This window comes from Siphateles boraxobius, unplaced genomic scaffold (genome assembly GCF_051911475.1).
Source record: "Siphateles boraxobius isolate OS27281-9 unplaced genomic scaffold, OSU_SipBor_1 12, whole genome shotgun sequence".
Classification (NCBI taxonomy): Eukaryota; Metazoa; Chordata; class Actinopteri; order Cypriniformes; family Leuciscidae; genus Siphateles; species Siphateles boraxobius.
In genome coordinates this window covers 3,267,976-3,530,296 of record NW_027508722.1, presented here as the reverse complement: position 1 = coordinate 3,530,296, position 262,321 = coordinate 3,267,976, and the positions used below count along the sequence as shown (strand labels likewise).

At 40.0% G+C, this 262,321-nt stretch overlaps 6 protein-coding genes, 1 long non-coding RNA gene, 1 other non-coding gene and 1 pseudogene across 15 annotated transcripts; 4 read left to right on the top strand and 5 right to left on the bottom strand.

The window, feature by feature from the left end:
- Nucleotides 1-43,829: 43,829 nt before the first annotated feature.
- On the bottom strand, nt 43,830-44,933 carry LOC143714900 (uncharacterized). Its single transcript, XR_013195640.1, has 3 exons — nt 44,788-44,933; nt 44,622-44,714; nt 43,830-44,543 (listed from the first exon to the last, which is right to left on the bottom strand). It is a non-coding gene; the product is annotated as an uncharacterized LOC143714900 (long non-coding RNA).
- A 17,068-nt stretch (nt 44,934-62,001) lies between these two features.
- On the bottom strand, nt 62,002-91,868 carry ube3d (ubiquitin protein ligase E3D). 4 transcript variants are annotated; one of them, XM_077206311.1, is made up of 10 exons: nt 91,689-91,868; nt 89,924-90,126; nt 85,657-85,747; nt 85,309-85,522; nt 81,794-81,887; nt 80,179-80,281; nt 79,997-80,105; nt 79,597-79,751; nt 69,993-70,131; nt 62,002-62,131 (listed from the first exon to the last, which is right to left on the bottom strand). In XM_077206311.1, exons 1-10 carry the CDS (start codon nt 91,763-91,765, stop codon nt 62,111-62,113), a joined length of 1,206 nt encoding a protein of 401 aa, XP_077062426.1. In that variant the 5' UTR covers nt 91,766-91,868; the 3' UTR covers nt 62,002-62,110. The 4 variants fall into 4 exon arrangements, with proteins under 4 accessions (XP_077062426.1, XP_077062437.1, XP_077062448.1 ...); XM_077206322.1 differs by having other exon boundaries at nt 81,794-81,869; XM_077206333.1 differs by having other exon boundaries at nt 81,794-81,866.
- A 385-nt stretch (nt 91,869-92,253) lies between these two features.
- Nucleotides 92,254-116,275, top strand: rpa2 (replication protein A2). 2 transcript variants are annotated; one of them, XM_077206357.1, is made up of 9 exons: nt 92,254-92,394; nt 92,621-92,712; nt 93,427-93,528; nt 100,636-100,749; nt 101,735-101,809; nt 101,933-102,049; nt 106,636-106,758; nt 107,032-107,126; nt 115,949-116,275. In XM_077206357.1, exons 1-9 carry the CDS (start codon nt 92,382-92,384, stop codon nt 116,034-116,036), a joined length of 819 nt encoding a protein of 272 aa, XP_077062472.1. In that variant the 5' UTR covers nt 92,254-92,381; the 3' UTR covers nt 116,037-116,275. The 2 variants fall into 2 exon arrangements, with proteins under 2 accessions (XP_077062472.1, XP_077062461.1); XM_077206346.1 differs by lacking the exon at nt 92,254-92,394 and having other exon boundaries at nt 92,605-92,712.
- themis2 (thymocyte selection associated family member 2) lies at nt 116,132-127,503 on the bottom strand. The gene is made up of 6 exons (XM_077206290.1): nt 127,358-127,503; nt 125,835-125,975; nt 123,491-123,916; nt 118,179-119,350; nt 116,658-116,766; nt 116,132-116,530 (listed from the first exon to the last, which is right to left on the bottom strand). Exons 1-6 carry the CDS (start codon nt 127,452-127,454, stop codon nt 116,448-116,450), a joined length of 2,028 nt encoding a protein of 675 aa, XP_077062405.1. The 5' UTR covers nt 127,455-127,503; the 3' UTR covers nt 116,132-116,447.
- A 1,007-nt stretch (nt 127,504-128,510) lies between these two features.
- On the top strand, nt 128,511-138,843 carry ppp1r8b (protein phosphatase 1, regulatory subunit 8b). Its single transcript, XM_077206279.1, has 7 exons — nt 128,511-128,657; nt 128,970-129,030; nt 132,087-132,240; nt 132,414-132,631; nt 134,404-134,548; nt 137,365-137,429; nt 137,517-138,843. Exons 1-7 carry the CDS (start codon nt 128,608-128,610, stop codon nt 137,868-137,870), a joined length of 1,047 nt encoding a protein of 348 aa, XP_077062394.1. The 5' UTR covers nt 128,511-128,607; the 3' UTR covers nt 137,871-138,843.
- LOC143728737 (small Cajal body-specific RNA 1) lies at nt 130,835-131,014 on the top strand. Its single transcript, XR_013199884.1, has one exon.
- A 450-nt stretch (nt 138,844-139,293) lies between the features above and the next one.
- LOC143714505 (serine/threonine-protein kinase pim-3-like) lies at nt 139,294-144,022 on the top strand (annotated as a pseudogene).
- An 11,422-nt stretch (nt 144,023-155,444) lies between these two features.
- On the bottom strand, nt 155,445-175,241 carry cyp4t8 (cytochrome P450, family 4, subfamily T, polypeptide 8). Its single transcript, XM_077206211.1, has 12 exons — nt 175,008-175,241; nt 173,454-173,598; nt 173,310-173,354; nt 171,955-172,082; nt 169,124-169,248; nt 168,891-169,045; nt 166,540-166,646; nt 166,207-166,397; nt 164,425-164,558; nt 163,261-163,325; nt 161,887-161,969; nt 155,445-156,031 (listed from the first exon to the last, which is right to left on the bottom strand). Exons 1-12 carry the CDS (start codon nt 175,191-175,193, stop codon nt 155,854-155,856), a joined length of 1,542 nt encoding a protein of 513 aa, XP_077062326.1. The 5' UTR covers nt 175,194-175,241; the 3' UTR covers nt 155,445-155,853.
- A 1,952-nt stretch (nt 175,242-177,193) lies between these two features.
- On the bottom strand, nt 177,194-185,631 carry ttc29 (tetratricopeptide repeat domain 29). 4 transcript variants are annotated; one of them, XM_077204836.1, is made up of 11 exons: nt 185,570-185,631; nt 185,342-185,441; nt 185,171-185,254; nt 183,214-183,389; nt 182,416-182,601; nt 181,696-181,908; nt 181,364-181,449; nt 181,189-181,280; nt 178,010-178,133; nt 177,572-177,800; nt 177,194-177,457 (listed from the first exon to the last, which is right to left on the bottom strand). In XM_077204836.1, coding segments are annotated over exons 2-11 (1,281 nt in total). In that variant the 5' UTR covers nt 185,431-185,441; nt 185,570-185,631; the 3' UTR covers nt 177,194-177,455. The 4 variants fall into 4 exon arrangements, 3 of the variants coding, with proteins under 3 accessions (XP_077060951.1, XP_077060952.1, XP_077060953.1); XM_077204837.1 differs by having other exon boundaries at nt 177,324-177,457; nt 183,214-183,383; XM_077204838.1 differs by having other exon boundaries at nt 177,324-177,457; nt 185,171-185,259; nt 185,570-185,597.
- Between the last annotated feature and the right edge of the window lie 76,690 nt (nt 185,632-262,321).

Sequence of the window (262,321 nt, the reverse complement as noted above, 5' to 3'; positions counted from 1 at the left end):
TGTTATCAGAGCACATTAATCTATCTGATAGCCGCCGATAGAAAGGACTTCTTGCTGCGCTCAGATTTGCACATTGGTGCGATCAGTGTGTGACTGAAGGTGCTGTTGGTAATCACCCCGAGGGCCTGGAGTGGATGTGAGGAATCGTTCATTATTGATCTCCGCTTAGAGAGTATTCTTCGCTCTTCCACCTGCTGGACCGTGTATTCAGTCTCTACAACAGAGACAGCCTTCTTAATCAGTTTGTTGATTCTGTTTCTTTCTCCCGTACGGGCATCCTCTCCACAGCACTGGCCACCACTGTCTGGTAGACATTAGAGATGGGGTTTTTTTTTGTCAATTTCTCATTTCGATCATTGATAGGTCTCAAAAAACCGAGTACTGGGGGGGGGGGGGGGGGGTGGGGGGATGGGCGTTGGCGTGTCCATCATGAAAATATTATAAGACTGTTACGAAAACTCATGTTGACGAATAAAAATATGACCTGAAAACATGAACGTGTGACTAGAAAATATAACACTGCTAGATTATGAATTATGATGAAATCAATGTTATCGAAAAAAGAAACATCTAAAAGAATTAGCTGCTTGAGGTAAAGCTGAAGAGAAGAGTAAATGATCTCCAGTAAACTGAAGCCTGTTCTATGACACATACTGTGAGATTAATAATCAGATACCCTAGATACTTAACATAAACGTAACTTTACAACTTGCATCTGTAAAAAAGGGTGCGAATGCGCATGTGAACTTGAGCATGCTAGTTTTTTACAATCAATGGTTTGAAAGGGAAACTGGATGTGCTCTTGCCTAACAGCGCTGATACACGGGCAACTAAAGCAGAGAGAATTTACAACATTCTATTACAAACACGACACCAATCGGCACTGATCCTCAACAAACTCGTCTCCGTACGCGCGTCATGACTCCGATCTTCAACTAGAGGAACTGCATAATATAATGTTCCGATCCAATCTGACCTCTGACCTGTAATACTGTCTGAATCATAATCATACACTGTTCGTTCGTTGGCCAGAGGAGAACTGACACCCCCCCCCCTTTCGAAATACGAAAAGGTTCCACTGTCACCTTTTCGTATTTCTTCGCCTCTGTCACCATTGGTTTTTGGCTTGCTTAGTTGTGGACATTTAATTTTATATTTAACAATATTATTACAAAAATATTTTCCTGTTATCTCTGTGAAGCTGCTTTGAAACAATCTGTATTGTAAAAAGCACTATATAAATAAAGGTGACTTGTCTTGACTTGGCTTGACAATCGTGTTCTCATAATAACGCTATGCATATGATAGATTAGCGCTGTACATCTTGGACTAAACTGCAATTCATGATCAAAGTGATTCCAGGCATCACTGCAGTCAGTGTGCGCTTTCAAATCCAGTTTCACTTTATTTTGCGGGTCTGGAAAGCGTGCCGTCTAACACTAACCAATCAGACCTCAGGAACCGCTCCAAATGCTGCAATAAAATCAGAAAAAAAGAGAAATATATTTTTTAAACTCGGGGTGATCATCGTTTTCATGATCGATCATCGCTGTCACGAACGAGTACTCGAGTACTCTTGCCCGTCCCTAGTAGACATTGCACAGTAGGTGGACGACAGATGTTGAATGACCTCAGCCTCCTAAAGATATAAAGTCAGCTATGACCCTTCTTTTACCTCCTAAAATCCACAACCATCTCCAACCGTTTTTGAGATGTTAAGGTGGAGATGGTTGGGTGGTAGCTCCAGACCGCAAACTCCTTAATTGTTCTCCTGTACTCCTCCTCCTCACCTCCCTTAATTAATGATGATAAATGGAATGAATACATTATAAAATACTACTTAGAAAGCACTTAGTAAGTCTAGCTTCTATCACTCCATAATCTGGCTTATTACCGTTGCAAAACCTTGGTGGATCTTCTCTGAAATAACCTGTCTAGAAATGTTTGTTACCCACTCTCACAGTTTATAGTGTAGACTAACAACCATTATATATTTCATAATATCACTCAGGTTCTAGCCTTTACTGATCACTGCCTGCGTCTTTAACTTTAAAGACGTTAAATGAATCATTATCTTTACAATTTAAGCATTGTCATCATATAGCCATCTTTGTTTTGAGGGATTTTGATCTTTTCCCCACAGTTGCATTTGCTTTTCTTGAGGTAGTAGTTGACATGTAGTTTAAAAGTTATAATTATTTTACTACTTATGATTACTACTCAGTTTGTATAATTATTAGAATGTATAAAATGGACTATCGAAATAAAGTGTAATCAGGGATTATTCTTTAAGATGCAGTGAAAATATATTGTGAAAAGCTTTAAAAAATGTAATTGATTTGTCTCAAATGCATATAGTGTCATATATATATACTGAATTATTAATAGAGCATCCCTAACCCTAATTCTAGATCCCATGTCTCTAATTATGACATTAAGGGAAAAGCTCCTCCTGCTTGATATAGAGTTATGATGCATTTAACAGTGTCAGTTCATCCCTCCCTGCTGAGTTTAATTAAATGACCATTACAATAAATGAAGAAAAATATGAGTCGACAGCCATGTCATTCTTTTGAGGCAAGATTCCTGGGCTCCACAGGGATAACAGGAGAACAAAATGAGACATGTGCCTGCAGAAAGGAAAGAATAGCCTTCATTTATTCTGGTAAAACACTGTTCTCAACCCTTAAAATAATATCTTGAAGTTTCCAAGGAAAGGTCAGCCATTACTGTGAACAGAGGAGAACTGAAATTCCAATTTGAATGGGTTTGGGTCATAATTGGAAGGCATACTTACTTTTTCAGTCAAAGTGAGTTGTGTGTCTTTACCATTTCCACTTTCTAGCCTTTTATACCTGCAGAAAATAAATTCTGAGGACCTATTACCACTTAAAGGTACTGTATGTTTTTAAAAAAAAATTTTTTTTTTACTATACTAAAGCATAAAAATACCATATGTTTGCAGATATTTAGGAAACATGCTATTTCGGGGTCAGGTGTAGGTTATTCGTACAAATTCATATGAATTGAGCAACTTGTAAAATATGTAAGATTTAGCAAAAATGTATGAATTTGTGCCAATTTACCCACTAGTATTTCGACACCCCGGGATGCCAGTTGGCGAAAAACACAGCATCAAACTGGGTCAGAGATCACAGATTCTACCTGACCTTTTTTAAAAAGCCTCTGCGTCCATCTAAAAATCTCTAGGAACAGGAGGATACTAATAACACAGCTAAATCAACTTACAGTATGTAAGTCTTCGTGTCTTCCTTTGTCAATTGTGGGGACGGTGGAAACAACCCTCCAATATTTTTGAATTTGGACTGCAGTACCCATTTCAAACGATAGCTGTCAATATTACATAATGCACCTTTAAAGATGTGTTTGGCTGCAAGTCAAAAATATAGAGATATGGAGAGAAAACGTTGAAATTAAGTGTTGCTCTAGATGTTGAAATGAGGTGTTATTTTATGGGGTTTTTTTTAGTAAGTGTTTAGTGTTTATGTGTTTGTGTTTGTGGTTACCATTGTGCTGAAGAATGATCTTGTGGTTAATTTGTGGGTGGTTGTGAGTGCTAAGTGCATACAAGTTAGTGTTAACCTATAAGCAGAGCTGAACTGTTGGCACTAACCCAGCCCAGCCCATCGCACAAGAGCCCTCAACCCACTTTCAAGTACTGTACTGATAGCAACACGCTGCAGCCACACTTCTGGGGGACGTCATGTTATGGTATTAAAGATTTCTATTTTTAATTGAACTCGATTACAAGATGCCTACACGTTAACCTTTAAAGTGTAGTTGTGCAATGCATAAAGTTTCAGGGGAGAAACAGTTTCTTTTGGAGGTGCATTCATACACAATCACTGCGGGACATCTTTAAAGGGGTGGTAAAACACGATTTCACTTTTCCAACTTTAGCTAGTGTGAAATGTTGCGCACAAAAAGTATTCTCGTCGCTTGATAAACTTAAGATTGAGCCACTGTAGTCACTTGGACTATTTTAACGATGTCTTTAATAACTTTTCGGGGCTGACAAGTGTCAATCCCTTAGAAGCCTATGGAGGAGTGATCCAGCTCTCAGATTTAATCAAAAATATCGTAATTTGTGTTCTAAAGATGAACGAAGGTCTTACGGGGTTGGAACAACATGAGGGAGAGTAAATACTGACAGAATTTTAATTTTTGGGTGAACTATCCCTTTAAATGCACATTGGCCCCTCGTTAACGCAAAACATTTATCAATATGGATGTAAGGTCAGGTTTCAGCTCATGTTCGCAAGTTTTTAAGTTAGCGTGGTTGCGTGCAGCATAGTAAATCTGGATAGTTGTAATATGTTAATTTAGATTGTTTTCCTGACCGGCAACTAACGCCTTTTAACCGATCATTATCCGTTAAACAACAAGATTAGAATGTCAAATTAAAATTAAATTAAAATAGAATAGAGGTGTCTGTGACCCGATAAAAATACTCCCCAAAAACTGTTATAAACAACACGCTCCACAAACAAGTTCACAGAAACTGAGAAGGCAGAAAGTGCATTGCATTTGTTTTCTTGATTTCTTTATTTTGTTAAATCCATCTGATCACGCGAGCGCCTCACGCGTGCGCACACAACATATCAGTTCTACCGTTGCTAACTTGACCTTTCAGCGAGTTTATCATCAAACCAAAATGCAGTTAACTAAACATAAAAGTTAGACTGCTCAAATTAAAAGGTAATTGTACAGCGTGCCCAATATTTTGGATGAATTACAAATTTTCAAGGATGATGTTTTATGTGGATATTGGTTAGGACATGACTAAACCATGTGTATGATTGTCAAAGCTACACCCATCACACAAGAAGTCTATATTTGGGGAAAATGTTGCTAATTTTGATTTTGTCCAGTGTAGGCGGTAGAATACTTTAAATTGAATAATTGTATATCGTAAACAGATTGAGGTGGAATGAATCTTATTTGTAATATCTTGCCATGCTTCTTCTGAAAATTGCAAATCAAGTTCACTTTCCCATTGTGGCCATTATATTACATTTTTTAACAGCCCAATCATACATACTATAGAATGGTGCGTAAACAAATTTATAAGGAAAAAACTGTAAATAATAAATCAGCTCATATTGGATTCCAGTGATCAAGGGATTAGTGCGTTTAATTTAAACACATTGCAAGGGTTCTGCCAGTAGTGGGCGCTCGAGCAACGTAAGCAATGATGTACATCCAAGTGAACGAGACATGGGGAAGGTAGCGAGGGAAGGGCATTAAAAATTGGACGTGAATTTTTAGGGCATGATATTAAAAAAATAATATCTTGTTCTTAATGAACCTATGTGTAACTTTTTTTAATTGAAGCACAAGGCACTATGGACAAAAATGTCCATGTCCAAAAACGGTTATAAAAATAACATAGATTTATATTTTTTTCCACTTTCACTGACATGATTCTTTTAACCAGCATCAGCTCCAATCATAATGACATTCATAATGAATTAACATTCATTAATTTTCAGAATTGTAACCCTTTAAATGCTGGTTTGTTTACATAATGCCACTGTTGTTTTTTTATGAAAAAAAGAAAAATAGTAATTATTTTCAATTTAATAAATGCTAAGCAGATTTTTTTTTTCTTTGATTATTACAGCCTTGGATATAACAATGATTCACAAAAACATTCATTTTGATGCATTCATATTTTTTATGCAGTATCAGATTTAAAAAAAAACTAAAAAAACTACCACTCAGGTCCATAAAGGACATAAATGTCCATGTCAAAAAAGTGTCATAAAAATATTATAGAATAATATTTTTTTTTTGAAATTTCACTGACTTAGATTTTTAACCAGCATCAGTTCTAATCATAATTACCAAACATTCATTTATTTTCAGAATTGTAACACTTTAAATGCCAGTTTCTTTACATAATGCCACTCTTGTTTTTTTATAAAAATTATAATAATAATAATAATAATAATTTTCTATATACTAAATTCTAAGTAGAATTTTTTCTTTCTTTAATGCCCCGTTTACATGAAGGGAAGACGCAGATATTTCCCTGCGGTTTGGTTTCTCATTTACACGAAAATATCACAGAAAACAATTATTTTCTAAAAACTCCGGCCAAAGTGGAGATTCGTGATAACGCCGGTTATGTGTTGCCGTGTCAACCGGGAGAAACGGGCTTTTAGGTTCTCAAATGAACAGGAAGTCGCTCGTGTTATTAGTTGTTGTCGATTCTGATTGGCTTGCATTGCTTTATCCTTCTCCCTACACTGCCGCCCAGGTTTGGCATAGTTATGATGGCGCTCAGCGGCGTATTTACGCAGGTTGATGTAAATGACAACTTTTTTGAAAACGATGTTGTGTACACGATGTTATTATTGAAAACAGAGGGAGGGGAATATTAATTTCTCTAAATCCCCGGCTGTGTGTAAATGTGGCCTAAATACTACAGCCTTGGATTTTCTCTTGGTGAAAACAAAACCAAGGTGTTGAGGGGCTTCTGAACTTCTACATCAAAAAAATCAAGCTCACCTTTTACATTTGTACAAAAACAACAACGAATGAAAACGTGCAAACAAGTAATAAGAAATGTGTTCGAATGAAAAAAATCTTCAAAGCTCAGTAACTTTTTGACCTTATTCAGTTTCCACATGGTCACCACTGTGACTCTGCCAAGGGTATGACTCATTTACATGGGGTGGGATTTATGATTTCCAGTACAATATAATTTCTTTCTTTCAAACTGTTCACACACACACGCGCACACACACACACATACAATTTTCAGTACACACATACAAACCACACTCTGACATCCATACCAACACACCCACACAATTATAGCTTCATAATGTATCTAACTGGCTCTATAATATGCATAAGCCGAAAACAGCAGAAAACAACAATATCACCCCTATCTTTTTGAGCAAACTGAGTGTATTTGTGCGGAAGCTTCATTATCTCTGTCTGTCCTACTTAAAAAAAAAAACAGACTAATGTGATTTCAGATAAGCTGTGAACATTTTAGTCTAGCATGGCACTCGGAAGACTGGTAGAAATATAGTGCATGAGTCATATGGACTAATTAAAGTAAATATGGTCTCTTTGGAGTTTGACAGTAAATTAGCATACACTGTCTTTCTATGAAAAAGAGCAGCTTGCGCATTCTGCCTTGAAAAGAACATAATTTGCTATTGGAACAACATGAGGCAGAGTAAATATTAGTTTTGGGGAAACTGTCCTTTTAATTAGTAAATGGGAAGTGAATACACAGCATATCTTTACAGCCAGGGAGTGTCTTTTTTAAGTTTGACATGGATCAGATAGTGTGACTAAGCACGGGTTTGTTATCTGCTATATACAGCCCTATTTGGACAGGACTAGTTTTCCATAAGGAGGTAAATCGCCTACTGTTTTATTGAATTTTTGAATATATTTTTTTCACTTACTCTGAGAAATCTTATCCTCTCCAGATAAGTGTCACGTATGCTCTCCGTCTGCCCATCTTTAATAGTCCAGTCATCTCATAAGAAAATACATTTCCCAGCATCCTTCCGTTCCCTCACTGTTACCCTGGTAAAAAGGAAAGAGACACTGTTATCCTATATTCATCTGCTCATCATTACTCTGACTGCTCCATTACTTAACTGTTTAACCCTTTAGAACCTAAAGCAAACAGAAGATGTTTGCAAAAATGTTCTTTTGCAAGTTCAATGAGTCATTTTTTCTCAAAACAAAACAAATGACGTTCAATAAATTAGTTATTGACAATTACTGTGTGTGGTGAGTTTGTATATAGAATTTAAATAGGCAACATTTTAAAAAACGGGAATCATTTTTCAAATTTTTAATAAAAAAAAAATCAGAAAAATCATGAATGAAAGAATCTAACACTTTAAACTTGGAAAATGTGAATATAATACATGTATACAAGTGTTTTTTTCCATAAACACACACACACACACATAAATTGGCCCCCTTAAATTTGGAATTATATCGTTCCAAACTATTTTCTGAAACTGGGTGTAATGTGCAGTTTTTCCTGTGTTGGTAGTGATGAAAAGAGTAATTTATTGTGCTATAGCCTTTTAAACTCAGCGAAGAGGAATTACTCTGACCAGTGAAGAGAAGCAAAACCACATAAAGAGGCTGCGACATGGGCATAGTAGTGATGGCCGTTCATGAATGATTCGTCACCCTGTCTGCGTTTCGCTCAAGAGTTTTAAAAAGCTGAATATTAAGCATGCACTTGATTATAGCCTACATAAATCAGCTCTCTTAGACAAGTTGTGTTGTGTGTAACTTTACTTCAGCAGTGACAGATCAGATAATTTTACTGACTTGATTTGATGACTGAATTTCCTTTAGCGAAACGAAATGGCTAATCTTTAAGTCATTTCGTTCGTTTGAGCAGAGTTAAAATGCAATTTTTCAATAGCTAATTTCTCGAAACACGTCCTCATACGCAATCTTTGATCATGTTACGAATTATGAAGTCATTTTAATTCAGCCAAAGATAAACTATGACTAACTGTTCATAACCCACCAATATCTTCAGCTACCCGAGAAAATATACAGGTAAAATAAAATATTTAGTCATGTTCACGTGTTGTGAGAAATAATATGAATCTATCCAATTGTACTTATACAGCATTATATGTCTTTTTTTAAACAACACAAAAAACAATTTGCAAACTTTGCGAAAAGGCCGCTATCAGAGAACAGATGTAGGCTACAAAATAACCTAAAATAATGGTTTACTTTTGCTTTTATAAATTGAGCATGCACAAATTGATTTGTGTTAGGCCCATTTGTAAGACGATGCAGCAGATTATTTAGTTTGTTATCAATTTGTTTTGTGTTATATAGTATGTGTCAAGTTTACAGATGCAGAAAAGTACCTATATATTATGAGTGTTTTATGTCATCACTGTTCATTATCACCCTACACCACAAGATTACTTGTCAAATAAATAAATGAACTTGAAATCATTTTAATTCACGTTTATAGTTTGTAGAGTGATACATTACCCCCCAAAATCAGGATTGAGAAAATCCTGAAATAGTTTAAAGGGATAGTTTACCCAACTCCTCATCCTCAAGTTGTTCCAAACCTGTATTAGTTTCTTCTGTTGGCATAAGAAGATATTTTGAAGAATGTTGGTAACCTAACAGTTTTGGTGCCCATTGACGTCAATTGTATGACTGAAAAAACAAAATAAAACAAAACATAAAACAAGCCATATCTCAAAATATCTTCAAGTCATAAAGTCATATTTGGAATGACATGAGGGTGAGTAAATTATGACATTATACATTTTTTTAGGTGAACTATACCTTCAACTAAAAAGGCATGCAGTTTCAAATTATATAAAACTAGTATGTTTGCATAGCGTCCTTCTTAAAATCTTTACACATTTTGACCTATGTGATGTCTGATTTTGTTTATATTTGTCAACACAGTTTTTCACATATTTTGTTTTTCCTCATTTCTATATACAATATGGTACACTTTAATGATCAGTAATGAGTAGTGAAGTTTTGGTAATAAAATAAAACAGCCATCAGTGTGTCTATGGACCCCCCTTTTGTACTTCATGTACCCTTACCGTAAAGTGTTACCAACCGACTGCAGCTTTGATACCTGAATAAAAGTGGAGCATTTTGAGTCATGTGCAGACCACAAGACTGACAGGTGGAAGACAAGAACTGGATCTAAATCATTTAGGCTCTGTTTACACCTGGTACTAAGATGTCTTTTGGTCGAATGACCAAATCAGAATCAGAATCATTTATTGTAAAACAATGTCACAATGAAATTCAAAGTGCTACTCTTGGTGCATAGAAGAATACATTCATACACTCACAAAAATCACAGTACTGGAAAAAGCAAATGCAGTGCAATACAGGCAAGATAATCCTTCATCATGATAAGGTCCTATTTCTGTAAGTGAGTGTTTAGAGATGTGATGGCTGTGGGGAAAAAAGCTGTCCTTGAATCAGGATGTGCGGGTTCTGAGAGACCTGTAACGCCTTCCTGAGGGGAGTAACTGAAAGTGTTTGTGGCCTGGGTGAGAGGAGTCCTTGATTATGTTTTTTTTTCTCTGCTGAGGTAACGGGATGAGGCAATGCTGTCAAGTAAAGCAGTGAGCAGCCAATTATTTTTTCTGCAGAGTGGATGACCCTCTGCAGGGATTTTTTCTGTGCAATAGTGCAGCTTGCATACCACACTGTGATGCAGAACGTCAGTATGCTCTCTATGGCAGAGCAATGAAAGGCCACCAGCAGCGCCTCCCTTAGGTTGTTTCTCTTTAGCAGTCTCAGGAAGTAGAGACGCTGCTGTCCCCTTTTGATGATGGTGGTGGTGTTAACAGTCCATGACAGGTCATTTGTTATATGTGGGTCCATCTGCCGCTTCCTCCTAAAGTCCAGGATCAGCTCTTTGGTCTTCGATGTGTTGAGCTTGAGGTTGTTGTTATGGCACCATGCTGTCAGCCTCTCGATCTCAGCCCTATAGTGTGTCTCTTCACCCTCTACTCTTATAGTGTGTCTCTTCACCCTCTAGATTTTATGTACCTTAGTACCAGTTTCTCCAGGCATTTCATGACAACTGGTCTGTAGCTGTTAAGGTCCTCTGGAACTGTTTTGTTTTTTTTGGCACGGGGATGATGGTGGCTGATTTCAGACAAGATGGAACGGGGCCTGTGACAGGGAGCTGTTGAAGATTCTGGTCAAGACTCCTGCTAGCTGGTCAGCACAGGATTTAAGAACTCTGCCCGGCACTCCGTCAGGTCCAGTTGCCTTTCGTGGGTTGATGGTCTTTATGGTTTGATGGCTGGTGGAGACAGCAGATCTGTTTCAGATCAGTCAGCCTCAAACCTGGCAAAGAAGTTGTTCAGCTCCTCAGCCAGCACGGCGTCAGTGTTAGTGGTACTGGTGACAGTGCTGCCTTTGTAGTTGGTTAATTGTTGATTCCCCTGCCACACTCTGCGCGTATCATTGTCTGCTGTGTGGTCCTCCACCCTCCTCTTATACGCCTCCTTCACCACCTTGATACCCTTCTTCAGGTCAGCTCTAGCAGAGCTATACTGTTGTTTATCCCCTGATCTGAAGGCGATGTTACGTTTTCTCAAGAGTCCCGTGACTTCTCTCATCATCCAGGCTTTCTGATAGGGATATGTCCTGATGCGACGTTCGACCGTGACATAGTCCATACAGAATGTGATGTAATCCAGTACAGGCTCTGTGTCACCATCTAAGTCGCTTTGGAAGAACAGCTCCCATTCAGTGTGTTGGAAACTGTCCTGGAGCTGGGATGGGGCAGTGTCAGGCCAGGTTTTGATAGTCCTTCTACTTGGCTTTATAGCCCTCCTGACAGGGTTGTATGCTGGGACGGACCAGGAGTAGTTGGATGTGATCTGACTGGCCCAGGTGAGGGAGAGGAGCAGTTATGTATGCTTTCTTGATGTAAGAGTATACATGGTCTAATGTGTTTTTCCCTCTAGTAGCACAATCGACATGCTGGAAAAAGCTGGGGAGTACAGTCTTCAAGGACGCCTTTTTAATGTCCCCTGCTCTAAAATGTATTCCCTCTGGGTGAGTTTTAATATGTATTCCCTCTGGGCGTATAAGAAAATGATGCATGTGATTTGTAATTCACATGAAATTAATAACATTTTACAACCTGTTTAGGACAATTACAAAGTGTTCAGATTACTGTATTTACTGTTTTGAGAACAGTGTCCTGAGTTTGGAGAAATGAGTGAAATCGGAAAAACAGTAAATTTATAATTACAGTGTATCAAAGACACCCTAAAATAACCCTAATGAAAGTGTAACCTCAATGCTTGATTATATACAATATAATGTGCTGTGATGCATATGCATCTATGACCTTCCATAACCCTTCATCCAGACAGTAGATTCTACCATTTACAGAGATCCTAATCCCGTCCCAAAGCACTATGGAATAAGGAAATAACTGTACAGCTCAAATGTTGAGTTGTGCTACGACAGCTGTGTTTTGCACAACCTGTCTTACTCCAACACAAGAGTAAGACAGCTATGCTGTTAAATTTGACAATCTGTAGTGACTATGAGCTTGTGGAAAGAGAACATTGTCATCAATCTGTCCACTTACTGCTTGTAAAGGAAGCATCTGAGATAGAAAGCAGATTCAGTAGGAGTATTGGAGGATAGAGTATGTTTTCATTCTAAGGCTCTGATGATTCAAAATCACTCTTAAGGGGCGTCACATACACTTTTCGTTCTATTGACTTTCATTCATACGCATTCATACGAATGCTGGATACCGGAAATGCAGAAGTTTTGCATTTCAGTGCATTCTAAAGTTCAAGTTTGGTGATTCAAGAAATTTCGCCTCCTTAAAGTCTAGTGTGGCTCTGCATTAGATGATAAGGTTCTACATAGAACCTTAAAGGATTCTGTCAGGCGCTTCATGTATGTAGAACCTTTTAGGGGTTTTCCATCATGGGATCATTTTATGGGTTTACTTTGAATTCATATCTTATTTTAATTACATTTTAGGAATTACATGTTTGCTCATAAACCTATTTTATCACTAGAAGAAAAAAAACCTGTTGAACATAAGTATTATGCAGACATTTCTCCTCTTATAGAACCTTTTTTTGTCATAAAGCGTTCTTTAATATTTAGTCAGGAACCCTAGGGGTTCTGTATTGAACCTTTGCCGTCACTTTCTAAGGCCTCATCCTAAATGAAATGAAATTTTGAACACTGCAGTGGCGTCATGCTAAAAGCACTCCTCATGTGAAGTGTACTCGACTCAATTAATTTCAAGAGCATGTTGCTAAGCTAATGATGCAGGACTCTAAGAAGCATAATAATACACAAATATTATGAAAACATGCTGTTTTAATTAGTTACATTCTGGTATCGCCTTTTCTTTGTTTTCTTTGTTTTTGTTTGTTTTTTTTCAAGCTGCTATTCCTTTGGGAACATGTTGGCAGGGGACAGGTCAAGGGAAGAAGAAAGTCTATTTCATGCCTCATTATGCTAACGGCTGATAAACACTGAATATTGCTTTTACCATAAAAGTGGAAATAATCGTACTGAGGAACAACTCTGTGTGAGAGTCCTAAGCCCACATTCACCACCAACCAACTCAAAACACAAAACACAACCCTCACAGAAAACTTTCTGCATTTGTAGATAAAAAAACAAAACATAATTCTGTATAATTTATAAGCTGTTTTCCTCGTGGGGACAACATGAGGAAACTCAAAAAATGTCCCCACAAGAACAAGGGTTTTAGACATTGTCATCTTTGTGGGGACCTTTTCCCCCCCATAACGTAGAGTATACCTGAGCCAGATTGTTGGCAATATAGAAATATATTGTAGCCATGACAAAGTAATGTTAATGGCATTTGCCTCCCTCAGAAGGTTGGCATCTTTGCTCATGGGCATGGCATTAAGTAAATGCCATGCAGTCGCTTTGGATCCACAGCTAAATGACGTCCTGATATGCTAACATAGATTGTCTACATAAGAATGATCCTGCTTAGTAGTGTTTTCCCCTTAGGTCCAGGTTCATTATGTAGCTTTCTATGACCATATTCCACCCTTTCTTTGAATTAAAGTCGGCATGAAATCAAAAATGACCCTGTTTATTTTCCTAATGCATGTTAGTACTACCAGTTAAATAAATGTAGCCATGTTTAGAATGAGTCTTAAAAACTAGTTTGACCAGCTAGTAGTTAATCACATCCTACTTTTCGGATTCATATTATACCAAACTAGTTTTTTTTGTAACCAACTTTTAAAAACTAGAACCAGACTTAAAGAAAAAAACAACAACACATGACTAACTTTTAAGACTAGTCTGTTTATGCAACCGACCCCTGCCGATGGTCTTATAAATCAATAATCTATGCTTTTATATAATTTGTTTTGTTTTTCTTTGAAATCTTGAAATGAATTAAATGAATCAAGTCTTGTCCTGTTTGTATCTTTTTCATTAGCTGTTTTACTGAGAAATCCATCACGATATAGTAGTAAAGTCCATTTCAAGCCGACATTTTGCATTTTTGCATTTAACAGACGCCTTGACGGGTTTTGCCTTTTTGACAAATGTAACCGATCCATCATCAAGTATGTAAGAGAGCACCAATGACCAGCAGCCAATCAGCGCAAGAGGAAAGGGTTTGGGAAGTGGGAACAACAACAACAAAAAGGAAACATCTAACTTCATCTCCCCAAGCAAATTTTTCACCTCTTTTTTTCTAATGGTTTCCTATTCTGTGCAAAAAAACATCCGCAAACCTTTCTTTCCTGTTGTCTGTTGGCATGTTGTCAACTCTCACACTGCTGTTTGTGTGAGAATGTATTCGGAAACAGTCAGGGAGAGGAATGATAATAATTGACTATAATTGAATGCACCAAGTCTGGGATTATTTGTGTAGTGTCTGCACCAAAATGACAGATAACAAGAGATTGTGAGTGTATTTATGTGTGCATTGTTATGGAAGTAAAATAATGGCAAATGTTTTTGAAACAAAAAGCATGTTGAATTGTACTACTTGAAAAAAAATCTGCATTGCATTAACCCTGCTGGTATTTTAATGCATTGTATTTTTAGGGCTTGCATTTTTATGGGCTGAAATCAGAGGTGGGTAATCCAGGGGTCAAAGAGTAAAAGTCCTGCCATAAGTTTATTCCACCCATGAACTCAGTCAGCTGATTTCACTTATTAGTTTTATCTCCTGTCTGAATTAGCAAATCCAGGTGATTGGAACAAAATACTGAGGAGGACTTTTACTTTCTGAACCTGGACTTTACACCTCTGGCTGAAATTTAGCATGGCTGAATATTTAAGCTGTGAATATTTAAATTCAAAACATTTCAAACACATTTTCATTAGTAAAATGTCAATACTCCATATTCACCTTTCATATTTCACTTACAAAATATTCAAACTGATTAAAAATACAACCTATAATGTTCAACAGGCGGTTTTCGGTCCATTTTATTTCGCTTTGCAAATTCACTTCCACAAATTCAGTGGTTCAAATTCCACAGTAAATTCAACGTTGACATCCAGGAAAAGCAGTAGATTACTGAGCATAATCTCCATCTCCTGTTAGTCTACCTCACCGAAAACCGCCTGTCGAATATTATAGGTTGTATTTTTAATCAGTTTGAATATTTTGGAAGTGAAATATGAAAGGTGAATATGGATTATTGAAATTTTACTAATGAAAATGTGTTTGAAATGTTTTGAATTTAAATATTCACAGCTTAAATATTCAACCATGCTAAATTTCAGCCCATAAAAATGCAAGCCCTAAAAATACAATGCATTAAAATACAAGCAGGGTTAATGGGTAGTACAATTCTGCATGATTTTTGTTTCAAAAATATTTGGCCTTTATTTTACTTCCATACATAGTCACGGTTCAGGGTGTATCAGCGGCTTCCACTGTTGTCTGTCTGTCGTGTCATGTTCTGCAGCGCGTGGCCTGGGAAATCAACGTTGCCTTAAGCTTCTCTAATGCCTGCTATAGATTGTGCAATTTCAGCAATCCTATAAAATCATTACAGATCACACTGTACGACATGGATCTAATAAACTTGGGTACGTCATGTATGTAGACTGTACGATGATGAGACCTATTGAATCGTAGGATACAACGCAAGTTAGTATAGAAGACTAAAACGTCATCAGGATGCGCTATTGGTGAACAAATAGAGCAAGATGAAACGCACTTTGGCAATTGTGTTTATGTGCGCTGAAAAAAAAAGAGGAGAATATGGACGCAGTCATGGTTAGGGAAAAGAGGCCAACTTGGCATGACAATCTTGCAAATGGAGGCTGAGGTAAGACGTTTTAAGTTTTAGCGCAATGTCGTGTTAATCAGAGACTAGTCAGTAGAAGTAGTTCGTAGCAGCAAACACACTGTGAGATGATCATGCTAAAGATCTGACACTGTCAGAAAATGATCGCAGGCTATCTTTGGGCCGTCTTTGAATCTCTCTCACTGTACGATGTAGGACCACTGTTTATGAGCCACGACCACAGAAATCAACATGATTGGTCATCATATGGGACAGCCGGTTGGGAAAGTGGGGAAACAGCTTCTGGCCAAAGTGTCTAATCTGGAAGAAACGAAACAAATGACTATTGGGCAGATTGTACTTAGCGGACAAAGACAGACCATCAAAACATACAAATCATTCAGCTCGACAAGTCCGTTAACTGACCAGATTCGAAAACCAGGATCAGAGCAAGATGGGGAGAAAAGATGATTATTTAAGATAGGTGTGTGAATAGAAGTTCTGTGTAAACCAAAATGTTTCCTAAACTGGACCCAAATTTTGATAGTGTTAGTGACAATTGGATTAGTTGATATTTTACTGATAGCTAAGGGAAGTTGAAAACAAATAACAGAATACAAAGTGCCTCTCGTTGAGGCAATCTCTGAATGGACCCAAGGGGGGCATTTATCATTGTGGACAGAAATGTTCCAATAAAGAATCTTATTAATGTTACAAGCCCAGTAATATTGTTGAAAGTTGGGAAGTGCAAGTCCTCCTTTAGACTTGGGGAGCTGAAGAACTGATTTCTTGAGTTGCGCCGGTTTGTGTCCCCAGATAAATGAACGCAAAATACCATCAAATTTTGTATAAAAAGACTTGTTAATACAAATTGGAATATGTTGAAAAAGATAAAGGAATTTGGGTAAAATAACCATTTTAACTAGATTAATGCGACCCACAATTAATGCGACATGTCTAACTTGGTTTTATCGACCAGCGGTTGAACATTCTTCTCAAATAGATTGGGTGGCAGTTGTGGCGCAGTGGATTAGACATAGATAAGACACATGCCTTTGGTGTGAGAGACCCGGGTTGTGAGACACCAATGTGTCCCTGAGCAAGACACTTAACCCCTAATCGCTCCAGAGGCGTGCAACCTCTAAAATATGGCAATTGTAAGTCGCTTTGGATAAAAGCGTCAGCTAAATGAATAAATCTAGATGCTTAAACGAATTTTTGAAAGAAACCCCTAAGTATTTAAATCTTCCTGAAGCTATCTTAAAGGGAAAAAGAGAGTATGAGAGCTTACTGGCCTCCGGGTTGACAAAAAATAGTTCACTTTTTTGCAAATTTATCTTGTAACCAGAGACACTGCTGAAATTGTCTAGAATGTCTAAAATTACTGGCAAGGAGGAGACAGGGTTAGAGATATACAGTAAAAGGTCATCAGCATAGAGAGAAAGTTTATGAACTAAGCCATAACGCGATATTCCCTCAAAACCATTGTGGCTACGAAGCCAAATAGCTAGAGGCTCTATAGCGAGGTTAAAAAGTAAAGGGGAGAGGGGGCAGCCCTGACGAGTCCCACGCTGTAGAGAAAAAAGGGGTGAATGCAAGCCATTAGTGTGTACAGAAGCAACAGGTACTTTTTTTTATTAAAAAATAAATAAACCCATTCAACTCTGTCGAATGCCTTCTCGGCATCTAAAGACAGAATTATTTCCGGTGACTCAGATGTGGTAGAACAGAGAATATTAAGAAGCCTCCTATTGAAGAACGAATGTCTCCCTGGTGTAAAACCTGTCTGATCTAGGCAAATTAAAGATGGTAGTACCAATTGAAGACGAGAGGATAAGACTTTAGCTAAAATTTTCAAATCAACATTAAGGAGTGATACTGGTCTATAACTGCCACATGCGGTGGGGTCCTTATCTATCTTAAGAAGCAGGGAAATGGAAGCCTCACATAAGGTTGGAGGGAGGCGGCCTTTCTTAAAAGAATCATTGTATAGCCTTGCTAAGGTAGGAGTTAGTGAGTAGAGAAAAGATGAAGTGAAGCCAGCTGGGCCAGGGGACTTTCCAGATTGCATAGATTTAATCGCCTCTTGTATCTCCAACTCAGTGATTGGACCACCTAAATTGTTGGCATGGTCTTCATCAATTTTCGGAAAAGTTAGTGAACTGAGAAAATCAAAGCTTGCTGAAGAATTTGAGGAGCTCTCAGACATATACAATGTGGCATAGTAGTCTAAAAATATAGAATTAATCCCCTTTTGATCTGATATCAGTTCACCTGTTGTTGATTTGACTTTCGAAATCCACCTAGATTCACTAGTCGTGACAGCTTGGTGAGCCAAAAGCTTCCCCGCTTTGTCACTGTGTTCAAAAAAACGTTGCCTACATTGTCTAAGGTGCCTTGCTGTTATAATTGTCATTAGAAGATCATATTCTGCATGCAGCTGTACCCGTTCAGAGTAAAGGGGAGGGGAGGGGAGGGGGAGGAGGCATAAAGTGCATCTAACTTGTAAAGATCTGCAATAGTAGACAGTCTAGATGTTTCAGTCTTTCTTAAATGCGAAACATAAGAGATTATCTGCCCACGAATAAAAGCCTTGAAAGCTCCCCAAAGAGTGAGACTATTGATATCTGGAGTCTGATTAAGTTCAAAATATAAATTAATCTGAGAAACAACAAAATCTTTACATTTATTGTCTGATAATCTAGAAGAGTAAAATCTCCAAGTAGGAGGTGTGAGTCTACATTTATATTTATTCATTTTTAGCTGACGCTTTTATCCAAAGCGACTTACAATTGCTAGATATGTCAGAGGTCGCACGCCTCTGGAGCAACTAGGAGTTAAGTGTCTTGCTCAGGGACACATTGGTGTCTCACAGTGGATTCGAACACAGGTCTCTCACACCAAAGGCATGTGTCTTATCCATTGCGCCATCACCACCCCTGGTCTACCAGGGGAAATGACTACTGTGTGATATGTACATGTGGTAACAGAGTTTAACAATTTGTTATCCAGGAGAAAGAAATCAATCCTCGAGAATGTGTGATGAACGTGTGAAAAGTTCAAAAAAACTGAGGATGTTTAAGTCTCCAGGGGTCAGAGAGTCCCAACTGAGAGATAAGGTCCATTCTGAAGGAAATGAGGATAAAGAGAATGCAAAAAGAGAGAGCTACGAGAGAGAGAGAAAAAAAGAAAAGAAAAAACCCCAATAAAGAACTTTACTGAGCACTCAGGCTCGACATCTTATACACACTCCTATCTCACTAGGTCATTCTCCCCCGCGTTACCAAAAAATGTGTATAATATAAGTCCAATATAGTATTTATATACATGCAGTAAATGGCCATTGGCCAACTAAAAATGAATAAGTACCAATGCATTAGTTAAAAAAAAAAGAAAAAAATGAGAAAGAAAGAAACAGCCAGCAAAACTGCAAATATCTACGTATGAAACACACATTTAACTTGATATGAAACATGAAATTCAAAGTTATTATGGCCACATATCCAGTGGCCTAGACCAGATCAAGCATTTGGTCCAACATAATATTAGTATACATGCAGTGAATGGCCCACTTTCAAACTAAGTCAGTAAGTCCAAATGTTCTCGTGAAATTGACAAACAAAGCAAACAAGCACAAAAATAAACCATATGAATATAACATATGTGCACCCATATACATACAAGCCAGAACACAATCTATGCAGCCCATGTGTTTGAAATGTGCAACTGACAGTCAGAGGTTAAAGTGAAAAGGAAAAGGATATATGGGACGAATCGCATCACGAAGGAGAGTCAGCTCAGGCAGAAGCCACGTACTCCTCAGCCTCAGTCACCGACGAGAACGACCTCTTACTCCCATCTATGGTCCTGATGGACAGCCTCGCAGGGAAAAGTAGAGTTGGTCTAAACCCCAGGTTATACAGATCCGTCATCACCTGCTGATATTTAGACCGTTGTGCCATCACTTCGGGCGCATAATCCTCATATATAGCAATGGGGTTACCTTGGAACATAAACTTGCCTCTTTTAACTCGAGCTTCGCGAATAATACACTCTTTTTGCTGATAGCGGTGAATCTGATGATGACAGCGCGCGGCTTTTCTCCGGCCTCGGGTTTGTTGACGGGAGCCGTATGGGCCCGATCCATCTCTGGTGGAGAAGGCAAAACATCCTCTCCCATGACGTCAAACAAGAGCTGAGAAAAGTAGGCAGAAGGACGGGGTCCCTCAATCGATTCCGGTTGACCAACTATGCGAATGTTATTACGGCGGCTGCGAGATTCAAGATCCGAAACTTTAGCTAGCAGCTTAGCGTTGCTGCCCGACAGTGCGGTACAAGTCGCTTCCAGAGCGAGCACCCGTTCAACAAGAGCATTAGCACTGGACTCAAGAGAAGCAATCTTGTTGGAATGGTCAGATACCGCTGATTGAACGCAGTCTATCCTGGCCTCGAGTGAGGATATGGACGACTTAAATTCGGACAAGAGGGCCTGGCGATGTTCATCCAACAGCTTAGCAATCCCCGTCATATTTATCTCGCCGGAATCGCCATCAGCGAGGTCCGTTTTGGGTTTCTTTTCTGCTTTGCTTACTCGTTTTGGAGGTCATGTTAACGAAGGCGTATAAATTTCATCCGTGTGAACCATTTAAAACTGAAATAAACGTATAGATTGGCTCAAACGAAACAGTAAAAGCGGGAGGAACATGCAAACACGTCTACTCCATCTGCCTTCCGGAAGTCCTCCCCAATTTTTTTTTTTGTTATTTAAAGAGCGCATTAGTAATGATAGCCTATATGCGGGTCCAGATCGTGCGTACAGTTTGTCCTGTAGATGGTCTGCTTACGCTTTAACCTCAATCACGAGCAGATCTGTTTCCTGATCCGAAGTGTGTAGTCTTTCCGCTTGCCAACTTCGTTATGTAATAGGGTCAACCTTTTTAGACAATGCGCCGGGCGCACCAACCATTTTTCCTGTCGTTAAAATAGCAAAAGTGGATTCGGACACGCTCTCAGTGCACTTGTGCCCTGCGCTTTAGACCATGTGCTTGGATCGTTAAAATAAGGCCCTCTGTGTTTTTGGGCTGATTTGTGTCTTACCTTTTGTTTGCTGATGTGCCCAGAACACTTAGACGAGGAGTTTCTCAGCAGGTCGTTCACTCGCTGCACTCGGTCTTGTCTTTTTCCCCGTCCCGTTGGGCACTGCATCTTGGATGGTCTCAACAAACTGTGTGTCTGCTGGTTGTTGTACAGATAGCACTGGAGCTCCCATACTATCTTTTATATTCTCCATGAGTGTCTGTATAAGTGGGACTACTGTTGTCAACTAATGTTAACAAATGAAACCTTATTGTAAAGTATCATGCTAAAAATACTCTTTTGAACTGTGAAATATATTTCTGAAATTTGTTGTTTTAAGGTAAATTTGATTCCTCGTGATATGAGCCCTTAAAACAAGCCATTTATTATAATGCAAGAAATGTTACTGACCCAGTCGTTTACTGTATTTCCTAGGCAAGTGTTAATTTTGGCCCTGCTTATAATCAGTAACTACTGAGTGTAAAGAACGAATGTTCCGCAATTGAGAAATGAGTGGTGGTTCAATTCATAAAGAAAGGAGGGCTCTGGAGCGTCACGGCACACATTATTAAGCTTCTGCTAATGAGATATGCATCAGTGGTGCATGCGAGACTGAATAATGATTGCAGGCGGCCCCATACAGAGACACACACTGTTATATTACCACTTATATTTCAAGATATGTATTTTCTTCTTATTAAAATACTCAGTGGAGCTTAAAGTGGCAGCGTGACTGAGCTTCCCCAAGATGTGAACAGTGTGTCCTGGTCTCTGTCGTCTCCTCCTGCCCCAGACACACACACACACACACACACACACACACACACACACACACACACACACACACACACACACACACACACACACACACACACACACACACACACACACACACACACACACACACACACACACACACACAGGTTTACACACCCTGACCCTGTCGACAGGGAGATAAAGCAGTGATCTTTGTGATGCACAATATGTGGGAGATACTTAACAAACCGCTTTGAATTACTTAAATGTAACGCTTGCGGTCTTTCCTCAGGAGAAATGAACAAACGAGTTCTGCTGTGACTCTTTAAAGAGAAGCTTGTACGCACATGTATACATGTTTATACTATAGTGAAAGAATACAATGAAATGAACTGATCAGGGGTGTGTTTCCCAAAAGCATTGTTAGCCAACTGCGTACGCCAAATACTGCAACATACTGTTAACATGATTAAAACATGAACAACTTTCTGTAGTTTTTGTAAATTAAATTTTTTAATGTTAAATACTTAATTATTATTTTAAATTACATTAATTATTACTCCATCACCTGCATGTTGTCACATGTGTGATCTGTTTTGTTTTGCTTCCGTTTTCCTGTTTTCCTTAGTTCCTTGTTAATCTCCTTGGTTCTTAATTAGTTAACACCTGTTCTGTTTCAGGTAATTATCTTTATCCTCCTTATCCTCTGTATTTAAGCCCTCAGTTCCCTGTGTTTCATTGTCTGGTATTGTCTAGTGTCTTTTTATTAAATGTGGCTGAATGTAATTCTCCTCCTTCTGAGTTTTAGTTTGTCAAAGTTAAAGACAAAAGCTGTGTACCAATTCAGAGACTTGCATTCTTTGAAAGAATCGGACTTGAGGCTGTATTTTTCAGTGGCCGAGAAGGTTAAATTTTGAGCTTTGTTAAATGGGGAGGTTCTTGTACAGAGGATGGTTGTTGCCTAGCAACTGTGACAGCTGCTGTTGAGGAGTGACAGTAACGTTTGTTCTGGACTTTTTTGAAAGTTATATTAAACTGTCTAAAAACAAAACAGGGTTCACAAACTGTATAAATATGTTCACCATGGTCCATTTCTGTATAATAGAGAGCATAAACTATATAATCGCATCTTAGTAAGATATGTCAACATTTGAACGGCTTAACGTTTTAACTCGGTTTTATACAACATTTAACTGATTCAAAAAGTCAAAAAAGTAGGGTCCCACTTTATATTAGGTGTCTTTAACTACTATGTACTAACATTTATATTAATCCTTTGATACAATGAACTCATTGTGTACATACATGTTTTTACATTTTAATTTAAAAATATAAAAATACCTGCATGTAATTACAGCTGTAATTAATTTCTGTAAATACATGTATAATTACACTGTTGACCTTCCCTTACCTTTTAACCCACCCTTAAACCTACCCAGAATCCCAGACCAATAAACGATTCCCTAACCTTACCCGTATCTTACCTTGTCACGGTAGACACATTCACTGTCCCTTCTAGTCTCGTGTTTATGTTGTTGTATGAGTGCACGTGTGTAGTGGGCGTGAATGTATGTCATTACCTAATCCGCTCCAGCTGATCATCATCACATCACCAGCTGCAGACTATCTCACCACTCTTTATATGCTCACCGCTGTTTTCTCATCCTTGTCAGATCGTTGTTTGATGTTGTCGGTGTTGGTGATCCAGTCTTCGTGTTCCTGCCTCGTGTTCCTGCCTCGTGTTCCTGTTGCCCGTTGTTCTGTGGATTACTCATCGTCTTGTGGATTATTGTCGTCTCACTGTCTTCTCATCTCTGCACTTCTTCACGGACCTGACCATTGAAGTCCCTGCGTCACCCACCACCATCGGCTTGTACTGTTTCCACCATTTGTCCCGTTACTGTGCACTTATTATTAAGAATAAAAGTTGTTACTCGCATTTGCTTCCTGTTCTCTATTTGGGTATCCATGACAGAACGATCTGACCGTGGAATGGAAGCAGCGAGCGCGTCTTCATCGACCCTGGAGGAGTTCATTCACCACAGCATTCGGAGAATGGACTCACAAGAAAGAGAGATCGGCGACACGGGTCGCGCAGTACAAGCCCTGGTGACGCAGGTGTCCGAGCTCACCCAGCAGATCCAACGCCTACGTGGTCCCGCTGCGCCACCCACACCAGCCGTTCCCCCCACACCACCAGAGAACCCCTCCCAGTCAGAACCTCGCCTACCCATCCCAGAAGCCTACTCTGGGGAGCCGGCTCACTGCAGAGCGTTTTTGGCCCGCTGCGACATGCACTTCGCACTGCAACCGCGCACGTTCAACACTGAACCAGCCAAGGTAGCCTTCGTGTTGACTTTGCTGACTGGGAAGGCGGCACTATGGGGAACGGCGGTGTGGGAGAGCCAGCACGCGTGCTGTAACTCGTTCCGGACACTCTCCGCCGAGATGAAACAGGTCTTCGACCGGGCCGTATCAGGACGAGAAGCTGCCAGGGCGTTGGCGGAGTTACGCCAAGGTGAGAAATCCGTTTCCGATTTCTCAATTGAGTTCCGGACCCTGGCGGCGGAGTGTGGATGGAACGAGGAGGCTCAGTGGGACATGTTCCTGCATGGGTTGGCTGACCGCGTCCAAAAGGAGATCTACGCCCTGGATCTTCCCACCACACTGAATGGACTTATCGATCTCGCGCTGCGGGTAGACGCTCGGTTGTCAAGGATCGAGCGTCGAGCTCCGTCCACCCGCACGCTCACAGGATTCAACGATCCACGATCCAGCGGCAGGGACGTGGTCAGCCCAGTTTTCGATCATGAACCCATGCAGGTTGGTCGAGCTCGGCTTTCCCGGGAGGAGAGGGAGAGGCGGAGATCCCAGGGCCTTTGCCTGTACTGCGGAGGAGCTGGACACTATGCATATAACTGCCCAGTAAAAGGCCAAGCCCGATAGTAAATCTGAGGCTACTATCGGGTGGGATCTCCGCCAGGAAGCCCTCACCTACGTCTACATCTACCTCCACCCTCCTTCCGGTAAGACTAAGATGGTCAGTCCACCAGCACGACTGTCAAGCACTTCTGGACTCGGGGGCGGAAGGTAATTTTATGGACCATTCGTTTGCACAGAAATTCATGATTCCCCTCAAACCTCTCACACACAGAATCGCTGTTCACGCACTAAATGGCCAAGAACTCCCCACCATTTCCTTTTCCACTGAAGATATCACCCTCATCACATCCGGCAACCACTCAGAAACTATTTCATTCTATATACTGGACTCACCCCTGGCACCCGTCGTCCTTGGTCACCCTTGGCTCATCCAACACAACCCCCGAGTGGACTGGCATCATAGAGCTGTGCTGGAGTGGAGCAAGGAATGTCATAAGTCTTGTCTTGTTTCTGCTTGTTCGTCCGTGCCTGTTTCTGTGTTTCAGGAGGAGACGGGGGATTTGTCTAACGTGCCTGCGGAGTATCTGGACCTGAAGGAGGTGTTCAGTAAGTCTCGGGCTGCTTCTCTCCCTCCGCATCGTCCCTATGACTGTGCGATAGATTTATTGCCAGGTAAGTCTCCGCCGAAAGGCAAGTTATATTCACTCTCTATTCCTGAGAGGGAGGCTATGGAGAAATATATTTCTGATTCTCTAGCAACCAAGTTCATTCGCCCTTCCTCTTCTCCGGCGGGGGCGGGGTTCTTTTTTGTGGGGAAGAAGGATGGTTCTCTGCGACCTTGCATTGATTACCGAGGGCTGAATAACATCACGGTAAAGAATACTTATCCTTTGCCATTGATGTCTTCAGCTTTCGAGAGGTTACAGGGAGCATCCATCTTCACAAAACTGGATTTGCGTAATGCTTATCATTTGGTCCGCATCAGGGAGGGGGATGAGTGGAGAACTGCGTTTAACACCCCTAGGGGGCACTTTGAATACTTGGTCATGCCGTTTGGGCTGTCCAACTCCCCAGCAGTTTTCCAGGCACTGGTCAATGACGTGTTGCGAGATATGATCGATCAGTTCATATATGTCTACCTGGATGACATATTGATTTTTTCCTCTTCTCTCCAGGAACATGTGCAACACGTCCGACGAGTGCTTCAGAGGTTGCTAGAGAATGGGCTTTTTGTCAAGGCGGAGAAATGCGATTTTCATGCACAGTCTGTTCCTTTCCTAGGGTACATCGTCTCGTCTGAGGGAATGCGGATGGATCCTGAGAAGATTAAGGCTGTGGTGGATTGGCCAAGCCCAGACTCCCGCAAGGCCCTGCAGAGGTTTCTGGGGTTCGCCAATTTCTACCGGCGTTTTATTCGCAACTTCAGCCAACTAGTCGCACCTCTGACTGCCTTGACCTCCCCCAGAACTACGTTCAGGTGGTCAGACACAGCCGAGGCTGTGTTTGCCAAACTTAAAGGCCGCTTCGTTTCGGCCCCCATCCTTGTCGCCCCTGACTCTTCACGTCAGTTCGTGGTGGAGGTCGATGCGTCAGAGGTGGGAGTAGGTGCAGTGTTATCCCAACGCTCTTCCACAGACGACAAGATGCATCCCTGCGCGTTTTTGTCCCATCGTCTATCCCCAGCTGAACGTAATTACGACATTGGTAACAGGGAGTTGTTGGCAGTCAAGTTAGCGTTGGAGGAATGGCGCCACTGGTTAGAAGGGTCGGGGGTACCTTTTATCGTCTGGACCGATCACAAGAACCTAGAATACATTAGGACCGCCAAAAGATTGAACTCCAGGCAGGCTCGGTGGGCACTTTTTTTCGGTCGTTTTGATTTTTCCCTCTCATACCGTCCGGGTTCCAAGAACATCAAGCCCGACGCTTTATCTCGTATATTTGATTTTTCCGAACGCCCGTCCACTCCCGAGTGCATTTTACCCGAAACCCTATTTGTTTCCACACTCACATGGGAGGTCGAATCGAGAGTCGAGAAGGCCTTAGAAGGGGTAACGCCTCCGCCCGGTTGCCCACCGAATCGTTTATTTGTGCCGGAGGGATTACGGTCGGACGTCATCCAGTGGGGTCATAGCTCCAACGTGGCTTGCCATCCAGGAGTCAATCGCACTAGCTTTTTAGTCAAGCAACGGTTCTGGTGGCCACTTATGGCTCGCGACATTCACGATTTAGTTTTGGCTTGTTCGGTCTGTGCCACTGGTAAGACTTCCAATCGACCTCCAGACGGGTTACTTCAGCCGCTGCCGGTTCCTTCGAGACCCTGGTCCCATATCGCCTTTAGATTTTATCACCGCCCTCCCACCCTCCCAGGGTAACACAGTAGTTTTGACTGTGGTGGACCGATTCTCGAAGGCGGCCCATTTTATTCCCTTGCCCAAATTACCCTCAGCCAAGGAGACAGCGGTGACGATCGTAGACCACGTCTTTCGGTTACATGGCCTCCCTAGAGACGTGGTCTCCGACAGGGGACCCCAGTTTGTGTCCAAATTTTGGCGAGAGTTTTGTAGGTTACTGGGGGCGACGGTTAGTCTGTCCTCAGGGTTCCATCCCCAGAGCAATGGCCAGACCGAAAGAGCCAACCAAGATTTGGAGAGGATGTTACGATGTTTGGTCTCCAAGAACCCTTCCTCTTGGAGCCAACAACTGTCTATGGTGGAGTACGCACACAACACGTTACCGGTGTCGGCCATGGGCCTATCCCCGTTTGAATGTAGTGTAGGTTACCAGCCACCTATTTTTCCCAGTCTGGAATCCGAGGTTGCGGTCCCCTCCGCTCACGCCTTCGTCCAGAGGTGTCACCGCACTTGGACTAGAGCCCGTGAGACTCTACTCCAGGTGGGGGCGCGCACCAAGGCCAAGACCGATCGCCACAGGTCAAGGCCTCCCGTATACGTCGTTGGTCAAAAAGTGTGGCTTTCAACCAGGAACATTCCTCTTCGCACTGTCTCTAATAAACTTGCACCCAAATTTATCGGCCCATTTCCTGTCACCAAGATCATTAGTCCGGTGGCAGTCCGCCTCAAGTTACCCCCTGCGTACAGGAGGGTCCATTCCGTTTTTCATGTTTCAAAGATCAAACCCGTGTTTCATTCTCACATTAATCCGCCTACCCCGGTTCCTCCCCCGCCGCGACTCGTAGATGGGGAGACCACATATTCGGTTAACCGCATTCTGGACTCTAGACGGAGGGGACGCGGATTTCAGTACTTGGTGGACTGGGAAGGTTACGGTCCGGAGGAGAGAAGTTGGGTGCCTGCCAGAGACATCCTGGATCACTCCCTTATCGATGATTACAATCGACAGGTAGGGGAGCCTGGGAACGCCAGGAGGCGTTCTTAGGAGGAGGGGTACTGTCACGGTAGACACATTCACTGTCCCTTCTAGTCTCGTGTTTATGTTGTTGTATGAGTGCACGTGTGTAGTGGGCGTGAATGTATGTCATTACCTAATCCGCTCCAGCTGATCATCATCACATCACCAGCTGCAGACTATCTCACCACTCTTTATATGCTCACCGCTGTTTTCTCATCCTTGTCAGATCGTTGTTTGATGTTGTCGGTGTTGGTGATCCAGTCTTCGTGTTCCTGCCTCGTGTTCCTGCCTCGTGTTCCTGTTGCCCGTTGTTCTGTGGATTACTCATCGTCTTGTGGATTATTGTCGTCTCACTGTCTTCTCATCTCTGCACTTCTTCACGGACCTGACCATTGAAGTCCCTGCGTCACCCACCACCATCGGCTTGTACTGTTTCCACCATTTGTCCCGTTACTGTGCACTTATTATTAAGAATAAAAGTTGTTACTCGCATTTGCTTCCTGTTCTCTATTTGGGTATCCATGACATACCTAGGTAGCAGCACAAGTGTTTTGCAATGCAAATATGAACACAATAAGTAAATTTTACTTTTTTATGTAAGTACATAGTAGTTAAAGACACCTAACATAAAGTGTGGCCAAAGGTAGTCCATACTTTTATGTTGTTTTATATTTATTTATTTAATTACTTTTATTCGGTTTTTTGTAGGCTGAAAAGAGATGTTTAATGCATCTTTTTTTTTTTTTAAATCTAAATTTGAGTTTTAGCAGAGCAAGTCCTTTAAAATGATTTCCCAGTAAATTCCCATGTCACACTGATCTAAGAGCCGATTAAAACAATGGGTTCCAAAATGGTTTGCAATATAATCTTGTTAGAATGCTTTTAAGCAGGACCCATGCTGACACTGAAGCATGGTACTGTACGCCTTAGCTGTGGCATTACGACTAATGACTTCTCTCAGAATAAATCATGAGCTGGACTCATTCATTACTTTGCACTTGTTCAAGATTACTGTACTGAGAAAATGGATTTCACTCTCTCAAATCATTGGATCTCATTCACTAACAAGTGTAAGCACGCGTTTGTGTGTGATGTTTGCGTAAGAATGTTTTCACAATCTTCAATAACTTCAATAGAAATTGGTGTAGGATTTACTTCAAAACAATTTTAACTCCAAAATGGTTAGTAAATTTCACATACTGCAAGTAACACAATGAATTAAAAGTGAATTTTCTAGTCGAAAGACTGAAATTGTATTTTCTTCTGGAACTTTCCTAATCTAAAGTTTGAATTTTTTTTTTTTACAGTGTACAATTTATGAAAAATGCACACATAAAAATCACATACTCTTGGTGATAAAACCATAAACTTTAAGATAAACATATTTTACATATGTATTTAATCTAAATCTTTATTAATCTTAAATAGATTACAAGTGGTGGCTCATTTATAATACTCAAATTTCATTAAGGGTACAACAAGGTTAAGAACAAATTCTTAAAAAAATTGTGATGAAAATAATTCAATGAACAAATAGAGTACAATATTGTTATCTTAACCAGTGTTATTTTATTTTTAATTTTTATTAATATTTTTAATTATATTTATATTCATATTTATTTTTTATAATTTTAGTTTTCACGTTAATTTTTAGTAGTTTAATTTTATTCGTTTTTTGTTTTTATTAAATATTGCTATTTAGATTTAATTGACTTTTATTTCAGTTTCAGTTTAGTTTTAGTGTTATTTATTTCCAATTAATACTTTTATTGATTCAATTTCAGTTTTTTGCCACGACAAAATTTCTGATTTTAGTTTAGTTTAAGTTTTTCAACTAATGTTTATATTGTATTCTATTTCAGCTTTATTCAAATTAACTTAAATATTTTATGTTTTTTATCTTTAGTTAACGATAATAACCCGGTTAAAAACAACTAGCATCTTTTGAAATAAATGAGTCTCCATTGTAAATCAGTCATTGGATGTTGTCTGTTTAGACAGCTAGGCGGCTCACTATAGGTTTGAAAAACAGCTCCTGTCTTTTAAAAATAAAAACCTTGACATAACATCTATTCAGACGATAAAACCCTGTCTGTAGTTCCCCGTCCTGTTTGCACTGCTTGACGGGTTGCTCTGTCTTTTGTTCTGGGCCTGTAAGTCTCACAAACGTTTGACATGCATGGGTGAGCAGGTGAGCCACGCCAGACTACTGCTCCATGCAATTTGAGCATGTTTTGATATATTATCAGCCATCATCTGGTTACAATCACACTACCCTGCTGTAAAGTGGCGAGTGCTTCTCTTCAACAAGTGTCTTATAATTTACCTCTGTCTGTGTGGCACAAAACTTAAAATCAGAACTCAAAACTTCCTCGTAAGTACAAAGACAGCCTTTACTGATATGGCTCACTCTGTACTTCTGCACGTTTCCAGTGTTAGAAAACCAAATTCATTGACATACAGTATGATTATTCAATTGTTGTCAACAATCAATTCTCTGAAATTTGGCCCAACCATGGTGAGAAGGAGGATATTAAAAGAGGAATTCACTGCTAGCAAGATGAGCTTTTAATAAAACTTCTATGCAGTAGAAACAATATTGGTGCTACATGACTAGTGTCTAGTCATGAAAAAGAAAAATGGCTGTGTTCTCTTTTGCCAAAAACCTCAACACACATAATTTTGCCGCTGCCACTCTGTTGATCTAAATGTGTGGAAATACAAAAATGTTGATCTGTAAAAGCCCTGGAGCTGTCAAAGGTCTACTGGATGACGCAAAATAACACACTTTTGCTGACAAATACATGGGGATATCTGGGTGCAAGTAGCATGGAGAAAGAGTACACATTGTTTATTTACATATAATTTACATAGCTTTCCTGTAGCTCAAACAGTAGAGTGTTAGTTTGATTCCAAGGGAAAGCAAGAACTGATAAGAATGTAAAATGTGTACCTTGAAATGCAAGTCGCTTTGGATAAAAGCGTCTGCCAAATTTGTTAATGCAAATATACTACCGACTTTTAACTATTAACCCATTTAATACTGCTATCCATTTGATTTGAAAACAAGCTCAGGTGGAAATCCACAATATGAGGACGCATTACAGCTCACAAAGATGGCAGCATCCAGAGACATTAGTTGTGTCCCAAACGACGCACCATACTCTGTGCACTTAAACTATGTAGTATGTACTCTACCTTTGTAACGGAGCTGACATGGGGCAAACGAAGATGATGGTGAAGAGAACAAGTGCAGTTAATTTACTACAACCAGAATCCAAAACAAACTCAATCCTGACATGAAACAAAACATAAACTATGACCTTGACAATAAGCAATGGCCTGGAACATGGAAACAGCATAATGTTATTCAATACATGACAAAGTTACATGGCAAACATAAGGGCTTAAATACAAGCCTATGGGGATCACATGATAAAAACAACCGATGAACAGACAGTACTAATGAAACAAAGGAAGCAATGAAAACAAGACACATACAAAGTTAGAACATCACACATGAAACAAGGAACCATGTGACAATATCACACGAGGGGAACAGGGAATTACATGACATGATAATTCAACAGGAAACATTACTATGACTAAATTTCTAAATAAAAAACATGAATCAAAACCAAACACAGACGTGACCATATACCCCCCTCAAAGGGTGGCCCCAGATGCCCTAACAGAACCCAAAACTTCCAGTCTAGGGGGCATGATGGAGGGCCAGGCAGCATAAAGGGAAACTCGACCTGGATCATAACATGGTGGAGGAAATGGGTCATGAGGCAGAGACAAACCAAGAGACCAAGGCAGATCCGGCAGTTTAGAGAGCCAAGGCTGAGCCGGCAAGGCTTGGCCTAGCAGAGATCCATGGAGGAGTTGGCACTAGGGATGCTAACCGATGACCGTTTGACCGATGGTTGACCGTCTCAACGTTAACCGATCAAAGTTGTCGGTAGTCGGTAAAAAAAAAAAAAGTGATCTCTAAATTAGGCTATTATAGACAGTGGACTAAACGCTACTACAGTTAGCCATCTTATTCGAAGATATTTTTGTGTGAAGTGAACAAATCCCTCACACTCAATTTTTCATAACTCGCCTGTTTGTACTTAATAAACCAATAAAAACATTTGGCGCGAGGTCACAGCGTTTGGGTTCGCGCGCTCACAAGGTTTGCGAAAAGTAAAGGCTACAGGCTAAAACACTGGAGGTTAGAGCAAGGGCAGACGACAGGATGAAGCGTGCAAAGAAACGTAAGGTTAGTGTGTGGGACCATTTCACCAAAAAGAATGATACAGTGGCTGCGTTTACACTTGGCATTAACATGCGACCTGTATCCGGATGTTGTCCACATACACATTGAAAAGACAAGTGTAAACGCACTTCTGATCGGAATGTTATCCGATCAGCGTGTCCAGGTTCGGAGGTAGTCGAGGACGGATTGTGATCTCAGTGTAATGTAAACGCAATCCAGCCATCGTGTCTGCATTCACAGGTGGACGTAATTTAAATCCCGCCCAGTCTCCCCGCGTGGCTGTCAGAAAATAATGGCAAGACGCAGTTTAGACAAGAAATGAAACTTATTTGAACCTTACAATAAACGTCAATCTTTAAAACAGTTTATTTAGACTTACATGATACTATGTGTGTCATTTTTCATTTTAATTTTGCAACATTATCTGAACGAGGCAATCGCCTGTATACAGTCAGTCATGATCTTAATGAAGAGCTGCACGCTGCTTTGCCAGAGGAATATTTTTTTTATGTTTAAATGTTGAATGTGTTTATTGTTTCAGCCTGTTTATCAATCTCCCATTTCTGTCAATATAGTCATTGCACGCTATAAGCTTAAAACCAGATGATCGATGTGACTTTAACATGATCAACCCAGTTATTTTTGTATGATCAACTCTGGAAGTATTCCTTCGTTCAAAAAAATTAATTTGATCTAATTACTGGAGATTGAAAGTAAAGTGAGTGAGTGAAAGCAATTGGGACATTGTTTAATTTGTAGCATCTTTACTCTTAATCTGGTGTCGTGCCACAGACCTAATTTATGCAGGAAACAGGAATCTGATCGGTTATCCAGATACAGAGGCTACTTAATGTGAACAAATATAAACGCACAATGTCCTGATTGTCTAATGATCCGATCTGCTTGATCGGATCACGGTGATCGCATGTTAATGCCAAGTGTTAACGCAGCCAGTAAGTTGCAACTTGTGTGATACAGTGCTTAAATACAGTAGTAATACTGTAGAAATACATTACATCTACATTTCAGTGGTAACAGATAAGGTGATGATGATCATCATTTTTCTTTATTATTGTTAGCACTAACGTTACCTCAAACTAAGCGGAGTCTCTTCGAAGCTGTCATTTTCTTAAATGAGACGCTGCAATGTTTAAAATGAGCTTCTAACGCTAGACCGACGCCTTTATTTTCAACGCGATCACCTTGTACCCAAACCATTTCGAAACTAAGGAGCCATTTGTCCTCCGATTACATACAAGCTCCTCGGCCCCGCGTTTGCGGGACTCATGTTTCGCGCTGTAGGGGATTTTAAAAAAGTGAGGTGAGTGGAAGCGCGGCGCCGGGGCAGTGTGTGTGTGTGTGTGTGTGTGTGTGTGTGTGTGTGTGTGTGTGTGTGTGTGTGTGTGTGTGTGTGTGTGTGAGAGCGGGAGGCAGAGAGAGATGCGACAGAGTTGCGAAATTGCAGGCGCGGCTCGAAATGGCTGTTATTTCAAATAGCGTGGCATATTTTTTAAACTAATCGGTTAACCGGTTTCAACCGGCTAATGAGGCTCGGTGGTCGGTCAAGAAAATTTTTAGTTTTCGCCATCCCTAGTTGGCACAGCAGGTGGCCAGGGCGGAACTGACAGAGCAGGTGGCCACTACGTCGTAGCAGGCAAAGCTGGAAACCACTATAGCTAAGCAGGCAGAGCAGAAGACCACCATGTCTGATCAGGAGACCACCACAACTGAGCAGGCAGAGCTGGAACAGAGAGCATAAAGAGTTATTGAGGCTTGATGGCCTTAATGGCTGCGATAGGGAGCTTAAAGAGTCCAAAACTGGCCTCCATGGGCATAACAGGGAGCACAGAATCTTCACAGGCAGTCTCCGTAGTCGAGACATGGAGCACAGAGTGTTCCAAAAGGGCAGAAACGGCCTCCTTGGCTGGGTTAGGGCAGGCAAAGAGTTCCTAGATAACCTACTTAGCTGGGATAGAGCAGGCAAGGAGTTCCTAGACGACCTCCTTGGCTGTGATAGAGCAGGCAAAGAGTTCCTAGATGACCTACTTGTCTGAGTTAGGGCAGGCAGAGAGTTCCTAGGTGGCCTCCTTGGCTGGGTTAGGGCAGGCAGAAAGTTCCTAGGTGGCCTCCTTGGCTGGGTTAGGGCAGGCAGAGAGTTCCTAGGTGGCCTCCTTGGCTGGGATAGGGCAGGCAAAGAGTTTCTAGATGACCTACTTGGCTGGGTTAGGGCAGGCAAAGAGTTCCTAGATTACCTACTTGGCTGGGTTAGGGCAGGCAAAGAGTTCCTAGATGACCTACTTGGCTGGGTTGGGGCAGGCAAAGAGTTCCTAGATGACCTACTTGGCTGGGATAGGGCAGGCAAAGAGTTCCTAGATGGCCTCCTTGGCTGGGTTAGGGCAGGCAGAGAGTTCCTAGGTGGCCTCCTTGGCTGGGATAGGGCAGGCAGAGAGTTCAGGAAGGGGTGCCGCCATCTCAGGAGGAGCTGTAGCGTGTAGGCCCCAAACACAGAATAGCAGTGGCCAGAGAGATGATCTCTGGGACCAACAGACTTGGACATGCTTAAACCACCAGACTTTGAAGCGCTGAGACCATCGGATTTGAGACCACCAGACGTGACCTGCTCGCTGTTCGCACCAACTTCAGTGGTGGATTCATCACAATAGAGATCTGTCCCAAGTCTGATCTCATAACCAAGGAGATCTGTGGTCCGCATCCGCCAGAACTTGGGATGTATAAAAAAATGTTCAGGGGATTGTTGAGCTGCCGTGACAAGGCTCTAATGACATAACAGAACTAATGAAACATTAAACAAAGGAACCAATGAAAACAAGACACATATACAAAAGAACTACATGACAAGATCTCATGAGGGGAACAGGGAATCACAGAACATGAAAAATTACTATGACTAAATTTCAAAATAAGAAACATGAAAACATGAATGTGAACCAAAAAACACAACCAACCTCTGTATAAATGTTATTTTGTCCACATTTGAGTCTGATAGCTCCTCCCTTTTGGCTACATAAGGAAAGCAGCACAATTGACCTTTTAACAACACTTTGTATTATATGGGGAAAAAAACAAGCTCAACTAAATTAACTATCATTATTTATAACAACACTTCACTTAAGCTTTGTAGCGTTTATACACCCGTATAAATATAACTAATTATTATTCATAACGGATTATCATCAATAACTAATAGTTTAATTATTTTCAGAATTTACTGTAGAAGAATCAATAGTATGATCATTTTATCAGTTCATCCAATGAACGGAAAGCATAAACAATTATTAATTCTAGGAAATTTAATATCTTCCTGGCCAAGAAAGACTAATTCCCAGCTAACAGTTAAATAAGAAATAATTCAAGGGTAAAAGCATAGATAGCTTAGATCGCTGTTCAAGACAATAAATTCGTAAGCACATAACACAAGTAATGCTTCTCTTTTCAAATACAAACAATAGTTTAATGATTATAAGACTAACACATAAAACTAATATCTAACACACACACACACACACACACACATACACACACACATTCATACGAGTTGCAGAAAGAAAGAGAGTGAGGAAGAATGAGTTTTATGAGTCAGATGGTGAGATCCCAAGTTTCTATATGCACTTAAAAGACATGACCTGAACGCACCATCAATCATCGATTTGACCCTTCTATCGTTTCTTAGGCAGGTTATTCAATTTTATATTAAGCACCAGTTCAGTTAAGAGTCTGAAGGCTACTTGCTTGTCTTCGGTTTGCTTTGGGGATTCCCTTTGTCGGTGTAAAGGGGTTTCCCGGGTCCGTTGCTTGGCTGGCGGTCTCCTCGTGCCTGCTAGATCTTGGGCAGCCAATCACGTGGTGTGTTGGCGGATGGATGAAAGTCTTTGAAGTTGGAAGCCCGTTGCAGTCGAAACGTTTAAACGAAACTTTGCAGCAAAACTTAACTTAGAACCGAGACTTTTAATGGAAAAGAAAAAAAAAGGAAAATAAAGGAAAGTGAGACGAGTTAGATGGCTTGGATGAAGCTGTTTTAAACCCTGATCTTGATTTGGGTCATTTGTCTCTATGCGTCTACATGGTTGCTATAACCATCGTCTGCTCCACCCGACTTGTTCTGCCGAGACTTTTTCCGAGAGAGAGCACGAGAGAAGAGAGCAGAGCAGCAGGAGAAGAGAGCGCTTTTTTTTTTTTTTTCGGGTCTAAGATTTTAAACTCAAAGGTTGTCCAACCTCCCGGATGAGTTCTGGCCAATTAGACACTGGCTTAATTTAGGAGGTGGCTCTATTTCCTTCTTATCGTAAATCATGCGTTACCTGTGATCTTGCTCTCCAGCACTAGCAGAGAGAACAAGAGGCCACAGTTTAGCCATTATTACTATTATAAGAATGCAAAACATTTTACCCAGATTTCAATCAAGCCAAGAAGAACATACGATCCTGCCGACAGGAAGCACGACACACTTTCATTCACATACCTAATATTTATAACAGTTATGAATTGTATGGCATCTAAGCATATTAGACAAACACATATATTGTAGAAACAACATAGAATTATGTAGTTGCATGATGTTTGATTATAAGTCCATCGAGAATTGTTCTGGGATGAGTTTTATGGATTTTGATATGTAAAGTGTGTTAGTGTGTAAAGTTTATGGGGTTTAAGCCATTCCAGTCTGGGGTCAGGGATAGTTCCTGCTGAAGTCTGTTTTTTGTTCGTCTCTCATGGGACCTTGGTCCTTAAGAAAGACGTAGTCTGTTAGTCGCAGGGGTCAGGTGACCTCTTGTTAGGGCCTCTTGTTTCACCATTTCTGAACAGATCTGTCTTGCCAAATTATAAAACGTTGACAACGTTCTTCCTTTAGTTAAACAATAAAAATTCTTTTTGGTTACAGACTCTCTGGAGCCTAGGGGTGATTTATGGCTCTGGGTTTGGTGTTTTGAATCTGGAATGTGAAGCCTCTTTTGTGTGATTATGTATGAACAATCTCCTAAAAGCTTCAATTGTGTTTGGTTCATTCTCGTAGTCGCTACAGCTTCCTTACTGCAAAATCTTCTAACCCAATTTCATACTTTTGTTTTATGACCCGAAGTGAAAACATTAATTATTGATGCCTTTACTACCACCATTCATGAATATTAAGAATATTACTGCATCAATTCAGTCTTTCATGTATTCTGTAGCAGATTAATTTGAACCATCAGTATTGGACGCCACAAAGATAAACTGCATCTCATCTCTGTGTTTGTTAGAAGCACATTTTGTGAATAAGAGGCTGTTTTCTGTAGTCTTTAACACACTAGGCTGATATTTAAATGGTTATATAATACATATCTCATTAAAATGTTACTCTTTGGGTCTGTTGACAAATGAATATTTTGTCAAATGGCTGATTGACTGATTCCCCCAACCACCCGCAAACAAAAACATCTTGGTTCTGCAAGCTAAATGACACATTTTGGCTTAAAATGGCAAAATTCACCAAAAAGCGATAACTTTTGGGCACTGTTAATGTTTTACCTACAATAATGGTGAAACTTAACTCAAATATAGAAATATTTATTTTTTTGTGTTTTAAAAATTGCATTTAAAATCTATTTGACTCAAAAATCTGATGGGACATGTACGGGTTTGAATGGGCATATGACGCCTCTGCATGGCAGGGTGTAGGCTACATTAAAGGGGTCCTATTATGCCCTTTTATGGGGTGTACTAGAATATCCTTTTAACGCTTGATTGTTCGTGAACAAACTCCATCGCACACCTGCAGTTGATAGGTGCGTAGGATAATAGGACCAAACAAGTTAGTCGTTTTAGCAGATAAGGAACTCCCGCACACTATCGTAACTTGCCATTCAAAATGAATGTTTATTAACACACAACGTTTCGGTCACACGACCTTCATCAGGAGTATACAAATGTTCAAAATCATCTCTTTTCGGATAAAAAACATGACCAATTACCAGAACTCCATCTGTAAACAATTAAGCTCATTGGAAGTACATAATTAGCACCACATCACAAACAATTACAAATTGTAATAGTTACAACAATCAATAAAGATCACCCTGTAGGTTAACAAGATCATCCAAAACACATAATCAACACGTCATCATCAAACAGCATCAAATTGTAATTCTAAACAGTTGCAACAGTCAGGCTCCTTAGCCACTCAAACTCATTGTAAATACCTAGTAGAAACAACATGTCATTCAAAACAATACAAAATCACTATAACATTACATGAAATAATGCTTCGTCGTTCATACCCCTAGGTGATAAAATTTGAAGAGTGTAAATCCAAAACAATTCACATCTCTGTAAGAGTAATTCAATGTCGCCACCTCTAGGTGGCAAAGTCACTACTATTGGCTACGTGGGAAAAAACGTCACGTCAATTAAAACAAAGAATTAGTGAGCATAAGAGTTCGATCAGAAGAAAAGATATGAATTATCCAGTTGCGGCACATTTTGTAACTTTGAATCACGATGTTACCTCTTTACGGTTTTGTGGGATTGAGAAAGTGACTTTGTCACCTAGAGGTGGCGACATTGAATTACTCCTACAGAGACGTGAATTGTTTTGGATTTACAGATAGTCGTTTTTTGTCGTACAAGTCTTGAACTTTTACGCTACACGCTACCCCGGCTTGGCTACTCTAGTGGGCCATTTTCAATTATGACAGGCACAAAAACTTTAGGAGGGGGGGGGGGGGGGGGGATAAGAGAAATACAGACTTCTATGACTATGAATATTAAAGTTTATACACTGCCAATGTAATTTGTGATAACAGAGACAGGCCCATCCTAAGCTTGCTAATTAAACAGTAGGCTACATGCTGGCATGTAACATGGAAGTGCAATATTGCTAAAGTGCCGTGAAACCTGAGTGGGCAGTATAGATAGCAGATGTGTGGCGCTCAACTGTAACACTTACCTTCATCACGCCGCTGATAGAGCCAATTACGTGTTCTCTGGTTACGCTGACTTTCTGAGTGGGGAGCAATTCTGATAAGAGCTTATTGATGTGTTTACTTATAGTGAGTGATCAGACTCAAATTCAAATACATGAGCCCAATAAAAGCATAAAAGCAGTCGAATCTTGCAGCATTTCCAAATCTACTGAAGTCCTGAGTGAAAAACAGACCCAAATTTAAGTCATTATTCACTGATAGTCTTCCCTTCTTTCAAAGGTCTCAGATATAGCAATGAAAAATGCTAAATTGTGTGACATAATTTTTGGACATAAATTATGAACAGATGCATAAACAATGGAATATTAAATAACTCATCATGTTGTAGTCCTTTTTTTCTTGAGCTTTTTTTTTTTTTTGCATATAAAATAAAACCTCTAGGTAAATTTGTCAGATTTTAACCAAGTTTTGTTCTTCCCTTATTTTTAAAATATTAAAAAATATGTAAAACATTCTCCTCATACTTTGATGGTTTAATCGAATTTTTATGGCTATTAAAAACAAATACACACCTCACTTTTAATGATCACTTTTTCACTCATGACCACTACTTTATGCCACCTCTAAATAGACTGAAAATTCTGTTTGTGTAAACTGTCCTTTTTCAAGAAATATTAAAAATTATTTTTGAAATTATGCATAATTTAGCGATGAAAATACATTTATTTTTATTTCTTTATTTTTCTTCAAATATGGATTTCTTAAAAGCACTAAATGAATCATGGAACCGTAAAAGAACCAGGATCATTACAATTCAAATATCTTTATGTGAAGGAAAAAAAAAACTTTGTTGTGTTTCCCAAAAGTTTTGTGAACCCAAGTTGATCTTGAAGACTATTGCCACCAATGTTCTCTATGATCAACTTAGCTCACAGTGCTTTTGAGAAACACAGCCGTGATTGTTTTAAATGTGGCCTGTCATCCCTGTTCATTGCTCTCACTACTCTCCATTGTGTGGGTTTGCTCTATACCTACAGCAGTTCACTGTGTTAAATGGATACGGACCATTTTACACAAAGACGAGAGAAACAAAACCTTCCGTTGGCAAATGTGGCAGGTGAATGGTCTAATTAGGGAATGCGGCAGAAAGGAAGAGGGGGGAAAGTGAGAGTTACAGAAGCAGCCATAAATTACAGAAGAATGGAGAGTGAGAAAAGCCATATCTGGTGTGTTAAGTGAGATTACATGTTAATTGAACAACATTCAACAACTGAATGCACTCCTGACAATTTCAGGTTGCGACCAGTGTTATTATAGTTAACTAAAACTAAAAACATTAAAAAATGTATTATTCGAAATAAAATAAACATGAACTGAAATAAAATTATTATTTAAATATTTTATTTTATTTCAATAAACATTTTTTATTTTCATTTATTTTAACTGATTGATGTAATAAAATAACTAGAACTAAAAGAAAACTTGACAAATAGAAATGACAAAAACACAACAAAATTGCTAAAACTTTAACTAAAATTAAAATTAAAACCAAAAATTTAAAATATTATTAAACACTATAATAGTAGCCTATCTCAATAATACTAAAATAACACTGGTTGTGGCAACCGCATTGACATTAAATCTGTTATTAATGCAGTGATGTAGTAAGTGTATATGTAAAACTAATGATTATAAACAACTAATTTATTAAAAGGTATGAAACGGAGGTTGCAATAGTGTTTTCTTCTCTATCGTGCTGTTATCCAAGTAAAACAGCTTCTGGAATGAGAAAAAATGTAGAGCGGGACTAGATTTTGTCCTCGGGATTTGATTGGATTGTAGGAAGTTGGGCGTGGCTAACTAAATAAAGGCAGATTTGAATGCCAGTTTGCAGTGAGTTGTGGAGGATGTTTAGTCCCACTCTCCGACACACACACACACACACACACGTCATGAAGAGAACATATGTTGTTTGAGGGGAGGATAACGTGTTTGATTAAAAATTACCAGTGCATATGAATTAGCCTATGAAAAATAATGATGCTCTGATAAATCATTTATAATAAATTAAGAATTATAAAGAATTGTCGATTTTGATTTCATGGTGACTTTAAGAAACATTTCAGGTGTTTCTTCATTTTTTTCTTTCTCTGATAAAAGTAAAAGTTCAACATTTGAAAATACACAGTCTGAGAAAAGCAGAATCTCTCAGTAAAGGCTCGGACTGTGAGTGACCATATAGTGAAGCAGAAGAGAAGCAAAGACAACACTTTCCGTGTTCATTCATTCATGACTTTAAATTTGTTGACCACAGAGCCCACGTACTGGCACAAATGCATAAACATTGGCAGAATTCGACCCCACGGCCACATCCGCTCGATCTTATTTGATTTCATGCGGAGCTCTCATGAAATAATCAAATGCGTGAGATATTGCTGCTGTGTCCTCGGGCTCTGTGCTCTACACACAACACAACACTCATTTATTTCTATAAGAGAAAGAGGAGGGACAATAGAGACAATAATTCAGTGGTGAACTATGAGGACAAACTCATTTTTCTGAAGATATTAAAATCACACACAGCCGCTCACAGAAAGCATTCATGCCCTTAATCATTTCTCTCATTTACTGAATTACAGATCTGCAAGTGAAACGCCGTTCTCTGTGATGTCTGTGGTTCGAAGCAATAAAAAAAGCTCAAAAATTATTTATATCTTTTATTTTCTGCTAGAGAAAAAATTTAATAACCTCAAACAACTGAAAGCCATTGTTGTCATGATGAGTGCCATTCATTCATCCATTCATCAAGCATCAGAAACATCGGAAATTAAAATGTCTGCATTTGCTGGCTTTGCAAGCTGTTCAAGTGTGATTTTGCTCAAGACTGTTTGAATGGACATTGAGATATAATGTGTTTAAGAGTCTTAAGAGATGGTGTTTGATTGTGGTATTACTCTGATTTTCTTGTCTGTGGTGATCTTGGAATGGGCAGAAAGCCATGAGGCAGGACTACTTGACTGCTTTAAATTGGGCTATTTATCTTGTCCGCGTGGTGGCAAACGGATTGGATCCTACCTTACCGCCTTGGAGTAAGTGGACTTCCCTCGGTGGAGGTCAAAACTGCAATTCTGTTGACACCTTGAGTTTTGAAGAGAGCAGGATATTTTTGGAAATTAAGATGCACTATTGCATATCCTACAGGCTTCCTGTCTTATGGAAAATATTACATTAATACAGAGTACATTTCAATAGAGTTATTTACTAGGGATGTCAATTAAACACATTAAAGTGGTCACGGCATGTGTGTGTGTGTGTGTGTGTGTGTGTGTGTGTGTGTGTGTGTGTGTGTGTGTGTGTGTGTGTGTGAAAAATATTTTCAACCCTCATTCTGAGCCTCTGTCTGAAATGATCAGTTTTTTAAGGTGCGGCTTCTTTAAGGCTTGTCAGTAAACGGCCACTGTTATGATTGGCTTATGCCATTGCATAATAAACAGTCTCATCGCTATTGCATGCGAGGAAGTGTTTTGAAAACATTATCCATATAAAACCATAATTTACAAACAAAGCATTATGAAATAATTTACTTGTGATGCAGCTGCTGTCAGATTCAATACAGTTGCTGCTTCATCTTTCAACCAAATTTTGTTGTTTACACTGTGGATCATTTACGAGACAATCTGCAGTCAAATGCTCCGCACAAACATTTAATCCTCTGAAGTTATCCAGGACGCCCTTAAAAACAAAATCATCCACTTCTTCCTGACACTGGGCTTCTTCTGAAATCTGGAGATGAGCTGTTAAACGAACCGTTTAAACAGGATGTCAAGGAAAACGCTCCTTTACGCTCCTATTTACTCTTCCATTCGTCCTCTTGCTGGCAGACTCAAGCGTGTGGAGTAAAATAAACAGACATGTGTATACTGTATCCAGTGTAGACAGCATCAGTGATTATAATGGCTTGTGTTTGCTTTTGACATACGACGCAACGCTCGTATCCGCTGTAGGCAAATGTCAGCAGTTAATCGACTGAATGCCAGTGAGGATGTATAACAGTATATTGTAAAATGTAATTTATTTTTGTGAGCAAAGCTGAATTTTCAGCATCAGTGTTCAGTGTCACATGATCCTTCAGAAATCATTCTAATATGATGATTTGATGCTCAAGAAACATTTCTTATTATTATAAATTTAAAAACAGTTGTGCTGCTTCATTTTTGTGGAAACTGAGATACATTTTTTTTTCAGGTTTCTTTGATGAATAGAAAGTTCAAAAGAGCATAATTTATTTGAAATTTTAATATTTTGCAACATTATAAATGTCTTTACTGTCACTTTTGAATTAGTACCTGTTGAATAAATGTATCCATTCTTTCTTTTTTTTATCTTACTGACCCCAAATCTTTGAATGGCAGTGAATATTGAAAAGGGACAGAAATTGATTTTGAGTCAGTAAAGCCATTAATCGCTTAGCGCTTCACCCTGACTCTCTGAATCTCCAAATTTAAATGTTCATTGCAGAATTCATCAAATGTTAACGATCCTGGAAATTACCTATAAATGAACTATAGACCTGTGACTGTTTTCAGTAAACATTAAGACTGTACATAAGACTGATGGACTTTTAAATGCAATGGATATATGTAATAGAGAGACCATCCAAAGTCTATAATTTAGACTATTTATTAAAGGGGGGCGTAAACCCGCTCAAGTTGTTCAACTAAATGAAAGTATAGGTTCCGGTGAGGTACACGGTTTCTTTATTTCTTTAGAACAAACAACAACATATATAAACATTAATTCAACAAATACCAAACAACATAAACATACACAAAATAAAGGGGCCGCAATAGGAGCCAGATTGATTTACTTAGACAAAGTCTTGGACTGGAAGTAACAGTCTCTGCTAATTTAGTGCAACCCAGGAAAATTGTAACACATGCCAAATGTAATACACAATCCTCAAATCAAGAGATACCACTATCACTGCCTCACACCATCTCCTAATAAGGGAATTATAGTTACATCCAGTAAAGAAAAACCCCTCGCTGGCCAAACAAAATAAAGAAAAAAATAAGGAAAGAAAATTACACTATACAATGGACGAAAATCAACTAAAGAAAAAGAAAACAAATAAACAATACCATATTCACATGAAATTGATGAAACCAACCAGAAACAAATCCAAACAGACACAGTTATAAATAAACCATATACTGGGAAAAACAGTGGTGTAGTGCACCATCAGCTGCCAGATGAATCTGCCAAAACATAATACACATCTGCATTTGTACACTATTAAAATATACAATTAGCATTTGGACCATACATTTCATTACATCTTTCTATAAAATATAAAACAACATAAATCATTTCATTACCTCCACAGTGTGTCCTATCTTATACTGAACACGTATTATGACAAGTCACGAACGCGATGGCAAGCTTGTTAGGTTACTACAACACATACAAAATATACATGCTCAAGAACAACAATAGTTCGCTTTTTGCACATAATAAAATCAAACGACCTACCCGGGAATTGTCCGCAACATGAACAGGGGAAACTGAACGATATGATACGTACAGATCCAAGTGAATGACCGCGTCACAATGCCAGGTTTGTTACTAAAACACATCCAAAACACATACTCAATAACAAACAATACTCTGCTTTTTACACCTAAATCAAACGACCTACCCAAGGATTATTGGCAACATAAACCGGTAAGCGGTACCCCCAGCGTGCAGCAGCTCTTCTCACTCACAGCAAGTCCACGCCAAACAAACATGTGCGTGTCTCCCACACCATTGTGCCACACCCCCCTTTAACTTGCTTAGGCGGAAATGACGCTGGACGCATTCTGCCGAACATTCTGGTCCCCAGGGTCCCTAACACAATCTACCTGACCTCCAGTACAAGGATAGGGATGCGACTGTATTCCTGGTTCAATTGGCCCCTTACTAATTCGACCTAAAGCACTTGGGTGGGAAACCGTGACTTCCACCACCAATCCATCACCTTCCTCAAATTCAATCTCTTCCTCCACTCCTTCACTACTCTGTACTCCTCCCTCCGCCACCGGGGCCATGCTGATATGTGAGGTAGGGACCGGCATTAACTCAGATCTATGAAGGCACTTAGAAGGACCTGTGCCATCTCGACGTCGCACTTCATAAACATTTCCAAGGTCATCCTTGCATTCTACCACTTCAAACAAGTTAGGAGACCATGCATCTTGGATTTTATTGCGCCCCAAAGGGTGACTCCTACAATAAACCAACCTGCCTGGAGCAATTATAAGGGCACCATTTGGTGGCACTATTCCCTGGTACGGGGCCTTCTCCTCCAGACATCTCCGTGCACTATCATAAACTAAAGACAAATGTTCTTTATGTTGGAGAATCCAGTCACTCACACAACCTCCTACCAACTCTTCTTCTGCTACACCCAAGAGGAAATCAATCGGTAACTGAGGCTTCTGGCCAAACATGAGTTCGTAAGGGGAGTGCTGGGTGGACTGATGAATAGTGGTGTTATACGCAAACAACAGTTGAAGAAGGAAGTGTGGCCACTTCCCTTTCTTATCTGGAGGCAAAGTCCTCAACAAATCGTGCAACTTTCGATTAAAACGTTCGCACTGCCCGTTCCCCTGAGGGTGATATGGGGTAGTACGACTCTTCTGGATCCCATAAATGTCATAGAGATGTTTAAACAACTCGCTCTCAAAGCTACGGCCTTGATCAGAATGTATACGCATAGGTACGCCATACACACAAAACCACTTGTCCACCAGTATTTTAGCCACGGTTCTTGCACTCTGATCTGAGATAGCAAAGTCTTGCGTAAACTTGGAGAACACGTCGGTCACCACCGGAACATTCTCTTGGCCGTTGCTAGCTCGTTCCATGAGAGTGAAATCAATTGCGAGAATTTCTAAAGGTCGGGATGCAGTCAGACTTTCCATAAAGGTGCGGAATTTAGGCTGTGTGGCCTTAGCTAGTACACACCGCTCGCAGGCACTACACCACTGTATAACATCCTTCCACATTCCCGGCCAATAGCATCTTTCCCTTAGCAGAGTCATGGTTCGCTCGACACCATGATGGCCATGGTTGTTGTGTACATTGTTAAGAACCTCAGTCCGTAAAGTAATAGGGAGCAATAACTGCAAGACAGTCTTTTCTGCTGGTGGAAGCTGTACTTGTCGATATAAGACTCCTTGATCCTCCCTAATCCGAGGCCACTGCCTAACCAACTCTCTAAGACCTACATGGCTCTGAACTACTTCTCCCTTTGAGGGCGGTGTTCCCCTCCTCCAGTGTCTCAAGAAAGTTCCAATCACCGGATCGGAGGACTGCAGTGCAAATAGATCACATTTCTCTCGCACCGGTAGAGCATTTATAGCTGAGGCTCTAGCATCATAGGGGTTTAACTGGAACTACGGTCCCTGCATTGCTCATCATCTGACTACTCATAGTGGTGGAGGGAAGACGTGACAAGGCGTCTGCATTACGATTAGCCGCCCCAGGTCGATACTGAAGTTCAAAATCAAAAACAGCCAGTTGAGAAGCCCAACGCTGTTCTACGGCTGCCAATTTTGCAGTTTGCAAATAACTCAAAGGGTTATTATCGGTCTAGACAATGAACTTGTTGGCCATCAGGTATTCCCTGAACTTCTCCGTTATTGACCATTTTAAAGCCAAAAGCTCCAATTTCATCAAGCTATAGTTTGACATATTTGTTTCAGGGGGCCGCAAAACCTAGTCTGTCCCCCTTGGTCTTGAGACAAAACTGCTCCGAGACCACGGTTACTCGCGTCAATTTCCAAAATAAAAGGTTTAGAAAAATTGGCATACCCCAACACCGGAGTATGCACCAACTTCTCTTTAAGGGCCACAAAAGCTCTCTCACAATTATCAGTCCAATGTTTTTCAAAGCAGCCTGTAGTTCTACGAGCCGCCCTCTTACCGCCTTGCAGTACTCCCACCAGCTTATGCAAGGGTGCAGCAACTGAAGCAAACCCTTCAAAAAATCGGCAATAATATGAAGCAAAGCCCAAAAAGGAACGCAAATCTGTCACACTACTAGGCCTTCGCCACTGGGCAACAACACTAACCTTTTCAGGGTCAGTAGCCACTCCCTCTGCCTAAATAATGTGCCCCAAATATTTCACCTCAGTCTGGAACAGATGGCATTTTTGTAGCTACAATTTCAAGTGATATTGCTGGAGACGTCCCAGCACCATTTCTTACCTCTCTAAATGCTGCTGGAAAGAAGTTGAAAAGACCACTATATAGTCAAGATATAAAAGCAAAGCATGAAATCGTTGGTCACCATATATCCTTTACGTGAGGCGCTGGAAGGTACTAGGTGCATTGCACAACCCAAAGGGCATCCTAGTAAACTCAAAGAGCCCAAAGGGAGTGCAAAACACAGTCTTCTCTTGATCTTGACTGGCTACGGGAACCTGGTTATATCTGCTCGCTAGATCTAAGGTACTAAACAACCTAGCCCCAGCCAAAGCGTCCAAGTACTCCTCAATCCGTGGGAGAGGGAAGGCGTCCTTACGAGTTCTTGAATTTAGTTGTCTATAGTCTACACACAGCCTAATTGAACCATCCTTCTTTTGTACAACAACAATTGGACATGCATATGGACTGCAACTTTGTTTTACTACCCCTTGATCTACCAGCTCTTGAATATGCCTCTTTACCTGATCTTTACCTGATCGTATTGCGAAGGAGGTAACCTATGATAACGCTGTCGCACTGAAGTCTTGTCCATCAAAGGTATTGTATGCTCAACCAAGGTAGCACAGCCCAAATCACCCTCCCCACGACTAAAGATGTCACTACACCTCTCCAGTAGAGTGCGGGCCTCCAATACTTCCTGAGAAGACAAATTAGGGCAAACTAACTATGAAAAATCCATGGGAAGGAGTTCTTCAACTGCCACAGCTTGAACTACAGCTATCTGTTCTCCAGTGGATCTCTGTGAATTTAGCTCTACTTGTGTTTTTGAATGCATTGAAACTAGATGAAAGTCTCCAAGGACTACCTTAGGCCGAATCCATCTGTCCTGAGTCCCTACATTTACGACCGGAACCTCCAGCCTCCCTTGAGTTACTGGCAGAAGATATTATCAAATCACAGGGTAAGTGACAATTCTCCAAAGGCAAAGGCTCCAGCAAACCTGAATAAAATGTGGATCCGTGTGACAGTGTGACAAATATCAGGAACAAACTTTAAAGTACCAGCTGGAACCAGAACAGCAGGTCCAGGATGAACCCGAACGCGGCCAACCAACCCAGTCTCCAGGGCCCGGTCAAGCTGTCTGCATTCCGCCATTGCCTTCTTCCATTCTTTTCCTGAAGCTTGTACCCCTAGATGTTGAAACAAAGAATCTCCATGCTGTATAAATAACTCTTGATAACACTGATTGATCAGGTTCATTCCTAACAAGCCGGCAATCTGGCCATGCTGCCCCTGACCCGCGCTCCTTCTGGGTTCTTCACTACTAGAATTCCCATACCAGGAAGTAATCTGGCCAATACTTGGACATCCACCTACACGTAGCCCAAATATGGGATGGCGAGACCATTAGCGGCCTTTAACTTTAGCCAGTTGCAAGACTGCAACTCTGTTCCCAAAGCCGGGTGAAGATGTTAAAAAAAAAACTGTTCGATAATCGTGGTCACCATAGAACCGGTGTCTAGCAAGCAAGTTAAAGATAACCCCCCAATCATCATTTCTACTGTAGGACAGTCTCCTATAAGCTTAGTACCATCATGTCCTTTAAAGCCCGAAAACTCCCCTTCCGTTGCCTGGGCAACAGCACCGGAGGGTTCTAGTTTTCCGAATGATCAAGAGTGGCTCTAGATGTAACATTGGACTGACTTGAACTTCGTGGGCCATCCCCTCCAGCAACATTCTGAGATGACTTCAGATCTACTTTGCAAAACCTAGCAATGTGACCTGCTTTATTGCAACGAATACATATAGGTTTACCATCTGGCTGGTAGGGAAAATTATTACCACGTGGTAATTATTATTACTGGTTATTATTACCAGTCCACATCATACCTCTTAGGAAACACTGGTGGTTCAAGGTGTCTCGTGATAGAGTCTAAATGTGCTTGTTGCTTACGCAAGTCAGTTAAATCAGTCAACTCATCTACTGACTGTACTGCAGCTACATTTGTTTGAATCTCCCCTGCCCTGTCCTGAGCACTATAGGAGTAAGCACGGGGCCTTTGACTAGCCAAGCGTTCTCCTTCCTCTACACACTGGATAGCTTCGGTACGAATATCCAAGAAGGAGGCAGAAGGATCCATACGCACCCTTTGCTTTAACTCTCGTCGCAACATGCTATCCTTAACATGCTCAAGAAACTGGTCCCTAAGAACAAAATCAGGATTGGCAAAACATTGTGGATCTCTTCGCTTAACTGCCTCAATAAGGGACATAAGGGCATGAGAATATTCCCTCAGCGATTCTCCCTCCATCTGTTTTCGTTGAAAGAACTGAGTCTGCAGCCCTATGTAAGATTTAGAACAACCATAGGTATCCCGAAGAATGGAAAAAATATTTTCTTGAGTATTTCTTTGTGAAGGGGTCCTAAACTTCATCTCAGCCTTTGCCTCGCCTTCCAGTAAATTAAACACAAAAAAAACTTGTTCATTGTCTGACATATGACGTAAAGTCAAAGAGCTGAGCACCTCCTCTATCCAGTCCTCAACTCCCAACAAATCCTGGGAAGCCTTTCCTGAGAATCGAGGACACTTTCTTTCCCTTGGGACATAAACATATCGGTCGGTTACCACTGGAAGAGATGGTATAGACACAGGAGTTGGTAGAAAATTAGTCAACGGGATAGGCACGGAAGAAGGGCCCTCCAACACATCATTAGCAGGGGCAGCTACTACTCTCTGAGTGGTTTCTTCTCTAAGCCTGGCATTTTCTGACTGCAATTGTTGTACCAATTCAGTTAATGCCTGCACTTGCGCTGCCATTTCCTCTGCCATATTATAATAAAGAAAAAAAAAAGAGAAAAAAATAATAATAATAATACTTTGCATGCGTGTACCACTCAAGAGATGGACAATCTGATGTTCCCAGCCGATGCTCAGAGCCCTTTGACGATTATCCAAATCTTCAACCACTGCTTTTCCCAGTACACAACACCATACAACAAACAGAATAGAAAGGAAAGAAAAACCGTGCACCATAGACCCGCAGCCTCAGTACTAGAACCCTGCCCGACTACGCCAAACAAACATGTGTGTGTCTCCCACACCATTGTGCCAAACCCCCCTTTAACTCGCTTAGGCGGAAATGACGCTGGCCGCATTCTGCCGTGACGTCAGTCACAATAGTAAAAATTATAAACACTGACAACCCACTACATATATATGTAACCCAGTTAGATGTTGTGGGAAGAAAGAGGCGGGAACCGACGAACATTCAAAGACTTTAATGGTGTAAAATAAATCAACAACAAAATGAAAGTAAAGACAGCACCCCCTCACAGATGACTGCTGTCACATATAACAAAACAAAACATCAAATAAAATAGTCCAGGCCTGGTCCTCTCTCTCTCTTCACTGTCGTCGCTCCTCCGTGAGAGATACGAGACCGGTGTGTCGCTTATCAGTAATCACTCTCACGGCCCTTGGCCTCGTCCTGCTCGCCACAATGTATATTCGATGCATGAAATTATTTGTCTTCAGTCTCTATCTACAACTATATGCTTTTTTAGAATGAATGTGATTAATTCAACACAATCATTTTAATGAATTAATCTGAATATTACGTAATTAATTTTCAACTAATCATTTTAATCCTGAGTTATGTCCTCAGGAATTATAAAAGCTTAGCTAACTCTTTAAGATCATATAGGATTTTAAAGCTCTCTCTTGCTCTCATATTCTTTTTAATCAAGTTTATTTGTTTTTTGTAATAAAATTCACACAGAGACTGTGAGTCTGCAGGTGGAAATACATTTGAATTAAGGACACTATTGGACAGGAATGTTTTATTTGCAGTAATGTGCTGCTCACTGCTCTGTTCTTCAGAGGTAGGTTGTAAACATGATCACTTTCAAATGGAGTTTGCCTTCAGTTTGAAGGACTCTTATAATATAACCCGTAATGTAATAATCACTCTTTCTGCAGGACTCTTTTTACACTACTTCAGGGCTAAACTTTTGATGTTTCTTCTTTGACTGCTCTTTTCTTTTCTTTGTTAGCTGTTTTCTCTGGCTGCATCGCAGACACCCGAAAGGCCTTTTAGAGACAGTTCATGAAAAATATATGAAGCACCTGAGCCAAAAAGTTCTGCAAAGCTGATTCGTATTTATTTGCAGAAGTAAAAAAGTGTAAAGTTCTCACTATGTGCTTCTGTGACTCCCCCGATGGCGACACACTGCTTGCACTGCAGGTTTGTTTCATTATGACATCTGTTAAAGAAAAAAAGTTCCTCAAACCGCTCCATAACAAGGTTGCATTGGCCGGCAGACTTTGCCCGCAGGCTTGGCCTTTCTGTAGGTTCAGCGCTGGCAGTCCTAATGAGACACCAGGGACTCGACGCTTAGAACCAGAAACTTCTCCATCGTGAGAGAGAAGGGCTGGAGACTTTCGTACAGGATCTGATTGATGAACAGGACAAGATGGCAATGCAGCTGGAAAGTGCAATGTAAGAAGTCTAAATCTGAGCTATCGTCACCGGAGAACATTCCCGACTCCAGAAGCACTAATCAGGAACACATAAGCTCTACTCCGAAACCTAGTGAGCTGCCTTCCTAGACAGCATATTAAAGCATCACAGACAGACCAAACAAAGCTTGTTGTTCACACTTGTAGTTCGGTTTGCTTGGTTCGCTTGGTCTGGATAAAAAAAAATAAAAAAACATATAGTCCTGGTCCGCTTAATGGTCATTTAAACATATCAAACCTAAAGACATAGGGATACATACACAACCTGATTGGTCGGCTTTTATTACGTATGTTTCACAACGGAACTTACCGAACATCCAAAACAATACTGTGTACTGAGATAAATGTGCTCACTGTATGTGCATGGCTACATTTGATGGTATTCTCTGACCAGCTGAGAACTCGTGAAGGGCTTATTAAATGTGTAAAGGAGTCAAAACAGCGGCAGGAATCCCTCCGTCACACAAACCAAGATCTGCTGTGAGGAGACGCGGTTCTTACGCCTGTACCGAACTGTGATGGGCAACATCGAGACTACGACGAGATGTTGACCCGTTTTTGATTCGATTACATTTCTTTGGTCCGTGTTGTGTTCATATTTCAGTCGAACCGCACCAGAGTTCGTTAGGACTGAGATCCATCTTTTCAGCGTCTTGGTCCGCTTGTTTGGTGGCTCTAAAGTTTAGATGGCAGCGTTCACACTTATTCACATTAACTGCACTAACAGAGCAATCGCACCAGAGTTTGTTTTAATCGAACCAAACATGCCAAGTGTGAACACACTCTAAAAGTTAGATAGAAACCCAGGGACATTCAAAATGTTTACCAATCCAATAGTTTACACTTTATTTCAATGGTCCACTTTAGATGTTCTACTAACTATAAGTAACTTTGCAACTGAATGTCAAGTTAATGTAGTTGCAAAGTTACTTATAGTCAGTAGAATATTTTTTGGGGAGAATCAAAACAAAGTGTTAGCAGATATTAAACAGACAGTCTACTAATACTCTAATGAGAGTTAGTTTACATGTAGTTGCAAAGTTACTTAAAGATTGTATAATGTCTATAGTGGACCATCAAAATAAGTGTAACCCTCACAAAATAACATTCAGAAGTTTTGGGTCGGTAAGATTGTTTAATGTTTTTCAAAGAAGTCACTGATGCTCCCCAATTCTGAAATTATTTGATCAAAAAATTCAAATTCATTTTTTTTTTTTGGCAGGATTCTTTGATGAATAGAAAGCATTTCTTTGTTATAGAAATCTTCGATGACAGTATAAATGTCTTTGCTGAATAAAAGTATTAATTGTTTCATTTATGCTCTTAAAAGTGCAGTAAGTGATTTTTGAGAAAATTATATTTGAAATCACCAACACAAACACGCCCCTACCCAACAGGATTACACCCCTGTCTTGATAGCTCCGCCCCCAAATTCAAGAACACACAATACAACACAGGCATCTTCCGCCACATGAGTGGACATTCCCCTCACCGCTCGGTCCGGTCACATATTGTAACAGTGCTACAACAGTTTTTGCTCCCCACTGAGCTCATTGGATGTTTGCATGATTTTCACATCCCCCCAAAAAAACTTAATTTGAAGAGGCAAATTAATAATCACAACAGGCACATTTTTTTTAATGATCAAACAAGAACAGCAATCTAATCACAACAAAAGTGAAGCAAGACAAGGAAAATCTTACCAGCAAAAAATCTTCCTCTAATATCTTTGAAGGAATGTGAACTAGACGATTCAAATTTTCCACGCAGAGAGCTGATGTAAATGTGAGCAAGCTGGAGGGGAATATTCAGTGTTACTGTACTCCAATTAGTATAAAAATAGTCATAACACACAAACATTCGATACAATTGTCATATTTTTCATTACATGAAACATTTAAATTTCAACTTTTCAGTATTAAGTGAATTATAGGGTATTCACTCATTGCTGGAAAGTATTGATTAAAATATATCAGTGGCAGTAAGCAGTGTGTTAATGTATTGTCACATACATTTCTCCCTTATTTAACTCATTACTAAACTAAATAAGTCAACACAATCACTTACAATCAGATCACCATCAATATCAAAATCAACCCTATAAAGCCCAATGTATCATATTTGATACACTCATTTCTAAAGCCTCTAAATGATCAACATGATCAAAACTTTGCTGAAAAACATCTTGCACACAATCTACTATATGCTTTCTGTCGTCTGATTGATAGCTTAAACTTTTTTTAGGAAGTAAAAGGCCTTTTAGAATCATTGTAAAAACGTCCACCTTCAGCGAGTGTCTTTTTTATGTGAAATATTTACTGATTTTTATCAAGTAAATGGAAGAATAACTGCTATATTGGTAGTATTTCAGTAGTAGTAATCCCAGAGATTTCTGATTCTCTCTGTGAAGATTTTGCAACATACTTCAATGAGCAGATCTCAACGATCAGATCTCAAATGTCGCTGTCTATTTATATGCCACTTGAAATGTTCTTCAACATGGTCTGTCTTTGAACCTGTTTCCCTTGACTCTTTGATTGAGATTTTCAACTTTAAAAACTACTAGCTGTTTTCAAGATGTGATTCCTACTAAGTTTTTTAAGCAGGTTCTATGTGCTATCGGTTCGGATTTGTTGTCATTTATCAACAAATGTCTCTGTACTGGGGTTGTTCCAAACAGCCTGAAACACGCTTCGGTCTTGCCGAAACATAAAAGACCTAGTTTGGATCCATAGATTTTAAGCAACTATCACCCAATTTCAAATTTACACTTTATTTCAAAAAATGTTCAAGTCTTTTTTAACTGATAGTCAGATTTACGAGAAATTTCACTCTGGTTTTAAACTACGTCATAGTACAGAATCTGCACTTCTACGAGTCATGAATGACATTTTGCTCGGTACTGATACAGGGCAATCTGTGGCTCTGGTCCTGTTGGACCTCAGCTCTGCTTTTGACCTGGTCGACCATGATATTTTAATCTCTCGCCTTGAAGCTTATACAGGTTTTAGGGGCATGGCGTTGGAATGGTTCCGCTCATATTTGTTTAACAGAAGCTATTCTGTTCGAATCGGGAAACAGTGCTCATCCAAAATGAAACTTGGGTCCGGCGTTCAGCAGGGCTCTATCCTTGGGCCAGAACTATTTAATCTGTATATGTTACCTCTGGGTTCTATTTTAACTAAACATGGGGTTTCTTTTCACCTGTATGCCGATGATACCCAAATTTACTTGCCACTAAAACGTGATGACAAGTCTGCCTTAAAGCCACTACTGGACTGTATAGATGAACTGAAACTGTGGCTTTATGATAACTTTTTGAGTCTGAATGAAAGCAAGACGGAAATTATCATGTTTGGCCCCAGTGATCGTAGTACACATGCTTGTGACCTTCAAACGTTGTCACCTTACAGTACCACCTGTATTCGGAGTCTGGGGGTCTGGATTGATAACAACATTAACCTTGAAACACAGATAAGTGCTGTGGTAAAATCCTGCTTCTTTCATCTTCGTCTCTCAGCTAAGGTTAAGCCATTTTTGTCTAGTAAACACTTTGAGATAGCTATGCATGCATTTGTAACATCCAAATTGGACTATTGCAATTCTTTATATATTGGAGTCCCCCAGAAACATATCACACGTCTACAATTAGTCCAAAATGCAGCTCCACGCCTCCTCAAAGGAAATCGTACATTTGAACATATTACTCCGGTTCTGATCTCGCTTCACTGGCTACCGATTAAATTTCGAATAGATTTTAAAGTCTTGCTTTTTGTTTTTAAATCTTTACAGAATTTAGCTCCCCAGTACCTATCTGAACTGCTTCACCCAGAATTTAAGTCAAGATCACTAAGATCGGGGGATTCAAACTTACTTTCTGGATTAAAAAATTAGGGGTGATCGTGCTTTCGCAGTTAATGGACCCAAGCTATGGAATAGCCTACCCTCAATATCCATCTGCCCAAACTCTGACAATTTTTAAAACTTCTCTGAAAACGCACCTTTTTTCATTACCTTTCAATGTACCTTGATGTGTCCGTCTTTTCTCTGACGTGTAATTGTTGGTTTCGTGCATGTATTGTCTACCCTTTTTATTGCTTTGTTAAGCACTTTGGTTAACGTCAGTTGTTTTTAAATGTGCTATACAAATACAATTGTATTGTATTGTATTTCAAGATGAAAACTTACTGGACTGAAGCAACCTAGGTTTACGCCTAAGAAAAATCATGACAAAATGTATTGTTCTGGATTTTTAAAAATTACTCATAACTAACATTTATTTTTCTTGCAGGATTCATTTTAATATGCTTTTGAAAACGTAATGTCCCCAACACTGACCAAAGTCAACGTGTGTCTGAATCATGTTCGAATATAACAAAAGGGGAAATTAAACTAGATGGATGTCTAAATATATATAAATTCATGACTTTGAGTAACAAAGTAAAGCTACCTATAGTAACAGAAAGGTGTGCTGGATTATACATATGAAGAACCGATCATATTGTAGAAAAGTGATGTAATCTATGCTCCTATTCTATAAAAACTGTTTTATTCTTTTTGCTGGTGGGATTCTCTCTGAAACTGATCCTCCGGCTGGGATTAAAGTATATTCGAAGGCATTGTCAGGAGTCTGTCTAGTTATTGCTGTGCAGCGGGTTAGAAGAAAACTAGACCTTATTCCCAAGTGAGAGTGTTCAAAAAGGAACAAGACGTTGTTTGACTGAGAGTGAGACTCTTAGGTGGGGTTAGATACGGTCAGGTAACTATAATTATTTCACTTTATGCGGGCAGAGTAGCTACACTTAGGCGTCATCGAACGCGGTCAGAGGAGAAGTCACCTGAGTATAATACTACAGGTAAACTTCAGTCAGGTGTGTAGGGGAAAATCTTCCACGGTATCAAATATGATCATCAGGCTTTTGAGGAAAGTTTATTTGTTCATCTCTCAATCATCATTTTATTGCATTGCATTATATCTTTGAAACTACAGAGCTTTGATGATAAAACTATTAAATATCATCTTACTAAGACATATTATTGGGAGATTTAGAGTGACAGCTAATATTTATATGATTTTATGTAAAGATCTCATCTTACTTTTTGTATATATATATCTGTATGTACACCAAAATTCAGATTTTCACTCAGTTTGAGCCTCAGAATAAAAGCTAATATGTTTTTCCTCTTCTAGCTCCATATTCTCACTATATCAGATTATATGAGCCATAAAAGCCTGATGTATCAAATATGATACTCAATATGCAAACTTTTTTTTTTTTATCTAAAGGTTAAATAAACTGTTAAATTTCAAAAAATGTGTTTTCTTGTCTCACTAATATACCATAATTCAGGCTTTCCAGGGTTAATGCAGGAGATAAAGGTTTTACACTTCTACATCCAGCCTCTTAGAGAGAGAAAAAGAAAAGATGCACTGTGACTTCTGAGATCATGTGTGCTGTGTTCACACTGGCTGTCGGATTTTCCTCGAAAAAATGGTTTTACACATTAAAAAGACACACTTTGTCAGAAGTGTAACACATGTGGTGGATGCATGAGAAAACTGGTGGAAACGTGTTTCAGGAGCAAACAAACCTCCTGTAGATGCAGTATTTCTATTTATATTCAGGAATTTGTGGATTATAGCAACATATACATTTACAAAAGAATCTCATGAAGCTGCTTGATGAGTGATGATGGATTCTAGACCGAGAAGAAATATTTCATATATTTGGTCACCACATAATCTCCATACCTCAGACATTTAGAACATATTCACACCAAATGATGGCTATTTAGATATGAAGACAATATTCATACTAAATAACCAGTAGGTGTGTCCAAAGTTTTTTTCTGGTAGTGTAAAAAAAACAACAGTATATATAAAATAACACATATTGCAAACTAGTTCCCAAAGCATTTTGCAGGCGTCTGTTGGAAGCTCTATCTTTGTCTCTGGGCTGTTATTTGTCAGAAACACAAGTGCTGTCAGAGAAACAATGCAGTGAGTTTGCTGCCCTAACTCTATTCCTCAGTGGAACTGAACACCCCTGTGACTGATGGAGTTCTTGATGGAGTTCAGCCTGCTGGCAAATTCTGTTTTTCTCTAAATTAGGCTCTGAGTGAAGCGGGTGCAGGACATTATAACAGCGCAGGGAAAAGGCAGAGGTGGCAGTGGTCAACCAAAAATAATGCAAACAGGACTATAAATAAGTTTGAGCATCTTTGTGCCATTCTTCAATTTAAACGAAACCTTCATACTGTACAGTAGAGTGGAAGTCCTTTGGACATGTTTGAACGATGTACAACACCTGGAATATAGGGCACAGTTTTTCTGCTGATTTTGTTATTTTTGGAGCCTGATGTAAATATATGCATCTGTAGTCATTAGATGGAAAAAAAGAGAAGCAGTTCAGACATTCTGGAAAAAGATACGTCATCGTGTTCCAGAAACAGTCTCACAGGTTCTGGAAGGGTAGAAAACAAACCCGTGAAATTTAGAAAAACATGGCAGCAACGTTTTAAGTTTTATGGATTGAACTTAAAAGTACAAAACTGCATATTTTATTACCTGATGGAAAATTAACATTTTATCTAAAGTAATAACTTCTGTTTTGTACATGTGTAATATCTTGATAACCACTATAATAATACATAAGCTAAAGTTAACACTAATATGTACTGAACAAAATTATAAACGCAACACTTTTGTTTTTGCCCCCATTTTTCATGAGCTGAACTCAAAGATCTAAGATCTAAACTTTTTCTATGTATACAAAAGGCCTATTTCTCTCAAATATTATTCACAAATCTTTCTAAATCTGTGTTAGTGAGCACTTCTCCTTTGCTGAGATAATCCATCCACCTCACAGGTGTGGCATATCAAGATGCTGATTAGACAGCATGATTGTTGCACAGGTGTGCCTTAGGCTGGCCACAATAAAAGGCCTCTCTAAAATGTGCAGTTTTATCACACAGCACAATGCCACAGATGTCGTGAGTTTTGAGGGAGCGTGCAATTGGCATGCTGACTGCAGGAATGTCCACCAGAGCTGTTGCTCTTGAATTAAATGTTAATTTCTTTACCATAAGCCATCTCCAAAGGTGTTTCTGAGAATTTGGCACTTCATCCAACCGGCCTCACAACCGCAGACCATGTGTAACCACACCAGCCCAGGACCTCCACATCCAGCACCTTCACCTCCAAGATCGTCTGAGACCAACAGTCGGTTTGCATAACCAAAGAATTTCTGCACAAACTGTCAGAAACCGTCTCAGGGAAGCTCGTCTGCATGCTCGTCGTCCTCATTGGGGTCTAGACCTGACTGCAGTACGTCGTCGTAACCGACTTGAGTGGGCAAAGGCTCACATTCGATGGTGTCTGGCACTTTGGAGAGGTGTTCTCTTCATGAATCTCGGTTTCACTGTACAGGGCAGATGGCAGACAGTGTGTATGGCGTCGTGTGGGTGAGCGGTTTGCTAATGTCAACGTTGTGGATCGAGTGGCCCGTGGTGGGGGTGGGGTTATGGTTTGGGCAGGCATATGTTATGGACCACGAACACAGGTGCATTTTATTGATGGCATTTTGAATGCACAGAGATACCGTGATGAGATCCTGAGGCCCATTGTTGTGCCATTCATCCACGACCATAACCTCATGTTGCAGCATGATAACGCACGACCCCATGTTGCAAAGATATGTACACAATTTCTGGAAGCTAAAAAACATCCCAGTTCTTGCATGGCCAGCATATTCGACATGTCACCCATTAGGCATGTTTGGGATGCTCTTGATCGGCGTATACAACAGCGTGTTCCAGGTCCTGCCAATATCCAGCAACTTCGCACAGCCATTGAAGAAGAGTTGACCAACAATCCACAGGCCACAATCAACAACCTAACCAACTCGCGACTATGCGAAGGAGATGTGAGGCGATGCGATGCAAATCCAGATACCAGATACCGACTGGTTTTTGGACCTAACCCTAACCCCCCAACCCCCCGATGCAGTAAAACTGCACATTTTAGAGTGGCCTTATATTGTGGCCAGCCTAAGGCACACCTGTGCAATAATCATGCTGTCTAATCAGCATCTTGATATGCCACACCTGTGAGGTGGATGGATTATCTTGGCAAAGGAGAAGTGCTCACTAACACAGATTTAGACAGATTTTTTACCATTAATTTTTTTTTTAAATGACAATTTTCATTTAAACCCTCTATCTATCAATCTATCTATCTATCTATCTATCTAGGATGTTAACTTTTTTCCACAGTTTATAGTATGCTAGCGGTACTAATAAAATGTCAAAGATCAGATTGTCATTTTTTCTACAATTAGTGAAGTATTGGTATTCCTAGGTTTGAGAAGGGCCCTGTGACGCTCACTAGGACGTGTGCTTAATTATCTTATTCACCCCTTCAGTGCCCACACCAGCTCTATGCAAAATATCACTTTCACTATTACAGTACTAGCCTCACACAGCACGATTTACCAGAGCAGGACACATTCCTGCATCGTCTTTTATTGGTCCTGGAACAACATTCCCATGAAACACAACAACCTGCACCTCCTCTTATATTGAGATGATAGTGCTCAGATAATCAGAGGGAAATTATGGTCTATAAATCTTCAATCAGCAAAAAATGCTGTTTTTAACCTTATTTTGCAATGCAGAAGAAAGCTATTTTCTATGTACTGTATGTGTATGAACTGTAAAAAATGCTTTTCTTAATTAGTATTTTTTGTCTTGTTTCCAAGAGAAAAAAAAATACTTTCCAAATATCTAAACATTCTTAAATCAAGATGTATATACTTGACAAGTAAAAATACATACGATATTGTTCTTGTTTTTAACAAAACCTCAATTTGGATTTTTTTTTTCATTTTACTTAAATGCATCTTGATTAAATAATTTGTATATATTTGGTATTCGATTTTTTTCAGCATCATTACTCCAGTCTTCAGTGTCACATAATCCTTCAGAAATCATTCTAATATGCTGATTTGATGCTCAAGAATACTTTATCATTATTAATGTTGAAAACATTTGTACTGCTTCATATTTTTGTGGATACATTGATGAATTCTTTCATGATTTTTTGATGAATAGAAAGCTGAAAAGAACCACATTTGAAACAGAAATATTATGTAAAAATTAAAACTTTTTACTGTCACCTTTAATCAATTTAATGTGTCCTTACTAAATAAGTAGTATTAATTACAAAATAATAGCATTAAGCGTATGCCAAACTCATCGCGGTTCTCATGTAGTGTACTTTACTCTTCAAAGTGACCTTCAAACTATTGAAAACTTGGCTTTTTCATGCCAACAGTCAAAGTTTATCCTGTTCAAGTTCCTTAGATCAAATTACACAATTTGCATTATCCTCAAATTTATGTGCAAATGCTTTTATACAGAAATATTATGGTCAGATTAACCCTGTCTGCATGTATCATGGTTGTTTTTATGGCCTGTGGCAAAACCTTTTTTTGATTTTTAACAGTCTATTTGTAACTCTCAGTGAGAGCAACATGAAGGTTTGTGAATTTCAGAGCGTGAGCATTCAGATCAGGGCCTAAAGTTCTTCAGACTGCTTTAAAAATCGTCAATAAATAACATTTTCTGTAGTAAAATGTGAGTGGTGTTTGCTAGTACAAAAATCACTGCCACAGTGCCAGGGTGTTGCTATGTGGTTGCTAAGGCATTCTGAGTGGTTTCTAGGGTGTTGCTATGCAGATGCCAGATAAAGGTGTCATGTGCATTCCACACAAAGCAAAGCACCCTGATGACATGCAGGCGTTTTTTAAGGAAAAGTGTGTTCCCACCTGTCATTAGACATTGGCTAATGTCCAATTATGATGCGTTATTAAGCACAGTGAACTCAAAGCTTATTCAGGACGCTCTATGAATACATTTACTCGGTCACGTCTGGGACCGCAGTGTTTCCAGTCACTCGCTGGACCGCACACTCAAGAACTCTGACACCATTCCTAAGATAGACATTGAGTCAAAGTACCGGTAACATGTTTTAAGAGTGCATGGAATGATATTCATGTCCTTGTAATGAAGCATGATGGGTATTTATACTGGTACAGATTGAATACGACGTCAACAAGATCCCAATTAAAAAGATACACAGGCCACGTGCTTCTCATGTGCAGATCATTCGACTGCAGAACAAAACACAACTTCAAAGGTTTTTATTTAAAAAAAACGTTTTAATATGTAGCATTTCCAGGCTATAAGAGCATGACAGTGCTGATAAACGTGTCCGCTGGGTTCTGAGAAGTGACGGAGCTCAGTACATCACATCCGCATGTAGGCCACCTGAAGAGAGAAACAGACGAGCTTCAGAATACCATACTTGCATACTATTGATATAATACAGTATCAACACAGTGTAAAAAGCATAGTACATACTAAAATGTACATTATAAACTGTATTCTGTATTTATTATCTGAATTGACTACCAACTGCACTAAATTTGATTAAAAATGCAAAATAGTTCCACTCACTGAAGGTTGCAACGCATTGCATTGTTTCACACAGAGAAACTGGTTCACATTTACAACCATACAGAAGTCTGAAGTCGGTCAGAATGTTTTTGAAATAAGGCTGCAAAATGCAGAAAGCAATAATAAAGTGAAATATTACTGCGATTTTAAAATGACTGTTCAATATATTTTGAAAGTAATTATTCCTGTGATCAAAGCTGAATTTTCAGCATCATTACTCATTACACAGTCTTCAGTGTCACATGATCCTTCAGAAATCATTCTAATATGATTTGCTGCTCAAGAAACATTTCTGATTATTATCAATGTTGAAAACAGTTGTGCTGCTGCAGATTTTTGTAGAAACTGTGATGCAGTTTATTTTTCAGTTTTCTTTGACGAATGTAAAGTTCAAAAGAACAGGATTTATTTGAAATAGAAATCTTTTGGAGATTTAAAAATGTATTTACTGTCCCTTTTTATCAATTTAATGTTAAAGGTACTGAATAAAAGTAGATTTAAAAAAAAAAACAATTCTTACTGAGCTGAAACTGTTTTGACCGGTAGTGTATAAGCCAAAAAGTCCTCTATGACTTCTATGATTCATAAGCGGTGATCAACAGCTAGGTGTGCCTTAGGCTGCAAGTTTAATCACTTCAAAAACGACATGACACACGACTAAATCTGGGATCTTTCATTTACATTAAAAATACGAAAACTAAATAGATGACATAAATGGCCATAATGTAAAACACGTGCCAAACAGAAAAGAACGGAAGATGTTGAGGATTTTCCTCATGGCCATCAGTGCTTTACATGCACATCAGAAAACAGACTGTCAAACCAGCAGCCTCTCAATGAAATACAATCTTACATCATAGTAACTCATACACACTATCGTTCAAACATTTGCAGTCAGTAAACAGTAAAGACATTCATAATGCTACAAAACATAATAAATACTGTTCTTTTGAACTTTCGATTCATAAAATAATCCTAAAATTATGCATTTAGTTTTCACAAAAATATGAAGCAGCTCAACTGCATTGATAATTATGAGAAATGTTTCTTGAGCATCAAATCATCATATTAGACTGATTTCTGAAGGATCATGTGACACTGAAGACTGAAATCCTAACATATAACTCCGGGTTCTCTGGATCTGTGATTCTTTCCGATATTAGCTGGATTAACTTCCCTCTGAACACTGGAAAACATCTCTTCATGCAAACTGTTTCCACTCAAAGAGCTTTTTTATCTATATAGGTCAGGTGTTTGTGTGTGTTTGTGTGTGTGTGTGTGTGTGTGTGTGTGTGTGTGTGTGTGTGTGTGTGTGTGTGTGTGTGTGTGTGTGTGTGTGTGTGTGTGTTGAAGGCGTTGAATGAACTGTACACAGCATTCCCAGAGGCACACTTGACGATGTCTGTCTGCCACTTTATCATCACAGCACTACAAAAATTGGCAAGATGAGTGATAGTTTTCCACTTGATGGAGTAAGTTCAATGTCTCCAACAGCTACAGCAGAGAAAACACGTTGCTAGCCAGAGAAACAAGTTGATTATCTGAATTCAGACTAAACCATGGCTACAAAAGTAATCCCACAATGTAGCTTGTTTAATGTAACGCTAAGCTTTAAATCATTGGCTGACACTGAGTTTTTTTATGTAGTTTTCCAAAATCTCCACTTATTAGGTACTATTTAAGTTAGGCTGAGAAGATTGCTGCCTATATAGACAACCCATTCTCACTCCCAACGCATCAAAAGCTGAAGTATGGTCAAACGTGTTTGTTTAGCAATTAAGACGCTGAAGGTCGTCACTATAATCGATGAACTAGGAACTCAATTGCTTTCAATGACAAACCTTTGCTGTCAATATATACACAGACACTAAGGGCATGGGAATTTTATTGACATGAAATTATATAATTTAATTGTATTTACATTACACTATTTAGACATTTTTGAGCGGCTAACATGACCCCTAAACCTAACCATTTGTCAATATAAAATAATATAAAACACAAGCAGATGCAACAACAGCCAATTACAATTATTCCACGTCTTCCAAGACCAAATGATTGATTTGCTTAATAAACAAAGCCAAAACAGATTCACACTTAAATTGCAAACATTCAGATATTGCCGTATGATGAACATTACGCCAGCTTGGCATTCGTGTGTCTAAAGTTTGGATTTATCTTCTGAATGAGATATGACTGTGATCATTTTCACTGATACAAAGATATTGTATGGCTTTAGAAGACTTAGAATGCAACAGAAGTATTTTGTAATACTTTGATTCTGCTCTTTGTTCAGTTTTTGCAATAAATGCATGTGACATCTTCCTGAAGTGGTTAAGTTTAGGGTAGGGATAAGGTGCTCAACGACATCTATAGGTGTAAATATACATATAAAAGAAAATCATTTCTACTTTTACAAATGCATGCAAAGAATTAAATGAGTCTTAAACTGGCGCACGATGCAACCTATTGTTTTGTCATTATAGAGACACCTAAGGGTACTGAAGCGTCTTAATAGTGACGCTAAAGGTGCTTGACCATGCTTCAGCTTTAGACACTTCGAGTAAGAATGGGTTTAGCAAAAAAAAAAAAAAACACAATGTCCAAAACTTCACATGCCCCACATAATTATTACTCATTGAAAATTGGTAGCAGACGTTCCCTCACACTTCTAGTGTTACAGATCCTTCAAAACACCCCATTTCCCAGGAATTCCTGAACACTGCTTGTAAAATTCTCGTCTTTCTCTTCTTTTTTTCTGTCAGAAATATAGACTCTTTTGCAGAATATAAAGCTCCACCTCAGCATCAGCACTATTTTCCTTCATGGGTCAAGCCCTAAAACTCTTCATAGTGAGTGGGGGCGGGGGGGTGGGGGGGCAGATGTTTTGTCTCCTTACTTTGGAGCAAATATGCTGAGGAAACAACAGTAACTGAGGCAAGCATTTTGTAAGCCTGTGTATTGGTCCAATGAGGGTTTCCAATAATACAGGTGAAGGTCTTTGCGTGTTACTGTCTTTTCTCGTGGCAAAGTATTTTTGGTTAAATGCAATACATTTTATCTTATGTATTAACTCGTTTCATCTGACTCCATAAAATGAAAAGGTTTTTCAATGATATCTGTGCATCATTAAATGTGAGCGAATGTTTTACTATTCTTTTAAACTCCAATGAAAATAAAGTCAAAGTCTGTTAGAATAATCAAATGTAACAATTTATTATGTCAGGTAAATGTATCATGCCAATTTCATAATCAATTCAAAGATAATCGATACAAAACATCAAATGCTCTGGAATAGAGAGAAGATGCAAACCCGACTTTAAGAAATACATGAGGCTGAGAGGTCTTCCTCTCAGCCTCACGGACCGATCTGAAGTACAGAAAAGGCCCTGAGCTCTCGCTGCGTTTCATTATATACCCAGACCTCATTTCAAATCTAAACATCATTCACAGTGGAAATTTACCTGTAAGTAACCATTTGCTAGCAGTGGAAAATTAGCATTCAGTCAAATGGTCAGAAGGTGTTAACTCAAAGACACACCCTCCAGTATTGAAGATATCTAAACTTCCTAAGAACTTTATTACCTTTTGGGTTTACTTCTTTGGGAATGAGACATTTGTACCAGTCGTACCGAGACATTTCAAATAATACCAAATATGTATAAAACTAGATTACAATCATTCACATTAAACCATTTAGATTCTTGTGTGAGTTTGGGAGATCTCTGCCAGGATGAAGAATGGGGAAGAGAAATGTAGATTAGGATGAGGGAGGTGAGACCTTCGTCTCAATAGTGCATGAGGGGGAGTTCAAATGTTAATTTCCTTTGTTTTCTCAGAGAGTGGCCCTCTCTTAAAGTCCTTCAAGTTTTTCCAGTCTTACAATTTCAACCAGGATATCTGCCTGATCCCAATGCACGTCTGCTTCAAAGAAATTCCATACTTTGTTTTTATTCATTAGTATTCTTCTTCTCCACTGAAAGGCATTTCAGCTTCAGCAATGTGGACGTGAGGTACTAACGTCAGCTTAGCCGGAGGTGGGCAATTAAAAATGCCATCAACTGAGGTGAAGGGTAACTAAACTTCCACTTATTAGCGGCAAAGATTAAAGAAAAAAATATATGAACAGTCACATGTAGAAGGCAGTAAGAAGAGCTGTGCTATTGTCCCAGAAACTCATCCATAATTATTCTGCTGGATCTGTCTGCTCCCTTTAACACTGAAAATCACCAGGTGCTCAATGAATCTGCATTGTTTACCCTTTTGATCTTTCATCAAAAGAATTTGCAAAAATCTAAACTTTCATTAAAGTGAAAGAATGAAGGGGGAGGGTCGACGGGTGAATCACATTATTGGTGCTTTTCCACTGCATGGTACGGCTCAGCTTGCTTTTCCACTGCAGTTTAATACCTTTAATACCTAATGCTTCAAAGTGGGTGGGATCATAGACTGATCGCTATAGTTTTGGCGCCTCTACTGCCGTGACATCATCGTAAACGCGACACAAACAGACGCACAACACAGGAGCAATGGAGCATATCGATGGAATGGTGTTCTTGATTGTGGATGTTTTTCACTGCAAGATGAAGAAGTTTGTTTGTTCGGGTTTTGGTGTCTTGTGTCGCAAATCCAATGACGCTGGTAGTGACGATTCTCTCTGACGAATCAGTGATCGGTTTCACAGGAGTATAAATGCAGGGCAGCCAACTCTCACGCATTCAGCGTGAGACTCACGCAATTGACCGAATTCTCACGCTCTCACGCCACACCCACTATTTCTCACGCCGAAGTGTCAACCCGGTCGGTCAAATGCCTGAAAGATGAGTTTATCTATATATCTACCTGTTGAGCCACTCGTGATCGAGCTTGTTATACCGCAAATTAGTTAAAATATCCCGTAATCTAGAGCGAGCGTGCATGTGAGACAGATATTGTGCTCCAAACCGCGCGCACGCACGGCAGAGAGGTAAGCGAGCGAGAGACCTTGCGTGTGCAGACCCCGGCTTAGGGGTGTAACCCTGGCATCCTGGCCAAATTCGCCCCTTGGCCTCTGTCCATCATGGCCTCCTAATCATCCCCATATACTGATTGGCTTCATCACTGTCTCCTCTCCACCAGTAAGCTGGTGTGTGGTGGGAGTTCTGGCGCAATATGGCTGCCGTCGCATCATTCAGGTGATGCTGCACATTGGTGGTGGTTGAGGAGATTCTCCCCTTCTATGTAAAGCGCTTTGAGGTCCCAGAAAACGACCTTTTTTCGCTCCTCCCAAAACAAACTCCAGCATATTCAGTTGTCAGACACGACTGGAACTTCAAAAGGGACTGGATCCTATGGTCAAAGTTAGCTGCTTTTTGGCAGCAAACCCACCAGATGTGTTTGGTGCAAACAGGGATAAAAAGTACACACATTTACTATATGTATAAGGTTCATAACTTCATTATAACAATATTTGCACTCCAAAACGTAAGACCTATTGCTTATTTCACATATTCTCAAACTACCATACCACAAATGGCATTCTGGACTGAGCGAGCGGACTGAACGAGCGGGATCTGTAGAAGGTCGCTCTCTGCTCCTGAGGAAATATTACCGCTCTGCTCCGCTCACATGCTCTGCCTCAAAGCAAGATATTTCAGAGTACTTTAGTAGGAAGAGGTGTCTACTGTCTAAGTTACATAAATTAACCACTGGATTACCCCAGGGTTCGGTGTTTAGCCCTTTTCTTTTCTCGATATGCACTACATCAATGCAATTTAACAATTTAACCAGAATTCCTTTACCCAAATCATTTAACAACGAATACAGATCATCACTAAACTCTCTTTATAGAGTGCTGCTGGGATAACGTATTTTTGTAGGCCAAACCCAGAAACGAGTTATCATTAGCACTTCCAGGTCCATCATCCTTAAGTCAATGTTTTTGTTAATGGGTGTTTGGTTAAATACCTGAAATAAGGTCTGTGGGTTAACAGAAGCTCAAGATATTTTGCCCCCTTGTGATTTTTACTTGTCTTGAAACTGCTAACAAGTTGCTAATTGGGACTACAGAGGTTGTTGGACATTAAACGTCATCATGCCGGACAGGTAACTCATCTACACCATAGTTGCTTTCGCAGTTTACAATCACACTCTTGCAAACTATTCTAACTCAAACATTCAGGGAAACTGATTTTTAAATAAAGACTGAAAGAGCTGTCAGAAGCTTAATGGTGGTGACATTGAAATCATGCAAACGTGATGTAGTTCGTTTATTGCCTTTCTTTTTACTTCTGCCAAATAGATTTAGGCTACAAAATTAATAAAAGCTGTGTTCAATTGACCTTTGTCTAAGCCCCGCCCCCCTTAGTTACTGTTGCTACGTCCGTCAAACTTCGTCTGGGCTCTGGTGTTTCCTATCAACATGGCTTATGCTGTGACAGCTCTTCCTGATGAAATTTTATCCAACTTTTATAAATCAGCAAATAAAGTGTCCGATAGAAGTAGGCAAAAGGGGCTGCAATATGCGTTCGAAGGCTATATCCATGACATACAGGTGAAACGCAAGGAACAACAAGGCATCCAAATAGAGGCAAAAGAATACCGGTCACAGTCAAAAAATGAACCACCGCATATCCTACTGATCGAGACGGAGGCTGGGACTAACAATATCAAAGAGCAACACTGTTCATGCAAAGCTGGGTAGGTTTTTATTCACTTCTATAATAGTTATTACAAAGCAAACGGACCAATGTTACGCGAGTATAACGTTGTATCTATTAGCAGCGTGTAGCGTATCAACAATCGGTATGCTACAGTAGATAACGTTAACGTTAGCTGACTAGGTGATGTTTTGGTTATCTCCACAGGGTTTTAATAAAACTGTCTAACTAGTATAACTTCACAGTGAGGTTAAAAGCAAAATTTACCTTAGAGCACACAAAGGTGTGCTTGTCGATCCTCGAGGGGTTTAGCTGACTGTGAGGACATCCACACAGTTTAATCCAAAGACGACAGTTGTCAGGATTTGACTTCGGTTTTGGGAAGGGAAAAAAACGGACACCCCCCTCCAACCTCTCTGGGAAACGCGTATCGGTGTTACAAATGCCCCAGGCACAACGTTTAACCATGTTTTTGATAAAGACGATAATGGCCTGCCGAGATGCTCGCGTTAAAGTCAATGGAGCGCTGTGAAAAAGTGTCGGACCTCTGTCGGAGCTCGTTCTTGGCTGCGCTGTGATTGGTCAATCTACATTCTAGGGCGTGGCTTAGCCAAAGGCGAATTGTTAAGATCATGATGAACAAAACGTGTAAGAATAATAAAGTCTTACAGCTAAAATTAAGCTCTGCGACCTATAAGCCAAAGGAAAAATCCTATTGTTTTTTCCTTCTTCTCCAGAGAACCAGGGTGATGCGAACTTACAGACTTCAAAATACATCAACACTGCAGAGTTCCATTTCATTTATTGTGTCACACACCTACAGTACATTGCTACACTAGTCTGTACTTTTCTAAGCAATTTTGGGACTTTGCATTGTTTTTCTCATTACTGTCTCTTAAGGATGAATAGCTTTTTTGAGAGTCCTCTATTTGATGTCGCTTTGGATAAAAGCATCTGCTAAATGTAATGTAAAGAAGGAGTCCGAGATAATGAACTATAATGACTAAGCAGTCCAGTATGACTAAGTATGTGACCTGATATGAGTTCATGCAGCGCAGGAATGCTGGCAGCCTGAAGGTGCTGGACATCAGAAGCTTCTGGATCTCCTCACATGAGCTCTGAGGGAGGGGGAGAGGGTGAACGCTAATGTCCTTCTCCCAGACATCCACAACACTACAACAAGAGAAAGAAAAACAGATATGAGAGAGAGAGAGAGAGGGAGAAATAGAGAGAGAGAGAGAGAGAGAAAATTAAGCCACACACACACACGTCTCGTATCACTTCTGCCAGAAAAAAAAAGGCAAATGTGTGAGAACATTGGTTGAATCTGAGCTAAATGAAGTCCATTTACATGTATATTGATTTTTAGCAAAAAAGTAAACAGTGGAGTTCACTGGGAAACCACTATTGAAAATGCTTTTATTTTGCATTCTTTTCTAGTTTAATACTTTATTACTTATTATATTATCACTGGAACAATCACAGTAAAAATATCAATATTACTAATTTACTTATATTAAGTTTACATTAACTTTATTTAGTGCATTGTTTCTCAACCGATGCGTAGTGACCCAAAAGTTTGAGTGGGTCATGGAGGGTGTAGTCAAAAAGAGTGAACAACAAACAATGCAAGACTTTTTTTTTGGAAGACGTGCGTGAAAGCTGTTGACTCTTCTGTCATGGGGAGACCGCACTGTGGTAGCAGCCGTTGTGTGTGCTGGCGCGCAAAATACACTGCAGCTATTAACACCAGACAGAAGGAGATTCACATCACCACATGGAAAGAAGCGTAAATGGATGGAGAAGCATAGCTTACTGTAAAGCTACGTCTTAGTTGGTGCTTATCTTGGCGAAAGCCGAATACAAAATAGCATGAAGTTTTAACATCTACTCTCGTGTAATGGAAATCATGAAGATCTGGATACGTCCAGTGACTGCGGTGAATAGTGCTGCTGGCAACAAGGGAAAGACCTTGTGACAGCCTGGAGAGACAGCTGACAGGAGGAAAGAGACCCCAATGGGGCTGGTAAGGGTTAGCTACCCTTGTCGGCAGTATACAGCTCTGTGTTTACAGGATGCTGGAGACACCCGCCAAAGACTTCGAAGAAAAAATACCCCTAGAGTCTGCGAGAGCTGGGGCGGAAGATGACTCAATGTTGGACAACATGGTTAACGACTTTGGAATGGAAACGGATATGAGTATGGAGAGTACTTCACAAAAGACTAGTTCAAGTCATTGAACTCCAAGCTTGTGTCTGTGGCTGGAGCAAGGTGACAACGGTCAGGGTTTTGAAGATTCATCAAGGGAAAACACAGATCTATGCTTTGCATTGGAAAGATTAACTGGTACAGTTGAAAAGAAGCTGGATAAATTTGGGGACATCATTTACGCATATGGAATTGAGAGGTTTGGTGTGGAAAAAAGGAAGGAAAAAGTACAAACTACTCCTGGAATGTCTAGACGGCAGCAGAAAATTGAAGGGTTAGTTAAAGGAGACAGCTGAGGAAGCAATGGAAAAGAGCAATAAAGAGCAGAACAAAGTCAGAAGGAGGGACTCAATCTCTTACAAAGGGCCATAAAAGATAAGCTTGCAACATTACGCAGAGCTGTCAATTCCTTCCCATTTCACTATTAAACGTCGAAGGTACGTTTTTCTTCAGCATTATTGCTCAGAGATTGTCAACCTACCTATTAAAGAATGGCTTCATTGACACTTCAGTTCAAAACGCGGGCATTCCAGGGTTCTCAGGATGCTCAGAACACATCAATGTTATCTGGCAACGAATTCAATCAGCTAAAAAGGAGAAGGAGCTCCATGTGACATTCCTGGATTTGGCTAATGCATATGGTTCAGTGTCACATGAGCTTCTTTGGGCAGCATTTGATTTTTTCAGGGTACCGATGTCGCTAACAAATTTAGTGAAAGCCTATTTTGGAGATTTGCAATTTAGTTCCTCAACTCCAGAATTCAGCACTACATGGCAATATTTAGAGGTTGGAATAATGGCAGGATGCACCATTTATCCACTGGCTTTTACCATGGCAATGGAAGTAATCATTAGGGCATCAAAATGGGTAGTAGGAGGAGAGCGCTTGGCTTCTGGGATGCGATTACCACCAATCAGAGCATACATGGATGACATGACAACCATGACTACAACAATAGCCTGCACTAATCGGTTATTGGGTAAGTTAACCGATAACATTGAATGGGCACGAATGCAATTTAAGCCCTCTAAATCAAGGAGCATCTCGATAATTAAAGACAAGGTAGTAGATAAAACATTCTTCATTAATGGTGAGGCAATACCAACAGTTTCTGAGAAGCCAGTGAAGAGTCTTGGGAGATGGTACGATGGGGATCTAAAGGACACAGTTCGAGTGGGAGAAGTTAGACGACAAGCAGTGGAAGGGTTGAAGAGCATAAACAGCTACGCTCTACCAGGAAAACTAAAACTCTGGTGCTTTCAGTTTGGTCTACTGCCGAGGTTGCTGTGGCCACTGACTGTGTACGAGGTTTCTTTGACAACAGTGGATAAGCTGGAAGGGCTAATAAGTTCATATATCAGGAAATGGTTGGGAGTTCCACGCTGCCTCAGCAGAGTCGGACTTTATAGTAAAGAAGTATTGCAGCTGCCAGTCTCTGCTTTTACCGAGGAGTTTAAGTGCGCCAAGGTCAGACTGGAAATTACCTTAGTAGAGTCACGCGACAAATGTTTAAAGGAGGCAGCACCTGTGTTAAAAACTGGTAGAAAGTGGTTAGTAAAGAAATCTGTGGAAGAGGCAAAGGCTGCCCTTCAAATTGGTGATATCGTAGTACAGATAAAGCATGAAAGAGGGGGTTTTGGGCTCAGTTTAACTCCTCCTAAATGGCACAAGGCAGCCCCAGCTCAAAGGAGGAAGCTAGTAGTCAATGAGGTGCGAAAGCAGGAGGAGAGTATGAGGTGTATAAAGGCCATTTCCCAGGCCAAGCAGGGAGAGTGGATGAGATGGGAGAGTGTGGAACAATGCAAGATGGGCTGGCAAGACCTTTGGTCAATGGAAGAAAGTAGGATCAGTTTCCTTAGTAGGTCAACATATGATGTTCTCCCATCACCACAGAACCTAAACCTCTGGATAGCTAGAGGATCCCTCTTGTCCTTTGTGTTTATCACCTGCCACATTAAGGCACATTTTGACAGGATGTAAGGTGGCTCTTAGCCAAGATCGGTTTACTTGGCGCCATGACCAAGTACTCCGATGTTTGGCTTTAGCATTGGAAGACAAGGGTAACATGACCAATAAGTTGCCACCTGTTCTAGGAAAACAGTACACACAGAAGACAATATTCCTCCGCCTAGGCGAGCAACCACCAAGAAAAGGTGTTAAAACCAATTCTCGCCCAGGACAACTGGAAGCTGCTAGGGACTGGAAATGCTGGCTGATCTTGATCAACGGCTTATTTTTCCACCTAAGATTGCCACCACTAACCTCCGACCAGATATTGTTTTGTGGTCTGGATCAGCACGCATTGTTCAACTGATAGAGTTAACAGTGCCATGGGAGGATGCTGTAGATGAGGCATAAGAGAGGGAAAAACTGCTGTATGCTCAGCTGGCCACTGAAGCAAAACAGCGAGGATGGAGAGTCTAGGTTTATCCAGTGGAAGTGGGTTGTCGAGGATTTGTGGCACACTCCACAACCGGTTCCTCAGAGACGTCGGATTCGGTGGCCAAGAGTTGCGTCGCACAGTAAAGAACTTATCTGAAGCAGCAGAGAGGAGCAGCAACTGGCTGTGGTTTAGATGGAAAGATTCTGGCTGGCTTTGTGCAGGCCGCCACACTACGGTTTCTAAGAATTCTTGAAAAACTTGAAGAGTCTGTTAGTTTATTTGTATAGTTTGCATAGTAATTACAGTTATTATGTTCCTGTGTATTTTGCGTGAATGAGGATTGGTGTTTGAACAGATATTGTGTTTTGGGGTAGTATGCCATACGGAACCGTTGCCACTGACCTGCTTTAACGACGGCAGTGGGGCTCGACAGCCTTAGTCAAACGGTTTGGCGCTTATGGTCGGGTTGAGGAGAGATTGTGAGAGATTGTGGTTAGGTCACATGTGAACTACGAGGAAGGATGTAACCCTCAGCAGCAGGAAGGATGTAAAGTTCAGTAAGCTGGGCTGAGTTGAGTCAGGGATGGAGGGGGGTGACTCTGGGCAGAGTCGACAGAGTTACTGTCGAGCCCTCTTGAGGTGTCTTGGGCTAGTCGACGAAACACTGAGGACGGAAGGTGCCCACTTGAAGACCCTAGAGATGTCCCCTACTCGGCTCAATCCAGACGGTTGTCATGGGGAGACCGCATTGTGGTAGCAGCCGTTGTGTGTGCTGGCGCGCAAAATACATTGCAGCTATTAACACCAGACAGAAGGAGATTCAAATCACCACATGGAAAGAAGCGTAAATGGATGGAGAAGCATAGATTACTGTAAAGCTACGTCTTAGTTGGTGCTTATCTTGGCGAAAGCAGAGTACAAACCAGCATAAGGTTTTAACATCTACTCTTGTGTAATGGAAATTCATGTCAGACGCAGTTTAAGAAAAGAGTACCTGAGAAAAACACGTTGCCTGATTCAGTATCTGCTGTCAGATGAGATGTTTTTAGGCTGTATGTCAGTGTCATTTATTCTAACTTTACTTCCGTAATGAAATAAAAAGTCTCTCACCTCAGAAAAACGAACTTTCCTGTCCTGACGTTAAACTGTGCTCGCGACACGCATTCAATTCTCCATGCAAATGCGGCGGTGTGCGCTGTGTATCACTTTCACTATATAAAAAATTATTTTTATTTTCATGTATTTTGTTATTTTCTATATTTTTGATGACTGTAGTGGCTCATACCAATAAACCACAATACCAAAAACTAGTTTGGGAATACTATTTATTAGCCTTACCATATACTGTTATTCCTCAGTGTTAGTGATATTCTTACAATTTATGCGTATTTAAAGGCGGACAGTACTTGTGTACTCATGTTTTAAGAACCTTGCATCTAAGGACCTTAATGTTTTCAGTTGACAAATTTTGAGAACCAAATTTGCTTGGTTAAAATTTCAAAAAAATGTGTGTCGCGGCTTCATGACAAATTCATGAAAATTTCATGACTTCATGAAAATTATTTGAGAATCCTTTGTTTAGTGATCTAGAACAGGGATTCCCGCTCGGGGTGCTGTGAAAAAATCCTTCAAACATTTTTAAATTGCTAAAATGTGTATAAAGCATTTAACAATCAACAATCTGCGCTGCTCTTGGTTGCACAGGTCATAATGGAAATAAGCTCTTTAATTACATTGTCAGTAGATCACCCACATAACTTATTATTGGATTGCGGTCTCAAATTGGCCCTGTTTAGTAAATCAGACACTTAGTTTTTTATTTTTCTTTGTCAAATGGCTCACAGCATGGGTCTGGTCCATTGAGTGTTTCTGCTCAGGCTGCTGAAGACCGAACAATAAAAATAGGTCTTGCTCAGCTAGAAAGAAAATGAGAAGGAACATTAACTGAAGGTGAGAACAGAAACTGTTACTACCTCTGCGCAATATCTCTGCGCCCGCAGAAGCAGCTGGAATTTAAATTATATTAATCTGACAGATTGAATTTTTAATCATGTCACATCAATCTGTCAATACGCAGCACTGAAGACAGCAGAGAAGCGGAGAGACTTATGTCCTGACACACATTATGGTGATGATCTATTCAGGACATTTCATTGACATTTACCCATCTGTGCTGTAGTTCCACAGGAAGCGCACACACAGCTCTTAAAGTGGAAATGCAGGAGAAGCCCAGAGAGAGACGTGTCATGCAAAACTTCAACCAGGGAACCAAACATGCTTTTTGGTGGAAGTTGCTCAATTACATAACTGTGTTAATCGCGCTAATTGCATTTCATGTTACAAGAGGGTATTTAATTATTTTTTGATATCTGAGAATTTTTATCTAAAGACATTATTTACTATGCAATGGGAAGTCTGACCTAGGACTGTGCTTCAAAGTCAATGCTTCTTTCCTACTCTTGAACAGATATTGTTTTAATTTCTTCAGGACCTTAATGTTTTAAGTCATCTCTGAATTTATACAAAACAACAAACCGAGGTGTTGGATCATAATTCATAGAGGTCTCAGGTCTGTTAGTTGTAAAAAAAAAAAATATTTCTAAATGTGTTTAGACTACTATAACTAAAATTGCAACATCTTCAACTGAAAAAAGTAGACCTCCTGATTCCCTAAACCGATCATTAAAATTTCTGTCAAAATGCCAGTTGATATTTCTGATGGCAATGTTTTCTCCTCTTTTCTTCATCAGTGCCATTTCAAATGTCAAGGCCATCTTGTCATTTGACATTTAACATCCTATAGAGCACTTTAAAGTTTCAGCTGGAATCGAACACACAGACCAGCTTACAGACTTTCTGATGCACGTCATTTCTGATGTTCAGGGTGTACAGGTTGTGACGACAGATCTTTTCTTCCGTATTGTGATGTACATCCGAATGAAATGGATTTTCGAAAAAGATGATTAGATGGAGGCAGATCTGAATGCGAGCTTGACTAAACGAATGGAGAAGTCCTGCATGCGACACCAGACAGAAGTCTGTAGTTCCAATGAAAGATCCAGTAATGAAATTGATAAAAAAGGTCAAAGAAAGAAAGAAAGAAACAAACAAACATGCTCATGAGTTCACAATAAACATGCATTTAAAAAATATATGAATTTTCATTTCGTGCCAACTTTATGTTCCCAGACTGATACAGCAAACAAATGAGCAACTGGTCACTGAATTTGCCAAAGTTTGTATGTTTCAAAGCATTGAATCTTTGACGAATATTCAAGAGTTTAAGAAACTTCAGAAAGAAAATTCTGCTGTTCGGTTTATACTTGCATCTAAGGTTGAATATTTTATATCTAACACAATTTTAAAAATCTGTCACCATTTAGAGAACTTACTCTACAAACTGTCACAGACAATGAGTGGAGACGGCTCTTTTGATTATAATGGGAGTAATTTAGTTTTGTGTAGTTTTGTTGTGTATGTTTGAGTAGAGACAATGTGACTGAAGTTTGTTTGTGGTTGCTGTCCAATGTTTCAACTTGCTTCTCATATGTATAATTCATCTGATGTCCTGCCACACGTATGTATTACATTAATGAACCCAATTCTAAAGAAAGAAAATAAAATGAAATAAAGTACCATTTATTTGTAAAAGATTTAATTTACTGAATTATCAAAAACATTAAAATAGGGGATTATATATGGGATCATACAGAAGTAAACAAGACATTAAAGTAAGCGTTTGTGCATTTATTTATAGTGTGATCTGCCGCTGAAGCGGGCGAATTTGAACGCAGGCAATATAAAAAACAAAGAGATGGATGTGAGAAAAAAAGAAAAGAGATTTTTTTTAAACATTTATGATACGAGCTCTTATGTTTTACTTGTATCGGACTGTCACTGTAATACTTATCAGTTGTGACACATCACTGTCTTTAATGACAACCCTTCGCAACTCTTGATAACTTGTATGTAAAATATTTGAAGTGACTCCCATGAGCGCAGAATAGTGACGAATGTTCTGATATGACTGTTCAGACTGAGGTCGCATTGAAAAACATCTGTCCTGTTTCGGATTTAGTTCCACTTATGGAAGTGGCACGAATCAGAATTGGAAAGATCATATTCCATGTGGTTTGTGCTGGATTTGGGCCACATTGACCTGCAGTCTGAATGTACCTAAGAGAGCAGTTGAAATGTGGACCAGACATCAGTTCCCTCTGATTAGCATAACGGCTCAGGGCCTGTATACGAGCTCCATGAATCATGTTTGATCCCACCACCTCTACACACTCAAACGCATCTCTTAGCGCCGGGTAGGAAAAGAGGCAGAGTTAATGTACACTTGGAAAAAAAAAAGGAGAGCGAGACGAGGTAAGGGTGTAAAGAGTCGTGACGACCTTCTGTCAGAGAGACAATACCGTGCAGAACGCCCACCCACAATTCCTCTGTGATTCACTCGCTGATTCCAGCACATCTTTGGCTCCTCAAGCTCTCACAAAGGGAACATTTACCGTTTTGAAGAAGGATGAGAGTAACTGTGCCGATATTTCTCAGAGCTTGTGGATTTACAGTATATTTATGGCTACTAGCGGTCATATTTTCACAATTTTTAAAGTGGCATGTCCTTTACTTTAGTACTAATTATTTTAAAATTATCAATTGACCACTTCTGATATTGAAATCACAATTATTAATGTTAATAAATAATGCCCTGCAAAGGCAAAACGCAGAAACTGCATATTGTTAAAAACTAGCCTCTTTTTATATTTTTACATTAGAATATTTTAGTATTTATGTGTGCAAATTTACTTTGTAATAATGACATAATAAATGTATTAACATTTATTGGTCAAAGTCAGCATCCAAAATGTTTACTGAAACTACACTACAAAAATATTGTCTCGTCAATCTAGTTAACGTGTTTGCTGTTTGATGTTTCGAACGGTTTCTCTCTGATGCTGAAACTGAGAAGAGCGTCTTAAAAGTTTTAATTTCAATTTTCAATTTAAAATTAGCTTTATTAGCATGACTGTGTATCACATTGTTGCAACAAAAAAACAAACAAAAAAAACAAACAAACATTATGTATAGATCGTGTCATGTTAAAATTTCAGGCACTTTATACATTCACAGAAACAAGGCAGGTATTGGTTGTTGGTTGTTAAACACTGAAAAATCCTTTTCTTAACCCTATAAAGCCCATTGCATTTAAATGATCAACATGATCATGAATGTTGTCGAGAAACCTCATGCACATAATCTACTACATGCCTTCTGTCGTCTGATTGATAGTTTATACTTCTTTAGCAAGTTAAAGGCCTTTTAGTATCATTGTAAAAATGTCCACCTTCAGCCCGTGTCTTTTTGCAGTGAAATATTTACTGTTGTTTTTTTTTAAGTAAATGAAAGAATAACTTTCAAGATGACTGAAGCAACTTAGATAATTTTGAAAAATCATGGTAAAATGTGAGTGTCAAATATAATTTTCGTTGAGTATGAGCTCCGTAAAGCCGGATGTATCGAAAAAAATACATGCAATATTTTTTAAATGAAAAAAGAAACAAAAACAAAACGTTTTGTCTAAAGGTCCATTTCAAAACATTAGATTTTTCTAAAAGAAATTGCATTTCAAGCTTTACAGGTTTAATCAGTATTTTGAATTCCAAACAAAAATATATCTAAACATTTTCACAAGATAAATTCATGTGAGAATTGTGAAGGATTCACAGACTTGTTTTCACAGAATATATCTCGTCTATTTTCCTTTGCATTTAGCAGATTTTTTCTTGTTTTAAAATAAACTAGTTAAGTTTATTTTTCATGCTAATGTTGTTTACCAGGGTTTAAAAGTGCCCTTAACATTGGGTCTAAAGAAGATGCATTTTAAAACAAGATGCTCTCAGAGTTAACAGGGTGCATCCTTTTAAATTACTCAACAAAACACCATATGTCATTTGATCTACATCAGAGATGAGGAGGAATCTGATTAGATTTGGAAATGAATATGAGTAAAATGAACAGATGTCAGGGTGAACGGATGGCTTACTCTTTGAGATTGCTGTCAGAGCAGAGGACGTAGAGCACTTTGACTGCTTGAACAGCCTGGCATGACTGATGTTCTCTGGGATGAACGTCACCTGTGGAGATGAAGCTTTCGCCAGGAAATGAGGCGACCAAAGTGTCCGTGTTCAGAAGCCACAGCTGATAATTAAAACAGAAAGTAATTACCTGAAGGTCGGATATAAAGGGGACATATCATGTCAAAACGTGCTATGCAGACATACTGCGATAACAGACATTTGTAGAAAACTCCAATAAGTTGATGTTTTTGTTGCAAGAAACCATGATTGTCAAATTACATGATTGTAATTTGACTTTAGAGAGAAATCTTTAAACATGGACCAAAATGAACAGTTCTGTACATATACGAGGTTTAACGTCCATACCAGAATCACAGCTGTACTATCTGGCGTTTGGATGGAAAAGCGAAATATACTCTGTGCCGATGACAGCTCGACCAGCCTTGAAGCTACGGTTTGCTCCAAGAACCGCTGCCTGTAGAAAAAAAGCTACATAAACATGATCTACACATACAAACAAAATGAAGAAATCCAATGAACTCACTAACCTTATTGAATCTGACTTGGGCTCCAAACTGAGCCGTGTTATATCACACCCTCCATCTTCACCTGGCTTTACTAATATTTCAGTTATGTAAAACTTCAGCACCTCTGAAACACGAAGAGCAGTGAAATATATTAAACACAGAATATTACACATTATCAACAGCCGGAGGTGTAAGATTAGAAGAGATTACTTCTCATATAACATCTGCACCCTCAACATTTCATAGAAACAACTAGAGTTTTCTTGTCATAAAGAACAAAGTTGAAGTATAATCCAGAGCTCAAGTATTGTTTTCCAGGCCAAATATTAAAAAAATATATTTTTCGAATGCTGCTCTTGTTAGATTCATTGCTGTGTCTGTGTTCTTTAATTTGTGCGTCATCAGTAGATCAAGCACAACAATTTCTGTACAAGTTTGGCACCATAATGCAGAGTTAAAGGGATAGTTCACCAAAAAATGAAAGTTCTGTCATCATTTACTCTCCTTCATGTCGTTCCAAACCTGAATGAAGAAGTGAAAGAAATGAAGATCTTTTTGATGAAATGTCTGTCCCTCCATTGACAGCTACACAACTGCCACTTTGACCCATCAAAAGTTTCATAAAGAGATCGTAAAACTAATCCATATGAATTGAGTGCTTTAGTCCAAATTTTCTGAAGAGACTCGATCATTTTATATGATGAACAGATTTAATTTAGTGTTTTATTCACATTCACTAAATTTCAAGTGTGGAACATGTATACGAAATAAGCAAAGTATTTATCATAATGTACTTTAAATAACATTAACAAATAATGTCAGAAGATATCAGTTCTGGTTTTGTTCATAAATATCAGTAGTGATGTTGTACAATGAGGACGTTGTGACGATTCTTTAGTCTCCCAATGTGTAGTGTTCATTACTGTCCTAACCAGAGCTCGATTTTGTGTACACTATACAGATTCACGACCTAAAAAGCTAGAGAGCTGATTGAGACGCACCGATTATCATTATTAATAGCCTACATACTCTTTTCTCTTCATTCCCTCTTCTCTCCACATTCACTCGTCTCGTCTACAAACAAATATCAATGTGCAATTAATCTACAATGCCAAAATCAATGAACCTGCCTGATGTGGGCACAACTCACATAATCTCTAGTGTGTGAACAGACATCAAATCTGACATCTGAATATGTGCAAGAGCGAACAAGATTTGAGAACTTCATCGGATGGGAAGAACTTCAGTGCATTTCTCATAGAAAGAAACTGTCTACATGAGCATCTGCACCTCCTTTCGTCACACTGAAGACGCAAGTCATTCGGGTTTGTAAAAACATGAGGGTGAGTAAATGATGTCAGTATGTTCGTTGAACTATCCCTTTAAAATAGTAGCAATAAAACACAATCAACAAAAAACTTACAATCGGACTATTTTTGCTTCAAAAGCAGAGCACTTTTATAAATACCCAAGAGTCTGAAAACAATTCAAAGCGTCTCAGGCTGGTGTTGCTTACCGAAAAAATGAATGGCCCATATGCATCAGGGGTTATATATGACATGATGCGGTTATAAATGTAAAAAAAGCACTGGTTTAATTCATTTGCAGTCATGCAGTCATGCTTTGCGTTGCATACCTGCAGAGAGCTCCTCACCCAGCACTGCAGAGCAGCTCGTGCAGGACAGCATCACACGCTTACTGACACCCTTCTGCTGCGGGACACACACATACTGAGGTGACGGGCCAATGTGTTAGGGCTACGTTCATAGGCTGGTTATATGGTCATACAGTACATATTACAGTTTAGTCAGTTCACTCGGCAGCCATATTAATATTCATAACACCCCCAGCTGGAAACAGCAGCAATTCCCAGCCATGCAACTGTAAGTGCTCCGTACCTAAAAAACCTTTCCATTTCCAGCTTCTGGAATATGAAAGGTCTGTCATTAACAAAATGTGTAAAAAAATTAAATAAATAATTGATGGTGTTTACTGGATTTGTCATTTTCAATCATTTAACTATTATTAAAGTTATAGTTAAAAATTATCAAATCAATATTTGTCCTTAATTTACAGAAAATATAAACTACTGTTCAAACTGGGGATAGGTAAAAAAATATATTTAAATGTATTACTTTTCAGCAGGGATACCTTATATTCAAAAGTCACAGTAAAGATATTTATATTGTTACAAAAAGATTTCTATTCCACATTTTTTTTAGAATGTTCTATTCATAAATGAATCCTGAAAAAAAATCACAGTTTCAACAAAAATATGAAGTAGCACCACAACATTGATAATTTTTGAGCCGCAAATCATCATATTATAATGATTTCTGAAGGATCATGTGACACTGAAGACTGGAGCAACAATGCTGAAAATTCTGCTTTATACACAGGAATAAATTACATTTTAAAATATATCACAATAGAAAATATTACAATATTAAAGTTTTTATTCTATTTTTAATCAAATAAATGCAGCCTTGGTGAGAAACAGCTTTCAAAAACACGTTAAAAATTTTTAGTCACACCAAACTTTTTAACTAGAGATGCACATCTATCGGCCCTCAAATCGATATCTGCCAATATACATTAATTTTTAATGTTATCGTTATTGGTCCGATAAGAAGATTTGGCTGATATCTTAAAGCCGATAAATAATGGATTATTTCCTTCAGCTGAGACACTTCAGATGCGCACTGTTTCGCTATAATGCTTTTGAATTGCTTGAAATATGATTAATTTTTTTTCTTTTAGGGAGGGTAAGGAAAGTTGGCCATAGGAACGTAAAATTAATTTAAAACTTACACTGGTTCAAACTAGGCTACTGTACTTTTTTTTTTTGATTTATGTTGAAATGCTTGGGACGTGGCTTTTAATGGTGAGACTTTTGTTTTTCAAATCAAGCTCTCAAAAATTATATACAAATTTTGATTTAGATTTATCGGCCAATATATCGCCTTTCAAAGAATTATCGATTATCGGCTAAAATGTTCATATCTGTGCATCTCTATTTTCAACTGTAGTGCAAGATAATCAATAACTTCAAACCAACATTTGGTGACAAAATAGCTAGCCTGGCTTGTTTTAGGCTACATCTGCAACTTTGGTAACAGGGTTAGAGAATTGCAAACCTCATATAACATGAACAGAAAATAAAAATCTTTTTTTTTTTTTTTACCTTTTCAATAAGCATTTGTTTAAAAGGTGTTTCATACCCCTAATGACACAAATTAAATGAAAACTGCCAGTAATTCTTCAGCTTGTTTCTAAACTTGTGCCTCAACTGTATACTGAAAATATCTATAAAAAAAACATTAAAAAAAACATCATATACGGAAACCAATAAGAAAACAGACTGTGTGCAGAAGTCATTTGGGATTGAAAAAGTGCCTGTAACTGCTTGGCATGGCCACGGGCTACACACAGATTGAGGCTGAGAAAGAGAATCAATCCCTCGTAAAGACATGATGGGCTCTTCTCCACAGCCCGGCCGGCCCTAATGTTCCTGAGAGTGGATTTCCTCTCCGCCTCTTCAGCCTTTATTGTGATGAAAGGAAACCATCCTCTGCCTCCTCTGACAACCCTGAGGCTGTGAGAACCGAGTTACAACCGAGCACTACTTATCACAACTGCACTGTCTTTGTGTGAGCTCAGCTTTCAGAAGAAAGCTTCACCATTTCAGCTCGGAGAAATCAGACTCAAAGCACTTTGTTGCGTTAGTTAGGCGAACTTCATAATTTAATGCCCTATTATGCTATTTTAAAGGTTCCTAATTATGGTCTGGAGGTCTCCTAAAATAGGTTTACATACATCCAAGGTCAAAAAACATATTTACATTTACTCCTAATAAACATTGCAGCATCGCCTCTTTCCTCACAGTGTCCGGTCCACTCTGCTCTGATTGGTCAGATGGCCCAGTCTGCTGTGATTGGTCTACTCTGCTCTGATTGATCAGATGGCCCACTCTGTAGTGATTGGTCTACTCTGCTCTGATTGGTCAGATGGCCCAGTCTGCTGTGATTGGTCTACTCTGCTCTGATTGGTCAGATGGCCCAGTCTGTTGTGATTGGTCTACTCTGCTCTGATTGGTCAGATGGCCCAGTCTGTTGTGATTGGTCTACTCTGCTCTGATTGGTCAGATGGCCCAGTCTGTTGTGATTGGTCTCCTCTGCTCTGATTGGTCAGATGGCCCAGTCTGTTGTGATTGGTCTACTCTGCTCTGATTGGTCAGATGGCCCAGTCTGTTGTGATTGGTCTACTCTGCTCTGATTGGTCAGATGGCCCAGTCTGTTGTGATTGGTCTACTCTGCTCTGATTGGTCAGATGGCCCAGTCTGTTGTGATTGGTCTCCTCTGCTCTGATTGGTCAGATGGCCCAGTCTGTTGTGATTGGTCTCCTCTGCTCTGATTGGTCAGATGGCCCTGTCTGTTGTGATTGGTCTACTCTGCTCTGATTGGTCAGATGGCCCAGTCTGTTGTGATTGGTCTGCTCTGCTCTGATTGGTCAGATGGCCCAGTCTGTTGTGATTGGTCTGGTCTACTCTGCTCTGATTGGTCAGATGGCTCAGTCTGTTGTGATTGGTCTACTCTGCTCTGATTGGTCAGATGGCCCAGTCTGTTGTGATTGGTCTGTCAATTACAGCACGTGTCGGAAACAAAACGTTCATTATCATACCTAAATTTTAGTTTCGGATTTTCCTCAGCATTTGATACACAGTGATACGAACAGTACAATGGCGTCGGTTTTCCCTTATCAATTCAAGTACGAGTCCTCATCCTTTAAAAAGTGCATCAAATTGGATTTACTTTTGCAGAGCAGAAAACACATTCTCTATATTTCAACAACGAAAACCAAACTCTTCCAGTCTCAAATACTACCACCATGTTTGAGGGCGGGGCAAAGTAGATGCTGTTCACCGACAGCCAATGAAAAACAGGCTGGCATTATGCAAATTTGTAACAAACCTACGCATGTTCGTGCAGGAAGTAAGACTGGAATTACTGACGACTCGTTTCAGAAACGTTTTTTACTTTTGGGAGACAATAACTCCATTTGATCTTTAAAACTTATCAGACCTTTTACATTCACAAACACACTGCAGGAAATGTAAAGCATAATAGGGGCACTTTAATCATAAGTCTTTACCTCTGCAGAGGCTTTCTGAGACAAGCTCCCTTCCCGTGTGAGGGTCTGTTCACAGCTGATGTCCCGTGCCAACAGAATAAACGTGTCGCCAAGCAGACAGTCTCCATCTCGTGGGAGCAGCTTCCTGTTTGCGAAGGGATCGGGGTGGCAGCACCAGTCGTCCACTAATGCATTCCAGTTTCCATTGGGCAAAGGAAGAACTCGCCCAAAAGCCCTTTAAGATTAAGAAGATAGTCTCACTTTCAACACTTTGAAATAATGTGTCTGGTTGAACTTTTAACTGTTATTTGATGCATTACTTGACCAAATCAGTAAAACCAGAGGTGATAAAAAAGAAACACTCCTAACCTGTCTTGAAGCACCATGGACCCGCAAGACTGGCACTGGAAGGAATACGACACATTGACCCGCAGTCGTCCAATTACACTGCAAGGAGCTTCTGGGATAAGAAACACAAAATAACCAAAACTAAAGCAGATGTTTTGGGCATAAAGATGATCGTGGTTTATTCATTGTGTTTACATTGTGTATTTATTGTACTATTCATTGTACTATTCAGTGTCAATTGTTTGTAGTTGATAATAGGCACACATCATGGATCCATCCATCCATCCATCCATCCATCCATCCATCCATCCATCCATCCGCCTGTCTGTCTATCATCTAATTATCCACCTATCCTTCCATGATCCATCCATCTATCCATCCATCCATCCATCCATCCGCCTGTCTGTCTATCATCTAATTATCCATCTATCCTTCCATGATCCATCCACCTTTCCATCCATCCATCCATCCATCCATCCGCCTGTCTGTCTATCACCTATATATCCATCTATCCTTCCATGATCCATCCATCCATCCATCCATCCAACCATCCGCCTGTCTGTCTATCACCTATATATCCATCTATCCTTCCATGATCCTTCCATCCATCCATCCATCCATCCGCCTGTCTGTCTATCACCTATATATCCATCTATCCTTCCATGATCCATCCATCCATCCGCCTGTCTGTCTATCATCTAATTATCCATCTATCCTTCCATGATCCATCCATCTATCCATCCATCCATCCATCCGCCTGTCTGTCTATCACCTATATATCCATCTATCCTTCCATGATCCATCCATCTATCCATTAAAGCTGCACGATTAATCGTTAAAATATTGTCTTTTAACAACACAGTGTCAGTTTCGTTATTTCTGTATTACAAAAATTTTAATTATCACAGAAGTACTGGGATAAAAGATTATATTTGGAATATAAACACGTATGTCTAAGGAAGCGATCAAAATAGCGCAAACCAACTTTAAGTATCTTGACTCTTCAAATCAAGATTGTATTGATTACACCGTTACATCGTAGGTGGCGACAAGTGACTGTTTAAAAAATGTATTTGTCATTAAATAATTCAGTCAAGAGATTCATTCAAAAACGCAGAGGCATCCAGTAATGAAACAAGTGAAGACTTTAAGAGTGAGTCATTGAATCAGTCCTTCAAAAAACATTCTAAAAGCCAAGTGATGATAACCAATTATGAATATGATGATACAGATTAGATGGGGTCAGAAACCACTAGGAAACATCTATTGAGTTACAAAGATTGTCAGAAATAACAAACAGTGTAAATAGCATGCACAATTTAAAAAACAAAAACGAATTTTTTTCAACAAAAAACATTGTATCCGATTAATATTTTCTCTGTAATGATGTGCAAACATTTTCATTCAAGTTTTGCATTTTACCATGTTATTACTACACTTAAATTGTGTTATTGTAAAAAAATATTATTGTAAACCATGTTATTACTACACTTACATATTTTTAATTAATTAAATTCTTTGAAATTTCTAATTACACAAAACTATGGCAAGGCCAGTGTGATGCAAACAACATTTTTATTAATATTAATGAGACATTTCATTTGAATATATTGTTATATAGAATTTAAGAACATAACATTAGAATGACCAGTATAACTCAATTGAAATCTTAATTAAGTAGATTTAAAGGCATAGTCCAAGTCTACCCAAAAATTTAAAGGGGTCATGAAGTGGCTTTTAAAAAAAATGATATTGTTGTCTGAGGTCAACTTATGACGTTCGCTTGGTTTTTACATTCAAAAACATCAAAATGAATAAGTAATAGGCTATTTTCTACCCTAGTTTTGAGCCTAGCTCAAAAACGCTCGGTTTTTATGGTCGTCTCGCATTGAAGACTTGGAAGTAAACGCCCACTGCTGTGAGTGGATAACAGTTTTGCATAATAATGAGTTTCAACTCACTCGTCAGTGCACGTGGGGGAAATTGTTTTGAAAACTTCCAATGTTGTAAAATGGCAACCGGAATGATTCGCCCATACATGTTCGACCCAGAGTCTGATCCCGTATCGCAGGACAATGAACCAACAACACCTCAAATACAACGGATACTTCAGCCTGTGACAGCGTGGTAAGTTATTGTTAATTGTTTATGCTACTTCTAATGTAGGCTATCTTTAATGTTTTTATAGAAATTTTACTCACATAAGTGTGTTGCACCATTCCTGTCGGATCCAATATAGAAGGCACAGCACCGTTTTTCAATCTTAATCGGTCTGCAAATCCTGTCTCGACCTGTGTCTTGTTTACAAAACAGTCCTCGGCGAAATGAAGCGAACAAACGGACAATGTTTTACCCACATCAGCTGGAACCTCATTAAAAATAAATTTTAACCATGCATTCCTATTGGAATCCAGAGGAAGCGTATGCAGCGACTGTCTTCTTCCACAACCAGGCACTGCACAATATTTAGTAAAGGGCATGTTTACTGCTCGGTAGCTCGATCCGGTTTGTCATCACGAGGTAGGCCTATGTTATTTAGCTATGCCTGTAATGCGCGAATCAGTGGGCGGGGCTAAACCGGCCGTGTTGATCTTCTTCTGCGGGGGTGGTGTTTTATCCTCTTTGACGTCATAGTTCCCCAGTTTGAAAAACGAGTCGTTTGCTGAGCCTGGTGTCAATAAAAGCATTTATTGGACTAACAAGGACGTTTTCAGTTCTGAAACTTACAGGATATTCTTATAATATGGTGACCTCTTAGATATCAAAAGCTCAAGGAAAATTTGATGTCTCAGTTCATCACCCCCTTTAAATTAATTTACTCACCTTTGAGTTTTCCTCACCCTGAACAGTTGATGTTTGGTGACCAACATTATTCAAAATATATATTTTTTGTGTGTTTAGGAAAAGAAAGAAATGTATACAGGTTTGAAACAACTTGAGGGTGACTAAATGATGACAGAATTTTCCTTTATGGATTTATTTATCCGTTTAAATTTATTTTAAACTTATAACTAATGACTGGTCAAAAACAGTCAGTTTATAGTGTGCTTTACAAACTCAAAGATGATACAACATTTTTAAATATATTTTGTTAGTCTTGACACATTTAGGTTCCCAAACTAAGAATTTTTCAGAAATCTCTTTTGGGTCAAAACTCCAGAATGCTTTCAGGGGTAAGTTGGGTTGTTCTGAGTCAGCTGACTCTAAGTTGTTCTGACATCAAGTTGAGCTCAGACTTAAGGTCACATTACTGGAGTTTTCTTTGTTCTGCATTAATCTGGTGTGTGTGTGTGTCTGTGTGGACCACACGCTTCTTACTCAAATTCCTCATGGAAATCTAATCAGAATCAAATGAGAGTCAGTCTTTAAAGACTCCCTGACCTCCAGATGCTGGCCAGGGTTCGGTGAGAAAGTGCTCATGGGTAATAATCTGAAAGAGCCAGAGATGACCGATAATCGCTTTTAGCAATATTTGTACCGATATTTAAGCATTTTCCCATATACCGTATCAGTTTTGTAATATCGGATTCACCGATAATGATTTTCACGATAATCAGAATGATAATTAGAATAATTCTTACATGCTATATTCATTACCGGTTTGTTTACCTGATCAAAGATTTCATTTAAAAACACCTTAGTGACAGTGAACTATATATTTTATTTTTAGAGGGTGTTTTGTTTTGTATATAAGAAGGGAGTGAAATTTCAGAAATGACAGTAATTAAAGTCTCCCTGTGGTGAAAATCCAGCTTTTAATGTTGTTTATATGTCTATGTGGTGTTTTTAATATGGTTTAAATTCATAAGTCGACACAATTGCTGAGTATTTTCTCCTTAAAACTGCAGTGAACCAAAGACAAAAAAAACGGTTTGAAATCGCTGGTGTTTCTGACGTCACAAACTACCTTGTAACCAATCAGATCAACGTGTGATCGTCAACGAGTGGATCTCTCAGCTGAGTGAGTGGAGGCGGGGCTCATTTGTATATTCATAGAACTGCGAGATACTAAATGAGGCAAGGGTGTCGAGTTACATTCAAGCTATTTTGAGGCATAAACGTTTTCCAAGGAAAAAAAAACGCTTAAATATGTAATTTTGGCGATCAAAGATGAGTTTTAAGGGACACAATTATTGACTACAGGGATGCTGTTATAATTGTCAAAAACAGAAATAAAACATTAAATAAATATCGGTTTGTTTATTGTGCAAATTAACATGCAAATAATTGGTATTGGTTATAAAAATCCTCAATATCGGTGGAGCTCTAGAAAGAGCTGCTGGTGTACCTGACTCCTGCTCCACCCGGAGACGCAGTCGGAAGAGAGATCCGTGTTCAGAGGATCCTGGGCTTCTCTGGCGTGACGTCTCCACTACACTCACTCCAGGTGTTGAGTTCACCTGATACGACCCGTCAGCTGTCTGGATGTTCAGGAGGGAATCGTGTTTGGACTCGACTTTCACATCCGCACCATCCCCGGCAATGTCACTGCTGTGAGGGTAAAGACAAGACAGAGGAGAAACGTTCGTGACAATAATTACTCAATTTCAAATGCGTTTTCTGTGTACTACATGTTACATAAAAAGCAGTAATACAAAATTGTTACAAATCCTTTGTCAAGGATACCACAATAAAGTTGCATAAACTTATTTCCATTGTGGTCTCTGGTTTTTTTTTTACGAAACATTTTCATGACAACCATACACACACAAAAAAAATATCCCAAAAAAACACGTATATATCCATATTTATTTAGCCATCCGATCTAGAGACAATCTCTTCACACGTATACTAACTATAAAACCAACATTATCTGTTAAAACCTTAATCTCTAATGGCAGCTTATTCCACTCCTGCGCTTCCACCTCTCGTCAATAGGACATAATTCAGGTGTATTCATATCTGTACAAAAACTGTGGACGAGTTACTTGCTGAAAAATAAAATTTCTGGAGGTTTTTGTTCTGCATCTTTCATTTCTGGAATGATAGCGAGTCACATTTTCTCCTAACCGAGGCATATGTAAGTCATTTATGGCAGATTCTTACCGGCACATTTAGAAAAAAGTCCACACGCAAACAAAACTTGATACACAACATGTCGTTCTGATGATGCACGGCATTGTTGCATCAAAATCTTCTCATGCAACTAGAAACCTGTCAATTTTTACAGTCTATGGTCATAACAGTTAGATCAAAGAAAATTACATTTGGGGTGTGTGTGTGTGTGTTCGGTTGTAATGTCAAATTGAATACATTTTAATGGTGTTAAATATATTCAAAATACTTGTCAAAGAAAATGGCACAGAATTTATTTGAACAAAATAAAAGGGTTGAGTTTGTTATCTATTCTGGTCAGGAGCATCACACACACTCACACACTCCAGCTTGTGGTATAAATGTGGTATAACCTGTCCAACCTCAGTTACTTCGACCAATACTGCCATCTAGTGTCAAATGACTGCACTACAGAGTGTTTAAGAGTGAAACTAGTGTCACTAGCCCTGTCAGAAATCATTCACTGTGTATTGTATCCAAACTGCTGAATAACAGGTGTTCCGACAATATGCTACCTATCATGATGTGTTACCATTACCAGCTACAAACCATATTTACATGGTTTTAAGTGTAGGTTCGGAGTACATGAACAGAACGCTGGTAAAACATTCTGATGACAACCTGAAATTTTATTTCGTTAAAATATGCTACATAAATCTCTCTCTCTCTCTCTCTCTCTAATTTTACATAGCTATCTCTCTCTCTCTCTCTCTCTCTCTCTCTCTAATTTTACATAGCTATCTCTCTCTCTCTCTCTCTCTCTCTCTCTAATTTTACATAGCTAGCTATCTCTCTCTCTCTCTCTCTCTCTCTCTCTCTCTCTCTCTCTCTCTCTCTCTCTCTCTCTCTCTCCCTCTCCCTCTCTCTCTTTAAAGCATGTTACCCATGTTTAGGACTGTTAATGTTGTGTTACAATAACTGTTCCAATGATAAATCAATGACTGTAACGTTAGTTCAGTAAACGAGCATCTGTACAGAAAGCTAAAAGCACACTTTACCTAATGAACAAAATGCCACTTTGCAGCTTCCGTCTGAGCTCAAGAAAGACGAGGTCTTGGTTCACAGCGTCTTCCATTTATATTCTTTTACAAAACCGATGAACTCCATGCGGCACACAAAAACAACGCGACAACAAATATCCGCGACACATTCGTGACGTCAGGAAACTGATAACTTCAAATTAAAAGTCCCCGATAAGTAGTTTTCCTCGATACTCTTAAAAAGCACTTTACGGGTTTTTTTCAAATACAAAATTATACACAAATATAACTAGTTACACTTGATATTATTAGGAGAATGATCAGATGTATATTTATATTAAAATAACAAATTACTTAGCATATATATGTGATATATGTTAGTATTTATAATGTCCCTTTGGAATTATTTTTAACACTAGAATGAGTGTAAATAAGATTTTAACGGCACAAACAGTTATATTTTAAATGGATAATTAAATTGTTTAAAATAAAAACAGGGTTCAGAAGAACTTCTCTTCTGTCAAAAAAAAAAATCTGGAACACTTTGATCTGGCAGGACTTTCGCGGCATTGCGCATGCGCACTGTCAGCGCGCGGGCTCAGAGACGTGACGTCAAACATTGTGCAATCGGTGGTGGCGGCTGGCGGGAGATTTTCGAGTGTTGTTTTGTCGGTCTAGTTCGTATCCGGAAGAAAAACATTCGGGAGTAAAATGTGGAACCAAGGTATGTGGTTTATTAATGATTTCGTGTGTAACAATACCTGACTTGATAACACGCTAATCTGAGGTCCGAAAACTCAGTTAAGCAGTGTAAGTGTGATGTAAGTTAGTCATGTTGTCGTCTGTTGCATCGTCATGTCTGTTGCTCGAAATACAGGCATTGGTCACTGTGAGGATGTTGTTCACTGCAACAGTCTTGATAGAAACAGAATATATGTATATTTCTGCAGGTAAATATGGTGAGGCCAGTATGGTCGGATACACGCAGTCTCCAGGAGGATTTGGATCCCCAGCCGCTTCTCAAGGAGGAGACAAGAAAGGGGTTAGTTTGACTCAACTGGCCAATAATCTGTCTGGGATGTGTAAATATATCTGTATACAGCATATATTTGATCATATATATATACAATAAGGTTAACCAACAATGAGCAATATATGTGTTGCAGTGTTTATTAATCTTTGATAACGTTAATTGATGAAGATACAACTGTTCATATTTAGTTAATGTTATCTCAGGTCCATTAAATCATATGAACATGTATAACTTTTGATTTTAATAATGGAAAATGCTGAAATGAACTTAAACCAAGATTAATAAATGTATAATATACATACACCGTATACACAAACGTGTGTGTGCTTAAAAAAGCCTATTTAGGAATAAACTCATTAACTTTATGACAGTTTAGCATATTAAAATCCTCATTTCTCGTTACTGTAATTTGAAAAAAAATAATAATCATTTTTTTATTTTATTTTTTAAAACTATTCATTGCATTGTGGCATTTGCTTTACTCAATAAAATGAAAGGCTTTCAGAGTGATCAAAACAATTTTTTATCACATGTATTAATTATTTCCAGTCTTGAGAAAATAGACCAAAAATATTGATGACACCATCTCTTTCTCTACCAATTTTGCTCACTGTAATGAGAATGTTAAATAATTTATAGTAGGTTATAACAATTTATAATAGTTTAATAGTAAAATAATGTGTACGTTTTCCTATTTTGAATGAATCGAAATGTCTGTTTCAGAGAACGAGAGCGCAGCAGATCGTTCCCTGCACGGTTTCTCAGCTGATGTCTGCAGTGCAAGCGGAAGACATCTTTAAAGTGGGAGAGGTAGAGATCGCACAGGTGAGTCTGAGGTCTCTAATGTCTAAAGGAAGGGACACACCAAACCGACGCCAAAGAACTAGCGCTGGTGAAAGCAGACTGTTGTCGGCTGTGCTTAAACACACTGAAAGAACTACAGCCGACTGTTAGCTAGCACACACGTTCTGCGCCTGCGTGTAAAGGAGCAGGAGCAGCTATATTCGACATTTTAAAAAGGGAAAGCGAAACTAGGACTGCAGATATATAAACCATTAACAAAGCTGCGCTTGCTTATCGTTTTGAATATCAATCATGCTGTTAATGCTGAGGTGAGATGACGTAAAATTAGAACATCTTCGGTCTTGACGACTTTGCTCGCTTTCATCACTTTTGCTTTCTCGTTCCCTGACTCGTTTGCTAAACTGAACAGCCAATCGGAGTTCTCTCCCTCACGACGGCACGTCGCCGACTCTACATGTTGAATATGCCAGAAAAAAAAAACGGACGAAAAACACAACTTGTACACACAGAAAAAACGAAGTCGCTCGACGCTCAAAGTGTGATATTGGCCTCGTTTACTCCTGGTTTTAACATTTTTCATTTCAACTCAAACACACTTTATTACCGATTATTCTGTCAGGCTTTATTTTGTACATCAGCCTGCTTATTACACGGTTACTCATCTAAACAAAAATATGGACGTGAAATATTAAATTAATAAAGGTGTAAGGTTTAAAGAAATAAAATAAAACTATTTTAAAGGTTTTTCTGTGTATTATTGTATAGCTTCTGTTTAGAAAAACAGTCCATTACAATGTACATTCAGCATAGAAACAAGGTTATTAAAGGTGCCATGTGTCAGAATTGAGTTATAAATATACAAAAAATGAGTTACACGGATCAAAAAAATGAGAAGAAATAAGGACGATGATGTCATTTAAAAAATGAAAAGTTATAGTGTTGCAGAGATATCAACCTGAATTAGCATGCTAAATTACTAGCCCCGGCCCGACAGATGTCATAATACCAGTTTCGGCCATGGGAGGCGGTATGCGGGCAACACCAGCCAAACTGCAATACACGAATAACTCGCACGGCTTGTGGGCGTATTTGAACCTGATGTCAGTCGTGTGGAAAGTACAGCCCACTACTACATTTCAGTTCAGGGAAGAGAGTGGAAGAATGGCTGAAGCCCTTGGCAAGAGACCCTTACTACCACCACAACCACCCGCTGCAGGGAATAAACCGCGCTCGGAATCACAAATAAAATCGGATAAAAAAAGGAGCAGAACCAGAATTAACATTGGCACTGCTTTCCATCGTTGGAGACAACTAATGGAAATGAAAGAAATGAGGTTTGACTCCGAACTTGCAACATTTCTTTTGGATTGGTAAGTAAGATGTTAGTATTTCGCTAGAAGTTTGTTTTATATGTTTGTTTAGTTTTTTCGGGAAGTTATAACATAGAAATGTATCGAAGGATGTTCGATATAAGTTCAAAAGTTAGCAATGGCTACATTGAAAGGTGTAATGAGAACTACGTGATAGGGCTGGGCGATATGGACCAAAAGTCATATCCCGATATATTTTGGCTGAATATCGATATACGATATATATCCCGATATTTTTTTCGCAAAGTGAGAGCAAATGTTCAGTCAAAGCCAAATATAGTCTTCACTGTATAAATTATACATTGATTCATATTAAAGCTACTATTAAAGTTCTCAGTCAAGAGCAGTGAGTGATTTCCTCTGTGTTTTTGTTGTTTTATTAACATTAAATAGATAGTTCTCCCAAAATTTTTAATTGTCATCATTTACTCTCTCAAGTTGTTTTAAACCTGAATAAGTTTCTTTGTTCTGTTGAAGTTAATTGGAAGAATGTGGGTAACCAAACAGTTGATGTACCCCAGTGATTTCCATAGTATATTTTCCCTATGGAAGTCAATGGGGACCCACATTCTTCAAAATATCTTATTTTGTGTTCCGCACAAGAAATAAATTAATACAGGTTTGGAACAACATTACAGTGAATAAATAATGACAGAATTTTTATTTTTGGGCGAACTATACCTTTAAGGACAAGCAGCTGCATGTTTACTATTAGGGCTACTGTCTCTTTAAGACCTGTACGCGACGCGTCTAATATACACACATTTGACAAGCAGATTTCTCTCAATTTTCTCGGTTTGCTTTCAGTTTAGACATAACCAACTTTCCTTATGTAAACTTATGTAGCGGAAGAATGGCTGAAGCCCTTGGCAATGCATTAGCAATGGCTACATTGAAAGGTTTAATGAGAACTACGTGAGCTATATTATGTTTACTAAATTGCTTTCCTGAGGTAAATCTGACATATTTGTTCTCCAGCTATGTTATTGACCTCTGCACGCTGATTAAAAAAATGATTGGTCGGTATTATGAACGATGAATACATTTTGGTAAGTTGTAGCATACTGTATCTTTCAACAGTGTTCGTGTGTTTTTACTATTAGCTAGTAGAGATGATCGGTTCACGTGCGCTAGGGATCTGTCGTGTAACGTTAACATTTACAAGCGCCAAAATTGTATTTTTTGTTTGAATTGCGTAATAACATTGACAGAATCGGTGACGGTGAACTCGTGAGAGTTGGCAGCTCTGAATGGCGCTAGCTTGGTCAACAGCAGCGAATGCTGTCTGTAAAATTAATGTAATTTTAAAAATTAATGTAACAATAAAAATGTAATATGAACAAAACGAATATGAACATTCACTGGTGAAGGGGAGTAGCTTGAAGATGTCATTTAAAAATCACTTGACATCAACCAACGTTCCTCTGGACTCAAAACGTCCTCTATTAGGAGTTGGCTCGGCTTCGGCTATGGCTCTAGGGTCGTCGTGAAGGTAGGGGCGGAGCATAGAGACTATGCCGTTTCTCGTTTGTTACTCTAGAGTAGATCAATTCACTTTCTGGAGGTAGACTGCCCCCATCTGGTATGGAATGTGGAGTATGAATTGATTTTTTTTGTGGATATTACACAAGGCACCTTTAAAGGATTAGTTCACTTTTTAAAAAACTTTTGCCAAGGTCCAAATGACAGTTTCAGTGCAGCTTCAAATGGCTTTAAACGACACCAGACGTCATGCAACGAACGCAATGACTCGAAAAAAGATTTGTTCATTTTGATGAACGAGTTCGAACAGGAGAGTCACGAACGCGCATCACAGAACAGAGCAAGGCGAGCATTTGTGCTTATAAAACTTAAACTTTTTTATTTATTTTTGAAATGACCGATCGTTTCGCTAGATTAGACCCTTATTCATCGTCTGGTGTCGTTTAAAGCCCTTTGAAGCTGCACTGAAACTGTCATTTGGACCTTGGACCGTTTGGTTCCCATTGAAGTCCATTATATGGAGAAAAATCCTAGAATGTTTTCATCAAAAACCTTAATTTCTTTTCGACTGAAGAAAGAAAGACATGGACATCATGGATGACATGTAATAATAAGTAGTCCTCTAAGGTCATTGTCACTGTATCCAGTGGTGCCCGTTACAGAATTGACTCGGGCTGCACGATTAATCGACATTAAATCGCGATTTGGCAAAAGCTGCACATTTTTTTTATGCGCAGCTTGTCGGTGAATCACTGCTCTGTGATCAGTACTAAACGCTGCTCCATCTGAAAGCCAGAGAGTGCTCTCGCTAGGCCTAGGTATCGAGTTTGATACTTTTTAGGCACCGACCAAATTGCCTCTACCATTGAGTATCAAAAAATGTCTTGTCATTCATTACCAAATTTCGATACCTAAGGGGTTAATCTCGTCAATGTCAGTGAGCCAATAAGCATCAAGGCAAAAGACCATTAAACATATCTTTCAGTCACCTTTATTTATATTTTATCTTTAAAAATGTAAATCTACTGTATGTGGTTCTTCTTTGTACCTCCTGAGGGCGATCTGTCATATCATGCATCAGAGAACCACTTCTCTAAACAACTACCCTTAAAGTACCACAATGCTGCAGTGTGTGTGTGTGTGTGTGTGTGTGTGTGTGTGTGTGTGTGTGTGTGTGTGTGTGTGTGTGTGTGTGTGTGTGTGTGTGTGTGTGTGTGTGTGTGTGTGTGTGTGAGAGAGAGAGAGAGACCAGATGAAGCATTTATGCTTTTAACAGACTAGAAAAGATAAGAACAAACACACCTCTTTTATTTTATTAAATGTAAGTTTTAATCCGTATCATTTTTTTGACAAGGATTTTTGCATAAATGGTTAAAAGAAATAAGCTGCCAACATGAGATGATATTTAACACATTTAAAATGTATTCAGTTTGACACTACAACTGTTTCATTCTGTGATTTAAAGGGCAGAAATAAGAACACACACACAAATCCATCTTAAAGGTAGATTTATTTCTATAACGGGTATGATATATGTTCAATGTAGGGCTGCACGATTTGGGGAGAATGTCATATTGCGATTATTGAGGTCAATATTGCGATATGCGATTGCTTTGAGTCAACTTGTTTGGTTCTCAAGGACAATACACACACAGATTAGTGATAATGATGAAATGTGTATTTATCAACTCAAACTAGCAACAAATAAATGCACAGTGTTCTCAAATTAAAATACTATTTTGTTATAAAATTCAATAATGACATCTTTGCATTACTGCAAACTTGTTATTGTCTCAATAGTACAATAGTATAAAAAATAGAACAATAAATAAGAACTTTTGTATGCTCATGAAAATTAGATATTTTGAACATTCTGTCCAAGCAAACAGGGATATTTAAGCAGGATGTATAATATGCTACGTATAAACTCAGATCATTTTCTGAAATCTCCCTTTGCTAACGCTGTGTACCAGCTAGCCTCTCCCTATGGAGGATCCCTATACCACTCTACAGATAAAGCGTTGTGGAATTTCTCGGTTCGCGTACCTACCCAAAAAAGACCCAAATTTTATTCCGAAGAGGAATAAAATAAAATTCTGAATCAAAATTTATAGACAAGACAAGTAGTTTGTTTAGGCAATGTTTGTAAGGAATTACAAACCTGCGCACATATATTCAAACGCACATAATTATAGAATCAATTCTTAATGCGAATGTGAACGCCATCAGCGTCTATCACAGGTTCACGTTTAAAGTCTGTTTAGAGAGAACGGTGTCGTCTTAGCGGCCCCTAATTTAATAACAAATGATCATTTAGACTGAAGTGAATCAATCAAAACTAACTTTACCTGGAAAAAACATTTTTCAAGAACCACTATAAAACCAAACCAATCTCTGTTACCTTAAATTATATGTTTATCTCTGTAAAGCTGCTTTGAAACAATCTACATTGTTAAAAGCGCTATATAAATGAGGATGACTTGACATGAGCATCATGTCTCCTGCCAAGCGGTGCGTTAAGGAGTCGCTGATTTCTTTATATCTCTGTGAAGACTTTATATAATTTTTCATTTACATTTTTAAAGGTTTATATTAGTTTATATATTTTATAATGTAATAATTTCACAGCTAATCTCCAAATGAATGTAGAGACAACTTAAAAGTTGTATATTTTAAAGTATATTTTAAATACTTGTTTATTGGTATCTTTTTTATGAATGAAGGTCAGTATCACTGATTCTAATATCTTGTTTTCTTCGTCTCTCTCTCTCTACCAAAGAGACTGGATGACAACTCTCGGTGAGTCCTCTTGTCAGTTGCAAGGTCTTTTGTGTGGGGAGGCCGTGATTGTCAGTCACAGGGTTTCCCATACATTCATTTACTTGTGGCGGCCTGCCACAATAACAACGCTGACCGACACACATTGATTTTCAATTTTTTTTTAGATTTTTTTTTTTACTAGGCCTATTTAAAACCGTATTTGATTGCAGAGCGCCGTAGCGCATTCGCGCAGCACTACCTCTCGCTTGTCCCTCTCTCTCTCTCTCGCGCGCTCTCTCTCCCTCATATGAGGCGCCGTCTAGGGCTTAAATCAAACTTCATTCACGCACACATATATGAAACACTTGCATATACATATACTAAGTAGTCAAACATACATGTATACTGCTGAATATGAGATATACTCATATGAGACGCAAGCACACACACACACACACAAACTAGAGCACACACTCATATGAGATGCATGCTCACACAGTCCATGATGCAAATGATTCTCCATGTGAAAGGAAGTCACACATTGGTATGTGCAATTTTTGTTAACATAGACTGAGAGTCCATTGCTTTTATTGTTTTTGGTTGTTTGTTCATTTATTGCGGATATTTAAAATGTTTTCCGTTTTCAGTGTTAAATAGTCTTTAGAAATAAAAGTTTATTGATCTTTGAAAAGGTGTACCTGCATTATTATGCCATTATCATTATTTTAGATGAAAATGGTCTCAGAACGACAATATTATCGTTTATTATCGTTTATCGCAATAATTTCTTGGACAATTTATCGTCCAGCAAAATTTGTTATGGTGACCGGCCTACTGTTCACTTTGTTCTTTACTGTCAGAAAGCATTATTGGCTGCCGTCCCTTTAAGAGCAGCCGCTGCTGACAGAGACGCGGACTCATTCTCTCACAACTCTTCACGTTCATCACAAGACTGCTGTATTCTGGCGTGCGTCTTTCTGTGTGTCACTGCAGTCAGGACATTCACAGGCAGCGCGCTCTCTTTTGTCTTGTCATGCATAAATGGTTTAAAAGCATTTGCATGAATAAGAGCGGGAACATATAATGTAACACTAGCTAAAGGATGTCAAAAATGAACGGATGCTTTGTTAATTGCGTTAACAGCCCTAATTTTATATTTTATTAATATAAAATCACAGCATTCATATTACGATATTATCAATCGTGCTGCACTAGTTCAATGCCAAAAATGAGAATACACTGCACTGCTAGAGGCATAAAGATTTTATTATCAGGAACTAAATCCACTACATTTGGAAAAGAGAAAATACACTAACTTCGAGTGAAGTTCTTAATGTGAGAAGTCATGTTTATCCCAAAAAGAAGATTGAATATCTCTCTGTGTGTAAGTGTGTTGAGCATTATCATGAACCCCTGTGCTCGTAATGGTGAAACACGGAAATAGTTGCAACGTGTCTAATACACTCATTCATTCATCCATACTTTTTTTAAGGATGTTTTGTCTGACACTTTCTAGGTAACTATTGTTGGTGTTATCAGAAGCACGGATAAATCCACGATCAACATCCAGTATAAGGTGGACGACATGACTGCGGCTCCCATGGACGTCAAGCAGTGGATCGACACAGAGGTGCCTGATGCCTTCGAGCGGGGTTTCTGAGTTGTAATCATATTGAAATGTGATTTCCAGGCCACAGAAATTAGTAAATAAAGTCAGGGAAGATTATATAGCTTGTTACACTGTTATATGAGTTACAAATGTCTGTCTCTATTAAATTATTTTTAAAGTGTCATGAAACCCCCTGTTTTAGCAATGGTTGTTCATACCTCAGATTTGATAAAGACACTCAGAGAAGACATGATGAGGTATGCGTCCATACATGGTGCTGGTTCATGTTTAAAGCACAAGAGTGTATAAAATCTGTCCTTAATATCTTGCTTTGACACATATGTGAACTATGATTTGTGCTGTGAGTGTTGTTAAACATCACAGTTTTCTTTGCTTAAACCGCTCTCTTGATGTGTGGGTTACATATTAAATATTGATAGTCATATTTTCCATATTGGTAGTCAAATCCAGCTCGGACCGCATCGTAGGGGAAATGCAAAGAACACTTTTCTGTTATTATACTGATGAAACACACTTACAACGCAAACGTCTGAAGGAAAACACCACAAAGCTGAACAGCCAGAGGAAAGAAAACGTTTGAATTTCTTCGTGTAATGTGATCTTTCATAAAACAACACAGTGATTGAATTAAGAGAGTTAATTCTTACATATAATGCAGAGAAAAGCTCAGAAACTGATCACCACTCTAAATGAACGCATAAACCTATAATTTTTCGTGAGTTTTGTGGTTTGACGTCCCTTTTTAATCCGGAAGAATTAAATGGCTGTGAAAAAAATAAAAATAATAACCACTTTCCCTTTAATAATAAGCATAATGAGTGCTATCATAATTTTCAGTGATGTACAAACCTGTACATATGTTAACATCTCATAAAAATTTGTTTTAGTGTTTCATGACCCTTTAAAAGTCATTTTTTAGTGGGGAAAAATCATGGAAACTGATCAAAAAGTTAACCTACATATATTTATTCCTAAATCCCTCCAGGACATGGGTGTGGATAACTCTGTCATTCCTCCAAGCACTTACGTCAAGGTCTCCGGCAACCTCCGCTCTTTTCAGGTCAGAACTGAATGTAAATGTGCGTTATAGTGCTTTTACATATGAAAGTGTGGACAGAGTTGTTGTATTTTTGTGTTTTCACCTTCACCAACTGTCAAACTGAATCTTTGGTTGTCGTTACAGAATAACCGGTCTTTGGTTGCGTTTAGCGTGCGAGTGCTGGAGGATATGAATGAAGTCTCTTCACATATGCTGGAGGTTGTGAATGCTCACATGCTGCTGGGCAAACCCCTGAACATGGTGAGACTAACACGTCCTGGCCCACCTTACACTTCTGCTTTTCACTCGCACACAACGAGAGAATATGTAAACGCATGACAAGGATGTAATGACGTATGACGCGCGGAACGAGCTGCAGTTGTTGTTAAGTCTATAATTAATCTTATCGTCTGTGAAGTGGATCCGAACAACGTCCCATCAGTCCTCACTTCATACTCTCAACCACAGACACTTTATTTTGGGCACGGGAAGAGGCGTTTTTACTGTTTGATCAAAATAAATGCTCGGCATAACGGTTCATGTGCTCACCGTCTCCTAATCAGGACCTGAAATAGATTAATATGAAGTCTTCTCTTTAAAACAAAGCAAAGAAGCAATGTAGGAGAATAGTATGTGCAAACAGCAGAAACTGTATTTGTGCAGTGTGTGCATGCACAAAAATCTATTCTGATCAGAAGCTTGTGACATAAACCCGATGCACATCAACCCGATCACTTTATTTTTGGTTCATGTAAACACTATATTCAGATTCATCAATCAGATTGAAACTAAATGTGTGCATTAGTGATGCGCGGATCGCCATTATATCCGCGGATCGGGCGGGTCAAGTAATAAAAATAACATTCTGATTAATTTTGGGTGGGTCGCAGGTGAATATGATGAATCATTATTAACGAAAATACTAACTACATTCTTTAAAATATGAGCATGTCTAAAATGTAATTTTTTCCGCCAGCCAGACAGGCACTAATTTGCAGTCTTTAAGAATATACACTGCGTGGGGGCCGCTTTTTTAGGCAGAAATGGAGCAGGTCCAAGAGTGAAGTAAAAAAGAAGAATTAAAAACATAACAGAAGGAAGGAAAGAAAGAAAAGTACTGTGTGGGAGCGTTTTAGCGAAGTGGTTAACGAGGATGAATCAAGTGCTTTGACTTTTGACTGGGTTTAAAAAGCGGGACCAGATTTCCCCTATTTCACCTTACTGTGAAGTAACTAGGGCTGCAACAACTAATCGATAAAATCGATTATAATCGATTATGAAAATCGTTGTCAACGAATGTCATTATCGATTAGTTGGTCTGCTTACGTCACGGGGAGCGTTTACTGGTACGCACACACACGCAAGGTCTCTCTCCCTCAGGCGCTCTGCCGAGCGCGCGCGCTACACGGTTTGGAGCAGTCTCTTCTGTCTCGCATGCACGCTCTTGCTTGCGCGCCCTAGATTTCGGGAGTTTGAACTAATTCGCGGGCATCAGGGAGCCGCAATCAATATGCGGGAGACTCCCGGGACTTCCGGGATCTTGGGATGTCTGTATTTTGTCTCGAGCATCAGGTTGCGCAATCAGTTCGCTCGCAACGTAAGTGATGGATTAAAATAGCGCTACCACAGAAATAGGTTAAATTAAAACGGTCTTTACAAAGCGAAGGAGATATATCCAGCTGCAGACCCGCAGCACCACCAGTTTCAGAACCCCAGTGCCAGAACCGGAAGTGAGGGAGGGGCGGAATTATTTACAATGACACAAGCATGGTTATTTTTGCAAGTATTTAAAAATATAAAAAATTGTTGCACCTTTTAAATAATATTTAGGGTATGTTTTATTACACAGTGAGTCACTGCTCGTTGTATGAACTATAACTGGTATGTGACAAATAAAGAGCAAGACAGTGCTCGTGTTGTTTGTAGACGTGAGAGTGCGCGCGCGCGGCCGGGGCTCTCTCTCTCTCTGCTCGTTAAGCGCCCTGTCATGCGCAGCAGTCATTCTATTCCGCCAAAAAGCGGACGATCTGACGGGTTTTAGAAGATTTAATACAACCTGAAACTAAAAAACAGACCCGACCTCTATTTGAGAGGTGATTTATGAAATATGACTTATATTTACCCAGACCTGCAGCCACACCAGGCTTGTAAAGAGACAATCGTCTATTTGGGACTCGGCTATTATTTGAAGTACGGTACATTTTTATGGTTTCTTTTAAAACAATGCCGGATTTTCTCTCTCTTTTTAGATTTTTGACATTATTTTACATAAAGAAAAATGCATGCTGCACATGTTCTTGTGAAATAAAGTATATTTTATATAAAATGACCATAAGTTTCAAGCATTATTTTCACGATCAGGAAGTAACTCTCATAATACAATAAAACGGATAACTATATAGAATTATATTACACAAAATCAATGTTTTAAATGCTTATTGTACTATACCTTAATGTATCATTATAATAAGTATAAAGTATGACATTTCGGTGTAATAATGACGTTTCGTGTCTAAGCAAATTACGCTCCAAAACGATAGGTGGCGTTACTCGGTTTAGAATGTAAGCTCCGCCCCTTACTTCCGGTTCTGGCGCTGGGGTTCTGAAACTGGTGGTGCTGCGGGTCTGCAGCTGGATACTATTGGAGAGAAGCACTAAATATAAAGGCAGTTAATAACAGCAGCAGTAAAATATTGTTTTTTAGTCACTGTACTCAGTGGTTTTCAGCGAATGCTTGTGCACTAATGCATAATTTCTCCTGTCCTTTACTCAAGCCTGTTAGCTTGCTGGGTAACGTTACCTCCATTCCGTTCTCTTTTTATAGCATTTGTCTACTAAGTTTTAATTGTTTTTCAAACGCGATCTACTGCGGCTCTACATTCACACAATTGTTTTCAGTCTTTCTATATTTATTTAATCAATTTATCCTTATATTATTCTTTTATATATTATATATAATATATATTATATTCTTTATCCTTATATTCCTTATATATAATTAATTTTAAATAAAAATTAAATGAATTATATATTTTAGATTTTTTTAGTTTGTTTTTAGTTCAGATATTCACATCTGAACAACATGTCTGTGTAAATTTGTTTTAACAAAAATTGTGTTAAAACATAATATGTTGGATATCATTTTTTTAACAATAATCATGTTTGTCAACTTGCCATCAGCAATTATCATTAAAAACAATGCAAATATTGATATTAGTAAAACTCAATGTGTGGCTTTTGCACTTTTTAAAGTACACTTTTACACATAAATACCCTGATTTACGGTTTTATTTAGTTATAATAAAAAAAAATCTAATTTAATTTCTATCCGATTAATCGATTAATCGAAAAAATAATCGTCCGATTAATCGATTATCAAAATAATCGTTAGTTGCAGCCCTAGAAGTAACGTCATTAATATGTTCCTCGTTTTACTTTCTTTGCTATTGACATCCGTGCAAATACAAACCTTTCAGCGAGTGTCTATGAGAAGGGGTCTATGCTCGCTCACAGCGGCTATACAGGCGTAAATATTAAATTAATGCTTAATATTCTGTTAATTAGATGCATTTACTTCATATACATCTTTAATCCCCGATATCTCTGCTTGTTATGTTGTCTGTATTTTTGTCTGAACACAAACACTATACTGTACACACACTTGGTGGTTTTTATTTTTTTGGTATCAGCATTTTTATGAGTACAGGTACATAAGCACAGAATCGGGTCCTGAGACCGAGATTAAGATGCTCTCTTGAATCATTTATAATATTCACATTGGAACTGACAGACATAATATAATATAATATAGTATAATAATTAGGGCCCCATGAAATAATTTTATCGTTTCTTAATTCTGTTTTCAGTTTAAAAAAATTCTGAATTGGGCTTTAATCAACTTAACAAATTATTGATTTATTTCAAATAAAGTCTCAATTTTTCTGAATTTTGTGTTTTATGAGTTAATACAAAATCATTCCCAAAAACGGTGGTAATCAAATTAATTCATAATATTTGAAGTGTAATTAATATTTAATTAATTTTTCATATGTAATCAAATTTCACTAATTAGGTTTTTGGTTTGAAATATGATTTTGGTCACGCTTTAGATTAGGGTCCAATTATCACTATTAACTACGACTTTTTCCTCAGTAAACTCCTAATTACTGCTTATTAGTAGTCAGTTAGGTAGTTGTGATGTTTAGGTATTGGGTGGATTAAGGGATGTAGAATATGGTCATGCAGAATATGCCATTAATATCTGCTTCATAAGTACTAATAAACACAGAATATACTAATAATATGCATGCTAATAACCTACTAGTAAGAATTGCACTCAGGTTTACTGTTTAAATGAAAACATGGTTAAAATGGTCTGGTGGTTCATAAAAAAATGATTATTACTTTGTGAAGTACATTCAAATGTACAGTAATAATATATGTCTGCCACAATTCTTAAACCAAACTTTTATTTTGGTGGGTTTTAGTGAAGGCCTTTGAGTTTCTGTCTATCTAATGTTAGTTTTCTGAAATGAAATGGTGAAATGCTGCTGGAGTGACTCCCAGAGCTGGAGATGAAGTTCCTCAGATACGAGCCGGCAGACGTTAAACACAGCACGAGCATCACACTTGCTTGCGTAGTAGTAGACCAAACTGACAAGCACAACATGCTGACCAGTCTTTTTACGCTGTAATGTTCCCAGACACTAATCTATAATGTGATTTGATTACAGTTAATTCTATCTTTATGACTGGATACCATGATCAACCTGGCCAATATGTATCGCACTATGTCATTAATGGTTTTGTTTAGATTGTGTTTGATAAGAGATGCTCTTTCTTCACAGGGAGGGGGCGGAGGGATGAATACGTTGGCCGTGTCTCATACTAGCATGGCTAGCATAGGGTCTGCAGGAAGCTATTCTGGTGCTAGTATGCTAGTCAATGGTTTGAGCGCCAACCAGAACCAGGTGAGTCAAAATGCCTCATTGTGCAAGAGTTACATTACGTAATGTATTTGAAACAAAAACATGTATTAAATAGTTATCTAGAGGTCATGCATTACATATCAGACATTACATTGTCTTTTTCTTCCACAAAAGATAATTTGATCATATAATTCGATCTTAAATATAACATATATTTTTATATACAGCTCTGCTATTCTTTTTCATTGTCTGTGCCCTTTTTGACTGTGTCATAAGTTTAGAGTTGAGTTTTGCTGATGTTGAGTTTTTGTGCAGGTTTTGGGTCTGATCAAGAGTTGTCATGAGCCTCAAGGCATCAGCATGCAAGACCTCAAGCAGAAGCTGAATAGCATGAGCGTCAATGTTATCAGGTACAAACGTCTCCTCACGAGATGTGGCTCTATAAAGAAAGAGCTTTTGTAGTGGACCTTGTCCCAAAAGAAGAGATTTTACCTTTCTCTTCCTCTTTCTTAGTTTCCGTTTCTCTTCCGTCAACCCGAATGAGCTATGAGAATAGCATTTCCATTTCTCTGAAAGGGCTTCCTCTTTTGCGTGTCATAGGAAGCTTCATATTTTATTTCACACGAACTTGAGCTCCATTTTCTTTGAATGGTATTTCAGGATTTGTCTTTAACAAAATTATAGTATTTTACCAGAGTGATGATTTGTTGAGAGATAGCTACATTTCCAGATTTCCCAGTGATAAGAGCAACACAATTTAAGTTCCGACATTAACAAGTAACACATTAGTTCACCGTTATAAATCAGTCTTGTGAAAGCAATTGTTTAGCGGATAAACCAAAGAGATGTTTCATTATCATTGTGAAAATGTGGTGCAAGGAAAAACATTTTTAGATGTACATACAAATTAGATTTATTCAGTTAAAGACCCGTGTAGTCACTCATTTTATCTCATCTTTGATCATCAAAATGACATATTTAAAGTTGTTTTTCCCTTCAAATTTTTTTTTGTCATGCCTTAAAATAGCTTGAATGTAACTCTACACTCTTGCCTCATTTAGTGTACGCAGTTCTATGAATATACAAATGAGCCCCGCCTCCACTCACTCACTCAGCTGAGAGATCCACTCGTTGACGATCACACGTTGATCTGATTGGTTACAAGGTAGTTTGTGATGTCAGAAACACCAGCGATTTCAAACCATGTCTTTGATTCACTGCATTTTTAAGGAGAAAATACTCAAATTTTCAATAATGTAAATTTACACATGGTTTGTCTTAAAGCATATTAAAAACACCACATAGACATATAAACAACATTAAAAACTTGATTTTCACCACAGGGAGACTTTAAGCATGTTATCAATTGTAAAACCACCCATGTAATTTATAGATTAGAATGTCCTATTTGCAAAGTCTTTTACGTTGGTAAACGGTTACAAGATTGATTGACAGAACACAAATATGCAATTACGAGAGGTAATAAAGATTATACTACAGGTCCGTTGAATGCTTGAATCTGATTGGATGACGAAGGTGTGCAATTATTTCCAGGGAAACGCACGGCTAAAGTAGTTCCAGGCTGGTCTTGACCGCATTACAGCTCCATATCACTTCGCGTAATAACGGAAAATAGGATACAAGAAAAAACATGCAGCCCCAGGCGCTTGATCTGCAATTTTCATTGTCTAACTTTACAATCAATGGAAACATGCAGTTTAATTTTAATAAATAAATATATAGTCCTATCTATAATCATTAGAAAATTAAACTGAATATATAAATAAATTGATAGTCCTGCTGCAAGGGTTTTCATAATTATTGCAGATAATATAACAAATAAATAATTATTGATAGGCCTACGTGTTTCATTTATTAGGCTAGTCTACTGTCAATAACAGAATAAAAGAATGAACGAATTGAATTAATAAATAATAATATTGATTAATAAATAAAACAAATAATAATTAATATTGCACATGCTTTTCTGTCTGATTATTGCAACATATCTCTCTCTCATAACTGCATTAATAACTGCATAAAGCCGGGGACACACTTACTCTTAGGCCGGTTATGAATGTAATACTTATGATACTTATGACTGATCATGCCCAAACGCGTGTTCAGCGCGTTCAGTCTGTGTTCATAGTCGGTGTTTAGGACCTGCTACAGTCGATGGAAACAGTCAGTCTTACAATGTTTCAGCAAGTGTCCCCAGCATTATTCTGCTATCAGTGGCTCAAACCTCCGTTACTAACTCTAACATGACGTTTTGGATTTAGCAACGGAGGCTCGGGATTAGATGCGTAAGAAATTAGTCCTACACATAAGAGCGTTTTAATGACAACAACTTGACAAACGTCTTGAAATACATCATTGAACAATGTTTCGATGTGGTAACTGTAGTATAAGCGGAATAATAGATTCCGGGCCGTTGAATTATTAGGAAAATAATGCACACTCGAGGTGCAACTCCGCTTCGCGTCGTGACCGCATTACCACCTCGGGTGTGCATTATTTTTCTAATAATTCAACGGCCCGGAATCAATTATTCCTTACATGGCTAAACATTTTTTAAATAAAACAATAGCAATCCATCAATCCTTAAAATTCAAGGTATCGATCATATAAGTTAGAAAATCAGGAAAGGAAACAGAACAAAAATGAAACTAAAGTGTTTTTGGATTATAAACTTAAAGCATTGAAATACCCAGGATTAAAAGACAATCTAGACCCTTTTTTTATGCAGTTTTGTAATATTGAGAATATGGAAACTAGATATATAAGTGAATGTTCAATACTTTATAAGAGGTTGATCACATGTCCGCTGTTAACTAATCATGAGACTTACTAAATGAATGTTATGAGAATGTTTGTTTGTGCTACTCTCCCTGAGGAAGGGAGTCGCCGAAATGCGATTTTATACATTTAAAATGATATGATCATTTGAGAAACAGCACATTGATTGGCATGATCTAAAATAAGCACTGCAACAAATCTATCTGCGCACCCAGAAGGCATCTTTAGGTTATTAACAGAACTGGCTACACAAATAACCTTAAGCACAGATCATCAGGGCACATAATCTAAACAATTACACTGAGTTTTGAATGTTGCTACGAAACTATTATTTATTTTGATGACTAATGATGTTTCTAGCTCGTACCATTTCAAATATCTTTATCTCAAGATAACAGTAGAGAATGCTGTGCAATCATTTCTTCTCTCATTTAAGTCATAATTACATTCATATTAGGAAAATGTATTATTCATTATTACTCCTCTCCAGCATTATTAGGACCCCGGCTGTGTGGATGTTATTTTGATTTAGGACCTCTTAGACAGAAACAGTGGTTACAACAGTTTGCCCGTTAAGAGTTCATTATACTATAAAGATACCCTGTAAGTTTCGAAACTTCCTTGTTATTCCAAAAACTGCTTTTTATTGAAACCAAGGTCAGAAAACGACAGGATCTAAAAAGTGGAGACTTATGACGTCACAGAGCGGTGAAAGACCGCCTTTGCAGAAGAATATCAACGCCTGCGTCTACATCAGCGCGTCTTTAGCGCCGCCCACTGGAGCGTTAGTGAATAGTGAAATGAGAACGAGAAAAGATCGACACCATTCCCTTCCAAACGATCCTAATGCTAGGATATTGTTTTGGGGGTTTTTTTTCTCAACAATGTGAATGTCTCAGCAGTGCATATTTGTTTGTTTTCGGTGCATTTCACTGAACTATTTGGTCAATTTCGGCGCAAGCTTTCCAAACAGACTTCAACGACACAGATCTGCCAGCAAAGCCACAAACGTGCAAGTCATCATGTTTATTTTAATGACTGATCTGTGATCAGTGATTTGTGATGTATAATTCAAGTTCAGACAGGTTATCTTTCAAAATCGTTCAATACTGTTACGATCAATTTCACGTCGTTTCTCTTAGTATCACAGTTTAAACTGAGATTAAATTAGACACAAAGCGATCAAAGAACGATCCCTTTCCAATCGCCCAAGCTGTCAATCACACAGCGCAAGTTTATCTGGACACTTGCCCAAACTCGTTATGAAATTAATAATGCTGTTTCACTGCACAGTGAAGCTCTTACTGTATTTACGTTGTGCTTGCTTTGTTATTTGGTGAAAGCATTCGTGAGAGTGCAGACATTGCGTTGCAATGATGAAATCTCTTCATTCACGCGATCAACAGACCGTCATCTCCTCAATGCTCATCACTGCAACCTTTCATGTGATGGGAATAGATCTAAAAACTTCTCACGATTCGTTAATCTCGATAGCTGCAATAGTAAAAATGTAGTAAATGTTTTCGAGAGAGTTCCACATGTAATACTAGCTATTTCATATGCAAACATGTCAGCCAATCACAGCAGTGGGTGTTTACACTGAAGTCTCACAGCAGCCAATCACAGCAGTGGGTGTTTACACTGAAGTCTCACAGCAGCCAATCACAGAAGTGGGCATTTACACTGAAGTCTCACAGCAGCCAATCACAGAAGTGGGCGTTTACACTGAAGTCTCACAGCAGCCAATCACAGCAGTGGGCATTTACACTGAAGTCTCTCACAGACACGCCCCTTCAAACAGAGCTTTCAAATCAGAGGCTAAAATCAGGCTTGGAAAAATGCCTTTATTTCGAAATTATTAAAAATTTTGATGTAAAAAGCATACAAACATTATAAGCGTACCCAGGTAAACATTGTACAATAATAAAATCATCCAGTTCATGACCCCTTTAATGATCACAAAAGGGAACCCACTATTGATGATTTGTTTGCATGTTCATGGTTGCATTTTTTAAAGTAAGATTTCAAATAAATGCTCATCTCAATGTGCTTAAGCAGAGAAGCGAATGTGCGTATACACGTCTTGCGGTATACAGTATCCGTGCCAGAAAAACGTGTGTGTGAAAAGATTTTTTAGTAAATGTAATGTGGCAAAAACAGAAATAAAAACGTGGTGACATTTTCTTGTACTGAGGTGTTAGATAAGCTGTATGTGAAAAATCACATGAATTTTATCAACCGTTAATAAAGTACAGTTTCATAAAGTATGTGTCTGTAGCAATTTGGACATACTACATTTGCCATTGTTTCCTGTAGTTTACTAATATGAGAAATCCTCACCCTTGGCCTCATAGACGCACTTAAGGATTTGAGCAGATCAGTAGGTCACCTGGGTCTTTGGTTATATGTAGGGCTGCTGCTATCGATTCTTTTTGTAATCGATTAATCTAGCACTTAATCGATCGATTAATCGGATACAATTTTTTGTGTGTTTTTAAACAACCAAAACAAATAATGCATAACAAAAATGATGTGGCTGTAAAATGATCAAGCATTTGGCTTTTATTTCTCACAAAAAAAACAGGTATTTATTCCAACTCCAACATTTGGCTCCAAAACTAAGCCTATTTATTGCAATTTTTACCCATTTAGTGTTAATAAAGGGCCAGTGCCAACAATTATATAACAATACAGTTAACTTACTGTAAAACATGTATAACATGTAAAACTATGAATACAAACTCCCCAAAAGTACGAGTGGATTTGGAGAAGCAGGCTGGGGAGTTTCGTTTTTTGTTGTTGTCTGTAACTATTTGGCAGACAATAGAAACATACATACAAACAAATACAAACACATAGACATACAAACAAGGTTTCGCAAAGAGTGCAAGACCGGTGTATACAGTGAATGCATGCTGAAATTATTGTTGCGTGGCTACATAAAAGTTTAAGCATATGCCGCAATTGGTCTGACTTGTGTGTGTGTGTGTGTGTGTGTGTGTGTGTGTGTGTGTGTGTGTGTGTGTGTGTGTGTGTGTGTGTGTGTGTGTGTGTGTGTGTGTGTGTGTGTGTGTGTGTGTGTGTGTGTGTGTGTGTGTGTGTGTGTGTGTGTGTGTGTGTGAAGGGGTTCCTTTTTTAGGCTATAGCCTACTCTCTAGCAATTGAACGTGAATGCATTTACTACTTAAAAACATCAAAGCTAAACATATCTAGTCAAACCGCATCACGACATCGCTACAAATACAGTATGGAATTAAAATCAGCAAACATCAATGTATAGGCTTAGGCTACGTTACCTTGTTTCAGCGACGCTTGGTGAAACAGCACGGAGTGGAAGTTTTCGTTTCAGATGCTGAATCATTGAAGTCTAACTGTTGTGGTATGCCAGGTCTGCTTTGCAGTAGACACATTGCACCTTGTTGTCCTTTTTAAGTTTGTAAGTTTGACATCTTTACTCTCCGCCATCACGCCAACTAAATTCAAAATGTATCACGCACTATGGTGTGATCCCTGCGCGTATAGTGCGCGTCATAGGAATTTAACGAGGATTCGAGGCAGAGTTTTTGCCTCGAGGAATTTTTGTAATCGAGTTAAACGAGTAACTCGATGAATCGTTTCTGCCCTAGTTATATGTACTGCGTGGGTTTCCAAAAGTACCAGAACTCCTGGAACTGCAGAAAATTGAAGTATCAACGTGGTACCGTAGTAGCGAGCACCAGTGATAGGCGGCTGCTTTCAAACGTGTTTTTGTGTTAGCGATCTGTGAAGAGCTTCAAAGGTTTCTTTTTACAACTTGTTTTACAACGTTGAGCAATGTATCCAGTCACACGCAACAGCCAATCAGATGCGTTTCTTCAGCATGAGCTCTGCTCGCTCTCGAATCACTTCGTTAGCAAACACAATGTAAAGAAGACATTCATTGTGCAGTAAAGACAGATGTTTGATTATAAGATATCATTTGAGAGCTGTAGCACTGGTACCACTTTCTTCAGAAGTAATACAGGTTTGGTAGTGCTGGGGGGAATTTTATTCATAAATGAATTAATAACTTCGTAAAAGTTAATGTAATCGTAAAATTACTGTTATTTTGCATTAATAAGTGCAGTTACTAATAATATTACATGTTTTTTGTTTTTTTTCGGAAATCAGAATGTAAAGCACTGAGCTTGAATTGAGATGCAGATTAAAAAAAACAAAAATAGTGTGCAAATACCCAATTTTTAAGACCCTACTCTTATTAAATATCAAATGTTAAAAGTCAATAAGTGCTCCGTCATCTCCTGGTTATAGTGGTTATTTCATGTCTGTCTGTTTGCAACAAAGTGCTAGTTTTCCTACATCTTCAAACTTTAGTTTTACAAATCATAACATTAAAGCCCCGTTCACACCGCCAGCGACACGCAGCGACAAAGCGACATGATCCCATTTATTTCAATGGAGCGCTGGCGACTTCCGGCGAAATGAGCGACATTGACCGTTGGCGACAGAATGTGGGCGTGTCAAGAGACAAGCGACAAAAGTTGAGAAATTTCAACTTTATGCAAATGAGAAGCGATTTTCGCAAGCGACAACCAATAGGAAAGAAGCCTTTGAGTGAAGCTCACGTCAACGTCTCGACTGCAGGCAAGACAGAAGAGTTCGAGGACAATTTCACTGTTTTATATGATTTGACTGTAACCACATATATGGATATAACAAAATGATGCATGGAAAAGAAACTGTCGACAGTCTCAGTGAGTTTAATTCATACATTTATAGTTCTAGTGTTGTAATTTTATGATGCAAGTTTAGTACTCCTGCAGTTCATTTTACAGTTTCCCCTGCATTATGTTGACTATTAGGGACAAGAAAATTGATTCTTTGTCAAATTCGAATGACGTTTTAGTAATTTATGACAGTATGAGTGAGTTTAATTTGTTGATTGATCGATCGTTAATCTAGTAAGTGCTGGAATAAGTGCACTTGAAATGATTGTATATCATTGGTAATAAAAAGGCAAACTCTATAATACTTTCTCATTTACCGTCAGCATTCAGCAAATATGCTTTTATGTAATTCGTTAAACAAATTGTTGAATATCTAATAATAATTTAATTTCACCAACCTTGCAGACGCGGTTGAATCGAGCTATGAGATCTTCTGAAGTGTGCATTATCCTGCATGAACGTGTGTGTATTCTGTGCCTGACGCCGTGAGAATTGAATGCAAACAGAAGAAGAATTTGCGCACAAACTTTAAACCCTTGAACTATGCTGTGCTATATTAAGGCTGGGCGATATGGCAAAAAATGATCATGACAACATTTTTCATTATCAGTCGATATCAATAATTATCACAATAAATGTCACATTTTTATTTCTTTCAAATTTAAAGGCAGGTTTTTGTTTCTGGGTGAAAGTTGTACAAAACAGAGCATTAATTGTGGTTTTATAACCAGAACATGAGAAACACTCCAGTGCAACCCTAGTTGTAAAATGCATCAAGACTCAAATCCATTTTTTTTTTCACTCTGTGGTCATATTTTAATATTCATGTGTCTGTATAATGAGTGTGTTGCAGGTGTGTTTTATTGGTTGTTGTCTCCCCTCTTCCCGCCCTCTACACTCCCACTTTCCTACAGCTTCACTCGCCCATTATTAGGCCTAATGCTAAATGTCTGTGTGTGTGTGTATGTCTATGTGTATATATATATAAACCATCTTATCACAAATCTGGTTAGAAGGGTTGGAGTCATATACTGATATGCACTGCTCTATATGAAGATATGAGCAGATGTAGCATTACCTTAAACAGCCCTGAGTGCTTTTGGTGTGAACCGCTCCATTGTTTTCATGCGCTGCTCACTTTAAACTGTACAAACTGTAAAATGATGCTATAGTCTGTTTCTTTTTTTTTTTTCAGTCCTATTTTAGAATGCCTTTTCTTTTTTTCTTTTTAATGAATTATTTACTTTTTTACTTACTTACTAAGATCATTAATAGCATTAAAAATGAACTAATATAATTTATTTAATGTTTTTTACTATGGTACCGAAATTGATACCGAGAACCGTGACATTTGACTGGTATTGGTACCGACTACTGAAATGAAGTGCCATGCCAACCCTAGCTTTTATATACCATTTATAGAAGTAGGCTTTTTCAGACACAGGTTTGTTCATTTGTGAACTTTACTCATTTCTCACCAAATGCTTCACAGCTCACAATATGCAAAACACTTGTCAACACCTTTTTTTTGATAACTGAACTAAGACTAAGTCTTGTGCAAAAGCCATCTAAAATAAAATATCACAACCCAAGCCGACATTCAAAGTGAATCGGAACTGAAAAAAGGAGATAAATGAAGTCTCTTATCGGTCTGCTGCACATTCAACTTGTCACAAAAAGTCCTTTTAACTGCTGTTTGATTCTCGCTTCTCTTTACCTGTTTACAGGCAAATTGTGGACTTTCTGAGCAACGAGGGACACATTTTCTCCACCATTGATGAGGACCACTTCAGATCAACAGACAATGAAGCCTAATTACCTTTCTGTCATATCTGTTACCATACCTCAATAAGCCCATTTCTTATCTATGTAGTTTTCAAGGAAAACAGTGCAAAAAATATAACCATATATTTCAGTTCTTTTTGGTGTTTTTTAATAAAAGCATACACATTTACAAACTTAATTCTGTTCTTTACATTTCAGCATGTACTAAAGAGTAAGCCGTACAAATGACTTTTCCTAATTTACATTAAAGTGTATATTTGTTAAACCTTGCATTGGCACAACTTTGAGTATTTAGACACATTGAAAAGTGTTTCATATTTGTGCTGTGGAGACTCCTTAATTGGCTTGTACTAAGTTTGAATTCTTTGAGTTTTTTACACTTCATGTTATGAAGACAGTAGCTGTATTCATTTGTTCACATGAATACAAAGTGTCCTTGTTCTAATAGAAAAGGCTTTCATGCGGGCTTTTAAATGTGTCGTCGATAGACTCATAGTCATGGTCAGAGTCAGAGAGTTTCCTTCCTTTTTTTGGTGGAAGGAAAGAAAAGAACAGAATAAAATCATACATATTTTAGCTCCCTGTTATTGCTGTTCAAAGATGTTAAAAATCATGAAAGTATCAAATATCTTAATGTGAAGATAAACCAACCTGCATTTTGTGCATTCGTGGGTCCTTTCACATACATATTGGGCATACTGATGCTCTCTGCTATTGATGGGTTTTTCCTAGGCAAGATTGGAGGGGGCAGATCTGAAATCTGCGGGAGTTGCACAGGAAAAAAAGAGTCAAGTTTATAAGCTGCTGTGTCAGCTTAACCAATAAGAAAAGAGGAACACAATGCTATTTTTTTCCTTTCAGTATGCATACACACATAGTCACCATACCAGGCTTTATAAGGACTGATTTATGTTTTTACCATCTTAGGAGAAAAATTCATAGTTCACCCAAAAATGAAAACTCATAATTTTCTTACAATGTTGTTCCAAACATGCATTTTTTAATTTCATTATGAATTCCATGCTATAGTTCATACAATGAAAATTAGGAAACAAACTATCTCCAATGACATAAGAGCACCATAAAAGTGGTCAATACAGTTTGTGCAATGCCTAAGCCGTATCTGAACTTTGTCTCCGCTTTAAATGGAATAGTTTAGTGAATTAATCAATGACAAGTCAGTCGCTTGCTTCATTCCTGAATTAATTATTTCCTTTGTAGTTCTTGGAACCAGTTGCAATTTTTTTTTAAAAAAATGTGGCTGTTCTCTGTTTTCCCATCATTTCATATTTTCTAATTAAAATTCTATTTAAAACAACCTCTAGCATTAATCCATGCATTTGTAGTCGCTGTGAAAATGCACCCTTGCCCTCTGAACTGCAATAAATAGTCTGTAAATACATCTAAATGCCACTTCAAATGCAGCTTTTTGCAATGAAAATATGATTTTGTTGATACTGATTTCAATTGACTTATGCCATGTGCTCCTGGGAATCAATTTAAGGGGGCGAATATCAGCCCCTAATGAAAAAGTTCATTTCTGTCACTGACAAAATGTAATTATTAATTGCTTTATTACATGATTCTTTGTGTAGAAATGTCTTTCTTCATCTATAATGCGGTGGAGATGATGCACAGACATGTTCACAATACTACCAAAAATGAATTCACAACATAATTTTCTGTGGACATGTATGAATAAGTAATGAAGAACTAAAGTTTCTAAAAAAAAATAACAACAACAACATATAATCAGGTTTCATTATTGATATTGAAACTGAAAAGAGTGTTGAGACCACTCGAACACTGACAATATATACGGTGCTTTGTCATTTTTGGAGTTTGACAGTGTCCATTCCCAAACACTTTCATTGTAAAGCAAAGAGCATGTTAATAATTCAGCAGAATTTTTGTTTCACAGAAAAATTCATATGGAGTTCACATTTTTGGGTGAACTATTCCTTAAAAAAAATGTGATTACTGTGCTTGTTAACTTGGCCATATAACTTGAGGTGAGCAATCAATTTTTCGATAAACATTAACCATAGAGGGGAATTTGGGAAATGCTGTAATAGATAATCCTGTTGTAGCTTATCCGAGAATGTAACAAAACCACTACTGTTTGATTCCTACATTTCTATATTAGTTGGGTAAATAAAAGTGAGTGCTTACATCATCTGGCGCAGGTGGGGCAGGGGGCCGTTTACCCTTTGTCTGATGAAGCGAGAGGTCGTCCAGTTGTTCGGTCACATTGCTCCTTACGGATGGTAATACATTTTTGGGCTTCGGGGACCTCTTAGGTGCTTTTGAATTGGATGGTTTCCGCTTTGGTGGACGAGGAGGGGGTTCCTCAGTTTTGCTTATGAGTTTGTGATATTCATAGTAGAATTTCTCTGTCACCTCAGTGACCGTCTCTATATGAAGTTCTGGGGTTTCATCACTGGACCACGGCAGATGATCAGAGGTGAAACAGAGAGACATTTGTAACCAACGTACTGGCAACTCAAAACACCATTCTGGTTTATTTGATAGGCTTGCCAATACTACGGCCTCTGTGAAAGTCTCCTCAAGCTTAAGTGCTGTTAATCCCATCAGGGGATCTTTTTCGAGGTCTTTATCCCGAGTCACCACTTTGACATCCAGAGGCAAAGAGCCGCTCATTAAATCAGTTAGCTTATACTTCTTGTTGTCTGAAAGCTTTTCCACAAAGTGACCTGCCATAAACAGTGGCAGAGAGATTTCCTCACTGTCGTCTTCCTCATCTTCTTCATCATCCTCGTCGTCCACTTCCATAGTCCGTTTACAAATTAGACTTTCTACTTTCTGAGCAGCTCTAGATTTATCCTTGAGTCCATCCATCCGTAACACTTCTAGCTGCTCGCCAACGCTGAGCGCAGGAATTCCCTCTTCCTCTTCCGCCTCGCAGTAACGAGTCACGCTAACCTTCAAACCTGGAGACTGAGAGGATGCCAAGTATAGCTCGTACACTGATCCGAATTCCCGGGCCCTTCTTCTCATTCGTCCACCATACCTCTCTGAGATGAAGTAGTACTGTTTTCCCTTCTTTCCCTTTGGAGTCGAGGCTAATATCAATGTTGTTGTGCCACACCCATGCAACACGAGTTGCCTTCCACTTTGCAGTTCTTTGAACCAGCTGCTATTAAAAAACTGATCTCCTTCTGGGCTATCAAGGATCTCTGCCATAGTGGGGAAGGACTCCTTTGACTGACTTGCAACTTCAGTCAGTGATAGCGGATGTATGAACACTAAATCATGGAACTCTTCTGTCACGTCCTGGACATCCACTTCCAGGCTGGAGGGGAACTTGACCACGTTCTTCCTCACTAAATGTAAAATCATTAACAATCATTTATTCCAGGACTGTTTTCATGCATCAAGCCTGTATGACAGGGGTTCCCAAATCTGCTCCTGGAGTGCCAGTGTCTCAGAGTTTAGATCCAACTTAGATTGCATGCCTAAATGTTTCTAGTAATCCTCAAGACCTTGCTTAGCTGGTCCAGGTGTTTCAATTAGGATTGGAGCTAAACTTTGCAGCACAGTGGCCCTCCAGGAGGAGGATTGGACACCCCTGCTCTGAACTTTGTACTCCCTTCCACTCCTGGAGGAGTCCAACTCAACACACCAGCCTGTAGTTTTCAGGTAAAGCCAAAGTCCTTGAGTAGCTGGCTCTAATGTGTTAGATTAGGTAGGCGATGTAAGGTGGACCTCCAGGAGCAGGATTGAGTGACAGCTGATTGCCCTTTTACTCCAACAGGGTGGTTCTCATTAGAGGAGGAGGAACCTTTTCATAGTTCCTAGAACTATTGGCTGAAGTACCAGGATTTTGGCGTTTTCACACCACAGGAACTAGGAACGATTTTAGTCCTAAGAATTCCTTTTGGAGGAACTAATGTAGTTCCTGCTTCAGAGTCGGGTCTAAACACTATAGGAACTACCAGTGACGTTAGTGTACGCTGAGTTACTGAACGCATGCGAAACACAAGCACTCATCATTTTAAAAAAAGTAAGATTATAAGATTAAAGATTAAAACAGATTATAGCCTGTATATTTACTCCAAAAACAAACTCTACGAGCATGGAAAACAGTGATAGATGGGCCTCTTAACCTTTACGCTGAGGAGAAAATCCAACACAACTTTGAGGGGACCAAGAGAAACATGTTTATGTATTTCTGCTGGATCGGATAATCAACCACACGCCAAACACTAATACCTTTTCACATACGGTCTACTTTCTATGTATAACAGTTCTATCTAATAACTTATATAAGACAGGAGTGTTAGACAGATCGTAAACTAATGAACACGAATGCGAGCGCTGTGTGCTCAGGCTCTGGCGTTGTCAGCGCCATCAAAATAAAAGTCATAACAAGTGTGGCTTACATCACTTCTGAGTTCCTACTGGCGGTGCGAATGCAACCAGGTAAATGTTCCTAAGGGTTAGTTCTCGGGGAACCACCCCGGTGTCTAGTTTCTTAAAAGCACCTATTGGTGTTGGACTATTTGCAAACCTCTCTTGGAACCGGCCAATGCTTCCACTAACGTGCCAATCAGTGATTGTACAGGAATTGATCACATTACTACATTTATTATTTGTGCTCATTAGACTTTATGAGTGCTTGAATTTTGAGTACATGTATTAGCCTCAAAAATAATTTAATGAAATGACAAGATGCTTTTGATGCAACGTTGAAAGATATAACTGAAGTAATTGCAACTCATTTTCAGTTCAGACTACTTCATTGATTATAATCAAAGGGAGGGAAGGGGAAGGGAACTTCCTATTTACTTGAATGTGGCAATATCAAAATCTCAAAAATTGCTTGCCAAATCCACATTTAAAGAACATATTGCAAAATCAGCAAAAATAACAACAAAGAAAAATCTGATATGCACTATGCCATAAATATTTATCCTCAATTAGCAAGTTAGTCCAGCCAATGCATATGTGCAGTCCCAATGGCACAACTTTTTCTATGGGAACCAGAGTTTCTTAAAAGATTGGCTCTTTTTTAATGAGATAGAATTTGTGCATGCTGAATTTTCTCCCATTCATATTAATGAGTGAATTATCTTGGTAGTGTTTGTTTTAATGCAAGGAATCTGGTTTATGTAATCTAGTTATTTTTGCTTATATCTTGCTAGAATGAGTTGCGGCTCTTTAGAAAACGTTTAGTGGAGATTTCCAGTCTGAGACACTTGCAGTTCCTTATTTGAGACCAGAAGGTTTTGTGGGTAAGTGTTGGGCCAATTTTTCTGGCCCACAACTACCTTTCCTGTAGTGGGAGGATGACGTAGTTTTGTATGCTAAAACCGGAAAAATTAGTTAGTATTTTGTCACTTTGCCCTGAAGTCAATGAGCTTTTGATTAAATGACTGAAATAAGGTTTGTGGTGAACACAAGTTCGGGATGTTTTCACGTTTTATTCTATGACATTAAATGTATCAGTAATACCTCTTCCTCAGCTTTCACAGACAGGGCTTAGATTAAGCCAGTAGTAGACCTTAGTTCAATTAGGACATTCAAGTATCTTTTATAAATGTGTCACTACACCGGCCTACAGAAATTTGTCAAGACTGCAGCACTCTGTGTTCTGGACAGTTACATATTTGGCTTTGGCACCTGCACCATGTCAGAGGAAAAAGGACTTGACAAAGATTTTGGTCCCACTTTATATTAAGTGGCTTTAAGTACTATGTACTTATTTAAATTAATAATTTGATACAATGGACTTGTGTACATACGTGTTTTTACATTGTACTTATATTTTGAAAATACCTGAATGTAATTACAGCTGTAATTAATTTATGTAATTACATTTGTAATTACACAGTTGACCCTTCCTTTACACCTTAACCCAACCTTAAACCGACCCATACCACCACACCTGACCCTAACTTTACCAGTATCACACCTCAATAGCATACAAAAGTGTTTTTCAATACAAGCTGAACACAAAAAGTACGTTGTACTTATTTTTCGATGTAAGTACATAGTACTTAAAGCCACTTAAAGGGTTCATGACATGAGAAACCAGATTTGCCTTGACCTTTGGTATATTAGAGGTCTTTTTACCATTAAAACTCCCTGCAAGTTTCATAGCTTAAGACGTCCTCCCCATTATAAACGAACAATTTATTTAATCAAGCTCTAAATACAGTTTGTTTGGGATCCATGGTTCAAAGTGACGTCACGGTACGAAGTGACGTTCCAGTCGTTTGCATATGACCGCCTCAAGAGCAAGACGACTACGCCTCATTTCGCATCATCACATGTTTTCGCTCACACATGTTCAGTCGACGTGCAGCGAGTGGGTCTGTTTACAAGGATATCGCGATGCCACGCAGATGTGCTGTTCCTGGCTGTGGACAAACAACATGTTTGAATACGCTGCCGAAAGATCCAGACGTCAGGGAAAAATGGTTGCAGTTTATTTTTTGCGGACGTCCCAGTCACGGCAGTGTTAATTTAAACTGTCTTCTCTACATTTCAAGGATGACTGTTTTGAGAATAAATCGCAGTATGATGCTGGCTTTGCCAGAAAACGTTTGCTTGATCAGACCGTGCCGACTATTCTAGGCCCAAAAACGACGCCGCACACTGTAAGTAATGTATTTCATCTTAAAACTACTTTTTAAAACATTAATTGCAGTTTCATTCATTATGAATAATCACAGTGTTTTTACTTAGTTTACTTGCATATTGTTTTCAGAGTCCGTCATGTTCAGGGCAGGCCCCGTATTAAAATATGTAGGATGTCAAACTGACCGACCCATCCAGACAAATAATGTTCAACTGTTTGCAAATTATAGGATGATTACGCAACAATAACCCGTTTTCAAGTGTCTCGGGTTACAAATGACATATTAATTCAAAATAGTTTCACACTTTCAATGTGGCCACGGGCTGATCCATTCTTAGTTGTTGTGGTGATGGTTAATTTTCTTCTGATTCCTCATCGGATTCCGGCGCAAACATATAGGATTGTATCATTGCAAGAGCCATCGCCTCGCACGCAGCAATCGGCAGCACCCGCTACTAATGTAAACAGTTCCACAGAATCCGTACGTTCTTTTTAGGGCATTAATAATTTATGTGTAAGCACTGACGTTAGCCAATCATAACAGTGGGCGTTAACACTGTTAACAGTGGGCGTTAACACTGTTAACAGTGGACATTAACACTGTTAACAGTGGGCGTTAACACTGTTAGTTACATACTGTTATGTAACTCTAAAGGGGAAACACGCCAAAACAGACTGTTTGAATCAGAGGATGGGAAACAGGGTGGGAAAAGGTCATAAATCACTCAATTTTAAAAGGTTTTTGTCCAAAAAAACTATAGTAATACTATAATTGCACCTGAGGGAACATAATAAAACCAAAAAACAAAACCATGTCATGACCCCTTTAATATAAAGTGGCACCAAGATTTCTAAAGTAAAGTAACACTGTTGTACTTACTATGCATAATGGCGCTAATTTCATACACTGGGCTGAAAACCATCAAGGCTCCACGGTTCTTCATGTTTGTGCTGCGGAAGTGCCGGCAGATCAGCCTGGCTGATGACATGATTTCCTGTAGAGTGAACCCACGGTCACTTTCGTTCTCATAAAACTCTCCTTTGAGGGATAGAGGAAGGAGTATCTCTGCAGACGCCTTGTTCTGCCCCAGCACATGACACCGTGCAAGTCTTTCTCCATTGTCAGCGGCCTCCACTGAAAGCAGGGTCAGCTCTTGTCTTGCGGGGACTGTGAAGTTGTCTATAGTCAACTCCTCTCTGCTTGTGAAGACGAAGGAGCCACAGGCGTCCACTCCAACAGGACACAGACCAACGATTTCCTCTATTGCATTGTACGGGAGGTCCTCAGCGACGAGTCTGAACTGGCCTAGAGAGATTCACATTGTGGGAAATCAATAAACTTGCTCTAGCTTTTGGTTTAGAAATTAATTGTCTATAGGACAACAGCCACCTTGAGCTTAAGTTGAAGAACTAGCATCATGACTTATTCATGGAGAGACTAGTGTGGGTATCTGTAGGTTGGAATAATTGGCGTGCCAAAAGGTCTTACGATTGACCTATTGGTAAGCCCCTCCCCTCGAACACAGATGAGCCAACGGCAGTTGAGTATCAATTGCATGGGGAACTCGGACATCTTTAGGTTTCAGCGCCATAAAGAAACATTTGCAAGATCCAAAGCTATCACCGGTTTGATGGTGTTTATGCTACAAAAATGGTAAAACGATGTGATGTTACTTGTAACACTGATTCCAGGTATCCTGAGAGGATGGGCAATGGGGTTTACTTTATTCCATTTCCTAAACCCAAACAAGACAGAGCAAAATGTCTGCTTTGGATTAAGCTGTGTATTAATCCAATGATGTGGGCGTATTAACCTGGTTCCCTAAGGATTCAACCCCAATCCCAATGAAGACGAAAACATTAATTTTGCATGTCATACTCTAATTAAGTTACAATTAAAGTTAGTGAGTCCATGCTAACGTACAAACCTAAATAGCTAACTGTTCTCAAGTCATGTACATACTGGTCTACAATTCAATGTCTCTCTATATTAAACTGGTTAAATGTAAATTAATTTAATTTTACCCTGCGGTACAGGAACAGTGTTGATCCTGGATGTTGTCATCTACGACCGTAACATGAGGTTTCTTCCGTTTACATTGTGATCTGTATACCCTCACTTCCAAATTAATCTTGTTACCCACCATATCTATTTTAAAATATTTTATATATCCCTCCATGGCATATTTAAACCCCACATGAATGCTGCTCGACCAGAGAGGTGGTCCTTCTGTGTCCATAATTGATCAAAAACATCATGGGACTTTTGGCATGGGGTTTTCACACTGACAGCTTTGCCATTGAATGACAGTTAGCAACTCCATTTGTTTATTCGAGTTCACAACAGTAACTAAGGGGGGCGGGGCTTACCGACAGGTCAATTATTCACCAGAGGTGTAAAGTCCAGGGGTCAGAAAGTAAAAGTCCTGCCATATGTTTATTCCACCCATGAAGTTAGCCGGCTGATTTCACTAACGCTGCGTTCCAGTCCACTTTAAGACACGCACTTGCGAACTTCCCTAAGCAATTCCCCTCGGGGGAATCCCTGCCACCATTTTGAAGTGCGTTCCACTTCGTGAAGTGGACGAGGGAAGTTTATATGGACAGACCCTCGTTCCCTCGATTTTGACCGACTTACACTTTACACTTTACGACTTTACACTTCAGGCAGCTCTATATACCACAATGCAATACGATTGTGACGTCACTGCAGATCTCGTCTAATCACCATCACCTATGATAACAACTCTATGATATATTAATTAGATTTTTTTTATATAAAACAACCCAAACACACATTTGGATGTTGCATTAAACAAATTCTTAAAGGGAAAAAAAATTGTAAATAATAAATCAACTCCATAGCTGATTCCAAATGATCAAGGGCTTAGGACGTTCCAGTTCAGCCCATTGCAGTTTCCGCCAGTAGTGGGCACTCCTGCAACGTAAGCAATGACGCACATCCGCGTGAACGAGTCGAGACGGAGGGAAGTTAGCGAGTGAAGGGCATGACGATTTTGGGCTGGAACGAAGCCCAATTATCTCCTGGCTGAAAAACTGTGCTAATTAGCAAATCCAGGTGATTGGAACAAAATACTGAGGAGGACTTTTACTTTGTGAACCTGGACTTTACACCTCTGCTAATGTAACCATATGTTGAATAATACAGAAAGTTATTTAAATCAACTCTAGTTTGTGTGTATTGCTGTTGTTTAGAGACTAACCTGAATAGTCAGTAGGCAATTCATATGAAGCTCCAGTGTCAATCTCCTCACAAGATACAGACAAGAGCTGTAAGCCAATGATCTTCACCAAATCTCCAGTAGATAAACACACTTCACTTCCGGAAAGCTCATATATAGACCCTGAAAATAACACATCATCATGTCCTATTTGCATAACTATCTGCGTTCATTTTAAAAGTTTATTCCGACAACATTTGACCCTATTAAAACAAAGTCAAACATGGCATAGGAAGTCAGACCGTTTTTTTCATAACATTGAATTCTGAAAGTAAATTCCTTATGTGGTATTGATTTTATTTTATTTTTGAAGGCCTTTGTATGTCATTTTTAATATTGTACGTCGCTCAAATATACATTCTCTTTATTTAAAGCAGTGGATTTAAAATTTTGCAACCCAAAAATCTGTTGCAGCAGGGGAAAACAAACTATTCAAATCAAACAATTCTGTGTATAATTAGGATAGGAAAAAAAACAGGCTTATCATTTTTTAAAAGTGAAGAGAAAACAATAATTTCTAGTTGTTGATGTCAAAGGCGTCTAATCAATCTCAATATTTTAGTGCAAATATATCTGTCACTTTAGAAGCCTATAACAGGCAGATCCCAACCAGGACCGGTCATGAGACATGCCCTCATTCTCAAAACCAAGATTTTAATTTTGGGAATTTAAGGATATTTTTATTTTTGTATAACAAATACATTTGATTTGACAAACAGAAAACAGCTGACAACCACTGATTTAATGCAGGATTTATGCAGTCATGAGCAATCTTCTTTTGTGTGTGTGTGTGTGTGTGTGTGTGTGTGTGTGTGTGTGTGTGTGTGTGTGTGTGTGTGTGTGTGTGTGTGTGTGTGTGTGTGTGTGTGTGTGTGTGTGTGTGTGTGTGTGTGTGTGTGTGTGTGTGTGTGTGTGTGTGAGTCTTTTTGTTCATTTTGATTTGAGTTATTGATTTTTGATGCAATGCAGACAAAAGGCTACTAAACCGAAATCGGTCACATATTAAGTGGTAGTGAAGGCGCATGCTTAAAACACTTTGATAAAGAAAAAAAGGGTCATGTCCTGTTTGTGGTCAAAGGGACCTCACAGCCATTTTTATAACACCAAAACAAAACTTTAGTTTGAAGTGTGAACATAAATGTAAATTGATGGCACAACTGACAAATGTCAAATCACTTCTGAGTGAGATAAAACATGCTGTGAATTCATGGTTTCACATGCAAGGGGACCAAAACTTAAAAACAATCAAATCAATTCCAAAGAACAAGAGTATTAAGACCATTATTGTTCCTTATTTTTACAAAAGGATGATGGTTAAAATATACAAAACTGGAATAATTAACAATTACTATGCAAAATACAATTACGGACATGGAAGCCTTGACAAAACGCTGAACGAAGAACCGAAGGATTTAGTATAGGTATTGCTTGTTTATTTATTTATTTTCCCCCTTTGAAAAAGTGTCACCCAGAATATGCAGATAGGATAAAAGCATGAAACATACCCTGGAAATAAACCCCAGAGCAGACTTGTAGGATGCGGGGCAGAGACTGCTGATCCAGGCAGTTGATAAAGACTCGCAAGGACTGGAGGTCTCCCATCTCTCACGGCGGACAGTCACACACTGCACTGATCTGCTATTTGCACACACTAACACTATAGTCTAAAGAGGAAGTCTCAAAGTGACTCACCCAGAAACCACAAACACCATATAGTGAACTGTGCACACCCTTTTTATATATATATATTATTTTTATTTTTATGTCATGTTTTATTTAAATATTCGATTTAATGTATTTATTATACTTGCATATTTTGTTTCAATACTTATAACTGCATAACATTAAATGTTTATGCGGTTTCACTTATCATCCTGCCTATACAACTGGCAACTATCTCCGGATTTACAAATCCTTTTATGGTGAAGGCTTAGCTCATGAATATTAATTGAGTAATGCTGCTATTGATTGGTTAACCTCCCTAAAAGGGCGTTCACGCCATAGATTTAAAATTCGACCACTCCAGGGCAGGCACGTTAGTGCGTCTGCCATCTTGCAACGGTCAGCATGTGGTCACTCACAGTAACAATTAATAATGCCACAACACTGCACAGTTTCTGGTTGTAAATTCTGATAGATTTAAATTTCCAAAGAAATTGGATAACCTTTTACATTGGTTTGTGTTTTAATATGTAGTAACTCAATATTACAGCTTTTCATACTATGGTAACTCTTTAATGTTGTGTTAGCCGACTCCTTCGTCTTTTGTTTTGTGTTAGTTTACTAAATTAATCTGCTGAGTCTATTGCAGATATTGACCTGTTTAACTACGGCTGCAGACTCCCAGTCATAGGCGCCGATTTATGTTTTCCTCCTTGAGTGCTCATGGGCGCACTCGGTATTTTCCGTGGGTGCTCGAGCCCCGGAGCACCGACGTTATCGGCGCCTATGCCCAGTCTCTCTAGACTCGATGTTTTGACCGTTGCAATATGGCGGACGGATTATAATAACGGTCCATACTGAGGCATCTATGTTTATACATCTATGGTTCACACACGTTCAGTTTCACCACAGAGGGATTCGCTAATTCGCCATTTGACCTGACGCTCACTTACTTACGTATGCTTTTAAGCCAATCAGTTACGACTACCAAAATTCGCGTTACGTCGTTAATATTCATGAGCCGGAAGACGTGCCGTTTTAGCAGCTTACCCAGGATGCTCGGCGTGTCGATAGCATTGAAGAATGTGTGACAATGGCAACAAATACTACAGAGATGAATCCAAATTTCGACTGTCCGTCATGGTAAAAAACAAAAAAAAACACTCCAGTACATGATAGGTTTATTGCATGAAAAAGGCTTATTCTTACCCAGCATTAAAACAATAATCTTACACCGAACTGTTAGCTCTTGCTCTTTAGCAGACATATACCGTCACACTAACGTTAATGGAACTCAAACTTGTTTTACAAAGAGCATTCTTTGTGTAGAAGAGTATATTAATGCTAATAAGTATATTAATAGCAGTAAATGCTAAGACGCCAAATGCTTTATTTATTATCATAATCGATACAGTGTATGATTTGTGGAGTGAGTTCATGAGTTTTTCCTTCCAGGGCAGGAAAGCCTCCAGCAGGGCTGCATCTGGACGTGGTGAAAGGAGACAAACTTGTTGAGGTATTGCACTGATTTTTAAAAATATTGGTTTTATAACCTAAGTGGACTTGTTAATAAGAACTTAACCATCACATATTTTGTAAATTGTTCCAAGTTCTCCACCTTGTGTCGTTTCAAACCTGTAATGCTGTTCTATGGAAGATTCTTGATTCAAGTCTTTTCCATGCGAAGTGTAAAGTGACCCCACCTCCAAAAAGGACAAACATAAGCTATACAGGTGCTGGTCATATAATTAGAATATCATCAAAAAGTTGATTTATTTCAAGAATTCAACTTAACAGGTGAAACTAATATATTATATAGACTCATTGCATGCAAAGTGAGATATTTCAAGCCTTTATTTGTTATAATTTTGATGATTATGGCTTACAGCTTATGAAACCCACAAAATCAAAATCCCAGAAAATTAGAATATTACAAGAAATCACACAGTAATTACACAGGAATACCATGGTCATTGAACCAGGGGTGCTTCTCAATATCCCTCCTCGCTCCTCTGTCCTCCATCCTATGACCCGGAAACCGATCAAGCACAGCCATCTTGGAGTGAGGAGGCTTTCAGAGGAGATATGAGCAAGGATACACAGGAAGTGTTTTATTGACTAAACGTGACGCACGTATACATTCTCCTCCCCCTTCACATCGGTCACAATAATTTGAATTTACACTTTACCCTTGCAGTTTATATAAACCACGCATCTCACATATTTCAACAGGGTATCTTGCTTTATTATTATTCAATATGAGTTTCTTCAATAAACAAACTTCAACAACTTAAGGGCAGATCCTTTGAGCGCTGCTGATGACGCTGTGGAGTGATGCTCGAGTGATCAAGTATTCCCATGTATAAAAAAAGCTTTCATTCGATTCCTCCATCCTCATTTTCTTTCCTTGCGTCCTTCCCTCGCATCCTACAGGGGGAGGAACTGAGATGCTAGGAAAGGAAGCGAGGAAAGGAAACGAGGATGCACAAATAAGAAATGAGAAGCACCCACCGTTTTGGTTCTTTTGGCAGTGGTGGCAGGTGCAAATCCTGCTGGAAAATGAAGGAAGCATGAAGAGCTCTGAAAATGTCCTGGTAGACGGCTGCGTTGACTCTGGATTTAATAAAGCACAGTGGACCAAAGTCCTCTTTTCTGATAAGAGCAAATTTTGCATCTCATTTGGAAACCAAGGTCCCAGAGTCTGGAGGAAAAATGGAGAGGCACACAATCCAAGATGGTTGAAGTCCAGTGTGAAGTTTCCACAGTCTGTGTTGGTTTGGGAAGCCATGTCATCGGCTTGAGTTGGTCCACTGTGCTGTTCACTCAACGCAGCTGTCTACCAGGACATTTCCAGAGCACTTCCTGCTTCCTTCAGCAGACAAGCTTTATGGAGATGCTGACTTCATTTTCCAGCAGGATTTGCACCTGCCCACACTGCCAAAAGAACCAAACCCTGGTTCAATGACCGTGGTATTCCTGTGTAATTACTGTGTGATTTCATGTAATATTCTAATTTTCTGGGATTTTGATTTTGTGGGTTTCATAAGCTGTAAGCCATAATCATCAAAAATTATAACAAATAAAGGCTTGAAATATCTCACTTTGCATGTAATGAGTCTATATAATATATTAGTTTCACCATGAGCATTCCTTTCATTCTTGAAATAAATCAACTTTTTGATGATATTCTAATTATATGACCAGCACCTGTATATAAACAGAACACAGTAGATTATGGTTTTATTTATTTATTTGGGTAAACATTCCTAAAAAAAAAAAAAAAAAAAAAAAGAATGACGCTTGTCCAACATGCGACAGCGATGCACCAGATACTGACCTGACCGCCTGCAGCTCAGTTGAGTTTTTTATCTTTCCCATACTGATGCGTGCATGATGGTGGCTGTCAGGTCCAAAACCGGTGCTAGAGAAACACAAGACCCTGAGATTTAAGCTCTGAGAGAGGAGTCACTCCTCAGGTGTTATAACTCCAGGGCACATTATGACATGCTATGTGTACTTGTGTAGGGCCGGGTCGTATGACAAAATACTGTGATGCTATGAGTAATTTTATATCATGGACACTGAATATATTGCTGTATAGTGGTTTATATACAGTGCCACAAGTGCAAGACACCACAGGTGAATATGGTAACATTTTTAACTAATAAAAATCACCATACTTCCCCAGTTGATTAATCACAGTACATTAAGACTATACATTTTGTACAAGTTTCCTGAAATGTTATGTTTAAATATGAGGCATCATCTAGATAAAAATGCCCTAATATGCATACATTTACAGCACAGAGATCTGGACATAAAGCCAGGTTGAAAAATTTGTTTAATTTGGTTGACATATTAAAGGTTTTTACAGAGGGGATTTCCGATATATCTCTTTATTATGCCATATACATATGAAAATACTGTCAACTGGATAGAAAAGCTTTAACGTTACAGTTTTATAGGAATAAAACAAAAATTTGATGCTGAAGTGGAGATTTATGTCTCGGTGCAGGAGAACAAAAAGTCATTTTGAGAGAACCATCTTTAAAGATATGCATTATAATTTAAATCTACAGACAGGCATATATAAAGTATAATAAAATAAACACTTAGATATATATTTTGGATGTTTTTTCCACTATTCTGAAATATGTTATTGAAGCAAAATAGCCCAAAATTTAGCAGTGCTTGACAGAACAATGGTTTTGACTGTAGTGTTTTGCCTTAATTTCTGGCATTCAAAATCTAATTTAAAGTTGCAGGATTTTGAGAAACAAAGCAACATTATTATATTTCAGAATCTGAAATATTTCATAAAGTAAATCAATAAAAAAATGCAACAATACAAGTTTTTTTCACTAGGCTTATTTCCATTATTTTCCATTATATATATTTTACTTTTCTTGGAACTTGGACACAATCCAAAAGAGAAGGTTATTAAATGGTCAACTCATTTCTACTGTCCTAATTTATATACTGTCATTCTACCCAATTGTATCTGATTGTTTGTGTTGACAAAGTAATTTTGAGCACACAAAAAAACAACCGACTGAACCGCTCTCTCTGCAGAAACTGATCATTGATGAAAAGAAGTATTATTTGTTTGGGAGGAACCCAGACGTCTGTGACTTCACCATCGACCATCAGTCGTGCTCTCGTGTTCATGCGGCCCTCGTCTACCACAGGCATTTGAAACGGGTGTTTCTCATCGACCTCAACAGCAGTAAGTGCATCTAGATGCAGAATGAGAATCATTTATCTGTCAGATTAACAATATACAAGAATCTAAACAAACATATATGTTGACAAAGTGCATCTAGACCAATGAGAAACATCTGTCAGTCAGATTAACAATATACGAGACTCTAAACAAGCATGTATGTTGATGTCATGTAGCACATGGTACGTTCCTGGGACACATTCGCCTGGAGCCCCACAAGCCCCAGCAGGTTCCCATCGACTCAACTATGTCGTTTGGCGCATCCACACGCGTCTACACCATCCGGGAGAAACCTCAGAGTCAGCCGGGCTCTGGCGTCGGGGAAAGTAAAACTGGTGACGACGAGGAGCTGAAGGGACTTCTGGGACTTCCAGAGGAAGAAACTGAACTGGAGGTACGTACAAACAAACGAACACTTATCGCTGCCAATTTCTGTACTAGTCAGCTTTTTCTTTTTAAAGTTTAGTCTTAGTCCTGTGTCAAATTGACTTTTTAGGTTTTATTATATTTTGTTCGCCCTCGTCCACCTCTGCTACGCTCATCCACGAAGACTGTTGAGTTCACGACCTCTTGTGTCTTTCTTTTTTTCTGACGAAAACAGATTTTGGTCATTTTTATTTAACCATTTTAGTCTTGTGTTTTTCTGTCAACGATATTGCATGTTGATAGTCACAGCTATCTTCAGTTATCGTCGTAAAAAAAAAGGTAGTTGACGAATATTTTTCATCATTGATTTCACTAATCTGTACCATAGACAAAACTAAAAAATCTTATTTGAATGAGTTAATTAATAATGCTAAAGATAATTATAAGTAAATAAACATTACAGGACTAGTTCACCCAAAAATGACGATTTTCCGATTATTATTATTACTATGACTTTCTTTCCTTAGCCGAAAAGAAATCGAGGTTTTGGAGGAAAATATTCCAGGATTTTTCTCCGTGTAATGCAAGCGAACAGGGCTCACCTTAGACCAGTTTTTATGGTCCAAAATCCATATTTATGTAGTTTGAAAGGCCTCCAGCTGAAAAATAAGAGTTCTCTAGCAAAACGATCAGTCGTTTTCAGGAAAAAAACCACTACAAATGTTCGTCCTTGTCCACCTCTGCGATGCTCGTCCACAAAGACGGTTGAGCTCACGACCTCTTGTGTGACGTATGCTTGCTGGGAAGGTAACGCTTAATGTAAGTGGCAAGAAACGCCCCATTGTTTACAAGAGGAGTGTGTCGAGCGCCCTTCACACTGCAAAACAGTCCAAAACAACTGTCAAGAAGAAAATGGCATGTAGCCTTTATGTAATTTTCGATTATGTAAAAGTTGACATGTCTTGGTTTGCATTTGCATTTTTGCAAAACTTGATTTACTTTGGCTTTTTTTCCTCTACTTTGCTGTGGTTATCACTATGTCAGTTAAGGCTACTTGATTTCGACAGAAGTCATGTTCACAATTATTTTAGCCAGTATTGTAATCACAATTATTTAACACGTTTAGGCATGGGCGATATGACCAATCTTACATCATGAAATGAGTAATAGCAATTTACAACCCCATTTTCAGAAAAGTTGGGACGTTTTGTAAAATGCAATAAAATTCACAATCTGTGATTTAATTCTCGTGAACCTTTTTTTAACTGACAAAAGTACAATTAAAAGTTTTCTAATGTTTTCACTGACCAACATAATTGTATTTTGTAAATATAAACACATTTTGATATTGATGGCTGTGACACACTACAAAAAAGTTGGGACGGAGGCAAAATAAAAGTGAAAAAATTATAAAGGTTAGATATAGGTTAAACATGTCTCTGTCCCAGCTTTTGTGGAGTGTGTTGCAGCCATCAAAATCAAAACTTGTTTACATTTACAAAATAAAATTAAGCTGGTCAGTGAAAACATTGGAAATATATGCTTTGTACATTTATCAGTTAAATAAAGGTTAAAGAGAATTAACAGATCACATATTCTTGATTTTATTGCATGTCCTAACTAGTCTGGTAACGGGGCTGTATATAATCAAGTATCTAGATGACTTCCTATGATATCAAGATTTAATATACTAGTGAAAATTCACAATTATTTTGCTGTTTTCAGGCTTTTGATTAAACTTGCATATTTTGCAATGAATGGATGTTGCAGTGAATGAACCAATTGTGCCTCTTTTGGCAGAACCTGACTGAGTTCAACACCGCTCATAACAAGCGCATCTCCACCCTCACCATAGAAGAGGGAAACCTGGATATTCAGAGACCCAAGAGGAAGAGGAAGAACTCCAGAGTGTCCTTCAATGAAGAGGATGAGGTCATTAACCCAGGTAGAGTGAGCCGCCATAAAGAAAACCTGAGCCTCAATCCACTACTGAGCCACTTAGCACATAAAAACGCCTTTTTGTGAAGGACTAATTTGTTACGCATCTAATCCCGAGCCTCCGTTGCTAAATCAGGGTGTCCGCGGGTCCTTAAAAAGTCTTAAAGTCTTAAACTAGATTTTAAAAATTTAAGGCCCTAAAAAGTCTTTAAAAGTCTTATTTTTACTTATGAAAGGTCTTAAATTTTCGATGGCATTTTGACTTGGACATATCTAAATGTTTTCCAAATTAAAACTATTAATTAGCGTACTTTTTTATTTATTATTCGTTCTTTGTGGATTTGCTTCTTATTAATTATTTGATTATTCGTTTCGTAACATTTCGTGTCACATTCGCGCCAGCATTACGTCTGTCTCCTGCATGCGAAACAGCAGGAGAGAAGGAGAAGAAAGCTGGTTAATTTCAGTTCAATTGTAAGTTCATTCTTTATGTGCGTAGTGGTGTGCGATGTGTATTGTCTATTATGATATTGTAATCATTGTTTTACTTTAACTATGTACAAGGGCGCACTGCGAGCTGACAGCGCATTTGTCTCTCATGCTTGCTTTCACTTCGTGATGTGTCAGTGCAGTTATAGGTATGTTCCCTAATAGACGTAAAAAGTTTTTGTATTTTATATATCTTGTTATCATTCAATATTACATCAGCAAGAGGGCTGTTTCCCGTGCATAATAGCAAATATGATATTTATTTTATGTAACAGTTAAATGAACATTGTGGGTTTCCTTTTATAAACAATATTGTCAATATTGTTTGTTCCCTTTATTTCGCTGACGAGAATTTCGAAATGAAAGCATAGCAGAGTCTCAATGCAAAAGACAGCGATGATTTCTTGACTGAAATCCGCATTTTGACCGAATCATTTTATCGATTCAATAAACAGCAATTCCTGAATGAATCAGCCGTTTGAACAAATCGGTTGAATGAATGACTCCCTGAGACAGTGACTTGCCGCCGCCTACTGGCGGTTTTAGTTTCACATTTAAAGTACCCTGTAATTAAAATGTTACAATTAGAGATCAGTTCATATCTAAATATTGAATTAAGAATGGAAAGAATTGAAAATCTCATATCTTTATTTATGCAATTTAAAATGGAGTGTAAATCTATTAATGCCAGTTCTGATGCCGCTTCTGTCTCCTCTGCACTGCAAAGATGGATTTTGATGGTTCAGTGGTATTGTGTTATTATTCTAATATAATTTAATTTGATTGTTAGAATTTGACATAAAAGGTGATGCATACCTCGAAGTAAAAAAAAAAAGTCCATATATGGGTGAAAATGCCCCTGGAACTCAATTTGAGGTTGCAAATATTGCCCTTTAATAAAAAATGTTAATTTCTGTCACTGCTGTGAACTGACCACTGCATAGAATATGAAAAATATGAATATCTTTGTGAGTCAGCTGTCAATAACAGGCCTAAACCAGCCATGGTACCAGTACACAAACACAATCAGTAAAATATCATCTAATTATCATCAACAAATTTTGAAAATATTGAAGCATATTTTTGTCAATATTGCACTGCCCTAATGTAAGGTATTAATTTTGATTTCTTCAGGTCTTAAAAAGGTCTTAAAAAGCCTTAAATTTGACTTTAAAAAGTGTGCAGATACCCTGTAAATCCAAAATGTAATTTTAGATCTAGTAATGGAGGTTTGAGCCACTGACAGCAGACTTAGTAATTAAAGAGAGATAGAGAGAGAGCAAGAGCGCGATTGCAGTGACACAGAAAAGCATGTGCGAATGTGCTCTAATTCATTCAATCTTTTTTTGTCTATTATTGACAGTAGTCTGGCCTAATAAATGAAACGCAAAGCCCTTTTAACAAGTAGGCCTATCAATATTTATTTATTTATATATTCCGTTTAATTTTTTATTGATTATAGATAGGACTATATACTTTATTTATTACAATTAAACTGCACGTTTCCATTGATTGTGAAGTTAGACATTGAAAATGGCAGATCAAGTGCAATTATCTGTCTTTAAAAAAAAAAAGAATTGTATCCTATCTTCCATTATTGCAGTTAACTACATGAAGTGATATGGAGCTGTAATGCGGTCAAAGACCTGCCTGGAACTACTTTACCCGTGCATTTCCCTGAAAATAATTGCACACCTTAGAAAGTTCGTCAACCAATCAGACTCAAGCATTCAACAGCCCTGTAGTATAACTTCAACTATTCACTATTTAAACACATAAGAGAGATAAAATATGCACTCTTACAACCATCTACAACATATTACTATGTAAACACCATGACATAAACGCTGGCACAATTCATCAACAGCAATAAGCAATCACTTTGCATAAATGCATGGTATTCATTAATTGTGAACTGCTAAACAGTAGAACGCACTACAGTGTCGTGTTTCTGCTTTGGAGTTTGCTCATATTTATTTAATTAAATCATCGGTTATTGACGTTTAGTACCTTCATCCGTGTTGTGACTACTTCCATTTCGTCCACAAATTTAAGACCTCTTAAAATAAGTAAGACTTTTCTCATACCATTTACGATATTTATGGATCCTAAATTTGATCAAACTGAACTCAAGACCTGCAGGTGTCCGAAGTGCCCTTTTTTTTTTTTTCTCGATGGAGAGGAAGATCATCACAAAAATGACTCCAATATTGGTTTGTTCGTCCTACAAAGCTGTTGTTTGATTTCAGAAGACTTGGGTTATAGAATCCCTCACTACTTTTGTGAAGCTTTCTACTACCTTTTTTTAACAGTGTTTGTGTTCGTTCTTTCTAGAGGACATCGACCCCTCTGTTGGGCGTTTCAGAAACATGGTCTCAACAGCTGTCGTTCCTATTAAGGTAACGTATTCATATCTCGAGTCGTTCAGCCAAATGCTAAAAAGGGAGTGTGATTTACATAAACGTCTATGTTGGTTTACTCAACAGAGGAAGAAAATGGGCGGTAGTAATGCGCTGGGAATCGAGGAAAGCGTAACGCGACACATGCACGCGTTTCCCTTGCAAGGTGGACTCTACAGAGACCTTCCTCCTGCCAGTCATGAAGCTCAATCCACAGGAGCTCCCAGCGGAGCCACGATCCTGGGAGGACTGCCGTTACCCCTGCCGAACCCTGCCCCGGACGTAGACCTGGCCCACGAGGCCCCGCCACCCCCGCTCAAGCTCAACCCCACACCTTTAACCGGCCCGTACGTGTCCGAGCTGCTCAATGAACCCCGCAAGAAGAAGTACGCTAAAGAAGCCTGGCCTGGCAAGAAGCCCACTCCGTCTCTGCTTATTTAGTAATGTAGGAAGTGTCCGACTCTTCTATCCTCATGAACTGTATCTCGAAGAAGCTTTGGCTTCCACTGGACTACAAGAATCTGTTTTAATGCAAGAAATTCATATGGACGTTTTCAAGGAATGGTTTTCACAAAAAATGAACATTTGACTCGCACGTCATTCCAGTTTGGTATCATATTCTGAGTTTGATGACAAAAGGCAGAATGTCTTCATTTGCTCAATTCACTTCGATTTAAAAATAGGTGCATTTCACTCTGTTCCTCAAAGTAGATAATCTGATCTTGGCCTTATAAATCATCCATTTTTGTTTTATGTAAAACAGCTGTTTGGATATTGTGCTTTAGAACTTTTGTGCTTCACAGAAAAACAACAGGGTTCGCAGTGACATGAGGGCCAGTTAATGACCGTTTTCATTTTTGGTTGAAATTAAAAAGCCAGTATAATGAAAAGGAAACAAAAGTACATCACCTGACCCAAATAGCATAATGTGTCATAATTAGCTTGAGATTCACGAGGGTGTATCTTTTATAGTGTACTCTCTTTTTTTATATCACTATTTATGTAAAATGTTTACAAGCACAGGCTTTTTATGTACACATTTTGAAACTGTTAGCGGTTTGGCCGAAACACTTCCATTAGCATCATTAATTCCGATGAGATAGATCTTCCACAAACCTGTACTACGCTTTAAAACTGGTGAAAATCTGTAATACTGTAACACTTTACCTTTGTGAAGATTCTTTGACCTTCCACAGCTGTTCCACGCTGTATTATTCCCCTTAATATACAAGCAGAGTGAAGTGTTTAGATGATGGTAATGTTGTTCATCTTTCCCTCCGGACTGTCTTCACTGTTGAAGAAAGAAAAAATATGATGTTTTATACTCATGTTCTGTTTGGTACATTTGTTTGTACATATCACTCACAATAAAACCTTGTGTATTTTTTATATATTTAAACTTTATAAATACCAATTTCAGACTCTCTTTTTTTTGGTGGTGGTTGTATTTTTGCTAATAGAGATGCATGCTGTAAGGATACCTTGCAATCCATTAGTCCAGGCATGACAGGTGCTGATGAACAAAAACAAACATTGCATTTAAAGCATAATTATAATTGTAAATGGCATGAAACAATTCTGGAAATGTTTTTCACCAGGGTTTTGAAAATTAAAGATAAGAAGTTACATTGATTTGATCTGAAAGCTTTGTATATTATATTTCTATGTGGGCAGAACGAATGGTATTTCGACCCTCGTATTTCCTCTGGCACTAACTGGAAATGATTTGTATTTGTGATGCATCGGTGATTGTTCCATAGTGATTGCTCACTTCTGCTTTATACTTCTGCTCTCCATTAATGTAACATCGAGGATTATTAGAAAGCCAAATGTATCATGCTTGTTAACTATAACATTTCACCAGATGACGTTTAGTGGAAAATATGGCCAAACGGTTGGTTTTAACCCAGCATTTTTTAGTGTAATGATGATAAACTCATCTTAAGCATTAAAATCAGCATATTAGGATGTTTTCTGAAGGATCATGTGACTGCAGACTGAGTAATAATGCTGAAAATTCAGCTTTAATCGCAGGAATACATTTGCCAATGTATACACATAGAAAACAGTCATGTTGAAAACAGCTGTCTGATTTTTTCAGGATTATTTGATGAATAGAAACTTTAAAAGAACAGGGCCCGTATTCATAAAGAACCTTAATGCAAAGAGTAGCTCCTAGTGACAAAATTCTAAAAAAATTCTTAGAAATGTGGGCGTTTACTCTTAAAATTAAAGAAAAATTCCTAGTAAAGAAAATGGTAATTCAGAAAGCATCTTAACCCTTAAAAGAGGTCTTAAGGTCAAACTTGTTAGGAGCACGGACGAGGACTTTTAAGAGGCTTAAGAGTTTCTTTAGCAGAGGAGAAAATGGCAGAAAGACGAAGAGGGAGAAGAAATGTGTTGCAGACAATAGATGACAGTGAGTTATTAATAAGACACTATAGATTAGTTCGTGCAGGGATCATGTTTGTGACCGATTTTATTAGAGACACAACATCTCCGACACCGCGCAGGAATGGCGTAGTGCCAGAAATTAAATCACTACTGTACATTAAGATATTTGGCAGCTGGGAAAATGCATCAATGCAGCAGTGATGATTTGGGTCTGTCACAACCTTCTGTAACCAGTGATCACAAACAATTACAGCATTCCAGAACCTCTTATTGTGTCGCAATTCATTTAGTTTCCACTGGACATTCCCACCTTGCAGGCTCAAAAAAATGCATTTATGAATATAGCAGGCTTCCGCACAAGCAGGGGGAATGAACCGTAAATAATTTATTATTAACTGCTATAAGCTCCTACATCTGCTTCTGTGCTGTGACACCCGGCCTGATTTTCCTTTAAGGATGGCCTTGTGTTCATCCACTAACTGGGCTCACAGTAAACACTGTTCCTCTGTCCAGTTGAGCTTTCTTGTCCTTGTTTTTTATTCCATGTTTGCTACATTAAAACCAACATCCAAACCACCACTTAAATAGACAGTGGAACAATTTTTTATCATTCTAATCCAATCAAATACCTTATAGGAAATTAACAGTATGGTAAATAAAAAAGGATTTATACACACAAATATAATGTTTGTGTATATGACAATGGTCAAATAGGAAAAATTACGCATGTAATTTCAAAGTGAATGCTTAGAATAGGCCCTAAAATCACTATTTTTTCCTTCTTGGACAACCAACCAATCACAGTCTTCAAAAGATTGTGTCATACATAGCAATGGGGTCAGCCCCGCCTCCTCTTTTCTTGAGAGGATTCTTAGAATCTTTATGAATACGGGCCCTGTGTGTGTGTGTGCGTGCGTGCGTGCGTGCGTGCGTGCGCGTGCGTGCGTGTGTGTGTGTGTGTGTGTGAATGGTCGAATAGGAAAAATTACGCATGTAATTTCAATGTGAAGGCTTAGAATAGGCCCTATACTTAAAATCAGTCTTTTTTTCCTTTTGGACAACCAACCAATCACAGTCTTCAAAAGATTGTGTCATACATAGCAACGGGGTCAGCCCCGCCTCCTCACTAAGATACAAGTTTTTGTCTTTTCTTTACTCAGAGTTGCTCTCAGATCGGTCTCGAATCGCTCTTAAGCTAAGACTCCTACGTAAAAGATTTTAAGCTAAATTAAGAGTTTTCTGAGAGGATTCTTAGAATCTTTATGAATACGGGCCCTGAACTTTTGTAACATTATAAATGTCTTTAGCTACTGTCAATTGATCAATCTAAAGCATCCTGCTTAATAAAATATAAATGTATTTAAAAAAAGGCTGGACGCCGACGCAAAGCATTATTATTTATGTAATAAATATATTTCTATATTTATTCACTATAACAGCCCCCTCGCTCTACATTATCCCTTACACATATACAACTCGATTGTTGGGTTGACGGCGAGACATTTAGTTAATTTGGTTCATTGCTGTTATAGGCTGCAAGGACCTTTGAAATAACTGAAATAATTTGACGAAATGATAGGGGACTGTATTGCGGTTGACAGACCTGGAACTATCTTAAAATGGCCAATGAGAATCATGCACTCAACATTCCAGTGTTATAATGATGGTGTTAAAAAATAACAAGAACAATCTAAAACTGTGTGAAATGGATTGTCTTTAAGCCTCAGGCCGCTCCGGATCCAGTGCTGCTACCACCCACATGGCTGGTCAGGAGTTTTTGAGGTTAGGCTTTGGTGACCACATTCAGAAAACATTGTCAGAACCAACAGATTGATCTTGCCCAGCCATGGAGTTAAAAGGTGTCTGACTATAACGCTCCTCTGCCTTCTGAGTCTACTAACAGGAAGAGGAAGTGGCTGAGCTCAAAGATGAAGATCCCACTACTTCATACGAGAGACCCATCAAACGCTCTCGTGAAGGTCAGGCTTATTCTTAAAACATTGCTGAATTATTACATGTTTTCCCACTGAAAATGTTCATTCACTGATTGATCTAGACTCAAAGACATTTCTTGTCATCATATGTTGCAAAAGAGTATATAAAGGGCCATTGCTGGGTCAAGGGGGATTTGGTTCTGTCTATGCTGGGATCCGCAGCTCTGATGGATTACCAGTAAGACATTTATTCAACAACCCTTATTCATGACACTTTGGCATAGCCCGTAATCTATACAGAGCATGAGGTTATTGTCAAAATTAGCAGGTGTCATTTACTGTGGTTTATCTGTCTGCAGGTTGCTATCAATGTTGTCTTGTTTGATGTCTTATTGGTTTGCATCCGCATTTAGCCCTCCAGCGATAATATGTCCTCTCTGCCACTCCAGGATGGTCAGGGTCTGAATGCCGCTGGAGGTGGCATTGATGACCCGGGTCAATTCAGCTCCTGCCTGCCCCAAAGTCCTGCCACTCCTGGACTGGTTTGACCATCCTGGCCGCTATGGCATGATCCTGGATCCTTGCCAAGATCTGCACAGATTCTGAGAGGAAAATGGCTGTCTGGATGAGAGCCTGGTCAAGAAAGTGCTGGTGCAGCTCATCAACACTCTCAAACACTGCGAGCCACGAGGTTTACCACCGGGACGTCAAGCCACAAAACCTGCTCATTTGCACAGATTCACACAAGATCAAGCTGCTGGACTTTGGCTGTGGACACCAGCTGAAGGATTCAGAGTACAAATCGTTTGCAGGTGGATGTTCTTATATGTGGATATGTTTGTGATCAACAAATAGGGCTCTCTGTTTTGGACCGTAAACTTTTCAGGTGATTTCTTCCTCTTGGGTTCTCAGCAGAGTATGTGAGCGCAGAGGAGCGGCAACAATGTTCCCTCCGAGCTCCAAGCATTTAATAATCACTCGGACTCCACTCCGGGTTAGCCATTTACCGCTCCCCGCTCCACTCCTAAGTAACTCACTGATATCAGAAACACCCCTCCATCTTCGTTTTCCAAGGAAATTGAAAATAAAGTATTTATAAGTATGCTTTAAAATCTCGCAAAAGTTCTGCACATAATATATAGGCATATTAAATGGAGGGAAAAAAACAATACTAGGAGAATAGTTTTAATGTGGTTTATTGGATAGTGCGGAAACTTTTCCTATGACATGCTAAGCTTATTACATGGTTATCAGCATTAAAATTTAAATATCATTGCTGCTTTTTGCGGTGCACATTTTGTTTGGAAAGAAGAACTACATTTTCATCAGTTATTTTATATACGGGTCGCTATTTCTTACAGTTTTCTGCTCATTCAAAATCAAATACAGACAGCACTGTAAGATTACATTTGTTTGAATGCAATGCATTAATGAGAGAGCAGTTGCGTGTGTGAAGTGTTACCTGTTTAAAATGTGCTTTCACCCGATCCAGCCCGATCTCATGAAAGAGCGTAGCCTATAGCACAAATTTTTTTCACATACCATTTATACAGCAAAAGTTTTGCGTGCATATAATACGCACTTTATGGCGTGTAATACGCATGCACTTCACACCCCTAATCCTAAGGGGTTTAGTGCGTATCATTTGCACACAAAAACTATTTTTGCCATATAAATGGCACGAGAAATAAAATTTGTGCTATAGATACAGACTTTCATGAGATTGTGTTGCCCGATCGTATTCAGTAAGCTTGAGAACTATAACCTCCCGCAGCCACTCATGTCCATCGGCGTCATCATAACCTTGAAATTGTTTTCTGATTTGAGTGATCCATCTGTATCATGCTAGCTAAATGTGTTTAACATGTGAATCCTTACTAAAAATGCAGTTCTATAATGGGCCGTTAGCATGAATTGTAGCCTACTCGTGATGGAGCGGTAGTGGAGTGCTCAAGGAGCGAATGAAAACCACGACGCTCCGACTTTTAAAAAATCCGCTCCGCACTCCATTTCAAAATCACACCACTCGGCTCCCACTCCACTCCGCTCCCACTCCACTCCGCTCACATACTCTGGTTCTCAGGCACTCTGTCATACACCCCTCTTGAGTGGTTTCATTCCCACAGCTATCGTGCAGGACCAGCTACGGTTTGGTTTCTGGGTGTGACGATCTACAACCTCCTGTGCGGTTCTTTACCTTTCAGAAGCACACGGAGGGTTCGCAGACAGCGCTTCTCTAGTCGCCTGCCTGCAGGCAAGAGATAGCAAACATTCAGTTGTTCACAAAGAGGAGACAGAAATCGTGGCCAGAGTGAGAAAATCATGTTGTGTTATTGAAGTCAAGTACTGTGTTTTATGTAACAGATTGCCGTCACTTGATTAGATAGTGTCTTAAAACAGCAGTGGACATCCGTCCCAGCTTACAGGACATTGAGTAGTATCCCTGGTTACTCTGGACAGATGGTCAATCACATCACACCTTTCTGAATGACTATTTGTTCATTGCATTTTACTGTCAGGATTAATGTAGACAATTGGTTGTAATTATTCTCATAGGCTGAGCAGGAGTATAGGGCACAGGAATAGGTGCTGAACCAGAGTCCTGACGCTGGACGAGCTGAACCAGAGTCCCGATGCCGGACGAGGTGAACCAGAGTCCCGACGCTAGACGTGCTGAACCAGAGTCCTGATGCCGGAGGAGCTGAACCAGAGTCCCGAAGCTGGAGGAGCTGAACCAGAGTCCTGATGCCGGAGGAGCTGAACCAGAGTCCTGATGCCGGACGAGCTGAACCAGAGTCTTGATGCCGGAGGAGCTGAACCAGAGTCCTGATGCCGGAGGAGCTGAACCAGTGTCCTGACGCCGGACGAGCTGAACCAGAGTCCTGACGCTGGACGAGCTGAACCAGAGTCCTGACGCTGGACGAGCTGAACCAGAGTCCTGACGCCGGACCAGCTGAACCAGAGTCCTGACGCCGGACCAGCTGAACCAGAGTCCTGATGCCGGACCAGCTGAACCAGAGTCCTGATGCCAGAGGAGCTGAACCAGAGTCCCGACGCTAGACGTGCTGAACCAGAGTCCTGATGCCGGAGGAGCTGAACCAGAGTCCCGAAGCTGGAGGAGCTGAACCAGAGTCCTGACGCTGGACGAGCTGAACCAGAGTCCTGACGCCGGAGGAGCTGAACCAGAGTCCTGACGCCGGAGGAGCTGAACCAGAGCCCTGATGCCGGAGGAGCTGAACCAGAGTCCTGATGCCGGACGAGCTGAACCAGAGTCCTGATGCCGGACGAGCTGAACCTGAGTCCTGATGCCGGACGAGCTGAACCTGAGTCCTGATGCCGGACGAGCTGAACCAGAGTCCTGATGCCGGAAGAGCTGAACCAGAGTCCTGATGCCGGACGAGCTGAACCAGAGTCCTGATGCCGGACGAGCTGAACCAGAGTCTTGATGCCGGAGGAGCTGAACCAGAGTCCTGATGCCGGAGGAGCTGAACCAGTGTCCTGACGCTGGACGAGCTGAACCAGTGTCCTGACGCTGAACCAGTGTCCTGACGCTGGACGAGCTGAACCAGAGTCCTGACGCTGGACGAGCTGAACCAGAGTCCTGATGCCGGACGAGCTGAACCAGAGTCCTGATGCCGGAGGAGGTGAACCAGAGTCCTGATGCCGGAGGAGCTGAACCAGAGTCCTGATGCCGGAGGAGCTGAACCAGAGTCCTGATGCCGGAGGAGCTGAACCAGAGCCCTGATGCTCGAGAGATCCAGTCCCGACTGGAATAAATAAAGTAGAACGACAAAATAAAAGTACTAAAGCATAAGGCATTATTTAAATTAGAAAAGGACAGAGGGAGAAGAATAAGAAAAACTGATTATTTTTAATTGAGAAATTTGTCATGGACAACAAGTTACATATAATAACATATAATAGCATAATAACACTCAACATATGTAATCGCAAGAGGCTGTGTGAATATATACCAAACATTAACATATCCACCATATAGATTCAACCGTCTTACAACATAAAACAGCCTATAATACAATATACTGTAGAGTATCAACATGACACTAGAATTTATAGCTAAAAGCATAAAAAAAGTATGCATAGAAAAGTTTCATATTCAGCAGGAATGGATTAGGGTTGGTCTATATTGGTTGTATATATCTTTTTTCTAGGACCCCTGTACAGTTTATTGTATTGAGCTCCTTCAGTAGAAATTTGGGGACACCCTCTGGGGACCGTAAGTTTTAGAGATGTGTGTTTATTCGCTAACAAACCCGTACAAGTAGGTTATCATAAGTATTGTTGGGGACAGCTAAACACTGTCTAAAACTGGAAAACTGGCTAGCAGCCATATCACCCTGTAGCCCAAGACTGGTTGCCCACTAAAGCTAAGCAGGGTTGAGCCTGGTCAGTACCTGGATGGGAGATGTCTGGGGAAACTAGGATGCTGTTGGAAGAGGTGTTAGTTAGGCCAGCAGGGGGTGCTCACCCTGTGGTCTGTGTGGGTCCTCCTAACGACCCAGTATAGTCATGGAGACACAATGGGCTACAAGCACCATCCTTTGGATGAGACGTGAAGCCGAGGTCCTGACTTTGTGGTCATTCTGGGGTCTAAGGTGTTTTTGGGGTCCTTGAGATGTTTTGACATGCCCTCACATGCCCTGTTTTTTTTCAGTTGCTTATAAACATATTAAAGGCAAAGTGTAATTACACTATTTAGCAAAAACAGGGTTACCATAATATGTGAGCAACATGTATGTTTGTATTTTTGAGAGAATATTGTTTATGCATGATTATTGAAAAAAATCTAACTTAAAGTTTCTGAAATAAGGCCACAAAACACATAATATGTGTCCACAAGACTTTTGACTAATGGATGTCTTCAAAATGATCTGAAAATCATCCTGCTTAATCATTTACTCAAAACAATACATGATTTAAATTTTATAAGACACTTTTTGTCTGGAAAGGCAATATGCGTTGAGGCGTGTTCACACCTGAGAAGGCAATGACCGCACAATGAGCTAAAAACCAGAGAGCAAGGGATTACTCACAAGATTGTGAAATTTTGTAATTTTTTTAAAATTTCTCTGGACTCTGTAATAAATACATGTCTGACCGTTGGAACGAACCAAAACAACTAGAAAATCGCATTCATGACGATTTATGGTGATTTTATTTCCGTTAGACCTTTTCCTACATTGACGCTGATGAGGGGTTCCCCTGTTTCAAGATGGCGACTCTATTGACGCATTCGTTCCAGAACTCCCGTAACCAAGGCGACTACTAGTGTTTATATCTTTACATGCCGAAGAGGTGCTGTGTCGTTTCTGTACCACCAATAAACAAACAAATTATGAATTGAAGTTCTACATCCTTCCTAATAAACACACAGAACCGGAAAGGAGGACAAAATGGCTACAAGCAATAAATAGTAAAGTATTATACTTCTGTGATGTTCTGTAATACCTCTATACTACTTCTATAGTGTATATGTCCCAAATACTATAGTATTCCTAATAGGATTAACGTTACTATAATATTTTGTCCTAAAATACTACAAGATTCCTATAGTTGTTTTTCATAAGGGATGTATCATTCACATCAGCTGAAGGCAATCACTACGTAATGACGCGAGCCGTGAACCTATGGAGTAAGTTAGTTCGAGGTCTAGCAGCTACACTCAATACAGACTGCAGTCTGTGAGTAATGCTTTCTGTACAACTAAAGACTTTGAAAAGATTTAGAAAAGACTTTATAAGATTATCAGCTCAAATCTAAAGACTTGGGTTCACAGTTTTTAGTCTCAGACTAAAGACTTGCGATAATATCAAACATGTTTGATATGAAAGACTAGAGAAAGACTGGCATAAATCGGGTCGCCGACTGCAGATTATCACCTCACATTTAACGATCGAGACGACGGGAGCGCGCCGAGACTCCAGTAAGATTCCTAAAGACTGCCGGTCTTTAGTCTGGGACTGTGAAAATCCTTTGGTGTACGCCCGGCATTAGGGATAACTGTCAGCACAGTCCCTCGGCAACTTCGTACTACTGATCACCGTTTTACAAAAGGATTAATAGTTTGGAGTGAAGATACGTACAATTGGTAAGTGACAAGGTTTTATGGAGTTATAGTATGCAACATATACGAAAGTTGATTGAGTTATAGGCTATGTTGCCGCTACAGCTACCGCGATGTTCCTGGAGATTCAACCAGACAAAATATGTCTGGAAACGACACCTCCGGCCATTTGGTTGGGCCATTGACCCAGTTTTTAATTAAATAAGGGAAATCATAACCTATTGCAGTTAATTTTGCAATGTACCGTTGCCGGTGTTGTGCCAAATTTTGACTCCCTGCCAAATTATTACCCCCCTCGTTGAAATCAGTATCTGATTGCCTAATCCTAACCCCACCCCTAATCCTAACCCCTCCCCCACAACTAATCTTAAACCTACCATACTAGGAGGGTAATAATTTTGCGGGGGTCAGAATTCGGCACCACACCGGTGTTCTGACGATTCATGCTACCCATTGAGATGTGCTACTTACTGGTTATGCGCATGTGCAGACTCATTTTTCTTCTGCTTACCACGCCCATAAATCTATGCATCCTTGCTGTGGAGACTTGTAGGAAACTGACAGTTCAAAGATGAATATTTGATGATAATTTTTACTTTTCACACCGTTTTAAAAATAAAAACAGTACAGTACACTGTACTCATAAATTCGAATTTTATTATAATTGCATTTCATATAATAATGTTATTTTTACTTGTTATATCAAAATTGATAATAGCTTGTTCATTTAAAATATCAAAATATGCTCCCCATACACTTACCCTGATTTAAATGAAATAACAATGTCATAATATTGTGAGATTTACACCATTATGGAAACAATAGAGAATGAATCAACATTCTCTCTGATCGATTCGCGCTTGGGTAGCATTTTTTGAGAAGGCAGCACAAATCGACAGACTCTGCTATCGATTCGCGATACGGAATCATTCAGAACACCGGTCGGCAGGCGTCAATGACTCGTAATACGACATTTTTGTCATTCAAATACACACGATGTTCGCAGTGTTTTCCCCCACGCCGACTCCACCCTCGCCACGCCTCCAACTATGACTAGTTGCCGACTGCATGTATCAAGTATAATGAGCTGAAAAGAAAAAGACTGACATCTTTCTCTTTTCATACAGATTACATAAACTTAGAATATTTGTTTTGTATATAAATTACTTCATTTAAAAGAAGAGAGTTCAAGCTTCATAAAGAAAAATCTCTCGTGCCTGTATGACAAGTATTCGCTGAGTTAAGGTTCTTTTTCAGATGCGTTTCAGAATGGACTTCACTGACAGAGAGGCAAAGTGTCTCGTTTATTTTTCTTTATTTGACAAAAAGCACAACAAAAAACAACAACAAAAAAGCTGTCATTCGATTCCTCCATCCTCATTTTATTCCCTTGCAGCCTTCCCTCGCATCCTACAGGGGCTAAGACACGAGGAAAGGAAGCGAGGAAAGGAAACGAGGATGCACAAATAAGAAATGAAGAGCACCCTAGGATTGTAACCCTGGTTTCCTAGCCAAATTCCCTCCATTGGCCCTTATCAATCATTGCCGCCTAATCAATTCAACTCAATTCAAATTTATTTGTATAGCGCTTTTCACAATGCATTTTGTTTCAAAGCAGCTTTACAGAAAGTGCATTTCAGAAATGTACATAGAACAATACAGTTAGTTAATCATGTATTAAATTAGGGCATAACATACCGCCGGCGTTGATTCTTCTCTTCACAGGCGTCGAGTCGTCTCTTCACAGGCGTTTAGTCATCTCATCGCAGGTGTTGGGGCATCTGAAGTCTCCGTGAGAGGCTGGATACAAACTGGAGCAGACGAACGCTATTTACCTCGGGACTAGCGTCTTAGCATAGCTGCTGTTTATAATATTAATGCATTCGATCTGATTCAACAGTGGTAAAAAAAAGGTAAGCATTATGTGAATGCTTGGCTAAAGAGATGCGTCTTTAATCTAGTTTTAAAGTGGGACAGCGAGTCTGAGTCTCGAACAATATCAGGAAGGCTATTCCAGAGTTTAGGAGCTAAATGTGAGAACGCCCTCCCTCCTTTAGTGGACTTAGATATCCTAGGAATGACCAGAAGCCTCGAATTTAGTGATCTTAAAGAGCGCGATGGATTGTATGGCGATAGAAGGTCTGTTAAATACACAGGAGCTAAACCATTTAGGGCTTTATAGGTCAGTAGTAATACTTTGTAATTGATCCGGAACTTTATAGGTAACCAGTGTAGAGATGATAAAATAGGTGTTATATGATCATATTTTCTTGACCTAGTAAGAACTCTAGCGGCTGCATTTTACACTAACTGTGGCTTGTTTATTGAGTATGCAGGACAGCCAGCTAATAAAGCATTACAGTAATCTAGTCTCGAGGTCATGAATGCATGAACTAACTTTTCTGCATCAGAAACAGATAGCATGTTACGTAGCTTAGCAATGTTTCTTAGGTGGAAAAAGGCTGTTCTAGTAACATATGAAATATGATTTTCGAAAGACAAGTTGTGGTCTAGTATAACACCAAGGTTTTTTACTTTAGTGGATGAAGTAAAAGGACATCCTTCTAAATTAAAGTTGTATTGTACAAGGTTTTGAGGGTAGTTTTTTTGACCAATAAGTAATACCTCCGTTTTATCTGAATTTAATAGCAGGAAATTACACGTCATCCAGCATTTTATATCTTTAAGACACTGTCAATTTAGATAAGTTAGTGTTTTCATCTGGTTGTGATGAAATATATAATTGAGTGTCATCAGCATAACTTTGGAAATTAATTCCATGTTTTCTTATATTACCAAGTGGCAGCATATACCTGTATATTGAGAATAGCAGAGGGCCTAACACCGATCCTTGCGGCACTCCAAAGTCTACTGACGTTATTTTCGATTTTTCCCCATTTAAACAGACCAAAATGATAACGGTCTGATAAGAACGATCTAAACCACCTTAATGCCTGTCCCTGAACACCAGTGTAGTTTTGTAGTCAATCCAAGAGTATTTTATGATCTATAGTGTCGAACGCAGTGCTAAGATCGAGTAGAACTAGTATTGAGATACAGCCTTGGTCAGAAGCTAAAAGTAAATCATTTGTAATTTTAACTAGCGCAGTTTCTGTGCTATGATGCGGTCTGAATCCTGACTGAAACATTTCATAGATATCATTTTCTTGCAAGAAAGAGCACAATTGAGCGGACAACTTTTTCTAGTATTTTAGACATAAATGGAAGATTTGAAATGGGTCTGTAATTTGCTAGGTTATTTGGATCTAATTGTGGTTTCTTAAGGAGAGGTTTTATTACTGCCAGCTTGAATATTCTTGGAACATGACCTAAAAATAAAGACGAGTTAATAATATTGAGAAGAGGCTCTTACACTACAGGTAACACTTCTTTCAGTAGTTTAGTGGGTATTGGATCTAATAAACATGTTGTTGGTTTAGATGCAATAAGTTTATTTAGCCCTTCCTGTCCTATAGTTGTAAAGCGGTGTAGTTGTTCTTGAGGGGTGATAATTGAGGCTGAATCATAAGACACCATAAAAGATTGTACATTTACAATTGTGTTTCTGATGCGTTCTATTTTCTCAGTGAAGAAATTCATAAAATCATTACTACTATACTGTAACGGAATATTTTGCTCTAGTGATGTCTGTTTATTTGTTAGTCTAGCCACGGTGTTGAATAAAAACCTTGGATTATTTTGGTTATTTTCTATTAGTTTGCGGAGATGCTCAGCCCTGGCTGCTTTTAGAGACTTTTAATAACGTGACATACTGTCTTTCCACGCGATTCTAAAGACCTCTAAATTAGTTTGTTTCCATTCACGCTCTAAGTTACGAGTTTCTCTCTTGATAACATGCGTAGCACTGTTGTACCATGGTGACTTAATTTTCTCTCTAACCTTTTTTAATCTAATTGGTGCAACAATTTCTAATGTACTAGAGAAAATGGTGCTCAAACTGCTAGTCATTTCCTCTAGTTCATCTGTTTGTTTGGGTTCACTGAGCAGCTGAGATAGATCAGGTAAGCTATTTGAGAATCTATCTATAATGGTTGGAAGGATTGTTCTGCCTGGTCGATACATGACAAATTTCAGCAGTACGTATTATGCAAGTTACCATGTAATGATCAGTGACATCATCACTTTGCGGTTCAATATCTATATCAGTTGGATTGGTTCCATATGATATAATTAAATCTTGTGTATGATTTAGACGATGAGTTGGACCACTGACGTTTTGCTTGACCCCAAAGGAGTTTAATAGATCTGTAAACGCAGCCCCTAATCTCCAACAATTATTGCTTTATCGACATTGATCAATAGATCTGAGAGAAAGTCTGCAAACTCTTTTAGAGTAATCCCCATCCATTGAATTGGCTCTATCACTCTCTCTCCTCTCCACCTACAGTAGGCTATAGCTGGTGTGTGGTGTGCGTACTGGCACCGTAGTACTGTGGCTGCCGTCGCATTATCCCAGTGGATGCTGCACACTGGTGGTGGTTGAGGAGAGGTCCCCTGATATGATTGAAAAGCGCTTTTCGTGTACAGTAATACATTTGAAAGCGCCATATAAATGCCTCGTTCATTCATTTGATCAAATGCAAGTATTTTCTTTACAGCCATCCTCTTCTGCCTATCACATCTGGAAAACATGGTCTTCCAACGATTAGCCCTTAAAATGTTACAATGGACTTTGTACAAGTGTTGCAAAACCTCAACATGTCATTGCTGTTTATATTTATATACATATTGTGAGGCCCAACCAGTCGGCCCAACAACGGTTTCCAGTAGAGTGTAGAATATATTTTTCCATATCTCACTCATATTTTTAATCTTTCAATTATGTCAGGTAGAGTTCCGAAAGATCTGAAGCTTGCTAGGGTTGTTCCGCTATATAAAAGCGGGAGCAAATTAGAAAAGGGCAATTATTCGTGCTTATTATATTTGACAGACTATTTAAGAAGAGAGATCGATTTGGGTAAACTCTGTGGCATGGTATTGTTAGACCTCTAGAAAGCATTTGAAACCGTTGACCATCAGATCTTGCTGATTAAACTAAAAGTCCAAGGTTATTACAGTATGGCATGTGAACGGATTCTATCATACGTGACTGAGAGGCATCATAGAGTGATATTAACAGCACTCTGGCATCTTATGCATTTATTTTTGTTAATAAATCAAATCAAAAATTACACTCGCAACTCCAGATTCCTATAACTGAGTCCCACAAAACGACTACGGATTGTGTATTGAATCTTCAAGATGGGATGCTGATGCAATAAATTTACAAAACAGTTCAATCTCCTTATTTAAATTTCCTAAAAACGGTAGATTAATTTTGTTTAGAGTCAGCTTGATGGAGAGCTGAGGATCACCACCAACACCTACCTCTGCAGTGAACATTTTACACCAGATAATTTTATAAACCTTTATCGGGGTCAAATGGGATTCACTGATAATCCGCTGTTACTGGTGAATGGGGCCGAACCGATTATCTCCTCCCCCGGCCTTTATCCACCCGTCCCGCCAACATCTGGTGCCATCATCGGCAGTACGTGCCCACCAATTAGTGTAAGTTGCCTTGTGTGCTTATGTTATAATTATAGTAGGTAGTTGACAGTAACTCTACTAAATTTTGCAACCCTCTAACGTGATTTTTTTTTTTTTTATATGCATCAGGTTGTAGCGGTATTTGACGATTGACAGAGGTGGCAGCTTTTGCCCGAAAGCAGACATGGCCCCAGCATTTTAGATCAGATAATACTGCTTATTTTTTAAGATTTTGATGACTGTCAAGTTATCAGGGTTTCTTTGCCTCAGTGTCTGCCCAAAGTTGAAAAAGGCTTCAATCAACTTCAGAAGGTGCATGGAATAACTCAAAACATCTGATTCTTCATCATCTAAGCAATTTATTGAAAATCTTTCAGCAATGACTTGATCTTCTTTTACTTGTTTTCAATGATTATTTCAGATGGTTAGCTTAATAACCTATACAGAAAAAGTCACTACACACATCATTGAGATCAATGTTCATTCAAGGTAATTTAAAGTACAAACAACATTGTTAAAATACTCAGTTTACATAGCAACTTAACAGCAATGTAAAATAAAATGCACTTAGTTCACATGGCTAGTTAGCATGTTAGATGCTAAAACTGCTAGCATCAACAAACAACTTACAAACATGCACAACATCTGTAGTCCTTAAAGAAATGAGTCTTTGTCCTACCAGTAGCATCTCAAAGTTGATGAACACATTGTGGCTTTTCTCAGCAGTCTTTGAATAAACTCAGCATGTGGTTTACTCCAAACTCAATTGTCACAACCGTGCAGGTTAACAATCTTTCTCCTTTGGTTTTATAACCATCAAAAACACCAACTTGGATAGGAAAAGCACATCCACTGCTAACAAAGATCTCTCTGCATGCTGGTAATCACACACACCTGGTTCTATGTGGCATGTGCAGTTCCAATGGCCAATCAGCTTCCTTGTTTCTTCCAGGTTGCACTGTGTGCTCACAACCAATAGGCTGCACTCATTTTGATCTCAAATCTCTTTATTTAACAAAGATGAATATATATTTTTTTCTTTTTCAATTTCAAATTAAGCTTAACAATAACTTATTTTATTTACTTGGCAGCTTTTTATCATTCAAATTTGGCTGGGTGGTTAATAACAAAATGTTCCAGCCCCGGTTCATTCGAAAAACGTACCTGTGGCAACATTTTTGCAAAACGGAAAAGACGATGCATCGTGCTCGTTTCCCTCCCAATGCTCCATCACGTTTTAAAATAACGCACACCTAATATTGCTTTACATGGACTTGAAGAGATACTCAGCTACTGAACATGATTTCAACATGTTCCTGGATCAATATTCCATTCAACCAATCAGACCCCGTTTCGGAGGGCATTTACCCCTTGGGATCCAGGATTGTTAGGTTCTTTAGAACTCAACAGGTCCGTAAGATCAAATCTGATCAGGAGCAGGCTTATTGTAAATTGGATTAGATTGCATATTTTTAAGTGGAGGTGATACTTATTATGATATCATGAAGTAACCTTAGGCTGTTAAAGGGTCAATCAAAGGGTGATGACTGTATTACAAAACGGCAAAACACTTAAAATATCTTCTTTACAGCTTTGGAGAGTAAATAAAATAACTTCAATTTTGGGGTTTTATACTTCTTAGAATCACCACAATTTCAAATGTTTTAAAACTGATTTTTAATTTAAAACGTGTAGTGTTAATGAGAGGAAACTATTCACAATGACCACTAAAATAGTTAACATGCATCAAAAAGTGAAAAAATTCTAAAGCAAGCTAATTAATAAACATTTTCATCTTTTTCACTAGTTAAAAATCACAAGAGTTTATTGGTATTTATTCCATACTAGAGCGTTCTAATTTCAGAATGACTGTAGTAATGTAGCTGAGGCAAAATATTCATTCATTATCAAATTAATTCATATTATTTGAAACTATAACAGACCCCAGGAGGCCCCAAGTGAATGTTCAACAAGAGCTGGTGACTTCGGGTGACACGAGTGACAGCGACCATACCCGTACACAGCAAATGACAAAACTGCTGACGGTGTGAATGCGGCGTAAGTCAAGTCACCTTTATTTATATAGTGCTTTTTACAATACAGATTGTTTCTAAGCAGGTTTACAGTGATACTAGGAAAATAATGCAACAAAGTTTGTTTTGGCTGTACAGCAGCTCTAGAAGAAAGTCATTGTCTGGCTTTATTTTTGTAATTGATTCATTTCCATTGTAAAAATCATTAGTTATTAACTTAGGGGCCGCTTACACAGTTTTACAACTTTAGTGTGTGGAAATTCATTGCAAAAATCATCTTATTCAATAACCATCCAGTTTCCAGGCACCAAATGTGCTGAATAAGGCTGTGCGCAGTGTGCAGTAAATATTTCAATTAAGTCATTGTCATTCTTCTCAGTGCAAATAGATCTCCAGCACGTCAAACAGGCTCAACGTACACGATCTTTTCATGAATCATTTTCCACTAATTTGATCTTGATGTGAATTCCATTGAGTGATCTGAGCACTACTTGCGGGATCATCTTCGGGGTGTGTTTGGGGTCTTTAATGAGGCGATATTTCTTCAGTGTCAGCGCCACTGCTACTTTCATCTCATTCATGGCAAAGTTCTGTCCAATGCAGTTTCTGTAATCAGATATACATCAGAAGCTTTATTAGCTGTTTGTTTATACCATTTCTGTCTTTTAATAAATGCCATATCTTTCTCTATCTGAAGCAATTGCATTAGTACTGAAATGTATAAATTCACAACAATTTGTTTACAAATCAGACAACACTATTTTGGATGTAGTAGCGCAATCTACTGGGCGGTTTTACAGTAGTTTTTTCAATCACAGTCAGAAGTTTAGAAATCATTGTAATTCACATAATATGAAACAGCAGGGACAGTCATCCCAGAGAAACCTGAGATTAGTTATCTAAAAATTAGGTATCTAACATACTGAAGAAATAAAATTCCACCATTGAACAAACATTTTGTGTCAGTGCCAAGAATGCCAGTGTAGGCATATTATTATTTAAAAAAAAGAAAAGAAAAAAAAAGTATACACTTTATCATACTTTTAAAATGAGAACTTATTAGGGAAATATAATAACATTTTCAGACACAGGACAGATTTACTAACAGCTTGTGCCAGCGCAAACCCTCTTTTGGAGTTAACAAAAACAATAAAGAAAAGCAGTGAAGAGTTGACGATGAAATGACGTGGACACAGTTATTTTTGTGGCTGACTTTACCAGTAACGCATTATAAGGAATGTGAGTTATGTAATCAGATTTATTTTTTCAAGTAACTATTAAAGTAACGCATTACTTTTAAATTTAGATTAATTTTTCAATAAGTAACGCAGGTTTCTTTGTTTTCCCATTTATTGACTGGCAGCTCTCCTGTCCCCATGTTGAGAGGAATCGTGAGTTAGTGAAGAGGAGTCATGTGACCTGTGTGAACATGATGCTTATTGTAGTTCTAGACTGAGCATTTACTTATCTCACTTGCACAAAACCAGATTCAGTATTCCTCAATGTAAATAAAAATGCAAACTCTGAATATGATGCAAACCTATAATAATTTAACATGTTAATATAAATATACTTTATGTATGACCTTTGATGATCCAATTCAAGCATAATAATGAGCAAAAATGATGTTACATTTAACATTTGTTTCTTTTTTTTGGCCTTTATTATGAGAAGCCAATAAATATACAATCATGTAAACTTCAGTTTTTATGTTAATGCACTGTTTATACTGTTTTAAAATAATATACAGTACACAATGTTTTGAATTTAAAAAAAGGATATCAATCTGTGTTGTGCTGTGAGGTCAAGTAGTAAACCATGGTAGTAAACAAGTGTCCTTTAGGAATCATCACTGGAGCATGAATGTCACCTAGTGGCCTTTGTTGGTATAGCACTCAGAAAAGGCTAATTTCAGGCTGAAGGTGAACCAATTTTTAAAAAATATATTATTTTAATAAAATATATATATTTTTTATTGGAGCACCTTTTTATTACAATAAACTTAAACAGCTATAACTTTTTTGCAGACACCTGTGCAATAAACTTAAAAGTGTCTTCTTTAAAACAAGACCAGAATGAGGTTTATACTCCAAAGCGTTCCAGAATTACATTAATTTGAATTTTCTTTCCAGGACTACAGTCAAAAATGGGCGTGGCAGTTAACAGGTTAATTACTGAAGATAGGTCCACTTTTAGACACGCACTTGCGAACTTCCCTAAGCACTTCCCCTCGGGGGAATGCCGCCATTTTGAACAGACCCTCGTTCCCTCGATTTTGACCGAGGGAGCGAGTCTACTTCATATGTACACTTCAGGCTGTTCCAAATACCACAATACAACGCGATTTGGCGTTCCAATCCAAAATTGTCATGCCCTTCACTTGCTAACTTCCCTCCGTCTCGTTCACTCGGATGTGCGTCATTGCTTCCTTACGTTGCAAGAGTGCCCACTACTGGCGGAAACTGCAATGGGCTGAACTGGAACGTCCTAAGCCCTTGATCACTTGGAATCAGCTATGAAGTTGATTTATTATTTACATTTGTTTTCCCTTTAAGAATTTCTTTAATGCAGCATCCAAATGTATATAGGTGTGTTTGGGTTGTTTTAAATAAAAAAAATATATAATTAATAGAGTTGTTTGTGGTGGTGGTGATTAGACGAGATCTGCGGTGACGTCACAATCGTGTTGCATTGTGGTATATGGAACTGCCTGAAGTGTACATATGAAGTAGACTCGCTCCCTCAGTCAAAATCGAGGGAACGAGTGTCTGTCCATATAAACTTCCTTCGCCCACTTCACGAAGTGGAACGCACTTCAAAATGGCGGCAGGGATTCCCCCGAGGGGAAGTGGTTAGGGAAGTTTGCAAGTTCGTGTCTAAAAGTGGACTGGAACGCAGCCATAGAGTCTGGCACCGCTCCATTGACAAGCGTTAACTACCTTGTAGGCGGGTACTCTATTGAAGTCTAAAACTATTGGATCTGCCCAGAGTCACTCTGGATCTGGCATAACCAATCGCTAACGTTTGGTCGTGACGTATGTCATGTCGAACCCAAGCGGTAACCTCCCTGTCTCTCTCTTGAAACCAATACGGAAGTGAATTAAACTGCAATTCATCGGCGGGCGTAGTTTCAGCATCCAGGCACCTCAACTCCACCCAAAACCCGCCTTTTTGCGCATTTTCGTTTATCTGGGAGTGATGGGCAGGGATGCGCTGCCAAGATTGCGACGGCCGACTCCACCCACTTTAGGCTTCAAAAACCATAGACAGTAAAAGAAATGGACACAGCGACCCCCTTGATTTCAACGGAGAAAACTGAAGCCCGATTAAAGCACTCACTTCCTGATGGCTGAGCGACTGCGTAGACTCAAACTGAGCGTGACGACAGTCTGACAGTTGTAAATCTTCTAGTAGCTGTGCCAAGACAAATCTGAGTCACCTAATTCCTCAAAAACGTTGTTGAAATATTTTATCCAGTTGCTTTTATGGACTCTCTATCTATGGGCTTCTCCCTTGACTTTATGCCTCTATGTCCCCCCGATTGCCTCATAGACAGTAAAAGATTGCCTGCGAGCTTCTCCTCCTGTCTATATGGTAATTTCTCTATTGTGTGACAGAAAGTCGCGTGTTTATGACGCAATCGTTAGCCTATTTTTACAAAAACGGCTTCTATGGTTACCATAACGTAAGATACAAAGTAATGGAGCCTTTTATACATTTTCTTGTTTCTTTAGAAATAAATAATGGACAAATGAAGTCTTTGGACGCCTCAAATGTAAAGTTATTCGCTGTCAAAGTGTAGGGGATGTCAAAATGAATGGGAGTCAATGGAATGCTAACAGTAGGTGAAGTTCTGCTACAATGGCGGCCCCCGCGAGGCTTCAGTTTCCGGCTGATGGATTACCCGTTTGTCAAAAATGCTCTTCAGAAACCTACGGGTGACGTCATGGACACTATGTCCATATTTGTTTACAATCTATGGTCGAACCCCGTGGGGAGGAGGGCCACAACGTCATGGCCACCAACATAACTAAGCAAAGATTGTTCTTGCTCCGGCTTTAACTTCTTGATATTCGGCAGCGTTGCCACAACGGACCGAATGGCTTCGCTCGCATCTTTCTCCGCTGCCATTACTGAACTACAACTCAAAATAACACACAACATCAACGTCATCGTTCTCAGCCACTCCCTCTGTTCGCTGATTGGCCCGGTAAAATATTGACCGGAGAAAACCAAAGAGTACAGCACAATCCCAGACCTAGTACTGAAGGAAAAGGAAAATTGAGGGGAAGTAAGTAGGAGGGCGGAGCCAGGCTACTTTATATTTGCCAAAAATAGAACTTTTGTTTTTTTGTGTGTTATTAAAAAACAAACAAGCAAGTCCAGCCCAGGTGAGAAATAGTAACACAAAAGTAGCATAATGCATTACTTTCCATAACAAGTAAGGCAATTAGTTACTTTTTAAGGGAGTAACCTGGACCGTACAGCATATGCATTTTTAGGAGTTTCCCTTTCATCTATGTTCATTTGTGCGCTGTCAGTAGATCCTCTCCCATCTGTAATGTTATGGGATTGCAGTCTCTGTAATGTGCCCTGTTTAGTAAATCTGGCCCCTTAATTGCATGTTACTTGCAATTAAATGAAAATGTATTATAACTCAGCTGAACCTTATAGGGCTTTTTGACCCACTTTAATACTAAAGGTCCAATATGAAATTTCATTATTACTACTTTTGTACTTGAAATAAATTTACTGACAAGAATTGATTGTAAACTAAACATATACTTAATTTCTTAATGACATACTTCATGTCATTTGTAAAACGTGCATGTCAGGTATTTAACATAGTCATGAACGTTTACTCTCTTCAAGTACACTTAAGTGGCCTTTTATTTCATCAATATTATCTGTAAGTACTTTTTTTTATGTATACTTTTGAGATTTGACGTACAATTGCACATTCAGTACAATTATTTTTCACAAGTAGCTAAGCCAACTTAGTAAATCTTTTCAAACAAAAGCAATGTCAAACGACCTGCATTATCAGTTGCTTTATTGGTGTTTGCTCTCTGCTCTCATCAGGGTTGAACTGAGGTCAGTTGAAGGAAAGTTCAGTTCTTTATGTAATTCTTTTCCAAACAACAGCAGTTCATAGTGGTGTGTGTCAAGCTGAATGCGCTACAGTCCAATTCCAATATGATAAGTTTTCAGTAGGGACCATAGCAAAAACGTATTAATTAATCTTGCCAACTTCCAATCGCATCTGCGCTCAGATTCCAAAACAGCGTGCTAAGACAGGTTGCTTTTCACAGGACAATACTGATTACAAAACGCTATTGCTTTTTGTAATTGTTTAAACATGCAGAATGGAGAATGAAATTTAAAGGCTGCAGCAGAGGGAAAGATTTTTAAATAAATAATGACTTAAATTTCAGTTTGTTCGTCTACTATATGATAGAGCTGCACCATTACTTGTTAAAAGATCTAATTCAAACACTGATTCAAACACGTGATCTCGATTCAAACACCCACATGATCTTATTTCTAAATGACAATGATTCGGCTGTGTCTACGATCACAGCGAACATTTAAATCTGCGTCTGAGCAGTTGCCATGTATCGGTATGAAACAGCTTCACCAGCAGTATTTTCAACCATACATTATTAATATTCCTGTTACAATAATTCATATGATCACAGAAGTACTGGGATTAAAGTTTAAAGTTTGAGTATACACTGATGTCTATAGTCGTAAGCGAACTTGATGCTTTAAATAAAGATTGCATTGATAACATCATTACACCAGAAGGTGGCGACAAATGACTGTTAAAACAAGCATTTGCCATTGAATTATTCATTCGTGATTTGTTCAAAAGTGCAGATTCATCCAGAAACGAAACAAGTGAAGTCTTTATACGCAAATCGTTGAAGTATTCAGTCAAACCGATTTAAAAAATAAATAATTCAAATGAATGAAATATTTGTTAAATAGACTAGAGCATTTCACATTTTGTCTGATCATATAGTCAATTCCATGTTATTTAGTTTAGTTTTCTATTGAGAATCTTGATCAATATTTTAAACAAATAAATCAATTTATCCAGAATTGTGGAGTTCTACGAGTTCAGAAATCTTGAAATATAGTATTGCGACAGCAAATATAGGCTACTTTTATGGTAATGTTATGTTTTTGTTTGTAACTATGAACTGTCATTGAACAGGAAAGAGCTCCTTGAAGAACCTTTTCTGTTGGATAGGAAAAACAGAGTGCAGGTTTTGAACTTAAATTTTTTTCTTTTTAATTTTCAGCTCTCCTAAAAATCTCATTGCTGTTTGTTCTCATGCGGATTGAAATGGGGTCAGAGAACCAAACTCCAGCTCTATTCTTTGCGAGTGAAATGTGAGTGAATGACCCACTTGCTAAACCGCTCATGTCTCTTCAACACTCGCTGGCTTACAAACCTGGGTCCAGCAGAGAAGGGCACAAAAGCATGAGGTGACCTCTTAGCAGAGTTCTCCGGCAGAAATCTCAATGGATCGAATACCTGTGGACAACATAACATTTTAAATACATGTACAGAATTCTAAAGTATAGTTATATATACAGACTTTAAAAACACATTAAATGTACTTGTTTTGTTCTCTTATTTTTATATTTTCTTTTGATGAAGTAAATATTACAAAGTATAAAATAATTAAAGTTAAAATGTGGTTGTGTTCTGATTGTGGGTATTTTGATTATATTAAATTGGGGTCCAATAGTATGAGACCAAAATCTGTGATGTAAATCTAAAAAGCCTGTCATTGATCATGTGACTCTTTGTACACAAGATGCATCTTAAATCAGGCTGGAGAACATGATCATCAGGTTTTGTTCATATAGCTCCAGTGCTGCTTTCATTAAAGTCCCCGTGTAGTCAATAATTGTATCCCTTAAAACTCATCTTTGATCACCGAAATAAAATTTTTCCTTGAAAATTTTTTTTCATGCCTTAGGGGCTGTTTACACGACACTGTTTTCAACTAAAAACATAAACGTTTTTATGCATTTTGACCATTCATTTACACGACAACAGCTTTTTGGGTGCCCGAAAATGCAAAGTTTTGAAAACAGGTTTCAAAGTGCAAGTTTTTTAAAACAGTCTCTGTGTAAACAACAAAAACGCAAATCTCTTAATGCACATGCGTATTACGTGTTCAGTCTATAGGGTTTCATAGCCATGTAATGGCCTGGCAGCAGGATACACAGGTTTTATTCGTTTTTGCAGATCAGTGTGAATGAGGATCGTTTTGACAATGCTGTTGTCTGTATGCGGAAAACTCAAAGGAAAAACTTCTAAATTTTAAGCATATCGTTGTTGTGTACAGGTACCCTTAAAATAGCTTGAATGTAACTCGACACCCTTGCCTCATTTAGTATACGAGGTTATATGACTATGCAGTTCACTGCAGTTTTAAGGAGAAAATACTCAGCAATGCTGTCGACTTATGAATTTGCTCAAGGTTTGTCTTAGCATATTAAAAACACCACATAGACATATAAACAACATTAAAAACCTGACTTTCACCACAGGGCGACTTTAAAGCAAAAGACAGGCACACTAGACAGACATTCTCAATTCAATTCTTGTCCTTTTTCAACAAATCAGATTATGCTGGTAAAATCATTTGCATTGAAAAATGTATTAATGTAAAAATGTAAATGTAAAAATAAAAATGCAAATAGAGCACTTCACAATTTGTCTCAATCATTTGGACCCCTTTAAATTTTTCACTCGTTATGTTTTGAAGTGAGCAATGCATTGCATATTTCAGATGTAAAGAAATCACACATACATATGGATTCTCCCACACGGTGGCATTCAAGTGGATCCCATAAATGCTAACTCCAATGGTACAACCTATGGAAGAGTAAAACGGTGTTTTAAGGCATGCATGCTGTATGTATTTAGCCAGTTTGTATGATGAGTTGATAATGTTCAGTGTCATGCTGCATATACCAAGGAACTGAACAACAAGCAGCTAGATTAATGTTTGAACAGATGTTCTCTGAGTTAGAGGTCATTAGTTTAAAGCAGAAGGCAATTTTTCAAACTTCATACTTACTGGTGGCCAAAACAAGCACTTTATTTTACAGTGTCCTTGTTACATATGTTACATGTACTTACCATAGTAACAAATGTACTTACCATCGTAATAAATGTAAATGATGCCTAATTACATGCAACTAACCCTCAACCAAATCCTAATCCTACCCTAACCCTATAGTAAGTACATGTAGTTGCTTAATATAACTCAGTACTTAAATATATAATTACACTGTAACAATGACACCTTAAACTTAAAATAAAGTGTAACCGGCTAAAAATACCTGCATGTAATAACATCACTACACAATTAATTTCTATAATTACATCTATAATTACACATTTGACCCTTCCCTGACACCATCTCACCCTTAAATATACCTAAACCACCTCAATAGCAGCAAAAGTATTTCGCAATACAAGAAGTACTGAACCAAACTCTTTTTATGGACACAAGTACATAGTTAAAGACACCAAATATAAAGTAAAACCAAATATCTTCTTGCAATAAAACTGGGTGTTGACCAAGTGACTGGCATGCTTTAAAGGGACCAAAAAGTACCATAAAATGCCATAAAAGTACTATAAAAGTAGTATATGACTTGTGCACTTGCCTTCTTTAGTCTTCTGATAGCCATTGTGTGAGGAACAGACTGAAACATTGGTCATTATTCATTAAAAATCACAGTACTTGCACACTGCCAGAAAGAATGAGAGGTGCTAAAAACATTGGCTTTCGTGTGCATTGTGAAAGTACCAGGTTTAGATCTGTGGAGGTGAATGAGATATAATGAACACACTAGGAGAGCTGTTATGGCTTTAAAAAACTTGGAATCACAAGTCATATGGACTACTATGAAGATACTTTTATGATATTTGGAGTTTGACAGTCACTGGGTGATCACAGAATTACCTTCAGGTACAGTCCGTCCATCAAAGAAAGTCATGGGTTTAGTCAACTTTCGTGATATTCCCGGAACAGGAGGGCAAAGCCGAAGAGATTCTTTAATACACATTGTGGTATAAGGAATTTTATTGAGGTCTTCCCTGAAACAGAAGGAGAGAGATGCAGTCTCAGAGAAAGAGATGGTGTATACGGCATTTCCAATGAAAGTAACCTATAATGAGGAAATGCATTGAGTTGATTTGCTATGAAAATAGCATAGCTGAGCCAAAGCTGCTAATATCGTATTTGTACTGTAATTTTTTTTAGATTAAAAAGACAAAAATACTAGCAATTCCCCAAACAGCAACATAGTGTCGGCCCACATCTGGTACACTTGGATTCCACACGGCCCAGATGTGGGCCGGGTCTGGACCGACATTATTTTGCTGTCTGGGTCATTGACATATTTTTTACTATGGTCCATATCATACACCAGGCGCAATACAACGCCAACATTGGTCTGAAAAAGAGGTGTGTTCAGGCGCATTGTTGTCGTGCTGCTATTTTGAGGCAACTGAAATGGACTGAGCCATTGACCAAAAAAAAACCTGGTCTAAAGTCAATGGCGCATTTATTTATTTTTTGGTTATTTAAAAAAGCATGTTACTAATGCGCACTCACACTTTGCTTATTACACACACAGGGATACGCAGCAGCACACAAACAGTTTAAAAAATGAAAAATAAAAGGATTACAATGTAAAAAATTAATATTGTGTACATAAAGATATGGAGGGATCCGGCTTGTCCCGTAGATGGTCTGCTTGCACTTTAACCTCGAGCACGAACTGATCCGTTTACTCGCTAGAGAAGCGTTCAGTTTTTCCGCTTGCAAATTCCGTCATGTACGCAGCGAATCCGCCATGGTGCAAGCGAAACTAACAAATATGGTTAGTTTATTTCACCTTACGCCCAAAACACACCCATTCCTCATTAAGAGAATAGGGACGACACTTTTAGACCATGCGCCGCGCGCCGACCATTTTTCCTGTCGTTAAACTAGCAAAAGTGGATTCGGACACGCTCTCAGTGCACTTGTGCCCTGCGCTTTAGACCGTACGCTTAGATCATTAAAATAGGGCCTAATGACTGTTTAATTAAGTGAATTTTTTATTTCAACTTCCAATAATTATGAAAACATAATATGTGAGATAAAACGCCCATTCAGTGAAGACTATGCAGTGTTATATTTTTACATTTCATTACTTCATGTTATTTCTGTTGCAGGCTAGCTGAACATTATACCATTAGATAGACTTACATGAAAAACTTAAAGCATTGTTTATTTCATTTGTGTCATATTGCGTGTAATTTTCTTCTTCGTTTTTAATTGTTATGACTGACTTTTCGTTTGTCTTCAATAACGGAGGACTTTTTTACCTACATTAGTTGTTCTAGAATTAGTTTCTGCTGTGATATAGAAATTGCTATTGGAAATGGGAATTGTGAAATGTTTCTAGCTGCTCGGCTGGCAGTTAGGTTGCTTGTGAGCGTTCCCACTACTGGTTGCCTATTAACTAACGTTTATGAGATAACATTCACAGATGTTACTCAATGTTGTAGACAACAAATCAGTTTTCTTGCGAAAGTCCAGATTTTTGCCAAAATGGAGCAGCTCTTTTGGTTACTGTGACAGACCTACATTTCCTATCATACCACTATTAACAAACCAGGATCCTACTCTTCCTACACTTGACTCAACTGTCCAACACAACGTGACATGAGTTGTGTGATGGCAGTATGACAGTACCACTCCAGCGTGTCTTTTCCATCCAGAGCTTGTAAGATCTCCTCCCTGCATTTCTCCTGGTGCTCAGGGTTACATGCCAGATTGTAGAAGATCCAAGATATTCCACTGGCTGTAGTGTCATGGCCTTCGAACATGAATGTGTCCACTTCAGCCCTGATATCCTCATCTGACAAACCCTGCTGATACTCGTCCTGAAACCGATACACAAAATCACAATCTGTGACAGTAATACTAATACAACGGTACTATGCAATAGATAACAACATATCAGCTATGAAAGATTTTCATAAGGTCAGAATATAATAGTTGTGTAAGTGTTTGGGAATATCATACTCGGGCAGACAGAAGAATATCCAAAAAGTCCAAATATCGTTTGTTTTTAACAATGCCCTGTTCCTTCTCAATCTTCAAGACTTCCTTCCTCTTTCTGATAACTTCCGCTAAAAAAATATGAAGAAATTGAAAGACATTAGAGTATTGCTTGTTAAAGTTCTACATTTACTTTCAAACGTTTAAGGCTGCATTTAATTTGATCGAAAATTCAGTAATATTGTGAAATATTTTTACAATTTAAAATAACTGTTTTGAATTTGAATATATTTGAATTTTCAGCATCATTACTCTAGCTTTTAGTGTCACATAATCCTTCAGAAATCATTCTAATATGATGATTTGCTGCTTAAGAAACATTGTTGATTATTATCAATGTTATAAACAGTTGTGCTGCTTTATATAAATGTGGAAACCGTGGTACTTTTTCAGAATTCTTTGACAACAGAAAGTTCGAAAGAACAGCATTTATTTGAAATATAATCTTTTGTAACATTATAAATGTCTTTTCTGTCACTTTTGATCAATTTAATGCATCCTTGCAGCACAAAAGTATTCATTAAAAAAAAAAACTGTTGTTTGAACGGTAAGGCCCTGATATACTTATATACGAAATCAAAGATCAAACAGGTGAAGTTCTTTTTACCCCAAAGCGATGAAAGAAAAAGAGCTTCGCTGTGAGTATATCGGGGACTGTAGTATATATTTTGGTTTAACTATATAGCAGGTAGGCTTGGGTATCGAGAATCGAGTATCGATTGGAACAGGTGTTGTGCCGAATTTCGACCCCCTGCCAAATTATTACCCCCCTCGTTGAGGTCAGTACCTGATTGCCTAATCCTAACCCCAGTCCTAATCCTAACCCCTCCCTCACAACTAATCCTAAACCTACCAATGCTAGGGGGGTAGTAATTTGGCGGGGGTCAAAATTCGGCACAACGCCGGGACCAGCTTTGCGATTTTCCCAGTATCGTTCAAAAGTTTAAATTTCGATTCCTAGTTTCGATTCACAGTCCGCCGACCGGAAGAAGAAACCGCTGAACACCAACAAAGAAGCGTCCACTGGAAGTGTTGGCATAACCGAGCGAAGCAACTCGAGAGGCGTCCTAATGCTGCTAATAGCGCGTCAAATTCGCGCCTACCGCGTCTAGTTATACGCTTGAACACTTTGAATCCATTTGCGCGTCAAGAGCGAAATTGACGCACGTAAAAAAAGAATATTCGCGTCTATATAAACATAGACATTATACACTGAAAAGCAGGCCTGTCCCCATTCGCGCCGCAGGAATTTTTTACGCGCGTAACGCGTCTTTGCATTGAAATCACTCGCGCCAGACGCTCTATTCGCGTCTGGTGTGAACGCAGCATCAAACCAAGGCATGGATATGTTCCAAAAGTGCTCTCGACGCCGTTCGGAGCACAGGTTATTTCGCTGGTTGCTCTCTCCTCGCTAGATGACGAAGTTTTTACAAGTTGTTTCTTATTGTTTATTTGCTATTCTGCACTAGGTTAGCCCATCAGTGGGAGCACGGTAACATGTTTAAGTACCTGCAGCATCATACATGTGTAAATGTGTTTTCATGAGGTTTTCAAAAATAAAGCTCTCTTGAGGAAAGTGTACCCTACCCCTGTGAAAATATATTCATAATTTATAATATTTATATTCAAGTTCATAGATTTGATATTTATATTGTAGTTGAAAACAACCCTGTGAGAAATTCATAAAAAGTAAAAAGTTCATAGAATTAAAATTGATGGAGAAGGTTAGACTATTTCCTTCAGAAATATCGTTGGTTAGCTAGCTCATTTAAAATATCCTAAACTTTTTTGACCCTGCCTCTTAAAAGAATCGGAATCGAGAATCGTTAGGAACCGGAATTGAAACAAGGAATCGAAATCGGAATCGTTCAAATTCAAACAATACCCACGCAGGTATGGATAAAATAATAGCCCATGAGCAGGTCCAGATATAATCTTTCACAAAATCTGCACAATTCTGAGAACGGGATTTGTTTCAAACAGGTTTTTCTGAACTGGTTTCCCAGTCTTTCATAAGTCAGCCAAACAGATGGACTGGCAAGACTGCTCAAATCAACAAGCAAGAGTCTTGAAGGATGGCTGTAGCACTAAATGTTGAGCCCTATAGTCCATTTGGGTCAGAGAGAAAATGCATGCATTTTAGACAGTAATACAAAGCCGTATTATAAAATTTCCAGAGCCTCATAATATTCAGAGGAGCTCAGTTAATCTAATTGTTTTCAGATTAAAATATGAATATGACATTGCATCTGCTGTGGGGTTCCTGTGGGCCTGCTCATGATTGACATGACTGTGGCTTGTCAAAGAAACAACACCTGTATGATTGTGTGCTATGTCAGCTGCCTTCCTGAATTTGTATCCATGTGGACTGAGATGAAATATGGCCTTGCTGTGGTATGGAAAAACTCTGAACCTGAGGTTCACCAGGTGGCAGAGGTCAAACACTGCCTGGGTGTACGGGTTGGTTCCACTGCAATGAGATCAGGGAGAATTTACTAAAAGGAAATGGATACGTACACACGGACGAGGTAAAAGAGTATTTACTCACCTGTCTGTCTGACAGTTGCTGTTACAGCTGAACGCACATTTCATGATGCTGTCCAGGGTCATGAGACTTACATGCTTAAACAGTTCAAATGACTCTTCTGATTTGGCATAACCTTCCCACTTATCCTAAAAAACAGAAAAAATAATTTAAAGTGTATCATACTATGTCACTAGTATCACCAAACAATAAGGAATTACAAAACTATTGACTGTTTTCAAACAGGTTTCTCAACCTAGCTTACAAAAATATGTTCCAAGAACCATCAAGTTATTTCTGAATGTTCTCTGAATGTTTAAAATGTCCAACATTATGGCAATGCTACTTTTGAGCACAGGGGGAGCACAGGCGAAGCACTGCTACTTGGGCGCAGAGATATCACGCAAGTTAGGTAGCTGTGACACAACTGCGGGCACGCTCATCTTGATCTGACACGTTGAGTCTGGTCATCGATGGCAGTACCTTGTCCCACTCGCCACAGCATAGACACTATTTCAGTTGGCATGGGTTGACATATTCCCCCACACTAACACTAGCAGTTCGTGCTGGCTCTCATCCTCACATCCTCAGGCTGTTGAGCGGTCGCAACCTCCTCCTCCTGTCGGTATATTTCCAAAGCACGCAGCTCCTCTTCTGAAAACTCTGGTTCGTTGAGGTATGGTTCTGGATCTTGACTGTCTGAGAAGTCACCCTCTTCGTCTCTCACAAAATCCGCCATGTTCATCGCCATTCACTATGTCTACCGTAGGAAAAGAATAGCCAGCTAATATTCACGCCGGTATGTTGACGGAAGTTGGGGGATTTCAGGTGTTGCGTGTTATCTCTGCACAGCAGAGCTTCGCCTGTGCTTCACCCCAATATATTCCCAAGTCAATCTATGCCTAGGAAATCGCCTCGTCTTAATCTGCATTGCTGTTTGTACTCGTTGTGAATACACAGGCCACAAGAAGTAATTCTTTTCTTTTTTTGGATCACTTTTACTCACGACATGCTATCCGGCAACAAAGGATTCCATTCATTATGCTAAGCTAAGCTAGCGTCGGCGCTGCCAGACTAAGACAATGCATGCACTGAGACAAAAATGCGTTAGCCCACCTATCTAAGGGTGTACTCACACTAGGCACGGTTGCCATGAACCGGGCCCGAGTACGTTTGTCCCCCCTTCCCACTCCCCCTCTGGCCTGCACTCACATAGGGTTTCAGCATTCGTGCCGGAGCACGCTTAGGTCATTATGGAGGTGACGGTTTCGGGATAGGCCTAAACAAGAAGAGCGGCGCTCTCTGAACACAATGGAGTCCATCGCTCTGTTTTCTTTGTGGATAATTTTGTGTCGTTTGGTCCACGGTGGTCCACAGCCCTCTCACAGCCTGTTGTTAAACAGATGTGTCGCCTTAGTGGCGCGAAAATTTTCACGTAATCGTGCTGCTCGTATGAGGTTTGCAAGGTACCAGCTGAAGTGCAGCAAGGACTTTGCAGCTTTGATTACGGACTACAGTTCCCGTACATCACGCGTCCTGTTCCGTGCTCCAGCACGGTTAGCGCTCACACTGCATGCGAACCGCGCCCGAGTCCAACTGAACCGTGCTCTGGCCCACCTCTTCCAAGCGGGCCAGGGCCGGCTAATCGAGCCGCGCCCGGGCACGGTTCGGAGCACTCACACTAGTCAAACGAACCGCGCTTTGGTGGTCAAACGCACTCGGGCACGGTTCAAACTGGCTAGTGTGAGTACACCCTAAATGTAGGGGAGATGATGAATAACCCCTATTTAAAAAAGAATGGTGGCATGCTCCTTTAAGTTTAAGAGAACCTTGTCAGAACATTAGCCAAAGTTCTGAGAACATTCCCTGTTAGCTGGGGAAAAACCTTGCGCGATTCACCTTCCTCCTATAAATGTTGCATCTGAGGGGAAACTCCTACAAATGCATGTGCAATAAGTCAGCTGCAAAATAACCCTGTCCACGCCTTTTCAGTGCTCATTTTAGAGGTCTGCACTCCCGCGGGAGTCCCGCGGGATCCGCGGGTCCCGACGCAAAACAGTGCGGCGCGGGACAAATTTTTAAAGGTCATTGCGGGAGCGGGCGGGATGATGAGGTGCACTTGCGGGTGCGGGCGGGAGGGATGATACGCTGCACTCCCGCAAATTAAATATGAGTATAAAGTAAAATATATAAATGATTAAAGTAGCGTAGCCTACATAATTTGTAGTTGTGAGGGAGATTCTGATTGGCAGCAATAAAAACGTTTTAAGCAGCCTAAACTTGTGAATGTTGCCGGGTAGGGCGGGGCCTAATCTCACGCACACTTGTTTAGAGACAATTCCTTTCCCGCTGCTCCGAGTTCGAATTCGAAAGCTAGTTCAAGTTCAAAATAGACAGCATGGACGAGGAACAGAGCGCCTCTAGTGCTTCAGATAAAGTACTGTTGTGAATATTATGCTGTTCGTAATATGGGACCAATAAATATGTTACCAAGTATTGGTAAGGAATTTTGTGTGCACGCATTTTTTTCCCCAAGACCTTTCGTCAGACAGAAAGTGCGGGCGGGAGCGGGACATTATATCACAGATGCGGGCGGGAGCGGTACTAAAAATGACAAATCTTTGCGGGAGCGGGCGGGAGCGGGAATGAACACTGCGGGAGCGGGCGGGAGCGGGTCTGAAAATTGTGTCCCGCGCAGACCTCTAGCTCATTTTTCACAGCGTGTCTTTAGTAAATCCTAAAAGTAGTTTTTTAACAGCAAAAGAGAATTTGTGCTGGAGCTGTTAGCAAATCTGTCCGGTTTTAAAGTGTTTTAACATAGAAAAATACACACTCAATAAGTGCCTTAAACATACAAGCATGACTTCGGTTGAATCAGAAATAAGTTTCACATAAGGCTTCAAAACATCATAATGGAAACCAGGAGTGAGTAGTCGTCTGTGCCGAAACCATTTCTGTCCAGCAGACACAAGCAAGCCATCGCCTGAGGAGACAGTGAAGAGTTAAGTGATAACAGGTGTTTCTTTAACTACAGACACTTTTAAGTCCCATGGGTAGATTCTTATTAAAACTGTTTTTACACTACTTTTCAAATGTTGTTTATGTATAGATTTCATTGTTTTACCTTTGTTCCAAACCCAGGGACAAAATGTGAAAAATAATCCGTTTTTTAGTTGAATTACAACTGTCCTACAGATGTCGCAGGATTTTTGACTCAAGTAACATTTGTTTGCTAATAAAGTTTGTTTATTTGTATGCTAAGGAGACAACATTGTCAGTCAAGTGTTTGGTATGGAAAATTTAGTTTTTAAATTGAGTTTTGTCACATTTGACAAAAAGCACAAACATATTATTGAATTGTGTAAATTTAAGATACATTAAATGGTTATAATAGAAAAATACATTTTTAATGAGAATGCCATTTTATTCTAAACCTAAAACAGAGTGTTAATTTACATCAAATGCAAATAGTCAGCTTGGTTGGTAGAGGCTATTTACACTACTGTAAATCCATCCACTATTGTCTGATTAAGCCGGACACAAAGACATCCCGTTGATAGCAGGATTGGGTGGCGCTGGCTTTTGACTCGATCGAACAGAGTTTGAATCTGACTTTTTCCGAACTCTTTCTTCTTGGATTTTCCCATCGCATATCAGCTCTGAAAGACGTTTATTTGAAATAAAAAAAATATTCAAAATGTGGACATAAAGACCTAAATGGATATTTAATAGTGGGATTAAAGTGTTTCAAGATAGGGTTAGGGGTAGCTTTATGGACAGTAATGTCCCAATAAGTCTGTTTATGATTTTAATAAATATAATCATATACACTGAATGTTGTTATTACTGCATACTGTTTTATAAAATACTACAATACACTAACGAGCAAATAGTAGGCCTATCTGACACTATATGCACTTAGTATAAATAGCATATCACAACTATTTACACTGGTATTTTCACTTATATAATAAAAGGTCATGTCTGCCACAGAATTAATGGTGACTTGAGATGGTGAAAATTACATTTGTTTATGACAAAAAAACGGACAAAAACAGAATTCTAACATGGTGTCTGTATAGACTGTTGGACATTGTTAGTCAATAAAGTAAACTAGTAAAATGCAAAGGTGCCCATAATTGAAGAAACACCCTATAATAAACTATTGAACAATGGTCTTTTATGTATATGATATTTTGTGTAATCTTACCTAACCAAGGGATGAAAAACTTATATGCATAGTCATCTTTGGGTTCTGTCAAAAAAGCAAAAACAAGTCATTTTAAAAATGCTTGTTTTGGTTATTAATTAAATCTGAAATGTATCATTCAAACAATCAGTCAAAGATCAGCACCTGTTGTGGTGAGAATGGTCTTCGCATATGATGGGTGGTGGATATTCAAAATGGACAGTGACGGGCCAAACCACAGTGGAAAAGCTAATGGATACTGTTTACTCCACCTGATAATCTTTTCCAAATCATGTCCGTCCTGGTGAAACTAAAAAAAAAAAGTCCATACAACTGTTATCAACATTACCCTCTAAAGTTATTAATTTCACGTGAATTCTTCCAATTCCTGCTAAAGAATGTGAGTGCAATACAAGGCTCTTCTGTTTTTTTCCTTACAATATAACAATGCAATGGTTTAGTGGCAGTGAATAGACAACGGCTCAGGCATGAGGTTACTGACCTCGGAAGATAAGGAGGTCAAATACAGAGGACTTTTTATTCATACATTTTGTAATATTCATGAATTTGCAACAAAAAAACATGTGAAAACTTGCACCAGCTTCACATTTATGTCATGCACATCAGTGAGATATCCAATGGATATCAAAATATAATGATATATAAAATACTATGATATTTGAGTTTTTAGGAGGATAACACTTTATTCAACAAGTATTTGAAACCAACTCCCTAGTAAAAAAGCATGACTGGACTTCAAGCTTAGCTTATAGTCAGCTAACAGGGAACGTTCTCTCTCAAAGTTATGAGCAAACATTAGTAACACGTTCGTTCAAAGTATCTGGTCTTTAATAATTTTATCAACACGTCAGCAACTGTGTGAATTGGACAATTGTTTAACTTTTTCATTCAATAGTAACGTTCTTGAAATGTTTGCAAAATTATAAAATGTAACGTTCCATTAACATTCATATAACCAAGAAAAAACAGTTTTTAAAACTATTAATAAACCGGATTTTTTTGAACGCTCAGAGGACGATCAGAAATAAAGTTCAAAGGAACAAATGAGTAACTCACTACTTTTGAGGTTTTGGATAGCAATGACTTAAGTGTTACTACATCCTTTTAAAGCAATTACTAATGATTTGGATCGTCTAAAGTGAAGATCATGTAACACACTAGGCTACTAATGACTCAAGCCTAAATCCATCAGAAGCAATAACTATCCACAACATTACAAAAACGTCAAAAGCTTACATTCACTTTAGAATACCGTTCCAAATCATTAGTTATTACTTATGAAGAATTTGGTAATACTAACTTGAGTCTATAGCCTACTAATAGGTGACTATGATATTGACATTATAATTAATCACACAAAATGGTTTATTCACATTAATAATGCATCTATAGTTCTTAGTAATGAAAAAAATAGTTGTTAATGATTTGCTAATAATGTGAACTACCTTATTCGACTGAGCAATATTAGGCTACTTACGAATTCGTTAATCAGTTTCTTGTAAATTAATAGTAGTTACTAAAGTGTTAATCCGGTGTGTTACCGACTCGTTTGTTCCGGTGTATGCCTATTCATTAATGACGGAATACGATTGAAAAATGTTCCCAAGATTTCATATCTTAGTAAAACCTTAAAGCATATTTTGATAGCTGGGTAGTTGATGAGATAGCCTATATTCATTCATAGCTGAAGTTGTTTACCTCCTTGACGTGTCCGAAGAGCCAGTGTGCAGGTGGTCCTGGGAAAGGCTCCATAGTTCGCACTCCCCTCCTCCTCATTAACAGTAATCTAACCACTATCACCAAACACAAAAGCAGTGCGAGTGCAAAGACATGATTCATTGAGAGAGCTTCCAAATTCAACGGGAAAATCCAGTAGAGCTGCATGACATGAGCTGTCAGTCAGTCTCGCTCTGGCTCTTCTGTGGACACTGGTCTTGATGTGGGAAAGAGGAAGTGATGAGGAGAGAGGGACGGACTTTCTGCTGCTGGACATAACACACAACCTTTATACAACAAATAAACAATTTCATCAGGTTTTCTGATAGCTAGTTGTTGTAGATAGACCCTACACAGTGAAAAACATTCAGGTAATCAAACAACAACAACAAAACACCCAAACAAAAAAGTGTGTTAGTGTTGTAAAAGCTAAATGGTTCATGATCTGAAAAGGTTAGTGAAAAAATACTGTTCGCGGTCAAAAATGTGCGCATTGGAAACGAATAGGAAACGAATATTATCTAGTGGAAACCTTTGGTACTGCACCCAAGCAAAATCTCACTGAAAGCTCATGTTTTCAGATATCCATGCTCACATTTGGAACACAGCTTGTTTAGATTTATGGCTTTGATTTTGTCACAGTTTTAGGATAAAAATGTTTAAGAAAATATATATTTTAAATACAAATATTATTTTTGTGCATTTTTCACAATAATAAAATTAACCTTTTTTAATTCACTTTATAGCAACCTGCCAAGTTTTGTTTTTAAAAGAGACAAAACTTAAGTCTGTGCTCCAAAGCATTCAAGATTTATGACAGTTTAAGTTGAAAATTTCATTTTCAGGTCTATATATGCTCAAAAAGTGATTAAATAAATGGATAAACTAGTCCATAAATTTAATTTAGTTACAAAAAAAATCCCCTAAAAATGCAAAATATTGAATAAAATTTTAACTAAAATATAGTACATTAATTTCATTGAAATACATTTTTTTTTTAAATCTGTAATTTTTGACAGCCATGCAAGCAGCACCAGAGGGTTAATCCATTAACGATTATCTAATGCTTCTCAGATCAGACCTTCTTATATAATAAAATTGAATGATATTTTATCTCGGTACACATTGTACAATGTTATAATGCTTGTTAATACTACTGATTAAAAAGGCAAAGTGTTATCAGAATGAATTGGCAGGTTGTTTAGTTAGTTCATTCACAGCGGACAGAAGATAAAGATAAAAAGTTTAACAGCGGAGCATAGAGTAATATGTAAAAGTAATATACCATTTTGGCTAATAAAAAAGGCCACTAGGAGTTTGTGGAGTGGTTTCAGTAGGTTCAAACATTTTCTGTAAATGTGTAGGCTAATATTTTAAATACCTGATAAATCATCATTTATGCATGAAAACTTTTGTGCACAGGATGTATACACAATTATGAGTGTACCTGAACATCTCATGTTGTGGTCTATAAGAGAAAGTCATGTTTTAAACGACACTTGAATGTGCCTTTATAATTAAAATGTTAAAAGTATTAGGCCCTCTTTTAATATTTTACATCTTTTGCTGTAACAACTAAATCAGTCCATTTATTTCCTAAAATAACACATTGGGTGATGCATCATCATCGGACACAAGTAAATTTCAAGTCATTATGTTTTAATAATCTTTTGTCATGCTTTAAAAATGACACTTATTTTGATGTGTTGACTAACATACTAAAGCACATTTAAAGTACTTGATTATAAGTTTAATAATATTGATATTATTAAAATTATGTTAATATTACATTTAAAGTGAATACATTTTAAATTTACTACATTGCAACTTCATCTTTACAAATGGGTTTTTACAAATATGAATACATTACATAACGTCACATGCATTTTCTGATTTGCTGTCCCTGTGTTTTGGTTTGACCTATTTCCTTTTTTATCAGTTTTCCCGCTAATTGTTTGTTGTTATGGTTCCTGATTAGTCCTCCTCACCTGTCTGTTGTTCTGTTGATTGCCACCCCTGTGTATTTAAGCCCTCAGGTTTCTTCAGTGCTTTGTCTTGCATTGATGCTGATATTGTTATGCTGGTGTGTTACTCTGTTTCCTTGTTCATAAAAATTCTTTGCATTTCGTCTTTTGGATTATATACACAGTAAGTGTGACACATACACGTTTCAACAGAAATTACATTAAAGTATATTTTAGTTTACCATAAATCCTTGTCAGTACATTCGGCAGTACACTTTACCCGAAAAAAATTGAAGTAATTATGATTAAAATTATATTATTTCAGTAATAATGACTCTTTTTAAAAGTCTCTTGAAGTGTACTTCTTTAAAAGACAGATTTAAAACGGATAACAATTTATTATTCAGCCTTCGAGCATTTCCCCTCCATCTTGTCTGTGCACTGCTCACTGTCTTCATTGCTTGCTCTCTGTTAAGAAAAGGAGAGTGAGTTTGAGCATTATCTGACACACGAAAGCAATTCAGAAACCTCTGAAATATGGCAGATAATTCAGCTGAACCGTTCAGTTGACCGTCCACTCACATGATGTAGCAGCACTGAAGTTATCCTCTCTCCTCTCCTTCCAGCTGATGATTTTCTGGATGTTCTGGCGTCCAGGATTCTCTATGATCATGTGATACGTCTGCATCATGCTGAGTGCACGGGCACAGCCCACACACACCTGAGTCTTCTGCAGCCTGGGCACTGATGCCAGGTTACATGCAATCTCATATGCACGTTCAAAATGTTCACAAGCTCCATCATATTGATTCTATGTACACAAATAAGCACACAGACACACATTTGTTATAAGAATACTAAGATCTCGACACACTACAAACACTCCTAATGTGCACAAAGGCCCTGTACATCTCTCTCGATACGCAGCTCACTAGATTTTAGAGCAGTGTTTATGACTTCTAAAGTCATATGTAGATTTAAGCAATTGCACAATTATTAGTGGAAGTTATCAAGCCTTACTCTAGAGTTGAGGATGGTTCCGAGGCACATGCAGGCTTTCTCTAGGTTTCTGTCCTGTTTGCTGTTTAGAGAAATCTCAGCAAACTTCTCTAAATATTCTGTTGCTTCTGTTAGTTTGCCTTCACTGGAACATACAAACACACTTAAGTCATAGAAAGAAAAGGGGGCTGATTAGTCATTGTAGATTTGTAGATATACACATTCGGCAAGCAACAATTATTTGGGTCCAAGTACCATTAACTGTTTTGAATTGACTAAATACCAGTGACTAACAAGTCAATCTATTAAAACCAAAGTATTTACATTCACCATGCAGTTACATACAGGTTTATCACTGTTATACTGCCATCTTCTGGCTAAAGAAAGGGGGATTGAAAGTAGAAGTTAGAATCAGAAAGTGCCTATGCTGTTGACTGCTAGTATATTTAATGTATGGTCCATATATATACTAGCAGTCAAAAGCATAGGCACTTTCTCACTCTAACTTCTACGTTCAATCCCTCCTCTGTTCCTTCTCTGCTAATGTCTCTACTGCTAAAATGACTAAACTACCACAACAACATGAACAATTCCTCTGATTCTCGCATGCTTTTCAAAACCTCCGCATCTCTTCTTAACCCTCCTCCTCCTCCTCCTCCATCAACCCTAACAGCTGATGACTTTTCCACATTCTTCATAAATAAAACCAATTCTTTCACACCACAATTTGACATGCGCATCTCAAGAAGTCTCAAAACTCATCCTTTATTAATCATATGCTTGTTCTTGTTCTTTCATTTCTTCTTGTACGCACACTCACTCATAACATCAACACCTCTCTTCACACTGGTACTTTTCCCACAGGATTTAAGCAGGCTCGGATAACCCCGCTGCTTAAGAAACCCAATCTAAATCCAGCACATCTAGAAAATTACAGACCAATATCCCTTCTTCCATTCATTGCTAAAACACTTGAACTAGTCGTCTTCAACCAAGTCTCTTCCTTTCTCACACAGAACTACCTCTTGAACAACAACCAGTCTGGTTTCAAAAGCGGTCACTCAACTGAGACTGCCCTGCACTCGCTCGGTTATTGAAGCTCTGAGACTGGCAAGAGCAGCTTCTAAATCATGAGTTCTCATCCTGCTGGATCTGTCTGCTGCGTTTGACACAGTTGACCACCAGATCCTATCCTCCAAAAAACACCTTGCTATGTGTACTGTGTTAGACTAACTGGGACTGGTCACAGCGCATGCATATTGCTGCTCTATTGTTAGTTTGATGGTGTACAACAGTATTGACTTTTCTCAGTACATTTTTACCTACTGTCTGAATCTGTATTTCAAATGCTGTGTGAAACAGAAAAAACGGACATTGTTGTATAGTATAGAAAGCAGTTAGTGTCAACAAAAAAGGAAAGAAAAAAAATGGAAATTTGCGTAACAAATATTTCCATGGTGGGAAAACATCTAAACCTTCTGACCAGTGTGGGTCAGACGATGACAAAAACACTTTTTAGTTTGGTGCCATTGGCATATTTATTGACACAATAAATAGGTTTTGAAGCATGAATTAAAGGGATAGTTCACCCACAAACGAAAATTCTGCCAGTAATTACTCTCCCTCATGTTGTTCCAACCTCGTAAGACCTTCGTTCATCTTCGGAACACATATTAAGATATTTTTGATTAAATCTGAGAGCTGGATCACTCCTCCATAGGCTTCTTCCGGGATTGACACTTGTCAGCCCCTAAAAGTTATTAAAGACCTCGTTAAAATAGTCCAAGTGACTACAGTGGCTCAATCCTAAGTTTATCAAGCGACGAGAATACTTTTTGTGTGCAATAAATAAATAAATAACGACTTTATTTCAACTATTCATTTCCTTCTCTGTGGGCCTCGAGTGAGTTCACTAGTGTAACAGCGCAACACTTCTGTGTGGTACGTCACACGCATCACACACATGACCAGCGTCCACCAATAGTGAGCCCACATGTGACGTAACACTACGCTATTACACTAGTTTAACTGACTAGAGGCCAACAGAGAAGGAAATGAATAGTTGAAATAAAGTAATTATTTTTGTTTGTTTTTGACAAGTGTCAATCCCGGAAGAAGCCTATGGAGGAGTGATCCAGCTCTCAGATTTAATCAAAAATATCTTAATTCGTGTTCTGAAGATGAACGAAGGTCTTACGGGGTTGAACAACATGAGGGAGAGTAAATACTGACAGAATTTTCATTTTTGGGTGAACTATCCCTTTTAATGTTTGGGGCGAGTTACTACATTCAATACTACGTTCTGATGTTCAAGCAAATAGTTGTGACAATTTCACTTATAGTTTAGAGAATGTTAAGACTGTTTTGAAAAATGTGCCAAAGCAATTGAGAAGAAATGTAAAAAAAATACAAAAAAAACCAATTAATTGGCCTGGGGTATTGACCTCATTTTTTTTTGTATTAATTAAATTTATTTATTTAAATCTAATATGATGGACATTATTTTGGATAAGATAGATATGTACAGTAGACTGAGGCATGTCTGTATGCAGGACGCGGCACTTAGGACAAGTTGTAAGGCCGCATTTTCATTACATGGTTCAAGTGACACAATTTAGAGTTTTTTCCTCCCATATGGCACAGATCAGAAATGAATGTGTAAGCAGGAAAAAAGCACATGGTTTCAGGCCTCATTCATATGTGAAAATAAATCTGATATGAATCGGATACGTGCAATGGCGTCTGGCATGTAAGCTCGGATATTCGTCTGTCAATGCGAGTCGTACGTCACTGTTTTATTGACAGTGCGGAAAGCAAAAGCTTGTTTTATCATTTTATCTACATTCATTGCAAATCACGCCATTTTTACTTCCTTTTCAGCCTAAGCTTTTCCGGGTCAGTGCATCTACCTTGGGTTGTTTCGCTAAATGTATAGTGTAAATGCAGATATCAGAGTTGAGTGACTTTTAAAAGAAGATGTCAGCTGGTTAGTCAACTAATCAGAATTGGGCATCAAGACCTGCAGTGTAAATGAAATATAATTACAAAAGTCCACATATCTAATTGTCTGCTCTATCACATTCCTCATTATACCATTTACATCCTTTTATCCATAGCAAATTTAATCCCATTCTATGTATACAGTAATTGCATTGTGCGATTGTGTATATACGACTACATATGAAAGTGTGTGCATCTACCTCTCCAGAGATTTGGCAATGGCTTCATATGCTCTTCCCAGGTTGTCTGTATTTTCAAGTGTTGTGGAGATCTCAAAATACACGCTAAAAAGCTGACACAAGCAACAAAAGCCTCAAAGATCAAATAATTCAGACTGAACAAACAGAGTTTGTGAGTGCTGTAGTCTATACGGACCTGTTTAGCAGTCTTCTGGTCTCCTGTGCTCTGATAGGCCAGGCCCAGTCGATAGGCTGCCTCTCCTTCTGGTCCTCGGTCTCCCGCTAGAAGACAGCAGGAATCGAAACAAAGGGTGTGAGTGAGTAAACTGTGCTTTAAGGGACATGTGCTTTTATTGCTGGAGGTCTGAAGTGACTGTATTGTTGGTTGAAGAGGAAATTAGTGCTGCTGCCCCAACGTTATTCTGGACTGCCCAACTGGCCAAACTTTTGATATAAAACACGTCATTCTAATTTGATAAGTAATCGCTAATTATAAACATTCAGAAGGAGTGAAGTGGGTGTGCATACACTCTTTAGCCATCTCATAGGCCTTGTTGAACATCTTAATGGCGTCTGCATAGTGTTGGTCCTGAAGCAGTGTCTGTGCCAGCAGTGTATACACCCTCTGGAGCTCCTCACATGAGCGTGAGTGATGCATGCGTCCGCTGGTGTCCTGCCATGTCCGGCCCATGGTCAGGTGGTAAAAGGCCTCATAATGCTCTCGTGCCGGCTCAAGCTGACCTGCAACACACATGCACAGCATTGCTACAATTAGTCAGTAAAGCATTTGAGAATCGTCAGTCATGTTTTATATGCCTAGCATTTCCTCTCTTTTTCTTCTGTTTGGATGAATTTTACAAAGAGTGTAATTTTTCTCTCCACAATCAAAAGTAAGACATACAAAATAATATTTAGTCTATCTTAGGATCAGTAAGATTTGTTTGCAGTGTGACTTGTAATATTATGTTTATAACAATTTGGGACATATTTGTCAAGACAAATCTTAAATGTTGGCTTTGAAAGAAGTAAAACAAATTAAAAATAAAACTTGCTTAAAGGATTTAAGCTTGCAGACAGACAGACAGACAGACACATAGATAGATATAACTTGCACTTTGAAACCTTTTTTAAAGTTTGCATTCTAAGGCCATAATCACTGTAAAGCTGCTTTGAAACAATCTGCATTGCATATATAAATAAAGGTGACTTGACTTGACAGCCATATATTGAAGGACTGTTGTGTGTTACCCTTCTCTAAATACATTTGGCCCATGTGTAAGTTGGCCTCAGCCTCTCTTTTGCCAGAGTCCATTTTGAATTTGCGAGCTGAATGGAGGGCCAGCTCAAAGAAATGATGCTTCAACCATGCGTCCTCCGGCTCAGTGAAAAACCTGGCCAAAAACAAGTGGTCCTCATACGCCTCTGCATACTGTCCTAGAGCAGGAAAGACAGAGATGCAGATGATTTAATGTAATATCCATCTATTTTAGGGGAAGAGAGCCAATGTACATTTACTGATTATATATATTTAGATATAAGCATGCTCAAGATGATATCTAATATGATATTTTAGCAAAAGTAACAACTGTTACATACTGTTTAGTTGTTGTAAACTAAAACTACTGTTTTAAAGTTAAGAAAAGAAGATTGAGTAAACTCCCCAGCTGCTAATCAGATTTATTAATTTTTTAGAATAAGTCTACATAAAGTAGGCCAGCATCTGATTGAATATATTACCCCTAAATCAAATGCCTCTTTAAAATTATGCATCACATTAATTTGTACATTAAATGAACTAAAGTGACTGAACAATCAAATCACATAATCAAAGAAACAGGCTACATCTCAAAATATTGACAATACATATAAATTCAGAATGACCACTAAAATATAGGTTATGTTTGCAAAGATGTTTCCATTTTTTATTATTAAATTTAGAAATCCATATTACAAAACAGTAACAACTCGATTCCTGTGCCCACAAATCCCAAACTGAATGTAATATTTGATTGAGTCAACACATAATGTGCATTGATATGTAATTACCGGCTCTTTCTGCGGTCTCAGCCCGGACGAGGTGGTGTTGTATCGTCTGTAGTTTGTGTGGATGTTCCTCCGCTTCCTTCCAGCGCTGCAGAAGTGCAAACAGCTCCGCAAACGAGCGGTGAAAGCCCTCGCGCAGCACCACCACACACACATTCTGACGCAAAGGCTTCCTGAATCTCAAGAGATACGGCAAACGTGAAATCATGAATGAATGTTTATAAAAAATGAGTGAAATTTTACAAAAAAATTTTATTGAAACTTGAAAGGCTTGAATATATATATATATATATATATATATATATATATATATATATATATATATATGTACACTGGAACTATTTATAGGTATATATGGGCTGGGAAAATAATAAGCTTCTGCTTCATCCCGCTCCTTTTCGAACATATTGTAATTATTGTTCAAATACTTTATAGATATCGTTTTTTTTCTTTCGGTATGTTGCATCACACTTATTGTATTGTTATATTTTATTTATTTGTATCTTTTTTGTTGTTAGAAAAGGGAAAAAAAAGAATGTGACTGAAAACATGCAGCCGATTATTACTTCAAACTAAAACAATTATGTTTAGTCAGAACCACTATAAATACTATAAAAAGCCCATTTCTGCCACATAAGAGAGAGAGAGAGAGAGAGAGAGAGAGAGAGAGAGAGAGAGAGAGAGAGAGAGAGAGAGAGAGAGAGAGAGAGAGAGAGAGAAGGCTATAGAGAAGGGCAGATACAGAGAGAGCTGGTTATGCCTGTACTTACTGTAGTGTACAGTTGCACTTTTTAACAATCTGTCCGAACTATAATGAAATTCGAAAACACTTCTTCCCCAAATTTAAAATGATTTGTCCCAACTTCAAAAAGTTGGAAAATAATGCACAAACTCAATATTTACTCGGTGAAAAAAGACATTTCTTTTAGCATTTCACTAGCAGCAAAGTGCAAAGTACATCAATCCCTGCAACAAAAAGAGGGAAGAGTCGACCAAACTGTGATGAGCCCATTTACACACACACACACACACACACACACACACACACACACACACACACACACACACACACACACACACACACACACACACACACAGTGTTTAATGCTATAATTATTACATTTTCAGTACTTTTTTATGTCTTAATTGTGAATATGTCTTAATTGTGAATATGTCTTAATTGTGAAATTGTCATAATTTCAACTTTTCGTCTCATAAATATTACTAAATTGTTTTTTTTTTATTATGAGTCGGAAATGGGCTGCTATAACACACATGTCTTCTTATTTCATATTAGAAATAAGGTAAATAAATATCTTTTAAACTCATTCACCGATTTTATCGAGCTAAACATTAGGCCCTATTTACAAAAAATTAAAAAAGATATATTTAAACTGTACTTTCTGTAATAATTATCACGAAACAACCTTGCATTTATTTTGGCATTGTACTTTTTCTGTTATACTGTGGTGTAAGGTACAGAACTTTATTAATGTATATTCAGTTCAAGACCAGTCTCTCTCTTATGGGAAAATGTACTCTTTGGTTTCATGGATTATCCTGAATAAGATGAAAAATGATTTTATTTAATTAATTAACTTACACTTTTGACCAAATTTTATATTGATAAATGCAAGTTTACCAATCAGGAAGCAATCAGGAGTTTGTTGAGTGAAGTAAGGCTGTATGTAAACAGCATTAGAGACTCTGAATAAGAAAGCTGTCAAAACTTTAAAAATCTGTTAGCTTTACAAAATATTTATTTGATATTTTTATACCTGAATGAACATTTTTCCTAATGTTTATGTTATTATCCAATGGCACCCTTTTCTTTTTCTTTTCTTTTTTATATTGCTTTTTTTGTGTGTGTTTTATGCATAAGGTTTAATACTTGTATTTGTACAAAAGGTATGTTGCTTGAATGAAAACAGAAGAAGAAGAAAAAAGCATGACTTCTTACTGCGCAATCTCGTGCTCGGTGAGGATCTGTGTTTTCTCCTCAGCAGGATCGATGGGATTCTCCTTCATCCATTCCCGGAAGGACCTAAACTTAATAAAAACCGTCTGCATTTCGTTGCAAGTCAAAACGTGTCAAGTCAGTGACGTTTCTGAGTTAATAATCAGAGCTTACTTGGATGTTGGTGATTTCCCGTGTTTATGTGGATTATGAATGTCTGGGAGGAGAGGAGTCCTCGAGCCGCTCGCCACTGTTGAAGACATGCTGCGGGCTACTATTACACGTGTGAAAACACGTTATAATTAATTACATTCCGCCAATGACAGTTAACAACAATTCTGACAACAAATGATTTAAAACAGACACGAGTAAGTTCACTACGAAAAGTTAGCAGCGATTTACCTGTTTGTCAGATTTGTGACTTCTGTAACTTGTTAACGTTAACAGAAAGGAGTTCCGTTGCCATGGTGACCAAACTGACCACTTCCGCTCAACTGCCTGTCTATCATTTTTATTTTGTGAGCAAACATTTAGGACTAAGCATAAATAGAACAATCTATTGACTTGCACTGATTTTGTACGTTGTAGGTCAAGAAACCACAATTTACTTTTAATTTACAAAAGATGAAATGTGTGGTCATTAAAAATGTAAGTGTAAACACAGAAATGTATAGGCTACAATATATTATTTCATAACCGGGGTCAACTTTGTATCCATAAATCTTGAGACTTCTGTTATTATAGAAGTGCATCCACATTTCATGAGCCACATTACAGTTTTTCTGAATTTCTAAAACACAAAACCCCATTCTCTGAACCAAATTCTCAATAGTCTAAACCAATTTGTCGAATAAATCACTCTTTCTGTAAAACATTAAACAAGTTCAGGTAGTTAAAACACTGTTTGCAAATCGCACGCACTCTTTTTTCAAAACTCTAAAAACATTCTCACTCACTAAAACACATTTTGCACTGTGATGCACTTATGTTTCAAAATGCTAAACACAGGTAGGCGAAAGTTAAACACAACTACAACACAGTTGTCATCGTTTACACACAACAACTCAAAATTGTTTACACTTATTTCTAATAATGTGACCAAACCAACTGTACATAATACAAGTCAGTTCCAAAATTTACTCAAAATTTGTCACTGAATATTGATACCTACAATGGATGGAAACAATATACAGTTTTTTCCAATTGCTAACACACTAAACTGACATGCACAGCTCAATTATTTAAACTGACACACAGAGAGCAAAACCTCTTCTCAAGTCTCCAAAAGTCTAAACACATTTTCTGCTTTACATACATTTTGCAATTCAAAATGGCACTTTTGAAATGCACTGAACACGTTTCTCTGCATAAGACACAACAATCTGACATAAAGTCACATGTTTGCCATTCCAAAACACTGCCATTTAAAATGACACTACATGAGCTAATTGGTTAATACATGTGCCAGCTGGCCAAACACCTCAATGGTTAATGGTTAACACTTCAATCAGGATGTAAGTACTATGAAAAGACCACAGGTGAGCACCTTTTTTTTTACAACAACAATGTAAGACGAGGAAGAGGAGGAGGAAGAGAAAGAGGAGGAGGAGGAGGGGGAAGAGAAAGAGGAGGAGGAAGAGGAGGAGGAAAAGAAAGAGGAGGAGGAAGAGGAGGAGGAAGAGAAAGAGGAAAAGGAAGATGAGGAAGAGTAGGAGCCCCTAGAAGAGTTATTTTCAGCATGGCGGTGGAAGGTATACGACCGGCAGCCCTTTGTGCGCATGCCTCTTGTGCAGGCTATGGAAGAGGCATGAGGAGATTGATGTGGGTGTGATTCAGGGATGGATAAGGCACTCAAGGCGCTTCTTCCCTCGATGTCTGGCAAGGGAAGATATTGCCTGTGATGTGGCCTGTGATGTGGCCTGACCCAGCTGTGCGGCAAGATGCTGCCTAATTATTTTTCTTGCCTCTTTTTTTATATATTTATTTTTTCTGCAATTTTGTTTTTCAGTTTACTGTTTTTTGTGATCATAGTTTTGTTCAAGGCAATGTATCTGCTGTGCATATGTTGCACTGACTTGTTTGGTGAAAAATAAATAAATAAATGTTTCAACAGCATGTGTGTGTATCTGCAAATATTTCTGTCATGTGAACAATCTGAAGAATTTTCTACAATTTGAACTATTTTAGTATTATGGCAAAGCATACTAAAGATGAGAGTGCTTTTCATTATGCCCGACAGTGTGTAGTTGGTTAGACAAAAATCTGGTAATATAAATGAAGTGTGTAGCATTTCGTGCAAAAGTTTGATTTTGATAATGCTATATGTAGTTTTGGTTGCAGTGCTTCATTTTGCAGGAGATATGAGGTATTTTGCAGTTTGGGTGTGTGGTTTTGTGAATTGTGTGAATTTGTGTGTTGAGCAATTAGTTTAAAGAAGCTGTGTTTTGACTCAAAACGCGTAGTCCATAATCTAACCAGGGGCCCAAAGCAATGAATCATCTGAGGGTAGTGCTCTAGGTAGTGATGTTTTGGTAAGACACATCCAGGAAACAGTTCAAGGTATTTGTGCCAGTGCTCAGAGATTTTGAAATTTAAAAATGCAAGTGTCTCCTCAGTGTGAACAAGAGCAACTACTGACTCGACAATGTCTTTTAGGACTAAAATGACTTGCCGTGCAAGCTCATCCTCTGGTACGAACAAACCAACCATAAATGGAATTAGTCTCAGCAGGTTCCAATTTTCACGAGCATTTCCGCCTAAATTTTTTTTTTTTGGAGGAAAATGTGCATTGAATAACGTGGTCTATTGGATTTGTCATCCTGCTTGTATGGGGAATTCTGGATTCAGGAATTTAGGGAGTCAAGAGTGTAATGTTTCTTTGAAATAAGAAGCTTTCACAAATTGAAGGGTTTCAGGTAAAAAAAAAAATAAGAAAACATTTTACTCAAATTAGTTACACAAAGTACACTTTTCACACAGCGTTTGTATTTTTTCTTTCCCTCAAATAACAAAATAAATAATTAAAACAAACAGTAAGGAGATTGCTGCTCAAGTTGAGTTCAAGTTTGATTTCACCCACAAAAAAAGAGTAGGCCTACTTGATTCACAAATGTCTTAAAAAGTTTTTTTTTTACCTAGTTTTTCGTATTACATTTCAACCAAAAGAAAGAATGGTAAAAAACAAGAACGAAAAATAAATAATCAAACAAGTGTTTAGCGTGTGTAATGAGTGTGTATGTGTTGACTGCATGAAGCAGTCTGTGTAGCGGCCCACACCACTGCAAATTTAATGCCAGGGAAAGAGTTTGGAGACTTGAGGTGGGGTTAAAAGATGATGGACATCAAGACTAATACCTGAGGCAGGCAAAACAGGCTTGATTATGTTGCACCAGGCAGGCGAAACATGCAGAGCTCAATTCCTCCATCACTTGGTGATCGCACCAGTCAAGCCATACACAGAGACATATCGCCACAAGTTGTCTCAACAATTATTTTTTAGTTCTTCTCAGTACAAATACTTTGGTTAGCCAACGTAAATGTGTACGTTCATGCAATGTTGCAATGATTGTCATATTTGGCTAATAAATATTTTTCTTTTCACAGCAACTGAAACAACAATTACTGTTGTTGAGGTAATTAATTTAGTTATTAATTAGTAATTAGTAATTAATTCATAAAGTTCGTGAATGGAAAAAAATAATTTGTAAAATAAAGTGTCACCACACTATCCTTTTTTATAGTGATTTTACATCCATTTACAAATGACAAACATGGACTTTTATTTTTGGATCACTTTATTTCAGGATCACTTTATTTCAGTTGTAAACATGCAAAACGTCAATGCTTGTTTGTAACCAGCAATAAAATGCAGTATTTTTAGTGTCTTGACAATGTAAAATCTTAACCTTTTCAAAACATTGAATCAACTGGAAACACTGGTCCAATTATGCCCCACAAACAACCATTTGTTTCAAAAAAAAAAAAAAAAAAGGACATGCAAGGTGCGTCCACACTCGAGATTTAGTGCAAACTGTTCTTCTTTGTTGGTGACAAGGTATTGTTCCATTTTCACTTATAGCAGTTTGTTTTTAAGAGAAAGCAAACAATGGGTGCATCCAGCTCCATGAACACAGTCTGAATGGTATTAAAAGTGTGCTTAAGGTTTTTAGGTTAGGAAAAATTGAGGGCATAGAGAAGGCCAAACAGGCATGCCAGAGCAGTTGTGGGATCAGGGAGACCTTCCAGAACAACCTCCTCCTCCAGTACAACAGCAATGTTCTGGATCATTGGTGTGGTTGTTTTGGGTGTTATCTTCCAACACATAGAGAATGCCAACAGAGACCCCTTTTGTCCAATCTACAGTTTCCTGTGACACAAACACAATTAAAAATATATTTTAGTTTAAAATTCAAGTTGTAGCTTTGTAGTGGTAGATAGTTTAATAATGTGAAATCATTAATCAAAGTGAATATTATTTAAAAAAAAACAGACAACACATAAAGAATGGCAAGACCAGCTCTAGAACAAGTAAATAATAAGCAGAAAACACCAAATCTTGAAACGGTTTAAACTACGGGTGTCCAGTCCTGCTCTATGGGTCACTGTGCTGCTGAGTTTAGCTTTAACTTCAATTGAACATATCTGAACCAGATTATCAAGATTACTAGAATCTTCCAGGTAGGTTGGAGCTACACTCTGCAGGACATTGGCCCTACAGGAGCAGGTTTGGACATCCCTGCTTTAAATGGTTATTTACCCAAAAATTACATTTACATTTATTCATTTAGCAGACGCTTTTATCCAAAGCGACTAACGAATGAGAACAATAGAAGCAGTTAAACTAGCAGTCAGACAACAATATGCAAGTGCTATGACCCTTTTCAGTTTTACGCAGTATATGTAATTATATATATATATATATATATATATATATTGTAGCGGGTGCTTGGGGAAAAAGGAGAATAAAACACGTAAGTGGTTAAACCCAGAGGGTGTGTTTTATTTGTTGTGCAATAGTGAGGGCTGTAGGAGTATCGGTGCTCTTGTGCTCCTGTGGTGAGAGTGCTGGAGAAAGTGGATTGAAGACGGCAAACTTCAGCCAGACAGCAGAGAGTTGGCTTGTATGGCAGAGAGTTTGTCAAGGCTTCCAGGTTCCTTCTCATTAGTCACTTTCTGTAAGAAACAAAGTGATAAACAGACGTTAGTGAGTGTCTGGGAGATCACACAACCCACTTGGCCTTTCTTCACTGGTGTTTATATAGCCCCAATGATGAATTGGTCGATGGCCGTCAGGTGTGTGTGTTGATTGATGGCCAGCTGCTGTGTATGTGTTGCCAGCGGCGACTGATGTCGGGATGAAGAGAGATAGCTGTCAGGTGTGTGTGTTGATTGCTGGCCAGCTGCTCTGTGTGTGTTGCCAGCGGCGACTGATGTCGGGATGACAGTAGTCCGCCACATTCCCCCCCCCCCCCTTTTGTGTGGAGCCGGACTTCCTGTAAGTAAGGGCACAAGTTAGTGGAGGGGGGTGGGAACGACCCTTGACAGACCTGACCAGCCCGAGAACATCCTGGACAGACCATCAGCATTCCCGTGAGATATTCCGGCCCGGTGTTTTACCTTAAAGTGGAAGTCCTGGAGTGCTAGGAACCACCTGGTAACCCTTGCGTTGGTATCCTTTGCTTTGGACATCCATTGGAGCGGTGCATGGTCGGTCACTAGGGTAAAAGAGCGCCCTAGGAGGTAGTAGCGTAGCTCCAGCACAGCCCACTTTATAGCCAGTGCTTCTTTTTCGACGGCAGCATACCGGGTCTCTGGAGGGGTGAGCTTTCGACTGATGTATGTCACAGGGTGTTCTTCTCCATTGATAGTCTGGGATAAGACTGCTCCTAACCCAGTATCAGAGGCATCGGTTTGGAGAGTGAAGGGATGAGAGAAGTCTGGGGTGTGCAGCACTGGAGAGGAAGACAAAGCGGCTTTTAGGTTTTGAAACGCCTCCTCTGCTGCGGGACTCCACTGCACCTTGTCAGGTTGGCCTTTCTTTGTTAGGTCTGTGAGCTGAGAGGCCAAAGAGGAAAAACCCGGTATGAAACAGCGATAGTACCCTGCCAACCCCAGAAATGCACGTACCTGTTTCTTGGACATGGGCCGGGAGCATTCATGGATTGCCTTTACCTTGTCTTCCTGTGGTAGGATGAGGCCCCGGCCAATTCGGTACCCCAGGTAACGTGCTTCAGAGAGGCCCAAGTGACATTTCCGGGGGTTGGCGGTGAGTCCAGCTTGACGCAGTGCCGATAGCACCTCCCTCAGCCGAGTGAGATGGTCCTCCCAGCTCTCCGAGTGGATGACCACATCATCCAAATAGGCGGCAGCATATTGTTGGTGGGGCCTTAGAACCACATCCATCAATCTCTGGAACGTAGCGGGAGCCCCGTGCAGGCCGAAAGGAAGGATCCGATATTGCCAGTGCCCTGAGGAGGTGTTAAAAGCAGTCTTCTGCTTGGAATCTGAGCTTAGGGGTACCTGCCAATATCCCTTTGTGAGATCCAGGGTGGAGATGTATCGGGCCCTCCCTAGTCGCTCAATCAGTTCGTCCACTCGGGGTATGGGGTAGCTGTCGAACAAGGAGACGTCATTCAGCTTCCTGTAATCATTACAGAAGCGGAAGGTGCCATCAGGTTTCGGGACTAACACAATCGGGCTAGACCAGGGGCTGTTTGAAGGTTCTATGACCCCCAGCTGGAGCATCTTCTGGACCTCGTCCTCAATGGCTTGTCGACGGGCAGCCGGAACCCTATAGGGCCGCTGTCGGACAATGACACCAGGTGGGGTCCGAATCTCATGGGAGACCACTGTGGTGTGACCTGGAAGATTCGAGAAGACATCTTTGAAGCTGTGAACCAGGGACTCAAGCTCCTTTCGCTGATTGGCCGAAAGCTGGTTCCCGAGCTCCACGACGTGTTCGTCCTTCTCTGCTAACAGGGCCATGGCAGTGGGGGCTGTGACCCACTTTTTTAAGAGGTTAACATGATAGATCTGCTGTGGCCTTCGTCTCCCATGTTGGCGGAGACGGTAGTTCACAGGGCCGATCCGCTCTATGACCGTGTAAGGACCTTTCCAGGAGGCAAGGAACTTGCAGGTAGTGTCAGGAATCAAGACAAGGACCTTGTCCCCAGGTTGAAACTCACGGGGTTGCGCAGGCCGGTCATACAGGCGTTGTTGGACACGCTGGGACTCGAGCAGATGTTCCTTTACCAGAGGCATTACCTTGTCAATTCTCTCCCTCATGTTACGGACATGCTCAATGACGGAGCGATGGGGAGAGGGCTGTTGCTCCCAGGCTTCTTTGGCGACATCGAGTAGTCCCCTGGGCTGGCGTCCAAAGAGTAGTTCAAAGAGGGTGAAACCAGTGGAAGCCTGGGGGACTTCCCTTATTCCAAAAAGCAGGCAGCATCCGGTCCCAGTCACGCCCATCCTCAGAAAACACCCTCTTCAGCATCTACTTTAATGTCTTATTAAATCGCTCCACTAAACCATCAGTCTGGGGGTGGTAGACTGAGGTTCGAAGATGTTTCGCTTTTAGTAATCTGCAGAGGTCGGCCATTATCCGGGAGACAAAGGGAGTCCTTTGGTCAGTCAGGATCTCTGTAGGAATCCCCACCCGGCTACACAACAGGAAGAGTTCTTGGGCGATGACTGCTGACGTTGCTCGTCTGAGGGGGATGGCCTCGGGATAACGAGTGGCATAGTCAACAATTACTAGAATATGCTCGTGACCCCGAGCTGACTTGGGCAGTGGTCCCACGAGGTCCATCCCAATACGTGTGAACGGTACATCAATAACAGGAAGCGGAACCAGGGGGGCCGGGGCTGGCTTCTGAGGGGCAGTTCTTTGGCAGACAGGACAGGCTTGGCAGTACCGTCGCACATCCGCATTGATTCCTGGCCAATGGAAGCGGTCCCTGAGTCTTTGAAGAGTGTTGTCCGCTGCGAGGTGGCCAGCCATTGGGTGTGTGTGAGCCAAAGAAATCACCATATCAGTTTTCCCCCTTGGCAGGACTAGGAGCTCCTTCTCTTCTCCCCTCCGGGTGCCCACGCAATATAACAGGCCGTTCTTTACCACAAAGTGCGGAGAGGGGTGGGGAGGTGGCATATGGTCCTTTCCTTCTAAAACTCTGATCTGTTTCCAGCAGTGTTGGAGTCTGTCATCCTCGCGCTGCTCTCTGGCCAGGGAGCCCCCCGTTGCAACCTGCTGGAATAGATCAGAAAAGACATCCAGGTGGTTATTAGTTGACTCACCCGCTCTCTCACTTTCCGAGGCTAGGTAAGCCTGGTGACCGCGTGGCTTCCTGGGCCCTGGGGGTCCTTTCCGGCGAACAGGCTTCTCTGGTCGTCTTACTAACTGGTCAAGCCCCGGCCAGTCTCTCCCCAACAGCAGAGGAACAGGAAGATCCCTGATGACACCCACCTCAATCGACCAGGTACCTGGCACAGCTGAAACAGAGACAGTGCAGGCAGGGACATACTTAGTATCCCCATGGACACAGGTAATGGGAAGAAGTGCTCGGCCTGGCCTTTCTGGTCCGAGGAGCTGAGGCTGGATCAAGCTCACGCTGCTTCCTGTGTCAAGAACGGCCCAAACACGGCGTCCGTTGATTTGAACTTCTCGCTTGGGGGCACCGTCTGGGACATTGTGGTGAACAATGCAGCCCGCCATCCAGGCTTTTCCCACTGGTGGACCTGGATCCGTGGGCATCGGTTCATCAGGCATACTCCCCCGGGGAGTCGTTAGGCTCACCGGCTTGGGACTGCCACCCACAACACGACGCTCGCCAGCGCCCTTTCGGATAAACGGAACCACTCTCTCCCCGGAGTCTCTGGCGAGGGCCGCCTCTGACAGCTCTGCGGCCTCCACTAAATCATTCAGGGTCCGTGGGTTGGTGAGACCGACGGTGCGGCGATGAGGGCGAGGCAAAGCACGTAACAGCCGGTCCACAGTGACGCGCTCTACCACTTCCTCAGCAGAGGCTTGGCCCGGCAAAAGCCAAAGTTTGACCAGTCGGGCAAGCTGGGCGGCCTGGACACGTACAGGGACCCTGGGTTCGAAGTTCCACTCATGCACTTTCTGGGCTGCGCACACCGGAGACAGTCCTAGCCGGGCAAGGATCTCCTTCTTCAGTGAGTCATAGTCTGCAGCATCCTCAAGCGGGAGGGAATAATACACACGCAAAAGTGTGAAGAAAGGCTTCCACATCATCCTGGTCTGTCATTTTCGGGAGAATTTGCAGTGCAGAAACTCTTGGCTCCAGTGGTGTAAGCCGGGCAGTCTCTGTTCGTAGGCGCAAAAGCTCCCCAGCCACCTGGTTTTGGCCAGCAACCAACTGTTCTGACAGCTGTTGCTGCCCCAACAGAGACCTCAGCAAGGTGGCGGATGACGTCTTCCGCGCTGGGGAGGGAAGCTGCCTCTGGGGGGGCTTCGTGTCATTGATCTCCTGCCTGCATTCTCCACCAGTGTAGCGGGCGCTTGGGGAAAAAGGAGAATAAAACACATAAGTGGTTAAACCCAGAGGGTGTGTTTTATTTGTTGTGCAATAGTGAGGGCTGTAGGAGTATCGGTGCTCTTGTGCTCCTGTGGTGAGAGTGCTGGAGAAAGTGGATTGAAGACGGCAAACTTCAGCCAGACAGCAGAGAGTTGGCTTGTATGGCAGAGAGTTTGTCAAGGCTTCCAGGTTCCTTCTCATTAGTCACTTTCTGTAAGAAACAACGTTAGTGAGTGTCTGGGAGATCACACAACCCACTTGGCCTTTCTTCACTGGTGTTTATATAGCCCCAATGATGAATTGGTCGATGGCCGTCAGGTGTGTGTGTTGATTGATGGCCAGCTGCTGTGTATGTGTTGCCAGTGGCGACTGATGTCGGGATGAAGAGAGATAGCTGTCAGGTGTGTGTGATGATTGCTGGCCAGCTGCTCTGTGTGTGTTGCCAGCGGCGACTGATGTCGGGATGACAGTAGTCCGCCACAATATATATATATATATATTTTTTTTTTTTTATAATAAAAAATAGAAGAGAAGAGAAAGTGTTAGTATTACTGGATCAAGTGCTGCCGAAAAAGATGTGTCTTCAGCTGTTTCTTGAAAGTGGCTACGGACTCAGCAGCTCTGGTTGAGTTAGGCAGATCATTCCACCAGCAGGGAGCAGTCATGGTTAAGGTCAGAGAAAGAGATTTTGTGCCTCTTTGAGATGGTACCACAAGATGACGTTCGCTTGCAGAGCGCAAGTTTCTGGATGGCACATAATTCTAAAGTAATGAGTATAGGTAAAAGGGAGCAGAGCCAGTGGTTGTTCTGTGGGCAAACGTCAGTGACTTGAATTTAATGCGATAGGCAACTGGCAACCAGTGCAATTTTGTGAGGAGAGGAGTGACGTGCTCTCTTCGGCTCATTAACGAACACTCTGGCTGCAGCATCTGGATCAGTTGCAGAGGTTTGACAGAGCAAGCTGGAAGACCAGCCAGGAGAGCATTTCAATAGTCCTGTCTGGATAGAACAAGCGTTTGGACAAGGAGTTGTGTTGCTCTGATATGAAGGGCCTGATCCTCCTAATGTTGTATAAGGCAAATCGTCTCGGGTTACATATGTAACCCTTGTTCCCTGAGAAAGGGAACGAGACACTGCGTCGGTTACGACACTAGAGGAACGCCCTTCAGCGTAGCGCGTCTGAATCCATGAATGAAATCGAATCCAATCCTATTGGCTTAGCGTGATGACGTAGCGAGTGACGGCCTACGCGGATGTGTACAAGAGCACACCGGCACAAGCAAAGTCAGCTCTTTGCTATGAAGCTAGTGCTCCAGGCGGGGTGAGGTGTGGCGAACCGACGCAGTGTCTCGTTCCCTTTCTCAGGGAACAAGGGTTACATACGTAACCCGAGACGTTCCCTTTCGAGGGAACTCGAACTGGGTCGGTTACGACACTAGGGGAACGAGATACCCACTATACCACAACTAACCCCGCTCATCCTAGTGTGAAGCTGTCTTCAGGCACAATCTAGGACGAAAGCACTCGTGCACTGGGTGTAGAGGGAAGGTCCAGACTGTAAAAGCTCATGAATATGTGCGGAGTGGCCCAGCCAGCCGCCTCACATATATCATTTATAGAAACCCCTGAAAGGAGGGCTCTAGAGGATGCTATGCCTCTGGTGGAGTGAGCCCTCACGGCCATAGGTGAAGGCAAATTGCGCACCTGATAAGCCAGGGAAATAGTCTGAACGATCCAGTTGCTAATGGTCTGCTTAGAGGCGGGAAGCCCCTTCTTGGGCGACCCGAAACACACCAGAAACTGGTCCGACTTCCGCCACGAGGAGGACCTCTGGATATAACACTGCAGTGCTCTGACGGGGCACAGCAGATGAAGTCTCTCCTCATCCGCCGTCACATGAGGTGGAGGATGAAACGCCTGCAGAACCAAAGGCCGTGCCACATTAGATGGCACCTTGGGCAAATAGCCGGGCCGGGGGTGCAAGATGGCCTTAATGTTGCCTGGAGCAAACTCCAAGCACCCATTGGAAATAGAGAGCGCCTGGAGATCTCCTACCCTCCTCAGAGAAGTAATGGCCAACAAAAAGACCACCTTAAAAGAAAGGTTCTTGGCCTCAGCCGACTCCAATGGTTCGAAGGGGGCCTCGGCCAGCCCTTCGAGAACCACTGCCAGGTCCCAAGAGGGAACCCTGGTGCGAGTCGCAGGTCTTATCCACCTGGCTCCACGGAGGAAACGTATGACCAGGTGATGCCTCCCCAGAGGACCATCACTCAGAGGAGCGTGGAATGCCGCAATGGCAGCCACATAAACCTTGAGTGTGGACGGGGTAAGCCCGGCAGAAAATCGGTCTTGGGGAAACTCCAGCACTGAGCCACTGGGCAGTGAACTGGGTCCAAAACACGCTCTCTGCACCAAATGGAAAAAACATTCCACTTAAGGCCGTATAACTTCCTCGTGGAGGGAGCTCTGGAAGTGAGTATAGTTTCAACCACTTCTGCTGAAGTGGAGAACTGAGCCTCCTGCCTGAGACAACAGGTCCCTCCTAAGAGGGAGTTGCCATGGCGGGCCTGCCAGAAGCAGGATGATGTCCGAAAACCATACTCGGGCTTGCCAAAAGGGGGCTACTAATAGTAGGCTGACCCCATCCCGACGGACCCTTTCCAGAACTGCTGGGAGCAGAGCGATTGGGGAAAGGCGTACAGACGCAGCCTCGGCCACGTCTGCACGATGGCAACCACAGTGGACAGTGTGTCGTCTCTCGAGACGCAAATAGGTCCACTTCCACTGGGCCAAACCTCTTGCATATTAACTCCACCACCTCGGGGTGGAGTTTCCATTCCCCGGGCCTCAGCCCCTGCCTCGACAGTACGTCTGCTCCCTGGTTCTGGTCCCCCGGGACATACATCGCCCTGAGAGACGACAGTCTCCGCTGGGACCACAGGAGGATCTAATGCGCCAGTCTGCACAGAGGGCGCGACATCAGACCCCCCTGACGGTTTAGGTAAGATACCACCGACATGCTGTCGGATCTTACTAGGACATGGCGACCAAGGAGGTCTGGCAGAAAGCTCCTCAGAGCCCGGAACACCGCCAACATTTCTAGGCAATTTATGTGCCAAAAGGAATGATGGTCCTGCCAGAGACCTCTCGTAAAGCAGCCGTCCATGACCGCGCCCCAGCCCGTGAGGGAGGCGTCTGTCGAAATAGATATCCGGCGACATGACGCTCCCAGTCTGGGACCCTGGGACAAGAACCAAGGCTTCTTCCAAATTGATTGGGAACGAAGGCATCCGCACGTAACCCTCATCAAGCGGAATGGATTTCCCCTCGGGGAAAACCCCTTGGCTCTTAACCACCACTGTAGAGCTCTCGTGTGTAGCAGGCCAGAAGGTATCACGCTGGACGCTGCTGCCATGAGACCCAACACTCTCTGAAAGTGTCTGACAGTGATGGCTTGGCCTAGCTTTATCCTGGACACTGAGGTCAGGATGGACTCGATCCGAGCAGGAGACAAATGTGCCTGCATCGTGACTGAATCCCACACCACTCCCAGGAACAAGGTTCTCTGGGCTGGTGCCAACACACTTTTCTTTGTGTTGAGTCTCAACCCCAGGCTTTGGATGTGGGTGAGGACGACAGCTCGATGCCGAATCGCCAGCTTTCGTGACTGTGCAAGTATCAGCCAGTCGTCGATTTAATTGAGCACTCTGATGCCCTCGAGCCTCAGAGGTGCTAGAGCTGCATCCATACATTTGGTAAAGGTGCGAGGGGAGAGAGCTAGGCCGAACGGAAGAACCCGATATTGGTAGGCTTCGCCCCCGAAAGCGAACCTCAGGAACTTCCTGTGAGACGGAAGGATGGAGATGTGAAAGTAAGCGTCTTTTAGATCAATCGTGACAAACCAATCCTCGGACTGGATTTGCAGAGATGGGGGACTCGAGTCACATGACTTGACTCGAGTCAGACTCGAGTCGCAAATTTAAGGACTTGAGACTTGCTTGACTAAATTAAGAAAATGACTCGACTTGACTTTGACTTGAGATCCAATGACTTGAGACTTGACTTGACTTGAACTGTATGACTCGAGAATGACTTGATATACATTTATCATCGCAACATCAATTGATGAACAAAATGAAAGCAACGGAACCATTGACGCCAGTCATCAGATTCTTGACTGGGTCTTGTCAATCAGATTCTTGACTTTCTGCACAAGCCCAGAAAAAACATACATCGAGGTGAGCGCGCTAAATACAAAAACATCTCCCAGCATCGTTTCTTTTTTGATATAAACACTAGAAATTTACTATATTCATACAAGAAGATTTGCTGTACGCATAACTGGCAAGGGATATCTGACGACCATCACAACCTCGAACAGTCGAACTTCATTCACCACGTCTAAAAGGAAGCTATGGCTTGTTTAACATGTTTGTTATAGTTAATTTGACTATCTTTAAATCGAGAATATTGGTCAAAACAGCATGCCTCTTTATACACAATTATGTTTTCAAATGTAGCTTAATGTTGTCAATACTCAAATGATAATTAATGATGTCATATGTTTTGTATAACATTTGCCCCATTTCTTTTTAAATCATGCTTTAAAGCCAAATATGTCGTTCTTTCCAATGACAAAAAACAACATAGAAAACTGGTAATGTTTTGTCGTGTTTTATGTTTCTCTTAAAGCAGGGCTAGATGTTATCAGGGGTTACATCTATTAGATGTTATCAAAATGCCAGCAGAATTAATATTGCACCCGAAATTCAAAATGTGGTGGAAAAAAATGCCCTAGTATGAGTTATTTTCATAATTATAACATATGATATTAAAAAAATATTTCCAGAATATTGACGCGATTGCAAATGTGATAATGATTTTATAAAACAGTTCAGTAAACAAAGAGTGAATATTGTGATGTGACATTTAGACATAGCCTTGTATTACAAATATTTTCTGTTTTTGCTCGATTTCTCCAATGACAATAGTTCCAAACAAGCCACAGAAAGAGTTATGCGTATTTGTGATTCAGTGACCTAGTTGCTTAGTTCCAGAACGAATCTGCCGTTTTGAACATAAGTTAAATGAATGCTTCTATGACTCGTACATTAATACGGTAATTTGGCGCCACCCATTGGCGGTTTTAACTTCATAATTAAAAATATATAACTTGTATTAAGGGGATGCCAGTTTGAAGAATGCCTTTGATCGCATAGGAATTATACTTGAATTGTGAATTGTTTAATACCTTTTAATGGTCTTCTGCAATGTTTGAGGCATATTTATTTTTTCATGCTTTAATGTTGGCCTAATTTCCGTTACATTTAGATTTTTATTGTAGTAACCACTCAGCTATATGTGGAATGCATATATAAAAAAAAATAAAGTTGCAAATAAAACCATAGTCCACAACTTCTGTAGTTTTAACTTATTTTAATATATAAATTCAGTGAAATCGTCAAACGTTTGTATGAATTGCCAGTGACTTGTGACCCAAGCTACGACTTTCCTTGACTTGCTTGACATAAGGCAGTGACTTGACTTGACTTGCCTTTATAAAAAATTTACTTGGACTTGCTTGAGACTCGAAGGTTAAGACTTGAGACTTGCTTGTGACTTTCACATGTGTGACTTACTCCCACCTCTGTGGATTTGACCTACGATAATGGGAATAGTAAGCATCTTAAACCTGAATCTCCTCAGAGATTAGTTCAGATGCCTCAGATCTAAAATAGGACGCAACCCCCCATCCTTCTTTGGAACTATGAAGTACCGGCTGTAGAACCCGGACTCCTTGACTGGTAGGGGAACTGAACCTCCTGTTCAAACACCAGACCCTGCTTTGGGTGAACTGAAGTCCAGACCACCCCGTTGAATCTCGGTGGGCAGACCCGGAACTGGAGTCTGTACCCAGTTTCTACAGTGCGCAGGACCCATGGAGAAATATTTGCGAGGTTTTGCCATGCCCCTCGGGCTTGTGTCCAGTGTTTTGTGCAGGATGTTGACGGTGCCCTGAAGCGGAGGACCGGCAGGGGAGAACCGACAACATCCTACATTGTGCGAACCCGAACACTGGCTGCCTGCAAGATTTTGGGGCAGGCAGACCAGGGTGAGCTCGCTGGGAGCTAGCATGTCCCGAAGCGTCAGAGACGGCGGGATACTGATGCCAACTCCCTGAGGGCCCGACGAGAGAGGGGACCTCAGTCGCTCTCTCTCGGGGAGGGCGGCCCTCTGAGGCCTCAAAGAAGTTAGGACCTCTTTCCCGTAGCCTTCCTAGACTGAATAACGGTCCTCAGATCCGTCTTCTCAGGAGGCTGAGGGTGTGAGCGTCGACCAGAGTCCCAAGCTCTATGAGGGGGAGCTCTGGCAGCGACACTCGCTTTCTGTGCCTGGCGGTAAGAGGAAGATGAGGCCTGCTGTGGCTGTTCCTTAGCAGACGGTCCTCCTAGACCTTGAACGGCACGGGAGATACCGCTTGAAAGCTTCGCCCTGCTTTTTTGCATCCTCAAACCTGTCCACTACAGCATTAACAGCCTCACCAAATAGACCTGAGGCTGAAACGGGTGCATCAAGAAGGAAGGTTCTGTCCTACTTCTTAATGCCCGACAGGTTGATCCACAGATGTCTCTCCGTGGTTACCAGGGCTGACATGGAGCGACCGATGGCACGGGCCGTCTCCTTGGTACCCCGGAGTGACAAGTCTGTGGCTCTGCGAAGCTCGGCAATATCGTCTGGAGATGGACCCTCGCGTCTATATCTCTTAAAAGGTCGGCTTGGTACGCCTGCAAAATGGCCATTGTGTGCAGGCTCGCACCAACTCGACCCGCCGCCACATAAGCCCTGCCCACCAAAGCGGATGTGGTGCGGCAAGGTTTAGAAGGCAACGCCGGTGACTGGGATGATGCAAGGTCGGGTGAAAGGTAGCTGGCTAATGCTTCCTCAACCCGAGGCATCATCCCATATCCCTTATCTCTAACCCCCACTACATCACTGTAATTCAACATCGGGGGGTTAGACAGGCGCGATGAAAATGACCTGTTCCAGGATTTACACAACTCATTGTGTAAATCCGGGAAGAAAGGGAGAGACCGGCGTGAAGGTTGCGTGCGGTGCTGCAGGAAGCGCTCATTAAGTTTGCTTTCCGTACGCGCTTCCTGCCGCTCTTGTGGCCAAGAAATATCAAGCTTGGCCACAGCCCGCGTCAAAACCTCCACTAACTCATTGTAGTTTGGTGCCGGCTGAACAGAATGGTGTGTGATAATATGATCCTCATCCCCAATACTCAGCATGTCTAATTCCTAGGAATTAGACAGCTGTAAGACAGGAACATCATCCCGATCGGGAGAAGCCGCGGAGCGGGCTCCCGAACGGGGAATGGCGGAATCAGACTCATCAGAAGAGGAACGAGAATATGCCTCGGCAGTCTCGCCCTCAACCAGATCTCTTTGCGATCCCCATGATGAAAGCCGCCGCATTGCCTCGGCAGATGCGGGACCCGAACCGCGGGGAGGACGCATTTGGCCATCTTCAGTGAATAAAGCCAGCCGAGAATGCAGCACTCTCACAGAAAGAGACTCACAATGAGCGCAAGCAGCCCCCTCGAGAGCTGCTTGAGCGTGCTGCCTTCCCAAACATGACACACACATTTCAACTGTATCCCCAGCTGTGAGCACTTTTTAAGCTGTTCGTTGTTCATACTGCTTCAAAGCGGACAAACGACATCAAATAAGACTCACAGATACACAGAGCGCTTGCTGAATAGCAAAAAGCTGACTTTGCTTGTGCCGGTGTGCTTTTGTACACATCGGGGTATGCCGTCACTCGCTACGTCATCACGCTAAGCCAATAGGATTGGATTCGATTTCATTCATGGATTCAGACGCGCTACGCTGAAGGGTGTTCCCCTAGTGTCGTAACCGACGCAGTTCGAGTTCCCTCGAAAGGGAACTACATGACATGGCAGTTCTAGCAATGCGGTCTGTGAAGTTCAATTGATCATCAATTACAGCTCCAAGGTTCCTGGCTGACCTTGATGGAGTTATTGATGACGAGACTAGCTGAATGGCGAAGTTGTGGTGTAGTGTTGGGTTGGCCGGGACCACAAGTAGCTCTGTCTTTGCAAGGTTTAGTTGAAGGTGGTGGTCCTTCATCCAGCCGGAAATGTCTGTCAGGCAGGCTGAGATATGAGCATCTACCGTCAGATTGTCAGGCTGGAATGAGAGGTAGAGTTGTGTGTCATCAGCGTAGCAGTAAAATTAAAATTCTGTCATAATTGACTCACCCTCATGTCAATCCAAACCCGTAAGATCTTCGTTCATCTTCAAAACAGAAATGAAGATATTTTAACTGAAATCAGGGCTTTCTGACCCTCCATTGACAGCCTACGCCACTACCACTTTCAAGGCCCAGAAAGGTAGTAAAGACATCATTAAAGTAGCCCATGCTTTTTTTTGCATGGACTGTAAGTATGGCCAAAAGACTCTTCCATGATGTGAAAGTACATGGGCAGTCTGTGTATGTACAAGGATATCTATACTTACGCCCATAATGCACTAATTCCCACTGATATCACAATCTGTGCAGGTCCACATTCACATCTCTACAAAACAAGGAAAAAAAAACAAGTTTTAAAAAACTTTTATACAAATTAAGGAAATATCTAAAATAATTAATAATCTTGAAATCAATGAGTATCAAAACCTGAACACTAAGACTCATTTAGAGTCTTACGGCAGAGTTGTTGTATTGAATAGCATTAAATTGTCAGGTTTAGCTAATGAAGTGATGACTATGTGTAGCCTGCAAATAATTAAGGTCAAAATTCACTACTTACAGCCACTAGGAGATTGCCAAGGTTTTTTATTTGTAGACTGATAGAAAATGCACTGGTCCAAGATATTTTCAGACTGTTGAATGTACGTGCATGCCACATTAGGATTGGGTAGATTTTTTTTATGTCATCTGAGTGGAATCTTTTTTAAAAAGATGGAAATGGAGACTTCAAATATGATTAAATATACAAGTTAAATATTATGCAGTCCAATTTTACATTTTCACTGATGAAAACAATATACAATGCTAGGGCTGGGCGATAAATCGATTTTATCGATTAACTCGAATGTGAAGTTTACATCGACTTGTTAGAATGAAAATCAGTTTTCTCATAACATCCGGCGACGCTCCCCTCTGGGCTCCCGTAGTTCCGAACTATATCCCTTCAAAGTCGACTGACGCTCTAGAGCGTCAAAGTGCGCTCCCCTGACATATCTATTAATAACTTCGGAATGGATCAAGGTATTAACTTACTTTTTTTTTATGAAAAAGCTGACATTCGTCTGCGAAGATTGTGTTGACTTCCGCAAATGATAAGCCTTCCGTATTTTAGTGCAAATCTATAGCATTTTACCGCAAAACAGAGAAATGGTACTTTATCCAATCTATTGATATACAATGCTGTTGGTGTGTGTGAACCAATCACAGACCAAAAACAAAAAATGACGTTGTCAGTTGTCCTAGGAACGAAAAAAAGGGGAGGGGTTTGGATTCAATCCCACGTGGGATTCCCAAAATGTTGGCGTCTTCCCAGACGCCACCTTTTATACACGGTCTTTGGACACAACACATTTGGAGATACACGTATTTGTAAAACAAACTATACACAAACAACATGGAAAATGAACAAGACCGCGGCAGCACAAGCACACCCGCCAAAAACATTTACAAACTGAATCCGCAGGGCTGCCAACTCTCACAAATTCACCATGAGACTCACACAATTGTTTACTTTTTACATGCTCTCACGCCACACATCCATTTTCTCACGCAGAGAAAGTTCGCAAAGCAAAGAGGACACTGACACCAACAGACAAGTCCGAGAAGGTTACTATTGATATGAAACAAATTCTCAGCTCTCAGATTCTGTCAATTTAATTACGAAATTCAAACAATAAACACAGTTTTGGCGCTTGTAAATGTCACGTGACAGATCGCTGACTGGTCTCAGTTCAAGCAGGACGTGAACCGATCATCTGTTACCCTAGGGCTGCAACAACGAATCGATAAAATTCGATTATAAAAAGAGTTGGGATTGTCGCGTGATTGTTACGCCAGTCAATAATTCGCAGATGTTTGAGTATAAATAAAAAAAAGTTGAGTTGAGCGCGGGGCGGTGCAGATCTGGACAAAAGCGAAGCGAACTCCGCATCCGAGAGCGAGCTGAGAGAGACCGAGTGTGTCCGAGATCGCGCGAGAGAGACCGAGTGTGTCTGTGCGCGAGCGACTGTGTGAAAGAGGCCGAGTGTGTCTGCGCGCGAGCGAGACTGAGTGTGTCTGAGCATTAGTAAATTGGTACATACTACATAGTAATAATTACTATATAAGAGGCATGAAAGTTCGATAAATGGACAACAATAGAAATAAAAACAACAATTAAATTCTTCTCACTGAATTAGCAGACTGTGATTTGAATCAGAGACAGAAGATGAAAACACTTTCTTGTCTGTCCCAAGTACCACTACAAGGGGAATATTTTTTCCACAATTTGCAGCACTGAATTTTTCAATCTTTACTCTAAATGACTCAGAGAAACTTCACTATATGCTCGGAAAGGATGAGCTGCAAAATACCTTACACACCATAGGAGGTGGTCAATCCATTGTTTTTGTTTTTTTATATTATTTTATATTGTATTTATATTTTATATACATTGTATTTATAATTAATATTAGGATAGACTAGAGATATTATCTTCTTTGCTTGTCAAATAATGTCAAACATTTTGTTAAAGATTATAACATCTTTGACAAAAAACTAAACCAAACACAACTTTGTGAGTGTGTGCGAGTGTAGTGTAGAGAAAAGGTTCTGACGTTCAAACAAATCCTGTTTTCTGATTTGTTCAAACAAATCCTGTTTTCTGATTTGTATTTTTCTTTATTTTTTATAAATTATTTATTGTTCTGACAGCTCAGGTCCATTTAAACAAAAATATAGGCTACATCTTTTTGTGCACTTTATTTTTAAAAAGCCTATATATTTGACAGATGTAAAGCATACATGTGTATGTTTTTTGTGTTAGTCCATTTTTTTGCACTGGATTTTTTGCACTGTCAGTTCTGTTTTTGAATAAAGGGTTGTAAATTAATGTTTTTTTTTAAAATCCGATTCATCGATTAATAAGAAAAAAATCAACAGATAAAACGATTATTAAAATCATCGTTAGTTGCAACCCTACTCTTTACTACCAGTTAATAGTAAATAAAAACGAATGATCAATAGGTAATTTGAAAGATACAGTTCAACTTACCGAAATGTAATAAAATTGATCGATCAGTGTTTTTCAACCGTGGAAAAAATCCCAAAAATCAGATTTTTTGTGGAACTCATCAGGGATTTGTTTTAGGCCATATCGCCCAGCCCTACACATTGCACACAATTATGGTCTCGTAGAGTTATAGTAGTTGAATAGTTACAAATGCTTTGAAAAAAAAAGGTTAAAAGGTCACAAACTACATTTCCCATAACTCACTGCCCGGACTCATCATCACTGATCACATCCACCTGTATGTCATTACCTTGTTTAGCCCACCCCTTATAAGCCTGGTTCCCTTTCGAACGGTCACTTCGTATTGCGTAGCTATACGCAGTGGGGAAACTCCTTTTCCTCGATTTACTGAAGCCTATATGTAAAACGCATTTGCAGCTGCACAGCTAGCACACTGAGCGTCTGGCACGCTCATAGGCTGTGCTGCAGCAACTGCACATCCAATGGCGCGGGCGACTCTGAGGTGCGACCAATGAGCTAGCCCAACGTCAGAGCCCACCGAGGGGGCGTGGCCTAGCCTATATAGACCCCCGAATTTGCCATTATAGCAGGTTTATACGACTGAAGCGACAACTTCACCAGTTACTATAGTGCGGCCGGCTACGCAATACTCGTTCCCTCTCTCAGGGAACTGAGGTTACGATAGTAACCGAGTAGTTCCCTTTCGATCGGTCACTTTGTATTGCGTAGCTATATGCAGTGGGGACGCCATGCAAAACGCCGCACCCTAAGTAACTGGTTGCCCTGCAACTCAGGACCCCTGAGCTAACAAAATAAGCCAGAACCCAACAAATATATTTATATACATAACAGACCAGACACTGTCAGGCCTGAAAAATATATATGAGTCAGTACAACTGACAGAATATACTAACAAAACCAGACACTGTCGGGATTATTAGCACAATTTTATAACCGGCCTAAGCGGGTTTTATATATATATGTATATGATTATGCACAGTAATCTTTGTAGACAAGACCAGACACCGTCGGGTCTTAATCATACCGAAAGTACCTTCGCCTGCAGGGAAGTCACCTCCATATTATAGAACTTCATAAATGTGGAAGGCGAGGACCAGCCGGCCGCCTCACAAATATCTTGAATTGGAAAACCCGATGGCCAAGCCCATGACGAGGCCATGCCTCTAGTCGAGTGGGCCTTGACACCTATAGGGAAAACCTGACCCACTGATGTATAGGCCATAGAAATGGCATCCACTATCCATCGCCCTTAGATCGGCCACCACAGCAGACAAACAGCTGTTCTGACTGTCTAAAAGACGCAGAACGCTCCAGATAGATTCTCAGCGCCCTGACAGGGCAGAGAAGATTAACCTCCCCATCCTCAGCCGAACGGGGAGGGGTGATAGCGTAATAACTTGTGCTCTAAACGGCGTTGAGAGAACCTTGGGTACGTACCCATGCATGGGTTTGAGAATGACTCTGGAGTCATCCTTCCCAAACTCCAAACATGCAGGACTCACAGAGCCTGCAGATCTCCCACTCGCTTGATAGATGCCAATGCCAACAGGAGAGCAGTCTTTAGCGAGAGTGGCTTTAGATCAACCGACTGGAGCGGCTCGAAAGGCGGTCCCTTCAGGGCCCTAAGGACCGTGGAGAGGTCCCAAGGCGGCACCGAAGGGGGCCTGGAGGGGTTAATCCTCCTAGCGCCTTTCAGAAACCTTACCACCAGGTCATTTCTTCCCAGTGAGGTACCCGTTTAGGGGCCACACATGGAGGGCCCATAAATCGGGTCGGGGATGCCATATCATTCCGTTGGCTTGTGTGAGGAGATCCAAATCCACTATTATGTATCTAGCTGATAATAACTGTCAAAATACCCACATTAAGGCCACAGCTTACCTCATAAATTTGTTTTCCGGTGGTCACCGTAGAAAAATGCTGTGGAAAAAGAGAGAACGCTGTTAGAGTAACTAAGAAAAGCATTAAGCAAAGCTAAAGTTACATTTTTGATGGTGTAGCTAACATGTCTCACAGTTACTAACTTAATACACTAGGTACAATAGGCTCTATTGACACTACAGCCAACGTCTGTTCATTCAAATTTGCGCGCTCAAACCTAGTCACGAGTCTGCTCCAGCTAAGTTACAAAAACATGTACCTACAACTAACGCTAATTTGGTTCATACTTTTAAATAACATGAACAATCATATAAAAAACAGTCATCAAATTGACAAAGTTTGACATTTAAACACTTAACGTTACCGCTGAATCCATTGAATGAGACAACAGAGGAGATCAGGGAGCTCAGATGACGCGTTGCAGCATGAAAAAGAAGGAATTCACAATAGTTTCTTGTAATAGCCTCGCCTGCATTATTTTCACAGTTAAAGTCTAAATACGGTACTATATTGTGAAATATCACAGTTTAAGCCTGTGAAATGGTAATAATGTAATTTACTGTGAAATATTAGTTATAACTTGTGAATTTCTGGAAATATTTTACAGTGTATGATAGGGGATAATAATTTACTTTACAGATCATCACTGACCTATTGCCATTAATTAAAAAATTAACTTGCCTCATCCATTGAGAACAATGCAGGCCATCTCTCTTTCAACTCTTCCACTTCTGATTCCTTTGCCACAATGTCCTGTCTTCGCAGTGAAAAAGTCTTGTCCACTTTGGCCTTTACCACTGCAAGATTGTTTCACTTCTCTACTTCACTTAAAAGTGACGCCAATTTTCCAATATGTCTGGGGTCTCTAAATATTTGTTTTGTGTGAACACCCCTGAAACACACAATCAACTGTTTCACTGTTTTTCAGATGTGCTATATGTTGAAAATAGTCTTTCAGGGTGGAACGTTGATTACAATTGCATAAGAGACATTTAAATTTGGTCAGTTCAGTTTGTGAGTAGGGGGCTGATAGCTTCTTGACAAGTGGCTCAAAAGGGTCTTCCAAGTCTTGCTGGTACAAGGACATTTGAAATAGATGCATGCATAGGAATGGTGGCGTCCATAATGTCTGTTCAAGCTTATAATGTTTATATGGAGCTCAAATCTTCGTGAAACAGAAGTACCACAGTCTTTGCATCTCCACATGCATTGGAAGACTAGGAAATAAAAAAGAATGGTATATTTGCATTTAATTTATAGAAACAGTTGTATGTTGTCAATGTAATGTAAAGTAATGTCTTTTACGTGGCACTGCCTTTGTGCCATAGTTATGTGGAAAGAACCTTGGTTCCTGCCGTGTTGGGAGCTCCTTGTCACGTCATGCTAACGACGGATACATCTCTCACGGGTTGGGGGGCGATCATGAGTGGTCGCCTGTGGTGGGACCATTAACTCTCGTGGCATATAAATAGAAATGTTGGCGGTGTTCCAGGCTCTGAAGCACTACCTCCCAGACTTAAGGGGCTTAAGTCAATGTTCGTTCCGACAACACATTGGTGGTCTCATATATATATAAACCATCAGGGGGGTCTTCGATCGCGCCCCTTATACAAGCTGGCTCACGATATCCTCCCGTGGGCCCTACCGAGGGTGCTCTCTCTGAAGGCAATCTACATCCCAGGGTAGTTAAATCAGGGAGCAGACATCCTGTCGAGGCCCGGGGAATGGAAACTTTGTGCTCGTGTTGGAGCGCCTATGTGAGAACTTCGGTCAAGCTGATGTAGACCTGTTCGCATCCCAAGAGATGACACATTGTGAACTGTGGTTCTCACTCAGCCATCCAGCCCCTCTGGGGTTGGACGCTATGGTACAGACGTGGCCGAGGTCCACCGTTCTGGAAGTTCTGGAGTTCTGGAAAGGGTTCGCCGGGTCAGTCTGCTGCTAGTAGCCCCGTGTAGTTTGCGGACCTAGTGTCTCTCCTCGGCGGCTGCTCACTGGAGATCCTCTGAAGGGGCCCAGCTCATAAGTTTAGGTCTTTCAACCAAGGTTGTTGAGACCATCCTCCACTCCAGAGCTCCGTCCACAAGGAAACCGTATGCCTTGAAGTGGAGATTATTCATTTCCTGGTGTGGAGAGCACCAGCTGGACCCGGTTAACTGCCCGTAGGTGCAGTGCTGGAGTTCCTGCAGGAGCACTTCTCTACGGGGTTATCCCCCTCCACACTGAAGGTGTACGTGGCGGCCTTAGCTGCTTAACAAGTCCTTTTGAGTGGAGTATCTTTGGGGAGACACCCATTAATAACCCATATCCTTCGTGGCACTTTGAGGCTGAGGCCAGCAGTCTGCACGAGGGTGCCGATATGGGACTTGGCCTTTGTACTAGAAGGCCTTTCTCTAGCTCCGTTCGAGCCCATTGAAGAAGTTTCTGAGAAATACCTTGATCTAAATACTATCTTTCTCAAGAGAATTGGAGACATTCAAGCACTTTCGGTATCTCCCTCGTGTCTGGAATTTGCTCCTGGAATGGTAAGGCAAGGCAAGGCAAGGCAAGTTTATTTATATAGCACATTTCATACACAATGGTAATTCAAAGTGCTTTACATAGAATAAATTAAAATAATCAAAAGAAATCAGAATAATTAAAACAGTTTAGAATAAAAGATAAAATACAGAAATAATCAAATGAAATCAGAATAATTAAAACATAAAATAAAATACAGTGCAAACAGTCGGACGAACAGTGGCACAGTGCTCGTTCAGTAAATGCACAGCTAAACAGATGTGTTTTGAGTCTGGATTTGAATGTGACTACTGTAGGAGCACATCTGATCTCTTCTGGAAGCTGGTTCCAGCTGCGGCTGGCATAGTAGCTAAAAGCAGACTCGCCATGCTTAGAGTGAACCCTTGGTATTTCTAGCCGATGTGATCCTAATGATCTGAGTGATCTGTTGGGTTTATATTCACTGAGCATATCTGCAATGTATTGAGGTCCCAGGCCATTGAATGATTTATATACCAGTAATAATACTTTAAAATCAATCCTAAATGTAACTGGCAGCCAGTGTAAAGACCTGAGGACTGGTGTGATGTGTTAATATTTTCTGGTTCTGCTCAGAATCCTAGCAGCAGCATTCTGTATGAGCTGCAACTGTCTTATGGTCTTTTTGGGAAGGCCAGTGAGAAGTCCATTACAATAATCCACCCTACTGGTGATAAAAGCATGCACAAGTTTTTCTAAGTCTTGACTGGAAACAAAGCATCTAATTCTTGCAATATTTTTCAGGTGATAGTATGCTGATTTAGTTATTGCTTTGACTTGACTACTGAAACTAAGGTCTGACTCTAGAGACACACCAAGATTCCTGACTTGATTTTTAGTTGTTTGACCCCTAGACTGAAGGTATGCGTTCACCTTGAGAACTTCATCTTTGTTTCCAAACGCAATGACTTCAGTTTTGTCTTTGTTTAACTGAAGAAAGTTTTGGCACATCCAATTGTTTATTTCATCAATGCATTGGCAAAGGGAGTCAATGGGGCTGTAATCGTTAAGCAATAGAGATAAGTAGAGCTGTGTGTCGTCTGCATAGCTGTGGTAAGCGATTTGTTTTTTTCTCATTATTTGGCTCATTGGGAGCATGTACAGGTTGAATAGGAGTGGCGCAAGAATTGAGCCTTGAGGGACTCCGCATGTCATGGGTGTCCACTCAGACTTATGATCTCCAATACTCACATAACAACCTCTCCCTCCTAAGTATGACCTGAACCATTTTAGGACTATCCCAGAAAGCCCGACCCAGTTTTCCAGCCTGTCAAGAAGTATTTTGTGATCGACAGTGTCAAATGCAGCACTGAGGTCGAGTAGTACCAGCACTGATAATTTGCCTGTATCAGTATTTAAGCGAATATCATTTATTATCTTTATTAGCGCGGTCTCTGTACTGTGGTGCGGTCGGAAACCAGATTGAAAATGGTCAAAGTATCCATTCGAGCTTAAGAATTTGTTCAGCTGATTGAAGACAACTTTTTCAATGATCTTGCCTATGAAAGGAAGATTTGAGATCGGTCTATAGTTGTTTAATATGGTCTTATCCAGATTGCTCTTTTTCAGGAGGGGCTTGACAACAGCAGTTTTCAGGGAGGTCGGAAAACTCCCAGAGAGAAGTGAGGCATTTACCACTTCTAGGAGATCTGCTTCTAAGCTGTGTAACACATTTTTGAAAAAAGATGTGGGAAGTGCGTCAAGGGCGCAGGTTGATGTTTTTAGATGCTGTACGGTTTCTTCCAAAATTTTGCCATCAATTTCTTCGAAATCAGACATAGTGGCTACTTTCTCGTGCTGCTGTCTGATCTGCCTGACCCCAGCGCAACTCAAGGATGAGCTGATCACCTTTCTGATATTATTGATGTTCTCAGAGAAGAAAGAAGCAAACTCTCTGCACTTGCTGTCTGAGAGCATTTCACTGGGAATCTGGCTTGGGGGGTTTGTCAGTCTCTCTACAGTAGCAAAAAGAGTGCGCGTGTCATTTATATTGCTGTTTATAATATTCGAGAAGAAAGTCTGTCTTGCTTTGCTTAGTTCCTTATTGAAAGCATGGATGCTGTCTTTGTAGATGTTATAATGGACTACAAGTTTTGTCTTCCGCCACATGCGCTCTGCTTTTCTGCATTGTCTTTTCATATTTTGCACTGCTGTTGAGTTTCTCCAAGGTGCTTTTTTTTTTTTGGTAAAGGTTTTTCTTCACCCTAAGAACAGGTTACGTTCCTAAGGTTCTTACTAATACTGTAAGTATTGCAGGCCTTCTGTCCTCCTCCGGACGTCAGACCAAGAGAAACTTTATCTGCTCTGCCCAGTTAGGGCCTTAGATGCTTATGTCCACAGAACTGTTTTTTGTCAAACTAATTTTTGTTTTGCGATATATTGTCCCAGAAATAATTGCGATAAACGATATTATTGTCATTTTAAGACATAATAATGCAAGTAGGCCTACACACTTTCAAAAGACAACCTTTTAATTTTTTAGATCAATAGTAAAGAAACATTTTCTTAAAAAAGTGCAAAGTAATAAGTAGAAAAAAAGCCCACTTGCAAAATGCACAAAAGGTACTTATGGAGATTTTCCATTTACAGATTTTTCCCTGACCTTTTTTCAATAAAGGAAGGATGTGCACTATTGCTGAAAACACAAACCCTACTTAGCAGTCAGATGTCCGTAAGAAAAAAGGCACAGATTTTGCCATATCTGCTGCTATAACAATTTTTCTAGACGTGTGTTTTTTTAAAACTTGAACTTCTTTTAACTTGAGCGCCACATGTGTTATGCATGAGATGCAAGCAACGGTCCAACATGTCTGTTTACATAGAAAAACAATGGAAAAACAGTGAAGTGGAATGCAAAAAACGCATTCTCTGTGAAAATGAACTAGACACTCTCAACTGCTGCGTCCCTTGTGAAACGGCCTTAACACTCGCCCTTCTGCGTTGTGACATTTACATGTGCTCTAAAACAGGGGATTGCGTCTTTGAAATCGAGTCCATTTGGACTTATTCTTCCAAACTGTCTGTAGTTGTCAAGAAAACACTATAACGCCTCAAATTATGCCTTTTTTTCACCTGTCAATGACCGGTTCCTTCACCTGTCAATGAACAGTTCCTTCAGTGTATGAAGGAACTGCCCGAGAACCACTTTCGTCTCCGTCACAGAAAACAAACAAGATGACAACACAATCGAGTAAAATGTTGCTGACATTCATTATCATGTAAACATTATGGTTGATATGTTGCATCACAAAAAATCATTGAGGTCATGTACAAATATATTGTGCGATATATCGATATATTGATTATTGTGACAGGCCTACTGTGGAGAAAAGTCTGAACACTGTTCTTTGCTTTGGGGTACCCAGAAAGGGGTGCCTGGTATCTTAGCAGAGGATGAGTCAGTCAGTCAGCCTTCACCTTTTGCTGTACGGGTCCACCCCACTAGTAGTATTGCTGCTTCCAAAGTATTACTGTCAGGAGTTTCCCTCCAAGATGTTTGTGATGCAGCAGGCTTGTTCTCAACCCCAAAAATTCATGAGGCTTTACTACCTTGACTTCGGCTCCAATCTAGGGGCGCAGGTGCTTTCGCCTAGATGTCCGCATTAATTTCACACAAATGGACACTTGCTCTTATGGCGGCGTTGATATTAGCGTTCCCACAGTATTTCAACGCATCTCAAGTTCTCTTGAAAGGAAACGTCTCATTACATACGTCACCCTGCTATTCTCCCAGCATGCCCATGATCAACTTGCTTCAGCCTATCAGAAGCTGTTTGGTTCAGGTGTGCTTTATATTTTCCTGGTCGATGATGTCACATGATGTTACCTCACGCCATTGGACTGATTTCATACGTGCTTCACGACGTAATCACGCAGAGGCGTTCGCACAGCATTTCGACGCAGCGTCTCATTCCCTCTTCAGGGAACCAGGGTTACATACATAACCAAGACGTTTTCTCATCCTAATTTTACAAGTTGCAAGTTACAAAACACATACACAGCACTGACTGACTTATTAGTAAGTCATACGGTATTCTCCGTCGACTTGTGTAGGCTATTACACAGACCTGGGACCCGAAGTAATAGATTGGGACCTGACCTGAACCTGGCTTTCCATTTAAAATATCGATCTGAACCCGTTCGGGTCCCGGGTCCTCCGTGCTGACCTCTAGGCTCATCCTCAGCTGTCACGCCCACAGACTGATGCATAAAGCAGATAAAATTGTAAACATTACAGGAGTTTTGAAGATTAGTTGAATTCTACAGGATTTCTGGGAGACGTGTGTTTCGCGTTCTTTAATGGTCTGCCTGGAAACGAAATCGGTGTGACGCCAAACCCCCCTCCCCAATAGAAGATGTAAGCCGTGTTTACAGCTGTGACAATTAGCGTTTGTTAGGATCAACTAAACACTGGATTTTCAAAATTATGTTAAATATGTGGCTCAATTGTTGCGGTAAACTAGCACAACTTTCTTGAATGAATAATTTAATAGATGCATGCCGGTCTGTAATCATAGCTACATCAACTTAACATTTCCACGCCCCTAAACATAACAGAGAACAAAATGAACTGGGATTGGGTACTTTACATGTCAGTCAGGTGGCCTCTGGGTGGTCCTTGGACAATGAGACAGCGATGGAGTCCATACCTTCTGCCGTCAGTTTGAAGGTCTGGCTAAGGTCGCGAAACGTCTCGGTTACGTATGTAACCCTCGTTCCCTGAGTAGGGAACGGAGACGTTACGTCGGATGACGACGAATGGGGTTTCGCTTAGAACACCTATCGACTTCGAGTATTACAAAACGAGCCAATGGCAAAGAAATGCCATGGGTCTGCGGAATTTGCATAGCGTATCTCCGCCTTACCTCGTGGGTATAAAAGGAGGACGCCACCAACATGCAGATATGTTTCTTCGCTGAGGAGCCGAGACTGAACTCAGGCGATCCCCGCGGCACAGCAGAAAGTGGCAGGAATCCCTACTCAGGGAACGAGGGTTACATACGTAACTGAGACGTTCCCTTTCATTGTCACTGCGAGTTACGTCGGATAACGACGAATGGGGTTACCAGTCTAATCACGCCACCTTCACAGCTGTCTTCCAGTGCCCTGCGTAAATCTGAGATCCCTGTCGTAAGACTAGCAGGGACTCCTATTTAACACAGGAATACCAAGGTACACTGGGGAGCATATCCCATAGTTTAGAGGAAATATGCAAATATTGCCAGCCCAAACGGGGGGGACTTAGAGAATACACATATGACCCGAAGGATGCATATGGAGAACACTGGGGTGTCCAGCCGCAAGTGGAATATTTCAACCCCAGGGGTGGCAAGTTGGCTTGCCAAGGGAAAGACACATGCTCTGAGAGGCCTACAGTGGAAATACACATGTGGGTGTTGCTCACAGGACGGACCATGCACACGGGAGGCACCTAGCCGACACGCAGGCAATAGACACTGGCGCCGACGTCAGGAGTGCTGGAGGAACTCAGGGCTTTCGGAGAAGCTCACCTGAGGAGAATTTTGCACGTATCCAGTCCGTGGAGTGGAATGGCGAGCAAGCGAAGACACCTGAGTGGGTCCAGTACTAGCTGGTTGAAGCGAGTACATGAGAGGACACTGGCTCCACTCGGAGATTGTAGAATCTGGCGAATGTGTTAGGTGTCGCCCAGCCTGCAGCTGTGCAGATGTCTGTTAGCGAGGCGCCATGCGCTAGAGCCCAAGAGGACGCCACACTCCGGGTGGAGTGGGCAGTCACAGCAAGGGGGCACCAGGATTCAATCTCCTCGCTCCTCTCAGGAACCTGATCATCAGGTCGTGCTTCCCAAGGACTTACCTTCTACCAAGTCATGGAGTGTGGCAATAGCGGCAACATAGACTTTGAGGGTGGAGGGAGACAGCCTTCGCTCCAACCCTTCTTGAAGGAAGGAAAGCACAACACCGACCGAGCATCTCCGGGGGTCTTCTCAGCGAGAAGAGCACCAGCTGACGAAGAGGTTCCACTTCAACGCGTAGACGTGTCTCGAGGACGACACTCTAGCGGAAGTGATGGTAGCCACCACCGCAGGTGGTAGGGTACTCAAACCTGTCTGGTCACGCCCAGTAGCCACACGTGGAGGCTCCAAAGAAAGGGAGGAGGGTGCCACGGGGTGCCCCGTCCCTGAGAAAGAAGGTCCTTCCTCAGAGGAATGGGCCAAGGAGGTGCTATCGCAAGGAGTATGAGTTTGGAGAACCAGGTCCGGTTGGGCCAGTAGGGCGCAACCAGAAGGACCTGCTCCTCGACCTCCTTGACTTTGCGCAAAACCTTCGCAAGAATGCTCACTGGGGTAAAGCCTATTTGCGGCCCCGCGGCCAGCTGTGCGCCAGTGCATCCGTGCCGAGCGTGCCCTCGGTCAGGGAATAATACAGGTCGCAATGGGTCGAGTCGTGAGAGGCAAACAGATCTATCTGTGCGTCCCCGAACTGGTCCCAAATCAGCTGAACCGACTGGGGATGGAGTCGCCATTCTCCAGGGAGGGGCTGAAGCCGTGAGAGCTCGTCTAATTAGTAATTACAGTATTGAGGGCGGGGATATTGGCCCGAACGCAGTTTGCGAACTGCATCGAGCCACAGATTTGTCTCTCAGGGTCGCCAAGGAGACGGTTATTTCTAACGGCCAGTCTATGGCAGCCCTGGTGGCCACTGAGAGAAATTTCTGGCTCAATTTGAGCAATATTAAAGAAAAGGAGAAAATATTTTTTATGGATTTTCCTATCTCTTTATCTGGCCTCTTCAGTGAACACGGTCCATTAATACAGTGAACAAGGTCCATTAATACTAGTCCTTTCTCTTACAAAGAAAAGGTTAGAAAGCAAGCTCGAAGGACACGCAGGAGGTTTCAGAAGATTACAGGCAAATGGGGAAACCCAAGTGGATGTCTCCCATGGTGAGTGAGGAACCACACACCCACAGCGTGCGGTCAATGAATTTGATGAGAGGTAGGTTGATATCATCTAACAGCAGTATCTGGGAGAGTGGATCGTCTAACCTGCTCCAGAACTGCTGCTGAAGGAAGTCCTCATCCCAGCCCCTATCCTGGTAAAGGTGAAGGTAAACCTTAGCAAATTCCTCCAAAGTAGAACCGTTCTGGTCGAACATAGTGGATTCGGTGGGGGTGCGGAAGCGCTGTCTTCGGGCAGTGTAGGATCCATAGCGGTATATGGTCAAGGCTTCTGTCAGGAAACAGGCTCGGAGACAGAGGTAAGTGAATCCAAACACAGTTTTATTAAAGGGTTAGTTCACCCAAAAATGAAAATTATGTCATTAATGACTCACCCTCATGTCGTTCCAAGCCCATAAGAGCTACGTTCATCTTCGGAACACAGTTTAAGATATTTTAGATTTAAGTCCGAGAGTTTTCTGTCCCTCCATTGAAAATCTATGTACGGTATACTGTCCTTGTCCAGAAAGGCAATAAAGACATCATCAAAGTAGTACACGTGACCTCAGTGGGTTAGTTAGATTTTTTTGAAGCATCGAAAATACATTTTGTTCCAAAAATAACAAAAACGATGGCTTTATTCAGCATTGTATTCTCTTCCGGTTCTGTTGTCAATCCGCGTTCACGAGGCCAGTGACGCTGCTGACGTAAGACGAGCTGACGTGTTATCTGGTGCGTCCGTGTATTCGGGTTCAAATAAATATGTCTGGTTAAAAAAAATGCAAGTCTTCCCCTGTGTCGAAATCCTTAGACATGTTTGCAAAGATTGTTTTGTTTACAGCGTGCGTCTCCCTCAGACTGTAAACGAAGCTCGGGCGCACCAGATAACACGTCAGCTCGTCTTACGTCAGCGGACTCATGAACGCGGATTGACAACAGAACCGGAAGAGAATATAATGCTGAATAAAGTCGTCGTTTTCGTTATTTTTGGAACAAAATGCATTTTCGATGCTTCAAAAAATTCTAACTAACCCACTGAGGTCATATGGACTACTTTGATGATGTCTTTATTGGCTTTCTGGACAAGGACAATATACCGTACATAGATTTTCAATGGAGGGACAAAAAGCTCTCGGACTGAATCTAAAATATCTTAAACTGTGTTCCGAAGATGAACGGAGGTCTTACGGGCTTGGAACGACACGAGGGTGAGTCATTAATGACATAATTTTCATTTCTGGGTGAACTAACCCTTTAAAGGTGACAAGACTGCAAGGTGGGTATTCAGTGGGTGAAAGTGTTGATTCGGTGATGATCACTCGGTGTGGAACTGGCAGCAGGTAAGCACGTACACTTCAGATATGTTGATTTCAAGCAGTCAAGGTCCATTAATACTTGTCCTTTCTCTTACAGATGCGGTGGTTAGAAAGCAAGCTCGAAGGACACGCTGGAGGTTTCAGAAGATTACAGGCGAATGGGGAAACCCAACTGGAATCCTGGAGATAGCGGAAGTAAGTGAGTATACGTTACGTCTTTGCAAACTGGAAACATCAGAGGCTCCGAGGACAACAGCTAATGATCTGTTCCTGTTGGAGGCTTGACCCTGAACTGGGGTTATGGTGAGTGTTTTATAGTGCTTGTTGATGAGGCTGCTGATGGTGAACAGGTGTGTGTGATTAGTAATCCGGAGAGTAACTGCAGGTGCGCCAAAGAGGATTCTGGGGAATGTAGTGCAGAGATGTGACGGTGAACGTGACACTAGGCCTGTTTAGTCAAAGTCAGTTTTTATCATCGCCCTAAATGTTTTTTTTTTTTTGACTGTACACCTATTCAGACTGATTTCATTATTGTTTTCACATATCTTTTTGATATATCATATATATCACATATCATATCACAAAAAAAAAGTAAACAGAGAGAGGTGTGATGGCCTGTTGGCTGGTCTGTCTTCCTTGTTGTCACTGAGTTTGGGGACGCCTGGGCCCAGGTGTTTCACGCTTTCATAAACCTACCACTCTACTTGTTCCAGTAGAGGCCTTCTCTCTGTGCATTAATTGTTTTTGTTTATGCAACACAATAGTTGTTGTATTGGTGTTTTTTTCTAGTTAATAAATTTCATTTTTGTAGTTTAAAACTGCGTCCTTCTATTTTTGTCATGGCTTTAGAGCCAGGTCATGACAGATGAAAAAGAAGAATTTAAAATAAAAAGGTGTCTCATACTTCAGGCAATAATTTAAGATTCTCAAAAAAGTCGCCCTAAATTTTTTATGGATAAGCTGAATTGTCACATTTAGTTTAATTAGTGGATAATTTAAACTTAGCTGGCTCTCCACCCTTGTCACCCTGGGAGAAAAAAATACGAAATCTGAAAGCATCACTTCCCTTTTTTGTCATTCAGGTTTAATTCCAAACCATGTGATTTATGCAGTTTGGTATGTGTGTTCGAGTGTGAGGGTGGGTTGAAGGCAAAGAGGGCCATGATTTCACCCCTTTGGTCACCTGTGGAGAATGCCCCAGGGTGAGAAAATAAAGACTAGCCGTGGATTGGCTGTGCATTAGTGAACCCACTATGTGACCATTTTCATAAGCTCCACCCATCATGCCACCCTAGAAGGTCTTTCAGTGTGTGAGCTCTGCAGCCATTGAATGGTCTGATGGCTGAATAATGTGGTGAAAAAGAGGATTATCATTGCTTGAATGTGCACCGTTTTGGTTGTAAAATGTATGTAAAGACATGCTTTTAAAGATGAGCATCCCTGACTACATTTAATGCATGTGAAAGGTCTTTATTTTAAGGCAAAGGGTAAATACTGAAAAAATAAATAAATTGTAAATAAAATATTTAATTATCCTTTACAAGAAAACCGTTCACGTTAAATGTCTGAGTGAAAATAGTTTCAAAGTAAATCCTGCACAATTGTGAAATGAGCAAGCCAAGAAAATTTTCATAAAAATGATTTGTATTTCAGGGCATTCTATGGCAAAAAACAAACAATTTATATTAGCAGGAAACTATACAACTACAGCTATAACTTCATAAATACGTGTGTTAAGTTTTTTTCCACCCAAGAAAATATCGACAACCTTAATCATGTTCGAAAGCTATATAGCTTTACAGTACGTTGGTGATTTTAGCTAAATCAGCATAATTAGCAACAACAGTATTTGATACACCACAGAAAAACAATGTTAAAAAGCATTTGTTAGGCATAAAAACACGATCAACAAAATAAATATGTAGTAACAGGACCAAGTGGCAGTACCGTCAACTCTCTATAAACTCTCTCATACTGACCTGGGCCATCCTTATTTTTCGTCCCTGTATTCTCATTAACCGTTCTATCTGCGAAGAATTTGTGTCTGATCTCCCATGATATCTCAGCGCCTCATTACTAATGTATTACAGCATGTACAAAGGCATTTTAGTTCAATGTTTTGGGCTGACCTCGTCTTTGTTTCAGAATCCAGGTGTCACTTCATGAGTGATTCTGGGTGCCCATTTTGTTCAGGGGTTCCAGTGTGTGCCAGGAAGACTGGGTAGATTTCCATAGGCAGCTGACCCACGAGCATGGGGCCCAATACAAAGCAGGATTTATGAGGCCGTGGAGAGGAGACGGGACAGAGCAAGCCCTGGACGAGGGTTCACTGGACATATAGAGGGTTCACTTGCAGATTATTCAAAACAAAAAATAGACAACAAATAAAATTAGGCTTAATCCAGTTTGATTTATAAATTCGTTTATCAGAAAAAATATTAATGCTAAATTGTTCATAAAAACAATATTTTAATGCAAAATAAAACAATAATAAGACTGTATACGTAGTGGTCACCGTGATTTTGCCAAGAACAACATGTTCCTAGATGTTTTGTTGTTCCTGGAACAACATATTTAGTCCTAACCCAACCCTAAATTTAACTTATCCCTAAAAAAAAAAAATTCAGAGGGAAATGATGAATAACATTGATGTACAAGCATCTATCCCTGGTAGTAACCTAATTGTGACATTAACTGTACACTTGTCCCTCAAATCTGATTGGTTGATTGGAATGTAGTTTCAGGACCAAAAAGATGTTGATTCAGGATTTTGTTGTAGCTACTTGGTGATATCACGTTCACCTTGATATAGCATATGTATGAAATTTAAAGTGCACAGTGATCGTAGTTATCTAAATCATCTATTGCTATTATTTTATTTAACAATAACCGGTCTAGTACTATGTGGTAACTAACTTTTAATCTCACTGCCTTTTTAAGCACTAAATCCAACATTGTGCCACAAAAAAAGCATATGAACCAATGATATGTTCCAGCATATACTTAAATAAACAACCAAAATAGAATTAACTATCTAATTTCAATTATGTTTTTCCTTTCAGGACTTTGAACACTGGATGTGCTTTATTGCCTTAATTGATGTTGTAAACCATTAGGGGGAGACATTAGCCTGTTAGATGAAAGAAAGATGGTATAGTCATTTTAAGCTTAAGACCCTAACTTTTACAATACTTTGTATGGTACAGTAAATGTATGGTAAATGTTGTATGGTACAGTGTACATTTTACACTGTAAAGCCATAATTTACCTTTTTATACATTGATATTTTTAAAAGTTAGTTTTATAATTGTAGTTTACAGTGGATCCCACAAAAACTTTACTGCACCTTAAAGAGGTCTGTATTTGATTACATGCAAGAGATACAACTTAGAGTTGTCATGTTCTTATTTCAGCACTGAAAAGAGCTTACAGTTTCTTCCAGCTATTACTGTGGTTTCACATCCTGTATTCACTACAGCTGTACCATTTTACAGCACAAATGCTTGCGTCATCCTCTTCCACATGTGTAAAATTTTACTACAAAGTTCCCCATTAGTAGGCTTTAATATGCTTTTAACCGGTTTTACTCGCATGTCATAACAGCGTATACAGTTGACTCTTAAAAACAAATTAAATTGGTTTGCCGCTAATTAGATTGGTGATTTGTATAATGCCGTTTGTATATATAACATAACGAAATGTTCTCTCTTGTGAACAGTGACAAAGGAATAATATGATCTAGTGTTTCACAATCCTGCTCCTCTGACCCTTCCCATTACAGCTCACAGAAAGCCCAGTGCTGCAGGGCTGCTAATAACAGATCAGATAAAGTCAAATATTTTTTATTTATTCAGTGACACCAAAAAGTGTCTGGACATTTAACCCATCCATGTATAAAAATCATGTGAGAGTGTCTTTGCATTAGATACCGTGTATCCATCCGTAAATGTATCCGTGCACATCATCATTATTATTTTTTAATTCAGGTTCCCTCATAATCTTTAATTAAAATAACTTCCCCTCCCTGTCTCGCAGCAACATCTTCTTTCTCTAAAGACGTGTTTGGCGCGAGGGCCGGGAAACCTGTCAATCACTTGAGATCCACTATAAGTAGTGGTGCAACGGATCACAAAACTCAGGGTTCGGATCACACGCAGTCCCATTTTTGAGTCACAGATCGGATAATTTTTCAGATCAGAAAAAAAGAAGAAGAATACAATAAATAAAAAGACAAATGTAACTTTGCTTCCCATTTAGCCTACATAATGAACACTTTACTTTAATGAAGTACTTTGATGCACAGCAAAAACTCCTAACTACCGGTAATAAAGTTCAAACATTATTAAAGACAAATGAACGGACACAAATAATAACACAAATTAAAACATAGATAAATAAATTAGAACAGTTATAAATAGTTAGGTCTAACAGCAGTCTGCATGCATATGGTTCACTGTAATAATTAAATATAGATAAATCATTGTTAAAGTTGTGTTTTGTTGTTTGACAATTAATGACGTACTAGTAGTTATTTTTAGGCTACAGTCAGTAAATGCATGGAAACAATTAAGCACGAAAGCACAGAACCAATATGACGAAACGCATACGATTTCTTTTTCAACTTTACGGTCAATTAAAGACATGACCGACTGTATAAAAGAAACTTATAGAGACGGATATTTTGAGAGAATTTTGTGAGTGTATGTGTCCATTCAAGCTCAAGGAGTTCGCGAAACAAAGCTCGATTATGTGTTTTGCGTGCCATCTGACAGAAACCCCAGTGAGCATGCGTGCTTTGAGTGTGTGTACAGAAAACAGCGTGCGCTTGCAAATTGATTTCTCCTTTGCCTCTTCTTGCATTTGAATTGTATAAAAACGCTTGATTGTTTTAAATAGGCAAACACAAAAATATTTGTTTTTCCAACAAAAGTGTGTTGAATTTACGCAGTTACATCATAGCTGTATAATTTTTATTATACAAAACAACCAAAAATAGTATAATTTAATCAAAAATATTTCTTGCAAATATAAAAGTATATTGCTAAAAATAAAAAAATGATTTGAGCCCTACAATGTAGGCTACATATAGTTTACCTATAGTTGCATATTATGCTGGGACAGGAAATTGTGTTATAGCAAAAAAAAAAAAAACACCTTAAAATGCAGATATATGAATAGGCCTATACTTGGGTCTGGTTTCACAGACAGGGCTTAGATTAAAGCTGGGTACGCCATGTCAAACTGTACGTCAGTCAAGACGCTTTTAAAACGGACGTGTGCAAGAGGACTCATCTGGAGTTTTAAATCATAAATCTGTGACACGTTCAGTGAGCATTTTCTTGGGGGATAGAAATGGTGGCTAGCAAACAAAAACAGTCTCTAGTGGTAATTTTGATCATGGCTTCGAAAAACACAAAGATGACGAGTGTGAAGCAAGTGGTGGTTTGCTGTTGTCTCACTAATTGTGTCATCAGGTTCGGTGTCCTGTTGTCGTAGGAGAGGCCGCACTGCAGGGCTGTGCATCAAATCTTCTGACACTGCCAGAATATTATGGGAGGTAAAATTTGATCGCAGTGGTCATTAAACGGCTGTTGGTGAACATTTCAAAACAACGATGAAAGACTTTTAGCCTAAGATCCAAGGAATCTTTTAGGATTCACAAAATTTGTCTCAGACGGCTAAAATCTTAGTGTTTACACAAACAAAAGAAAGCAGTTCATTTTAAAATCACTTTGTGCGGTATGTAATTGTAATTCGACTAATTCATTCAGTGATTAGCTTTCTCCAGAATGTACGCTGCTGTAACGATTTGAGAATTTTTTCACTGTTTTTGCTCCCTGTCTTTTTGTTTTATTTGAGGTTTAATTAATCACGGGTTCCCTCATCTAACTCCACAATTCCCATAAGCATTTATGCACATGCGCACTCTTCAAAAACTGTTTGCCAATGTTCGTTGGAGATACAGTTTTGGGGAAATGCCGAATCGTCAAACTGGCGCCTATATCTTGCGAAGTTGGCTAATGATGGCTTTGGGAAACGCACCTACTGGCTAGAAGAATAAAATAAAAGCAATCCACTAGCCCTTTAGAAAGAAAGCAAGACTTTTGACAGAGTTGCACAGATAAATCATTGAGCAAATTGTGAATGTTTGTCAGGGGTGTGATCTATATGAGACTGGTGATTGGACTGTCTGTTGTGACTGACAGTTTCAAGTAGGTGGGTGTTTGCTTGCACAATGGGTTTTGGACTGAAACAATAAACACGTAATGAAGGTTGAGCAACTGCTCAGTAGGCTGTGTTCTCATGAAACTCTGTCCATCATACAGCATTTTAGTTCCTCTGAGATGCCCCCTGCACCCAGTGCTGAGTCATCATCTCTGGTCAGTCCAAGACTATGTCATCACTATGATGTTTTGAAGACTATAACAATAACAGGCTGATCTCTCGATGATTGCACACAGTGGGGTAATTAAAGGTTTGAAGGCTCTTTCATGTTATGGTGATATACTGTAGGGCTTGATGTAGTTTGCACGGCTGTCATGTGAATATTAAAAAGCTGCCTGCTATTGTACAGTAATCATATCTTGTCATGTTGTAAAGATGTGAGTATGTTTTTACACATTTCTATGATCTACTTAGGCTTAAGATGCTTTTAAGATGCAGCCCAGCTTGTACATACAACATTAATAAACTGGAGCACATAATCTAAACATTAAGCATCACTAAACTGCACAAGGTATTTTTTAATCGGATTGAAAACAATTATTGTATAGCGTTACATGCTTATTTTTTTTCCTGAAAATCTGATTTTTTTATGTCTACACCAAGGGGTTTCGATCTGATCGAAATTTCAATCGGATCAATTGAGGGGTTTATAAAAATGCCGTTTGATGCTTCAATCGAATTATAAATGGATAATATTTAGGTGCATGTAAACAGATTCAACCAATTTGTTCAAATGGCTGATTCCAGTGCCATAGAGGAAAGAGTTGCGACACTCCCATAGACCGCCAGAGGAACTTTGGAGTGCGGAAGTAACGCGTGTCGTGGAGCAGCCAATAGTTCCAAACACTGATAGTTCCACCATTGAACCCCATTCATTTTCAGGGTTTCCGAAGTACGCTCGCTGATAAATTAATGAAATTACTGTATTTTTTTACTTTTACACACATTAGCCGACCTCTCGTGAATCTAGTCAGTAGTTATATTTTATGTAGCCAGTTTTAGTTAATGGTTATTGGAAGATAATAGGTGAATTGCAGCTATAGCTTACGTGACACTAACGTTAGCTAACTTACGGTAACCTGATGTGTATAATATATAATATTATTAATAATAATAATAATAATAATAATAATAATAAATATATATAAATATAATATTATATATACACACACACACACACACACACACACACACACACACACACACACACACACACACACACACACACACACACACACACACACGCACACACGCACACACACACACGCACAATTCATTTATTTAAATGGGTTAGGGTTATGTGTGTATATATGCATATTTGTCAAAATGTGTGTTTGTGTAATACATACAGGCCTACATAAATACACATGCATATATAGATGCACAATTAATACAGGTCCTTCTCAAAAAATTAGCATATTGTGATAAAGTTAATTATTTTCCATAATGTAATGATAAAAATTAAACTTTCATATATTTTAGATTCATTGCACACCAACTGAAATATTTCAGGTCTTTTATTGTTTTAATACTGATGATTTTGGCATACAGCTCATGAAAACCCCAAATTCCTGTCTCAAAAAATTAGCATATCATGAAAAGGGTCTCTAAACAAGCTATTAACCTAATCATCTGAATCAACTAATTAATTATAAACACCTGGAAAAGATTCCTGAGGCTTTTAAAAACTCCCAGCCTGTTTCATTACTCAAAACCGCAATCATGGGTAAGACTGCCGACCTGACTGCTGTCCAGAAGGCCATCATTGACACCCTCAAGCAAGAGGGTAAGACACAGAAAGAAATTTCTGAACATATAGGCTGTTCCCAGAGTGCTGTATCAAGGCACCTCAGTGGGAAGTCTGTGGGAAGGAAAAAGTGTGGCAAAAAACGCTGCACAACGAGAAGAGGTGACCGGACCCTGAGAAAGATTCCAGAGAAGGACCGATTTCAGACCTTGGGGGACCTGCGGAAGCAGTGGACTGAGTCTGGAGTAGAAACATCCAGAGCCACCGTGCACAGGCGTGTGCAGGAAATGGGCTACAGGTGCCGCATTCCCCAGCTCAAGCCACTTTTGAACCAGAAACAGCGGCAGAAGCGCCTGACCTGGGCTACAGAGAAGCAGCACTGGACTGTTGCTCAGTTTTGCATGTCATTCGGAAATCAAGGTCCCAGAGTCTGGAGGAAGACTGGGGAGAAGGAAATGCCAAAATGCCTGAAGTCCAGTGTCAAGTACCCACAGTCAGTGATGGTCTGGGGTGCCATGTCAGCTGCTGGTGTTGGTCCACTGGGTTTTATCAAGGGCAGCAATGCAGCTAGCTATCAGGAGATTTTGGAGCACTTCATGCTTCCATCTGCTGAAAAGCTTTATGGAGATGAAGATTTCATTTTTCAGCACGACCTGGCACCTGCTCACAGTGCCAAAACCACTGGTAAATGGTTTACTGACCATGGTATTACTGTGCTCAATTGGCCTGCCAACTCTCCTGACCTGAACCCCATAGAGAATCTGTGGGATATTGTGAAGAGAAAGTTGAGAGACGCAAGACCCAACACTCTGGATGAGCTTAAGGCCGCTATCGAAGCATCCTGGGCCTCCATAACACCTCAGCAGTGCCACAGGCTGATTGCCTCCATGCCACGCCGCATTGAAGCAGTCATTTCTGCAAAAGGATTCCCGACCAAGTATTGACTATTGTGTGCATAACTGAACATAATTATTTGAAGGTTGACTTTTTTTTTTTGTATTAAAAACACTTCTTTTATTGGTCGGATGAAATATGCTAATTCTTTGAGACAGGAATTTTGGGTTTTCATGAGCTGTATGCCAAAATCATCAGTATTAAAACAATAAAACACCTGAAATATTTCAGTTGGTGTGCAATGAATCTAAAATATATGAAAGTTTAATTTTTATCATTACATTATGGAAAATAATGAACTTTATCACAATATGCTAATTTTTTGAGAAGGACCTGTATATTATGTGTATGGGTTAGGGTTAGTTACGTGTGATTGAAATATATATACATACATCGTATACATGTATTTGTGTGTGTTTTCTGACGAAAGGTTTAGTCTATGATTAGGGTAGGATGAAGGGTACATTAGCCATACTGAAATGAATCCCGTTAACAGTTATTTAGCTACGTATTTAGGAACATAGTTAATTCACTCATTAACTATCTCTCCGGTTTCATTTTATGAAGTTAATATTTACCGAACATTGCTGCAAATATAGTCGTTGCTTTCTACGTTATGGGAGCAGTCCATTTCCCTCCTAAATCATTCATTTGTACATGCATAGCGTAATTATTTATATTTTATGTTGGTTGGAATTCTGAACGGACCGCCACTGCAGACTTCTATGCGTGATCACGAAGGTAGGCTAATGGCTGAATCGGAATTTATAAGCAAGATCACGGATCAATAGCCTAATACAGCCCAGTTGTGCTAAAATAAATATCATGAGACGTCCATCATCAGATGAGCCGCTAAAGCCAGTGCTCCTACCCACGCGAACACGAACACTGAGCTTTTCCCTCCAAAAAAACCCTAAAACTTATCTAAGTAATATACATTATTTCGTTGTCACCCTGCCTCTCCAAATGCAAAACGGACATTAACTAAATGCAATAATGCAGTAACAGCTGAAAATGTACTTGGGTGTGAGTTTTATTTTATATTTACCGTTCAATAATGTAATCGCTGCTGTCTGTCCCATAGAAGAACATGACAGCCACCGTATGTTTTGGAACTATTGAGGCTTACATGAACCACGTGACAGCCATAGCGGCGACATCAAAGCGTGTCACAACTCTTTCTCTCAATGGCACTGGCTGATTCTTTTAGGAGCAAAGCAAGTGACTGTCTTTGAGTCATTGAATCATTCACTTAAACTTTTCGTTTAAAAACAGATTCATTCAGTAATAAAACACTGCTGTACATATCGCACACAACTAATGTGTCAGACAGATTTTTTTTTTATAAAAATAAATATTTATATATTAATATAATTTATATAATATTAAGCAGGTCAGGCAAAAATTAGCAAATGCAAACTTGAGTGTATATGATCATGTGTGCACAGAAGAACATCTGCATTTGTTATTCATACAGATGTATTGTACAAAGCTGTTGTACATTTGGTTTACAAAAACACTGCTTAACCACTGGTGTATATTTTCATTCACATGGTGAAGTATAGTAGCCTGGGAAAACCCAGATGAACTTCCTGCAAATTTAGATTTGCTCTGCAAGTTAGTCTGGCGAAGAGCCCAGTCAAACTCATTTCCAATCCTTCCAAAACGAGGCACCAATTACAAACGTTGAGGCGGGCTTTACAAGATGACGATCGATCTTATTGGTTTTAGGTCTATCCAATTGCGCACAGAGGCATGTGAGCAACGTCCGTTGGTGACGCCCTTTTGGAAATGAGCTGTCAATGAACTTTCCCCAGACCCTAACTCAGTTACGACTGAGAAGGGTCTGGTTTTAACCAGGCTAGAAGTATACCTCAGTGCACAACAAATCAATGACATCAGCAATATACCACTCCCCCCACATTCATCAACAGAGCTGATAAGAATGACTGTGCATAATTGATTAGTCCCTGCAGTGCGTGTCCGCACCTACCCGCTCTCCGCACGGAGCTCACATGAAGATGGGGTCAGCTTGTTCTTCTGGGAAGCAGATGTGATGTTCTTTCCTGGGGAGGAGACAGCATGAACTCAGGCAGCACGCCAGGAACACCTCACTGTGTTTCGGTCCCATGTCCCTGCCCTCTGAAAAGTGTCATGGTTATGTTTTAATCTTTACAATTCAAATGCAGAACAAAAATTGCATCTGAAGCAGTGTATATACCACAAAAAGTTGCACGTCAAGTTGTTCAGCTTTGAAAAAAAAAAAAACATCTCTTATACCTGTGTGTTCTTTTTCATTCTGTTGCTGTCTGTCCAGCTGGTTTTGAAAGTGAGAGCATGTTCTGTACAGACAGTCCCTGCTCTCAGTAAGTATGGTTTGTGATGCTGAATGTGACTAGCGGTGGGTGTTTATTGCGGATTTGCAAAATCATGAAAGTATTACTTCCAGCCTGAATTGACATTTTGTATTACACTAAATTCATTCATTTAAAAAAGAAAAAAAAAGCAATTATATTAAATATATTTATGTAACCATAATGAATACTTTTGGATGAATCAAAGGCTCTTTCATTATGGAATGAAATTGCAAATAAACTGTTATTTTTTAGCTTCTTCAAAGTAGCACCTTTTGACTACATTACTAGATTAATCTGGACATTTAAATTAATGAGGTGCATTCTCGGATGCTTTTAAACAGTATTGCAGATCTACTATATTTTGAACACTTGGTTGCTTTTCCTTCACTATCTGCTCCAAAAATAAGTTATGTTATTGTTAAAAATTGTTTTAAATCTAGGCCTGGTTTCACAGACAGGCCTTACATTAAGCCAGGATTAGGCCTTAGTTCAATTAGGACATTTATAAACGTGCCCTAGAAAAAAAACACACACAAAAAAAACACCTTGATGTTTTTTTCTTCCTAGTGTTTTTTTCTGCATCTTGAGACAAAACAATGGCGGTGACATTTTAAGATATGTCAGTGCTAATTGCTTTCAGTTAAAGGTCCCATGACATGCTTCTTTTTGTGAGCTTTGATATAGGCTTTAGTGGTACCTAGTACTGTTCCTGAAATCCTTTTCCCAAAATTCAGCCTTGGTACAGAATTATAGCCACTACAAGCCAGTCCCACAATGAGCTTTCCTTCAGACGTGCTGTTTTGGTGTCTGTAGCTTTAAATGCTAATGAGGAGGAGAAAGGCGGGACAAGGTGTAGGGCGGGTGTGGCCTTGACCAGCTTGCGGCAGCGGTATATTGGATATATTGCAATGGCACGCAGACACGCAGTCGTTCAAGCATTTCAGTTTGACTCAGAATCTGATCCGGATGGAGAAGCAACGGAAGTTGCAACTCAGCGGCTCCAGCAGGAGATCTCCGAATGGTTAGTTTAAAATATTATGTCTGGATACGGTACTTTATTTGGATGGTTTATGTATGCTGTTAGTTATTATCATGTAGCTAACGCTTGCCTACTGTTGCCTTTTCATGTTGCTCTGATTTGCTATCGTTTTAAAGCTGTATTAGCATTTATATCAGTAATATTTGACACAAAAGACTCAAAACCCAAACCGTGACAGTTTCTATATTTTTTAAAAGCACAATATAAATGAAGGTGACTTGACTTAAAAATCACATCTCTTTAACCTGGCATACACAAAGCACATTATCAATTTTTATTATTCAAATCAGTTAAATTATTGTTAGGCTGCATAAATTAGGTCAGCCGGAACCGGGAACACTTCCTATAACACCTGAGGCCATTTCACACAGAGATTCCGGAAAATTCATGGATAAAGTGACCTGGGATTTGACCTCGGGTTCGTTTGACTTTGGTTAATTCACACTGCCAGTGATTTCCCGGAATCATAGGGACCCGTAATCACACACAACCTGTAAAAATACCGTAAAGACACGTGACATCGATGTGACATATAATGTCTCAGCAGCGTCTATAGTTTGCTTATGAGCTGCGATTTCTCTGTGGAGAAACCACGCTTGTGCATTTCTTTTCTCTGATTCGATCATAAACTAGCGCATTACGTACCGTTTCATGCTGGCGAATGATCCCGGCTTCAGCGCCATCATTACGACACGGCATTGATTACAGCTTTTGTTCACACAGCGCGCGTTCCGGGACTGAACACGGCAATGTTACTAGGTCCCGGGTCATGTTTGCGTTCACACAGACGGTGTTCTGGCAATTCTCTGGCAATTTCCCGGGATCAACGCGCTGTGTGAAAGGGGCTCTGATGTGTCTGGGTATCGAGTTAGGTACTTTTTAGGTACCGACCGAATTGCCTCGATACAGCATGATTGGCTGTGGCGGAAAAACACTAGTTTACGCGGTTGCCCAGAGATGTGGCTCGTCGCATGAGAAGCTGTAGTGTATTTGTGTGTAAGCGTCCCAACCCAGATAGATAGAAAATATGTGGAAATGATCAAAAGTGTACGTTGCAATATTTTCGACAAGATAATTTCTGCCAAGACCGGCAACACGATAAATCTGATAAGGCACTTTAAAGAGCACAGATACACTTGAGAGTAGAACGTTTATCCATCTTCGACTGCAAGAACTGGAGCGCGTCACAAATGAACCGAAACTCAGCGTATAGGATACTTGCCTCACAGACATGAGAAATAGTCCTATAGACAGTCAAAATATGTCTACTTTTAAATGAAACAATTAGAAATAAATAGTTTGATTACCTAATCCATATAGGCGTGCGCGCGTGTTCACTACTGCAGAAATGACGAGTCAGCATTGCCATATTCATCTTTGCAGCCAACACACTCAGTAAACACTTGTTTATTAATAAACAATTAAAATTTCTCCTTGCTACTGTTTACTGACACATCCATAATCATTAGGCTACTTTTGCCAGTGCTTTGTGGCAAGCTTCATGTGTGCTGAGCGCAATTGCATATATCCCGCACCCCAGTAGCCTATATTTAATTCAATTCACATTTATTTGTATAGCATTTTTCACAATACATATCGTTTCAAAGGAGCTTTACAGAAAATGCATTTGTCTAAATTACAATTTAGAGTGATCTGTTATCAGAGGTGACTGTGTGTGATGCATTTCAATTAATTTTCATTCAGTTTCATTGTTAAACAATGCATTAAGTTAAGGCAGAAACAATGAGCTCATTGAAGTAAAGAATACATGTTGTTAAATGATTAGGAAACAGAAAACTCAAAATATGAGTGTAAAAAAGTCAACAAACTGAAAAAAAATAAAAGTTTTTTTTTTAGGTAATGTTATATTGTTAAAACTGGTTTCATAAAATTGGTATCGAAAAAAGTATCGTTCAGGAACCTGTATCGAAGTCAAGGTATCGGTATCGAAAATTATGTTACGATACCCAGCCCAACTTGTTACATCATAAGAAGAATGGCATCTACGCTAATATTAGTCTCTCTGTTTATCCCGAGATTTACTGTAGTCAGCCGGATCCGGGCCGTATCCAGATCAGATGGAGGACCTGCGCCTAGACATGACCACAACGAATCCCTGAAGTGTCAGCAGGGATTGTGTCAACTAGACTCTCCCTTTCGAAGTTCTCATCGACACGACGGCCAGTGCCACATATCTTCAACATACCCTTCTCCATTCTGGTATGATGAATCCGATCTTCAACCAGATGGAACTGGATAAATATTTTGAATAAAGATTTTTTTTATAAATAAGCAGTTTTGTGTAGTAGAATATAATATTCTCATGGCTTTATAAGAAACAAATATATATTTTTTGTTTGCAAAATTATTTAAGTGAAGTCTGCTGGGGGGAAACATAGGCAAATAAACAGCATTATTGAGCATTATTATATATTATATAACACAAGTTATGTCAGGTTAAATTAAACAAATAATAGAAAACACAGTATCCAAACTGTAAAATATTAGCCTACCATCCAAACATATTCTGAATTAAAAGTTCTCTGACTTCTGCTCCTGCAGGATGCATTCTACCTTGATGTGGGTTCAAAGGACCATCATCTTCAGAAACCGCATCTTCCTCACCATCGGCTCCAACGGCACCAACTTCCTCCTCAGGAAGCTGGACATTTTCCCTGACTGCAATGTTGTGGAGAATTGCAGGAACCACAATAACAGAACAGCTTTTGGTGGGGTATAGCTTTAGGTCACCACTGGACTTGCTGATGCAGCGAAAACGTTGTTTCCACAGTCCTATAGTCCTCTCCACTATAGAGTGTGTCCTTCCATGGGCCTGATTAAACCTTTCCTCTGCAATGGTGACTGGATGCTGCACAGTTGTCAAGAGGTAGGGGCGAAGAGGATATCCACTGTCTCCCAGGAGCCAGCTATCACCAAAGCCACGTTCTTCAGCCATCTGGCAAATTGCAGAATTGGCCCATGCAAAAGAGTCATGTGTGCTTCCAGGCCATTTTGCCACAATGTCAGTGAAAGTCCCTGGTGATCACACACTACTTGAACATTAATGGCTGGATAGCCCTTCCTGCAAAATGTACAAGGGCTCATTTACCTTAGGGCTTAATACTGGGATGAGGGTGCCATCAATGATGCCAATCACTCTGGGGATGTTGTCAATATCATAGAATTGTTGATTGGCCAGCTGTATTTCCTCAGGAGTTTTGGGGAAAACCAGGATGCTCTTCATCAGCTGTAACAGCAAAGGTGTTACTGTTGTCACAGTTTTGCTGACTGAAGACTTGCTGAGCCCCAGGCCATCACCCATCACCTCCATTAAACTTCCAACAGCAAAATAACGCAGTGTAGCTAACAACTGCACCTCTGGACTTAAGGCGTAGTGTCTTCTTGTTGCCCTCTGAAGGTGTGGTTTCACTATCTGAAATAATTCAAGAATCTTGGTCCTTGGAAGACGGAATTTTCTTAAAATTGCATCATCAGATAGTGAGCCAAGAGGGGTAAAATTTGTCCTTATGTGGGCATTTATATAAACTGATTGACTTCTCAGTCGCCTTCTGTGCTCCAGCTGTAAGATTCTTTGTAAAGCTGCCATTGTTGAGCACTTGGAACACACACGGTTTTATTAGGAGAGGCATTAGTACACCTGCTTTTGATGCACCAGAATTAATAGAAACACCTTAGCTAATAATCATTCTAAATTTATTTAATTACTACAATTAATTATTAACATTTTTGATTTGTTATAGTAATAAGGTACAACATTAATATATTGTATATGTTGATTTGGTTTATAATAGGCTGTTGTCATTCTGTTATTTCATATTTTTCATTCTTCTCTTAAGAATGGTTTAAGTACTTATGAGTGTTTTGTGTTATGTTTGGCTTATATTGTCATTGATGATATTAATGTTGTGAATTAACAAAATTTTCATTTACTTTATGGTTTATGTGATAGTGGCTCACCACTTCAAAATAAAAGTTACATTCCATATGTTTCATTATCAGGCTTGGTCACATTATTCAGGTATTTAATAAATGATGACATGGCATGGTAAACATGCTTCAGCTTCACTCAGTAATGCCTGCATTTTTATGTGGCATTAATATACTACTTTGAGTCAAGTTACAATAGTATGCTCTTTAACTCATATTAAACTGAATGCTCAGTGTATTAGAAAAGCACTTGAAATACATACTACAAAAGAGTATATTTGGCCATAACATTTTTTATTTATTTGTATTTCAGTCCAACTGCTGAAGGGTTTTAACTTCATCACTGAAAAACAAATTGAATGCCATGCACCACACAGCTTCACCAGAACCATGATGGCCAACAATGTAGCCAAAAAAAAAGAAAAAAAAGAGGGTTACATCTGTGGATCTGAAAAAAAAAAGATGACATGACTGTCAGCCACACATGATTTGACTTTCCACACTGAGTAAATAACACAATTTTCACTTACTGTCGGTTGGTAGAAACATGGTTAAAGAGGGCTTGCTGGCTTGTTGTTGCAGGAGTTCCAATTTAGCCCTCCTATAGGCTATAACCTCCTGATGATGTTGGCCTCGCTGCTCCTTCAGGGCTCTCAGTTCTCTCCTGATTCCCTGGAGCTCAGATAATTTCTTCTTCTCCGACTGAAGCGGCTTCTCACTGCAGCCACAACGTCCCCTGTTTCTCCTTTGGCGGGAGATTAATGGCTGGTTTTCTGGAGTGCCAGAACGACGTTGCCCAGCACATGAGGAGGCCTCAGACTGAGGGGAGTCAGGAGAAGGGAGCAATAGCCCAAGACCAGGACTCATTGCTGATGTTACAGGGGCAGGTTGAAGGGGTCCTGATGTTACAGGGGCAGGTTGAAGGGGTTCTGATGTTACAGGGCCAGGGTGGAGGGGGCCTGATGTTCCAGGGCCAGGGTGGAGGGGGCCTGATGTTCCAGGGGCAGGTTGAAGGGGTTCTGATGTTCCAGGGCCAGGGTGGAGGGGGCCTGATGTTCCAGGGCCAGGGTGGAAGGGGCCTGATGTTCCAGGGCTCAACTTTGAATTCAAAGGCCTGGTTGACGCACATGCATCTATGCCTCCAGGGATCCCTTCCAATGCCTCAGGCCCCAGGATGGCCAAAACTTTCTCTTCCTCTGCAGTCAGAGGAGGAACGGAGTTGATACCCCCACCAGTCTTTTTTGATTCCCTTCTATGTGCTGCAGCCCTCCGTTTTGTCACACTTGCGAAGTCCGTCCACTTTTTTCTAACTTCTTCTGGGCTTCGCTCATAACCATAGCCAGCAGCATTTATTTTTTGGGTGATTTCTGCCCAGGATTTTTTTTTTATCAGCATTTGTAACACAATTTTTCAGCTTTGAAAATAGCTGGATTTTATTATTCTCCACCTCCTCCAAAAGAACTGTAACTTAATTTTTCGAAAATTGTGGTTTTCGCCTCATATGAACACATAGCTGTGTGGCAAGGGGACTTAAATAGGTAGGCTAATGATCTTAAGCAAAATATGCAACAGGTGTCCACAATAGTATAACAATCACAGTGTTTTTAAAACCCATAATTTATTTTCATTTTAATTGTGCTGATCTATCAATATTCAATAAGAAATTAATTAATATGAAATTGTGAAATTAATAGTTATAGATTTTGGGATCAGAGAAGACAACATTGTGTTTATATATGTATATATTTTACTGTGCAAAGAATACATGTTGAGTTGTTAACTTAATTACTCCACATCGTCACTAAGAAAGCGCAGTCGAAAAGAGAAAAGAACCAAATCAAGCACCCCTGAGCTGGACGATGACATCACTGTTTTCTCCAGAGCGGCTGTATAGAAATGAACAAAATTAATAACTCTTTTACAACAGAAATCAATCAACACTGTATTTACTTAAGCTGGATTATGACAAACAATCTTCATTGTAAAAAGTGCTATATAAATAAAGGTGACATGACTTAACTTGACTATACTCTCTGAAGGAATGTTTTAGTATTACTTAATAAAGATCTATATAAAGATATACACAACGTATATTACTATCTAGTTACATATGCAAAACAGCATGCTCAAAGACAAGGGGTTGTAAACTTTCCATCCAAAAGTTTAAGTTACCATTGGCTCACTCTGCAGATGCTAAAATGCCACTATCACAGTGACTCTCTTCTTCCTTCTTCTGGTTTCTGTTTGTGTGAAAAGGACTGGAGACATCCAAACAAATCTCCGGCCTTTGCCCCGGGGGGTAGCCCAGTTATAACTTCCCCGGTCTGGAGAGAGGACTCTCAACCAATGTCAATGTCAATTTATTTCTATAGCACTACTAAACACAACACCAGTTGACCAGTGTGCTTTACATCAATACAAGAAGCAATAGATACACAAAAACAACACCAGTGTGCTTTACATCAATACAAGAGGCAATAAAAACACAAAAACAAAACATAATGAAAAACATTTCATCCTTGACCATATGCTAATTTAAAAAAATAAGTTTTTAGCCTAGATTTAAACACAGACAAGGATGGAACAGATCTAATATTAAAAGGTAACGCATTCCACAGTCTGGGAGCAGTCACTGAAAACGCGCAGTCAACCCTACTTTTCAACTTTGATTTCGGAATATGTAGTAATCTCTGATTTGACAACCGCAGAGACATAACTGGCAGATGTTCTATCAGTAGATCTGAAAGGTAAGGAGGGGTCAAACCATTTAAGGATTTAAATACTAAAAGAAGAGTTTTAAAATCAATACGGTATTGTACAGGCAACCAGTGCAAATCACGTAGCACTGGAGTAATATGGTCCCGTTTTCTAGTACCTGTCAGAAGTCTTGCTGCCCTATTTTGTACCATCTATAACTGGGATAAAGCTGATAGGCTGATCCCGTAATACAGTGAATTGCAATAGTCTAGCCTCAATGTTAACAAATGCATGAATTATTCTTGCAAAATTATTAAAATATAAAACAGGTTACTTTAGCTAAAAGACGGAGCTGGAAAAAGCCAGATTTGACCACTGAACTTATCTACTAGTCAAATTTTAGACCATCATCGAAAACAACACCCAAATTCTTTGCCAAAGGCTTTGCAGAAAGTGTTAAATTACTTAGGGTTATTTGACTAAGAGAATCAGATGAGCCAAAAACTATGATTTTTTTTTTTCATTGAAATTGAGAAAATATGTCCTGATCTTGAGGTATACTAGGAATGGGGTCTTAAAGATCATTGGCACAGTTGTCGGTATTAATATACTCAAGGAGCCCAGACTTATCTTGTTGGGGGACACTTCATTATTAGATGAACGGAGGGGTATTAATCTGAGGTTTGTTAGATTAGCTTTCTTAGCAGCAATAAAATGCATAACTCTGAGGTGGAAGGACTCTAAACCACCTACTAGTATGTGGACTACAGAAGTATCATCATATGTACCTCTTGAGAAAATTGCATTTTGTTTGAAGAAACGTGAAGATCTGTTTGTAAAACACTGGGGCAGTTTCCTTTCATATATGGGTATAACAACAACAGGACAAAATACCCTAAATTTAATATGACTTTAAATGCCTTTTTCTTGTTTAATCTGCATGGTTTATTAGTAGCACTGGGGGAGGGAGGTTTGGGGTGTGATATAGGGTTGTGATATGATGAATCAATCAGTTTGTATTTTGTATAGTTTTTTCCCTGTTTTTTTTGTCCTCTTTTTTTTAAAGAAAAGACCCAATAAACACAGTGTTCCAAAAAAAATTTGAGAAAATATAAAGATAACCTAGCTTTCACATCAGATAGGCCTAGATAACATTACTAAGTGTTTCCAGTCCATCAACATTTGGTTTTAGGGGTAAATTAACTTGAGTGTCATCCGAATAGCAGTGGAACGACAACCCATGTTTCCTAAAAATAGACCCTAATGGAAGCATATATAACGAAAAAAGAATGGGAGCTAAAATGGTTCCCTGAGGAACACCATAAGACAGAACAGCAGCCTCCGACAAATATTCCCCAATATTAACACTAAACTTCCTATTTGACAGATAAGAAGTAAACCATTCTAGGGCAGCTCCTTTGATACCAACCCAATGTTCCAGGTGAGCAAGAAGAATAGTATGATCTACCGTATCAAAAGCTGCACTCAGATCTAGCAGTACAAGTACAGTAGAAACGTCTCAGGTTACGTATGTAACCCTCGTTCCCTGAGTAGGGAACGGAGACGTTACGTCGGATGACGACGAATGGGGTTTCGCTTAGAACACCTATCGACTTCGAGTATTACAAAACGAGCCAATGGCAAAGAAATGCCATGGGGCTGCGGAATTTGCATAGCGTAACTCCGCCCCACCTCGTGGGTATAAAAGGAGGAAGCCGGCAACATGTAGATATGTTTCTTCGCTGAGGAGCCAAGACTGAGCTCAGGCGATCCCCGCGGTACAGCGGAAAGTGGCAGGCAGACGTAACGTCTCCGTTCCCTACTCCGAGTTACTTCGGATGACGACGAATTACCAGTCTAATCACGCCACCTTCTCGGCTGTCTTCCAGTGCCCAGCGTAAATCTGAGATCCTTGTCGTGAGACTGGCACGGACGAAGGACTCCTATTTAGCACAGGAATACCAAGGTACACTGGGGAGCATATCCCATAGCTTAGAGGAAATATGCAATTATTGCCAACCCCGAGGGGTGGGGGACTTAGAGAATACACATGTGACCCGGTGGGATGCATATGGAGAACACTGGGGTGTCCAGCTGCAGGTGGAATATTTCAACCCCAGGGGTGGCAAGGTGGCTTGCCAAGGGAAAGACACATGCTCAGAGAGGCTTACAGTGGAAATACACATGTGGGGGTTGCTCAGAGGAGGGACCATGCACACGGGAGGCACCTAGCCGACGCACAGGCAATAGACACTGGCGCCGACGTCAGGAGTGCTGGAGGAACTCAGGGCTTTCGGAGAAGCTCACCTGAGAAGAATATCGCACGTATCCAGTCCGTGGAGTGGAATGGCGAGCAAGCGAAGACACTTGAGCGGATCCAGTACTAGCTGGTTGAAGCGAGTACATGAGAGGACACTGGCTCCACTCGGAGATTGTAGAATCTGGCGAATGTGTTAGGTGTCGCCCAGCTTGCAGCTCTGCAGATGTCTGTTAGCGAGGCGTCATGCGCTAGAGCCCAAGAGGACGCCACACTCCGGGTGGAGTGGGCAGTCGCACCAAGAGGGCACGGTCGGCCTTGCTGCTGGTATGCCAAAGCAATGGCGTCCACTATCCAGTGAGACAACCTTTGCTTGGAGAGAGCCTTTCCCTTCAGCTTCCCACCATAACAGACAAAGAGCTGGTCTGAGGTCCTGAAAGACTCCGTTCTGTCACATAGGCGCGGAGAGCGCGTACTGGACAGAGCAGTGCCAAGGCTGGGTCTGCCTCCTCCAGGGGCAGCGCTTGCAGGTTCACCACATGGTCCCGGAAGGGAGTGGTAGGAACCTTGGGCACATATACAGGCCGGGGTCTCAGGATCACGTGGGAGTAAGCCAGCCCGAGTTCCAGGCACGCTTCGTCAACAGAGAATGCATGCAGGTCCCCTACCCTCTTGATGGAGGCCAGTGCAACCAGGAACGCTGTCTTCATAGACAGGAATTTAAGCTCGACTGATTGCAGGGGCTCAAATGGAGCACTCTTCAGGGCAGTTAGAACCACTGAGAGGTCCCAAGAGGGAACGAGAGGAGGGCGAGGCGGATTTAGTCTCCTCGCTCCTCTCAGGAACCCGATGACCAGGTCGTGCTTCCCCACCGACTTACCTTCGATGAGGTCATTGTGTGCTGCAATGGCGGCAACATAGACCTTCAGGGTGGAGGGAGACAGCCTTCGCTCCAACCCCGGATGAAGGAAGGAAAGCACAACGCTGATCGAGCATCTCCGGGAGTCTTCTCAGTGGGAAGAGCACCAGCTGACGAAGAGGTTCCACTTCAACGCATAGACGTGTCTCGTGGATGACGCCCTAGCGGAAGTGATGGTAGCCACCACCGCTGGTGGTAGGGTACTCAAACCTGCCTCGTCCCATCAAGGAGCCACACGTGGAGGTTCCAGAGATCGGGACGAGGGTGCCATAGGGTGCCCCGTCTCTGAGAAAGAAGGTTCTTCCTCATAGGGATCGGCCAGGGAGGTGCTGTCGCGAGGAGTACTAGTTCGGAGAACCAGGTCCGGCGGGCCAGTACGGCGCGACCAGAATGACCTGCTCCTCGTCCTCCCTGACCTTGCGCAAGGTCTGCGCAAGAAGGCTCACTGGGGGAAACACATACTTGCGGCCCTGCGGCCAGCTGTGCGCCAGAGCATCTGTGCCGAGTGTGCCCTCGGTCAGGGAATAAAACTGGGCGCAATGGGTCGAGTCGTGAGAGGCAAACAGATCTATCTGTGCGTCCCCGAACTTGTCCCAAATCAGCTGAACCAACTGGGGATGGAGTCGCCATTCTCCAGGGAAGGGCTGAAGCCGAGAGAGCTCGTCGGCTGCACAGTTCAGGACTCCGGGAGGAAAATGGCTCGAAGCAACCTCAGATGCTTCTGACTCCATAAGAGGAGGTGGCGGGCGAGTTGCGACATACGGCGCGAGCGTAGACCACCCTGACGGTTGATGTACACTACTGTGGCGGTATTGTCTGATCGGACTAGTACGTGTTGACCCCTGAGCAACGCCCGGAAGCGGTGCAGGGCAAGGCGTACTGCCAGCAACTCGAGGCAATAGACATGCCATACTGCTCAACACTACATGCGAGAATCACTGAGCTTCAGGAGCAACCTTGCTCAACACCTAAGTGTGAAGAAATTCACTGAACTTCAGGAGCATTTCTGCTCAATACCTGGTGTGATAAGTCTCACTGAATTTTTCAGGAGCATTTCTGCTCAACATGAGAGTGTGACAGCATGTCCATTGCGCATGGCGCCCCAGCCCGTGGAGGCATCTGTTGAGACAACAACATGCCAGGAAGCTCGTTCCAGGGGCACTCGGACCCGTAGAAAACTGAGGTTCGACCACGGGGTGAGTACTGACGGCAGGTCGGAGGAACTGGTACTCGGAGGGTGCCGTGTTGCCATGCCCACCTCGGGAGTCGGTCGCGAAGCCAAAGCTGAAGCGGTCTCATATGAAGCAATCTGAGCGGCGTGCCGCGGCTGCAGATGCCATATGCCCCAGGAGCCTCTGAAAAAACTTCAGTGGAACCGCACTCTTGCGCTTGATAGTCTCAGGCAAGTCAGCAATGGCTGAGTGGAGAAGGCGACCAAGTCCATACCAAGAAAAGAGCTCCTCTGCACGGGGCAAAGTTACTCCTTTCCCAGTTGACCTGAAGGCCCAGACGAGCTAGGTGCCGGAGCACTGGGTCCCTGTATTCGCAAACCTGGTCTCAGGAGTGAGCTTCAGACAGCCAGTCACAGAGATAGGAGGAACAAGGGCTGCCTCAACAACCTTGTGAAGGCGCGAGGAGACAGGGCTAGCCCGAATGGGAGAACAGCGTATTGATATGTGCGCGCCCTGACAGCAAACCGTAGGTATGGTCTGAGTCGAAGGAGAACGGAGACATAAAAGTAGGCGTCCTTCAGGTCGATCGCTGCAAACCAATCCTGTGGCCGCACACATCCAGAAATGCGTTTGGCCAGGAGCATCTTGAACGGCAGCCTGTGAAGGGAGCGTTTCAGATGCGTAGGTCCAGGATTGGCCGTAACCCACCAGACTTCTCCGGGACAATGAGGTAGGGGCTGTAAACCCGGACCTCATTTCGGCTGGAGAGACAGTCTCAATCGCACCCTTCGCCAGTAAGGTAGCAACCTCCGCTCTCATGATAGGGGCATAGCCATCGACCAAAGTGGAGCGGACTCCCCTGAAGCGGGGAGGAGACCGTGCGAACTGAATCGCATAGCCGAGCCGATGGTTCGCGCGACCCAGCGGAACAGATAGGGAAGCTCTAGGCAGGCTCCAAACTGTGCCAGCGGCGTCAAGAACCACAGACGTCCCCCCGGTGGTGCAGCGAAGCGGAATGACCGGCCCAGAAGTGGACGGCATAGCGGCCCGGTGTGGGGGCAAGGTCAAAACCGAACCCGGACAGAGGAGGCCAGGGAAGGACCAGCGTTCCACGGGGGCCTGCTCTGTCAGGGGTCTGGCAACAGAGGGGGACAGGGGCGAAGCAGTCCGTGGACGGCACGCCGTGTCAACCGCCTCAGGGACAGAGGGGGACGAGGAGAGCACGGCTTGTGGGCGGCACTCTGTGTCGTCCGAGAACTCTGTATGCTCAGAGACGAGAGAGTCAGCTCTTTCTGAATAAGGATTCTTCCCCAGCCCTCCACCGGGGAAAGGAGTGGCCCTGCTACCAACTCCTGGAAAGAACTGAGTCTCATCTCTGAGCAGCCCATCTCAAAAGTGCCGCTTAACCCGGCGTTTAGCGGGGGGCGGGGCTGTAGAGGGCTGTGGCAGCCCCCCTACGGTCTTCCGGAGCCAGGCCCGGGTGAACGGGCGGGGTTGGAACCGTGGGAGGGTGCCTTCGGCGGTGGGCAGACTGAGGGATCTGAGCGGACGACGGGGCCGTCGGGAAGATTAACCTCAATCTGCTCACGGGCGGTTGAGAACTGTTGGGCAGAAGCACTCAACCGCACCGCCGAAGAGGCCGACCTGGGAGATGGGGGTGTCAAGCAGACGGGTCCGCCCGACATCGTGCACATCAGCCGGTCAGCCCCAGAATGGTGAACATCACCTGACTCCGAGAGCGTACGGCCACTTTCGTTGCTCGGAGAGCAAGGTCAGTGGCGGCGCGCAGCTCACTGAAGAGCCTCGGGTCAGTCCCGCCCTCCTTAATGTCCATGAGCATCTGGGTCAGGTAGACCAGGAGAACGGTCATGGGATGCAGTGAGGCGGCTGCCTGTCCTGTGGCACTAAAGAATTTCGCCACAGATTAGTGTAGACGAAAAGAACTACAGGCTTTGGACGGGTGCTTAGGATTGCGCCGGGAAGCACTCTGAGGACACAGTAGCATGGCAACAGAGCGTTCAACCGGGGGCACCCCAGTGTACCCATGGGCAGCGGCCCCTGAGGGGAGGAAAGGCGGATGAGATCACGGGTCTGCTCGTTGTCACTCCGAGTTACGTCGGACTGACAACGAGCAGACCCGTGATCTCATCCGGGGTCAGGTTTTAAAAAATATCACTCGGCAGCTATTAACACATCGTTTAGAACTTTCAGGAGTGCATTCTCTGTCGAGTGATATTTTTTAAAACCTGATTGAAAAAGTTTAAATACCTTATTTTCATCCAGGAAACTCTGTAATTGTTTTAACACTATCTTCTCTAAAATCTTAGAAACAAAAGGCAAATTTGAAAAAGGTCTGAAATTGGCCATAACATTTAAGTCTAGGTTTGGTTTCTTTAACAATGGCCAAACTATAGCATGTTTTAATGCTTATGGTACCATGGAGGTTTTCAGACATCGATTTTTGATGTTTAAAAGAAAAGGCCCCATGGCATCAAAAACTTGTTTCAAGAGAAATGGAGGGATGGCATCCATAGGGGATCCCGACGGCTTCAACTGACCGACTATTTCTTGCAGATGGGCGAGAGAAATAGGTTCGAATTGCTTAAACTCCGCCGAATAAGCGGCGGTCAAGCTTTTGGTCAAGATAGAAGGATCAAAAGAAGGACAAAATATCCCCAATCTAATGTCATTGATCTTATTCACAAAAAAATGCAAGAAAATCATCACACAAAGTCGAAAAACTGCCTCATACAGCAGGATACTCATAAACAGATGGATTGATAACAGAGTTAAAAACAATAAAAACAGTTCTTGGTCTATGGTAATTTTTGGTGATGAGTTTCGTAAAATAATTGGATCTTGCTGCTCTCAAAGCCTTTTGGTATTTTAACAATGAGTATCTTAATATTTCAAAAGAGGGATGAAGCTTATCCTTCTTCCATCTACGCTCTGCTCTTCAGCAGGACTGCCTCAAGGAGCGCATGTTATCATAAATCCATGGGTCAACTCTTGGCTTAGGTTTTAAGGTCTTTACTGGAGCTACTATGTTTAAAACATTCACACATGTAGAATTGAACTCACACAAAAGCTCATCTGCACTTAATTCATACTGGTTTGCATCCATAGCTTGCATAGTATCGCAAAAAGCTGATGAGAAAACTGTACTAGTATCAGAGTTAATTAATCTGGATTTACGGACTAGCCTTTTGAATTGCAAAGAGTTTGATGATGTAGGAATATAGAGAATATAACACATTTATGATCAGAAAACCCATTTTCCACTATCTTCAGATCATACAAAAAAATACCATATGACAACACAAGATCAAGAGTATGTCCACCATGATGGGTAGTAACATTTACATGCTGATCTAAATCAAAGGCATTTATCAAGGTAATAAACTCTTCAACTAAAGAGTCTGTTCTGCAACACACATGCACACTAAAATCTCCTAAAATTAACAATTTATCATACTTTGGTACAAATTCACCCAAAAAATTTGCAAACTTGTTCAAGAAGTCTGCATTGTGTTTAGGAGGGCGATATAACAAGGCAATCAATAGTGGACTATTCAGTTCAAATACAAAAAGTTGCAGCTCAAAACTTCTGTAGTTGTTTTGTACTATTTGGTGGTAGGAGAATGTGTCTCTTTAAATAGAGAGTAATCCGCCACCCCTGCAAGGCGAATTTAAAAACAAACAGTTTGAAAGTTCCGCCAGAGGGCATGAATCACCAGGTACGGCAGGTTTCCATAATAAATAAGCAGTCCAAATCACGCGAAGTAAAAAAGTAATTTATAATAAAAGTCTTATTTACCACCGATCTCGAATTGAGTAGACCCAGCCTGAACCGAAGCGGACTGTCCGTCATCTCCTCCGACTGCTGCACTTGAGGAAAAGTGCGAAGATGGCTGAAGCACACTCCTCGATGGCAGATACGGGGAGAGCCATACACACCAGAGGTTACCGTGGCTGGGACCAGGGGAGCACTCCACTCATATGACAGATCCAGTAGTCGCCGGCCGAACATCTCCCCTTACGTCCCAAAGGCTGCTCACCAGATTGCAGAGCCAGGTAGGACTTCAGCCTAACAGCACAGCCACCCCGTTTTCTTCATTTCTTCCTCTAGACTCTTCACTGGTAACGAGCATGGTCATCGCCGAAGATAACCAGGTATCGACGATAGAAGAAGAGGAGGGGGATAATATTATGGAATTACATTTGTTTCTAAAAAACTGAACGTAACTTTATAAAACTGAACGTAACTTTTTCAGAAACTATCAAAAATATGCCATTACAAAAGAAGAAAAACTCAAAATCAAAAAAATTAACTTAGTCGCACAAATTTAACAGGCTCTTCAAATATGCTTCATTCTTTGTTAATGTTTTTCAAAGATTCGTTTTCGCAAATCGTGGATTCTGAATACATTGGCACAGATTTCGCTTACGTTTTTCGTTTGCTGTTTTGAGACAAACCTCTCGTGGGGGTGGGCTTAACAGTGATCTACTCTGATTGGATAGTGAGCTTTTGATGGACAGGTGCTCTCTGACCTGGAAGTACAGATGTCACTCAGTGGCTGTGGCACACATATTGGAAAGCTCTCGCGGTGATTGGGATCAATCGGGTTAGCCAATTATTTAATCAGGATCGGTACTTATTTACTTATCAAGAATTTCTATCTCATTATAATATTCCTGTTGCTCCAAAACAGTTTGCCTCTGAATTTGGTGCTATCCCGTAATGGTGTCATATGCTATTTAAGGGCCGTAATAGTTGTTTGACAAGTTCTGAAATGCCTCTCCCAGACCCGGCTGACACATATGTAGGCACTAGGCAGGATATGTTTTAAATTTACATTAAAAAATAATAGAGATATTCGTTTTCTCTTTCCCAATGATTGTGTTTCCACTCCTCTTGTTGCTACAAAATTGATCACATTTGTGGAATATATTTCATGGAAGAAGGTTTGGACTCTCCCTAACAAGTACCTATTGGTAAATAAGGTCAAATAGATTTATTTTAAGCTTATTCTTCGATATTATCCTGTTAAAACGTTCATGGTATTGAATTTTAAATTAAGTATAGATACAAATTGTACTTTGTACTTTCACAACCAGAGACTATCTTACATCTTTTTTGGCATTGTGATCATACAAGAAAACTTTGGCAAGACATTTGCAGGTTCATTGTAAACTATATATATAAAGACTTTGAGCTTTATTTCAAGGATGTTTTATTTGGGTTTTTCATTTTTGAGAAGCAATATGAGAATATTTTTTTCTTTGCAACTTATTAATTATTTTGCTTGCGAAATTTCTCACTTCAAAATGATGTTAAGATCTATATCAAATCCTTATCTACCTCTTGTAACAAAAGGCTACTAAAACGTTTTTGTATAATTATTATTATTATTTTTTTTTACTTTTGTTTGTATTTATTTATTTTTCTCTCTTTCTCTGAATTCAAATGTGATGTAATATCTATCAGTCCCTGAAACTCTGGCTCTCTTTTCTGGCTTATGGATCTTCATTTTTGTATTCTGTAAGTAAATGTTTAATAAATAAAAAAAAGCTCTCACGTGATTTGTATGCAATATGTCGTGCTTTGTATTACTAAATATGTAAATAATATGTCCTTCAAGGCAGCATGAAGTAAGTTGGTGTTACTGAAGTAACGTTAACCAATAACATCGATAAAAGTTTTATTTATGTAGGCCTACAGTGTGCAACAGTTCGTTGCGGGTTATTTATGTCATTCACAAGTTTGCAATGCACAGTGTAAAATAAAGCCAGAAATGTTGCACACTGAACATGAATAAAACTTTTATAGGTTATATTGGTTAATTCTGCAACACAAACTTACTTCTAGCTGCCTTGAAGGACAAGCGGAGGAGGAAGATGATGCCACGCCGTGTCTCTCCTGAGAGCTCATCTTTACAGACTGAGACAATCGAAGGTCAAATAATATTTACATATTTAGTAATACAAAGCACGACGTATTGCATACAAATCACCGCGAGAGCTTTCCAATATGCACGCCACAGCCACTGAGTGATGTCTGTACTTCCAGGTCAGAGAGCACCTGTCCATCAAAAGCTCACTATCCAATCAGAGTAGATCACTGTTAAGCCCACCCCCACGAGAGGTTTGTCTCAAAGCAGCAAACGAAAAAACTGCGAAGCGAAAGCAAAATCTGTGGCAATGCATTCAGAATCCACGATTTGCCAAAACAAATCTTTGAAAAACATTAACAAAGAATTAAGCATATTTGAAGAGCCTGTTAAATTTGTGCGACTGAGTTATAATTTTTTTGATTTTGAGTTTTTCTTCTTTTGTAATGGCATATTTTTGATAGTTTCTGAAAAAGTTACGTTCAGTTTTATAGTTACATTCAGTTTTATAAAGTTACGTTAATTTTTTTTAGAAACAAATGTAATTCCATATAATATGAGCCATTTGAGGCATAGCCCAACAAATTGTTTGCACAGGTCCGCAGACTTAAAATAGTTGACTTGTCATAGAGCAATATCGCGCACTGCGTTACCTTCAAATTAAAACAAACAATACTAATACTAGCCTCCGAGACCGACGGCATGCCATGTTCACGGCACCATCTTGAATCAATGAGTCCACAACTGTCAAATTAACACAGCTGAAGTACATCTGCACTCAACTCTGGATAATTGCAACTTCAACACCATCAAACTACTAAACCATCAAGATTTTCTTCTAAGACGGCATCTGGACGCACGTTCAATGGCGAAAGTATTTAAATTATTTCATACATTTAACTAACTAAACAGAGGTTTAGTGTAAGCTGTATACCACCTATTAACAAGGTGCTTTAAACTAAGAAACTGATGGTTCTGTTCCGGTGGTTATCTGACTTTTTTTCTATAACTTCATTCTCCTGTCTCCGTTTTGACTTCTTTCAGTCACTTTCACTTTCCATTTTCCCCATGTATGCGTGATTTTGTGTATGTATTTGTTTTGTTTTGTTATGTGTTTGTGATGTTGTTAAAACTTTTGTGAACATTCATGTGAGGTTTGATTCTGGTCACTGGTTGTAAATCAAAATCCCTTTAACAATGCAATCACAGCTACATGCTAAGAAGCTTTCTAGGAGTTGATAGACAAACAGGTGAATTGATTGTAATATTAATTCTGCTACATCTAGTTAATTCTATTAACTTATCCAAATATATATAATTAATTATGAGCTATAATTAATTATTCATATTTCCCTTTTGAGCTAATTTGCTACACTGCTTAATATTTTTATGATACATTTTTGATGTTCAAAAGAACAGCATTTATTTGAAATAGAAGTCTTTTGTAACATTATGAATGTCTCTACTGTCACTTTTGCTCAATTTAATGTGTCCTTGCTGAATAAAAGTATTCATTTTCTTTAACAAAAAGAAATCTTGTTTACCTCAAACTTTTGAATGGTAGTGTTTCATGGTTCCCTATCTGTCACTCACTTCTACATTGTTTCAGAGTCCCAAACCTCTGATACTTCAGTAAAGGCTGATGAGAATTGACGAGTGGAATTTGTATACGGGTATAAAAGGAGGCGTTTTGCTCCACTCATTCAGATTTGTTCTTCTGAGCCGAGAAGACGTGTCTGTGATTTTCTCTCCATTCACTTCTGCCATTTCAGCGGTTCTCTCTATCACACGCACCATTAAGTGTAAGAGAGTTCCCCTGAGTGCTCTAGAAAGAGAAATGTCCAAAAGAGAATATTCTCTAGCAAGAGGATCTCTCCATAAAATAGAAAATTTCCTAAAAGAGCAAACATTGCTGAAAACGTCTTTTTAAGAATGCCTTTTCGCCAGTGTATTTCTGAATACAGTCGACACCTGTCTCCTCACAAGGCCCCAATCGTTTGTTAGTTATTTGGGCCATGCTCATGCTGAGGCAGATTTTGTGGATGGTGCAAGCACTCATTGTGAGAGTTTGGCCATGGTAATGTTGCGGTCATGACTTTCCTGTTTTTAAAGCAGAAAATCACCTTATTTGTTCCCCATCCTGGTCCTTCTGCTGCTAGGCATCTTTGCCAGAGCATGCTTTGCAGGTTCTTCCACTCTGATGAGCAAGAACTTGCAGCGCTGCTGGACAAGCTGTCTCCACTCTACATTCCATGGACATGCAAAAGGGTGGTCCCGACCCAGCACATATTTTTGCCTTATGGGCATCGAAGGTCACAGTGCAGGCATTTGGTCTGGCGATGTCCACCTTGGTCGTCCAGGAGCACTACCTATGGTTCAACCTTGCAGAGATGAAGGTGCAGATGCGGAGAAAGGACGCTTTCTTGATGCCCCAAGATAGTTGCCTTTACAGATACAGTGGCTTCTTCAGGACACGAAAACGGTGCAAAACTGTGCAAAAATGTGCATTTCTTTTGTTTATTTACTGTTATCTTTGGCTGTATTTGTTTTTTAAACAATCATCACAATGATTACAGATACAGCATGGAAACCCTATACAACATCGGCAAGTAGAACTTTAGTGAACTTCACCACTGAGAACTTCTACAGTGAACTTCACCATAATCTGGAATTGGCACTGTTAGCAGAGCCAGACAAGCATGGCATTCAACAACCAGCAAGCCCTAGTTCCCCGGCCTTACCTAAGTGGACACATCACTTGAAAAGACAGCAAAAACTGTGTGTACGGAAACAAATGCGGCAAGCACAGAGGCACCCAGCCAAGGCTTAAGACTAACCCCACTAAACCAGCTGTCCCGTTGCAATTCTTAACCAGCGTGAGGTCACTTGACAATAAAATAGTTTTATTAAAGACTCAGACTGAACACCCAACAGGAAATGCTGCTCTCTGATTTTGACTGAGACATGGCTTAATAACAACATTCCTGACTGTGCTGTTCAACTGATCGGACTCATTCGTTTATGTACCGACAGAACCTAAGAGTCTGGGGAGATTAAAGGAGGAGGACTGTGTGTGTATGTGAACACAGGTTGGTGTACGAATACTCAGGGTGTGTTCAAACTTGTAGTTCGGTTCTCTTGGTTCTTTTGGTCTGGACCAAAAAAAGAAAACAGTATATTCAGTCCTGGTCCGCTTAGCATTGATTTAGTCATTTTTTCACCCAACATAAAGATACAAACAAGGCTTTTATAACGTATATTTTGAGAAGGAATTTGTCTAACATTTGTAAAAATTCTGTGTGATGGGCCAATTGTACATATGATGGTATATGATGGGGCTGACAACTCGTGAAGACCTTATAAAATGTTCAATCATTCTTGGGGATTTTAACAAAGCAAATCTTTCCCGTGAACTACCAAAATACAGACAGCACGTTACATGTCCCACCAGAGACAGTAATATACTGGACCACTGTTACACCACAATAAACAACGCGTATCACTCCGTCCCACGGGCAGCTTTGGGGCTATCTGATCACTGTTTGGTTAATCTCATACCGACCTACAGGCAGAAACTGAAACCAGCTAAACCTGTAATAAGGACTGTAAAAAGATGGACCAATGAAGCTGAGCAGGATCTACAGGCCTGCTTTGATTGCACTGATTGGACTGCTACCAACGATCTGGATGAGCTCACAGATACTGTAACATCATATATAAGTTTCTGTGAGGATACATGAATTCCTACCAGGACATTCTTATCATTTACTTATGATAAACCATGTTTTACTGGGAAACTCAAACACCTTCGTCATGCCAAAGAGGATGCCTACAGAAGTGGGGATACAATCTTGTATAACCAGGCCAGAAACAGACTGACAAAGAAGATCAGAGTTGCTAAAAGAAGCTACTCTGAAAAACTGAAAAAACAGTTTTCAGCCAACGACCCATCATCAATCTGGAATGGCCTGAGGAACATCACCAACTACAAATCACCATCCCCCCGATCTGTGGACAATCAACACCTGGCAGATGATTTAAGCTCATTTTATTGCAGATTTGAAAAGCCCTCATTCACACCACACACCGGCTCAGACCTGCACTTCACACATTCACCATCACCTCCTGCACTTCAGTTCGGCCTTCAATACCATCATGCCTGATCTTCTCACAGCCAAACTGATCCAGCTCTCCATACCATCCTCGATCTGACAGTGGATCACCAGCTTCCTGACGGACCGGCAGCAGCGAGTGAGACTGGGGAAAAACACATCCAAGACTCTCACAATTAGCACTGGTGCCCCCCAAGGGTGCGTTCTCTCCCCACTGCTCTTTTCCCTGTACACTAATGACTGCACTTCTAAAGACCCCACTGTCAAGCTCCTGAAATTTGCAGACGACACCACTGTTATCGGTCTCATCCAAAACGGTGACGAGTCTGCTTACAGACTTGAGGTTGCACAGCTGGCTGTCTGGTGCAGTTATAACAACCTTGAGCTGAACACACTCAAAACAGTGGAGATGATCGTGGACTTCAGGAGGAACAACCCAGCACTCCCACCACTCACCATCATGAACAGCACTGTGGAAGCAGTGGAGTCATTCAGGTTCCTGGGCACTACCATCTCTCAGGACCTGAAGTGGGACAATCACATTGACTCCATTGTGAAAAAAGCCCAGCAGAGACTTTACTTCCTTCGCCAGCTGAGGAAGTTCAACCTGCCACAGGAGCTGCTGATTCAGTTCTACTCAGCCGTCATTGAGTCTGTCTTATGCACATCCATCCCTGTCTGGTTTGGTTCAGCTACCAAATCAGACATCAGGAGACTACAACGGACAGTCCGGACTGCGGAGAGGATCATTGGTGCCCCCCGCCAAACCTCCAGGACCTGTACTCTTCCAGAGTGAGGAAGAGAGCAGGTAAAATCATCACAGACTCTACTCACCCTGGACACCTCCTGTTTGAACTGTTACCGTCAAGACGGCGACTCAGATCTCTGGCCACAAGAAGCTCTCGGCACAGGAACAGTTTCTTCCCACAGGCCATTTCCATCCTGAACAGTTAACACACTTCCCAAGCCATATGCCTTTAAGTGCAGTACTCCCACTGTTTAGTGCAATATCCTACATCTCAGGTGATACTTATATGTAGATTTATTTATTTATAATATTCAAAACACTGTAAATATGTTCATAATCTGTAAATCTGAAAATGTCTATTCTGACTAAACCCAACTGTGATACTTTTATTCTCATATATTTATATTTTTATTTTTTATTCTTATAATTTGTAGTATTATGTTTCTTGTTGTATTTGTATTTGTATATGTCCACTGGAAGCCTCAGTACCAAAACAAATTCCTTGTGTGTGCAAGCACACTTAGCAATAAAGCTCTTTCCGATTCTGATTCTGATTAAAGGAGTCAAAACAGTGGCAGCCTACACAACCATCACCACCCCCACCTCGACCATTCAGATCATATATGAATGAATGAATGAATGAATGAATGAATGAGGCATTTATATAGCGCTTTCATATACTACTGTACACCCAAATTGCTTTTACAAGAAAATCAGGGGATCTATCCTCAACCACCACCAGTATATGTTGTTTTGCTAATCCCCACTTACAATCCATTGAAGAAACGTGAGAAACTATCCTCCAAGAACATCAAAAATGGGCAGAGGGTGTGAGCTTAGCTATTGAAGACTGCTTTGATTGTACCGACTGGAACGTGTTCAAAGAGGATGCTACACACAACGGTCACACTGACCTACAGGAATACGCATCATCCTTCACTGGATACAGTACATTGTTAAGTGTGTAGATGATGTTGTGCTCACTAGGATTATCACTATATGGCCCGACCAAAGGCCCCGGCTAGATGTTAAAGTTCATTAACTGCTCAGAGCCCGTGATGAAGCCTTTAGATCGAGTGACAGCGAGGATCAATCTCAACTGCTGCAAAAAATCATATGCCTCCAAAATTAAAAAAATACAATTCCGTAACAACGTTCCACAGAGAATGTGAAGAGGCATTCAACATGCCACTGACTAGAGGCTGAAAAACCACCTTGCATATTTCAAGGCATGCTGTAAAAAAAATTAGATGCATCCAACACAAGCTAGGGTACTGTATGCAACTTACATGCAGTATCAGAACGCTGGACAGGGCTCGGATGTGTTGGCACATCAACTGCCTCGAGTTGTTGCCAATACTGCTGGCCCTACAGAGGTTTTGTCCCCTGCTCCAGGGCAAGCACGTGATATGTTCCAGATGAACAACACTATGACAATGGCATATATAAATTGCCAGGGCGGCAAACACTGACGTAGCATGTTACAAGTCGCCTGCCATCTCCTCCTTTGGTTTCAGCAATGACTGAAGTCACTACAAGCCACTCACATCCCAGGCAAGCACAATCGTGCAGCAGACGCATTCTCACGATGAGTGACGCTTTGAGGAGAGTGGAGACTCCTTCCCATAAGTAGTTCAGCTAAGTTGATTCGGCAAAGCACAGGGAGATATGTTTGCTTCCCAGGAATCCTCACACTGCCTACTATGTTACTCCCTGACTGAGGCTCTGCTCTGCACGTATGCACTGGCACACAGCTGGAAACAGCTGGCCCTGGGGCCTACGCAAATATAAGTTTCCCTCATTGAGCCTGTTTGCACAGGTTCTGTGCACACAGCTGGATAGTTGGCCCCGGGGCCAATGCAAATATACGTTTTTCCCCCCAGTTAGCCTGTTTGCACAGGTGCTGAGCAAAATCAGGGTAGATGGAGAGCAAGTCTGGCTGGTTGCGCCTTTCTGGCCCAACCAGACTTTGTTTGCTGAGCTCCTTGTGACCAACCCTCACTGTCAAATTCTCCTGAGGAAGGATCTCCTTTCTCAGAGGCAGGGCAAAATCTGGCATGTGAGGTCAGACCTCTTGAACATCCACGTCTGGCCCCAAGGTGGGATGCAGATTAGAGTAGATTATCCCATGCCCATCCTTCTAGGCGGCAGTAGGATTTAAGTGGCGACTTAGCTAGTTGGTTTTCTTTAAAAAAAAACAGCTTGGTGCTTTCCTTTCTGCATGAAAGGTTGGAGAGGCGGTTATCCCCCTCCACTTTTAAGGTGTATGTGCCTGCTATAGCAGCACATCAATGTAGTGGAGAGTAAGTCCTTAGGGAAGCATGACCTGATCATTTGGCTCCTCAGATGCTCAAGGAGGTTAAATCCTCAGAGACCACGCCTAATTCCCACTTGGGACCTCTCCTTGGTGCCGCTAGCCCTTCAGAGAGCCCTGTTTGAGCCCTTGGAGTTAGTCAAGCTTAGTACCCTCTCTTTGAAGAAGGCCCTCCTGACCGCGCTCACCTCCATTAAGAGGGCAAGAGACCTACAAGTGCTAGCTGGTAACGAAACGTGCCTTGAGTCCAGCCTAGCATACTCTCACGTTGTCCTGAGACCCCGGGCCCAGCTATGTGCCCAAGGTACCCACTACCCCTTTTAGGGATCAAGTGGTGAACTTGTAAGTACTCACTCATGTAAAGGCAGACACAGCCATATCCTTGGTGTGTCCAGCACACACCTGGCACATTTATTTGGACTGATTCTCAGGAGAAGCTTTCTGTCTGTTTCAGGTGTATCGCATCCTCCTGGACATCAATGAATGATGCCTCTCTAACAGACATCTGTACAGAGGGAGGCTGGGCTACACCCAATACCTTTGTGAGATTTTACAATCTCTGGGTTTAGCTAGTTTTGTCCTGAGAGTTATCAGATTCGAACAAGTACATTTTTGACAAACTGTCCGGGAGTAGCGTTTTCATACTGCACCTTTCCCCTCCTTGAGGTGATGACGTGCATTTTTCTGCAGAGGAATTCGCTGCCAGGACCATTACTCATTACTTGATTTCAGATGAGGCCTTGTACTTGGGTTAAGTGCTCCATACGTGCTGATTCCCTGATGGTAAACACATATGATGTAGATGTTCGGTTTTGGTTCAGTTTGCCTGTTGGTAAACCCTGTGTCTCCCAGTCACTGTTGGTGTAGAGTTTCTCCCTTCTCTGGCAGAATCCACCACAAAGATTTCTTTCCATGTGTGATACTTCCCATTCGGTTAGTCCATGTGATGTATTGTCGACATACTAACCTCCCTTCAGGGAGGATGTGGTCGCCGTAGGATCCTTTTTTTGTATAGGAAAAAATAATAGTTTCCCAAGCACAAACTCCTGGTCTGCACAGCTGAAAGTTTTTATCCTTTATTTTAAAAAAGGTACGCAGCAGCTTGTCGACATCTGAAGCGCCAAAACATCGAAGTGAGTGCTAGATAGGGAACATCTTAGTTGCTAATGTAACCTCCATTCACTGATGGAGGGAACGAGACATTGAGTCCTGCCACAACACTGAACTACCCACAACAATGGCCGGGACACTGTCTCGGCTCCTCAGCACTGAATGAGTAGAGCAAGCTGCCTCCTTTTATACCCATTTGTCCAGTCGAATGGCATGCAAATTCCAATTGTCACCAATTATAATTGGCCTTTTCTGAAGTTTAAGAGGTGTTTGGGCCTCCCAAGTGCGACCCCTGTTGTCACTACATCAACACAATGTCTCGTTTCATCCATCAGGGAACAAAGCTAACAACAGTAACCAAGACGTTTTCACAACAATAAGCAGCAAAAACATGAAGCAGTTTTCAAAATTGATAATAAGAAAAATTTCTTGAGCAGCAAATCAGCATATTATTATGATTTCTGAAGGATCATGTGACACTGAAGACTGGAGTAATGACGCTGAAAATTCAGATTTGACATCCCAAGAATACATTGCATTTTTAAAAATATTTTTAAAATGTACGCAAAACCCAACACTGAAAAGAAGTCTCAAGATGCCGAGATCTCAGAGCTCAGCTCCAGCAGCTTTCAAGGGACTTTGCTCAACAAGTTGTGACAGCTAGAAGTGCAGGGAATGTTGCAGAGTCTGAAAGAAAGGCTGATCTCGGTGAAGAGGCTAAATAGATGGGCAAATAAACAAGTTATGCAAGCCAAGTGTGATGCAAGTAGTATACTGTTTGGTGAAGACTCGGCCCGCATCACTCATGCAGGGAAGATAAGGTTCAAAGCCCTGCTATCAAAAAGCAGACTGCTCAGAGGAAAAACAGCCCGCAACCTCTCTCCATGCTCTCCAGAGGAAGGCAAACAGCCATCCATAAGGATGTCGAGAGACTTCCTGCTTACCAGAGTTGTGCACCATTTCGTTTTGAATCGAAAATGGCTTTGCAATTCTAAACAGAATTGCAATTCAAATGTAAGGAAGTTGAATTAGAATTAAAAATAAGAAATGTGCTGTGTATGACTAAAATTGTAACTAGAAAAACAAAGTTTGTCAAGACTGAATGTTGGAGTTACAATGTTGTTTGAACATTTTGAAAGCCTTGAAGTTTTAGACCTTAGGGAAAGCTGTTTAAAATCCCACCTTTAGAAATTCGGATTTTACATTTTTGTATCATATTTAATTACATTTTGTGTACCTGAGTGGAAGAACTCTTAATTTCCCACACATTCATTACCTGTGCTGAATTTCTGTGAATTATAATTTAGTAAATTCCTTTTTCTGTCATACTATACCAATTTAAATTTCAAAACAACCACTTTTGTGTTGTGGCCAATTCATTTCAAATTCACTTTCAGTTTAATTGAAAGAGAGACAAGTATTCAATTCTGGATTTTGCACAGCCCTCTGCTTACTGAGAGAAATTTGAAAAGTTTAAATTATCATCTCACTCAATTGTTTTTACTTTTTATTTATTGATGGATGTAAACCAAGAGATAAGGTCAATCCTATCAAATACAAAGTTTGGCACTGGTGCAAAAACAATAGCTTCATATTATGTGAAAGCTAAAACCAAATATTTCATTATGCATCATCTTATGTATGAGCCATGTTACAATGCCGCTATTTAATATCTGGTATACATGCACTTGTGACTATATATTAGATCAGTTTTAGATTAAAGTACATTAAAGGGGGGGTGAAATGCTGTTTTATGCATAGTGAGTTTTTCACACTGTTAAAGAGTTGGATTCCCATGCTAAACATGGACAAAGTTTCAAAAATGAAGTTGTAAGTTTGATGGAGTAATTCTGTTCCAAAAATACTCCTTCCGGTTTGTCACAAGTTTCGGAAAGTTTTTTTCGAATACGGGCCTGTGTGACGTCAGAGTCGCCGGAATTTCCTTATACGGGTCTTAAGGGCACTTCTCCCGGAAGGGCGCGCGCATCTGTAGCCTAGTGCGTGCGAGAGTACGCCTATGCCCATCAGAGCGCTGGGCTCGGCTGCGCTGCAATTAAAAAAATGGCACCAAAAAAGTGTGTTTTTGGTTGCCAGGGCAAGACAACATTGCACAAATTTCCAAAGAACCCAGCGTTAAGGGACCTGTGGATGGATTTTGTTTTTCCAGAGCAGCAACGGAGTTGTGCAAGTGTTTTTGTTTGTTCCCTTCATTTCAACAGTAATAGTTTTATAAACAAGGCCCAGTTCAACGCCGGATTTGCAGATCGCCTAATACTCAAAGATGGAGCAGTCCCAACGATAAAGGTTCACGGTCGTGCGTTGGAACCGCAGGCGGTGAGTAAAACTGCTTCAAATGTCTGTGAGTTGTTAACTATCGGCGTGTAAGCACAGAAAGTAATCAACATGATCACATACAGTTAATGTATCTATGGAGCATGCGATGTATGGTGTGTGTTTAAATACATTTGTTTAGCTGGCCACTGTAGGTGTCAGTTTGTTTATTGTAAAAATAAATCATGTCCTCATAAACCAGTCCGTCTGTTTACAACACACAAATGTTGTAAAACTCGCGCATGATATGGTGTTCTAAAAACACTGCGCTCAAGTTCAAATCATTTCTATTTTTAAAAAAACGCTCGAGACCTTATGTTTTTCACCCATTTCACTGCCCATCTCACGTTTTCACGTTTTCAAAAACGCGTTCTGTATGAACGAGCCCTTATATTGTTTAAGTTATAAGTTATACCGTTCCAGTAGGCCTACACACCACATAGAGACGTCCTGCTGTAGTCGTTGCTGCTGCTGCTGGTCGTCTTCAATCTCAGCCTCGGGATCTGATTCTGGATCAAAAATGTATGGCTGAATCTGATTGTTAGCCATGGTTTATTTTCGGATGTCACTCACAGCTTCCAGACGCTCTCAACGCAAAAGCTTCGCGCGCTCGTGTCGTGATTATTTAGCTCCGCCCACACGGTACGCCTCCACCCGCTCGGGTTTTTCCGGAAAGACTCGGTACAGCCTATCTTTCTTTTATAAATATAATAAAACTAAAGACTTTTTGGAGATATGAAGGATGCAATACTACTCTATAGGTACTCAAGATTAACATGAGATTGAGTGAAACTGAGCATTTCACCCCCCCTTTAATTAAATATCACACTGCATTAAACACTGCATGGAAACACCTACACCAGACAGAAATGGAGTATTGTGATGGTAAAAACTATTACATTTACGTATATAACTGCTTCTATTTCTCTCTTCATTTTTAAGTCGCTTTGGATAAAAGTGTCTGCTAAATTATTACATGTAAATGTAATGTATATGAAACACAATATGCAGATTTTACTATAGTTTTCTGTTTGACAATTACAGATCGAGGGTTGAACAATTTACCAGGTGACACATTTCTAGCATCACACGTTGAATGCTGTCATCTTGCCCGGCCATAGGTTCATTGATGTATGAAAAAAAAAAAAAAAAAAAAATATTGGGACATGCTGGTGTTTGTTGGTAGAATTAACACACATCAAGTTACTATGTGAACCATGACCCATTGGGTGGGTTTGCATGAAAAGACATCTCTCTCCTGTGGTTACACTAATGATTTGTTTAGGCAATGTGAACAAAGAAAATGAAAACAAAATTAAGCTCTATTTAGGGGAAAGATGCCGATACATTTGAAAAGATAAAACAAACCTTGGAAAACATGCAGGCACATGGAAATCAGCTTGACGCATCTTACCAGTGCTGTAGACAATAAAGCCTTGTAGTGGAGCGATCTGCACAAGTGATTTTCCCAAGAGGGCTTCAGAACGTTTTATGTTTTATAAAGTTTAAAAATGCTTTATTTAAAATACATGTTAACAAAAAATCTGGATTACTTATGCCGTAACCTGCTTGTTACTGTTTATCAACTTGTGCTGCGGTGCCACACAGAATCAACGCTCACAGAACTTACAAAGTTCTACACAAACTTCACCCTCTTGCATCTTCATTAATTAAATATTTTGGCTAATTTATTAAACAATTTAATTTCACTATGCTTAAATTAATTCAGCAGATTTGAAACAGATAATATAAACAGATTCCATTTGGCTTGGGTTAAAAGCAATAACATGCTGTTTGCTTGCCTTTCTTTTGCTTCCAACCACAGCTAAAATTGATTCCATTTCTTCCCCAAACATATAAGACAGTAACAGTTTGAGAAGGTGTACACGTTAATGGATAAAGCTACAGTAACATATTCAGCTAGTCAGCTTGAGATCCTTTCCATCTAAACTGTTTATATAATAATACAAAATAAAAATAAAATAATTCATTACATTTAAATAGCGCTTTTCTCGGCACTCAAAGTGCTTTACATGGAAGGGGGGAATCTCCTCAACCACCACAAATGTGCAGCATCACCTGGATGATGCAACGGCGGCCATATTGCGTCAGAACGCCCACCACACACCAGCTTATTGGTGGAGAGGAGACAAAGTGATGAAGTCAATGTATGCCAGGGTTACACCCCTACTCGTTTCGAAAGACATCCTGGGATGACCACAGAGTCATGACCTCATTTTAACGTCTCATCCGAAGGAGCTCTTTGACAGTATAGTGTCCCCATCACTTTACTATGGTGTTAGGACCCACACAGACCACAGGGTGAGCACCCCTTACTGGCCACATTAACACCTCTTCCAGCAGCAAACTGGTTTTCCCAGAAGGTCTCCCATCCAGGTACTGACCAGGCTCAATCCTGCTTAGCCTCAGTGGGCAACTAGTCTTGGGCTACAGGATGATATGGCTGCTGGAAATCTCTTAAACCTTACAATATCTCTTAAGCCTAGCAGTGAATGCTTTTTGAGCAGTAAAATAACCATCATCCGCACAGTCACGGAACACAACCAGAACAATGTTCTTCTGACAGTAAAAATGTATCTATGTATTTTTGGAGCATTAATAATCAGCTGCATTTTTGAAGAGTGTGCATATGCATAGATGCATAATGAAAAACTTAACTCCAGATGCAAACAAACTTTGTTTTGGTCTGATTTTGTTCGAAATAACGTTACACAAGTTCGTCCTCCGGTTTCACTTGAAGTATACCTTTAGGGGCCGTTTACATAGGACAGTGCACTGTGGGAGTGTTACATTTTGGCGGACACTAACCCAGTGGTTAAGGCTCTGGACAGTTTGCAAAATTGAGCTCATGAACAGGAAAGATACTGCTATTTGAAAATGAAAATAATTTGAATTCAGGTTGCTTCATTAGGGTGTCCCTTTTTCAAATGCGTGTTGCATCTACGGTAGCTGTTATGTACCAAAAAGCTTGAGTTTTCCTTCGGGTGAACAGGTTTGTTATTTCAAACAAACTGCAACTTGACACAACGAACAAACGAATGTTACAGTATGAATTACTGACTGACTTGCCGGGGCCGTGACAAGTGCCTCTCACTGCTCTGCTCCTCCGTTTCTGCTGCTTTCAGTTATGTGACGCTGGCTCTGAGCAAAAACTTTTTTACCCTCTCAGCTATTATAGTTTTTCAAGATGGCGGAACTACATGGAAGCCTCCGTGGACCTACCGTCACATGTATATAAAGATAATAAATTCTTCATTTACGAGGATATGTCAGATAATTGGCAAAGGTATTTGTACACCATTGAGGACATATTTATGAATATTGATTTTAGATAATAAAATACCTAAAAAAAACTACACATTGTCCCTTTAATTAAAAACACAAGTTAATGACTGCTTAGAATAAATAACATCGTACATGTCTTATTGTCTAAGATACAATTTCCTTGTTTAACCCCTAGATCTAGTGGATCTTAATGTCATGTTTTGGTTTGTTTTGTTTTTATAGATTAGTGTCATTCAAAAGAGGACTCCCTCCAATAGTTGATACAGCGGCAGAGACAAAACAACTTGCTTTGTGGGTGAGTATTGTCAGGGAGCTTATAAATTATCTAATGCATAAGCCCTGATAACCCACCGGTCTCTTGCGTCATAGCCACTCAATTAAAATAATGGTCATTACACGTGCTTCATAAAGACTTCAACATTACTCATGTCATGCAGTCATCCAAGTTAAATCTTATTAAATCTTAATTATTTTGCTAAATAATTCTACTTATGTTTTTTTAAAGAGCCAGTGACGTAAAACTGCTTATTTTCAGAATGCTCCCATATGAGTACTCTCGAAAGGCTCCAAATGCTTGCTGTAATAAGCTC

Excerpts from the sequence above, each read along its gene's own strand:
- rpa2 (XM_077206346.1), top strand. The coding sequence starts at position 92,605 with ATGTATATTTCTGCAGGTAAATATGGTGAGGCCAGTATGGTCGGATAC. Across the intron at positions 92,713-93,426 it reads AAGGAGGAGACAAGAAAGGG|AGAACGAGAGCGCAGCAGAT; the intron begins GTTAGTTTGACT and ends TGTCTGTTTCAG. Across the intron at positions 93,529-100,635 it reads GAGAGGTAGAGATCGCACAG|GTAACTATTGTTGGTGTTAT; the intron begins GTGAGTCTGAGG and ends GACACTTTCTAG.
- ube3d (XM_077206311.1), bottom strand. The coding sequence starts at position 91,765 with ATGGAAGACGCTGTGAACCAAGACCTCGTCTTTCTTGAGCTCAGACGG. Across the intron at positions 70,132-79,596 it reads TCTGACAGCAATCTCAAAGA|TGTTGTGGATGTCTGGGAGA; the intron begins GTAAGCCATCCG and ends CTCTTGTTGTAG. Across the intron at positions 62,132-69,992 it reads GCTGCATGAACTCATATCAG|GTGGCCTACATGCGGATGTG; the intron begins GTCACATACTTA and ends TTCTCTCTTCAG.
- ttc29 (XM_077204836.1), bottom strand. The coding sequence starts at position 185,430 with ATGTCTTCAACAGTGGCGAGCGGCTCGAGGACTCCTCTCCTCCCAGAC. Across the intron at positions 183,390-185,170 it reads ACCGAGCACGAGATTGCGCA|ATTCAGGAAGCCTTTGCGTC; the intron begins GTAAGAAGTCAT and ends GTATCTCTTGAG. Across the intron at positions 181,450-181,695 it reads CTATGAGATGGCTAAAGAGT|CGGGAGACCGAGGACCAGAA; the intron begins GTATGCACACCC and ends GCTGTCTTCTAG.
- ppp1r8b (XM_077206279.1), top strand. The coding sequence starts at position 128,608 with ATGGCAACAAATACTACAGAGATGAATCCAAATTTCGACTGTCCGTCA. Across the intron at positions 128,658-128,969 it reads AATTTCGACTGTCCGTCATG|GGCAGGAAAGCCTCCAGCAG; the intron begins GTAAAAAACAAA and ends TTTTCCTTCCAG. Across the intron at positions 134,549-137,364 it reads GGATGAGGTCATTAACCCAG|AGGACATCGACCCCTCTGTT; the intron begins GTAGAGTGAGCC and ends CGTTCTTTCTAG.
- themis2 (XM_077206290.1), bottom strand. The coding sequence starts at position 127,454 with ATGGGAGACCTCCAGTCCTTGCGAGTCTTTATCAACTGCCTGGATCAG. Across the intron at positions 123,917-125,834 it reads ATTGCCTACTGACTATTCAG|GCCAGTTCAGACTCGTCGCT; the intron begins GTTAGTCTCTAA and ends GAATCTCTCTAG. Across the intron at positions 119,351-123,490 it reads AATTAGCGCCATTATGCATA|TGAGGAAGAACGTGGTCAAG; the intron begins GTAAGTACAACA and ends TTTTACATTTAG.
- cyp4t8 (XM_077206211.1), bottom strand. The coding sequence starts at position 175,193 with ATGCAGCTCTACTGGATTTTCCCGTTGAATTTGGAAGCTCTCTCAATG. Across the intron at positions 169,249-171,954 it reads ATTCAACCGAAGTCATGCTT|GATAAGTGGGAAGGTTATGC; the intron begins GTATGTTTAAGG and ends TCTGTTTTTTAG. Across the intron at positions 169,046-169,123 it reads AGCAACTGTCAGACAGACAG|TGGAACCAACCCGTACACCC; the intron begins GTGAGTAAATAC and ends ATCTCATTGCAG.